The sequence below is a fragment of the Eubalaena glacialis genome, chromosome 5 (assembly GCF_028564815.1).
Source record: "Eubalaena glacialis isolate mEubGla1 chromosome 5, mEubGla1.1.hap2.+ XY, whole genome shotgun sequence".
Lineage (NCBI taxonomy): Eukaryota > Metazoa > Chordata > Mammalia > Artiodactyla > Balaenidae > Eubalaena > Eubalaena glacialis.
The window spans coordinates 50117789-50406146 of record NC_083720.1 but is presented as its reverse complement, the minus strand read 5'-3'; the positions used below and the strand labels follow the sequence as shown (position 1 = coordinate 50406146).

The window sequence follows — 288358 nt, the reverse complement described above, 5'->3', positions numbered from 1 at the left end:
CCTTTTAGAAACAGACAGTCATGAAGCATGAAAATAGTTGTGGCAGCCAGTCTTTCTCTTCAAGTGGCATCCAGCTATTGCTAGTCATCAGGGCTACAAAAGGGAAAGACTTCAACTCTCCAAAAAACTGGAACAATGGAACACTATGGCCACAGATAGACTAGACAATGCAAGAGAAGTGTAGCAGGATATGCCACCCCAAAATATGTCACTTTGACATAAGGATTATTCTGAGCTGAAGGCAATTGAGAAGAAGCAGATACTAGAAAAGCTCTCTAGTCTTCCTCTATTTGCCTAACAGTGGGACATAATTTGTAGAAGTGTCCCTTCTTCCCTATCAGGAGGGACAGAAGTAAATCACTGGAGACAACTCTAGGACCTTAACAGCCCAGACACCCATCAGAGGAAGGTACATAACAAACCTCCCTAAAAGCAGCCCTTATCTACCCTTAGTTTCCCTATGTATTTGCTTTCCCTCAATGTGTCACCCCTAGAAGCTCAAAGTCCTTTTTCTTTGTCTTGTCACTTCTCTACAAAATTATTATTCTTTGCTAAGATGCTACATAAGCTCAAGTTCTAATGATTCCCTTTGAGTTACTCATCACTGAGGGCTCCCATGTATGTGTGACATACATGCTAATAAACTTTTGTTTGTTTTTCTCTTGTTAATCTGTCTTCTGACAATCTAATTTACAGGGCCCAGCCGATGAACCTAAGATGGGACAAAGAGAAAAGAATTTTTGTCCTCCCCTACACAGAGATACAAAGACTAGATGTACAGTTTCTCAGCGATAGGGATCAAGATTTAACTTAAATATCTGGTTACCATAGTGAGACACCAATTTAAATGTGACAATGAGATGCATTCAGAGATAACTGAGGAAACAGTATTGATGATGGGGATAAAGGGACGTGTTCTAGTCATGTGTTATGTACATTATAAAGGTTAGTTCATTTGTTTCTCCCAAGTCTTTGAAGATTTGCAGAAGAATATGAGGATAACTTATTGCAATTTTTCTCCCTAGCGGTAAGCCAATCAGACACTCAGGGTCAGCAAACTGCAGGTTCAGGAACTATCTCAATTTCAATCATCTATCATTTGCTCCCTAAACCACTTACTCTCAACTTGGAAGTGATGAGGTATAGTGAGGGAGTTACTATACGGGAGCTGTAACACACTCCTGCAAACCCCCAAGATTTTGATGTCCCTAAGTATTCGCCTTCCACACCATTGAGAAGCATTACCTTAGTAAATTACTGTTGCTAAGGGTAATTTAAAATATTCTTCAGGTAAATTCTGCAGGTAGGTTGAGAACTATTTCAATACCTCAACTATAAATGGTCCCTGAAGATCTTATATTTCAGAGAATTGGGCTACATGTCTAAGACTGCTCCTTACAACTAGAAATAAGAGAGAAACCATTTTTAAACCATATTATGCTATCTTTCCCTGAGTAGAGCCCAACTCTCCAAATTTTGTGTCTCTCCATTCCATCTAAAGTAATTTTCTTGGTGTCCCAGGGACATGTACAGGAGGATGTTTCAACATGTCCTCCACCTTGAGATATCTATGATCCCATAATATAATCAGAATAGAAAACATCATTAATATCTGTCAAGTAACTGAACCCAAATATCTCAAACCTTTAAAGAATCCTATTATAGCCTTCCCAGTACTTCTCAAATGAGAAGAAATGGACCTTATCTGGGGAATTATTTTCAGCTGCAATTTTTAGCCACTATAAACCTGGCTCAAAATCCAGAGCGGGTGGATAAAGATTCTTAATTTACATTTGGAAAAATATATTTAAATCTCTTCACACATGTGTATGTATTTATTGTGTATAACTAACTTATCTGATAACAGAAGGCTTACAGAATGCTAGCAGTGGGGAAGAGTTGTAAGTGGAAAAATGTTGCATTAGTCTGGTTCTTTAATTACAAGCTGTTTGCACTGTGGGTTGCTTACTGATGTATTTTTGTTTGTGTATATACCGGTTGATCCTGGATATTTGCAAATAAATTTGTGAATAGGAATAGTAAAGATGGTTTTGTTATTCCTCCTAAAGGGAGTCTCGTGATTTGATCCTTTTTCCAAAATCACAAAGATGTAAAAATTTCAGGGGTAGAGAGGAAGTTATGCAATCCAATTATTTATTCAATTATTCTTCCTACAATATGCTTGACAAATAGTCATTCAACCCCCATCCAAGTGCTTTGAGCCAAAAGGAATTCCTGGAACAGACTATGCATTTGCAGCAGATGACTAATGTTTTAGCTCTGCATCTTGCATTTTTTTCTTCTTCCAAAGGATACACCTTGGTTTTCCTTTGGGGAATTGTCCTTCTGCATTTAATGTTGTCTTAATAGTACCATCAGCTGAGGTGTCCTCTTCTCTGTTAGCCAAGGAGTGCTCATGTGATCCAAGCTATGACAATCCAAATCTACCTCCCAGGGATTTAAATTCTGAGTGTAAGGGGGTAAGAGAGAAAAAGAGTTGGAACCAATTTATCCTAATGGCAGTACCTTGAAGAGCCTGGTTTCCTTAAAGAACAGGTTCTTCAACTTAAATTTCAGATCTGTGAGCACACAGTACTTTCTCATAAATTTGATTTTTGCCTAAAACTAGGTAAAAATCAATTTATATTATTTTCAACCAAAAAACGTATTTGCTACCCTACTGGTCTTGTATTTAGCCACTTGGGGAAATGTAGACAGGCATACTCCCTCTTTAATATTACAGTCTTTCATATGCATGACTAGTTAGCATGTTCTTCAATTCGTTTTATTTCCTTGTATGACTTTTTAAGAGGCCAACTCACCTTTCCTCAACTTCTGCTATGTGTCATATGTTTACTTTTCTGCCCTCATTCTCCCTTTTCTCCCCCACTGTCAGGTATTCCTGAAAATATCTGAAATACAGGATGATAAATGCTTGCCCAATTTTTATTCCAGCACTTTTGCAATGGTTTGTAAAGGTGGTACAGGAAAAACTGTAAAACTATAAATACAAAAACCAATGAGTTGACATATGGTGAGTGGAAGCTGGAATTCCCCATGCCACAAAATTTCACTGTTCTGCACATCCTTTTTTCACTCGTGATGACTGAGGTATCTCAAGTTTCCTTGATTTGCTTACACTTTGACTTCCATTGTATACAACATGGTGTTTCTGGCCTACATCATCCTTGGGGCTTCAGTCACTGGCATTATTTTCCAAGACTCAAAGAAAATCCTTCCATTTCTGGCATAAATTCCATTGTATGTTTGGATACCTGAATTCCTTTGAAAATACATGGACATATATTGCCAAATGGCTGGGAAGAAGAAAGAAAACTCATAACTTCTTTTTTTGCATCACATAATTGCTTTATCCCTTTACATATAGCTTTCTCATTCTTGCTCTTGGAACAAGGTAAAGAGTACCTTCTGGCTCCCCCTGGAGTCTCTCTTCCCAGTTAATTTACAGACCCTTTCCATAGTACTTCCTATGAGGGGATGAGCTCATCCTCCCCTACAAGGAAGAAGCCCACTACCGGTCAACTTGCTAACTTAGCATGACCTGACTCCAACTGGGTTTCAACACGACTTCAAGTCCTTTCACCTTTCTACTTGATCTTCTCCAAACATGCTCCAGCTGGTCTGTTCCTCTCAATTCCATAAATATGTACTGAGCCCCTACTAAGTGCCAGGATCTCTGCGTAAAAAATTGAATTAGACCTGCATCCTGCCTCCAGGGCAGACGGACACATAAGCAACATGGCAATGAAAAGTGATGAATGTAATAGTACAACTGAGTCTGTGCAAGATGGCAGTGATTAAATCTGGTGAGAATGGGGTCAGGAAAAGTGTCATAGAAGACAAGAGGTGACCTTGAGCTGGCTGTGGAAAGATGAATAGGAGTCTACCAGGCAAACAAGGGGGCATGCCACACACTTAAAAGGGAATGTGTCGCTCCAGGCGTGCAGAAAAAGGGGAATGATCACTTTCTTCTATCCTCTATAATTGCAGCCTATGATCATATTAGTCTTTTGGGCAGCCACAACACACAGCTGGCTCACAGAAGGCTAAAACCACATCTTTCTTGCATTGTTTTGCCATATCAACCCTCATCATTCATGCCAGTGAGTCATTACTCTTAATCAAGGAAACAAAAGCAAGCCCTGAGTTTCTTTGTCTGTCCCTCCTTGATCACTGCTTCTTGGTTCTGGAAAATGCAGCCTCGTCTCTTCCATACTCAGTGTGAGAACCCCTCCTCCTTCGCCAAATTCCCCTTCCACTCTCCCTCACATGACTCCTTCAGAGATGACATGTTCTGAGCTTTGCAGGAGGCAGAAATCATCTTTCGACAAGTTTTACAGACAGTTAGATGCAGTTTCTACCCAGGTGCTGTCCAGGGTTCTCTGAAACCATTCAAAAGAAAAGAAACCAAAAACATGTTTGCAAAAATCAAATTAAAGCCCAGCTCTGAGGGAGACGCAGCTATCTACACCCATACGAGCTGCCTGCCAAGAATGTTTTTAATGTAATAATTGCTCATCCACAGACCCATAATAATTGATATTTGCAATTCGATAGTGCTTCTTAACAATTTTTTATTTGTTCCCAATCTCTCTGCTTCTCTCCTCACCTCATCCACCCAACAACCCCCTTTGTCGGTACATTCACGGCTCTTAATGACCCTCTCAGCAGCTACTGATCAAAGTCAAATTTTAATTACAAGTCTAATTTTGGAAGTTTGCTTCCTTTTAATCTGAACTTTTAGAAGGTAGTCAAATGTGTGCTTGCAACAACTCACAGGAAAGACATCGAGACCTAGGACTAGTTAATTAGAGATGGCTAACTAGTTTTGAGCCTCATGCTTCCTACCAGTTTGTATCTACCAGGTGATTACACCTATAGAATGTGAAATACATCACTAATGACTGCAGTATGACCTGGGAGAAAATGGAAGAGTGGAAACAAGATGCAATTGTGTGACCACAGAACTTTATCCTCATCATTTGAGAATGGCTACTTTTTCTCTAATACTTTTCTTTCCCCAGTTTGGTCTGAGCCTACACCAAGCTTTCTCTGCATCTTGGCACTGTTACCACTATCCCTTCAAGAATATTTTACTTCAGCCTTTGGAAATCTTAACGATTCTTACAAGACCACCTCAAAAACTCCATCTTCTGTGCAGCTTTTTTGAGCCCTCCCAATAAAAATGACCTCCCTCTGGAAATCTCATAGCACTTTTTGTCATCATCAATATCAAATAGTAATCACAATGATAACTAGCATTCATTGAGTGCACACTATATTGGTGCATAGGAAACATTATCTGATTTTATCATCCCAATAATTCTATTGTGTACTATTTTCATCCCCATTTCCTAGATAAAGAAACGAGTCTCAGATGTGTTAAAATGTGTTCAAAGTGAAGTAACCATTTAGTAGTAGATTAAGAATTTGAATGCCAGGTCTATCATAGCAAATCACAAGGATTTATATTCCTCCTACATGCACAAAAATAATCGTCATTAGAATGTAAGCTTGTTCAAGAAAGAAATTATATCTCATATTTCTTTGAATTTTCTAATGTTCACCAAGTTGTCATTTAATAAATATTTTTGGATTGGACGACTCCCTCCTAGAACAAATACAAATGTATTTAGAAACTTGTTCATGAGGGGGAATAAGTGACTTTTTAAAAATTATTTCTCTGCTTCCCAACATCTCTATAAATTTGGCACTTCAAAAAGACAACAAAGGTGATGTCTATACACACCACAGCAAAGTTTTAATAGAAAGATAAAAGTATAGACTTATGCATCAATAGTGTCATTATTAGACAGTTGTTATTAAGGACCTAATATGCGGGCAATACCATGCTAAGTGCTGTAAAGGACACGAAGATGAACAAAATTGTTCTTGCCATCAAAGAAACTTACTGTCTAGTTTAGGGGCGCAACAAAGAAGAACAGTATTTGCTTTGGCTAATCCAGATTGCCTTCTGAAAAGGTTAGATAATGATAAAAGCAGAGATTTTTTTTCTAGACAGTATTTAAATGAATAAGCGGGAGACAGAGGGAGAACTCAATTGCTATGAATAACAGAAGGAGAATTCCAGATAGACTCTGGACTGAGAGGAGAAGAAGGCAAGAGAGAAAAACTGTCAATAGCAACGTTTTAGGAGGGAAAAAAATTGTGAGCTGTGAATTGCAAATTGTTTGCTGGTGGGTACATAGTATACAGCCCTCCTCTATGAAATCTTCAGTAGGGTCTACACTGATCACTCATAATCTTAGGTAAGTGAACTTTTCTGGGAAATAAAAAGATGCTCAATTTTACTGCTGTGTCAGAGCAATAGAGTCCAAGGACAGCATGAAGGCTGGAGGGGACCTGAGAGATTTACTAAAGCTAACAGTACAGGACAGCTGCTGTTCAAGATGATCACAGGATCTGCCCTCCACGCCCACTCCTTCCTATGGAAGTGCCTGTACTTACTCTCTTCTCCTTGGCTTTGGCTTCCTGCTCCTTTATCACAGGGCCAGTGCCCTGACCCTGGGCCCCATTGTTAGAATGGGGAATTGGTGGAATTCCCTTTTAGCTTCTCGGGCTCTATACTGGGTTGAATAGTGTCCTCCAAATATTCGTATCCCAATCAGAACCTCAGAATGTGACCTGATTTGGAAACAAGTTTGTTTGCCCATGAAATCAAGTAAAGATGAGGTCATACTGGATTAGGGTGGGACCTAATCCAGTGACTGATGTCCTTGTAAGAAGAGAGAAATTTGGGCACAAACACTCAGGGAGAGCTCTGTTTAACAATGGAGGCAAAGATTGCAACGGTATGTCTACAAGCCAAGATTGCCAGCAATCATCAGAAGGTAGGAGAAAGGCATTGAACAAATTGAACAAATTCTCCCTCTCCTCTCCCTCATTTCCAGGAGGAACCAAACCTGCCAACACCTTGATTTTAGACTTCTGACTTACAGAACTATGAGATAATAAATTCCTATTGTTGTAATCCACCCACTTAGAGCAGCCCTAGGAAATAATATAGACCCTTAATTTCCTAACAGAGGTTCTGGCATCCCCCAATATTCAACGAGACAATCTTTCTCTGTCCCAGGCCTCAGAACCCAATTCTAGCCAGATCTACCCTGAAAAGTGAGAGGATTCAATGGAGATCCATACAGAACGAGTTTAGTTTTTTCTAAGATCCTGACAAGGAAAACCATAAGACATATTTTTTTCTATCACAACCTTTTCTGATTCTAAGTACAATGTGGCAAACTTCATTTATACTTGAAAACACAGATGATAGGACTGTCCCTGTCCATGAACTCACATGTGCTCACTCCATACCCTGCAGACAGACAATAAATGCACACTGCCTAGAGTCAGGATGTTGCTCTGCCATGTGGGCATCTCCGTAAATGACCTAGTCCAAGAATTGTTATGTGAGATGAGCACAAGATAAATACTAAGCTGCTCTGATAAGTGACTCCATTCATCCATTTGACAAATAATTTTATCTTTTCCATTATGGTTTATCACAGGATACTGAATATAGTTCCCTGTGCTATACCGTGGGACCTATCCCACGGTATATATATCCATTCTGTATATAGTGGTTTTCATCTGCTAATCTCAAACTCCCAATCCATCCCTCCCTCACCCTCCCTACCCCTTGGCAACCACAGGTCTGTTCTCTATGTCTGTGAATCTGTTTCTGTTTTGTAGATAAGTTCATTTGTGTCATATTTTAGATTCCACATGTAAGTGATATCATATGGTATTTGTCTTTCTCTTTCTGACTTACTTCCCTTAGTATGATGATCTCTGAGTCAATTCATATTGCTGAAAATGGCATTATTTCATTGTTTTTTTTTTATGGCTGAGAAGTATTCCATTGTATATATGTATACCACATCTTCTTTATCCATTCATCCGTCAATGAACATTTAGGTTGTTTCCATGTCTTTTAGTGCGCTATGAACATAGGGGTGCATGTGTCTTTTTGAATTATAGTTTTCTCCTGATATATGCTCAGGAGTGAGATTGCAGGATCATATGGTAGCTCTGTTTTTAGTTTTTTGAGGAACCTCAATACTGTTTTCCATAGTGGCTGCACCAACTTACATTCCCACCAACAGTGTAGTAAGGTTCCCTTTTCTCCACACCCTCTCCAGCATTTGTTATTTGTAGACTCTTTAATGATGGCCATTCTGACAGGTGTGAGGTGGTACCTCATTACAGTTTTGATTTGCATTTCTCTAATAATTAGTGATGGTGAGCATTCTTTCATGTGCCTATTGGCCATCTGTATGACAAATATTTTTAAGTGTATTGTTTTGGGGACTTAATTCTTTTTTAAGAAAAGACATGGGACTCAAGGTATGGTTATGAAGGAAGAGACACAAACACTCATTTATAACAACACATGGAGATAAATGCTAGGGCATGGGCTTTGGGAATTCTTAGACTTCACTGAAGTTTCACATATTTAGGAATGAGATGAAGGCGCTTTTTACACAAATTTGTATTGTCAGGTTTAATTGTTTATTTGGTGGGTGAGTCTAGCTAACTGCCCCACATCAGCAACTCAATACAGGTTCACTGTTCTCTATTCATCTTGTGTACATAGTTACTCTAGTGAGTGACAAAACCTTTGTTTCTTTGAGATAAAACTTTGGTGTGAGCTGAAAAGGCATATAACTTGCCTTGTGCTTCTAAAGATTCCAAAACATCTACAGACATGGAATTTAAGAGAAACCAAGTAACTTATTGTCATTGTAGAAACTGAAGATTTTAAAAGACACCATGAGAGACCACAGATAAATGACAAAGGTCCACTTTAGTGAAAAAGAGAGAGAGAGAAAGAGAGCCTTTGAGTACAATTAAGTAATGAAAGTCTGATGCTCCTTTGTTTTGGGGTAAGAAGTCTGTAAAAGGTTTGGAAGAGAATCTCCATCCTCCTGTCCTTGTATTCTCATGAGAAAAATTCAATTAGAGTGAAAATGCTGGTCTCTCTTTCCTGTTCTTATGGATCCTTCAGAAGAAGGACAGACAGGGGATTCATAAATTAGGCAAAGACACTAGGCAAGTGTGGCTTAGTCCTTTCTGTCCTCTGTTTTTCAGAACTGTTTATCTTTAAGATGCACTTCTGTAAGAAACCGGATCCTGGTGAGGCAGAGCAAGACAGCAACTGCCCCCTGTGCCTTCCACTCAGTGGGTGACTGTAATTCAGTAAAAGCAAGTCTTAGGAATTCAGTTGAGGTACAGACACCCAAGCTGCACCACCAATCAGCTTTATCAGTCACAAAGCTGATCCAGATTCTAACTCCTGCATTTCCTTCTCCGTTGGCTCCAAACTCAGGAAGGAAAATATCAGGCGTGATTTACCAACGTCTCAGTCACTCCTTACTGACTCGCTTCTGCACTATCCACAGGGATTGCTCCATGCCTCTTCTTATCTCCTTAACTCTGCAGCCCTCCCTGCCAGGTTTCCACTATGAAACATTTTTAGGCTCTTTTTAATGCTGGGGAACTGTGTGCACCCACGTGGTCTCCCCTCTTCCACTGAACACCGTGGCTTGTCATGAATGTGACTCTGTGGCAGTTTTCATTCTGCCTTGAGTTGTAGTTTTAGAATTTATTTGATCTGCCCTGCTAAACTCTACCCACACACCACCATGCCATCGACTCCAACCTCATCCCCTTCTTCACATGACTGAGCTTCAAGTTCAGGGATGATGGGGGACTCAAATCATCTTCACAGTTCCTACAGCACCTGTGACAAGGTTTGTCAAAAGGGAGTACGTTTCATTAAGAATCTTTATTCTGACACCCCTGTGCCCTGCTTCCCCAATTTCAAGGTACAAATATCATCACACATCCAATCAACTATTCAAATATCCCTGTGCCTATATTAGCAGTGAGTCCGGGGGTCTCCTCTGGAGGCTCTCTTCCACCACATGCTTCAGTTTAGAGGGATGCACTCATCTGAAGATGTGGGTCAGTTCTGCTTCCGAATGGCAGTGAAATGCAGGATCATGCCAGTCACATGGCAACACCTAGGCATCACATGATTCTGTCACTCACCCATCCTCTTTCCTTGTGGAAAATGTGGTCTCTCTGGGGACCTTGGGGTTCTTTTCTGCCAGTCAGTTGGGACTATCTCGATCCATCAAAGAGATTCTAGTTGCAATCTGCTCTTCTAGGAGATACCTTGGCCCATATGCAAACTTGCTGCCCCACACTTGTCTGATCAACTCTGCATTAGGAAGGGGTAGCCTTGGTCAGGACTCAAAATATTCAGTCCCACAGAAATGCATCCACATTCATCACACAGTTGCAAAACTAACTCTTCCCTGAAAATACAATGGTGCTCTAAGCTCACTAGCTGGGTCCACCTAACAAAGCAGTTCACAGCCCCTATAGCTACAATCTAAAGTTAAGTAAAATAAAATAAATTTTCCCTCACTGGCACATCACCAAAATTACTTATGCCCAGAAAATATGTGTATGTGTCTGTCTATTTGTTTGTCAATGTAGAGTTTAGAATTTTTTTTTAATACAAATGGCTTTAGGAAGGATATATACACTCTTCTTCTCCATGGGATCCACCTAAATGTGGAAGCTGAGCTTTCTGCCTGGCCTCTGTAGGCATTTGAGTTTGAGCACTCTGCTTTATGAGTCCACATGATTAGTTACACTTCTGGGGCTGTGGGGATACACACACACACACACACACACATACACACACACGAGGCCACATAAGCTGAGAGAAAGCATAACCTTCACAATACTTGTGTGTCTCTGCTATTGACCCTGGAGCTCTTTTTAGCAAACTTGTCCTCTGAACAACCACAGGTAAAGGGGTGGAAATTGAAGCTCATCTGCATAGGAAGAGAAGATGGCCCTACGATCACAAATAGGACCAAGGCTTTTCCCAGTCATGCATGTCATTGTGATGGTCAGATTGTCTGTTGGATAGTTTAAAATTCTACTCCATGGGATGTATTGAAGTCGGTCGCTCACTGTCCTGGGGGTGGGCATGGGCACAATGGCCATCTGCAAGGGATGCGTGGCCTGAGGGGTGATGAATGGGAGCCAGGGTCCCCCCACCACCACCTTCTTCTTCGGTGAAGGAAGCTCTGTTTTCATCTGTTTTACCCAGTGGTGATCCCACCAGGAGAAAATGAAGCAGATGAGAAAACCACTGGGATAAGTTAAAATAATTTTTTTAAAAGCACTCTCTTTAGAAAACCCTACACTTCATTTATTTTGCTTAAGTGAAGTTGAAGAGTAGTGATCCTCAACCTTAGATGTGCATTAAAATCATCTGGGGAGATTTTTTAAAATACTGATGCCTAGGTTCAACCTCCAGAGGTTCTGATTTTTAACTCATCTGGGCTGTGACCTTAACACTGAGGTTTTTTAAAGCTCCCAACAGATTCTGATGTACAGCCAGGATTAAGAACACCTGCAGGAGAAGGACAAGAACAGATTTTGGAGTTAGGGAGACAGAGTGGACTCCTGACTCATCTCTAACTGTCTGTAACATAAGCTTATTATACAAACTCTCAGATCCTCCATTTTATGCATTGATATATTTATGTATGTGTATGTTATTATTCACTTACACCTTTTTTATCCTCAAAATAGCTGCAGGAGCCTTAAAGAAATGCATGTGGTATAGCAAGGAGCTTTGGGGAAAGAAAAATGAAGCAAGAGTAGAATATTCCCTAATGGTTGTCAGATAGACCTCTATACTTCCTAGAGCTTCTTAGCAGTGAGTAGAAGTAAAGAGGGACACACAGCCATTTGCAAAATATACAGCTCCCATAAGCCACCGACTGCTCAGTGAATCACTAGCAACAGGGTTTTGTTCTGGGGTTCTCCAAAGGGATCACTGTGTGATGTGATAAACAAAATCCTTAAAGCCACAGTAAGAATAATAAGGAGCTCTACAGGGTGGACCCTTTGTTTCCTACCTACACCTATAAAATGGAAACCATGACAGAGATTGCTAGTACCTGCCCCATAACCAGTGTCTCCTTCCTTACTTCTTAGTAGAAGAACCATGGTTTTTGGAGGCAACGATGTACCCAGGTATGGAGGAAGAGGGGGAGGAGGAGGCCAAGAACAAGAACAGGAACAGGAACAGGAATAGGATGAAAAGGAGAAAAAAGAAGGAGAAGAAAAGGAGAAGAAGAATGAGAGGAAAAGGAGGAGCCCTATATCTTCCCCATTTGCTTGCAGATGGTGGTGGCCAATGGGAAGTAAGTAGAAGTCCTTAAAGACAAGCTTATCAAGGATATCTCTTTAAAGGGAGATGCCCTAGGTGGGAAAAGTGCTCTTGTTCTTTTTCCTTTCCATTTATAACAGGGTGTGATGGCTGGACTGCAGCAACCACCTCAGGACTACTAGGAAAAGCAGAAAGAATTGCAGAAATCTTGGTTCTGAATTATGAGCTCATAAACTCTAGTCAGTGACACTTGGACTCCTGATGACATTAAGCCTTTGTTGTTGCCATCATTATAGTCAGGTCTCACCAACTTGCAGCCAAACTCAATTCTTAACTAACATAGGGACAATTATATCTTAAGGTCTTGTGAGACTTGAAATGAACATGAGCAGAATTTCTGGAATTTCTTTGTGCTAATTATGTTATTTATCCATTCCATCAGAATTTATTAAATGCCTCCTCTGGACCAGGCACCATTCTTCATGCTGGAGAACATGACCCTACCCTTATGGAGATTACATTCTACTGAAGCATTACTTCTGTTTGCCCAGATGTTTCCTGTTTTTATCTCTCTATATTTTTTTTGGTAAATTTTTGGCTTATGAAAAATCTGGATTTAACTACTTTCCATGGCACTTTTTTAACATTAGATCCATTGATCAAATCAGATTTACATGTATGTGTGTCTGTTGCTATGTAGGTATTGAATATATCTAAACCACACTCTTTATTCTCAAGAATTAAGATTTCTACTGGGAGACATAAGACATAGAGGGATAAAAAACAAAGCCAGAAGGGCCAACAGACAATAAGCCTAGTTGCTAACATCCACCAACCTAACTTATTATGTGCTAGACATTTTTCAAGCATGTCACATGAAGTATCTCATTTATTCCTCACATCAATCTCTAGAGAGAGTGATTAATATTATCTTCATTTGTACCTTAAGTGCCTCCAAATCACAGAACTCCTAAGTGGTAGTGCCAGGATTCAAACACACTTAGTTCAATACTGGAGCCCATGGATTCCACTGCTACTCTATAAACAGTCTCAAGTAACCAGAGATGCCAAAAAGAGGTAATGACAGCCATCAATGGAAAGTTTATTCAAACACTATTCATGGAGCTCCTTCTGAATGCCAAATATTGCTTGGGATACAAACAAGTCCATCAGAAAACAAACAAAAATAGAAAAGTAGGAAGGAAAACTGTCCATCAGCGGGGTCATCCCTTACACTATCACGATATCAGTAATCACTGTGAGGAAAGCAAAGATTTTATGTGGGGAACAAGGGAGATGCTTTCAGTATTGTTTTTAGTATTTTAAATACCTGTAGACAAAAAATTAGACCATGTTCCTCAGTAATCCACCCAGTTACTGAGAAATCTCACCGCTAGTGACTCTCTCCCCCTGCTCTTCCCAGATCACTTGTGGAAAAGTTAATCTTCTGTTCTCTTTCTTTCCCTCCCTGGAGACCTAAGTGATGACTGATTTTTTAAATCTCCTAACATTTCCTTTCCTCTTCCCCCTTAAAAAAATAGGTGTCAAAATGAGAGTCTGTGAGGGCCTGCCCAAATTTGGTGAGATGTGAGAGGCAGTGATCAGCATGACAAACCAGAATGGTATTTCAAGGACGGCTCTGCTAGGAGGGAATCATTTGCAAAGAGTGTGGTCTCTAGTGAGAGAAGGGCCCACAAACTCATCCTTAATAGAAACCCTTAGCCACAGGCTGTGATCATGCTTTTAATCCTGAGGGCTCTTCACTTTCACAAACCCCAGTGAGCCATGTTGAACGACTGTTCATTTCTCTTTAAGAGTAAAGAATATTCTCAGCTTCACACCTTCACTCTTTAGGAAAGAAAAAAAAAATGAAGCTCTCACATCTTTTTTTGGAAGTAAGTTAGTCTCTTGGGTAAATATGTTGTATCCTTTACAAATAATAGCCACCATTTATGAGGCATTGACTTCTGGCATGTACCTGCCACTATGCTAGTGTTCTCTGAGCATTTTCTCATTCAGTCTGTCAACAACCTTGTGAGGTGGAGTCTTTTGTACACCCCATTTTACAGATGAGAAAAATGAGGCTTATAAACTATGAAATACAATTTAGTGGTTCCTGAGAACATTAAACATAGAGTCGCCATATGACCCAGCAATTCCACTCCCAGGTGTATATATACCCAAGTGGCTTGAAAATGGGTATTCAAACAAATATGCCTACACAAATGTTTATAGCAGCATTATTCACAATAGCCAAAAGGTGGAACAACCCAAATGTGTGTCAATGGATGTATGAATAAGCAAAGTGTGATGTAGCCACATACCAATGTTATTCAGTCACAAAAAGGAACAAAGGACTGATACACATGAATACAATATGAATGAACCTCAAAAACACTGTGCTAAGTGAAAGAAACCAGGTACAAACATCACATATTTTATTAGACCATTTATATGAAATGTCTATCATAAGTAAATCCATAACAATAGAAAGTACATTAGTGGTTGCCAGGGGGTGGGGGAGGGGAAAATGGGGAGTAACTGCTTAATGGGTACAAGGTTTTCTTTGTGGGTGATAAAAATGTTTTGGAACTAGGTAGAGTTGATGGTTGTATGCAAGTTGTGCACGTAATAAATGCCTCTGAATTATATAATTTTAAATGGTCAATTTCATGTTATGTGAATTTCACCTCCATTTTAAAAATAATAAAAGTTCTTAAATGAGACAGAGTCTGTGGTGGCCATGGAGGTACTCCACTCAGCTCTTGCTCTAAGAGGACTTGCTGCAAGGGAGGTGGTTGGCTGACAGCCTCCAGTTACCGCAGTATTTTTGCCCCAACTCCATGCCTTCTGTGGATTGTTCCCAGTCAATGATGGGGCACAGCAGGGGTACTGGAGCTGTACCAGTCCTGCCCAATGCAGGACCCCTCTCACAGGCGAGCTTTGCTTACAACTGAGCTGCAAGCTGAGGTTCCTTCCACTCACTTCTGCTTCCCTCTCTTCTTTAACACATCAGATGTGTACTTCGCCCCTCCACCTATTCCTGCTCCTCATCACTTATCCATCACAGACACTCCCCCCGCAATAAATCTTTGGCACATCTAATCCCATTTGGTGTTTGCTTCTTAGAGAGCCCAAAGTGACACAACAAATAAATTGCCCATAGTTACACAGGTAGCTGGTGGCAAAGCCAAGACACTGTATCTGTACAACGAATCTTCATCAACTGAACGAAAATACAAAATAAGATGTATTTGATGATGAGAGCTACCTCAGAAGAATTTTCATGTATTTCTGGTGGAATGGTTCTGATTCTCTCATTAAACAGCTGTGATTTTGAGCAAACCGCTTATCTTTCTGTATCTCTGTGTTTTAAAACGTAAAAATGAAAGGTCACCCACTTACAACTTGTAAACCACTTCTCTCTCAGGTGTCCATGGTTGAGCTCATTAATCCATCTCAGCCCTTTCTCACACTGAGGCTCCAGGCAGCTATTCTAATTATTTAGAGTTGGGCATATATATATATGGTGAAACACTTGCCTCAGATGTGTAGGGTCTACTACAGCTAGTCCAGCCCAACGTGACTAAATCATCATGTTCTTTTTGACCTTGGCACTACCCAGAGCAGTGAGTTCTCCAAGCAAGACCTCCACTCCTTCCTGCCCAGCATCCTCACTGCCCAAATCAGCCTAAACCAGGACATCTGGATGAACTGATCTTACCCTGCATCCATATTTATGTCAGTCCACACCAGATGCCCCATCTCCCAGGTCATCTTTCACCACCTTATAATTCTGCATATCTTCTATGTGACTCCATCTCCCACTCCTCCCCATGAGCCTTCTAGAATTCATGGCCCATTGTCAGCAAACCCTTCCTTTTATCTGCATTCCCTTCTGCTTCTCTTACTTACTCTAACTGAAATCTTGCTCTTTGCTGAAGACCCCGGCTCCCTCATAGCACTCTTAAGTACTTGTTCCTTTCTCTCCCATACTCCTTATACCACTGAACCTAGGGGCAGGCTGCTGTCTTTGCACCTCCTAGCCATTTCTAGATCATTGTCTCTCCCTCTCACTGAAATTCCCAGGTTTAAACTTAGCTCAGTTGGACAATGCTACCACTGCCACCCTCCTTCTTAATCACTAGCCCTTAGTCACTCCTCATTTCTTAACAATTTCAGTACCTGACTCATGATTAGTCTCCAGTATTCTTCCTGTCATGACTCTTGGTGACTTTCCATATCCATTTAGACAGTTCTTTTATTACTCTAGCCTCTTGGTTAGATGTTTTTTGACCTCCCCTCTCCATGCTATTGTCTACTCAACTTTAGCCATCCAATCCTTAGGCTATTTCCTGAACTTAGTCATCACCATAGTTTCCATTTCAAGTATACTCTTCTCATACCACACATTCTCTCTGTGCAGCTTACTCACTCTTATGTCATGACTCAAATAATTAACAAACCCCACAGGAACAAGTAGACCATCCATCCCAGCACTCATTCTTCTTTTGTCCTCATTTCCCCACTGTCCCCCAACTTAAACTCCATGGTCCTTTGCAAACAAGTTCAAGTCCCTTCCCCTACCTTCCTCCATCATGATTCCCGGGCCAAGCCTCAATCTTGAATAAATGTAATCCCCCATTTTCTCTGTGCCTACACCAGGGTAATTGAACTTAGTTGGAGAAAAACATACACAAATGCTCACTCATGTCACTTACAATCATTACCATGGCTCTCAAGAGGTTCCTTAAAGCTGCCTGACAGGTCCCAATTTGGTTTTCTCTCCCATGATTCTAGGTGACAATTTTATACCTTCCCTTTAAAATTTCAATGCCTCCTGCCTCGCCTTTACTCCCCACAATGATGTCACTTCTAAGTGCACTGAAAAAATAGAAGCAATCAGAAGGGAAATTCTTATGCTACCACTATCACGTTTACTCTCTCCTCACTCCTTTTCTCTTACTCCCATGTTGTCCCACCAAGGACCTGATTATTACAGAATGATTATTTATGTCATCATTTCTTTATTGCTTTGTCATCCACTTTCCCCTGTAGAATCTAATTCCCAAGATAGTAGAGATATGTCTTTGTTCACTGCTATATCCTGAGCACCAGAATAATGCCTGGCATATAGTAGCATTCAAGAAATATTTTCTAATTGTGCAGCCATTATGTTGAACTGGCAAAATTTATGTATTCAATCACCAAACAACCTTGCTTTGTCTCCCATTGCCCTTTTAAATCCACTCTCATTGTTCTAGTCCTGCCAGGAACCTCTGCAGGATTCATGACTTTTTTATTTTTTTGGTCATCCTTCAGTTAATAATTAATTTTTTTTCACTTTAAGTAACAAAACACTCTCTCAGTTCAGTAATTAAAATGTGTAGTTCCATGTATATCTTCAATTAAACAGTATATCTTCAATTAAAATTAAAGTTTCTCCCTCGCCTCTGCCTCAGACTTTTCCCTTTCACAGTATTTTTCCCTCTTCCCCAATTTGCCGTACAGGGTTTCTGATGGCTTCCCCCCAAATCCAACATTTAGGGAAGTAAGAGAAGAAAGTAAAGGGAGAAGGACATTTCTTATTAGCTGACACTGTCACGTTGACTTGTCATTGACTCTTTCTGAAGTTGTCAGCTGTTGACAACTGACTCCCTTATGAAGCTTTCAAGAGTCATTTGGTGTCCTTCCATCACTGAGGATCTCACCTGCAGTTTCATAGATGGAGTGAATGTGTTTCTATTTTGGCTGACTCTTACTCCTTTTCTCAGATCCTAGGAATCCTGTAGCATCTCCAGCTTCTCTCTGCTTAGATCTGCTCACCACTTTTGGATGAGACTTAAGACGGTTCCTTGCAGATGTCTCTTGTGTGTAGCCAAATGGATTCATATAAAATATTAATTCTTCGTTTACCTTCACAAACTCTTAAGTGCCTGCGGCTCAATGCAGCAAACTTGCCTTTGTTTTACCAAACTGATCATTCACCCAGCCAGCCCATTCTTGCTGGAACTTGACAGCAAACTGGAGCCTCCAAACAACCATGTCATAATAGCTTAATTTGGTACTTAATATATGCCAGCTGCATTTGAAGTGCTTTAAATATATTAATTTATTTAATCCTCTAACAGCCATTAAAGGTATGTATTATAATCATTTCTATCTTACAAATGAGGAACTGAGCCACCCCCTTTGTGGCAAGTCCTGCATAGTGGGTTCTAGCCCCACTCTTTGGGGCATGATTTCTAGTATCTTTAGACTTAGCAAAAACAACTCAACTGGTTAACTAATAATTCTAGAGTAGATAATTTCTCAGGTTATTTCCAGTACTTATAATTTAAAAATTTTAGTGATATCATTTTCCTATCTATCCATGGTGAGGAATAGGAATGTGTTTAATTCATGGTGGTGATGATGGTGCTGACAGTAGAAGATTGGAAAAGGATTTTCCTGGCCTAAATCCCTAGAAGTCCCCCAATGTGATTCTAGCTATGACTTTGTAGTTCAGCAGAAGACTAGCATAACATAGAAAGTATTACTCATGGAACCATGGAGTTATAACTCTTCCCTGGTCCTATTAACAGATGTTTAATTGACTATTCAAACTTGCACCAAACTGCATGAAGCAAATGAAAGCATAGTGCCAGAGATACTAGATACAAAGGCCTGCTTTTTTAAATGTATATACTTAAAACTAAGCTCCCAACTGTTTATGCATATCTGCCCCCATACAATTCCAACATTCCTCTATTGCAAAGATTTCAGAAGAGTGGGAACAAAAATTAACTCCATGATAACTAGTTGGAGATTTTCTGATATAGGAAAAAGAGGCAATAAACATGAATTTTATGACAAAATTTTGGTACTTGCTGCTGGGACATCTCCTGCCTGAAAGGGAAGAAACAAGGGAACTTAACTATGCATTCAGAAAGATGTTTAATTTGGGTTCCTGAACTTTGGTCTGTGATGATCACAGACTTTATAACTGTGTAGCTGAAGAGCGTCACCATGATGTAGAACTAAGGAAAGCAAAGAAATATTAAAAGTTAGAAAGCTCCTATGCCTCATGTCTTGGATTTTGAAGGCTCTTCAGTGCACCTGGAGAGCAGAGTCCCCTGTCTACCACTATGCATCTGTAACTGGTGAGGCATCTGGAACTCATAAATAAAAGCCAAAGAGAATCCATAAAAGTAAGTATGTAATAATAAGGTGGATGTAGAAAGAAAATGATACCTGGTTCTTTCCTCTCTAGCCCCGCTACCATTGTCTTGACATTGCAGTTATTGCCTAACTCTTTTCTCTACTTTCAGCCTTCCCTACTCTTATCCAAACTCAACTTCACAGCCAGGGTCATATTTCTAAAATGCAAATCTGATCATGTCACTTCTCTGCTCAGAAACTGTTTCTCCCCACTGCCTACAGGCTAGAGTCCAAACTCATTAAACTGGAAGTCAATGTCTTGAAAAGCTGACATCCACATTCTGCCCTCATTTCTTAATGTAACATTTCCAAACCCATCATGCCCTCTTCTCTGTGAGCCTTTGCACATGTAGCCCTCCTATCTAGAATTCCCTGCAGTTAGGATAGATCAGTTGCAAGTAACAGAAAACTCAGCTCAAACAGGCTTCAATAATGAAGCATATGTATCGGCTCACAGATTGGAAAGTCAAGAGGTGGACAGGATTCAAAGTTGGTTTAACCAATGACTCATCGGCATTATCAAGGGTTCACATCTTGCCATCCCTTTTCTCTGCCTTCTACAGTATCTATTTCAGTATCTGGGAGGTTCATCTTGGGGTTACAGGATGAATATCAGCAGCAACAAGGTCTACATGGGATGGAGCATACACACCTTGAGGATAGAGTGGTTCCCCAGAGAAAAATCTGGATGTTGAAAGGAGAAACAGAGAAATAAATTAAGTGCATCTTTCAAGTCCCAGCTCATCAGCTGTGGGGAATCCCCCTATCCCCCAGGCGAAGCTAATAGTTTCCGCCTTAATGCTCATCTGATGCCTTATACATAGCTCTTTCCTATTTATTAGTACTCCCACAATTCATAAAAGTTTTCATGTTGGCCTATTATGTGCTGACTATTTGATATATGTTAACATATTTAACACTAATAGTAAAACTTTGAAATAGGTATTGGTATCCATGTTTTATTTATGAGGCAACTGTTCTGAGGCATTAAATAACTCTCCCCAAACTCTCTAACTTCTGAGTTCATATTCTTTGCTCTATACTATGTAAATGAAAGCACATTACAAAATATTCACTACATAGCAGTCATCAGAAAGGTATGTTGAATGAATCATATCTTATCATATCTTCAATTCAATCATATCTTGAATGAATCACAGCTTACCATATTGTCATATATTTACGGATCTCTCTTCCACACCAACCATAAAATCCTCATAAAAAGGGATTGTGTTTTATTCCAGTTGAGAGCTCTAAAGTGTCATGATTGAAATCGTGGGCTTTAAATACAAACTTCCTGGGTTAATACCTGAGTTCCTTCACTTCCTATGAGATTTTGGGCAGATTTCTTTTTCTTTTTTTTTTTTTTTTTTGGCCTCACGGCCTGTGGGAACTTAGTTCCCCCAACCAGGGATTGAACCCATGCCCCCTGCAGTTGAAGTGCAGAATCTTAACCACTGGACTGCCTGGGAGGTCCCCCGGGCAAATTTCTTAACCTTCCTATGCCTCATTTGCCTCTTGTGTAAAATGGGGATAATAATAGTACCTATATCATGGAGTCATTATAAGAACTGAATAAGGTACAGAAAATCCAAACAACTATGCTTGAAACATTGAACAACCTCAGTAAGTATTACCTATGAAGTATTGCTATTTATCTGTTGTCCCCTTAGGATAATGACTGATACAAGGCAAAATAGTCAATGAAGTATGATCAGTCATGGGTAAGATCCTTACCCTGCAGAAAATGTTTAACCTTTCCTCACATTTTTCTTCCGTCTTCTAGTTTTAAGGACACAGAACTATTTTGTTAATCTGCAAAGCAACCAGGACTTGTTTAGCACTGAACAATGACCTTTTGATGTTCTGGACAACACAACATAGGGGAGAAAAAAATCATGTTATGGTGAGATGGAAATTAAACGTTGTCTAAGAATCAGGAGATTTCAGTTCTTAGAGTTGCTTTTTTTATTGGAGTATAATTGCTTTACAATGTTGTGTTAGTTTCTGCTGTACAATGAAGTGAATCAGCTATATGTATACATATATCCCCATATCCCTTCCCTCTTGGATCTTTCTCCCACCTCCACCGCTAATCCTACCCATCTAGGTCATCACAGAGCACTGAGCTGAGCTCCTTGTGCTATACAGCAGGTTCCCACTAGGTATCTATTTTACACATGGTACTGTATATATGTCAATCCTAATCTCCCAATTCGTCCCACCTTCCCTTTCCTTCCCCTGTGTCCACATGTCCGTTCTCTACATCTGCATCTCTATTCCTGCCCTGGAAGTAGGTTCATCTGTACCATTTTTCTAGATTCCACATATATGCGTTAATATACGATGTTTGTTTTTCTCTTTCTGACTTACTTCACTCTATGACAGACTCTAGGTCCATCCACATCTCTAGTTGCTTTTTTTTTTAACTCTGTGGGACACTGAGGTGAAATCAATACAACCAGATGACTGTCTGAATGTTGGGATTGAGAAAGAAAAACAAAGTAAGAATCATTCTCAGTTATTCTGATCTAGTTTGTTCTCTATATCTATGAGTGTGTTACTATTATATTCATTCTTTTATTTTTTAGATTCACATATAAGTAATAATATACAGTATTTGTCTTTCTCTATCCAACTTATTTCACTAAGCAAAATAACCTCTGGGTCTATCCATGTTGTTGCAAATGGCAAAATTTCATTCTTTTTTTTTACCGCTGAGTAATATTCCATTGTGTGTGTGTGTGTGTGTGTGTGTATCACATCTTTTTTATCCATTCATCTGTTGTTGGACACTTAGGTTGCTTCCATATCTTGGCTATTGTAAATAATGCTTCTATGAACATTGGGGTGCATGTATCTTTTCCAATTAGTGTTTTTGTTTAACCAAAATCTTATTTAAAATGGAGACAAGAGGCCAGAAAAGAGAGTTGTCATGCCCTACCACTCCACCTCAATTGCAGACCCAACAGGAAGAGATATATCTTGCATCTCCAACAAAAAGAAGGTTACTACTTAGCAGGAGGAAGGAAGAATTTCTTCTTCCCTAGCAACACCCCAGCCAGTGAGAGACTGTCACAACTTTAGATGAAAAGAACAAGTAGCAATAAAACATGGTATAACTCCATTTGTTTACATTTCAAAGCCAAGCAAAACTATAATAGAGCCAATCCTTGGTATCCACTGAGGATTGGTTCCAAGACGTGCTTTGGATATCTAAATCCAGGGATGCTTAAGTCCCACAGTCTGTCCTCCTCTCTCCGTATCTGTTGATTCTGCATCTTAGGGTTCAACCAACCTGGAAGGAATTGTAACCATAGCACTACACAATTTGTGGTTGATTGAATCTATGAATGTAGAACAGCTAATAAGGAGGGCCACCCTTATAACACCGTTGACCTTTGAAGACCATGGGTTTAAACTGTGTGAGTCCACTTACACGAGGATGTTTTTCAAAACATACTACTATATTTATGGTTGGCTGAATCCCTGGGTGCAAAATCCCTGAATAGGGAAGGCAGATTTTGGGACTTGAGCCTCCACAGATTTTGGTAACCATAGCAGGTCCTGGAACCAATACCCTGCCAATAGAGAGGGATGACTGTATAATATATTGTAAAAATACATATATATGTGGCAGAACTATAAAGAAAAAAAGGGGATCATTAACAAAATGCAGGATAGAGGTTTTCTCAGGAGGCAGGGGCGCATGCAATCAACATCTTCAAAGATGTTGGTGATTCCTAAACCTTAAACTGGTTGATGGATACAGGGACGTCATTTTATTATTATCTTTTAAACAATACATTTAAGTCCTCTAAATTCTTCTATTATATAAAATAGAATGTGTGTATGCTATATTTCACAATAAAAATGAAGAATTAAAAAAGAGTCTATTGTCTTGGTCCAGGTGATGGTAGCTTAGTCCAAGCTGGTGGAGACTAAAATATGGGGTCAGATTGGTAATATATCTTAGAGGCAAAAGGGACAGGACTTTGTGATGGTTTGCATGTGAGTGTTGGGGGTGGGAGTGTCAAAGATGACTCCTGAAGATCTGGAATGAAGACTGGGTATACATGGCATTAGGCATTATTTCTTAAAATGAGAGGACTTGAAGTGAAGCAGAGTTTGGTCCTGAGTAAATTTGTGATGCCTGTGAGATACTTGGGTGGAGATGGCTTTAGGCAACTGACTATGTAGGTCTTGTTCAGAAGAGAGACTGAGACAGGAAGACTCAATAGGGAGTCATCAGCAAGAAGATGACATGTCGTGCTGTGGGAGTGGATGGGATCAGTGGGTACTAAGCACAGAGGAAGGCTGTTTGTTCAGTGGTGAGTGCCTAGGTCTCAGAGTCAAATCCATCCTCTGCCAGAATGACTTGGGAGAGTTACTAAATACTCTCTGGCTTAGTTTCTTCATTACATGAAGACAAAGGCAATTGAGGCACATTGCTGGTGCTTGATTAAAAGTAGCCCTTAACTAATATTATTACTCATTAAGGTCACAGAAAATGTTGACCCAATGAACGAGTAGGGAGACTTGAGAAAGCGTCCCTATTCAATTCTGCTCTTTTCATTCTTGCTGGGGAGAAACATCCACCCTTTTACCAAAACTGTACTTTTTATTCCCAGCCTAAGGCAAGTGGAAAGCTGTGGGGAGAAACCAAGGAAGGAGGAAGGAGGAGGAAACACTGGCTCACCAGATTATACTGCATTTTAACACAACATAAATCTCACAGAACTTGTTTCCTGCCTATTATCATTGCATTCTGCTCTCTCTCTGAGTAGGCTGCCCAAGTCCGTAAATGTATCTGAACCATGCATAAACTTCATTTTCCCTTCCTCTTTTCTTTACTTTTCATTGAGCTCATCCACCCACATCATTTTCTCTCGATGAAAGCCACCATTCTCATCTAGAAAAAACATTAAGCTCTCAGTATTGTCTGTCACTGGGAAACATTTTCAGAAATTTGGTACAAAGATTGCTGAAGAAAAACAAATTCTCTCCAACCTGCCAGAATGACTGTTGCTATACCAAATTTAGTGAAAGATTGCCATCAGGTGTCTAAATGCTTAAGCGGCCCAAAGGTCAGAGGATGCCTTTATCTGCTGTTGCAAAACCTAACGCAAATTACAGACTCCTAGAATCAAGGGAGGGAGAGTAAACAACAGATACAATCATGAAACTCCTTCTCCTTTGTCTTGTCCATATGTTCATGCAAATTTTCAAAAATATTAATAATATAAAATATTTTCTATGAAAAATGTGAAATTAAAAGCTCACCTTTTCCATTACTCACTGCAATGTGTTGTTACATCTTCTGAAACTTAAATATTTTCTAAAATTATTATTATTAGGAATGAGGCCTTTAATTGTAAAAGTATTAACCGAAAACATCATTCCTTTTGAGTGAAAGTGAAATGATATAAAATATTGAAGTGGTTTTAACTCTCAGGAAATTACAACGCTATAATTCAGTTTGAAACATAGTAATCCATTCATTTATTCAACCACTATTTAATGAGAACCTACTATGTGCTAGAGACTGTTCTAGACTCCAGGAAGAAGCAATAGAACTAAATAGACAGGGTCTCTACACGCTTAGAGTTTGCATTATAATTGGGGGGCGGGGGTTGAAGTGGGAGAGGCTGACAATAAGTATAAACAAATATACAAACAGATTTTTGATTTCAGAGCATGACAAGTGCTTTGAGGAAATAATAAACAGGGTAGGGACTCAAAGGACTCCGGGAGCAGAGCGTTCAGGAGAGGAAGCAAACCCTCTAGGAGCTGGTTTTAATACCAGAAGGATGGGAATAAGCCATTCAGGTGATGATAGGAGTGAGGGAAGAGTCTTCCAGGGAGTGAGATTTGGAAATGCAAAGGGTCTGGCTGGGAGAGCACTTGGAATGTTTACAGATCACAAAGTAAGCCAGTGGATGGGGTATTTATGTAAAGAAAGTGACTGTAAGAGAGCATCTGCAAAGCCTCATGGCCAATGAGAGGGTTATATTCAAAATCAATCCATTACCTTTGGACCCAGGATTCTTACTATTGACTTAAAACAATAAAACAGCCAGGTATTTTAACCAGCAAAATGGGTTTATTCAGCAACAGCAAAGAATTGCAATTCGGGACATGCAATCTATGGCAAACCACAGGCAAGTCTGGAGAACAAAGGAGAGGAACATTCTTTACAGAGGAGAAAGGGGAGTTGGGAAGGCTTATTATAAGTCCATTGGAGGAAACTGAGAGTTTGAAGTGCAGTGGCTTTTCAACGACTGAGTTGTGACAGTCTCTCATTGGCTGGGGTCTTGCCAGGCAAGGAAAATTCTTCCTTCCTCCTGCTGAGTAGTAAAGTAGTAACCTTCTTTCTGTTGGAGATGCAAGATATATCTCTTCCTGTGGGTCTGCAAATAAGGTGGAATGGTAGGGCATGACAGCTCCCCCTCTGGCCTCCTGCCTACATTTTAAATAAGGTTTCTGTGAAACAAAAACACTAGTTGGAAAAGATACATACACCCCAATGTTCATAGCAGCATTGTTTATAATAGCCAAGATATGGAAGCAACCAAAGTGTCCATCAACAGATGAATGGGTAAAGACGATGTGCTATGTACATACAATGGAATAGTACTCAACCATAAAAAAGAATGAAACTTTGCCATTTGCAACAACATGGATGGAGAGTATTATTCTTAGTAAAGTAAGTCAGACAGAGAAAGACAAATACTCTATGTTATCACTTATATGTGGAATCTAAAAAATAAAAGAATGAGTATAACAAAATTGAAACTGACTCATAGATATAGAGAACCAACTAGTGGTTACCAGTGAGGAGAGAGAAAAGGGGAAGTAGGGGATTGAGAGGTACAAAATACTATGCATAAAATAAATAAGCTACAAGGATATATTGTACAACATAGGGAATATAACCAATATTTTATAATAACTTTAAAAGGAGTATAATCCATAAAAATATTGAATCACTATGTTGCACACCTGAAACTAATATAATATTGTAAATTATAATATATAATATATTGTAAAATGTACTTCAATTTTTTAAATTGTATCCACAAAAATAAATAAATAAGGTTTCTGTTTCTTAATTTTCACGTTACCCACTTGTGATCAATCTGAGGAGAAAACTGCTACGAATCTAGCAGCTGTTTTGATTTCTCCTTTTTTGTCAGCTCTGTCCTATGGCTGATCAGGTTTACTTATGCAATGTTTTACAAATCCCACCCAAAGCTCCTGGCCTAATTTAGGTCTTCAACATTTTTCACCTGGCCCATTGAAGACGCCCTGGGCTCTGGCGTCCTGCTGTCACCCTCTCCTCCTTCAGCCTAAAGTTTTTCCACTCTGCTGCAAAGTTAGCTTGTTAAGGTACCTCTAACCAGGCTACTCAGCCTCAGACAACCTCAGACGCTCCCGGCTGCTCAGACTGCTGGGCACACAAATGAAGGGCTCTCACAGTCTAGCCCCAATTTACATTTCCTGCTTCACCTCCCGTATTAGTTTCCTAGGGCGACCTTAACAAACTACCACAGATAGGGTGGCTTTAACAACAAATTTTATTGTCTCACAGTTCTGGAGGCTAGAAGTCCAAAACCAATGTGTTGACAGAGTTGGTTCCTTTTGAGGGCTGTGGGAGAAGGATCTGTTCCAGACCTCTTTCCTTGACTTATAGATGCCTGTCTTCTCCCTGTGTCTCTTTACATCACTTTCTCTCTATGTGTATCTGTGTCCAAATCTCCTCTTCTTAGAAGCACACCAGTCATATTGGATTAGGGCCCACCCTAATGACTTTGTTTTAACTTGATTACCTATGTAAGGTTCTATCTCCAAGTAAGGTTACTTTCTGAGGTACTGAGGCTTATGACTTCTGCATCTAAATTGGGGGGAAAGACACAATTCAACCCATAACACTTCCTATCTCCCATCCAATATTTTCTCATCCTATGCTCTGATCCCATTTAATATTCAGGTCCCCAAATCATCCTATACTCTTTAACACCACCAGGGGTTTCCTCATTCTTTTCCCTCTGCATATGGAATTTCCTTCATGTCTTATTCAATTTTGTGAAATCTTACTCACCAAAAAAGCCAATTTCAAAAGCCATGACCTCTATAAAGTCCCTTATCTCCCCCAATACACACATATCTACAATTGGAAGAAATGGCCTCACCCACTTGTGTTTTTGTAGCAATTTGTTTATAAGTTGACATGACTTGTAATGCATTGTATTAATTAGTTTGAGGCACATCCATCTCCCCAGATAGAGAGTGGTGAGCTGCTCCATGTTCTGCATGTAATAAATCCTCAATAAATGCTTGATGGACCACACTGCATGGCACTGCTTTTACTCTTACTTTTTTGGTTTTCTTTTTAAAAATATATTTTTTGGAGACTTTGATAGTGACAAATGGCATTATCAAAATGATGATGGAGACAATGTGATGGATCATGTTGTCAGACTCTACAGTTTCTTTTATATATGAGGTATTGACCATCTGTGTGATTGAAGGAAAATAAAAGTATTATACATTGGATGAGTGGTTGGACTTGACAACCTTTAAGCTCTCTTCCATCCCTGGCATGTTATGATAGAACTTTCAGTTGGATTTGAGTATGTAGCTGTTTAATTACTAACCCATCCCATAACCCCCATAAACAATACTTAATTACCCAGTTTTTAAACATGCATGGCAGTGAATAATAATCCAAACCATTAGCCAATGAATAAAGGTGTTCCATGGTCAAATGAGTTTGACTAAAGCTAAATTCCAAATCTCCCTCTTGAAGATGAGAATGATGTCAACATATTAAAGACTCTGAAAAATCCAGCAGCAAAGAAGACTTTTTAAATGTATTCCAACATTTCTGCCATGTATTTGATTACATAAAATTTTATATATATAAATATATATACAAATGTAAATAATGCATAAATTTATAAAATGTTTATTTGTATGTAAATAAAGATTTCAATGCAGATAGATATATAAATAACAATATTGCAAATAGACATTTCATCTTAAGAAACTAGTGTTCTGGATTGGTTCAAGATGGCGGAATAGAAGGACATGCACTCGCTCCCTCTTGCAAGAGCATCAGAATCACAACTAACTGCTGAACAATCATTGACAGGAAGACACTGGAACTTACTAAAAAAGATACCCCACATCCAAAGACAAAGGAGAAGCCACAGTGAGATGGTAGGAGGGGCGCAATCACAATAAAATCAAATCCCATAACCGCTGGGTGGGTGACTCACAAACTGGAGGACAATTATAGCACAGAAGTCCACCCATTGGAATGAAAGTTCTGAGCTCCACGTCAGGCTTCACAACTTGGGGGGTCCGGCAATGGGAGGAGGAATTCCCAGAGAATCAGACTTTGAAGGCTAGCGGGATTTGATTGCAGGGCTTCAACAGGACTGGGGGAAACAGAGACTCCACTCTTGGAGAGCACACAGGACCCAGGGAAAGGAGCAGTGACCCCATAGGAGACTGAACCAGACCTACCTGCTAGTGTTGGAGGGTCTCCTGCAGAGGCAGGGTGGCTGTGGCTCACCATGGGGACAAGGACACTGGCAAAAGAAGTTCTGGGAAGTACTACTTGGCATGAGCCCTCCCGGAGTCCACCATTAGCCCTACCAAAGAGCCTGTAGCCTCAAGTGCTGGGTCGCCTCAGGCCAAACAACAAACAGGGAGGGAACTCAGTCCCACCCATCAGCAGAAAAGAGGATTAAAGTTTTACCGAGGTCTGCCCAGCAGAACAACACCCAGCTCTACCCCCCACCAGTCCCTCCCATCACGAAGATTGCACAAAACTCTTAGATAGCCTCACCTACCAGAGGGCAGACAGCAGAAGTAAGAAGCACAATCCTGCATCCTGTGGAACAAAGACCACAGGCCACATTCACAGAAAGACAGACAATATGAAAAGGCAGAGGACTATGTATCAGATGAAGGAACAAGATAAAATCCAGAAAAACAATTAAATGCAGTGGAGATAGGCAACCTTCCAGAAAAAGAATTCAGAATAAAGATAGTGAAGATGATCCAGGACCTTGGAAAAAGAATGGAGGCAGAGATCGAGAAGATGCAAGAAATGTTTAACAAAGACCTGGAAGAATTAAAGAACAAACACCTAGAAGAATTAAAGAACAAACAAACAGAGATGAACAACACAATAACTGAAATGAAAAGTACACTAGAAGGAATCAATAGCAGAATAACTGAGGCAGAAGAACGGAAAAGTGACCTGGAAGACAGAATGGTGGAATTCACTGCCACGGAACAGAATAAAGAAAAAAGAATGAAAAGAAATGAAGAGAGCCTAAGAGACTTCTGGGACAACATTGAACGCACCAACATTCGCATTATAGGGGTCCCAGAAGGAGACGAGAGAGGGAAAGGACTGGAGAACATATTTTAAGAGATTATAGTTGAAAAATTCCTTAACATGGGAAAGGAAATAGCCACCCAAGTCCAGGAAGTGCAGAGAGTCCCAGGCAGGATAAACCCAAGAAGAAACACACTGAGACGAATAGTAATCAAATTGACAAAAATTGGGCTTCCCTGGTGGTGCAGTGGTTGAAAATCCGCCTGCCAATGCAGGGGACACGGGTTCGAGCCCTGGTCTGGGAAGATCCCACATGCCGCGGAGCAACCGAGCCCGTGAGCCACAACTACTGAGCCTGCGCGTCTGGAGCCTGTGCTCCGCAACAAGAGAGGCCGCGACAGTGAGAGGCCCGCACACCGCGATGAAGAGTGGCCCCTGCTTGCTGCAACTATAGAAAGCCCTCGCACAGAAACGAAGACCCAACACAGCCAAAAATAAATAAATAAATAAATTTAAAAATTGACAAAAATTAAAGACAAAGAAAAATTATTAAAAGCAACAAGGGAAAAATGACAAATAACATACAAGGGAACTCCCATAAGGTCAACAGAGGATTTCTCAGCAGAAACTCTACAAGCCAGAAGGGAGTGGCACGATATATTTAAAGTCATGAAAGGGAAGAACCTACAACCAAGATTACTCTACCCAGCAAGAATCTCATTCAGATTCGACGGAGAAATCAAAAGCTTTACAGACAAAAAAAACGCTAAGCGAATTCAGCACCACAAAACCAGCTCTACAACAAATGCTAAAGGAACTTCTCTAGGCAGGAAATGCAAGAGAAGAAAAAGACCTACAAAAGAAACCCAAAACAATTAAGAAAATAGGAACATACATATTGATAATTACCTTTAATGTGAATGGATTAAATGCTCCAACCAAAAGACACAGGCTCAATGAATGGATACAAAAACAAGACCCATATATATGCTGTCTACAAGAGACCCACTTCAGACCAAGGGACGCATACAGACTGAAAATGAGGGCATGTAAAAAGATATCTCATGCAAATGGAAATCAAAAGAAAGCTGGAGTAGCAACACTCATATCAGATAAAATAGACTTTAAAATAAAGAATGTTACAAGAGACAAGGAAGGATACTACATAATGATCAAGGGATCAATCCAAGAAGAAGATATAACAATTCTAAAAATACATGGACCCAACATAGGAGCACATCAATACATAAGGCAAATGCTAAGAGCTATAAAAGAGGAAATCAACACTAACACAATAGTAGTGGGGGACTTTAACACCTCACTTACACCAATGGACAGACCACCCAGATAGAAAATTAATAAGGAAATACAAGCTTTAAATGACACAGTAGACCAGATAGATTTAATTGATATTTATAGGACATTCCATCTGAAAACACCAAACTACACTTTCTTCTCAAGTGCACACGGAACTGTCTCCAAGATAGATCAAATCTTGGGTCACAAATCAAGCCTCGGTAAATTTGAGAAAATTGAAATCATATCAAGCATCTTTTCCGACCACAATGCTATGAGATTAGAAATCAATTACAGGGAAAAAAACGTAGAAAACACAAGCACATGGAGGTTAAACAATATGTTACTAAATAACTAAGCAATCAATGAAGAAATCAAAGAGGAAATCAAAAAATACCTAGAGACAAGTGACAAAAAAACATGACCATCCAAAACCTATGGGATGCAGCAAAAGCAGTTCTGAGAGAGAAGTTTATAACAATACAATCCTACTTCAAGAAACAAGAAAAATCTCAAATAAGCAATCTAACCTTACACCTAAAAGAACTAGAGAAAAAAGAACAAAACCCAAAGTTAGTAGAAGGAAAGAAATCATAAAGATCAGAGCAAAAATGAATGAAATAGAAACAAAGAAAAAAATAGCAAAGATCAATAAAAGTAAAAACTGGTTCTTTGAGAAAATAAACAAAATTGTAAATCTTTAGCCAGACTCATCAAGAAAAAGATGGAGAGGATTCAAATCAAAATTAGAAATGAAAAAGGAGAAGTTACAACAGACACCACAGAAATACAAAGTATCAGAAGAGACTAATACAAGCAACTCTATGCCAATAAAATGGATAACCTGGAAGAAACAGACAGATTCTTAGAAAGGTATAACCTTCCAAGACTGAACCAGGAAGAAATAGAAAATATAACAGACCAATCACAAGTAATGAAATTGAAACTATGGTTTAAAATATTCCAATAAACAAAAGCCCAGAACCAGATGACTTCACAGGTGAATTCTATCAAACATTTAGACAAGAGCTAACACCCATCCTTCTCAAACTCTTCCAAAAAATTGCAGAGGAAGGAACACTCCCAAACTCATTCTACAAGGCCACCATCACCCTGATACCAAAACCAGACAGAGATACTACAAAAAAAAAGAAAATTACAGACCAATATTACTGATAAATATGATGCAAAAATCCTCAACAATATACTAGCAAACAGAATCCAAAAACACATTAAAAGGATCATACACCATGATCAAGTGGGATTTATGCCAGGGATGCAAGGATCCTTCAATATATGCAAATCAATCAATGTGACACACCACATTAACAGATTGAAGAGTAAAAACCATATGATCAGAGACCTTCAAGATGGCAGAGGAGTAAGACGTGGAGATCACCTTCCTCTCCACAAATACATCAGAAATATATATACATATGGAACAACTCCTACAGAACACCTACTGAACGCTGGCAGAAGACCTCAGACGTCCCAAAAGGCAAGAAACTCCCCACGTACCTGGGTAGGGCAAAAGAAAAAAGAAAAAATAGAGACAAAAGAATAGGGACAGGACCTACACCTCTAGGAGGGAGCTGTGAAGGAGGAAAAGTTTCCACACACTAGGAAGCCCCTTCACTGACGGAGACGGGGTGTGGCGGAGGGGAAGCTTCAGAGCCACGGAGGAGAGTGCAGCAACACGGGTGCAGAGGGCAAAGCGGAGAGATTCCCACACAGAGGATCGGTGCCGACCAGCACTCACCAGCCCGAGAGGCTTGTCTGCTCACCTGCCAGGGTGGGTGGGGGCTGGGAGCTGAGGCTCGGGCTTCGGTCGGATCCCAGGGAGAGGACTGGGGTTGGCTGCGTGAACACAGCCTGAAGGCAGCGGGTGTGCCACAGCTAGCCAGGAGGGAGTCCGGAAAAAAGTCTGGACCTGCCTAAGAGGCAAGAGACCATTATTTCAGGGTGCACAAGGACAGGGGATTCAGAGCACCTCCTAAACGAGCTCCAGAGACGGGTGTGAACAGCGGCTATTAGCATGGACAAAAGAGACGGGCCTGAAATGCTAAGGATGCTGCTGCTGCAGCCACCAAGAAGCCTGTGTGCAAGCACAGGTCACTATCCACACTTCCCCTCCTGAGAGCCTGTGCAGCCCGCCACTGCCACTGTCCCGTGATCCAGGGACAACTTCCCTGGGAGAACACACAGCATGCCTCAGGCTGTTGTAACATCATGCCGGCCTCTGCCACCACAGGCTCACCCATCATTCGTACCCCTTCCTTCCCCCTGGCCTGAGTGAGCCAGAGCCCCCTAATCAACTGCTACTTTAACCCTCTCCTGTCTGAGCTAAGAACAGATGACCTCAGGCGACCTACACGCAGAGGCAGGGCCAAATCCAAGCTGAACCCCAGGAGCTGTGCAAACAAAGAAGAGAAAGGGAAATCTTTCCCAGCAGCCTCAGAAGCAGCAGCTTCTAAGGTTGTGGAAAACTAAATCTCCACAACCAACTTGATGGACCCTGCATCTCTGGAATACCTGAATAGAAAACGAATTATCCCAAAATTGAGGCGGTCGAATTTGGGAGCAACTGTAGACTTGTGGTTTGCTTTCTGCATCTAATTTGATTCTGGGTTGTTTTTTTTTTTTTTTTGTATTTATTTATTTTCTATTTTTGGCTGCACTGGGTCTCTGTTGCTGCACCCGGGCTTTGTCTACTCTTTGCTGCAGTGCACTGGCTTCTCATTGTCTCTAGTTGAGGTTGATTCTGGTTTTATGTTTATCTTAGTTTAGTATTTAGAGTTTATTATCATTGGTAGATTTGTTTATTGATTTGGTTGTTCTCTTCCTTTTATTTTTATATATAGATAACATACATTTTTCCTTTATCTCTTTTTGTGAGTGTGTATGTGTATGCTTCTTTGTGTGATTTCGTCTATACAGATTTGCTTTTACCATTTGTCCTAGGGTTCTGTCTGTTCTTTTTTCTTTTTTTTTTAGTACATTTTTTAGTGCTTGTTATCACTGATGGATTTGTTCTTTGGTTTGGTTGCTCTCTTCCTTCTTTCTTTTTCTTTTCTTTCATTATTTATTTTAAATTTTTTTTTATTTTTTATTTTAATAACTTTATTTTATTTATATATATTTTTCTTTCTTTCTTTCTTTTTTTCTCCCTTTTCTTATCAGCCCTGTGGCTGACAGAGTCTTGGTGCTCTGGCCAGGTGTCAGGCCTGTGTTTCTGAGGAGGGAGAGCCAAGTTCAGGACATTGGTCCACCAGAGACCTCCCAGCTCCACATAATATCAAACGGCGAAAGCTTTCCCAGATATAACCATCACAACACTAACAACCAGCTACACTGAACGACCAGCAAGCTACAGTGCTGGACACCTTATGCCAAACAATTAGCAAGACAGGAACACAAACCCACCCATTAACAGAGAGGCTGCCTAAAATCATAATAAGGGCACAGACACCCCAAGACACACAACCCAACATGATCTTGCCCACCAGAAAGACAAGATCCAGCCTCATCCACCAGAACACAGGCACCAGTCCCCTCCCCTCCACAAGGTAACCTACACAATTCACTGAACCAACCTTAGCCACTGGGAGCAGATACTAAAAACAATGGGAACTGCACACCTGCAGCCTGCGAAAAGGAGAACCCCAAAACACTAATTTCAGCAAAATGAGAAGACAGAGAAACACACAGCAGATGAAGGAGCAAAGTAAAAACCCACCAGACAAAACAAATGAAGAGGAAATAGGCAGTCTACCTGAAAAAGAATTCAGAGTAATGATAGTAGAGATGATCCAAAATCTGGAAATAGAATGGAAAAAATACAACAAATGTTTAACAAGGACCTAGAAGAAATAAAGAGCAAACAAGCAATGATGAACAACACAATAAATGAAATTAAAAATTCTCTAGGAGGAATCAATAGCAGAATAACTGAGGCAGAAGAACGGATAAGTGACCTGGAAGATAAAATAGTGGAAATAACTACTGCAGAGCAGAATAAAGAAAAAAGAATGAAAAGAATTGAGGACAGTTTTAGTGACCTCTGGGACAACATTAAATGCACAAATATTCGAATACTAAGGGTCCCAGAAAAAGAAGAGAAAAAGAAAGGAACTGAGAAAGTATATGAAGAGATTATAGTTGAAAACTCCCATAATATGGGAAAGGAAATAGTCAATCAAGTCCAGAAAGTGCAGAGAGTCCCATACAGGATAAATCCAAGGAGAAACACACCAAGACACATATTAATCAAACTATTAAAAATTAAATACAAAGAAAAAATATTAAAAGCAGCAAGGGAAAAACAAATAACATACAAGGGAATCCATATAAGGTTAACAGCTAATCTTTCATCAGAAACTCTGCAAGCCAGAAGGGAGTGGCAGGACATATTTAAAGTGATGAAAGGGAAAAACCTACAACCAAGATTACTCTACCCAGCAAGGATCTCATTCAGATTCAACCGAGAAATTAAAACCTTTACAGACAAGCAAAACTAAGAGAATTCAGCACCACCAAAACAGCATTACAACAAATGCTAAAGGAACTATTCTAGGCAGGAAACACAAGAGAAGGAAAAGGCCTACAATAACAAACCCAAAATAATTAAGAAAATGGTAATAGGAACATACATATGGATAACTACTTTAAATGTTAATGGATTAAATGCTCCAACCAAAAGACATAGACTGGCTGAATGGATACAAAAACAAGACCCCTATATATCCGGTCTACAAGAGACCCACTTCAGACCTAGGGACACATACAGACTGAAAGTGAGGGGATGGAAAAAGATATTCCATGCAAATGGAAATCAAAAGAAAGCTGGAGTAGCAATACTCATATCAGATAAAATATACTTTAAAATAAAGACTATTACAAGAGACAAAGAAGGACACTACATAATGATCAAGGGATCAATCCAAGAAGAAGATATAACAGTTGTAAATATTTATACACCTAATATAGGAGCATCTCAATACATAAGATATATGCTAACAGCCATAAAAGGGAAAATCGACTGTAACACAATCATAGTAGGGCACTTTAACACCCTACTTTAACCAATGGGCAGATCATCCAAAATGAAAACAAATAAGGAAACACAAGCTTTAAATGATACATTAAACAAGATGGACTTAATTGATATTTATAGAACATTCCATCCAAATACAACAGAATGCACTTTCTTCTCAAGTGCTCATGGAACATTCTCCAGGATAGATCATATCTTGGGTGACAAATCAAGCCTTGGTAAATTTAAGAAAATTGAAATCCTATCAAGTATCTTTTCCAACCACAACGCTGAGAGTAGATATCAATTACAGGAAAAATATCTGTAAAAAATACAAACACATGGACGCTAAACAATACACTACTAAATAACAAAGAGGTCACTGAAGAAATCAGAAAGGAAATTAAAAAATACCTAGAAACAAATGACAATGAAAACACGACAACCCAAAACCAAAGGGATGCAGCAAAAGCAGTTATAAGGGGGAAGATAATAGCAATAAAATCCTACCTCAAGAAACAACAAATATCTCAAATAAACAACCTAACTTTACACCTAAAGCAATTAGAAAAGGAAGAACAAAAAAACCCCAATGTTAGCAGAAGGAAAGAAATCAAAAGGATCAGATCAGATATAAATGAAAAAGAAATTAAGGAAATGAGAGCAAAGATCAATAAAACTAAAAGCTGGTTCTTTGAGAAGATAAACAAAGTTTATAAAACATTAGCCAGACTCATCCAGGAAAAAAAAGGGAGAAGACTCAAATCAATGGAATTAGAAATTAAAAAGGAGAAGCAACAACTAACACTGCAGAAATACAAAGAATCATGAGCGATTACTACAAGCAACTCTATGCCAATAAAATGGATAACCTGGAAGAAATGGACAAATTCTTAGAAAAGCACAACTTCCAAGACTGAACCAGGAAGATATAGAAAATATAAACAGACCAATCACAAGCACTGAAATTGAGACTGTGATTAAAAATCTTCCAACAAACAAAAGTCCAGGACCAGATGGCTTCACAGGTGAATTCTATCAAAGATTTAGAGAAGAGCTAACACCTATCCTTCTCAAACTCTTCCAAAATATAGCAGAGGAAGGAACACTCCCAAACTCATTCTACAAGGCCACCATCACCCTAATACCAAACCAGACAAAGATGTCACAAAGAAAGAAAACTACAGGCCAATATCACTGATGAACATAGATGCAAAATTCCTGAACAAAATACTAGCAAACAGAATCCAATGGCACATTAAAAGGATCATACACCATGATCAAGTGGGGTTTATCCCAGGAATGCAAGGATTCTTCAGTATACACAAATCAATCAATGTGATAAACCATATTAACAAACTGAAGGAGAAAAACCATATGATTGTCTCAATAGATGCAGAAAATACCTTCGACAAAACTCAACACCCATTTATGATAAAAACTTCCAGAAAGTAGGCATAGAGGGAACTTACCTCAACATAATAAAGGCCATATATAACAAACCCACAGCCAACATTGTTCTCAATGGTGAAAAATTGAAACCATTTCCTCTAAGATCAGGAACAAGACAAGGTTGCCCACTCTCACCACTATTATTCAACATAGTTTTGGAAGTTTTAGCCACAGCAATCAGAGAAGAAAAAGAAATAAAAGGAATCCATATTGGAAAAGAAGAAGTAAAGCTGTCACTGTTTGCAGATGACATGATACTATACATAGAGAATCCTAAAGATGCTACCAGAAAACTACTAGAGCTAATCAATGAATTTGGTAAAGTAGCAGTATACAAAATTAATGCACAGAAATCTCTTGCACTCCTATGAACTAATGATGAAATATCTGTAAGAGAAATTAAGGAAACAATCCCTTTCACCACTGCAACAAAAGGAATAAAATATCTAGGAATAAACCTACTTAAGGAGGTAAAAGACCTGTGCTCAGAAAACTATAAGACACTGATGAAAGAAATCAAAGATGACACAAACAGATGGAGAGATATATCATGTTCCTTGATTGGAAGAATCAACATTGTGAAAATGACTATACTACCCAAAACAATCTACCGATTCAATGCAATCCTTATCAAATTACCAATGGCATTTTTTACAGAACTAGAACAAAAAATCTTAAAATTTGTAGGGATACACAAAAGACCCCAAATAGCCAAAGCAATCTTGAGGGGAAAAAAACAGAGCTGGAGGAATCAGACTCCCTGACTTCAGACTATACTACGAAGCTACAGTAATCAAGACAATATGGTACTGGCAAAAAACAGAAATATAGATCAGTAGAACAGGATAGAAAGCCCAGAGAGAAACCCACGCACCTATGGTCAACTAATCTATGACAAAGGAGGCAAAGATATACAATGGAGAAAAGACTGTCTCTTCAATAAGTAGTGCTGGGAAAACTGGACAACCACATGTAAAAGAATGAAATTAGAACACTCCTTAACACCATACACAAAAATAAACTCAAAATGGATTAAAGACCTAAATGTAAAACTGGACACTATAAAACTCTTAGAGGAAAACATAGGCAGAACACTCTATGATATAAATCACAGCAAGATCTTTTTTGACCCACCTCCTTGAAGAATGGAAATAAAAACAAAAATAAACAAATGGGACCTAATGAAGCTTAAAAGCTTTTGCACAGCAAAGGAAACCATAAACAAGACGAAAAGACAACCCTCAGAATGGGAGAAAATATTTGCAAATGAAGCAACTGACAAAGGATTAATCTCCAAAATATACAAGCAGCTCAATATCAAAAAAACAAAAAAACCAATCCAAAAATGTGTGGAAGACCTAAACAGACATTTCTCTAAAGAAGACACACAGATGTCCAACAAACACATGAAAAGTTGCTCAACATCACTAATTATTAGAGAAATGCAAATCAAAACTACAATGAGGTATTACCTCACACCAGTCAGAATGGCCAATAACAAAAACTCTGCAAACAATAAATTCTGCAGAGGGTGTGGAGAAAAGGGAACCCAAATTCATTGCTGGTGGGAAAGTAAGTTGATACAGCCACTATGGAGAACAGTATGGAGGTTCCTTAAAAATCTAAAACTGGAACTACCATATGACTCAGCAATCCCACTGCTGGGCATATATCCAGAGAAAACCAAAATTCAAAAAAACACATGCTCCCCAATGTTCATTGCAGCTCTATTTACAATAGCCGGGACATGGAAGCAACCTAAATGTCCATCAACAGAGGAATGGATAAAGAAGTTGTGGTACATATATACAATCGAATATTACTCAGCCATAAAAAGAAACGAAATTGAGTTATTTGTCATGAGGTGGATGGACCTTGAGTCTGTCTTACAGAGTGAAGTAAGTCAGAAAGAGAAAATCAAATATCATATGTTAACTCATATATGTGGAATCTAGAAAAATGGTACAGATGAACTGGTTTACAAGGCAGAAATAGAGACACAGATGTAGGGAACATACATATGGATACCAAGGGGGCAAACGGGCAGGGATGGTGGTGATGCTGGTGGGATGAATTGGGAGATTGGGATTGAAATATGTACACTAATATGTATAAAATAGATAACTCATAAGAATCTGCTGTATAAAAAATAAATAAATAAAATTCAAAAAATTAAAAAAAAAGAAACTAGTGTTCTGGGGAACCGACTTTAGGAAAGGCAGACCCTGTAACATTCATCGACTCTAATAACGAAATAGTATGTTTTATTAGAAATAGCCATTTATATTTCTTTTTTAATACCATATGCTTGTATTTTTCTCCCACTCTACACACACATGGAATTAAGGGAGTAATATAAAACTCATTTCTCCACCTAATTCCTCCCTAGAGACATACAAGCAAGAGTCCTGAACTTCTGAAAACAAGGTAAAACTAGTGATTATAATTTCGAGGTAAAATTGTTAGCACTTTAGGTAACAGATTCTCATATTTGCTCACCAGTCACTGTGATTTTGGAAGAGCTTTACATTAGATCTCTGACTCATGAGGATTTTGCAAATGATGATTATGATAATCAATTTTATGTGTCAGTTTGGCTGGCTCTAACCCCGGGTTATTCAATCAAACACTAATCTAGGTGTTGCTCTGAGAGTATTTTGTAGATGGGGTAAAAGTCTATAATCAGTTGACTTCAAGTAAGAGACTTTGTTTTAGATAATCTGGGTGGACCTGTTTTAATCCATTGAAAGGTCTTAATTGCAGCTGGGGCCTCCCTGATGAAGTACAAGTGTACTTGTGTCATCAGCTTCACTTGATCCCATGGATTCCAGCAGGCCCTTCCTGATGGCCCATCCTATGCATTTGAGACTTGACTAGACAGTCCCCACATCTGCATAAGCCATTTCTTTGCCATAAATCTTTTAATATGTATCTCCTACCAGTTCTGCTTCTCTGACTAAGCACTAATTGATATCAAGGTAATGTGTCTTCTGTGGCCACCACCTTACACTTTATTTTGCCTTTTTTGATCAGGAGACTTTGAAGGGCAGGGAGCAAATCTCATTCATGTCGGTGATCCCAGTACCTATGGGACTTGGCAGACTCCAGCTTAGTAAATGTACATTGAATGAAATAATTAATCAACATAGGCTGAACCCATGGCAAAGGCACATTTAAATAGGCTTTTCTGTGCCTCTGTGTGGTTTTATAATAACCCACTGTGGTCATATTCTGGTTTTGCTGATAATGGAAAATAATTCTGTTTTTCTCTATCCTTCTATGGAAAGAAAGAAAAATATAAAAGCACTATAAACACAAGCGTTGGTTAATTTTTAGAGAAATTATATGGAACAAGCACAACAAAATAGTTTCAAGGGTAATAACACTGTGGCATTTTATATAACTATATACTTTTGTAACGGAAAGGTTTCTTTCCAGTCGTATGATAAAATTCCATAATTTTGTAACTAAGATTAATTTCTTTTAAATCATTTTTATCACACTCTAAAATGCAGGTGTATCATAAGGAAAAAACCCAGAGTTTCAATGGGGCTGTGTTGGTAAGAAAAAAAGAAAAACAGCATAATTTTCATTCAATGTGTATATGCTAGATGCTGCCCTGGGTCGTTTGTATTCCCAGCAAACATGTCCTCCCTCAACAATAGGTCAAGTGATTATGATAAAGTGAAATGGGCTTATGAATGTACAGAAGATGTGTATGTGAGGGGGTGGAAAATAAATAAATGTTACTTGTTCAAGAGAAGAGAAATGAGGAAAATAATTCAAAGCAGAGTTCTACTATATGCCAGCCTTGGTGATATTGAGAGATAATGAAGTTATACATTTTACATCATTTAATCTTTACAATCCTGTAAGATAGGTTTGTTTGTGATATTTCACAGATGAGGCTCAGATAGGTTGAATAATTGGGTTGATAAATGGTTAGTCAAAGAGGCAAGGTTTGAATTCAAGGCTGACTCCAAGGTTGATGCTCTTTTCATTACATAAATGTTTCCCTTGCATTTTATCACACTTTTTACTGGACAAACTCTTTAATATGTGTTTGTGTTAGGGTTCATAAATAATCACACCTATTTCCCACATCCATTTCTTAAGAAAGGAGAAGAAACGTTAGGTAGATGGAGAATAAGTATCCCCTTTATTACAGGTAAAAGTGGAAGAGAAAAGCCAGCTTAAATGGGCATCCACATTAGGGCTTCCCAATACTGACCCCCCAAATCTGGACCTTGGGAAGACCCACCTGAGGGAGAATGTAGACATGCAGATCAGACACTGTTACTCAGAAACTTTGGACCACATGCCTTTTTTCTTACTAGTAGGAAGAGTCAGAACTCCAGCCCACCCTTTAGAAGCCAGGCTTAGCCCTGATTCACATGTACTAGTCATATGGAAAACCAAGGCAGAAAACAGCCGTGCTGTAGGCAGGCAGATCCAAAGGGAGAAACCAGAAATGGATTCACTTATGCGTGTTTACGCTCTTTCCAATCTCAGCAGTCAGAAGCGTCACACTTCTCCAAAGGAGAGAAGTGAGTGAGTGATGGAGAAATATCAGAAGCATACCTTCTAAAATTTTCCCTCCGGTAAGTGTAGTGGAACCCCACTCCACCAGCATTCCTCACCCTGCTAGTCACAGAAATTTAAGGAGTGAGAATTGAGGCCCTTTCTAATACCTTTCAACAATGTCAATCGGAATGTAACTACCTTTCTGGCTGCAGATAAAGGAGGAGTGGAAGATTAGCATTTTATTTGGAACAAACTTACTCCACTTTCATGAGATAGTTCCCCTCACCACTGCTTCTTTGGAAGAGCAGGAGGACAGCTGAGTTTTTCCTTAGAGAAGGCTCTGAAATATTTTTTTTGAATTGATTAAACACCAAAGCCAAGTCCCACCCACGGTTGCAAATTCATTTCTTAGTCTATTTATCATCCAAAATTTTGCCCAGTAAATTATTCTACACGGCTTCCCAGAGCTATACAAAGTGTATTAGTTTCCTAAGGCTGCCAAAACAAGTTACCACAGACTGGGTGACTTAAAACAACAGAAATTTCTTTTCTCGAAGTTTTGAAGGATAGGAGTCTGAAATCAGTTAGAGCCATGCTCCCTCTGAAACCTGTACAGGGAATCCTTATTCTTCTTCCAGCTTCTGGTGTTGCTGGCAATCCTTTAAGTTCCTTCGCTTATAGATGCACCACTTCAATCTCTCTCCCCATCATTAAATGGCTGTCTTCTCCATTTGTGTGTTTGTGTCTTCACATGGTGATTTCTTTTCTGTAGTCCCTTTCTTCTTGTTATAAGGACACCAGTCATATGAAGTGCCTACCCTACTGCAGGATGTCCTCTTCTTAACTAATCACGTCTGCAATGACTCTTCCAAATAAGTTCACATTCTGAGTACTGAGAGAACTTCAACACATATTTTGGAAGTACACAATTCAACCCGTAACCCAAAGTTATCACATAAATACATAAAGGTACTAAGATGATACAACATCAGCAACCTACCTAAAAGAGCTCCAGATTTAAACAAATCTTTCCATTCCTAGAGAAAAATTAAGGCTTCAAGATTAAATGTTCTTGCCTTTCTAGTTAATGTCCAATGATATTACAGTCCAAAAAATCTGAAATTAAGGCCCCAAATTTATCTCATTCTGCTGCATCTCAACCAGAACATCTCTCCATGATGTGTTCCTCCAGGAGTCCTATAGTACTACCTGGAATGGAGGTGATTCGTCCATGAATTAGTTCAATACAAATAATTAGTTCAATATAGTTTTGTGTGTGTGTGCTTTTTTCTCTCAAAAGTCTGAAGAGTCAATAGGACACACAGATAATCACAGTACCCCTCATGTCCACACAATTTAGAGAACAAGACAATCCCCAGTACCCAAAGAAAAGTTACATTCTTTAGCAGTGGGTATAATCCTAGTAAAGCAGGAAATATCCAAATAAGTGAAGACATCCAAGTGAAGGAGGAATGTTAGCGGTAAGATGGTTACTACTATGTTTTATGCTTTCCAGCAGGTCCACTCCTAATAACTATGGGGCCCGGAGCAAGAATATATACAAATGGAAGCCCTCATACCATTGTCTAAACATTCAGAAGTTACAGATCAAGTTAACAAACTATGAAATACAATATGTTCTATCCTCCTACTTAGATAAAAATACAACCTGGAAGACAAATTAGAATTCAGAATTCTCAAACTCTTCTTCTTCTTCTAATAACACTTTTAAGAGCAATTAGACCCCGTGGCATCCCCCCTTTTTTCCTGTACCCTGTGATCACAGAGCTCTTCTCAGCAGCTCCCTCTAATTTTTTTTTTTTTAACTTTTTGGTTCTACCTCAGTTTCTCTGCTATTTCCAGAGCTAAACACTTTGCCTGAGTTCTGGTTCTAAGTTCATCTAAAATATCTTCAATTTGGTTTATCTGGTCTCCCAGGTCTTTGCATTCTTCCCATGTTCAACTGATTCCTGAGAGAAGACATTCCGGATAAAAGCTATCTTTGGTAAATTTGTGGCCTTTGGGTTTGTGATGATCTCATGCAACTTTTTTCCTCCTTTGTTCATAGAAACCTTTCCAGTGGATCAAGAGCACCACTAATCTCAATCTGTTTATCAATAAAACACACAACTCTTCCATGATTGAAGCCAGTGTCCAGGCTTCTGGAATAAAAACCATTGTCAGAACTTCTATAATTGACAAGTCTAGAACCAAAGTGGAACAACGTGATGGGGGGGGGGGCGTGGGAAGGGGGAGAGAATTAATGACTCTAGGACTCTGTGAACAATCCACATGCAACCAAGACGTTGGTCCTTCCAGAGTCCTATCATTGACCCTCTTTATTGGTAGTTCACAGAAAAGATGAAAGAGAGCGAGAGAGAGAGAAAAGAAACAGAATTGGGGCAGCTAATTTATTGCCCTTTATGCCTAGCAAAAACAATTTAAAGGCTCAAATATAAAATATAGTTTTTTCTGTTCCAGTGGAACTTAGCTGCCCTTTGCATTTTCAAGTCCTGTTCTGAAGTTCTAGGTGAGAACACAATAAAAGCAACAACAATAAAGATATTGTGACAAATACTGATAGATAAAAAGTCAGCATGTTGCAGATCTACTCATTTGAAGTGAGCTCTAACAAAAAATAAAAATAGCCTTTTCCTTATAATCTAATCACTGTCTCAGTTAAGCCTGAAAGGTCAAAGTCAGCTTTAAAAGTCAGTTCATTCAATCCCCAGTTGACTAGGCTCAGCACAGCCCAAGTGAGTTTCAACAGCAAAAACAACAACAAAGATACACAATTTTAAAACTTTGCTTGTTGTTCTCTCTGGTCCTTACTATCACAAAAAAAGGGTCAATTCCTTCCAAAGGAATTAAGATAGGTTGAAGAAAGGGTCAACCTTGTCCACTTTCAAGATGACATTGTCTCTCATGGTTTTACAGGCAAGAAAATCACAAGGCTTTGTATCACAAGCTGAACACACACTGATTATACTGAGGATGAGCAAAGATCTACACTGGTACCTTGAGCTATACAAAAACAAATGAAAGACTTTTCTTCCTTCAAGAATTATCTTGTGGAAAGGAGAATAGTTCTAAATGATGGCCCTTTTTTATTCTGAGAATCTATGATTTTAGGGTTACCAATTTCTATGAACCAAGACAATAAAAAGTAGGTTATATTGGAAACTTCTTTATGAATAAGAGAAAATATTCAACTGAAGGAATGGACAAGATATCAGGGAGAAGGAGACATTAGAAATAGGACAGGGTGGATAGAGGTTTACACTCTTTGATGCATGAAACTATCTATAACTCAACTTAATTTGCTCATGAGCCCTAATTCCTACTGTTTTGGTGCCAAAAGACTCAATCACACCATTTCAAGGTTGTTCCATCAGTTTTTATTGAAACAATTTCTTCCAGTTTAACACTTTCTTTTGGTTTGAACAAACTTCAAGGATGGTCTGTTTTGTTGTTTGTTGTTTTCTTTTGTTTTCAGGATCTCTGCCCACTGTTTTGCTTTCTTTTTCCCCTTGGACTTGATCTAAAATCCTGGAAAGTCCAACCCTCATGGTATTACCAGAGGAGCAGTTGTTGGGTCTGTTTTCATCCACACACTCTCACGTGGTCCAGCTGTTCCACCAGGCCATGGGATGTCCTGCCCCAGAATCCACTGAGGTGTAGCTGGATACACCTGAATCCTTTTGAAATGGCACTAACACCACCTCTGTGGTCGGTGGTCTCTTTTGTGGCCTATACTCAGAGCGTCCATCCTCATCCCCACCTCAAGCCCCTCCCACTCAACCAGTCTTCTCCACGTTTCCCTACAACCAAAAAGCAAACTTTGATTTTGCCATGTGCTGGCAACTATTTTCATAGCATTTACATTTTATTAAGTATTGTAAGTAATCTAGAGATGACTTAAAGTAGATGCGAAGATGTGCTAGGTTATATGCAAATGCTATGCCATTTTATATAAGGAGCTTGAACGTCCCAGGATTTTGATGTCGGCAGGGGAAACTGGAACCAATCCCCCAGGGATACTAAGAGACAACTGGATGTGATAGCCTGCCTCCTCTACAAGCTGTAGCCTTGATGACCTCTGAGAGACAGGCTTGCCTCTTCATACGTAAAACCCATCTTTGGTAATAGAGCGGAAAATCACTTTCTCTCAGTACAGCCAGGCTCCTGGAAACACTAAGCCTCATTGGTGGCAAGGTAGACCAGGAGAATTATAGTTGTCTGGCTGCTTGGGGCTGTACAGGGGTTAGGAAACTTGGAATTGTGTGGGCTTCCGTGGATGCCTAGCCTAACAGGCTCAGCTGAAGCAAGGATTCATTGTAAGGAACTTTTTCATTCCAGTTAAGGCTCCTCTCAAAATGGGCAAAGCTGCTGTATGTTGCCTTTTTGAACACTGTTTTCTTTTTTTTTTTTTTCTAATGCCACTTTTATTATGTTTCTTAAACATTACTTGAGGCCCCTACTTTAAGATGCAAAAGGTAGAAAGTGCCACTGGGCTACAAACTACTGGCCTTTGAGGTTTGAGCCTTATTTTAAGGATAAAAATATGTAATATTAAGTACTTTCCTTTTTTATATTCTTTTCCATTTGGGTTTATTACAGGATATTGAATATAGTTCCCTGTGCTATACAGTAGAACCTTCTTCTTTATTCATTCTATATATAATAGTTTGCATCTGCTAAACCCAAACTCCCAGTCCATCCCTCCCTCACGCTCCCATCCCCCTTGGCAACCACAAGTCTGTTCTCTATGTCTGTGAGTCTGTTTTTGTTTCGTAGATAAGTTCATTTGTGTCATATTTTAGATTCCACATATAACGGATATCATATGGTATTTGTCTTTCTCTTTCTGACTTACTTCCCTTAGTATGATAATCTCTAGTCGATTCATGTTGCTGCAAATGGCATTATTTCATTCTTTTTTTATGGCTGAGTGGTATTCCGTTGTATACATGTACCACATCTTCTTTATCCATTCATCTGTCAATGGACATATAGGTTGTTTCCATGTCTTGGCTACTGTAAATAGTGCTGCTATGAATGTAGGGGTGCATGTATCTTTTCAAATTATAGTTATGTCCAGATATATGCCCAGGAGTGGGATTGCTGGGTCATATGGCAACTCTATTTTCAGTTTTGTTAGAAACCCCCGTACTGTTTTCCATAGTGGCTGCACCAATTTACATTCCCACCAACCGTGTAGGAGGATTCCCTTTTCTCCACACCCTCTCCAGCATTTATTATCTGTGGACTTTTTAATGATAGCCATTCTGACTGTTGTGAGGTGGTACCTCATTGCAATTTTGATTTGCATTTCTCTAATAATTAGCGATTTTGAGCATTTTCTCATGTGCCTAGTGGCCATCTGTATGTCTTCTTTGGAGAAATGTCTATTTAGGTCTTTCTGCCCATTTTTTGATTGGGTTGCTTGTTTTTTTATTATTGAGTTGTATGAGCTGTTTGTATATTTTGGAAATTAAGCCCTTGTCAGCCGCATGATTTGCAAATATTTTCTCCCAGCCCATAGGTTGTCTTTTTGTTTCGTTTATAGTTTCCTTTGCTGTGCAAAAGCTTATAAGTTTGATTAGGTTCCATTTGTTTATTTTTGCTTTATTTCTATGAGGTTTGAGCCTTTAACTGATATTTTTGGGGATAAAGAAGTGATGTTAAGTTTGCTGCCTGAAGTTCTGGAACTTTCCATCTCTTTTGAACCACCTGTATACAGGGCCAATGAAAGGACTGTGGAGGGGCTACCTGCTCTTTCCATGCCACCAATCCACCCCCTTCCTTGTTCCCAATCACCGCATGGCTTCAAGTTGGCTCTGACTGGTCTTTCAAAGTATCTTCAAGTCAGACTATTAAAGGGCTTATTCTAGGCAGGAAGAATAAAAGTGACAACACTGAGTAAACAGTAGTGGGGTGGAAGGGACAGCAAGAACTAGAGTTTGACTTCAGTTTAAGTTTAGACCATACTGTTAAGAGCCATGATTACAGAGTTTATTCAATAGACAAGGAGGAACCGCTAAAACGTTTAGGTTTGTGAGCAATATAACTAAACCAAGTCTGGGAGAAAAAACTTAATGATCTGCCTCTGTAGGAGCTCAGAATAGATGTGACTTTGGGGAAAAAAATCATAATTTACAGACACATTATATGGACAAAGGGGCACTGCATCCTAGAAAATGTCCTTTTCCCAAAACCTGAACCAATAACTTTTACTGAAAAGACCATAGAACTCTCTCTAGTAAAAATAGTTATTTATATCATTAACATACACAAAGTCTTGAGAAATACAAAACGCATCAAGATACTTTTTTAAATAATATTAAATATAGGTCACTCACAAATCTCCCTGGCCGATCACACCGAATGCATTCAAATTACACTCTGATGACTTACACTGTGCCAACCTGGCATGACTTCCGAGTGGCAGCAGCTGAGATGTGCTTTAAAAATAGATTTTCTTTAATTGGATTCAAAATCAATTAAAATCCCATTAGGAACATAATTGTAGTGATACAAATCATAAAATGATATCTTTTAAAATAAACTAAAAAATGGGGGATGCTGGCATAATTAAGGTTTGGTACCACATAGACAGCATTGTACTTTTCAGTCACCACCTGCCCAGATGCAGGTAGATGCTTCCTTTACTGAAGATGGAACAATTGGAAGAGCATGTCAAATGCAGGTGTGGACACCAATAAAATGTATAGATTCCCACTGGTTCTCTTCTGAGAGCCAAAAGCCTTATGTATATCCCATCATGATTCCAGACACATTCTACATCTTTTCTATCAACTAATTAACCAGTAAGAACATACTAAGCAACACCCCCTTCTACTTACTTTATTCAAGATCCAACTCAAACGTTGTTCTTCTGACAAAGCTAAGCCCGCTTCTCTCAGCTGCAGTTACTAGCTGGCTTCTTAGAACAACTATAACACAGTCCTTTGGCCTTTATCACTTCAAAATTGCTTCCAGTACAGACTCTGTCCTTGTTCTCAAAGGGTGGTCTTCAAACCAGCAGCATTAGCATCGCCTGGGAATCTGTTAGAAATGCAGAGTCTCAGGACCCACTCAGACCTGCTGAATCAGAATCAGCAGTGTGACTAGATGCACAGGTAGTTTGCCTAGACATTCAAGGTCGAGAGGCAGTACACTTTGCCTTGTTATTAGGAGAGTGCCTTGGAAAGAACTAATTCTCAATGTACAATTTTAAATAAATTCTTTTTAAATTTTGATGTATTAGCAAAATTACATTTAAAAATTGAGCCCATTTTTTTTCTATATTGAGGGCATCCTTTGCTTATGAGTGGTAAGAATTAAGTGAGACAATTACATGTAATGTGCTTATACAAGGCAATTACATTGAAAGCACTTAGAGTGCCTATCATTGAGCTTATTAATGCTAGTTAATAACATCATTATCTAGACTATTATACCAATTGGTTTCTTTACCCATATAGGCATGATCTCCCTGTTTTGGTCAATGTATTCCAGTATAACTTGGCTGAATTTTGCTTCCATTTTAAAGCAGAGATATGACACAATATTGTAGAATCATTATTTTAAAAACCAGTGGGAAAGGCAATGGAAATGTGAACTTTTTCTCTCGTAGCAGATGACTGTGAGCCTTAATGCGAGGAATACAATTATTGTGGTCATCGTAGAGTACGTTTGAGTAGCTACTGAGTATCTGAGAAAATTCAGAGCCCACAGAAGATGTGTGTTCAATTTAGCATAGTGCTACAAAAATGGTTTTTGTGGAAGGCGAAGTGGGAGGAATCTTCCTTCAACCAAAGTAAATTCTAATTTTCAGTCACTGCCTTGTCAATCTTGCTTTTAAAAATCTTTTTAAAAGAAGATATTCAGAAAAAAAAATTTGTGTTAGCAAAGCACATTTCCAGTTTCTGGAATGATCCTTGAAGTAAAAGCCTGTATAAAAATGAAGTACATAGTTTAATTGTCCTTTTATCAGATTGGGGGTGGGTGTGCCTGATAAGATTCCCTTCAGCAGACTATTGACTCTTTCAACCTTGCCTCTTGAAACCTTACTGAACACAGGAGCTGATACTGCAGGTTTTATATTTATAATGATTAATTAATTCTGCGCTAAGCAATGTTCTTGACTGCAAGAACAAAATCCACTTTAGAAAGCCTAAATGACAGCTTGCCTAAAATAATTAACACCCATCCTGATAGAATTGAAATATTCTTACTCTACCCAGGCAGATTTCAGCAATTTAATTACTAGTATTTCTAGTTGTTCTAGAATTATAATAAAAATAAGGAGAGTTTGATAAAGCAATGGTGTAGATGAAAAAACTCAAGCAAGGGATAGGAAAAGAAGAAACAACATTTAAACGAGGATGCACCTAAAATTATTACATACAACCCAGGCACAAACAGGTATTTTGGTTGCGTGAACTATAGACATAAAAATGGAGCTGATTATGGTCTAGGTTTGGAGAGAAAGCTCTGAGAACACCATTGTAGCTCTCTGGAACTATTAAATACCCCAGTGAAGTATTATGTAACTGTGGCTTCTGAATGCCAGAAGTTTAGCATTTTCTTGAAACTCCTTGACCCTGTCAACTTTATTATCTAGTTCATCGGGACTTAAAAATCTCCAAATTGAAGAGTTCTGACGTCTGGTTCATGTGACATAAGTAAATAAAAGAGGCAGAAGCATGTGATATTGTCTCTTGCCTTTTCCCATGAATTTCTGAGTATAGTTCATAAAATTACCTTACAAGTGGATGCTTTCAACCAAAGCAAACTCAGCGTAGGGCCTGTCAGATTACATCTCTATAAAGTGACAGCTTTGCTGATAAAAGACTTTGATGGCATCCTCACAGTTTTTATTCTCCCATCTCCCTGTTTCGTATTGCCTAAATATCCGGTAAACGAATTCTAAGTATTTCCTCCTGTTCTACATAAAATCCTCACTACCTTTTTTGTTTTTTAATTTTTTATTTATTTATTTATTTATTTATGGCTGTGTTGGGTCTTCGTTTCTGTGCGAGGGCTTTCTCTAGTTGTGGCAAGCCGGGGCCACTCTTCATCGCGGTGCGCGAGCCTCTCACTGTCACGGCCTCTCTTGTTGCGGAGCACAGGCTCCAGACGCGCAGGATCAGTAGTTGTGGCTCACGGGCCCAGCTGCTCCGCGGCATGTGGGATCTTCCCAGACCAGGGCTCGAACCCGTGTCCCCTGCATTGGCAGGCAGATTCTCAACCACTGCGCCACCAGGGAAGCCCCTCACTACCTTTCCTAAATTTGCTTTTAAAAAAGTAAAAGCAACCGAGTTCCTATTTTGAATGAACAAATCAGTTTTTTTTCTTAAGAGCAAAATAAGTTAGACTCTTCTTTTCTTTGTAGATTTAGCGAGTGTAGTCCAAAATTTCACTGACAGGATTGATTCATAAAATCTTTGATCACATTTTCCTTTTTGTTAGTTATACTGTGACAATCTTGCTGTGGCTACCAAGTTCAATCCCTTCCATAGCTTGGAGAATCATCCAAATTGACAGAGCTGCTGTCTAAAGCTACCCTATCCAATGTGGTAGCCACGAGCCACTTGAGGATTTCAATTACTATTTGAAATGTGGCTAGCTGCCACTGAGATGTGCTGTAACTATAAAATACATAACAGATATCAAAGACTAAGCACAAGGGGGAAAACCAGAATGCAAACACCTCATTAGTCATCTCCATATTGATTACATGATTACATGTAAAAATATTTCAGATATATTGAGTTCAATAAAATATATTAAAATTAATTTCACTTCTCTCTTTTTAACTTGTTTTAAGATGACTACTAGACAATTTTAAATCACATCTGTGTCCTGTTTTGGGGGCTCACATTCTACTTCCATTGGACAATAGTGGTGTGCAAAAGGCTATACACTCAACATTTTACAAAATACGCATCTGTATGTTCTTTTTTTAAAATAAATTTATTTATTTATTTATTTATTTATTTATTTATTTATTTATTTATTTATTTATTTATTTATTTATTTTTGGCTGCTTTCCGTTTTCGTTGCTGTGTGCGGGCTTTCTCTAGTTGCGGCGACCGGGGGCTACTCTTCGTTGCGGTGCGTGGGCTTCTCATTGCAGTGGCTTCTCTTTGTTGCGGAGCATGGGCTCTAGGCACGTGGGCTTCAGTAGTTGTGGCGCACAGGCTCAGCTGCCCTGTGGCATGTGGGATCCTCCCGGACCAGGGCCTGAACTGGCAGGCGGATTCTTAACCATTGTGCCACCAGGGAAGTCCCTGCATCTGTATGTTCTCAGTATGGAAAGAGAGTAGGCTTTGGAATCTGAGAATTATGGCTTTAGATTCTCTTTCTGGGATTTTCTATAAATGAGAAGCAGAATGCTTATGTCTCAGAGTTATTGTAAACAATAAATGAATAAACTATTAAAGAGTCAAAGATGATGCCTGGCAATGCTGTAGAAGAAAGGGCTTGGAACATCTTTGAGTACGTGTCTCTCCCAGCATCATGGCTGTGGGTCAGGTAACCTCCAAGCATCATTTTTTTTCATTCACAAAGGAAAGGGATGACACAGCCTTGCCGTGTCATGGTGGTGACAACGAAGCTCTCAACAAGTAGAGACCATTATCAATAGTCTCCATAAACACAATTATATTCCTTTTTCTTTCTACCATTTACGGCTTAGCAGGTGCCAGACATTGTTTTCAAGAATTCAGATACATTTTACCATTTAATCCTCACCACCACCACCACAATAATAATAATACAGTAGCAGCCAATGTTTATAGAGATTTGACCAGGTGCTGAGCAAAGCACCTCATCTGTGTCACCTTACAGCATCACGATGGAGTGTGCACTCTGGTAAGGAAAGTGCAGACACCAAGCATTATTAGACACATTTTATGGATGAGGAAATTGAGGTTCAGAGAGGCTAAGTAACCACCCGAAGTCACACAATTAGTAGGAGACAGAGCTGAGAGTCCAATGCATTGGTTTTAAGCCATTCTCTTAATTACCACAGCACTGAGTCTGCCAGCATCCTCTCTCCCTTCTCGACTTTGTTCCTTTCTGCCTTCTTCCCTTTCCTGTCTTTTCCTTTCTCCTTCCCATCCTATTCTTCCTTCCTTTATGTCTCATTTTCTTTTATTCTTTCTTCTCTCCAACCACTTTTAAGATGCCAGTTTACCTGTAAATACAAATTTTTTCTCTCCCAGTAACATGTAGTTCAGTGCATCAAATAACTGTTTTTCAACTTTTTAAAGCATCTCTGCCAAAACTGTCCCCGCCTGCGATGCTGGGTTTTCACTTTTAGTTGTAAATTAAGATCTGGTTACTGCTCCTCTAACATATTAACAGTGGATTCATGCAGCCTCTTGGAGTTGCAGTTGAGGACTGTCAGATGTCCTGGCAAAACATTCACATAGCACTACTGCTGGGTTCCAAACTGTCAAGAATATATATGATCTCATAGTATAAATCATAGAATTTAGTACTAATCAGCATCTTGGACGTCATCTAGTTTCTCCATTTTACATCACCACCATCATCATCATCATCATCATCATCGTCTCTATATTTTACAAATAAGGCAATTCTACCCCAGAAAGAGTTTGACTTGATTTTATTTTTCACATAGTTATTTAGTCATTAAGGTCTAGAGCTAATCCTGTGTTCTTTGTATTATACTAGTCTATCTCCAAGCTTATTTATCTTTTAAAAAATAGCTAAAATTGTACTGTTAGATACAAAGCTCCATTTGAGAAAAGAAAATTCAGGGAAAGCAAAGCAGTATTAAAATTTTTGTGGCTGAATCCCATTATTACTTTTTTACCTATATTGCTCTATTACTATATTATCTATATTACTACATAATTATCTATATTACTGTTTATCTATATCTCTTGACCCTGTTTTAAACTGTATCCTGTCCCATAGCCAAGCTTTCCTTGCCTCCAAACTTCAGTGCAGAAAAGAGCAAGCAACCTGACTTTTCCTCAATGCTTGACCTTCTAGCATCCAATGGAAAACCGGTCACTTGGTTTCAGAGCTGCAAATCCACACCTGCCTAGTGTACAAATCAAAACAACAAAGGTATCAAGTTTGGCTAATATCTCATTTGCACCTATCTCCTTTCACAGATCTAAACCCTCAGTACATGTTAGGTATTATCATTATACTTAGGACTGGAGTTTTACCATTTTAAAAACTACTCTGGAGGAGATATGGGGATATATGTATATGTATAGCTGATTCACTTTGTTATAAAGCAGAAACTAACACACCATTGTAAAGCAATTATACTCCAAGAAAGATGTTAAAAAAAAAAAAAAAACAACTCTGGGAAAACATGCAAAGCTGAGTGAAACCCTCTAAGCATTTCTGATCCAACTTTACTAATCATTTCTCGGTATACCTCTAATAAAGCTTTTCAAACTTGGGAGCATCACTTCCTGTTTATCTACTCTCAGTAACAGTGAGCCATTGTGCAACACTGGGGGGAGGGGTGATTATTTGAAAACGCCTTCACAAGTAGAGTTGTCTCAACCTGAGAGAATATTTACAAACTCATCGTTGCGGCAGCTTACTCCCTCTGTGTTTCATACAATCCCCCCCTACCACCTCCATGTCTTGTCACCTTCCACAGTCAGTTATTGTGATTATATCTTCTAAGGAAGGTGGCAGAAATGATCGTTTATTGTTCTACATCTTTAATATGCGGATGAGAAATGAACTACATGTTTATTAACCTTGACCAGACTGTAATAAATTTGATGGAAATAATGTTAATTTGTAGCGACCACAGTACACGTTGACATCCCTCTAATCTCTGAGGCTGGTTACGGGTCCTTCTGATCCATATCTCTAGCAGGGGAATCTAAATCTTTCATATCTCATGGGGTCATTAGTTCTGAGGAGAGTTAGATATATTTTCCAATTGTGCTTTCTGGTGAGTGAACAGAAAGAAATCACCAGCACCAGTAGCTTTAAATAGCATCAATGGAGTATCCATCTACTCCCAGCAGAGCTCTGGGCATCATATAAAACCAGATAAGTAGAGGCCAGCCTACCCTCTAGGAGCTTAAACACATACCAAGTCTGTGGATACATATAGGCTTCAAGCGTGCACTTCTAGCTCCTATGTGATAGACACAGCACTCAGTTATATAACATAAAAATATTGGGTTTCAACAGCACTTATTACTGTGGTCTCTATTCATAGCAATTTCTGTAGAAGTGTATTAAGTACTTTCCTAAGAGAGTATGTTCTTAAAACTTGTGTTGACTACCATTTTGCTTCAAGACTGAGCCATAAATTGAACTTGAATTATAACTCGGTGCCGTCTACAGCCTCTTCCTTTCACGTCAATCAAACTCCGGTGCAAAAATGCAGATTTCTGAGTGATGTGGGGTGGATGTCCCAGGGAATAAATACCATACAATACATCAGGCATATCCTTTCTATAATATAGAGAGAATTGTTCTATTGTTTCTATAATATAGAGAGAATTAAAAGGAAATAGATCCCTGTTTCTCCCATAACCCCAAACATAACAGACTAAGTGTGAATATGTTCCCTTTGAGAGTAATCGTTCTTGGATGCCTGATGACCTGACGTGCATGTAAAAGGTATTTCCATTTCCCTCCTCTAAATTCTCTCTTGGTTATTTCTTGAGGTCTCCCGGGTGTGTAACGTACCCTCTGAAGTGTTTTCTTGCTTCACTCCAGCCCATCAGTTGACACCCTATTCTTCTAGAAGCTTCTCCCATTTTCACTTCATCCTGGGTCCTCAGTGGGATCAAAGATGTCCACCTGGGGGTCAGAGTCAGAATGTCCCTCCTCCCCACATTGTGAGCTGAGGGGTCCCAAAACAGCACTGCCACCCTCTCAGGCCTTGCAGAGGTAGAGGCACCAAGCCACGTTTCACACAGAAACGAAGAGAAGGATCACCCACCCAGGCTATCCACGCAAGTGCTGCTGGGACCCCGGCACCTAGAATCCTCTCAAAGTTGACAGAAAGTAGTCCAAGAAGCTGAACCTCCCAGGCATCTGAGGTTTTCCCCAGCCTCCCTTCACTCCCGCCGGACCTCCCCTCCCACACAAAATCAAATTGTGAAAACTAGATGTCTAGCTCCTGAACCCAAATAGAGCCAGGCAGGGGCTTCCCAGGAAATAGCAGAAGAACATCATACCCTTTCTGAGCACCTAATGTAAGCCAGGCATTGTTCCAAGCACCTGGTGGGTTCAAATCCTGACTCTGCCACTTCTGACTGTGCGACTTCAGGCAAATTTCTAAATTCCTCTATGCCTCAGACTCCTCAGCTGTAAAATAAGGATAATAATAATCATAATAACAACGATACCTTCGTCATAGGTTGCCCTGAGAACCAAAGGATTCAGACATAAAAGACTTAGAATAACACCTGACACATAATAAGCAGGATGTTGTTTTTCATTGTTAATCATTCTCACAATAACCCTCCTAGGACTCACATTATTCCCAACTTGCAGATGAGGAAACCAAGGCCCAGAGAAGTAATGTCACTTGTCCAGGGTAACCCAACAAGTAGATGACAGACCTGGGACTCAGAGTCAGAGATTCCAGAACCACAGCCCAAGCTTTTAACCCCACCTTCTGGACCTGTGGTGTGCAACAAAATTCAAATCTGCAGGTTACCTAGCAAGAGTTTTGTAAGATCCCCATTTTAGCCCTTCTGCTTGATTATCTCCAGTTTTTGCATAGTGGTGGCAACAAGGAATAGTAAGCAAAGAGCCCCCAAGCACCAAATACCCTAGCAGTGCCCTCTGCAAAGATGTCTTTTCCTCTCAAATGCAGTCAGTATTACATCTTTAACGCCTGGTGCCGCATCCCTTCAACACCGGTAATCGCCAACCATTCCCCTCTGATTTTTGTCTTGTGTTGTCCTGTTTCGTTATCCTCCAGTACCAACACTGCCTTCACTCCCCCACTTCTCCACTGCAGCTGGGCATCTGCCCTGAACTTTCTCTTTTGCACTTTATTCCATCAAATAACCTATAACCAAAGTTCTGAAGCAGAAAACTTGGGCAGTGCAGCCCTCCCCCTAGTGGTGATGCAGGGAATATCCTAAATTTGCCTGCGTTACAAATGAGTTGTTTTGTTAAAACCTACCTACTTCTCTGAAAGATATTACAAAAAGAAGCAGCAGACAAGTGTGGAATGTCAAATGAGGATGAAACAGGTTTCTGAGACGCCCTAAAAACATAGGTACTTCAGTCATCTGGAGGCTAAGTGGAATTCATAAGTTGGAGTAGGGGGAGGGTAAGAAAACTCAAATTTACAAGGGAGGCCCTTATGGTGCATTCAAAGTCCCTGATGCAAAAGGGAGTAAGCTATGTGTGAATGGGAGGAGGGAATAAAGGAAGGCCAGTGAGGCTGGAATTCACAGAAGAGGGAGAATTAGCAGGGCCAGAACATGCAAGCTCTTCTAAGCAAAGTTTAGGATTGGGGGGTTTTGTCTAAAAGCAATGGGAAGCAATTAAGTCTTTAATCAAGGAAGGGGCATGATCAGACTAGAATTTTTAGCCAATCCCTTACATCATATCTATGCCATGTTAGAGCTGGGAGTCTTTCCCAATCCAGTGATTTTGTTATCCCCATTATCTTCATTTCATATTCCTTGACATGGGCGAGACTAAACCAATAGCAGTTGAGACCTACTCGCTTAACCCAGACTGTAGGAGAGATGCTGTCACTGGGAAGCAAGGGATATTTATAAGGCAGCGTTCCCTCCTGGGCAGATGTCAGCGCCATCTGGAAATGGCTAAACTTATTTGTTGGAATAACAAGTGTAATAATTCCTTGGCAAACTTCCCCTCTGTGAAAGGAAAAACTGTTCAATATAAATGCTTCTCTGTGGTTATAATACATTTGCTTATCCGTTTACTTATCCAAATGACAAGGGAGTCCCAGAGAAGCCTGGAATTTAATGCTGCCAAAACTCTACCCATCCTCGAGGCACTTTTCCATGAAACCTCTCTGGCTATGATCTGCCTCTTCCTTCTCTGCTCTCCTGTAGTAACTGGCATCACTCCTTGGAATTGAATAGTCAAACCTTTGTTAGCATAGTCAAAAGAGAAACTGTGAGATCTCCTCCCTGCCCCCAGCCTGCTAATGCCATATGGAGACAAATGCAGAGATGGGGAGATGCATCTACAAGCCAAGGAACACCAAGGACTGTCAACAAACCACCAGAAGCTAGGGGAGAGGCATGGACCAGATTCTCCCTCACAGTTTTCAGAAGGATCCATCCGTACCAGACCTTGATCTCGGACTTCTAGTCTCCAAAACTGTGAGACAATACATTTCTGCTGTTTAAGGCACCTGGTTTATAGTACTTTGTTAAGACAGCTCTAGCAAACTCATACAGATTTTTGTCTCAGTCTTCCACGTCTGAGGAAACATCACCCGTATTTCCCAAAAAACCAAGGTCACAAAGTTAAGAGTCACCCTTGATTTGTTCATTTTCTTCAACAACTCCCTGTATTCCAACCACCAATCAATAAGCAGTCCGTCAGTGAGTAACATCGCCCCCATCCCTCCATTTTCACTGCTATCCGCTAATCTAAGCTTCCATTATTTCTTGTCTGGGCTGTTACAAAAGATTGTCTTATTTTTCTATTTAAAACCTTCCAGTGGCTTCTATCGCATTTCAAGTAAAATCCAAACTCTACCCAGTGGCCTCCTGGGCCTCACATGACCTTGCCCTGCCCATCTCTCTGGCCTCCTCTCTTACCCACCTTATACCCCATGCTTCAGCACACTCACCTTTTTCTGTTGTTAAAAAATCACAAAGCCTACTCCCATTTCAGGGCCTTGGCACTAGCTGTTCATTTCTGAATGGAACGTTCTTCATCCAGGTATTTGCATGGCTGACTTCCTCTTGCCTTTCAGACCTCAGATCTAATGTTGAACTCTTCAGTGAAGTACTCCCTGACTAGCTAATCTGAAATAATCCCTCAATCCCCCTCGATCACATCTTAATTTTGTTTTCTACTTGTTATATTCTATTACTTGGTAATTTATTTTTGATTAATTGAGAATATTGATTGAACTCTTACTCTGTGCTGAGAACTCTTCCAGGTATTATGGAATACTGTCATGGACTGATAAAGTCTTTGTTCTCAAGTTTACCTTCCAATGGGGAAAGACAGATAAGTGACTTATCCCTACCTGATGTTTTTCTGGTTTATTCATTTCTTAACTGTCTGCCCAGCCCACTGCTCCTCCCACTAGAATGTAAACCATAAGACATCAGGGCACTCTTCTACCTTGTTCATCTCTGTATCTCCAAGGCCTTAAAAAGATCCTGGGAGCTTCCCTGGTGGCGCAGTGGTTGAGAATCTGCCTGCCAATGCAGGGGACACGGGTTTGAGCCCTGGTCTGGGAAGATCCCACATGCCGCGGAGCAACTAGGCCCGTGAGCCACAACTACTGAGCCTGCGAGTCTGGAGCCTGTGCTCCGCAACAAGAGAGGCCGCGACAGTGAGAGGTCCACGCACCGCGATGAAGAGTGGCCCCCGCTCGCCGCAACAAGAGAAAGCCCTCGCACAGAAACGAAGACCCAACACAGCCAAAAATAAATAAATAAATAAATAAATTTATTAAAAAAAAAAAAAAAAGATCCTGGAACATTTTTATTTAGAGAAAAGTATTGAACAAATAAAAGGAAAAAAAAGAATGAATGATACCGTACTTGCAACATGGCATTGCAAACTTAAATCCCAACTCTATCATTGAGCATGCCAGTTCGCATAACTGAGTCTCAGTGAACTCACCTGTAAAGATGGGAGTAATGATAACTACCTTCAGGGTTATGTGCATCACAGAAGATTCTGTTTTGTAATATTTTGTGCAGTGTCTCATGCACAGGGCATGCACAGTAAATGCTTAATGAATTAAAATTTATGAAAGTAATTAGGAGTCTTTCTTTGAAACCTAAAAATTATGACTGTGTTCCCAGGTAAATTTTTAGATTTTACTAGTACCTTAATTCTGCAGTCATCTTCCCTTTCTTTTTACTCCTATACAATCTCTTTCTTGCAGAACTTGTGATTTTTTAGTTTAAACCACAGGTGTTCAGATACATGCTTCATCTATAATAAGCAACACCACTTATTTTTACAAAGAATTACACACAGCCTTGTATTAATTAACAATTCCTGTTGGTTATAGGCCATCTCTTCAACTCCACTGCAGTTCTCTTGGGGAATGGAAATGGCTCACACCCATCTTCTGGCTGCCATACAGCCCACTCACCACTGCCACACAAAACCTCCTTATCTGTTGGGTAGCCCTAAGGAGAGGCCCACATGGCATGGAACTGATGTCTCCCATCAACATCCAGCTAGGACCTGAGGCCTCCTCATGGCCATGTGAGTGAGCTTGGCAGTGGACATTCTTGAACCTGTCAACAGCCATGTGAATGAACCTGGAAGTAGATCCTTTTCCAGCTGAGCCTGAGATGACTGCAGCCCCCAAAGATACCTTCATTTCAGTCTTGTGGGAAACCCTGAATCTGGGGCATCCAGCTAATCCACTCCTAGATTCCTAACCCACAGAAACTCTGAGATAATGAATACGTGTTGTTTTAAGCCACTAAGCTTGGGGATTACCTATTACACAGCAATAGATAACTAACACACTGATGTAGGGCACTTGGTAGTTGCTCAATCAATGTTCTTCAAGTAACCAAATGAATATCTTCTGACTATTGATTGACGATTAAGACATATGAATTCAGAGATTTATAAAAGCAACTTTTTTTACTTTACTCTGCAATTCGAAACTACACAAATATAAGTATAGAAATTAGAGATTCTTATTCAATTAACAAAATTTTTTGAAGGCACTAAGTGTCAGAAAGTGAATACGATACATTCTCTGACTCCAAAATGGACCTTCCAAACTAGAAGGAACACAACAGTCTTCTTATCACTCCATATAGTGGCACCCTTTATAGAATTCTGAGCAAATGAGAACTTAATAAATCTGATAATAATTTTAAAAGAATATTGAACCAGACAAGCCTGTATATAAGTCTTGACTCTCCACTGACTAACAAAGATATCTGGAGGAAGTGAATAAATCTCTCCAAGGCCTCAACTTCTTTATTTCTTTCATTGTAAAATAGGTATCATGATATCTACCTTGTTAAAGATTTATATGGTCCAAACCCCAGGTTCAGAAATTCTAATCCAAAGAAACAAACAAACAAAAAAAAAGATTAATGGCCTCATTTGCCATAAATAAAAACAGTATCATCAAGTAGGAAAAGTACAGAGAGGGTCAACTATGAGGATCCCATAGAAAAGCAAGTGACTCATGTTGGGAGATCGAAAACCTATAGGCAGGAATTTCTGACCGAGCATGACTATAACTAAACCTTTAAAACGAATTGGGGTACACTTAGATCTCAGACTTTTCTCCACATCCTCCAAGCCCATATGGAAGCAGCAGTCACTTATTTTGAGAAAAATAAACTTTGAAAATGACTGTGTAAAATAGGTAATAAACATAAGAAACTAGTAAACCTGAGAAATGGTATGGGATGAAATGGAAATTCAGAAATATAGAACTGAAAGGGGATTTGAAAACCCAGAGCTTATCTGAAAATCTTAGAAAAAGAGAAGAAAAGTCCAGTAAAAGACAGAATAAGTGTCACAATGTTTATTCATGAAAATTTGTCACTTTTAGTTTCTTGGTGCCTGTTTAGCTTTTGTTTACACACAATTCTAACAAATATGGAAATATAATTTTTCAGTCCTCTCTAGATTAGGCTCAGTTGCATAGTCAAACAAGCTAGAAGTACTGGGAAGCACTAGTCTGACAGAAAGAAGACAAATGACAAAAAATCAGACAACACCTGAAAAACAATAATAAGAACACTCCGAGGCCATTTAATGAAGAGGAAGGAAGTCCTACTTAACACATAACATCAGTGCATCCCTATTTTATGGAAGTACATAAGTATTCTGATTAAACTGAATCTTTCCAAAGATGCAAAAAATTATGTTTCGCATTTTCTCTCTCTAAACGTGAAAACGTGCCATAACTTTAAAAAAATTTTATTGTTATTCTTCATTAAAAATTATATACAATGTCGCATTTCAGTCATCCACTGAGTTCAAATATAAATCTCCCTAACTTTGTGACAGCAGGTAAATAAAATATTAAATAAATGCATTTAAAAAAGATCTCAGACATCTAATGAATCACTGAGGGATGCTAGGCTACATGAAGTAACCCCTAATGTTTGATTTTGACACCCAGAAAGACGGGCACATCTATGTTTCACATGTCCCTTGGGACTCTCAGACAGAGGGTTCTTCAGGTGAGAAAGAAGTTTCAAACTATGGTGCCTGGATTTTTCTTTCTATGTGCAGTGATGGGAAATACAGAGGCACACCGTGGATGACTCTTTTACAATATCACACTGTACTTTCCTGGCATAGACAGGGCCCCTCAGTCAATTTGCCTTGTATTGTCAATTGTCCCATTTGCAAGTCATTTAACCAAGAAGTATTTTCCTACCTAACATTTTTCTCCCCGGTGGTTCTTCAAGGATCTCCCATGGCGTGAAAACATTCTGTGCTGGATATTCTCCACTTGCTCCTATGGATCTCTCCCCACTCTGCTCTGGGCCCCAAAAGGCTGACCTCCTAGCCCTGCCTCACAGAACTCCTGGTCCTCTGGTTTCTGGGTAGCTACCCTACCTATGAGAGACGATGGGAGGGGAGGAAGATTGTATTTTATCCCCCCAGTTTCCTTTCTGCTGGACCTATCATTAAATGTGGCTTCCTTCCTTCCTTCCTTCAATCCTTCCTTCCTTTCTCACTCTCTCTCCTCTCACTTTTTTCTTTTTTCTCTCTCTCTGTCTCTCCCTGTCTCTCTCTTTCTGTTTATCAACTTTATTTGCCTGTTATGAAACCCCTTTCACTTGTACTGTTCAATGTGTGTTAACAAATGTGTAACCACCACCTGTGTAACCACCACCACAATCAAGAAAGAAAGCCTTCCATCACCACAAAATGTTATGTAGTCTCCCCTTGCAGTCAGTTCCTGACTTCCTGGGCGCTGGTGACTATGGATCTGATTTCTGTCAGTATAGATTAGTTTTACCTTGATTAGAATTTAATGGAAATGGAATCACAGAGTACAAACTCTTTTGTTCAATATAATTATTTTGAGATTTATCTATGCTGTTGAGTCTATCAGTAGTTCATTACAGGTTATTGCATTGTAGTATTCCATTTCAGGCCTATCACGACAAAGACCGACATTGGCTACTTTCATATAGGTTCTCCTACAACTGGTATTTTCCCTGGTTCCACCATCCTTTTTGGTTTCCCTTAAGTCTTCTGCCATCTTTTTAAAGAGCGGCTTTATGAAACTCTTGTCAATGATCCCTGTGGCTATGCCCTCTGTCTCCTGCTGGGCCTCTAATTGACCCACCATCACGTAGGAAACACAATATGAAAAGAGCATATACAACGTTCATATCAGCACTGTTTACAATAGCCAAGACATGGAAGCAACATAAGTGTCCATCGACAGGTGAATGGATAAAGACAACGTGGTACATATACACAAAGGAACATTAATCAGCCATAAAAAGAATGAAATAATGTCATTTACAGCAACATGGATGGACCTAGAGATTATCATACTAAGTGAAGTCAGAGAAAGACAAATATCATATGATATCACTTATATGTGGAATCCAAAAAAAAAAATGATACAAATGAACTTATTCACAAATAAGAAACAGACTCACAGACATAGAAAACAATCTTATGGTTACCAAAGGGGAAGGCGTGGGGAAGGGATAAATTAGCAGTTTGAGATGAACATATACACATTACTATATATAAAAGAGATAAACAACAAGGACCTACTATATAGCACAGGGAACTATATTCAATATCTTGTAATAACCTATAATAGAAAAAAATCTGAAATATATATATATATCTGAATCACTTTTTGTACACCTGACACTAACACAATATTGTAAATCAACTGTACTTCAATTTTTTTTTAAAGTGAAGAGAAAAGAGTATATAAACTTTTGTTCTCTAAAGTTGTGAATGTTTCAATAGACATCATTTTATCATCCTTCATTGTGTCCCACTATGGCAAAGAAAAGTAGATATCAGCCTTTTTTAACTGCAAAGAGAAGAGAAATGTAGAGATATCCAGCTCCTTGCCTGTGGTAGGTCAAGAAATAGTAGGTAGAAAAGGGTGAGGGCAGAAGAGTCTGGAGCCCTTGAATTTCTAAACCTTGTGTCCCTTTAATTATTTAAAAATAGCCTATTTCTTCAGCTAATAGAGATATGGATGTCAAATAAATATTTGAAAAGTGTGGGAAAATATAAAGAAGTAAAATTTTAAAAATTCATAATCCCACTTTCCTAAAATAAACATAGCTTATTTCTTTCCAGCCATTTTTTTTCAGGTGTTCCATATGCAGCTGTTTTAAAGAAACAGGGTAGTTGGTTTTCTGCCTTTTTGCACCTAACTATATATTGCAGCATTTTCATTATCATTAGATATTATTTGTAGAGATTTTTTTTAATGGCCATATAAATCTTATATTGTATAGCACATGGGTTCATCTTCTTCCCCATTGTTTGTGATCCTTGGCTTCTAGCAGGGAGCTACACTTTGCAGAAAGCAAACCAAGTTCAATCCACTCATTGGCCATTGTGACGGTGTTCTTTGACATTTAGGGCCAGCCTCAATCCTAAACAGAATTTAAAATCAAGGGACTTAAGAACTGAGAGAAAGGTGCTTAACAGCTAGTGGAGGCATTTGGGGAATATTCACTGGGTCTAACAAGAAAAATGGTGGGATTCTCAGTCTCCACCTCCAGATAACTTCGAAAGCCTGCCCTGCTGAGGTTCAGTTAAGATAAGAATGATCAGGTAACTTCACAGGAAGACCATAATTCCTGCAATAACAAATGCCAAATTCTGCCATTTTAGCAGTTCTGAGTGACTGCTTTGTTATTTCTAAGGGTTTTAAGGGTAGTATTTGTCAGTGGTAGTCTCACTGACTTTTCAAATTAATTAACTTTGTATCCAAAAATAAACTTAATTGTTTAACCACTGATGTGTTAGGCACCAAGGGAGGGATGTACCACTTTTTTTGGAAATAAATCTGATTCCTTCAGCCTCTCGATTTCTTTCTCCGGGAACCATGTTATTGTCTTGTAAAATGGGCCACCTCTCCCATTATCTCCTAAGTAGCAGTTAGGCTGAGGAGAAAACAGTTATACTGATATATGAAGTTGGAGGCAGATGCCAAGCTAATTGATTAATTGAGTAGGTTAAATGGGAGAAAATACTTCCAAGAATCAATAGAGGTGCTAATTCGGCTAATTGTTGGATAATGTTTCTATTTTAAGTGAGTGATTTTCCCAGTTACTGTTTATCATGTTGATTTTTTGTTTTTTACCCTGAGTTTATCAGTTTTAACTTTACTAAACCTTCTATGATATTGGTTTCCAATGTGTCTTGGTCCCAAAGTTTTTATCTCCAACCTGATGACAGGTAGTTTTCCTGGATGTGCTGCTCTTACAGTGCAAAAACCAGGCTTGGTCTTTTACCAAAATGACTCCAGCAGGGACAAGTTTCTTCCAGTGGCATCTAACACAAAAACAAAAGTCTCTGTCTCACTAGAGTGGATGGACCAGGAAATAAATGTTGAAGCACATTACTTAAATTTACAAAGGTAACTAGTAGACAAACTGAAGATTAATATCTTACTAATTAAAAACAGGGAAGAGAAATGCAGAGGGAATGGATAATAAACCAATGTCTTACCTTTCTAAAGGTGTTGGGAAGGGGGCTTCAATAGATTTTGCTCAATATTGGTAGTTCAAGACTTTGGTCAACAATGGATACAAAGAGTGGACATAGGGAATGGAGTGATGGGACAAGAAGAGAGAATTTTCTCTCTTTTATTTAACCTTTCTATGTAATAACTTAAAATTAATAATAACATGACCACAAAGGTGTTAAGAGTTTGGAAAGAATAGTGAGCAGATAAGAAGGGAAGAGGAAACCTGGAATCCTAGAATGTCAGTGAAAGAAAGCAGGACCTTTTGGTCCTCACTCTTCATGTCCTCTGTCTGCCTTTTGTCTGTGGAAAAACTTTAGCCAAAGAATAAGTTTAATCAGAGAAGTGAGAAAATGCAGAAGCAAAAGAAAGCAGTCAAACAGGACAAAATAATAATAGTTTAGTCAGTAAGCAAAGTCAAGGACGTTTAGTTCCTTCTCAAGGGCTGTAGATAATACTCTGAGCCATATCCTATTAACTTGTGAACTGTCTAATAGACACTGAAACCCCCATCAAGTGGAAGAAGTTAACTACATGATCATCAGACTGTAGCCATGACCTAAGCTGCCACAATTCTGAGAACTGGCCTCAAGGAAATGGGAACAAACCGACCCTGGAAGTGAAGATTAACTGTACTTACAACAACCAAGATGACGCTGGTCAGACCACCGCATGACCAATTTCAAGACGACTGTCAGAGCTGACTGTGCTGCTTCTGCATGTAGCCCCCTCCCTCCATCTATAAAAGCTCTTGCCCACTGGCTGTAGGAGGGGGGAGGGGAGTTGGCCATTGGACAGGCGTCCGCCCTCCCCCCGCCCCCAGTTGCCGGCATCTAAAATAAAGCAAACTTTCCTTTCCACCAACCTTGCCTCTTTAATGGCTTGAGCAGAGAGCAGCCGGACCCCACTTTCCGTTACATCAGGACTAAAAGAGACCCAGGAGAACAGTCTTTTCCCACTTACCTCCTTTACAAATGACAGACTAAGGGACAGATGGTTGACTAACCAGAGATTTTTACAAACTTTGAGATGTAAAAATGACAAAGCAGAGTATAGTCTATTGATATGTGTGATATTTTCTTGGAATAATACTTGGAAAATTCTCCTTGCTAATCCCCACTCCCAAGCCTGCTCACTAATGCCTGAAATTCTTTGAAGACAGGACTAAGCCTTTCATTCCAAAATGAGGGATACCCTAGGGAGAAATTTACACATTAACTCTGGGTTCTGCTTGAGTGATTCTGACCTAATTTGAAACAAAGGTTTAATGTCTGCTATTAGAAGAGTATAAAACTCTGAATGCAGAGACAGAGGAAGCCCTATCAGTATGAGCTCAAAAACGGATGACCAGAGGCATCGGATACAAATATTTTACATCATAACTGTTTCCTGCTGTCAGCTTTCTCCAGCCTCCTTCTTTCTTTCTGTGCAATGGCCCATGACGTTGGAGTTGTTTTTTATGGCGAAAATCAGCATTAGGACTGGAATTTCAAAGAGTTACTGTCAGAGTCTGGCTGGCATCTTTTGGCAGATCTCCCTGCTGGAGTGTTCACTGTCATATCAGGGTGGTAATGATAAACTGGAACCAACATATCAGCTGGTGGCTAACCTGGAACAGAGAAGAATTTTTCAAGGCCTTTCTCAGGGAAATTGGAGTTCACTGATTAAAAGAATTCACACAAACATCAAGGCACCACCACACCATCACCAGGTGTCTCCCTGCAAGTAATGTGGAGACATCATCACCATCATCATCAACACTGCACTTGGGTTGCCAGGTGACCTAGAACTTATTTCACTTCTCTGAGATCAGCCCGCTCATCTATAAAATGGAGATGTTGAACATGGCCCTGCCCACCTTGTAAAGAGACATAAATGTGGATAAATAAATGAGGCAAAGATGCGTAAGAAAGCCATGAGAAAGCACTAAGCAAATATGAAAATAATCAGAAATGATTCCAAGGTCATGAGCTGTTTGAGGTCGGAGATACCAAAGAGCATTGCATGGAGTGTTGCACATTGTAGATATTCAAATGTGTTTTTATGCACATGTAACAGAGAAAACGGGGCAAAAATAGACAGGAATGTAAATGATAATATAACTGATTCTATAAGGTGGCATATGATTAGTGAGGGGTATGAATAGTCAGTGCTATAACTTTAGAGGATACTGAGCCCTCCAGAAGGATTCTGGAGTGAAATTATGGAGGAGAAACTTCAGATGAGCTTTGAAGGACAGATCAGGTTTAGCTAGCTATTGAAGAAAAGAAAAGATGACCAAAGGTAGGGGCAACATATAACTGGCAAATTAATCCAGTTCTTATAATACATCCAGATATGGTTACATATCACAAATTCATTTATTGGATTTGCTAACTCCTCTTGGGAATGAAATTGAAGTTGGAGGCAGGGACAGAGGTGAAGAATGGGATGGACAGACAGTGTTCTGAACTAGATGGACAGCACAGGTGGGTTAGCACAATAGTGAGGGAGATGGCGTCAGGCGGAGCAGCTAGATAGAGACGGGTGTGTGGGATTCTGAGTGTGAGACACTCTAAAAGGAAGCAAGGAGGGGACCAGTGAGCACAAGCTTCCTCTGCTCATTATTTTGTCTTTGAAAGAAGGACCACTGTACGCAGCTGTATGGGAAGCGGCCTTTGCAGTCAGTAGGAATTACGCAACGTGACCACCCTCTCCCTGAAAGCCTAGTTAACTCTCCAGTTTGGGCCTACAAACTCTGCAGTCTCCTCTTCAATATCTTCAGCTGGGATTTGCCCATCCCGGTCTCTGCTTCTAAACCATCCCATGGAGCCAGTGCCCATCAAGTCAAAGGAATGTCTAGGTCTGGAGATTGCCTGAAGCTGCCTATCATCAAGGTTCAAAGCTTCTTTGAGGGTTTATGTTTTATCACAGAAATTCAGAGACTCGGGTGAATTTTGTGTTACACTCTATAATGGACCTGTGCCTATAAGTGCAACAAAAAAATAACATAAAATTAACATTTTAAGAATAATAGTTAATCTGTATGCAACACTGATCATGAGCCAGGCTCTGACCTATGCCCTTTACTTTCACTGTCTTTTTTAATCCTCACAGCCTGAAACAGTATGATTATTATTGTCATCATCCTCCTTTTACAGGTGGAGAAACGAAGGCTTGGAAAGAATAATTACTTTACCCAGGCACACTCAGCCAATCAGTGCTGGAGACAAGATTGAAACCCAAGCTGGCTCACTCCAGAGCTCAGGTGGATCCTTCAAGGCCCAAGCAAAGTTTCTCCTCCTCCACGGATCTCTCCACATCCCATGTACTGAGCTCAGTGTCCTCTGAAGTCACTGCATTTATCATCCATCCGCTTCTGTAATCATATACCCCTTATGGTATTAAGTATATTGTCATTCACATTTTTATGTCAACGTGCCTACCCCAGGGCCTCTAGAGCTCTCAATCCCAAGACCTCAAGTTTGAGAAGGACAGAGCTACATGACTAGGCCTGCCAGGGAAAGTCTTAACATTGTCTGAGCTAAGCAGTAAGCTTCAGCATGTGTCACAGCCTGAAGGCCTCCAATAGGGGGAACAAGATAAAAGAGGGCAAAAGAAAGTGGTGGTGAGGGGAACAAAATAAAAAGATTTTAAAAATCTAATAGAGGGAAAGGAAGATGGGATAGAAAGAAAAATAAATACAAGTAGTGTATTAGCCTGGGTGTGTTAGAGCGAGAACAAGAATGAGAAAGGTGTCTGCTACCATGCATATCCCATGGGTTACCCAACTCACATGGGCTGGCCCAAGCTCAAGGCTAGTCATTAGAAAACAAGAGCTCTGACCCTGCATTCACTACTAATTAGTTAGAAAATCCTTAGCGAGCCAACCAATTTCCAATCAGCCCACCTCACTTAATCTCAGTCTCTTCTACTCCATTACCTCTCCTGACCACTGCATTAGATGACTGGAAGACCCAAATGGAATTATGCAACGTGTGAAACGTTGTGTGAAAACATTTTGGGGGAAAAAATGCGTTCGGCAGAATATTCCATTGCACTTCTAGAAAGTAATGTACATCAGCCATGCTCCATGCTGAGTGTTAGAGATCCAGAGATGGGCAAGACCTCATCTCCACCTTCAAAGGACCCACAAGCCAGGGATGGAGACAAGATAGATTAACAAGTGTATTACAAAACATTATGACAGGTGTAATAAGAAAACACATTCCAAGAGTAGGGAATGGTTAACTCTATCAGAGGATGGCAGGGAAAACATCATAGAAGAAAACACAGGCATCAGTATTTGTTTCACGGAAAAAAAAAAAAAGGAAGGTGATGAAAGAAAAGACAAGAAGTAAATAAAAATGTCCAGCTTTAAACCCACCTGATTCAGTATCAGAGTAACAATGTATTTGTTAATGTCCGACTTCTTTTCTCTGCAATTTTAATCAAGTCCTAAAAGACACTTGTGAGATTAAATCACCACCCACAAGACCTTGATTTATCCAGGGAAAATGGACTATTTCAGCCTCCATTCCCTGAGCAGAACAGACAAGCCAATTTTGCCTTAAAAAAATCAACAGGTAGAGGTATAACAAAGGTCGTATATTATGAGGCTGCAGATGGAAATTCAGCCCCAGCAGTTACATCGACACAGTTATTACTGTTATTACAGCTAACCCTCCTCATTCTGCTGACATTATTAACCAAGACAAACGTGTCCCTGCAGCTTTATTTCATGGGGCAGATCACCTACTAAACCAAGAACAATATCACTGTCTTTTGTAGCACTTCCAAAACTGCTTCCCGCCTCTAAGAGATTTCCTGGGCTTTTTCCCCCTTACCCTCAAAATAGACACCATCTATCTTGTACATGTTGTTGTATGGCCAGAATCTATTTTGCATACCCCCGTATATCCCCATGATATTCAGTCAGGTAAAAGATGTGCAATTGTTGGGATCATTTGTGAAACCATCAACATGCTCTCTGGTAATATTATTTAGGTGCTTACCGAGTGAATCCACCCCTTAAAAAGCTCAAAATTTATCAGGGTATTTTTTTTTCCTCTAACCAAAAATGCACATTTCAGAATCCATGAGAGAAATTCACCCCGGAATTTGAGAGTGCTACCTTCATCTAGAGGAAGAAATCATGTCCCAGACAGTATAAATGATTTGACCAGAGCTACACAGCTATATGTGGCTGAACAGGGACTAAAACTGAGGTCATATAAAATGATTTTTGCCTATTTAATCTAGGAAAATTGGCTACTCTTTTAAAACAGGACCACAAATCCTTATTTGCTATGTGGGTGATAACTAAAATTCAAACCACCTTTATTTGGCTGGTAGGGTGGGCTAATTTTTGCATGGAAATATCTCTCATTTAATTATACTTTTTTCACCTTAATTAATATATTGAGTAAATCATTCCCACACTCCGTGTCATGTGCCTCAGATTTGTTTCAATTTGAGCATGGTCCCTTCTTGTCAAAGGGGGAAAAAAATCCCCTCCAAGCATTGATGATCCTGGAACTGACAATATTGACTATTTTTGATGTAGCCCGAGGTGCCCTGTATAATTGTAAATAAAAACCCAGACAGAAATAATTACAGTAGTCACGCAATAGTATCCTTGGTTTTCTTATGAATGGTACCCTCAAGAGGCAGAGTCCAGCAAGAAGTTTAGGACAGTGTGATCCTTAAGAAAGGGGAAATATCTTCTTGGTTTTGGGAACCTCCAAATGACCAAAGCTTTCCCAGGAGGTTTGCCATATGGCTTGGGCTTTTGCATGTCTTTTCTTGAATTTTCTTCTCTAATAAAACACACCAACATGTTGCTGTTGAACGACAACAAAATAGCAGGACTTGATGTTCCAGTGGCATCAAGGTCAGAAGCCTGAACTGCGAGGACCTCTGCCTTGGCCTCCACTCTCCCTGCCACGCTGACTGCCGCCAGACAAGCGGGATCAGCGGGGGCAGAGCCTGTCGCCTCGCAGGCTCTTCTGGTCTGTGTGCAGCCGGACTGATCCAGGGCCAGACCTGGCTCCCCAGCTCTCTGCCTTTTGGCAACCAGCCACCTGGAGTCTGTCCAAATGAACAAGCTGCCTTTTCTTCCTACATATTGGTTTCTCCTCCATTTGAAAACAAAACTCTTCCCCATCTGCTTGCTTCTGGGATCGCCATAATTGCATGGAGGATAATTGGCGGCAACTCAATCTGAGGAAAACCCTGTTGATTCAAAGCACAGTCTCCGTAAACGTTTGTGTTTCATCGTTTTGCTAAATGGAGCCTGTGTCCCAGCCAGCTTTGCTAACGCAGGAGAAGAAATTAATGGGAGGCATGTGAAGAGGGGGGGGAGCATTGAGCGATATTCTACCATGATCTCTTTGTTTCTAAGAATTCTCAACTGTCAGGGGATTCGTTCATTTGTCTGGAACGTGCCCCGCCTCCAACCCCAATCCATAAAGCACCAAAGTCAATGACATCAGAATGGAGCCCTAAAAACAATGGCACTGCCAAGAATAGGGCTATTTTCCTGACTCCACGTACTAAACTGTGGCCCTGGATATAAGTACTGAGCCAGTCAACTTCCATTAAAAAAAAAAAAACAAAAAACATTGTCTTAATACCTAACATTTGCTTTCTGAAATAGTCCTTGATGCCGTGAAATAAGCCTCTCAAGTTTGTGCATAGTCCAAGCGGGGAGTACAAGAGAATAAACTTGTCATTCACGAACCTGGGTTTGAGTCTTGACGCTCACCAGCAGTGTGACCTTGAGCATGTCCTTTAATCTCAGCCTCAGGGTCTCATCTCTAACATGGGCGTGAAGAATCATTTCAAACTCACTGGGTTGCTGTGAATGGGATCGTTCATGTAAGGATTACATCAGTCTCTGATGCAGAGTAAGCTCTGTAACACTGGACTATTATTGCTTATTACATTTGGTGTTCATTCAACAAAACTGTACTGAGCATTTCCTATCTATCAGGCACTCCTTTATGTTCTGGAAATATAGCATAGAAAAAGATAGACAAGGGTTGGCAATCATGAATCTTAGAGACTTGGAGGGGAGGCAGGCAATAAAGCAAGGAAATAAATTAGTAAACAAGATTGTTTGAAATAGTAACAATTTCTATGATGAAAATAAAACAACCTAAATATCCATTGACAGATGAATGGATAAAGAAAATGTGATATACGCACACACACAATGGAATATTACTCAGCCATAAAAAAGAATGAAAGAATGCCATTTGCAACAACATGGATGGATCTAGAGATTATCACACTAAGTGAAATAGACCAGACAAAGGCAAATATCATATGATATCACTTATATGTGGAATCTAAAAAAAATTATACAATGAGCTTACATACAAAAGAGAAATAGATCCATAGACACAGAAAACAAACCTATGTTTACCAAAGGGGAAAAGATGAGGGAGGGATAAATTAGGAGATTGGGATGAACATAGACACACTACTATATATAAAATAGATAACCAACGAGGACCTACTGTTATAGTACAGGGAACTATACTCAATATTTAGTAAAAACCTATAGGGAACAGAATCTGAAAAAGAGTATACATAACTGAATCACTTTGCTGTACACCTGAAACCAACACAACATTGTAAATCAGCTATACTTCAGAAAAAGAAAAGAAAACAAAGTAGAGGAGTAGAGAAAGACGAAGACAGGGAGACAGGGACTACTAGCTTACACAGAATATTTAGGAAAGGCCTCCCTAAAGAGGAAGTATCCGAATTGCAACTTGAATGCTTAGGCATAGGAAAGAGTTACGGTGAAGGTCAGTAGTGGGAATGACCTTGACATGTTCAAGGGGGAAAAGGTAGACCAGTGAGGCTGGAACATAGTGAACAAAAGGGACGAGAGACATGAGATGAAATCAGAGGATTTAGCAGGACCTTGTAGTTCAAGGTAAGTATTCTTTTGTAAACTGTGGAAGGCTCTGGGAGGAACTGGTGTTTTGTGATTTTTCATGTTTAAATGCTCACTTGGCTGCTTTGAGAACAGGTCATGGACAGGAACAGGAGCACACCAATAGGAGGCTGGTGCTGTGACCTTGTTGGGACGTGATGGGGACTTGGACCAGGTGGAAGCAGCACGATGGAGAGAGGTAGACAGCATTCAAGCCATATTCTAGAACAGCAATCTCTATCAGCCTGGCACTTGCTTACTTTCCCTGATCTGATTAAACTCAGGTTCTGAATCACAGTCATGAGATCACCTGTCCAGCAGCATTCACACAGACATAGAGAGGGTTGAAAAGAGGTATATTCAAGGGACTTCTTTTTACTATGCCAAGTAGGCACCATAGGGTAGAAGAAAATACCCTGGGCTTTTAGTCAAAAGAACCAAGAATGAGCTGGACTCCACCACCTACCAGCTGTGTCACTTTGATCAAGACAGTCAGCGTCCAGCCTCAGCTGTTACATCATCTGTAATATGAGGGGGTCATACCAAACTCATGGAATTGTGGATGATAATATATGTGGAAACTGTTCTGTGAACTTTAATGTGGTATTAAAATATAAGAAAGTATTTCCAAACAGAAAGCTGGAACAGATGGTTTCTGCTTTTCTTGATGTTCGGTGCCCAAGCGTAGGGCCAACTGGGCCCCCATCTTGTTTGAGTTTCTATATGTGTTTCCTACGCCTGCAGTAACAAATTAACACAAACTGGGTGGCTAAAGATAAGAGAAATTTATTCTCTCACAGTTCCAGAAGCTAGAAGTCCAAAAACAAGGTGCTAGCAGTGCCATGCTCTCTCAAAAGACTCTAGGGAAGAGTCCTTCCTTGCCTCTTTAAACTTCTGGTAGCTCAGGTGTTTGTAGCAACATTACTCCAATCTTTGCCTCCATCTTCACATGGCCCTCTCTGCTCGATGGCTGTGTGTCTCTGTCTTCACAAGGTGTCCTCCTTGTGTTTCTGTTTTCTCTTCTTATAAGGACACAGTCATATTAGATTAGGGCCCACCTTAACCGAGTATGACCTCATCCTAACTTGATTACTTCTGCAAAGACCCTATTTTCAAAGGGTACCAGGTACCAGGGAGTAGGACTTCAACATATCACTCAAAGGGACACAAAAAAGGAAATATGCAGATTTGGACTATCTTGGTATCTTGCTAAACCAGAGAGCAATGCCCAGTTTTGAGTTGCGGGAGATAGCTTGGCAAGAAGGCAAAATCAAGAATCCAGGGTATAGGACCATCGGTAGATGGGATAAATGGGATAAGTTTGATGTTAAGGTTAAAAATTAAGCTGGAGCCATCTGGTGGCCCTAAGGAGGGTTGTCAAGTTGGAAGAACTAAGGAAAAGAGGGACCAGAGAACAAGCCAGCATTGTTATGGGGAATGGAAGAGTTAAACTGGTACAACTGGGGTCTGGGGGCAGTTGCCACACACAATGGACACTGCCAAGGCATTCCATTTGTCAGGCAAAGAGTAGTTTACCCAATAAGAAACAAAACGAGTCAAGGAAAGCAGGTTTCAAGTTCTGCAGTTCATTAACTGAGCACAGGTGGAAGCCCTAAAGAAATTAGACTGTAAGTCACTCTGAATTGTATGTGTGTTAGATGGTGGCTCAGTCTGGCAGGTAGCCCTGTTCCTAGGCAGACAAAATGGAGAATTAAAAAAAAAATTCGTCCTTTGTTGGTTTCCTTTTTGGTTTTTGTTTTACTAAAACTTCAGTTTAAACCTTTCATGAATATATGCTTAATTTCACTAAACAGAGATAGTAAGCAACAATCCCAACTTATTAACATTTTCCCTTTCTCAGCTGGGGGAGGGCCTCTAATCCTGGAATTAACTAGGTACATTAAAAAAATATTCAGACGGAGCTTCATGTGATGTCTTCTGAAAGAAATTAATTCAAGGAATGTCAAATTTTATGTAGAAAAGAAAGAATTGGAATATTCTCTTTCCACAAGACATCATAGTGGCTTTCAGGGATCAAACAGTAGGCAAATCATTATCCTAGCACTCATGAAATGAAGCGTGCACTTTGAATCCATAAAGTGGAACTGACAATGTTTCTTTCACTGCATTAAGTACTGCCATGTGAATTTCACTATATATAATTTCACCCACATATGTCATATCAAACCACATTAGCAGACATTTAGAAGCACCAACACTGTACCAACCTCTGAGATTCAATATGCTAGTGTCATTGTATGGCACTGTTATATATAACATAAATAAATATATGTGCTATATATTTACTCACCTATCTCCCACCCTAGACTGAAAGCCCCCTAAAAGCAGGGGCTGTCTTTCATTTCCATATCCCTGGGCCACTGTTTAATCAAAACACAAAGAATGAATTTACCTGGCATACAAATATCTCACATCCCCCTAACTCTAGGAGAGAAAGCTCTCGGGGAAGATAACATCCAAATTACAGTTTGAAGGAAGAATAAAAGGACATTCCAAGCAGAGAAAATGAAATGAGCAAAGGCATGGAAGGAGGAAATCATGACGTGACGATTAGAAGAATGTAAATTTGATGTTAAGACCAAAAAATTAGCTGGAGACATAGAGTGGCCCCATGCAAGTGATCCCAGACTGTCTTCCAGGCGTCAATATCAGTTGGGGTTCCATCTAGAAACAGAAAACACCCTAGGTGTTTTAGTCAGGGATGGATTTAACATAGGAAATTGGGAGTTTATAGGATTCTTGGAGCTGCTGGACTGTACCTCCAGGAACATCTGCTGATCTATATAGAATTAGCCACCAGGAAAGCTTGTATATCTGAGGCCCCTGGAGCTATGCCAGAATCAGGAAGCTGGAACTGCCTCTCATGCTCCACCGTGATTTCCTCCAAATGCCCAGGAAGCTGATGGTGGTCAGTGGAAAGCTTCTGCAGAAACACCCACCTATCCAGGCCCTTGTCCAAGAAGGGCAGGAAGATAGCACCTTCCAAATATCGCACAAAATCACTCATTGGTAGCACCTAATTCAAACCCAGAGCCCTATCCATAAAGAATTTTAGGAAATGTAATTTTAATGTAGTTTTCAGCTTTTTAACCTCTTCAACTAGAAGGAAGCTGGTGGTTTGAGTGATCGAAACCACAGTATTCAGAAAATCTATTACAGGATTAAAGCACTGATGATAAAAATGATGGTTTGAGAAATTTTTCCAGGATGAATTAAACAGAGTCTGAAAACAGAGAAACCAACATAAACAAATGAAAAGACTTATTTTACAATGTGAACTAAATATTAATCAGAGATTTTATTGATGACAAAAATCTTTTTTAAAAGAATATCTTTCCTGCTTTGGAGTGTGTATGTGTGTGTTTGTTTTAAGGAAATTGTTTTATGACTGGTAAGGGCATTTATCAGTAGGGAACAATGAAATGCTGATAAGGAAAAAGCATCCCTCAGCTCAGAAGGACCGCCTACTGTTGTCATCTTACACTATAGCTCACTGGATCCTGGAGCCATCCACGGGATTTCTTGAATTCATTTGGCACTTCAAATATCAGCTGCAGTTTTAGGTCAAGCGTTGGCTTAAATTTCTATGGGGTTTGTTCAATGTGTTGTCTCGGGTTTGGGTATTGGCGAACTGTCATTGTGATTGTGCATCTAATTTGATGTGACTTCAGTATGTACCTTTCACTAAAATCTCCTGAGCAGCTTTTAGAATCCCTGATTAGTTTAGGAAAAGAAAAAAGTTTCTCCATTAAAAGAAAGACATAAAAATGGCCACATTAGTCATGAGGCTTTCAAGATTTGTAGTTGTGAGAGAACAAATTTTCCATCACTTCACACCTACTTTCCAAGTAAGCTCCTCTCCAATGCACCATCGGGCAGTGGGGACGCATGTATTCAGCCTGGACTGAATCCCAAAGCTGCTCTGTACCAGCTAGTTATTTAACTGCTCCAAACCTCAGTTTCATCTTCTGTAAAATGGACATGACACTTATAAGATGGTTGAGGGGATTAATACGATATATAATTTCTGGCATATAGTACATAGTTTATATACTATATACAGTTATAGTTTCAATAAATGTTAATGCATGCTTTCTCTCTCTCTCTCTCTCTCCTTTTCTGCTTAACTATGTGCTTAAAGAGCATACTGTGTGTCCCCTTGTTCCTAGTACCTACATATATACCTGGCATATAGTAGGTTCTTGATAACTGGTTTTTGGATAATTAGTTAATGTTAGGATGGGCAGGTGGGTTGTTCACAGCAGCCACTCATACCATGAGCCACTGTTGGTTGATTGTCCGGGCTGTACCTATATCTCTGTAATGCTGGGTAGTGAGCTTATAATGCAGGCTCCAGCCCATGCTAAGCACAGAAGTAACAGTCAAATTTACTCCTGACTAGCACTGAACAGGACCCTCCCCTTACTGCCTCGGGAGGCCTGACTTGCATTTGAGGCCCCAGGAGTAATTGTCCTTTCCAACGGGCTTATTTCACAGTCGATTATGCTGTGGCAGCCCCAGACATCCCATTTTAAACATGTATAGCGTGTCCTTGAAGAACCCAATTGCTTCCACAAGAAGCAGTCACTCAAAATATTAAATATCACTCCATCTTCAAAGCAACTTATCGTATCATCCAGCCTCTCCTCTGGCAAGATCTCCTACTATCAAAAAAGAAAAGAAAAAGAAAAAATACTAGGCTTGGAGATGCAATCAGACAATTACCGAGCCATGGTAGCTATAGTGCTGGACGTCATCAAAGAAACGTCACCTGGTGAAGGGCTCAGATATAGCCATTTGGCCACGAATATCCAAACTAGTACTCTGCACCAAATAAACACAGGGCTCCGATTCTCCACAACAGGAAAGAACTTAGATGTGCAGCTCCCATGGTCCTGGTGGGAGTCCCATGACTTACTCTCAACTCCCGGAGCCTCCGAGGTGTTATTTACCTTGGCTGCCTAAGCCACTGCTGGTATCATTGACTGCAGAAAGAAGGGCCAAGTCCACTCTGCTGCTTGGAAGTCACTGTGAACCACAGAGACAGAGTGGTTTGGATAACTCCTGAGAAGCAGGCTGCTCGAGGAGGTTTCCTCTCCTCCGTGAGAAGTGAAATTATGCGAGCCTTTGATCTTACTTTATTTTCCTTCTCTGAAGTGAACTCTTTTGTTTGTGGAAAGTGCCAGACTAGCAGGCCAGGAAAATGAAGGACTATACTTGCCAATGAGAAAGGTCAAAGAGGAGGAACAACCTGGCTGTCAATGGTCAATTTTGCCTGCTCCCCACCCGCCCTTGTCTAGGGAGTTTAGGAGAAAACAGTCCAAAAATCAGATGGTGTCTTGACCCTGTTTCAGTCTAATTTGAAAGCTTGGCCAACTTCCTTGCTCCCCCTCAGTTTTCCTTTCTGTTGAGTGGGCAGAGTCACTCAGATTTTTATTCCTCGGAGAGATACTCGAAAACAAAGGTGCTTTCAGGTTTGAAGTACTTCTGAGTTTACCAGAGCACAAGCAGGACAGTAACGCAGTCAGTGAGTACTGGGTTTGCTTCTGGGCTAGGAGGAGTGTACACAAGGGAAACCATTCATCCGCTGTGTTCATCAAGTTCCCACCCTGTTCCCCAGACTGTGGCTACCTCTACATGGAGTAGACAGAGACATAGGAATGGAATCCTGCCCTCAATCAAGGATTGTCTCTGCAGTTTCTTGATTTTTCTGAAAATGGAAATATAGATCTAACCAGAAAAATAAAACGAAGCCAATGAATAATTGAGAAGGAAAAAAGTTAAACCAGAACTGATTTAGCGTAACTTAAAAACCGTGAAGTATTGTGGAGGTAGCAATTGCACCAAGTAACTACCACCCATAGGGATGGGAAAACTAAGGGAACAGATTAGCATCATTAAAACAGAACAAAGACCCAGTAAGGCTGAAACTCAACTCAGACTTTCGAAGAGGGAGTGCTGCGTGGCTAGAGCTGGTGTCTCTGAGGGTACGTGATGGGATTGGTCCTACAAGGGTTTGAAAAATTTCAACATGCTTTCAGCTGCTGGGGTGAAGAAGCATCCCCTGAGGGATACGGACAGGAACCGGAAGGCGAATAAAGCAAGCAGGAAAAAACAGGAAGTAGCAGGTCCCTTCACCCCTCCAGCCTTGCTCACAGTCTCCCTCTAGTGTCTCCTTTTGGCAAAACAACAGAGAGGAGAGAGCAAAGCAGAAATGTGGTTGCAGAGCCCCAGTGCCAGCATGACAAAGAGGAAAAGAGAAGGGTCAGTTTGGAGTGGGGAGGTAATTCCCTAATAACTGGCCCTCGGAGATAACCAAGGAGAGAAAGAGATATGTACCATTTGGGGGGTGGTGCTATAAAGACAGAGGGTAGAGAATAAGACTCAGGAGAAGCAAAAAAGTGGAACAAGAGGTAATTGGTAAAAAATGTAAGCCTTTGGAATTCACAAGCAAAATCTGAAGAGAGAGTAAACATAACACAGAATGTAAGATTAGGACGAGGCCATTGGGGCAGGGACAGGTGGCAGTGAGACAGATAGATCTTAACATCAGAGGCATGAACTTTGATTTAAATACAAGTTCCATCAATTATTCAATGTAGGACCCTGGGCAGCTTGCTCAAACTCTTTGAGTTTCTTTGTCTACACCTGCAAAGTGGGGATGATAACACTATCTATGTCGTAAGGTTATTGTGAAGGGTGAATAAGATAATTTTGCAAAAGAGCTTAATGGAGTGAATGGCATAAACCAAGGTCTCATTGTTTTGTTCTGTTAACATATTTCAAATCTATTTACATTTATTATTCTCTTTAGTGATGCTATAGAAGAAATTGTTATTTGTGTCCCAATATCCACTTTTCTTTCAGTATGATAATTTTTAGCTGGGCACATGGCTATGCAGAGTAATGAGTTCATCTCTCATCTGTCTTGTATCTTTACCCAGTAGACTAAGTTCTGACCAATAGGATAATAAGTCAAGTGACGGTGCAATTTCCAGCTAGTGCCTTTAAAAGAACAGAGCACCCTCTCCTCTTCCCTTTCTCCCTTCTGCTGGCTGGAACGTAGACATCACGGGGAGCCATCTCCAACTTTATGGATGAAGGCAGCACCTTCGGGATGGCAGAGCAACAACATAAAAGGAACCCATATGACAACATAACACAGCTGTCACAGCAGGTCAGAATTCGTGTAAGAGAGAAATAAACTTCCACTGTGTTAGAGTCACTGTAATTTGGAGTGAACTAGACTTGGTCCCTGTCTTCACAGGGCTTGCATTCTAAAAGGAAAGTGTAGCTGTTATAAAGTTGTATCAGAGAAGATACTTTTAGTTACAGCAAACAAAATAACCAGAAACTAAAAGGTTGTGAAATAAAGGTTTGTTTCTCTCACATAAAAAAAAAAAATCGAGTGGTTCTGGAGTTCATTCAGTAGCTCAGCAATAACAGGACTCTGTGTCATCTTCTCTGTGATGCTCTTGCACCTGTCCTCATGGTGTAAAGATAGCGGCCACACCACCAAACATCACATCCTCATACACAAAAATATGTAAAGCAAGAAAGATGGGGAAAGATGTACTCCCTGTTTGTCTTTCTCTTCCATCAGGAGGGAAAGTCTTTGACAAGTGTCCTTATCAGGTTTGGTCTCAGGTCCCGTTGGTCAGGATTGGAACACATGCCAATGCCCTAGCAGCAAGGGAGGCCAGGCAAGCAAGGAACTGATATTTTAGGCTTTATAAGCTTTGGAAGGTGGGCTCTGCAGGAAAGGAAGAAGTAGGGTAGCAGTACTGTTAGGCATCAATCTTTATAGGAATGCTTCTTTGCTTTCTGTAATTTTCATGTGGGCAAGTTACTGCTGAAATTCTTCTCCAAATGTGCTTATTTATATCCTACCTTCTTGTTGAGTTGTCCCCTTGTATTGTAGAGGAAATAGAGTAAGGTTAATTACTTTTTTAAAAAGAAAATTTCTGTAACTATTTTTTAATTCAATTCTACCATGCATCAGGCTCTGCGTTGAGTGCTTGATACACATTATATCATTTAATAAAGCATGGTTTCTGAAAATTGCTGGTCATCTGCTTGTTACCTTCCAAAGCACTGCATTTTAGTATGAATAAAAACAAAGCTCGATGATAGAAGGCACTGTGAATCAATTTTCAATATGCTCAAGAATCAACATTGCAGAAAACAGACATCTTATTATCTTGGCCAAACTACATAAAGTGTTAGCTTAGCTTTTAGCTATGGCTTCAAATCAATTCTGATAATGGTGACAGAAAACACAGTGAAAAACTAAAACATATCCGGAATTTTCCTGTCAAACATACCAACCACTCCTTGGGAAATGAGACATTGGTCAAGAATTTAGATTGACTTACCAGGGTCATTCAGGACTTATCAAAAAGTCTCAAAGTTCTTCTAATTTGCTTAAATATTTGCTGAAGTTTTGCACTCTGCCAGTTACTTGCAATGCATAAATTGCTACACATTCTCCTGTAGATTGTGAGCTTGCCTTTAAATCTGCTGAGTTTAAGGAATTAATGCTCAGAGACTTTATTAAAACTGTCACTCTTACATCCCATCACCCTCAAATAAATGGTCAGATTGCAGATATGGTAGAAGTTACTATAGATGCAATGAAGAAACTTGTAGAAAGAATTGTCCAATGAGACTAGACGGATTCCTCATCACGGAGCATGGCTCAAGGGTGGAGCCAGGTCTGTGGTTTAGCCAGCTGTGCAGAATCTCATGTCTTGGCTACATCTAGACTTCTATATGTATAGGCTCAACACAAACATAGCCTAGAATCATTGGTTCTCAAACCCGTGTAGTCATAATAATCACATTAAGGAGAATATTAAAAATATATATTCTTGTATCTTATCCCAAACTGTGTATTGTGTAGATCTGGGCTAAAGTAAATGAATCTGCATATTTGACATGAGTCCCAGGTGGTTCCTATGCAGGTAGACTAGACCACAGACCATAATTTGAGAAACATGATCTAGATGCTCCTTGGTTGGCATCTACTATTCCAAAGTTGAGTTATACAATTTTAGTCTTTGTAAATAATTATGAAGTTGGCCTAAAGTGGATTCCTTTAAAACTGAAATCATGTAGGCCAATGATTAGACATCAGAAAAATCAACATGGCATTACCATGTTGACCAGCATGAGGTGTGTATGTGTGTGTACACACACAAACACACACACACACACCAGCCCAGTGACTGACAGAATCAGAGCTATTAAAGCATCCGATCTCCATCACTTAGCAAATAAACGATCAAATCTATCAGAAATAGAATGTAAAGAACATGATAATTATTTTAAGACTACCACAAACTGCTATAATCAAGTCATCTGATAGTTTTATATCTATTGGTACAACAAAGATCAACTTGAGGTGTCCTCTTCCAGGATAAACACATATTAATGTTAGGGAATAAGAGTAAAGATTTGATAGCCAAGAACTTAAGACACCTCAAATCTTACCCTAACAAATATCCTTATCTCCCCATAAGGTTCCCAAGAGAGATCTAAGCAAAATATAGAAGCAGGACATTTAGAATAAAAGAACCACTAAATTAATAGCACCACAAGAGCCTCCTACCATTTTACTCTGTTACGTGGCAGAATTGGAGCAAGTTTGTTTTTGTCTAGAGACCTAAGAAGGGCCTAAGATTCCCTCCCTCTTCCTGCAAATCTAACTTCTGAGGCGATTATACGAAGTCAAATCTGTGTGGAGGGGGATGGAAGACAGGCGCCAGGATACAGAGAAGAGAGAAGGAGTCAGTGAATGAGGAGTAAATACAGAGGGCGGGCCCTGGTCTGAGTCACCTATCACATCATACGTTGAGAGAGACTGAAAAATAATTAACCATGGTTCTCTAGAATGGCAGGCTCTGCCTAGATCTGCTTATTATAAGAAGAGATATCGCAAGGGAGAAGGAACTAAGCCATTCCCACCTGGAAGAACTGGAAGCCTGCCTGTAACAATGGTATGGCCCTAAGGAGCACTTTCATCTGACCAATCATATTAACAACTGCTTCCTCGCAGCAAGAACAGAGGGATGGGGCAGGGGCAGCGGAAGGGGAGATCAAGTTCGTTCCGGCTGTGATTCACTCCATAATTGGTTTTGATGTCAAAATGGAATTGTCAATCTGTTTCCTCACTCCTGCCCACATTTCTAAATCTTAACCAACTTTTAGGATTCAGTTCAAACACGTTCTTCTGCCTGACACCTAGGCAGGCAATTCTTCCCCTGCGATCACATGGCTCACAGCTATACCATCCGATATTTGCCAGCTCACCTATTGACAGATCGTGAGTGACTACACTTATGAGAAAGTAAGCTAACCCTTGTATATGAATTCATAGAATAATCGGGAAGGATCTCAGAAATGCGATCATGCCTCATCTCCTTAACTGGATTCTCTATTCCTCAAACACAGAATTTCTGTTTCAAATATTTTTGTAATCTTTGTATCACCTGTAATGTATAATCCAGAAATCCCCTCACTTACGGACAGTCAATTTACAAATTTTCATAGTAGCAAAGATTTTCACTCGGGCAAAAGTGAAGCAATCTGCTGGCCATCAACAGATGGTTGGACATGGTCCCCTGAGATGTGGGGATCAAGTCTTTCATTAATTAATGGCATGTCTGAAGCAGTTATCATGTTATCAACTTATTTTTGATAAAAAAGAAAAAAATGAAAATGCAAGCATATTTGGAGAAAATGTTTAAGAGGGTTTTAAAGATCAGAGCTGTCAAATAATCACAGTTCTTCTACAAAACTTGACAGAAATATGCTGAGAGATTGCTTGTTGGGTATCCTGGGACTTCTGAACAAATAAGCTAATGAACAGCCTTTTGAATCTTGACTTGATCATAAGTTAAAGATGATTTTGGACTGGCATGTAGTAAGTGCTCAGTAAATTTATATCTGATTTTAATTTCTTTGACTTCAGAACTAAATTTTAACCTTCTCAAAGGCAAGAGCCTTATCAGCTGCTTCTTTTGGATTCCCCACAAAAGATGAAGCACAGTGCTAAATAGCATTGCCCACCATAGAAAGAGAACAAATTTTTAAAAATCATCATCCAAATAAGTCCATAGTACATACTTGTGTGTGAGATTCTACATGCTAACCCATATACTTTCCCTCCAAGAAAGTATCCCAGGAAAAGAAGGGAAGGGAAAGAATATGGAGAAGATTTTCAGACACCTGTGTGCAGCAGAGTATGTAAGTTCAGGTCAAACAGCTTGGTTTCTTCAGATGGAGGCACTCATTAATTATTCAGCTTTGGGTAAGTTGCCTAGTCATTCTGTGCCTCAGTTTACTCTTCTGTAAAATGGAGGTGACAATAGTAGCAGGACCTATCTCATACAGACACTCTGAGGCTTAAAAGAATTAGGGGTTGTCAAACTACCACCCACAGCTGAAATCTGGCTCATTACCTGTTTTTTTATAAATAAAGTTTTATTGGAACACACACACAAAAGAGTTAATGCATGTGAATGCTTAGAGCCTCCCTGCCCTCTAGCCAACACTCAGTGAATGCTAGCCATTGTTTTTGTGGTGTCAGGAGACCCAGATGGTAGTCCTAGCTCTGCTGCTACTGAGCCTTTTGATTCTGTTTCCTTGTCTAAGAAATGGAAATATTTAAATATTTAAACCAGATGACCTCTAGCACTAATTCTAACCTGAGTTTTTCATATTCATATTACTTATTCAGTAAAGAAAATGCATATGGTATTTGAAAGAAAAATATAGACAAAGAAAAAAGAAACCGAGCAGAGTAAATTATTTGACAGAAAGCATCCTGCCTCCCCCTCTCACAGCCAAAATAAAAAGCAGCTAAGAGAAGGAACAGGATACAAGAAGAGATTAGTGACACTGTAAAAAGAAAGAAGAGGCAATATTTCACTCAGGGCTCTATTGCTTTTATTAACTGGGAGACAAATTCACTCAGAACTTTTAATTCTTCAAATAACAGGCATCATAAACACCATTATCTGTTTGCTTGTGCCTGTAACATTTACTGTAATTCCTCAGATGAAAACCTCAGCTTCTAATATTACAGGACAAGGACGGAGTGAGGAAGGCTTAATGTAATTCAAGATATTCAAAGGTAAAAAGCTTCAAATGAAAATTATCACAATGAGCAAGAATAAAATTATTATAAAACTGTCACATTTCTAATATTTCCTATCACTTCTGACCATAAGCTCTGCAGCTATAAAAGCAATATCTTTTACTCCCCAGTGTGCAGTGGTGATTGTTCGCATTCTTCAAGGCTTATGATGTTAAAAATGCCTTTAATTATGTTCCAGATAGCTATTCGTAAGGCATTCTTAAACCTCTCCAAGGTCAGCATCTTCCTTCTCACTGATTCTCAGATCATCACTCTCTGATTCTAGCTTCACTGACACAATATTCATTTTATCCTGGGGAAAGACACAATTGCTGAATTGGTCACACTGGCATCCGGGACGGGAGCAAGACTGTCCCAGAAGGTGCCTTTGCTGGGCACTTGACGTCTGCATCGGTCTCCTCTGCCATTCTTTAGAGGTCAGCCAAAGAGAAAATTCAGACGGGTACTTAATGCAATTCAAAAGTCTGAGCGCTGCAAACAGCCACCACCTTTTGAGGCCATTTGGAGACCCTGAGTATCAAGCAGATGGTAAGCGGCACAGCCCCTTATAGATTCGTGTTTCTGGCAACACCTTGTAATGGGGAGCACGAAAGCAATGTTGAGTTGCCCATTGCAGTGCTAAGTGGGCACCTTGAAAATTGAAAACCTAAGTCTACCCATAGTTTATCCTGAATTTAAACAATCTCTGGCTATCCTGCATACAGTAATAGACTTTGCTCCCAAACCATTCATTTAAATGCTCAGACACTAAAACCCAAAAAAGAATCAACTTCATGGATGGCTGGCCTTGTTAACAATAGCGACTGGGGTATGTTATATTTCAGGAGCACTGGCTCACCAAGTTCTTGTTAAGGGCATGGTAATTTTGGAAATGTCCTTGTTTTCAGGGATTTTCTTTTCATTTACACACATACCCACCCTCACAGACCCACACATCTGTTTCCCCTATGTGAAAGTTCAGAAAGGCTGTGAAAAATAAGTAGAAAGGGAATCCAAAGCCCAAAGCCATGCAGAAGAAAGACCAAGTACAGACTGGGATATGGAGTCGCTTCCAGGTGCCGGCCAGGTAATGGGGAATGACTTCATTCTCTTTTAATAATTTTTAATAATAACTTTACTGTGGTTTTTCTGCTTATCGAGAGAAATCTATGCCCGTTATAGAAAATTTGGAAAATACAGAGATGTCATGAAATAAGTTCTACCACTCAGGGACCATCACTGATAAGATTTTGATGTAAATTTTTACTGAGTTCTTTTTATAAGCATAATTGCATTGTCTATTTGTTTTATACCTGTTCATTTCTAACCTCTACCTAATCACAACCTTTAATGACTTTGCTTATTTATTTGTTTCTTGTCTGTCACCACACCCCTGTCCCCAAATGCTCCTTCTGCCCTGGAAAGTATGCTTCCGAAAGGGAAAGTTGTGTCCTATTCTTTCCTTTCACAGAACCTGGGACCTCTTGGGTACCCAATAGATTAGTGAATGCACCAATTCATTGAGATCCTATTGAGCATGTAACTTTAGGTCTCATATTTCTCTCCCAACACTGCAACAGTGTAATAAGCACATCTTGTACATCACTACACAATCCCTCCAATCTCTTCACTTATCCAAGTACTACAGGAGTAGCAGATCCCTGCAGGCCCTGGTGCAGCTAGAGAATGCCTCCCACAGACTTTTGCTTCCAGCCTGAAGGCATCCCTCATTCCCCAGACAGGGAGACTCATGGGAACCCTATGCATAACCTGGAGGTGTGCCCATAAGCCATGCTTGACCAATGACAGCCAGAAGCCAGTGGATAAATCCTCTGGAAGATGGTTCTGAGATATATTTCATAAACCTCTCTGAAGATCCTGATGGGTTTGACTTCATCAGCCATGGACAACATGAAAACACATCCTCATTTTGTTTCTCCCTGTTTCCCTCTCCTGTGCTCTGTAAACCTGTTCCATGGACCCCCATCCTAAAGATCCTATTGGCACAAAGCCTTCATCTCAGATTCTGCTTCATAGGAAATCAGCCTAAGAAAAATAGAATTTTTATACATTATTATAAATTATTGAAGACAAATTTAATGGCTGTATAGTATTCTACTAATATAAATTACTATAGATAGGTAATAATTTTAATATTACTGAATGTTTAGGTGGTTCTTTGCTTTTAATCTTACAAATAAAGCTATGTAGAACATCTTCACATGTAAAGCTTTTTCCTCATTTAAGAAATGGAATTAGTGAGTCAAAGCTAAGAATCTTTTTTTTTTAGTTTTAGATCATATTGGCCAATTTCTTTCTGGAAAAGACTGTACCATTTTATAGTCCCACTAACAATATATGAACTTGTTCTTTCATTGCAACATTGCCAACACTGGATATTATCTTTACTTGTATTTTTGATAATTTGGGAGTTGAATAGATTTTTTTACTTTAATTTGCATTTCTTTAATTTATAGTATTTCCTCTTTTGGAAACTGTCTCTTATGGAAGAGCAATACTTTTCAGAATTTTGTGAAGCTCTGGGTTAGACATACCCTACAGCATAAGCCAAATCCCCCTACAAGATGGCCATTTGGGTAATGAGGTTGGAAAGCAATTCAGAGGGAAGATTTGAGTTGGAACAAGAGGGAACTCTTAAATTGAATAAATATGGTGCCTACTACATGCTGGGTGCATTAGAAAATACTGAAGATCCAAAGATGAAAAAGATAGAAAATGTCATCTTGGAGCTAATAGTCTAGTGATCATGCTGAGGAGGAAACTAAATGTCTGAAATAAAGTCATCCTAGAGGATGGTTTGACTGGAAAGGGCAAAAAGTAGTTCAAAATCCTCTCATTTTAGATTAAGAAAAATAGATTGTTTGGACTGCATTTAGTTTGGCTATGAAAGAAAGTAAACAATGCTCATGGTTTAGAGCTAGACATACTAGATTAAGCTCAAGTGATATCAAAGGGGGTAGGTGGTAATGTGATACTATAATAAGAAAACCTGAGCATAAGAATCAGGCAACCCTGGTTTTAAAACTGAATTCAACCACTTCCAGTTTATGACCCTGGGCAAGTTAGATTCTCTGGATCTCTATTTTCTTATCTGTGAAATGAAAATTATAATACCTTCCTGACAGAGTTGTTATGTGACTTCAAATAAGATCATGTATGGAATAGCCTAACAAATTCAATGGCACAAAGTAGAAAACCAATAAAAATCATAAAGAAAAAAAGTTAATGCTTTTTTAAAGTCAAAGGCAAAATTCCTCTGAGGATGAGAATTGTATTTTGTTACGTAAAATAGATCAGTGTCACATTTCACTGTGAAAGGATAGACCCGAGACCAGAGTCTAAAAATGAAGGAAAGACTCTAGAAGATAGAAACTATGAAGAAGGTAAAAAGTAGTAACCAAAAAAAAGGTGCTGATTAAAGAGAAACTGTTCCAACAACTTTTTCAAGAATGAAGGATATGAAACATCCACTTAAAAGTTGTTTGTTGCATGGTGACCAAAGTTAATGATACCTGAAATTTGCTAAGAGTGTAATGAAATTTGCTGAGAGTCTTTTGTGTTCTCAACACTCAAACATATAAAAGGTAACTATGTGAGGTGATGGACATGCTAATTAAAATGATTGTGGCATCATAGCACAATGTATATGTATATCAAATAATTACATCATTCACCTTAAATATATGAATATTATCAATTATACCTCAACAGAGCTGGAAAAAAAAGGTGACTTTTCTGCTCACCAAAATTGGGTGTTATCATCTTCAATTTTGACAGTAAGATTTGTGAATTGTGAATTTGTGAATTTGTGAATTTGTTTTTATTTAATAATTGTTTTAAGTTGCATATTTTATTATTAGTGGGGTTGAAGACTTCCCCCACATTGAAATAGTAAAAATAGTCTCTTGAAAAAAAAGTTATTTGCTGGGCAATGCTGAGATGTAACCTATCCTTCTATTTCTAGAACTACAGCAAAACAAATACCTCTGTGATGAATGTGTTAATTAATTTGATTGAGGTAATCTTTTCACAAGGTATACATATATCAAGAATCACATTGTATACTTTAAGTATATTACAATTTTATTTGTCAATTATACCTCAATAAAGTTAGAGAACAAAAACAAAAACCTCCAAAAATCTTTGCTGTACACATAGTCTAGTATCAAGTGTGTTAACTAATACACATATATGGGTTTAAGATTACTAGCAGCTCTTTTTCTTCCACCGTCAGGACCAGTTTGTTGAAAAAACGTGTTAGATATAGGAATTACAAAAAATGATGCATACATACCTAAAATATTTTTATCCACTAATTTTTGTATGTGAATCTAATACCTTCTATTCAAGTAAAATTCTCTCAGTTGGCTTCCCAGCCATCTTTCTTGCATAAACCATACCTATAATACAGCATTAATTTCCATTTTGGTTTTGCTAAAGTGGAACAAGAACTTAAAGACACTTGCAAAATAATCTGAGTACAGAATCCTTCTAGAGTCTTCTAAATTTTTCCAAATCTATTACTGTTATTTTTCCCAGTTTTAATTTAATGCTGTTTTTAAACAACTCATCTTTATGGAGACTTGCCATTATTATTTCATAATAGACAAAGGTTTTCTTACTCAATTATTTAATCAGTTAGGGTAATATTTCTATAAATTAATTATTTATACTAAAACACATACATAGTAAGGCACTTTGGTAACAGACATCTCTAATTTTGCTAAGCATACAACCTGACTGGTAGAGGTGCATGTGCATGAGTGTAGTTCTAGAGGGTGGCCTATAATGACTTCTGTTTCTAGCAGTATGGCAAACTAGATCTTTCTGAACAACCTTCTTGACTGGCACAGCTAAATTGTTGGAGAAAACATATATATTCAATCTTCTAAAAAGAACTGCTGAGTCAGCATAAAAGGAAGTCCTTCACAGATGTCAAAGAAAAAGTGGAAACAGGAACCTTGAAAGATAAAAGATACCAAAATCAAATTATATGTAGAGGTTTCTAGTAAACTCTGGAGTTCCTGAGCTCTGCTTTGATGCTGTAAAAGGTAAGGGGACTGGAGTTAAAATCTAGGATTTGCCCAAGGATGGAACCTGTGAAGACAAACTCCACTAGGCTCAGCTTCCAAGGACTGCCTACTCAAGGTAAAAAGAGACATAAGGAAAATTGTATTTATCAGTTCATTGCATTTATTGATTCTATGCTGAGTCGAGAGAGAAAAAATCTCATTTGAGAATTTGTTACCAATAGGCAATCATTATAGAAGTTTACAATCCAAATCCATGCTACCATTTGAATAATAATTTTAAAAATTCTAAACAAGTAGAGTGATCCTGTGTTAGTAATGCTACCAAATATCCTAAACTAACACAAATGTAGTTTGGAGGAATCCAACTACAGCCTTGGCCTCAAGAAATTGTCACAAAGTGCCAAGGAAAATGAGCAGACCACAGCCAAAAATCACAGAACACAAAAGTGACAGCCAACAGGAACAATGAGATGGCAAATCAGAACTGAAAGTCTTCAGTAACTGCAATATCAGATGCAGAGTATAAAATATACGAATTCAATATGTTTAAAGAAATAAAAGAGAAGCTTGAAAGTAAAACAGAGGAAAGAGACTCTAAAGAGCAACTAAATAGATTTGGAAAGACCTAAATTATACTCCTAGACACGAAAAATAAATTAATTAAAATTAAACATAGAATGGGTAAATTAAACAGCAAATTGGAGACAACAGACAAGAGTGTTAATGAGCTGAAAGATCCAAATAAATTATCTAGAATGCATCCCAGAGAGAAAACTGATTGGAAACATAAAAGGGGGTAAGAGTCATAAAGAATAGAGGGAAAATGTCCAGCATAAACCTAATTGGTGGTCCAGGAAGAGAAGGTATTAGTCAAAATAGGCTAGCCTATGACATAGCAACAAAGTAAGCCCCAAGTTTTAGTGGCTTAACAAAACTAGTGTATTTCTCACTCACTTAAAGTCCAGTATGAATCAGTCAACTGTTCAGGGAAATATTCTCCCCTGAAGAGCCCCAGAGATACTGTGGCTCTTCCATCTCAACGAGTGCTCCCCACAGTTTCTGCCAAAGGAGAAGAGAAAGCTGGAGGGTCACAGAATAATCAAAAATGATAAGGTGAATACATAGCATTAGCTCTGCCTCTGTTTGCCCTTCAGTCATGAAACCATTCCATTCTTCCACCCACACATAGAACACACTCAATCCCAACCCAAAGGCCCATCTAGTGGCTGCTCTCAGCTCAAAATCCAAAGATTTTGATAATCATATTAGTCTCTTCAAACATAGGCTCTCTTTTCATGACATCTGTGAATTAAAAAGTCATCATTATGCTCCATCCTATCAAATCAACAATGACGAAAGGGAAAAAAATTGCAATAAATATTTCCATTCTGAAAGGAAATGAATGAAAGATATAATATAACATAATATAATATTTCACTAAAATCCACTGGGCAGACATAGTGCATGCTCCTTATTCAAAGGAGATTTTCCTTGATTAAACCCTAATTTTCCTATTTTAAAATCTTTTTCCATTGGTCTTATGCCCTGTGGTGTCACGCTGTAAATTATTCCTTTTTACTTACTATCCTTTGCCACATCTAAAGTGGGCTTTGGGAGTCAATCACTCTTGTGGTCTGCACAGATTTCACAACTGATTTTCTGTTTATGAAAAGCTGGAACCCAAAAGTTGGTTTAAATTGTAAACGTCATATGCTTTTTAAAAATCCAGGCTAACTGTTTCTTTGTCAATATAGGTTTTCTAAAAAATTAAGTTTCTGATCTATCTGCTTTCAGTCAGTTACACATGCCCATAATGATATCAGAAGTACCCTTAGAGACATCGTCTTCAGATATGATTTATTTCTTTGTTTTTTTGTCCCCCATACCTCTCTCTCTCCGTTTAATGGCAGATATTTTAAGGTTATTTGGAATAATGAGTAAAGTGGCCAAACCTATAATGTGATGTTATCCTGGGTCATTTTATCTGTTGATAGGTTTTTTTTTCATCTTTATTGGATTATAATTGCCTTACAATGTTGTGTTAGTTTCTGCTGTACAACAAAGTGAATCAGCTATATGTATACATATATCCCTACCCTCTTGAACCTCCCTCCCACCCACCCCATCCCACCCCTCTAGGTTGTCACAAAGCACCAAGCTGATCTCCCTGTGCTATGCAGCAGCTTCCCACTAGCTATCTATTTTACACATGGTAGTGTATATATGTCAATGCTACTTTGCTAGTTGCCACTTTTAGATCTTTTGGCTTTTTCAATTTTGCAAGGTTTTGAGTTTCTAGATTCTATTTTCTTTTATTGTGCTAGCAAACTGACCCTACCTCTCTTGAACAAATCCCATTTTTATAACATTGTCACAGGTTGGGTTCTCCAGAAAGCAGATTTCAATAGGAGTTTAATGTACAAGATGATTATTAACGAATGGCCTTCGGATCAGCAACGGTGAAAGAAAAGGAAAGACAAGAGGGTTAAACAGAGGGAGAAACTGAAATATGAAGGAGGCCCATGAAAGCCTCAGTCTGTGCCACAGGGAACTCTGGAACTAAAATAGCCCAAGAAAATTGACACATACTATGTCAAAATGACTGGGTGTTTATATATCAGTTTTAATCAGTCAGTAGATATAAGCCACTCCAGGAAGGTTGTGACTTTGGGCAAGGTGGCTATCTCCAGCCAAGAAATTCTGTGAAGAGACTGTTATCTAAAGGATCGCCGGTAATAGAACTTCCAGACACAGGGGAATGAATACTGTGAAGAGACATCTAAGCAAAACATCTTCTTGTCCATCACATTCCACCCCTTGTGACCCTCAACTATACTTCTTAGCATGTTTGAGGAGTAGCTTCTCTACAACCCCAGTAGGCCTCTTTTCCTGGAGGAAACTTAGAAGACGAAGGATGGTGGAACAAAAAGATAGCCCCCACTACTGCAGATGGTTTCTGGGCCATAACTAATATTCAGTGTCTCCATCCTCCACTATACAATGCAATCCACAGATGTCATGGTTGTAGGCCCACTTGCATGTTTATTTGCTATAAACTGGCACAATATTATGTGGATAGACCAGTGAGTCAAAGATCTGGAAGCCCTTCAATAGTGGTGCTGGTTGAGCCCCTGAAGGCAGGAAAAAGAGAACACATACATGGAATATGTATTTATTCCTGTGAGACTCAATCACTAGACCTTCAATGGTAGAAGGAGCCCAATGCAGTCAACTTGCCATCACTTGGCTATTGGTTTATTCAAAGAGTGGTTCTGTATCAGGGTCTCATCATTGATATGTATTATCAATCAATTGATCATTCAGCAGTGGCAAGAGCACTATCAGCCTTGATGAGTGTAAGTCCATGTTGTTGAGGCCATTCATGGCCTCCATCTCTGTCACCATGGATATCTCATTCATGTGCCCATCATACCAGCAATGGGTGGCCAAGAACAGATGCTGGCCAATGACAACCAGCCAAGTCAGTACCTCTTTCATGGAAGATGCTCTCTTATGGACATTAACGTCTTATAAAGATCTTTACACTTAGCACTTATTCCCGTGTATTCACCTACATGCCTCTATGCCAGATCACCTTGTCACGAGACTTCTATTTTTTGTCCTTTCAGATGTCTTATCACCTGTTCAGGACATTCACATCTTCCCATGAATCCATATATATTTTATCCTGAGGTGGTCCCTCCTCTGGTTGCACAAAATGATAACCAGGTGCACCACTTGTATATCTGCCAAACTTGAGTGGAACCAGCATCCCTTCCACCCACATTCCACTGGCCATAACTCCACCTCTTTCAACTCTAACTGAAAGACAACTAGACAAGCTAACATTATTCTATGCCTGAATGTTCAAAGCTTTGCCTCTGCCACAGAGATAATAGAGAATACAGAAAAAGTAATGTTCAAAAATGGTTGAGAATTTTCCAGAACCATTTAAAGACACCAATATTCAGGTCTAGGTATTACAATAAATCCCAAGAAGATTAAATTAAAAGAAATAGACACCTCAATCATCATCATAATACTGAAGATCACCAAAAAAAGAGATCTTAAAAGACAAATTGCCCACAAAGAAATGGATATTAGACCAATTTATGACTTATCAATAACAACAGTGAAAGCCAGGTAGTAATGGAATAATACCCTCGATGTTATGAGAAAAAAGTTGAACTATTGTTCAAGAAAAAGGGTAAAGACATATTTAGACAGATAATATATGAGAAGCTCAACCCAGCTTCTCCCTAGAGTAAAGTCTATGGGATGTACTTTAAACAGAAGGAAAACAATCACAGAGTATCTGAGATAGAATGATAAGAAAAAAATAGGAAATGTGGGTGAATTTAAATCAACATTGACTGTTCAAAATAACTATAAGAAATTTTAGTTGTTGTGGAAAATAAAGGAGAATTAAAATACATAATATTAAGACTCAAATTGGGAAGAGGAGTGATCAAGGTTAAAGTATTTAAGGTCCTTGAATATCTCGTAGGACAATGAAGTGGTGGTGATTGGTGGTGGTGGTTAAATAAACCTGTTAAAAGTGTTTGAGTAACAAAAAATAATACACTGAGCACATAACATCCAACCATATAAAGGGAAAAAATAAAACAAAGAAAAGAAAACAAGACTTAGCCAAATAAGTATGTCACAGAAGACAGATACAGACATAGATACATCAAATTATTTTACTTACATATAGATAAAAATAAGACAATATACTTTCATGTGTACATATAAAATCATACAGGAAATTTAGAGAGTGATTCAGAGAAAATTCTAGGCAGTGCTTACCCTGCGGAGAGCGCAGGATGGGGGAGAGCAGTGAGAGGGTGCCGTGAGGGAGGGGCATGCACGTTTCTATTTTTAAGCTAGAGGGTGGGCACTCAGGTATTTACCTTATTATTCTCTTTTAAAGGAATCATAAATGTTTTAAATACTCTTTTGCATGTGTGATATATTTCATCAAAAAAATATACTTAAAAAAAACGTGGACTGCTGAGTATTCAAATTGCCAGGAGTGTTAGTCGGTATGAATTGTCAGCACATATATTTTAGAGAAGGAATGGAGAGTGTCAATTAAAGCAATAAATCAATCCAGAAAAGCATTAATCCAGCAATTTGATTAAGTAGAGATCAGATAAGAGTGATTTCACTCTGGGTGAATACAATTATTTAAATGTGCTCTCCCAGGGGAGGAGAGAAGAGGAGAGAAAACCTAGTAGAACTCAGTGCTCTTGGTTTGGTTTCTTGGAGACTGCTCTGGATCTTGGATGTGGATTTAACTGACTGTGATGCTTGCTTCAGTAGGACTCTGTATGCGTTAACTGCATTTGTATTGTGTGCCTACTGAATTTCACTTCTTAATGGGCTGTATCTTTCTATACTGCATTTTCTCCTCCATGAAAAGCAGAGCAATAGGTTACTGTTCAACAAAAAACGATGATAGTTTATAAGGTTTGTGTTTCTTATAAAGTTGCTTGAATAGTGTCTGCTCAGTTCCCTGAAGAAACTGGGATGAAATAACAGTATACATTTTAATAAAATATGCAAGGAGTTTGAACACTAAAACTGCTGTTATCAGTATTACCATTATCAGTAGAGAAGTTGTATACCTAATTCTCCACACATTGTACTAAAAAATTAAAGCATTATATCTAATACAATGTCAAAGACAACATTAAGGCAAAAATTAACTACAGGAATGCACAAAAGTGAAAGAATGGAATTCTAAATGAACAGATTAGAGAGATGGTAGCATTAAGATGTCTTCAGTTTCTAGAATAAATACAGAGAGTTTTCTAACGTACTGCTCTGAAAAAAAAAATCATTCATGGAAGTTCTACCTATAGTCATTTACATTTTCATAAATGATCTGTAGCATGACTAGTTGTTAAAATACAATATTGACTTTAGGTAGATAATGAATCGACAACCAAGAAATGCCCAAAAGTGAATTCATCCAAACTGTCATCATTAGCCAAACACTATTTTGTTAGAAGTACAAAGACAAAACAATCAGGATTTCTGCCTAGTCAGGTGAGTGAAGCAAACAAGTCAAGAGACTCCATGCTCACATAGTGAGTCCCTGGTTTCCTGTTCTCTCTTAGTAGGTGCTTATTGAAATGTTATTTAAATGATGGCTATGTGGTATGTTGGGTCAAAGTGCTTTCAGAATACCAAGGAGTTGGTGATGTTTGAGCTGAATCTTTAAGGAAAGACAGGGCATTTCCAAGAAGAGAAATATTCAGCTGGAAGAGATCAATGGAAAGAAAGATTGTTTTTTTCCATTTAAAATGTAAGGTTATGCAGGGGTAAATGGACATGTAAGCCCTGAAAGGTTCAGAGGATGAGGGTAGAGATGAGACTGGGAGGTAGAATGGGCCATATAATAAAAGACATCTATTCCAAACTAAAGAGCTTGTACTTGCTCCTACAGAAAGTAAGGAGTCCTCAGAGGTTTCTCTGTAGGGCAGTATGTATGCAGGCTTGTTTCTATAAAGAGGAGATCTCCTGTAGCATAACAGATGCTGGATCAGGAGAGGAATGTCATGTCTTAGGCCCTGTGTTAGTGGCCACACAAAGATAAAGAAGATGCTGTCACTGCCTTCCAGGTGGTGGACACCTAGTGAGGGAGGCAGGTAAAATCAAGAGACAGATAATAGCAAAGGCTAAGTGCTGTGATGAATTTATACACAGTGGTGCTTTGGAAGTACACAGGAGGACTACCTACCTCATGGTGGAGAAGTCAGGGAAGGCTTCTAGGAGGAAGTATCAGCTGAACTGAGCCTAGAAAATCAGGACATAAAGGCACATATGCTGTACTTTAACTCACTGCTCAAGTCACACCATAAGGTTAAGAGATCATAACTGATTCTTATCCAATCACATGTGTTTTAGGGAACATGGAAGGGTATAAGTATAAAAGCAATTAATTTAATAAATCAATAAAATAATAAGAGCAGTATTTAATCTTATTAAGCACAAAGAATGTTTCATTGATCAATCATGCACAGAGAGTGTTTATCAAGGGCTAGGCACCAGAAAAGCTTCAGGGGAATTTTCAGAAGTACCAGAACTGTGACCAATGGGATTCTCACAATGGGAAAGGGCTTAGAATAGGTCATATTCCACTAAGTCCCCTTGAATACTGAGGTTCCATTTCTGCCACCATTAAGAAGCTTATAACCTAATAGATGAAGCAGATTTTTTTCATGCCAGGAAAAATAAAGGTATAAAACAAGGCTTATAAAAATGTAGGAATAAGTGGTATGATACAAACTGAAACTTCCATGGGGCTTATGAGAGATAAACTGAGAAATTCCAGACAGAGGGAATACTCTGAAAACAGTGCCTAGGAATAAGCAAAAACATGGCATTGTCTTTTTCCTTCCTTCCTTCCTTCCTAACTTCCCTTCCTCCTGCCCTTTCTTCTGCCCTCCCTCCCACTCTCTTTCCTCTTTTCTTTCTTTCCTTCTTCCATAGATATTTATTGAACCTAAAATTATTTTTAAAATCAAAAACGTATTCCTTTACTGCAGATTGCTTACAGTTCAGTGAAGGGACACCAAGAAAAGAGAACATAACTGGCCCTCCTTCCCCTCCTAAATCTAATTCCATCTTCTGGAGTCAGAAATAGGGAGTTGATCAGGGAATACATCCCAAAAGAGGTGATGCCCAAACTAAATCACAAAGGAGCCCAGAAGGTAAGCAAGGCAGAAAAATAGCTCACACCAAAGCAAAATACAGAGTGTGGCATATTCAAGGAAATACAAGGATTTAAGCATAGCTGAAACTTGGGATGTGCTGGAGAGGGATGAGGGGTAGAATCCGAGGAGCAGTGCGATGATGACTCACAGGACAGGAGACTGACCCAGCTGGTGGTTGAGGAACAGTAGGAGATAAAGTTGAATAGGTCAAATAAGGTCCTGCCAGCTAGAGGAGAGCAGATGGGCGTCACATTAAAAAGGTTTCTAATAGTTCTGCAGAACTGTGTTTGTTAAGCAATTTTGCACACTTGAAAGCAATCTGGGTACATTTAGGCCTTACAACTATAGTTTGTGTTACCTGTAATTATTATTAATTAAGGCAGAGACTGGTGTATATGAAAGGAGTGTGGAAATCTGCAGGGTTCATTTTTGTATTTGTCAACTTTTATTTGAAAACAGCAGGTGAAATTCTGATTTGAGCAACATTTAGCCTCAAATTATCATGCAGATTGTTTTGGTATCTATATAATTGCAAAGTACTGCTTTGGTCAAAGCTCCTGAACACTTTTTGTTGCTTATTTTGGCAATAAACCTGTTAATTAGTTAATTGTAAAACGTTAGTGAATCAAGCAAAAAGAATCCATCTGTTTATAAAATTTCATCTCTTCTGGGCATAATATTTAAAAACAAGAGCTGGCTTGCACTGTATTGCCTACTAACTACAGACATTGTCTGTGAAATATTTGTACAGTCCCCACTTAGGGCTAAGAGGTGATATTTTAATGCAACCATTTGCCGTATTTGAAGGTAATTTTTAGGTACATGGTGCTGCATACAATTTGTTTCAGGGACTGTTGGAAACTGAAAAATTGGTGAGAGATATATGACTTTTTCCTCTATATCCCAAGGTGAACCTAGAAATAATTAGCCAGGCAGGAAAAAAAATCAGAAGGGCATTTCACACAGAGACACACAGTTATAAAGCAAGGAGAAAAACAGAAGAAAAAAAAAACAGGACGGCAAAAATTCCTAAACAAAGAAAACTTGTAGTGCACCTAGGAGAAGCGCCAGAGAGAACACTGGTGAGCAAGGCAGGGACCAGACTGTGAAAAAATGTGTTTCCATAAAGAGGGATTTCTCTGCAACTGTACCATCAAGTTATGGGAATACATTGAAAATCCTCCATTTGAAGAATCTAATGAAATATTTGTTTTTAGGAAACATTGACAATCATCCCCTTGGAAAACTGGGGAGATTCCTAAGGTCCTCCTTTTCCCAGCTCCCAGGGGGAAGTGTAGTGAGAAGCTCAGGAAAACCCAGGCATCCAAGAATGAAGTAGGGAAAATGCCACCAGACTGAGAGCCAGAGACACGGGTTCTAACCCTAGCAGCATACAGACTAGCGGGTGAGCAAAGTCATGTCATTTGGCTCCCTGGGTCTCTCCTTTTCTTGGTAAATGGGAAAGTTGTTTGGGGACACAATTTGTCTGGGTTTAGGAGGATGGGTTTACATAGTTCTAGTCACTTTCATGTATAGCTAAGTTATTGATAGCCACAGGGATATAGGGATGGCTTTAAGGAACTTCTACCACCGGGAATTGGAGTTAAGCTGCCTCCTGACATAAAGATGCAGGGCAAGGGGCCAAATCACAATATGAACTCAGGTTCCCATAACTGGAATTATGTAGGTTTGGAGGAAGAAACAAAGTTTGAAATATAAGATACCAGAAGCTAGTCCATTGTCCAAAATCATAAACAGAGGATGTAGATTTGATGGACACCTAATCATAATGGAAGTTACTGCTTTGGTTATCATCTGAATTTTTGGTTACAATTTACCTTTTGATATCAGAATGATTTCTATTGATTTTTTATTGCTGATCATCATAGATTTTGTTTTGTATCCCATTAATTGTCTGAAGTCTCTTTTGAATCTTTAATAAATAAATTTAAAGATAACAAAGGAAGGTACCCTTCAGATATATCGACATCCAAACCACTTGTTTTGTTTCTTTAAACATTCAGAACATCTTAAATCTCTTTGTAAAATGTGATGAAAATGAAATACAGATTAGGCCTCTGGAGAGGAGCATCAGAGGATCTAAAACTCCCAGACATTTCACCTCTCATGTATGCTTTCCCTTTCTGTGGACTTTATTCTGTCTTGATGTAACTAGTCATTTCAACACTAAGGGAGACCCACCGACTGATAACTCCCATGCTCATATTTCTTCCTCCACCATAGATTACCTAGTTGTAAGTCAAAATTCCATTTATTATATTATTTTAAGGCCTATCTTGCTTTGATATTCCACTTGGGGGTCCCAGTGAACATCTGTTGTTAACGACTCTGATTTGCTCATGAAGTCTTCACTTAAATATTCAGCAAAGCTGATGAAGAGAATGTACCATGATATGATGAAGTATGTAGAGCCAAATTAGTGGAGTCACTTATGTCAGAGACAGAATGGAGATGGTCAGTGCAGGCGCATAATGGAACCTTAACCTAACCATACAGGAACTTACAACTCTTCTCAGAAATCAGCAGAGCAAGTTAGCCACTCCCCAAATGCCAAGTGTGTTCATGCTATCTTTGGACTTCCTTGTTCTCCCAACTCAGAGTCCCTAATCCAATAGGGAAGAAGACCTCTAGGCAACCAATAATCTGAAAAAAAAACAAAAACTAAATGACTTCTACATTTACCGCATAAAAATCCCCTAGTCTGTGAGCAACTTGGAACTCATTGCCCCCATCGTCTTGAGTTTCCTGGCTCGCTGATGGGAAGCTTTGCAATAAACTCATCTTTTTCCTTTGTTTTATTCAGTGTGCAGAGCTTGGTTTTTGACACGTAGAAAGAGCACTGAGTTGGGAGCCAGAAAACCTAGTCTCCAGTCTAGTCTTGAGAGCTGTGTGGCCTTTAATAATTCATTTAATTTCCTTTAGCCCCAGTTTCCTCAACTATAAAAACAGAAAGTTGGACCAGGTATCATTTTAGATTCCTTCCAGTTAAAACATTCTGGAATTTGATTTCCCAGGCTAATTTTGGGGGCATCCATTTGCTTCCAGCCCTGGTAAACAGAGGCCAATGCTGTTACAACCTGACAGCTGGAGAGATAGACGAAGAATAAAAGTTTCCCTAAGTGCTCCTGTTCCTCCTTTTTTGTAAATAAATGAAAAGACTTCATTTTCCAGAGCAAATCCTGAGTCGCAAATGCCATTTTTTTCTTCATGGGGAAGTGAAAAAAATTAGCATTTAAAAATATGCAAGCAAGTAACATTTCGTTTGTTTCCCTAATGTCTGATTTAAGGATAAAGATCTTTTTTCAGCACTAAAAGCAAAACCACCTAATTCATCTGGCTTAGAGGATCGTTTACATATCCAATGGAACATTTATTTTATCTGACCAGAATTGAAGATGATACAACATTCTTAGCTGAGATTAAAAATATATAAGGATAGAATATTGATGGCAATACGCAGGATAGAGAACAGCCCAGATGATGCACTGTGGATGATAAGAATGAAATGGTTCTTAGCTAAAGTGAAATGATAACCTCAAAAGATATAGATTAATGACAGTAGTTTCTAAGATTGAAAAAGGAGAGGCAAGGATAAAAGAGGAATAAATTTAAGGATTTCAACAAAGGATGGAGAAATTTAAAGGATGATGTTAATTGAATTATGTGTTGTAACCAGATAATACTCTATTATACAAAGATGAAAGCCACAGTCGTATCAAACCATCTAGTGGAAAGACATCAACTGAATCTGCAAGGGTTATTTTTAAAGTGGCAGATTCTAATATGAATCCAAATTTCTGGAGTACAAATTTAGTTTAAGCTTCTCAATTTATAATGGTGATAAGTTTAGTTTGATCGCTCAGGAACATATTTGGCAGATGCATGGCAATTTCAGGATGACTGAATGCATTGTTACTTTTCGTCCAGAATTCATTGATTCATTTTATACACATTTATTGAGTTCTTCTATGTGTCCATAATCCCAAATGACTCAAAAGGCACTGTTTTTCAATCTTCATTCATTCAACAAACCTCTCCTAAGAACCATCTGTGTGAAAAGCATTGTGCTAAAGTTCAGAGGTTAGAATAAATCAACGTGTTTTTTGAGGACAAGAGCTATATTACCCTTACCTTTCCATGCCTGCCAAGAGGCCTGGCCTGATATAAGTAGTTGATAAATGTTAAAATGAACTAAACCTTTTACGGAAGCAGATATAGATAAAACTATAAGCTAAGAGAACCAAATATTATCTTACAATGTATAGAATCATGAACTAAAAAAGTTGGAGGAATATACGGAAGCAACCTAAGTGTCCATCAACAGATGAATGGATAAAGAAGCTGTGGTATATATATTCAATGGAATACTACTCAGCTACAAAAAAAAGAATGAAATTTTGCCACTTGCAGCAACATGGATGGACTTGGAGAACATTATGCTAAGTGACATAAGTCAGACAGATAAAGACTAACGTTGTGTGATATCACTTGTGTGTAGAATCTAAAAAATACAACAAAATAGTAAATATAACAAAAAAGAAGCAGACTCATAGATACAGACAACAAGCTAGTGGTTGCCAGTGGGGAGAGGGAAGGGGGGAAGAGCTATGTGAGGGTAGGGGATCAAGAAGTACAAACTATTAGGTATAAAATAAACTATAAGGGTATATTATACAATGTTTATTTATAATAGCCAATATTTTATAATAACTATAAATTGAATATAACCTATAAAGATTGTGAATCACTATATTGCATTCCTGTACCTTATGTAACATTGTGTATCAACTATACTTCAATAAAAAATAAAGAAAAAATAAAAATTAAACATTAAATTAAAAAGTTGGAAGAGATCATATATGTCATTGAACCTTATGGAACAAATCTGGTTTGTTCCATGGAATAAAAGTAATGGATGTTATTAAAATTAAAGGGGGTGGGAGATTCCTTGGTCAAATAATTTCAAAGGAAACAGAATCAAACAAGTTTCTTTACTTCCCAGAGACTTTGATTAGCTAAAATTTTGTATTTCTCTCAAAATCGGATAGAGCACATAGCATTTCCAACCTTATTCATCCAGGGGCTTTTTTATTGTGAAACTAATGTCTGACTTTGGTAAGGGCTCAACTGGTCCATTTTCCTTGCTTTATCCCCCAACCTCACCACTTGTAACCCAGTGAGAGACAACTTTGTAACTCTGCCTAAACAATTCAATAAGTGATTCATCCAATTTTTTGAGCAAATGTTCTGTTATTGGATAGCCTTAATCGTTGGAAATCGTTAGAATTTTGAGCTGAAATCTACCTCACAGTCTACTAGAGCACGTGTTAGCAAACAATGGTTGGAAGGAAAAATCTGCCCTGTGGCCTATTTTTGTATGGTCCTCAAGCTAAGAATATTTTAAAAATTTTTTAAAGACTAAAAAGAAGAATATGCAGTAGTGATCATATATGGCCCACCCAACCTAAAATATTTACAATCTTGACTTTTACAAAAGAGTCTACAGACCTGTGCTCTAAAAAAAATTGTCTCCAGAATTTTTGATCATGCCCTCTGTGGCAAGCAGTCTCTAAGGTAGTTTCCAAAAATCCCTATCTCCTTGTATTTAAGTCCTTGTATAACCCCTCCCCTTGAAAATAAGCTAGATTTAACAACTCACTTCTATTCTATTCTATTCTATTCTATTCTATTCTATTCTATTCTATTCTATTCTATTCTATTCTATTGAACAGACTTGTTTCTATTCTATTTCACTGAATAGAATATGGCAAAATTGATGGAATGCCACTTTTAAGATTAAGTTGTAAAAGACTTTGGCTTCTGACTTGGATACTGTCTCTCCCTCTCTCATTCAACTGTTCTAAGGAAAGTCAGCTGCCATATTGCTAGCTACTTTATAAAAAGGCAAGGAAAAGTAAAAAGGTCTCCAGCTAACAGCCAGCGAAGGACTAAGGCCTTCAGGCCAACGGTCTGAAAGGGACTGAATTTTACCAATAATCAGGTGAGTGAGCTTAAAACAATCTCTAGTTCAACCTTCAAATGTGACCACAGTCCTGGTCAACAGCTCTATTTCAAATTCATAAAGAGACCTTGAGCTAGAGGCAGCCAGCTCAATTACACCCAGATTCCTGACCCATAAAAACTGAGATAATAAATGTCTGCTGTTTTAAGATGTTATGTTCTGGGATAACTGTTATCCAGCAATAGATAACTAATATATACTCCCATTAGTAAAAATTTTCAGGGCATGTAGTCCCAGTATATGTATATTTACCTATGAATTATAAACATGTCCTACTGCAAATTTTTACTTTAAATACTAGTAAGGCTTACGTTTTTTCTTAATTTTTATATAAAAATAAATATAGAAGGAAGTTTTAATAACTCGTTACGGGTATGGACCCTGTTGGATTGGTTTATCCATGCCTTGATATGCTCACTTTTTATGTCTACTTTGCAGAACACTGCGTAAAGTAACATATAATATCATAATAACACAAACACTCCCCAAAATTATAGACATAGAATTTTATTTGTCTGATCACTTTATCCTTTCAGTAGAATGAGTTCATTCTGTCTAAAATATTTTATTTGTTCAGAAATGTTAGCTCTTCATTCATGTTAATCAATGGACAACTCATCACAGATGTCACCTTGGAAACCTGTACTTCAGTTTGTAGGAAATTTTCAGACGTCTAAGAGAGTTTGTTCTGTCTTAAGGGTTACTTGGTCACTGAAGAGGAATGTTAACAGCTGTGGGAGAAGCAATTAGTGTCCATTCTATCCTGATTCACAATTCTGTAAAATGCCTGGTAGCATTTTCTATGGTTTTACAAAATGGCGACCTTCTGTTTCAGAGTGCTGGGTAGATTGAGTTCTGTATACAGTTATCATCATGTGGATGCCCCATGTAGCTTCCAATTAGGAAATCAACACTAATTTCACTCCCCAACCAGATTGAAATATAAAAGAGACAGATAAGACCTTCATAGTGAGGTAGGAACAGAGATTTCAGGCAAGCAGAATTCATGAATATCAACTTTTAGGAGCATTCAATTAAAAATGCAAAGGCAGAGCTCTCTGAAAAACTGGAAGGCTCTGGATGAAAGGAGAGAGATTAGTGAGAACCCTGTGATGAATGTACTGTTTTCGTACAATGCCCTAATCAGGAGACGAGTGGTAGTTGTTATGAAACAGTGAGTTGGGAACAATGCCTTTCCCAGGGAAGTAGTCACTACAAAACAAGGGCTGCAGTAGGACGATACTGACTTGTACACATGAAAGAGAATAATTACTTTAAGACGTTGTGTTCGACATCTGGTGAGCTTCCTTGATCCCAAACCAAAAATACTAGAAACTGGAAAGTAGTGGGTTATTTTTCCCTTGGCTTCCAAACTTCCTATTTTTCTCACTACACGTTTCATATTATCCCAATTATCTAAGTTGGTGCATTAATATAGAAATACTATGATCTTCCATTTTCTCTAATTAAGACTATTAGGAAGACATTTTATGCTCTTATTTTTTTAATGAAACGCAATCTAAAGTCACTGTATCAGATCTTATTAGCTGCTACATTATAACATACAATATTTCATTGGGGGCAAAATGCCTAAATCAAAAATTAGATCCAAACTTCAAGAATGCAAACTATGATAGTAACATAGTCATGGTCTTTTGCATATATTTCATCCTGTATAAAATAAAACTTCCCTTGCGTCAAGTTTTAATCAAGCATGTCCCCAGGAAAAACTGTGACATGGGAGACCTGGGAAGACATTTTACCATTCCATCTTTTCAATAATAGGGTGTCCAAATTAAAAGTCCCACGTATTTTAAGGAGGATGTGAGAGGTGAATAAAGAGTTGACCCACACTACGTCATATTTTAAAAGAGCAAAATAGGAAACTTTCATTCAATTATTTCAGGAAGTATACTTAAGTGTTAACTGCATTGTGAGCATGAAATTAATCACAATGGGATGCGGTAACATACTGGAGAAAGATGTCTCCACTGCCCAGCATATAGTAGTTGCTCAATACAATATTTTTTCAATAAATGTATATAGTCCTTATTCTTTTCCCTAAAGAAACATGCAATCTAGGTGAGATTAATAGACATTCTCTCATCTAATGTTCACTATACTTCTGTAAGGAAGTAAATATTTTTAAGCTAATTTTGTAAATGGGGAAACAGGGGTTCTGAAAAGCTAATTTGTCCAACCAAGGTCAGAGAGCTAGAAAGTGTGGAGCAAGGAATTCAACCCTGTCTGTCTCTGGAGTCCAGACTGTTAACTTGGACTTGCATCTCTCAGCCGCTGATGTTTCACTCTTATGAGAGCTAAGGAGTGCCCTCAATGATCTGCTAGTCCTTCAGTCCTGGCCTCTTTTTAGTATGATTTCTTCCCTTCTCTATTATTCTCCTTTAGAAATGTTATAGTAAGACTATTCAGCCTCCTACAGGAAATCTTCCACCCATAATTATTAAAACACAAGTAAACATGTACCCCCAAAGCTTGAGGGAAAAACCATATTTCAAGTAAAACCTTCAGGACTGCCTGGCAAGCCACTTTGCATGTGCCCAGGGCTCAGAACAACCACCACTAGGACAACTGATATTCAGGGATGTTTTCTTTGTCATTGCTGGACAGGAAAGACCTTTCTCAATGATTTTCTGTCACCACTTGAAAGTGATAAGTTCTATGAACAGTTTAACGGCCAAATCAAGGATTTCTGGATACCCCATGGAGGGGATTCTCAATTTTGTTGTGCTCCCAGTACATCTCATAGGTATGCTTTGAGGACACGTTGATGTTCAAATTTTCACCAGGGCTCAGATTCGTCTATTTCTCTTGGAACAGCTCGCACAGGCAGAGCTCAGCTGAGACTAGAGATAAAGAATCTTAGGAAGCTGACAATCAATATAATACAGGGCCTCAGTTTTAGCTTATGGGGACAGAAAGCTTTTTTGTTTAAGGTCTAAATTTTTTAAGCCTTAATAAATTTGAATAATAGGAACTGTACAGTGGGGAAATACACCAGAAAATAAAAATGACATGTAGCGTTCCTCAGCTAACAGGAATGAGTTGCTTCATGCAGCCAAGGTATCGTGTTGCCTGTTTTCTGGTTTTTTTTGTTTGTTTGTTTCATTTTTTACAGCATTAAATACTTAAACTATAGTATTCTTTCCTGACACTCTATTACTCTTGAAGTAGGTACAGCCCCTCTTAGCCAAAAGGCTTCATCCATCCACCCAGAATTGGAACCAACTGAGAAAAATGGCAGCTCCGATTCCCCCCAAAAAATGACAGAGTGCCAAAACACCATAGAATTGTTCTCACCCAATTTTTCTGTAAAAGTCTGATTTGTGGCCTATCAATAGTCTGCACTGAGTTCTTCATGTCACCATGATTATTGGAGGTCAGAGATTTGGCCCCTCCTCCCTCTGGGAAGCCTTCCCCAATCTTTGGGCATCTGTTCATCGGACACACTAGCTAGAGATGGACGATCGTGATGAGAGCTGAGAAAAAGTTTTAAATCTCAGAGGGTTTTTTTTCAGTTTACAAAATGCTTTCAGATATATAATTTGATTTGTAACAACCTTGTTATAAGAACACGCATTCTATAATGAGGGAAGAAACTTAGAGCAGTTCAATGGCAAGACTAAGATGATCAAGGCATTTAAACAGTAGCACTGGAAGCTCTACTTGCATCTTCTGATTCTTAGGCCAGTGCTCTTGCCACCTACCTTGCCACCATTAATGTTAGTTGACTCACTGGAATATACCAAGGCCTCTCAAAGTGGTCAGCATCTGGCAACTCTTGAGAAATGCAAATTCTCAGGGCTTTCTCTAGACGTGCTGAATCAGAAATTCAGGGATGGGTCCAGCAATCCATGTTTTAACAAGACCTGTAGGTGATACTAATGCCCACTAATGTTTGAGAACCACTGGCATTTGCTAAACATTGTAGCCCACATAATACTATGATTGCCGTATAATTTTCCATCAAACTTCTTAAGGATCAAGCAATATGCTCGTACTTACAGTAACCATAAAGCCATCCCAGGAAATAGTCCCTATATCAATAGTTTTTATATCAAGCCTCCAGAAAACCTCAAAGCCACGAGGAGAAGAATGTTTAAAGCTTATCCACACAATGCAGGTGACGTGGCCATTATTTGTAGCTTCCCTTCCCCTTATTCCCTACCATTTGGAGATAAAGAAAATTATTATTATCTCTTGAAGTCAAGATCGTCCAACTATTCAATTTTGTCAAAGTAAAAAAATCTTTACCTTAGCTATGCAAATTATTTTTCAAGGGTCTTCAATTCTTTCTCAGTCTGCCCAGAACTGTGTTTTTATCCAATTCATAGGCAGTCAGAAAGAGTGATTACTTCTTCCCACCCCTTGCCCACTTCAGGGGCACTGTAAACATAAACTCTTTCAAGGGCTTTATTCCACTGTAGTTTGAAATGTGCATGCCTTGGATTTCATCAAGAAAAAAGAAGGGAGGTTAGGCCCCCCTGTCACATGCTCCATAGGACTCTGTGCTTCTCCTTTACAGTCCTCATCACACTTCTAATTACTTGTTCAATGTCACTGTCTAATTACTTGTTCCCCACATGTTCTCAATTAAGACTTTTAGAGGCCCTAAGCTCTGACAGGATAATGGTGTCTACTCCAACACCATATGGATTTTGAAATTAAGGAAAAAAAATCAAAACTTTCAAATAAGTTTAAGATGTCCAGCAAGGTTTTATTTCCCATCATGACTGCTTCGATGCTTTGATCCAAATATCATATACCAAGTTTAATTTTTAAAAGAGGGCCAGAAGGCAGCTCCTTGGCTGGTGCCCTAAGCATGTGTTGGTATTCCTTTGGAAAATCCCACACCATTTCCACATAAATTGTAAGTTTCATGAGGACCAAAGCTGTATCTGTCTTGGTCACAACATAGTCTTACAATGCCTGAGGTAAGATAGGTTCTTAATAAATATCTGATGAAAGGATATGAGAATGAGTGAGTGAGCAAGTGGGTGAGTGAATGAGTGAGTAGGACAGAGCAATAGAAGAGAATGAGGTAGAAAAGATAAAGTGACAGGGAGAAAAGGAGGAGGAAAGGAAAAGAGGGGGGTAAGGAGGCAGAAGAGAGAGAAAGAAGGCAGAAGAGAGGAAGGAAATAAAACCAGTTGGTTACTATCTTAATTTTGCTATAGTTTACAGAAAAGGTGTACCGGTACTAGACACTCTAGTCCATTGTTAGAGCTCGAAGAATTATCTGGTTCATTATTGCTTAATTCCAGAATAAATGTTGCCCTCATCCTTTTATAGAGTTATGAACTAGGTATTTACTTGCACGGCACAATTTTCAAATACGTGACAGCCCGTTGCTCACATTGTCTTTGTCATGGAATTAGGGAAATGTAGCATAAGCTTTAAATTTGCAGCTGCCGTCCAATCAGTGAGGAGGGCCCACCGTGCAGATAGCGCTGTGATACATGAAGTTAGCTATTCAACTGTTACAGTCCTTGGCACTTTTGATTTCTGTCACCCTGGAAAATGAACAGCATTTGTGCTGACAGCTTTTTTTTTTTCCCAATTCATCCCTTACTAATGAAGCTATTCCAAACCGAGGTGTGCATTTAAATAAATTTTACAAGCCATATCAAAACAGCAATGTTAACAGTACTTGTTGCCAAAAAACCCCATGCAAATTACAGGGAACTTACACATGCAAAACATTTAGCCAAAATGGGGCTTTTAGACGACATCAATCTTATAAGGTGTAAACACACAGCAATGATATTCAGACCTTTTTTTTCTCCTTTTTCTTGGTAAGAACAAAAGTATGCTTTGGCACAGCGTGCAAATTCATCAAATAAGCACCCAAGAATGGTTGTATTGCACAGTCTAAAGTTTAGTAGAGAAGGCCCATATGCTGTATGAAAAAGCTCCTATATCGTTAGGTCCCCAGGTCCTAATGTGACAAGGATATTATTATCCACTAGTCAAAAAGCCTTTTATAAAGATATTTTCCCCCTTAGCCCTGTTATTTTAATTTGTGCACAGATTTTAGCACAGGCAATTTCCCCATGCAAGGGCCTTTCACTAATAGAACTATACTATCTTAGCTCAGGATGGCCTTTGGTTCTTAGTCCACTGGGTTCAAAAGATTATTTCCTTGTGCTGCAAAGTTTTCCACACCACCCAGGAGCCCACCATTATCTGCACGAAACACCCCAACCTGCTACATCCTCCAAGAGGTTACACAGCTGGGCCCAGCATGAAAATGACAAGCATTAGAAAACTTCAAGAGTTTATTTTCCTCTGGCTGGGCATCTTGGCTTCTGGACTCCCGTCAATGTCATCACAATGCATGCCTTTCAATAAAAAGTGATCTTAACAGGATTAAATGTAATTTAGAGTCAATAAGAAGTTTGCCATCGGGCAGAATTATAATAGACAGTGTGATCAGAAAGAAGAGAATCTGGAAGGTTTTCAGAGCCCATTCTACTGTAAAAATGAAACTCAGAGAAGAGAAAAAAATTTTATTCTCAGCCAAACCCTTTCACTAGTTCCATCTTGCACACAAATCAATTCACAGTCTATTAAAATAGTAAGAACCATGTATTGTCATTTACGGGGAGGAAAAGAAGAGAGAGAGAAAAAAAACAAGTGTGATTTCTACACCAGTCTTCTTTGTTGCTATGCAAGTGGTAAATCAAATGTTTTCGGTTCTGCCTGATGTGTGACCTGAACCCACAAGAGGCCCCTGGAGCCCAGCACAGAATTATATTTGAAGCAGGACAGTTCCCAAATCATCACTCAGCAGCCAGCAGCTTTAGGAAGGCAATTCACTCTTCTGGAAGGCAGTCCTCCATCCCCTGGGCAGGATGGACCTGGTAAAGTAATGGAGGAATTGAGCACTGGATTGGAACTCTAGCCCAGGGAAGGATAACCCTCCTCTGCCAGAAGGATGAGCTTTTGCTTTCTTGGAGCTGCCAATGGATGCCCTTCACTGAATCACTGCTCTAGTACAGATGGAAGGGATAAGGAAGCAAAGTAGGCATGTAGCAAGAGGTGACTGCCTCAAATTATTTCCCTAACTTTCGAGTCTTTGCACTAATATTAATAGAAAAAAATAATAATAGCTACCACTTAATGGATAGCGTAATTACCACTTAGTGGAGGGTGTCCTAAGTTATCTTATGTGTACCACCTCATTTAAGTTCTCACTACAGTCCTATAAAGTAGGTAGTTTTATTTTAATTCTCACTTTACAGATGAGGGAAAGAAAAATCAGAGGTCGGAGTTAGTCTCTTGAGGGTGTGTGTTCCATAATCACTGGGGCTGTGATCAAACCCTGGGTTAGCTGGTGTTATCCACGCGCTTAACACATCTGCTCAACTGGCAACTGGAAATGCAGCAGTTTTATCTTGGGAATAATTTTGGTTTGGTCAATGCCATTGCTGGGAAGAGTAACTAATTTATTAAAAGAGATTCAAAAACAAAACAGCCTGCATGAGTGCAGAAACAAAGAACATAATGTTTGGTATAAACAATGGAAGTCTTAGGAAAGAAAGAAGCTACACTTCTACTACTTTGTGAAATGACTAGCCATGAAATATGGAAAATCAACTAAAGCTTCAGAGACACAGAAGATCTTATACTGAAATGTTGTGGTTTGGCTAAATCGTGTGTCATTGAAAATAAGTGGGAGCCAAAAGCCCCGGTGCCAGGCTTGATTCTGCCACAACTTCATCATTAAAAATATGAAGTAGCGTTTTGATGTTTGGAAACAGACTGTCTGGTTGCAACACTGGCTCCACTACTTACTAGCTCTATGGTTTAGGCAAGTTACTTACCTTTTCTCTGCCTCAGTTTATTCATCTGCAAAATGAGGATAATAGTTGTAGAATTTGCATCATAGTAAAGGATTAAAGGAGTTAATCTACATCTTAAGTTTCCATTGCAAATAAGAATTTGCCTAACATCCATTACATCACTGATTTAATACACATTTATAAGTTGCTTAGCTATGTCAGATATCATGCTCGGTACTAGAAATATTAAGATAAGACCTCAAAGTTGTTTGCCATCGAGAAGGGCAAACAAAAAACATTATGTGTGAGAGAGATATAATAAATTGATGAGTATAGACTAGAGGTAACAATTGGTTTATAAGTATCTAGAAAGTGTAACAAGTACTTAAAGAATAGTTGTTGCCATGATGTGTTTAAAGTATCACCTAGAAGGAGTGAAGTGTATACTTGTCAATTTCTGTCACTTGTACCATTGTTTCCTTACAGAGCCATCACTGGCTTATCTATGTCCATTACTCCAACACCCAGTGAATCACCTGACCGCTGACATTTGTCTTTAAAAATATGTTCTAATAATAAAAGAAAACAGAAGCTAAGTAAGAAAATTTAGGAACAAATTATAAAGAAGGAAAAAATTTTCACACCACAACCCAGAGAGAGAGATAAAAGGAAATATCAGGACATTAACAGTGGTTATTTCTTTCTTATCTTTTATCTCCATCACCTCCATATACGTTGATTATATTTCTATAGCTAATATATACTCTGAATATATTAACTCTTCCCACGTACAATTTTAAAACTTTTGGTGGGGGGGGGGAAGGGAATAATTTTAGATTTACAAAAGAGTTGCAAAGAGAGTCCAGAGAATTTTATATTCTTCACCCAGCTTCCCCTAATGTTAACTTCTTACATAACCATGGAATATTTTTCAAAACTAAGAAGTTAACAATAGTAAAGTACTATTAATTAAACTGAAGACTTCATTTGGATTTCCAGGTTTTTCCACTAATGTCCTTTTTTCTGTTCCAGGACTCAATCCAAGGGACCATGTTGCATTTCAGTTCCTGAGTACTTTTGATACATTACTTATAATTATACATTAACTGTTCATTTATGCACTTCCCACCTTAACCAGGGCCCTTAACACATCAACTGTATTCTTCTGCGAAGAAGCTTTCTATCTGGTTCCTACATCCCCAGTTCTGTGCCATCTTTCAACATGCTGCTTTTAAATCATCACCATCCTGTCCAGAAATCTTTAGCCTTTTGCTCTAAGAGGAAACCAGAAAGTCTTTAAAGAACATTAGAGATTCTCCACATTCTGCTCCCAACCTGCCCATCCTCTCCCCTGAGGAGAGCTGACGTAGACCCTGCCTCCCACCTCCAACAAGCTTTATGCTTTCCACCTCCGTATTTTTACATGTAATATTTATATTATTTTTATATTACATTATTTTCCTTGCCCATGGAGTCATATCCGACCACGCCATCTAGCAGAGAACTCTCTCTGTTCTTACCATCTGGAAAATTCACCCAGAATCGTTTGTTATCGTTTCATGTCCCTCTCCTAGTTCCCAAACCAGACCATGAGCTTCTTTTAGAGAAGAACTGTCTTGTCTGCAGTACTGCATCTCTACAATGTAATGCACAGTTTAGTTTAATAAATATGTATTGATTAGGCTGCTAGAAACCTTCACTTCTAATGATTATAAAAATAATGACAACTGTTTGCCATTCCAATATGTTGACTGGTTTCCAGTCCAATATGTAAGGAGCCTGCAAGTCATTGCTCCCATCCTAAGGACAAGAAGAAAGTCAAACAAACTGAAAATTAACAGTTCTTCTTAGATCCATCAGACAATTGAGGTAACAGGGGAAAATGTTGCCACAAAAAATTGGAGAGATGGTGAATCACAAGTTCCCAGAGCAGAAAACTCTGCAGGAACCAGAGGGAGTGAACAAGTATGAAAGTTAAACATAATGGCTCACACTCATTGTGCCCAACCTCTCTGAACATGTGACATCCATCAGCTTGTTAAACTCTCACAACAGCCTTATGAGGAGCCCGTGTTACAGATAGGGAACAGGGACACCCAGTAAGGTACTTAATGTCACTTGGCTAGTACGTGTCAGAGCCAGGATTTAAATGCGGGTGAATTGGCTCTTAATAATTACACTATATTGGCCTCAAACCAGGTACCAATACCATCACTCAGGCAAAATCACATAAGACAGTCGTGGGTCAGGTGACACTTAGAGACCCTGGGAAATCCTGGGACAATGGGCTCCATTTACACTCCACAAGAGACACTCATTAACTCTCACCATTGGGAATCTAACCCATCGCTTCCACCATCTCCCCATCTCATCTACTGCCACAGTCTATTATGTTTCTTCTCCCTTCCTGCTGCCGTAACCCATAATTCTAAAGCCCACCATAAAGTGTCTCTACATCAAAATATCTTCTGATTTCATGCTTTAAGGCTCATCATGCTTTGTGCTCTGTACTATATCCCTCCCAGGACAACTGGAACCTAAAATATCATGATCAGTGATGAATATGTGTTCTCCAGGTAAGGAGTATTGCTAGTAATTAAACAGTATTAATTCCATCAGTTTTGATTTATTCTGCTCTTTCAATAATGAAGTTCAATCTTCTATTTTCTTTCTGCCTTGCTCCAAGCAATAGAATTGATGTTTGAGGATTATCATATAAATCTACTTTTTGGTCAGCCAGTGCTGGGGAATTTTTTCAATATATTACAAATGTATTCATTACTCTCTCGTTCATAAAAATAATTAAAAACTACAGGCCGAATACAAATTCCCAGACCACAAAAGCCTGACTGGCACTCCACTGCCAAATACCAAGGTTGCCAGTGTCTTAGTTTACGGGTTTCTTAATGAGAACTTGTACTGCTCATTCAATAAAGGACTTAAGTGGACATTTCCTGGTGGTGTTTGCAGGAGTTACAAAACAAAAGTCCTATACATCAAACTGAAAAGGGACTACTATTACTTTCTGCATGTTTTTAGCAATTCAGAAATGACTTACCCTAAAATGAAAACTATCAAAAAAAAATTCTTTAAAAGTGATCCCCAGGATGTTAATAACATGTGTTCACAATGCCACTTTTTTTTAAAAAGTCAAGGAAGGAAGGTAGAGAGAAATACAAGTAGATTCAATCCATCATTGTGATATCCAAGTTTCTTCTTAGATAAAACACACATAAAACATGTGCTATACAAGCCTCAGATGACCTTCAAGACATCTAAGTACAGTGTATATGGATTTTTAAGTATAATCAACAACTCCTGTTTTTCCATTTAAAGAATACAAATTCCGTTTCTTTGACAGGCAACAGCAAATCAATTCTGTTCTCAAATGCTAAAACAAGCAAATAAAAAAAAGATTAATTAAAATACTACAAGCGCTAATAGGGTTTTGGCTGGTGGACTTTTTTTTCTTCACTTTAACTTATGGCAATTTTGTTTTGTTTGTTTTGACACTTTTTAAATTAATTAATTAATTTATTTTTTAACATCATTATTGGAGTATAATTGCTTTAAACTGTTGTGTTACTTTCAGCTGTATAAAAAAGTGCATCAGCTATATGTATACATACATCCCCATATCCCCTCCCTCTTGCGTCTCCCTCCCACCCTCCCTATCCCACCCCTCTAGGTGGTCACAAAGCACTGAGCTGATCTCCCTGTGCTATGCAGATGCTACCCACTAGCTATCCATTTTACATTTGGTACTCTATATATGTAAATGCTACCCTCTCACTTCATCCAGCTTACCCTTCCCACTCCCCGTGTCCTCAAATCCCTTCTCTACATCTGCATCTTTATTACTGTCTTGCCCATAGGTTCATCAGAACAATTTTTTTTTTTTAGATTCCATATATGTGTTAGCATACAGTATTTGTTTTTCTCTTTCTGACTTACTTCACTCTGTATGACAGACTCTAGGTCCATCCACCTCACAACAAATAACTCAATTTCGTTTGTTTTTATGCCTGAGTAATCCACTGTATACATGTGCCACACCTTCTTCATCCATTCATCTGTCGATGGACACTTAGGTTGCTTCCATGTCCTGGCTATTGTAAATAGTGCTGCAATGAATATTGTGGTACATGACTCTTTTTAAATTATGGTTTTCTCAGGGTATATGCCCAGTAGTGGGATTGCTGGGTCATATGGTAGTTCTATTTTAAGTTTTTAAGGAACCTCCATACTGTTCTCCATAGTGGCTGTATCAATTTACATTCCCACCAACAGTGCAGGAGGGTTCCCTATTCTCTACACCCTCTCCAGCATTTATTGTTTGTAGATTTTTTGATGATGGCCATTCTGACTGGTGTTAGGTGATACCCCATTTTAGTTTTGATTTGCATTTCTCTAATGATTAGTGATGCTGAGCATTCTTTCATGTGTTTGCTGGCAATCTGTATATCTTCTTTGGAGAAATGTCTATTTAGGTCTTCTTCCCATTTTTGGATTGAGTTGTTTGTTTTTTTGATATTGAGCTGCATGAGCTGCTTGTATATTTTGGAGATTAATCCTTTGTCAGTTGCTTCGTTTGCAAATATATTCTCCCATTCGGAGGGTTGTCTTTTCATCTTGTTTATGGTTTCCTTTGCTGCACAAAAGCTTTTAAGTTTCATTAGGTCCCATTTATTATTTTTGTTTTTATTTCCATTTCTCTAGGAAGTGGGTCAAAAAGGATCTTGCTGTGATTTATGTCATAGAGTGTTCTGCCTATGTTTTCCTCTAAGAGTTTGATAGCGTCTGGCCTTACATTTAGGTCTTTAATCCATTTTGAGTTTCTTTTTCTGTATGGTGTTAGGGAGTGTTCTAATTTCATTCTTTTACATGTAGCTGTCCAGTTTTCCCAGCACCAATTATTGAAGAGGCTGTCTTTTCTCCACTGTATATTCTTGCCTCCTTTATCAAAGATAAGGTGACCATATGCCTGTGGGTTTATCTCTGGGCTTTCTATCCTGTTCCATTGATCTATATTTCTGTTTTTGTGTCAGTACCATACTGTCTTGATTACTGTAGGTTTGTAGTGTAGTCTGAAATCAGGGCACCTGATTCTTCCAGCTCTGTTTTTCTTTCTCAAGTTTGCTTTTGCCATTCGGGGTCTTTGGTGTATCCATACAAATTGTGAAATTTTTTGCTCTAGTTCTGTGAAAAATGCCATTGGTAGTTTGACAGGGATTACACTGAATCTGTAGATTGCTTTGGGTAGTAGAGACATTTTCACAATGTTGATTTTTCCAATCCAAGAACACGGTATATCTCTCCATCTGTTTGTACCATCTTTAATTTCTTTCATTGGTGTCTTACAGCTTCCTGCATACAGGTTTTTTGTCTCCTTAGGTAGGTTTATTCCTACGTATTTTCTTTTTGTTGCAATGGTAAATAGGATTGTTCCCTTCATTTCTCTTTCAGATTTTTCATCATTAGTGTATAGGAATGCAAGAGATTTCCGTGCATTAATTTTGTATCCTGCTACTCTACCAAATTCATTGATTAGATCTAGTAGTTTTCTGGTAGCATCTTTAGGATTCTGTATGTATAATATCATGTCATCTGCAAACGGTGACAGTTTTACTTCTTCTTTTCCAATTTTGATTACTTTTATTTCTTTTTCTTCTCTGATTGCTGTGGCTAAAACTTCCAAAACTATGTTGAATAATAGTGGTGAGAGTGGGCAACCTTGTCTTGTTCCTGATCTTAGAGGAAATGGTTTCAATTTTTCACCATTGAAAACAATGTTGGCTGTGGGTTTTGTCATATATGGCCTTTATTATGTTGAGGTAGGTTCCCTCTATGCCTAGTTTCTGGAGAGTATTTATCATAAATAGGTGTTGAATTTTGTCGAACGCTTTCTCTGCATCTATTGAGATGATCATATGGTTTTTCTCCTTCAATTTGTTAATATGGTTTATCACATTGGTTGATTTGCATATACTGAACGATCCTTGCATTCCTGGGATAAACTCCACTTGATCAGGGTGTGTGATCCTTTTAATGTGCTGTTGGATTCTGTTTGCTAGTATCTTGTTCAGGACTTTTGCATCTGTATTTGTCAGTGATATTGGCCTGTAGTTTTCTTTCTTTGTGGTATCTTTGTCTGCTGTTGGTATCAGGGTGATGGTGGCCTCGTAGAATGAGTTTGGAAGTGTTCCTCCGTCTGCTACATTTTGGAAGAGTTTGAGAAGGATAGGTGTTAGCTCTTCTCTAAATGTTTGATAGAATTCACCTGTGAAGCCATCAGGTCCTGGGCTTTTGTTTGTTGGAAGATTTTTAATCACAGTTTCAATTTCAGTTTTTGTGATTGGTCTGTTCATATTTTCTATTTCTTCCTGGTTCAGTCTTGGAAGGTTATGCTTTTCTAAGAATTTGTCCATTTCTTCCAGGTTGTCCATTTTATTGGCATAGAGTTGCTTGTAGTATTCTCTTAGGATGCTGTGTATTTCTGTGGTGTCTGTTGTAACTTGTTCTTTATCATTTCTAATTTTATTGATTAGAGTCCTCTCCCTCTTTTTCTTGATGCGTTTGGCTAATGGTTTATCAATTTTGTTTATCTTCTCAAAGAACCAGCTTTTAGTTTATTGATCTTTGCTATCATTTTGTTCATTTCTTTTTCACTTATTTCTGATCTGATCTTTGTGATTTCTTTCCTTTTACTAACTTTTGGGGTTTTTTTGTTCCTCTTTCTCTCGTTGCTTTAGGTGTAAGATTACTTTGTTTATTTGAGATTTTTCTTGTTTCCTGAGGTAGGATTGTATTGCTATAAACTTCCCTCTTAGAACTGCTTTTGCTGCATCCCATAGGTTTTGGGTCATCGTGTTTTCATTGTCATTTGTGTCTAGGTATTTTTTGATTTCCTCTTTGATTTCTCCAGTGATCTCTTGGTTATTTAGTAGTGTACTGTTTAGCCTCCATATGTTTGTATTTTTTACAGTTTTTTTCCTGTAACTGATATCTAGTCTCATAGCGTTGTGGTTGGAAAAGATACTTGATACGATTTCAATTTCTTAAATTTACAAAGGCTTGATTTGTGACTCAAGATATAATCTATCCTGGAGAATAGTCCATGAGCACTTGAGAAGAAAGTGTATTCTGTTGTTTTTGGATGGAATGTCCTATAAATATCAAATAAGTCAATCTTATTTAATGTGTCATTTAAAGCTTGTGTTTCCTTATTTATTTTCATTTTGGATGATCTGTCCACTGGTGAAAGTGGATTGTTAAAGTCCCCTATTATGATTGTGTTACTGTTGATTTCCCCTTTTATGACTGTTAGCATTTGCCTTATGTATTGAGGTGCTCCTATGTTGGGTGCCAAAATATTTATAATTGTTATATCTTCTTCTTGGATTGATCCCTTGATCATTATGTAGTGTCCTTCTTTGTCTCTTGTAATAGTCTTTATTTTGAAATCTATTTGTCTGATATGAGAATTGTTACTCCAGCTTTGTTTTGATTTCCATTTGCATGGAATATCTTTTTCCATCCCCTCACTTTCAGTCTATATGTGTTCCTAGGTCTGATGTGGGTCTCTTGTAGACAGCATATGTACGGGTCTTGTTTTTGTATCCATTCAGCCAGTCTATGTCTCTTGATTGGAGCATTTAATCCATTTACATTTATGGTAATTATCGATATGCATGTTCCTTTTACCATTTTCTTAATTGTTTTGAGTTTGTTTTTGTACGTCTTTTCCTTCTCTTGTGTTTCCTGCCTAGAGAAGTTTCTTTAGCATTTGTTGTAAAGCTGGTTTGGTGGTGCTTAATTCTCTTAACTTTTGCTTGTCTGTAAATATTTTAATTTCTCCATCGAATCTGAATTAGCTCCTTGCTGGGTAGAGTAATCTTGGTTGTAGGTTTTTCCCTTTCATCACTTTAAATATGTCCTGCCACTCCTTTCTGGCTTGCAGAGTTTCTGCTGAAAGATCAACTGTTAACCTTATGGGATTCCCTTCTACGTTATTTGTTGCTTTTCCCTTGCTGCTTTTAATATTTTTTATTTGTATTTAATTTTTGAAAGTTTGATTAATATGTATTTTGGCATGTTTCTCCTTGGATTTATCCTGTATGGGACTCTCTGCACTTCCTGGACTTGATTGACTATTTCCTTTCCCATGTTAGGGAAGCTTTTGACTATAACCTCTTCAAATATTTTCTCAGACCATTTCTTTTTCTCTTCTTCTTCTGGGATCCTTATAATTTGAATGTTGGTGTGTTTAATGTTGTCCCAGAGGTTTCTGAGACTGTCCTCAATTCTTTTCATTCTCTTTTCTTTATTCTGCTCTGTGGTAGTTATTTCCACTATTTTATCTTCCAGGTCACTTATCTGTTCTTCTGCCACAGTTATTCTGCTATTGAGTCCCTCTAGAGAATTTTTAATTTCATTTATTGTATTCTTCATCATTGTTTGTTTGCTCTTTAGTTCTTCTAGGTCCTTGTTAAACGTTTCTTGTATTTTCTCCATTGTATTTCTGAGATTTTGGATCATCTTTACTATCATTACTCTGAATTCTTTTTCAGGTAGACTGTCTATTTCCTCTTCATTTGTTTGGTGTGGTGGGTTTTTACCTTGTTCCTTCATCTGCTGCATATTTCTCTGTCTTCTCATTTTGTTAAACTTACTATGTTTAGGGTCTCCTTTTTGCATGCTACCAGTTCGTAGTTCCCGTTGTTTCTGGTGTCTGCCCCCAGTGGATAAGGTTGATTCAGTGACTTGTGTAGCCTTGCTGGTGGAGGGGACTAGTGCCTGTGTTCTGGTGGGTGGGTGCTGGATCTTGTCTTTGGGTTGGGCAGGACCGTGTCCGGTTTTGTGTTTTGGGGGTGTCTGTGAACTTAGTATGATTTTAGGCAGCCTCTCTGCTAATGGGTGGGGTCGTGTTCCTGTCTTGCTAGTTGTTTGGCATGGGGCATCCAGCACTGGTGCTTGATGTTGGTTGGGTGGATCTGGGTCTTAGCATTGAGATGGAGATCTTTGGCAGAGCTCCGCCAATTGATATTACTTTGTGCCGTGAGGTCTCTGGTGGTCCAGTGTCCTGAACTCAGCTCTCCCACCTCAGAAGCTCAGGCCTGACGCCAGACCAGAGCACCAAAACCCTGTCAGCCACATGGCTCAGAAGAAGAGCGAGAAAAAAAGAAAGAAAAAAAATAATAATAAATAAAATTTTATTTAAATTAAAAAAAATTTAATTAATAATAATAAAAAATAAAAGAGAGTAACCAAACCAATAAACAAATCCATGAGTGATAAGAAGCGCTAAAAGCTATACTAAGATAAACATAAAAATCAGAAACAAATCAGTTGCAGACAGCAAACCCTATTCTACAGTTGCTCCTAAAGTCCACTGCCTCAATTTTGGGATGATTCGTTGTCTATTCAGGTATTCCACAGATGCAGGGTACATCAAGTTGATTGTGGGAATTTAATCCACTGCTCCTCAGGCTGCTGGGAGAAATTTCCCTTTCTCTTCTTTGTTCTTAGAGCTCCTGGGGTTCAGCTTTTTGATTTGGCCCCACCTCTGCATGTAGGTCACCCTTAGGCATCTGTTCCCCACCCAGAAAATAGGGGGTTAAAGCAGCGGCTGATTAGGGGACTCTTGCTCACCCATGCCGGGGGGAGGGAGGAGTACGGTAGTCATAATTGGAATGTGGGGTGAGCCTGAGGCAGCAGAGGCCAACATAACATTGCAACAGCCTGAGGCACGCCGTGTGTTCTCCCAGGGAAGTAGTCCCTGGATCACAGGACCCTGGCAGTGGTGGGCTGCACCAGCTCCCTTTGGCGGTGGGTGGTGGGGGATGTGGATAGTGACCTGTGCTTGCACACAGGATTCTTGGTGGCTGCAGCAGCTGTGTTAACGTTTCATGACCGTCTCTTGATGTCCAAACTGATAGCTGTGGCTCACACCCGTCTCTGGAGCTCATTTAGGCCGTGCTCTGCCTTCTGTGGGCAGACAGGGAAGGAATCCCCTCTCCTTGTGCACCTTGAAACAATAGTCTCTTGCCTCTTAGGCAGGTACAGACTTTTTCCTGGACTCCCTCCCGGCTAGCTGTGGTGCACTAGCCTCCTTCAGGCTGTGTTCATGCAGCCAACCCCTGTCCTCTCCCTGGGATTCGTACTCCGAAGCCCGAGCCTCAGCTCTCAGCCCCCACCTGCCCCAGCGGGTGAGCAGACAAGCCTCTCAGGCTGGTGAGTGCTAGTTGGCACCAATCCTCTGGGCGGGAATCTCTCCGCTTTGCCCTCTGCACCCCTATTGCTGTGCTCTCTTCCGTGGCTCCGAAGCTTTGCCCCCTCCTACCCACCGTCTCCGCCAGTGAAGGGTCTTCCTAGTGTGTGGAAACTTTTCCTCCTTCACAGCTCCCTCCCAGAGGTGCAGATTCTGTCCCTATTCTTTTGTCTCTGTTTTTCCTTTTTTCTTTTCCCCTACCCAGGTACGTGGGGAGTTTCTTGCCTTTTGGGAAGTCTGAGGTCTTCTGCCAGCGTTCAGTAGGTGATCTGTAGGAGTTGTTCCACATGTAGATGTATTTCTGATGTATTTGTGGGGAGGAAGGTGATCTCCACGTCTTACTCCTTTGCCATCTTGAAGGTCCCCCACCTACGGCAATTTCAATTTACAGGGCTAATTAGAGAAGCATCTTTGGTTTGATCCATCTCTTGGGACAAAGAGCTGGCCTTTCAAATGCAGCAGAGATCTGCAGAGGCCACAGCATTGTGAGGCAGCCCAGCCACTGATGCTAGATTGTTTGTTTCACTTGGTAGACCAAATGTGACAGATCGTTTTATTTACAGCAAGAATATTAATTTTCTAGTTTTGGTAACAAAAATACAATGCTCATTTGTATTGTTGTAAAACTTGTAAATATGCCCTGCAGGATAAGTAGTATTCAAAGCAACATCCTAATTAAAAGGAAAACTCAGTTGTCTTGCAAGATAATATAAGGAGGGCACATAAACTGTAAATAAGATGCATGGTAAAAATGAAAAAGACAGGCTGGATAGGAGAAGAATGAAATAAGATTTGGAAATGTGCTTTTAAAATGAACACAAACTGTGAGATAATGTTTCATTAAACAATAAAAATAACAAACAAGTGGCAAAGATGTAATAGAAATTCCTATGTATACCGTTTTAATTTTAATATAATTTTCCCCAGTGCATCCAGGTTTATTGAACTACTATGACGGTTTCTTTCTCACCCTGTCCAAAGTTACTAATAGAATGTACTTTGCTGTAAATAATTCCCTGATTATGAACATGAAAACAATCCAGAAACTGACCACAGTGTTTTTTAAAAATGGCAGAGCGTCCGCTCGGGGCCAAAGCCTTAAGAGAAAGGCAAAGTATGTTCCATTCCCTCAGTCAAGCAGAAGGAGAATATAGAAAACCACCTTCCCTATGTCTTCCTGCATAACGTAATTCCACACACTTGTTTCTTTTTTACTTTTTTAAAAATGCAGAGAAGACTTCGATGACACCACAATCTACACTGTGCTGGCCATAACAGAGCTGATGCCAAGGAGGTGCCAAGTCCAGTAAACAAGCATTGATGTGACTTGAGGAAGATGCAAATCAGTGCAGCCTCAGTTTCTCAGTCTGCAAAATGGGGTGATAATACTTACCTCTTCTCTTCAAGCCTGATACACACATGAAAGTTTAGTAAATATTACTTAAATATGGATGTGAGGGCACAAAGTCCACATATGTGGAAGACGTGATGGAGTGAAGACAGGAAGTCCAGAGGGAGCCCTATATCTCTTACTGACCCCCACTGAGGAAGCTGAGTAAAATGTCCAAGTCCAAGCAACCTCATATACACCTCAGGCATTTCAACCACCGAGGTAAGAAATCCTCCCCTCCTTTGCTTACACTCATGTAAGTCAATTAACTCATGTATTTATTTCCTGGCCGTCATCAATGTTCTGATGGATCCTTAATTTTTTTTTTTAATAAATTTATTTATTTATTCTTTTATTTAATTTTTGGCTGCATTGGGTCTTTGCTGCTGCACGCGGGTTTTCTCTAGTTGCTGAGAGCAGGGGCTACTCTTTTCTGCGGTGCGCGGGCTTCTCATTGAGGTGGCTTCTCTTACTGTGGAGCACGGGTTCTAGGCCTGTGGGCTTTAGTTGTTGTGGCACACGGGCTTCAGTAGTTGTGGCTTGCGGGCTCTAGAGCGCAGGCTCAGTAGTTGTGGTGAATGGGCTTAGTTGCTCCGTGGCATGTGGGATCTTCCCAGACCAGGGCTTGAACCCGTGTCCCCTGCATTGGAAGGCGGATTCTTAACTACTGCACCACCAGGGAAGCCCCGGATCCTTAATTTTTTAAAATATCCAAAAGTAGACACCATGCCCTGCTCATTCTTTTGCTTTTAATCTGGTGTGGTTATAGAGTAGGAATCCAATTTCTGTTAAACATCAATGCTTAAATACTCTTTTTTTGCCATTCACATTCTGGTTTGTTTTATTACTTTCTTATTTTCCAAAAGTTTATCAGGCAAGAGAAAGATGTACTTGTTCATGCATAGGTAAACTATGTGCCAAATATATCAACCAATCCATTTTATTAAGTAGGTTATCAGTTAATCCCTTTGGTGAACAGAACGTATAACGATACAATGGGACTAACTTTTAATTTTGATTTTTATACGAGATTAAATAGTAGAAAGTTATAGAACACATGACAGTGGACCTACAAAAGCAAAGAATAGCTTATGTAAATAGAAAAAAATAGGCTCATAAACAAGTATTTTTATAATAAGTGTTCTGCTGTTAGAGTTGCAAATCATGAGCACACTGTGTTTATAAATTTTGCATTTTTTTTCTAGAAAAATTCTAAGTATTTAAATCGAAGTTTCCAAGTCCATCTGATTTCTTAATATAAAAATCAATTGCAGCGGTTTTCTATTCTATTTTTTTAAAAAACCTCATTGATCAAATACAAATAGAGTAAAAGCCATCATTAAATACATCCCCAGGTATTACATATTCAGACTTCATGATCACGGATCAGCTGGTAGGACCTATCTATTATAAAGGCAACTTGAGGATGTCTGAGGGATCTACCAAAGCAGCTTTCCTTTCCGAGAGCAGAGGTCCCTTCTCCAGGTGAAATTGCCCAGCCACCCTTCCTATAGAGGTCCCTCCAGGCCATTGTTTCGGATAATCTTAGCATACTCCTTGGCTGACGTGTGAGGCACTCGGGGTCTTGCTGGATCTTCAAAATCAACGTGGAAGAGACCAAACCAGCTGCTGTACCCGTGGGTCCACTCAAGTTATTCAGAAAAGACCAGGCACAATATATTTCAAGATTGACTTTATCAAGTGGGATAGCTAAAATTACAAAAACAAAAAATTACCATTTCCCCAAAGGTTTTATGAGAACACAAAATCATTGATGACCAGTGTGGATGGGTGTCTTTCTCCTGCAGAGGATCACAGTGGGAACAGAAAAAGCCTTGTCTCAATCCCCTTTTTAAATTTCCTGTTTTAACCAAGCAAGGGCTTCATTCAAGAAGTTAATTTACATGCCTTTTTATTTGTTGGCCCTCCCTTCTTTAGATCGGGGAGCTCTTTAATCTCTGAATTTCAGCCAAGTTCCAAGAATATAATAGACCCCAATTAATTTTTATTAAAATTGTAAATAAATGAATAAATAAATTATGACACTAAAAATGAAGTTAAATTACATAATTCTAAATATTTGGTTATTCATTCATTTTGACATTCATTTTATTCATTGTCTTTTACTCAATACACATCTTTTCAACATCTATTATTCTTCAGACACGAAGAAACACACACACACACAGAGTTTCTCCGTAGTGCCCTAGAAATGCATTCAGTAAAAACACTACCCAGGGGCTTCCCTGGTGGTGCAGTGGTTGAGAATCCGCCTGCCAGTGCAGGGGACACGGATTCGAGCCCTGGTCTGGGAAGATCCCACATGCCGCGGAGCAACTGGGCCCGTGAGCCACAACTACTGAGCCTGTGCGTCTGGAGTCTACGCTCCGCAACAAGAGAGGCCGCGATAGTGAGAGGCCCGCGCACCGTGATGAAGAGTGGCCCCCGCTTACCGCAACTAGAGAAAGCCCTCGCACAGAAACGAAGACCCAACACAGCCAAAAATTAATTAATTAATTAATTAATTTAAAAAAAAAAAACACTACCCAGCTTCTAAATGTAACTTCAAGATAATCTAGAAAGCCCATTGGTAAATTGGAAAAAAGTGATAATAACACAGCTGAGGAAGCCCCAGTACTTACCCTGTGACCAAACTGAGGTATATCTTATAATTCTGGAAATAGAATCTCCAAAATGAAAAGGATCAGCACAGGGTTCTGGCTGTGCCTTTATCCTAGACTGAGTAGGCACAGAAATGCCACAGCATCTTCTCTGCCCCACATCTAAACTCAGAGTAGTGCTTAAGCCCTAAAAGCCAAAGCACTAGACCACCTCCCCTCCAAATGCACATATGCACAAACACAATATTCTATATAATTTCATCTGTGGATGCCCCAGAGTCCATCCGTGGACTCCATATTAAGATGCCAAAGTGTGGAGAATTCTTTAAGTAGTTTTACACTAATTTCTCTCTTTTAGTCAGGGAATTGAGCTCATTTTTAAATTAGCATTTTAAGTTTGGCAAAACTTTTAGGTTGTGTGAATCTTTGCATTGAGCATTTTCTTTCTTTTTAAGCCATAGCAAGTAAACCTTATCTATGGGATGTACTTAAATCTGTTTCATGGTGCAGAAATTAAATTAAAAGGCAAGTTTTCTTTATAAGGTAGACATAATCCTTAATAAGTTAGGTGAAAATGAACATTTATATAATAAATCAAATTTTAATTTTACTGGGGCTTTCTTTCAACGTAAATGACTCTTCTAGCTTCAGCAAACCAAGATCCACTTTTTAATTTTTTCTGTTATAAATCTGTATTTTTCAGGTCTCTCAAAATTACTGTACCCATGTACTATTACACATGTGTTGATCGCCAAATCTTAGCATTTTTTTTTAACTATGGATAGTCCATAGACAAATGGAATTTTTTTTTTTTTACTATGGATATTCTGTAGACAAATGGAATTTTTTTTAGTATGGATATTCTATAGAAAAATAGAATTTTTTTTTTTTTTTACTATGGATAGTCCATTGACAAAGGTTTTCTGACAGGTTAATTGATGCATAACCCCTCTACCTTTGTTCATGGAGGCATACAAAGTGCTTTACTTAGAGAATGCCCTGTGAATGGCCTCAAGGCAGGAATTAAACCAAACTGGATTGACTCTTTTTAAATAAAGTATTATTGGAAAATGAAATATATACCATTCAAGCACATCAAGCTTTACAGGAGTTAAAACACTTACTAGGTATTCCTTCTCCCACCTGTCCACCTTGTCACACGTCTCCTCCCCTCTCTTGTCAACCACAATTTGCAAAATATCAATATTTTTAAATAATCTTTTTAAATTTAATTTCTGGAAGGAATAGATCTAAGAATGAAAATGACTAAAACCAAATACCAGGCCATAAAATGGCAATCTTTTTTGACTGCCCTATAATTCAATGTGGGGACATGTGAAAATCTGCATATCTTCTTTCTCGTTTGCAGAACTACTTCTCAACAAGCCAGTCTGCCAGGTCTAAAGCCAGACAGTTTCTGAAAACATGCACAGTCCAACCAATCACGTACAAAAGGATTGATTCATGTGGTAAACCAGGAGATAAAAACAACGCCCTGCCTGCTTGGAAGGGAGCAAAAAGGAAATCTTGACAATTTCATCGTGAACTGCCAGGAGTTCCGCAGCAGGTACGAAACGGCCTGAGTGACACTGGTGGATGTCTCTGCATTTTCATTGCAGGAACATTCAAGTAGAGAATTACCTGGTTAGGGCTGAGGAGCTAGCCTGCTGGAATCCTCCTGATGGTGCTACCACTGGTAAAAATTACAAAACCGTATCGGAACCTGCATGCTTCTCCTGTTCCTATCTCCTCAAGAACAGAAAGAGACCATCATCACATTTCTTATCACCATGATTTATGGGTCCCAAATCTTAGTAGGGGAAAAAACACTTCTGTGAATTCACTCTCTTTCTTTAAGCAGAGTTGCAGGCAAAGTACACAGACTGACAGGAACTGCAGATGGGTACAAAGTACACGGGGATGAACACGATACCCATCCCGGGGTCAGAGTTTGGTTTTGGAAATAAAAGGCCAGTAGGAAAGATCTCACAGTCAGCAGTTTGAATTTAAAGATGCAGGGAGAAAAATATCTAAGACTTATTAATATATTATAACCTTCAGCTGTTCTTATTATAAGAAATCTATACCAGTGTTGTACTATACACACACACATACACAAACACATACTTATGCATGTACACATACACTCACTGCCCTGTGTTGGCCAAACTGAAAAGGTTGAGGAAACAGTCCTTCACCAGACTGTTCTCACTGCTGACACCAAATGCAAGTTCAAGGGGTTCCCAAAACCATGCTCAGTTTCAATAATTTGCTAGAAGAACTCTCAGAACTCACAGAAACCTTTTATAGTCACAGTTATGGTGTATTACAGCAAAGGACACATATTAATATAAGCCAAAGGAAAAGACACATAGGTCAGCAATTGATGTCTTCAAACACAAAGTTTACACTGTCTTTTTCCCTAGGAGTTAGGACAAGTTGTCCTCCTGGTGTTGACATGTGACAACACACAGAGTATTGCCAACCAGAGAAGGTCACCTGAGCTTCGGTGTCCAGAGTTTTTATAGGGACTTTGTTACATTGGCATGATTGATTGATTGCCCATGTGGATGTCTCAATCCCCAGGTCAAGTGACACCGTGTGACCCAAAGTCCCTCACTCAGTCACGTGATTGGTCTTCCTAATGTGACTAGCACTCACCCTAAACAAGGACATTCATCAGGTTGGAATAGATTTTTTTCTCCCAGAAGCTTAGGGCAAAGGCCAATCCACACTTTGGGCAAAACCAAACTCTTTACTACACACACACATACAAACACACACATTTTAGAAACACCTTATTTCATGGTATTGGGCAAATTCCTCTCAATTTACTGATTTAACAAGGTGTCATGATTATGCCTCTGTCTATCACGTTAGAAAGGGCTAGAAATCAGGCACTCAGCATCAGTGGGATTTTTTTCCCCACAGTTTATAAACATAGATAATCTGTGTTTTCAAGATTGCCTAGGACTTACATAAGACATCCATGAATGTGACATAACTGTGAAGCTATGAAACATACCACTAATCCACGAACTCAAGCTGCCAGGACACGAAACAGTGGAAAGGTGCAGGACAGTGTAAAAGGCAGCACCTAACAAAAAAAAAAAAAAGAGAGAGAGAGAGAAAGAGAGAGATAAAGCACCAAGAATGGATAAGAAGAAAAATTATAGGCCCTTAGGTCATGACCCTGGGGATGAGTTGGACACCAGGTGAGGCCTGGGAGTGACCTGACTGAGAGACTACTTTCCTCCTGAGACATCTCTGTGCTGCTCGTTTAAAAGGCAATTCTTGGTATTGAGTAGAAACGTGTTTCCATCAGACCATTTTAGGTTCAACTGTTTGGTGCCCAAGAGAATAAATCTAAACCTTCTCCTCCAGAGAAAGGCAACAGTCAGGGCTTCAAGTTCAGGTCACTGCAGATATTTATCAAGACAGTTCATTTATTCATTGAACAAATGTTCATTAACTGTCTCCTATATGCTGGGTACTGTTCTGGCTCTGAGGTTACAGCATAAGAGCTGTGTGGCTGACAAGGTCTTGGTGCTCTGGCCTGGTATCAGGCCTGAGCCTCTGAGGTGGGACAGCCAAGTTCAGGACATTACACCAGCAGAGACCTCCTGGCCCCAAGTAATATCAATCAGCAAGAGCTCTGCCAGAGATCTCCGTCTCAACGGTAAGAACCAGATCCACCCAACCAACAGCAAGCTCCAGTGCTGGATGCCCCATGCCAAACAACTAGCAAGACAGGAACACAACCCCACCCATTAGCAGAGAGACTACCTAAAATCATACTAAGTTTACAGACACCCCCAAAACACACCACCAGACGTGGCCTTGCCCACCAGAAAGACAAGATCCAGGCCCCACCCACCAGAACACAGGCAGCAGTCCTCTCCACCAGGAAGGCTACACAAGCCACTGAACCAATTTCACCAACTAGGGGAAGACAACAAAAACAACGGGAACTACGAACCTGAATCCTGCAAAAAGGAGACCCCAACCACAATAAGGTAAACAAAATGAGAACACAAAGAAATATGCAGCAGATGAAGGAACAAGGTAAAAACCCACCACACCAAACAAATGAAGAGGAAATAGGCAGTCTACCTGAAAAAGAATTCAGAGTAATGATAATAAAGATGATTCAAAATCTCAGAAAAACAATGAAGAAAATACAAGAAAACGTTAACAAGGACCTAGAAGAACTAAAGAGCAAACAAACGATGATGAACAACACAATTAATGAAATTAAAAATTCTCTAGAAGGACTCAATAGCAGAATAACTGAGGCAGAAGAACAGATAAGTGACATGGAAGATAAAATAGTGGAAATAACTACCACAGAGCAGAATAAAGTAAAAAGAATGAAAAGAAATGAGGACAGTCTCAGAGACCTCTGGGACAACATTAAACACACCAAAATTCAAATTATAGGGGTCCCAGAAGAAGAAGAGAAAAAGAAAGGCACTGAAAAATATTTGAAGAGGTTATAGTCAAAAGCTTCCCTAACATGGGAAAGGAAATAGTCAATCAAGTCCAGGAAGTGCAGAGAGTCCCATAAAGGATAAATCCAAGGAGAAACATGCCAAAATACATATTAATCTAACTATCAAAAATTAAATACAAAGAAAAAATATTAAAAGCAGCAAGGGAAAAGCAACAAATAACATACAATGGATTCACCATAAGGTTAACAGCTGATCTTTCAGCAAAAACTCTGCAAGCCAGAAAGGAGTGGCAGGACATATTTAAAGTGATGAAAGGGAAAAACCTACAACCAAGATTACTCTACCCAGCAAGGAGCTAATTCAGATTTGATGGAGAAATTAAAATATTTACAGACAAGCAAAAGTTAAGAGAATTAAGCACCACCAAACCAGCTTTACAACAAATGCTAAAGAAATTTCTCTAGGCAGGAAACACAAGAGAAGGAAAAGACCTACAATAACAAACCCAAATCAATTAAGAAAATGGTAATAGGAACATACATATTGATAACTAGCTTAAATGTAAATGGATTAAATGCTCCAACCAAAAGACATAGACTGGCCAAATGGATACAAAAAAAAGACCTGTACATATGCTGTCTACAAGAGACCCACTTCAGACCTAGGGACACATACAGACTGAAAGTGAGGGAATGGAAAAAGATATTCCATGCAAATGGAAATTAAAAGAAAGCTGGATTAGCAATTCTCATATCAGACAAGATAGACTTCAAAACAAAGACTATTACAAGAGACAAAGAAGGACACTACATAATGATCAAGGGATCAATCCAAGAAGAAGATATAACAATTGTAAATATTTATGCACCCAACATAGAAGCACCTCAATACATAAGGCAAACGCTAACAGCCATGAAAGGGGAAATCAACTGTAACACAATAATAGTAGGGGACTTTAACACCCCATTTTCACCAATGGACAGATCATCCAAAATTAAAATAAATAAGGAAACATAAGATTTAAATGACACATTAAACAAGATGGACTTAATTGATATTTATAGGACATTCCATCCAAAAACAACAGTATACACATTCATCTCAAGTGCTGATGGAACATTCTCCAGGATAGATCATATCTTGGGTCACAAATCAAACCTTGGTAAATTTAAGAAAATTGAAATTGTATCAAGCATTTTTTCTGACCACAACGTTATGAGACTAGATATCAAATACAGGAAAAAACTTTAAAAAATACAAACATATGGGGACTAAACAATACACTACTAAATAACTAAGAGATCACTGAAGAAATCAAAGAGGAAATCAAAAAATACCTAGAAACAAATGACAATGAAAACACGATGACCCAAAACCTATGGGATGCAGGAAAGGCAGTTCTAAGAGGGAAGTTTATAGCAATACAATCCTACCTTAAGAAACAAGAAACATCTTAAATAAACAACCTAAACTTACACCTTAAGCAATTAGAGAAAGAAGAACAAAAAGATCCCAAAGTTAGCAGAAGGAAAGAAATCATAAAAATCAGATCAGAAATAAATGAAAAAGAAATGAAGGAAACAATAACAAAGATCAATAAAACTAAAAGCTGGTTCTTCGAGAAGATAAACAAAATTGATAAACCATTAGCCAGACTCATCAAGAAAAAAAGGGAGAAGACTCAAATCAACAGAATTAGAAATGAGAAAGAAGTAACAACTGACACTACAGAAATACAAAGGATCATGAGAGACTACTACAAGCAATTATATGCCAATAAAATGGACAACCTGGAAGAAATGGACAAATTCTTAGAAAAGCACAAGCTTCTGAAACTGAACCAGGAAGAAATAGAAAATATTAACAGACCAATCACTGAAATTGAAACTGTGATTAAAAATCTTCCAACAAAAAAGCCCAGGAACAAATGGCTTCACAGGTGAATTCTATCAAACATTTAGAGAAGAGCTAACACCTATCCTTCTCAAACTCTTCCAAAATATAGCAGACGGAGGAACACTCCCAAACTCATTCTACGAGGCCACCATCACCCTGATACCAAAACCAGACAAAGACACCGCAAGAAAAAGAAAGCTACAGGCCAATATCACTGATGAACATACATGCAAAAATCCTGAACAAAATACTAGCAAACAGAATCCAACAGCACATTAAAATGATCACACACCATGATCAAGTGGAGTTTATCCCAGAATGCAAGGATTCTTCAATATATGCAAATCAATGTGATACAGCATATTAACAAATTGAAGGAGAAAAACCATATGATCATCTCAATAGATGCAGTAAAACCTTTTGACAAAATTCAACACCCATTTATGATAAAAACTCTCCAGAAAGTGGGCATAGAGGGAAACTACCTCACCATAATAAAGGCCATATATGACAAACCCACAGCCAACATCATTCTCAATGGTAAAAAACTGAAAGCATTTCTACTAAGATCAGGAACAAGACAAGGTTGCCCACTCTCACCACTATTATTCAACATAGTTTTGGAAGTTTTAGCCACAGCAATCAGAGAAGAAAAAGAAATAAAAGGAATCCAAATTGGAAAAGAAGTAGTGAAGCTGTCACTGTTTGCAGATGACATGATACCATACATAGAGAATCCTAAAGATGTTACCAGAAAATTACTAGAGCTAATCAATGAAATTAGTAGAGTAGCAGGATACAAAACTAATACACAGAAATCTCTTGCATTCCTATACACTAATGATGAAAAATCTGAAAGAGAAATTAAGGAAACAGTCCCACTTACCATTGAAACAAAAAAGAATAAAATACCTAGGAATAAACCTACCTAAGGAGACAAAAGACCTCTATGCAGAAAACTATAAGACATTGATGAAAGAAATTAAAGATGATTCAAACAAATGAAGAGGTACACAATGTTCTTGGATTGGAAGAATCAACATTGTGAAAAATGACTATACTACCCAAGGCAATCTACAGATTCAATGCAATCCCTATCAAACTACCAATGACAGTTTTCACAAAACTAGAACAAAACATTTCACAATTTGTGGAAACACAAAAGACCTCAAATAGCTAAAGCAATCTTGAGAGAGAAAAACAGAGCTGGAAGAATCAGGCACCCTGACTTCAGACTATATTACAAAGCTACAGTAATCAAGACAGTATGGTACTGGCACAAAAACAGAAATAGAGATCAATGGAACAGGATAGAAAGCTCAGAGATAAACCCACACACATATGGTCACCTTATCTTTGATAAAGGAGGCAAGAATATACAATGAAGAAAAGACAGGCTCTTCAGTAAGTGGTGCTGGGAAAACTGGACAGCTACATGTAAAAGAATGAAATTAAAACATTCCCTAACACCATACACAAATATAAACTCAAAATGGATTAAAGATCTAAATGTAAGACCAGACACTATAAAACTCTTAGAGGAAAACATAGGCAGAACACTCTGTGACATAAATCACAGCAAGATCCTTTTTGACCCACCTCCTAGAGAAATGGAAATAAAAACAAAAATAAACAAGTGGGACCTAATGAAACTTAAAAGCTTTTGCCCAGCAAAGGAAACCACAAACAAGATGAAAAGACAACCCTCCTAACAGGAGAAAATATTTGCAAATGAAGCCACTGACAAACTATTAATCTCCAAAATATACAAGCAGCTCATGCAGCTCAATATCAAAAAAACAAACAACCCAATCCAAAAGTGGGCAGAAGACCTAAGTAGACATTTCTCCAAAGAAGATATACAGATTGCCAATAAACACATGAAACGAAGCTCAGCATCACTAATTATTAGAGAAATGCAAATCAAAACTACAGTGAGGTATTACCTCACACCAGTCAAAATGGCCATCATCAAAAAATCTACAAACAATAAATGCTGGAGAGGGTGTGGAGAATAGGGAACCCTCCTGCACTGTCGGTGGGAATGTAAATTGATACAGCCACTATGGAGAACACTATGATACAGCCACTATGGAGGTTCCTTAAAAAACTAAAAATAGAACTACCATAGGACCCAGCAATCCCACTACTGGGCATATATCCAAAGAAAACCATAATTCAAAAAGAGTCATGTACCACAATGTTCATTGCAGCACTATTTACAATAGCCAGGACACTGAAGCAACCTAAGTGTCCATCGACAGATGAATGGATAAAGAAGATGTGGCACATATATACAATGGAATATTACTCAGCCATAAAAAGAAACGAAACTGAGTTATTTGTCATGAGGTGGATGGACCTAGAGTGTGTCATACAGAGTTAAGTAAATCAGAAAGAGAAAAACAAATACCGTATGCTAACACATATACATGGAATCTAAAAAAAAGTAAAAAGAAAGAAATGGTCATGAAGAACCTAGGTGCAGGACGGGAATAAAGACACAGACCTACTAGAGAATGGACTTGAGGACACGGGGAAGGGGAAGGGGAAGCTGGGACAAAGTGAGAGAGTAGCATGGTCATATACACACTATCAAACATATAACCAATAGGTAGTGGGAAGCAGCCGCATAGCACAGGGACATCAGCTCAGTGCTTTGTGACCACCTAGAGGGGTCGGATAGGGAGGGTGGGAGGGAGGGAGATGCAAGAGGGAAGAGATATGGGGACATATGTATATGTATAGCTGATTCACTTTGTTATAAAGCAGAAACTTACACACCATTGTAAAGCAATTATACTCCAATAAAGATGTTAAAAAAAAAAGTCATGTACCACAATGTTCATTGCAGCACTATTTACAGTGGCCAGGACATGGAAGCAACCTAAGTGTCCATCAACAGATGAATGGATAAAGGAGATGTGGCACGTATATACAATGGAATATTACTCAGCCATAAAAAGAAACGAAACTGAGTTTTTTGTGGTGAGGTGGATGGACCTAGAGTCTGTCATACAGAGTGAAGTAAGTCAGAAAGAGAAAAACAAATACCATATGCTAACATATATATATGGAATCTAAAAAAAAAAAAAAGGTTCTGATGAACCTAGGGGCAGGACAGAAATAAAGATGCAGACGTAGAGAATGGACTTGAGGACATGGGGACAAGGAAGGGTAAGCTGGGACAAAGTGAGAGAGTGGCATATATATACAGTACCAAATGTAAAATAGATAGCTAGTAGAAAGCAGCCGCATAACACAGGGACATCAGCTCGGTGCTTTGTGACCATCTAGAGGGGTGGGATAGGGAGGGTGGGAGGGAGACACAAGAGGGAGGGGATATGGGGATATACATATATACATATAGCTGATTCACTTTGTTATACAGCAGAAACCAACACAACCTTGCCAAGCAATTATACTCCAATAAAGATTTTTAAAAAAAGAAATTATAAGCCCTTAGATTTCTGTGTTCAGGTAATGGCAGATTATACTATTCAATCAAGTAATGAAAATAAGTAAACATGCTGACTAAAATTTTTTAAACATATCTTCAAAACAATGGAAAGCTCTTAATTTCATAGGCAATTACCAGGCCAAAGCAGGAAGTGGGAACTGAGATTCGTGGGCATGGCAGCTACTTTTGCCTGATGGAATTTTCCAGTCTCAGGAAATCAGAAACTTTTTCTATTTTCTGGGGTGAGAATAAGTGTCAAAGAAATCTACTATGAGACACCACACTCAGAAAACTAAGATCCCAAAAGACTAAACCTTGAGTGTAAGTGTGAGCCAGAAGCAAACCGGTCACTGGAAAGTCTTAAGTCACACGGTGGTTCAGAAAATGTTAAGTCTGGGTCTTGGATTGAGGTGATCCCAGACTAACAGTACCCAGATACTGGGAAGATACACATTCAAACTCTTTCTAAAGGAAGATACCTATATTCTAAACCTCAAATTATTATTACAAACATTTTAAAGTATAATCATCAGCACACGTATAACCATACAGACTGCTGGAAAATAATGACATTAAAAAACCACCGGAATCAACAGACAATAAGAAACAAACCCAGAATGATCTCAGTTATGAGAATCATCAGACAGACTATAAGATAACCATGTTCATTATGTTTAAATCATAGAGACCAACTTGGAATATCTTTTGAAAAAGAAACCTGTGCAAGATTGGGTTTGAACCCCAGGTCCAGCAGTCACTAGCTGAAGGGGCCTCTCATTTCTCCTGAGTACAGTGGAGACACTAATACTTACTCCTAGGACTGTTGTAAAGACGAAACAGGATAGTGTGGACCCCAGCACAATACCTAGCCCATGGTGGGTTTCTGTTCCTTTCCTCTGGCCACCCCTTAGAAGAATATAGAAGCCAAAGTAAAAATACACTTTGATATGCCCTCTCCCCCACCCCAAACATTTCGATAAAGTAGAAATTGGGTTTAATGAACATCTGCAACAGTGTAAAAGGGAAAAGGGAGTCACAGGGACAATATTCAGTCTGAGAAAGGTGACTGTAAGGACAAAGGGAGAGCTACAGACTGTGTAAATCTGAAGGCAGGGCTCTTTACGTCAGTTGACAGACTCCTTTCTTTGCTCCAGGGTGACATCTCCAAGTCATTGCCTGGCTTCCTTCCTCCCTGAGCCCTGAGAAGCAGTTCTAAGACCCCCATAAAGCACTGAGTTTCTGATGTCCAAGCTCTCAAACTCGTGTGATGTTAGTTGAGCAGGTGCATCCTGAGATTAACTTCTCGAGCAGCAAATCCTTTCTGAGGTGTGGAAAAAACTAGTAGAGTGGGTCTGAATCGAAACCTTAAATACTACGTGGCTAAGTCAATGTCATAACAAGTCCAAAACACAGGATGCAAAACCACCTCAGATTCAAGGTTACTGAACTAGAATGGGAACATGTCTCAGACGGACACCAGAGTTGGGGAGAGGTCTTGGGGAGTGTTCACAGAGGGTCATGGAGTGTCTTCTATTTGCATTAATTTGTTGCTGCATATGTGATGTATGGAAAAAAGTGAGCCAATATAAAGACATGAAGCCAAAACAAATGTCAGAATAATTACCAGTCCACCAAGGAATTTTCTCAAAAGGTTGACTCTGACCACCTAAACCAGCTAGATCTTGGGGCATAGCTTTAAAAAAGTTTGTTAGCCTCACCCCAAACCTATTAAATCAGAGTCTCTTGGGTTGTGGGTTATGGGCTAAATTATGTCCCCCATAAATCCACGTGTTGAAGTCCCAACCCCTAGTACCTCAGCACATGACCTGATTTGGACATAAAGTCTTTAAAGAGGTGATTAAGTTAAAATGAGGTCATTAGGGTGGGCCCTAATCCAACATGATTGGTGTCTTCATAAGAAGAGAGTCACTGGGGGTGCATGGGCACAGAGGAAAAACCAGTGATGACACGGTGAGAAAGTGCTTATCTGAAAGCCATAGACCTCAGGAGAAGTCAAACCTGCTGATACCTCGATCTTGGACTTCCATCTTCCAGAACTGTGAGAAAATACCTTTCTGTTCAAGCCACCCAGTCTATGGCATTGTGTTATGGCAGTGCTTAGAAAACTAATACAGGTTGAGAACTGAGAATTTCTATTTTTAATAAACTCCCTGAGTGATTTTTATACTTAATCAAGTTTGAGACTGATAAGCCTAGGATAAGTTCTGATGGTCAACTATGATTTTTTGAACACAGCTTGCAACCCCAGAGGCATCCTTCTGGAGGCTTATAAGTGTTAGAGACTCACCATCAGCCCCTCTCCCCAATAGTCATAGCTGGAGGAGCTCTGTGCAGAGACACAGCTATGTGCAGGCCAAGTCACAGCACCTTTCAGGCATGAGGACCACAAGACACTAAGGGAAAGATGCTATATGCTCAGGAGTGTCAAAATGCCTTTTCATCCCACTGCCTAGTCGAAGCCCATCCTTATCCCAGTGGATCATGAGAAATTCTCTCAGTTCAGCATGTGTAATGGCTTGATTGGCAGCTCCTCCAAAAGATTTGTCCATCCAAAACCTGTGAATGTGTCCTTATTTGGAAAAAGGGCCTTTGCAAATGCGAGTGAAGGAGCTCAAGATGAGATCATCCTGCATAATGGTGAGTCCTAAATCCAATGACAAGTGTCCTTACAAGATAAGAGAAGGGGAGAAGATATACAAGGAAGAAGGCAATGTGAAGACAGAGGTAGAGACTGGAGTGATCTGCCTACAAGCCAAGGAATGCCAAGGCAGCCACCAGAAGCTGCTAGGGGAGCATGGAACAGATTCTCCCTCAGAGCCTCCAAAAGGAACCAATCCTATTGATAGGCCTTCATTTCAGACTTCTGGTCTCCAGAACTCTGAGAGAGTAAATTTCTGCTGTTTAAGCCACCAAGTTTGTGGTAATTTGTTACAGTAGCCACAGGAAAGAGACGCACCAGATTCTTTGGATGCCAACCGGGCTCCAAGTCCCAAACCACCCACCTGAATAGGCTGAGTGCTTATAAGAATCTCTCTCAAGGCCTGCAAAGCTGGAGAGAGAAAGCCTTCGCGGGACACAGTTTGAAGTCGATTTTCTGGCAATTGCCCCACACACTAACTGAGAAATTGTGTCTCTCTGAGTCTGGTGTAAGGGCACAAGAGCACTACAACTGGAGGACAGCTTTAGCTGTATAAGAGTTCCTAAAAGAGAACTGGCACGCCCGCTGTTTCCCCTTTCTTTAAAAAAATAAAATAGAACAACATCAGGAAGATCTAAACATAGAAAATGCACAATAAGCCTACCCCCCTAACAACTCCAGGTGAATATCAGTGGCTGGACAGCATCTGAGAAAATGCCCAAATAATCCTAAAGCAGGAGGCCACACCTGCACATGGGAATGCCTAGAAGCAAAAACTATGACTCTCTGAAAAGAGAGTCTTTGAAAAGCAAAGGCTAATGTATAAATATTTTATATGAAAATGACAATTAACCAGAAATGAGCTGTAAAGTTTTCTTAATTATCTGCATCATTCTTATTACTTACATTAGATTGGGGGAAGGGAGGTGGAAGCTGTAAATAGCAGATGAAAGATATCATATAGAATCGTATTTTTATTTAATTACAAAGCTGATTGGAGGATAGGTACACATTCATTGTCATCGTCTATAATTTCTCCATCAATATTATTTTTATGGTTACTTCTGCTACAGTGGGTAAATTCTTATAAGAACCAAAGTTCTCAGCAAATAAATCTGTCTTCTACCAGAAAAGCTTCCTTCCTTGCCCCATTCCCTCCTTTTTTCTCTTCCTTCCTTCCTTTCTTTCCTTCCGAGATTTACTTTTTCCTTCTGTAAAATGGGGGCAGTAGCATCTTCTTCCTAGGATTGTTGGGGATATTAAATAAATTAATACATATAAAGCTCTATGAATAATGCCTAGTTTATAGTAAACACTCAGTATACACTGCTTGTTGGTACTGTTGTTCTTGTTATTTCTCTCAGAGTCTGGAAGGGCAATGAACGAAATCTGTTTTTTCTCTTCCTCCCATCTGGCTCCAAACAGCTTTCAGAGGGTGTAGAGTCAGCACAAAGTGCTCAGTGCTGAGAACCAGAGAAATCAGGGCATCAAGGGACAGCGCAGCATCTGGGGCAGGGTTTGTGCTCAGTCAGAAAGGGTCAGTTGTGGGTCATGAAAAATAAATTACTAAAGACAAGGATCTTAGGGTGAGGCTGCCAGGAACACCGAGTGTTGCTGAAGCCTCCCTGCCCTGGGGCACTTGGAGCTGGGAATGGCATCACTTAAGGTTTCTGGGATCCTACATCCATCCTACACTTGTTCAATAAATATGTATTGTGCTAGGAATTGGGACTATAAGGGTGAGCAAAATAAGTGGCCTCTCTTTTTGAAGAGCTTAACAGCCTATATGGAAGATATATCTTAATCAAATTACCACCCTGTGAGCCTTTAATTACAATCCGTGAAAAACATTATGAAAAGAAAGACATGGGAACTGTGGGTAAGAACAGCATATTAGCTAACATTTATTGAGCACTCAGGTACCACTTTAAGCGTTTCATGTATGCATTAATTCATTTAATCTTTACGGTAAACCTGTGAGTTAGATGGATATTACCATTGTCTCCATTTTACAGAGAAGGGAAGGGATCACAGAGAGCAAATAACAGGTCAGTAGGAGGATTGAGACTGGAACTCAGGCAGGATACCAGCAGAGGCTGCATGCCAAGCCAGGACACTATACTGAGTCGTTTGTTTGTTTGTTTGTTTGTTTTGCTTACAACTCCAAGTTTGTTTTTAATTTTTAAAAATTTTTATACACTTTTTAAAGGTTACTTTCCATTTAGTTATTACAAAATATTGGCTATATTCCCCACGTTGTACAATACATCCTTGTAGCCTGTCTTATACACAATAATTAGTACCTCCCACTCTTCCACCCCTATATTGCCCCTCCCCCCCATTGGTAACCACTAGTTTGTTCTCTATATCTGTGAGTCTGCTTTTTTTGTTATATTCACTAGTTTGTTGTATATTTTAGATTCCACATGTAAGTGATAACATACAAAATTTGTCTTTCTCTGTCTTATTTCACTTAGCATATGCCCTCCAAGTCTATCCATGTTGCTGCAAATGGCAAAATTTTGTTATTTTTTATTGGCTGAGTAGTATTCCCTTGTGTGTGTATATATGTATATATATATACACACACACACACCACATCTTCTTTATCCATTCATCTGTTGATGGACACTTAGGTTGCTTCCATACTTTGGCAATTCTTTGGCAATTGTAAATAATGCTTCTGTGAACATTGGGGTGCATCTTTTCAAATTAGTGTTTCTGTCTTTTTCGGATATATACCCAGGAGGAGAATTCCTGGGTCATATGGTAGCAAGAATGTGGAGAAAAGGGAACCCTTTTACACTGTTGGCGGGAATGCAAATCAGTGCAGCCACTGCAGAAAACAGTAGGGAGATGTCTCAGAAAACTAAAAATCGAACTACTATATTGAGTCTTGACAACATGTTGTAGTGGAAGATCTATCTAAGTCAGCAAGGGTTGGAGAACGGGGAAAATGGAACGGTTTCCTACAGTGAACTAGAGCTCAGAGCTCAAGGATTAGTTGGGGTTATTGAATGCTACCAGCCAGGGTTCTTTCTTACTTGTAAGTAACAGAAGCTGACCTTGACAGATGAAGCAAAAAAGGTGTCAAGCTGGAAAACTTGGCTCAAACGAAGCTTTCAGAAACAGTGCCCAAAAGCATACCACAGAACTGGTGGGTGGAAGAAACTTCCTTAACTGCTAATGACCTAATGGGCACTAAGTCCTATAGTTCGTGTTGCTGTCAAAACCCAACTTTCTTGCAGCCACGCAGCCACAAGCATCTCAACTACTTCTGCACCAGAAACTAGACCTTATAACCACTGTCATTCTCAAAAGCTGGATGCCTCTGTTGCTATCCTCACCAGCACGTGATAGGTTCTGCCTTCCTCAGGCTGTTTACTTTCAGATTAAATTCTCACATGAGTCAGTCTGATTGGTGGAGACTAGATCACATGTGTATGCCCTTGCTCCAAAGAAACCTGGGGAATGTCATTATCTACCTTGACTAGACACAACTCTTAAGACTGGATATTCTTCAAATGTAGCAAGTGTATTCAACAAGTGCTAAGCAGTCAGAAAACCTGACAGATGTCCACTTCACTAAATGAAGAAGAATAAGAAAATCCAAGAAAAATAAACAACATATGTCAAAGATCAGGCATGGGAAAGTTCACAGCACATTTAAGGAATTTAAAGAATATAGTTCAATGGATCATAAAGAATTAACAGGAACTCATTGAAACAGAGACTGGAATGGTGGTTACCAAGGGCTGGGGAGTGGGGGAAATAGGGAGACATTGCTCAAAGGGTACAAAATTTCAGTTATAAAATGAGTAAGTTTGCAGGATCCAACGTACAGTATGGTAATGTCAGTTAACAATACTGGCTTATGAGAGTGAAAGTTGCTAAGAGAGTAGATCTTAAATGCTCTTGTCACAAAACAGAAATAATAATTATGTGAGGTGATGGAGTGTTTAGCTGATGCTACGGTGGGAATTATATCACAATACATGTGTGTCAAATCAACACGTTGTATACCTTAAAGTTACACAATGTTGTATGTCATTGTATCTCAAAAAAGCTGTAGGGAAAAAATAATTAGAGAGAGAGAGAACACGCACTCCAGGAGGCAGGGACTGAGACATGCAGGGCCTTATAAAGATTTTAAGGATTTTGATCTTTATCTCAACAGCAATGAAAAGTCATGGAAGGAGTTAAGCAAGGGAGTGAGTTTAGCTAATTTGCATTTTTAGAAGAGAACTGTGACCTCTGTGGAGAATAGATTTGAGTGGAATCCAAGAGAGCATTTAGGAGTGATTGCAGTAAACCATGAGGGAGATGATAGGAGCTTGGTCTGGGTTGGCATAAGTGAAGACAAAAAATCAGATGGATTCAATAGATACTCAGATAAAATCAACAAGACTGAACAATTTATTGGAGATTAGTGGTGAAGGAGCTAAGATAATAAAATTAGCACAATTTAATGGATAGTATTGTCAGTCTCTAAGGAAATATTGGGCATAGACAAGTTTTGGAGAAAAGGTAGGGAAGATAATGAATCAAGCTTTGGTTATGATGACATTAAGGTGCTTTTTTGACCTCTAAATGAAAAGTTCAACAGGTAGTTGGACAGACAAATTGAAGAGCTCAAAGTAGGGTCTAAGATGGAAATGTAAATTTTGGAGTCATCATGTAAAGATGGTAACTGAAATCATGGCTGTTGAATAGAATTTAGAGAATAAGAAAACAAGACTTGGTACAAGCCTCATGTTATCCCAACATTTAAAGATAAGCTGGAAAGAGAGATTGATGAGGAGGACCAGAAATGCCCCATGTCCTTGACCTGATACAACCATAGGTGACATTTTCTGTGGATGTAATTTGACCAAAGTCACACAACTAAAAGGGGAGAATTTGGAAATGAATACTAAAACTGTCTGACTCCAAAGTCCATGATCCTTCTATAAGAATAACATGGAAACATTGCAAATCAAGAAAGATTGCACATCTAGGACTGTAGGTGACATGCAAGGGTCAAAGCCACTATGGGAATCACATGGCCAGAGCATAAAAAGCATGTGGAGAGCATAAAGCTGGGGGTGGCACCTGTAGCACTGACTCCTTAAGAGCAAAAATCTAGTGCTTGTAGTGTAGGGAAAATTCTCAAGTCTCCTCCACCCCTTTTATAATCCTCTTATATCTCTCCAGGGAAAATTCAAGATCAAAACCAAAAAACTAACACCATTGAGAAAGAAGAGTACTCAGTAATTGGTTCAAGTTTTTCTGGGGTGAGAGTTTTAAAGGGCATCACCTTATGGAGTTATAGCCTGCATGAGTAGGGGTCTCTCCTTCATGCACCTTGAAGTCAGAGTGGTCAGATGGCACAGATTCTTTCCCCCTGGAGCACACTTGGCCAGTGTTCAGATTTTGTTCAACGTCTCTCTTTTCGCTACTTGAAAACAGAGCTTCTGGACTTGCTTAGGCCCAGGACAGAGGCAGCCTTGTAGGGTGGGGAGAGGGGGCAGGGAGCACTGGGAAGGCACTCTCTCCTGCTGTCTGTTGCACTGCTTCCATTTCCTAGGGTGTGGAACAGTGGTGTGTTTTTATTTTTATCCTATTAGAAAGATAAGTTCAGAGATGCTCAGATGAATTTAGGGGAAATTATGGCCTTTTCAGCCTATTTTAACACTGGGTTTTAGACTAACTCTAACACACCTCTACTTAGGCAAAAACTATGTCATGTGGCTCAGCTTAGCTCACTAGACTTCTAAAAAGAATTGAGACCACAACCTAATTTGGTTCATGGATCCTCTGGTCAAATACTATTTGATGACACCAAAATTTATATCTCTAGCTCTAGCATCTCTCTTACCTGCAAAATCTATATATAATTCACGACTTTACTTCTGCTCTTGTCATCTAAATGACATTTAAAATTTAACGGGTGTATTTGTACACTAATGTTGGAAGCAGCATTGTTCACAATAGTCAAATGATGGAAACAATGCAAATGTCCATCATTGGATGAATGGATAAACAAGATGTGGTGTATACCTACAATGGAATATTATTCAATATTTTTAAAAAATAAAATTTTGATACATTCTACATCGTGGATGAATGTTGAAGACAGGCTAAGTAAAACAAGCCAAACTTAGAAGACACATACTGTATGATTCCACTTATATAAAGTACCTAGAATGTCAAATTCACAGAGGCAAAAAGTAGAATAATAGTTACAAGGGATGGTGGGGAGGAGTGATGGGGAGTTTAATAGGTACAACAGGAATATGAAAAAGTTCTGGAGATGGATGGAGATCATGGTTGCACAACAAGGTGAACTGTAAATTTAAATTTATTTTAAATTTTTAAAATAAATAAATAAAATTTAACGCATATAAAATAGAACTCTTGATCTATAACCCACTCCTCAAACCTGCCCCCACTCTATTTTCGAATCTCAAAAAATGGCATCATTCAGTTCTTCACACCAAACGCCTAGACATCATGCCTGCTTCTCCCTTTTCCATATTCTCTTCCCCTGCCCATCTGTAACAGGCTCTCCCCCCCCCACACCCACCTCTTGATCCCTCTACACCACCACAATAGCTTCCCGACTAGTCTCCCTGCCACAACCCTTGCAAACAATGTAGCCAGAAAGTGTAAATCTTCGAAAAACCAATTTACCTTATGTCCTTTTCTAACTCCCCCACTTAATGGTTTCCTATTTCACTTAGGGCAAAATTTTAAATCCTTATCTGACCATTAAGGTCCTACATGATCAGGCTTCTGCACAGCTCTCCCCCGTCCTCTCCTTCCTGCTCTCCACTGGCCATTCTCTAGGCACACTGGGCTTCTTTCTATTCCTAAAATGTACTGAGCTGTTTTCCATTTTACGGCCTTTACACAGACTTCCCTTCTGCTTGAATCACTCCTCTATGTCTTTACCTTATGGCTGCTTATTTCCATTCAGGTCTTGATTCAAGTTTACCTCCATAAGAGGTCTTTTTTGATGCCTCTATTTATATTCCCAACTACCTCATTCTGTCTCATATTATCCTGTACTGTTTTCTTTGTGGCCCTATTATTAAGTGAAATTGCCTTGTTCATGTACTTATTTTTTATTATTGATCCTACCTGGAAGACTGAAAATCCCATGAGAAAAAAAGGGACCTTGTCTGTCTATTCTTTTCAATATTCCTAACCCTGAGAATAGTACTTAACACATAGAAGATGCTAAATAAGTACTTGTTGAAGGAATGAAGGAGAAAGGGAAATGAGGAAGGGAAAAAGATATAGGAGGAAGAGAGAGGAAGGAAGGAAGGAAGGAAGGAAGGAAGGGAGGGAGGGAGGGAGGGAGGAAGGAAGGAAGGGAGGAAGGAAGGAAGGGAGGAAGGAAGGAATGGAGGGAGGGAGGGAGGAAGGAAGGGAAAAAGGGAGGAAGGGAGTCATCTTAATATAATCTTAATAGGACTCTGGTCTCACTATTCCCATCTGGGTATCAGAATCATATTATCTTCAGGCTGAACAGCCAAGATGTCAATGCCATTGATTCCAAGTCCCCATCCAGCACCTGTATCCCCGCTACTGCACTGCTGGATGTTCCTGTCCCATGGGAAACCAGCCTCTGCTTCCAGTCCCAACCTGGCTATTCCAACTCTCTACCCATTCAGACCTAAGATTCCCCATCACTTTCCACTGGCCTCTCTTCTCTGACATTTCCCAAAAGCTTCTCCGCTGTCTCAGCGGCTGCTACCACACTTCACCTCTGATTACCAATATCTCTCAAGGAACCCTTTATTTGGCCCTTGGCTGTATTTCTGGGGTGGTCTTCTTGAGTGTTTTCCCCTTATTGAGAATTATCACTGTAAGTGCTCAGTGCTCTTGAGCAATGTCACTACACTCTCCTGGACACAGACTAAGCTTGAGTGGTGGCTCCTTGGTCCCAGAAGCCCCTAGGGCACTATAGCAGAGCTTCAGAAGAAAACATCTCTCATCAAACAGCCTTATCCCTAGGCCTGAGGTACACACTTCGGAATAGCTATTATTTTTTAGATCATAAGAATGTGGATCTACTTGTATAGAGAACTAGCCTATCTCTAATAACTACAGTGACCTAAGAACGGCCCTCAAAAAAAAGTAGCTGGTTCCCCAGATAGAAATATCAGAGTCCTGTATTTCTATACACAGGTGAAAGGCTAAGTTCTATATTCCAAGGCTCTAGAGGTGGAAAAATAGGCACCGTGGGTAAATAAAAAATGGTATAGCTGCACGTGAGAGCAAAAGAAAAATGTGTAGTTTTGCTCTAAAATTAATTTAGGGCTCTAGAATTGTAATTTGTCCAACTGTATTCTGAATAAATGGACTAGTGTTAGCACTTCATTCTTAGTTCCTTTCTTTCATTCCTCCCTTATATCCACAGAATACTTTATACTACATAACATCTACTATATACAAGTTATTGTTTTAGGCATAGTGATTCTCATTTGGGGGGGTGAGGTGGTATGGAACCTAATGCAGACCTTGCCCTCAAGATGAAATAGAAGAACAAAGACCCCATACAGTTCCTCTGTTATGTGCATTCACTCAACACTGTTACCTTCCCTTTTGTAACATGAATAAGACATGGAATTAACTATTTGTTCAGTGTCTGCCTTCTACTCCAGACTCTAAGCTCGATGAGCGCAGGAAGCACATGGATCTTATATTCCCAAAACTTAGCACAGTGGCTGGTGAAGGATAATTGTCAATAAATACTGCTTAAATGAGTGAATAACTACAAATAGATACAGAATACCAAACATAATGTTAGCAAGATGAGAGTAGAGAAAAGGTCATTCTCAAGAAGGCAAGATTATTTACTTGGCCAAGATGACAAAATTCAACTCCAAATTCACCTTGTCCAAATAAAGAGAAAGAAATACCTCCTTCCAATATGATCAACTCACTGCACATTTTGGTTGCTGGAATATTTTTCTGTGATCACTTGACTTCAGGACCATGTCTCTTGTCAGTTACTAGTATTTTCATACCTATATGATAAATGTTGAATAAATTACATTAAATACCCCTTAAAAAGCCATTCTCAGAGGAGTTAAAGCCTCCTTTTGTTAATGACAAAGGGAGAGAAAGCAAGTGTTAGCATTCTCCACACCACAGTAATACCACAAAAACACAAGTGCTTGCGTTCGGTGGCCACTGTAATTGCCCAGAGTTGAGGGATACAGGAAAGTGAGCAATAGAGAGTTGCGAAGAAAGAGCAGTGGCACGTCTTTAAAATGCTACCGTGTACGTTTTCATATTGCTGGCACCAAGTTCAAGCCCAGGTGGGTACACCTCACCCAGACTGCCTGTCCTGGCCTATTGTATAAGTCTCGCTCGTCTGCTTTTTAAGGACAAAGAAGGACACTGCTTGGTGATGTGGCCACAAGCTGTTCAGGGAAGAGACTTTGCTCAGCACATTTCAGCTCCTGAGCAAGGCTGGGCTCATTTCAGAGAGCCACATAAAATAAATAATCATGCAAAAGCAGATTCGTTCTGATAGGCCTCTGACAGCTGCTCCGAGAGGTAAGTGCTTGCAAGCCCATCTTTCAACAATGAACTGACCCAAAGATCCAGGAAAGCTCCAGACAGGACCATATGGCCTGGAATAAAAGCATATTTCAAACTCTGTTTATTATGCATATCTTTCAAAGGTTCACGACTCTGTGATGAAACATTGTACCTGCAAGGCTTTTAATAAGCTTCCCAAGCAAGTACAATTATAAAATCCAGGAACCTGAAGAGTTTGTCTTCTCTTACACCCACCCATGCACTGCCCACCAATGACTTCTCTCATTCTTTTTAATTAAATAGGTTTGCAGTATTTTTTAAGCTGCAATCAATACTTATTCAGAAAATAAAACTTCTTATAGACCTCAGAGTGAGGGTCATGAAATATATCTCTTCCTAAATTCTAGGGACTCCAACATTATTGCCTATCGAACCCTCCCGTCTGCCGGAAAATAAAAGCAGCAGTTTAATCACGCAGCCCCTCAAAGACAGGAGAGCATTTGACATAAATTGAGGTAGGGCTTCATTCATCAGCAATGGCCAGGGCAGAGGGGGCAGGAACAGTTTCCCTTCACAAGTGAGCCCTGTGACTCCACAACTGATCCAAATATTTGAAAAGTCAAATTTGTTCATTATTCACTCAACAAATATCCACGGAGCAGCTATTATGTGCCAGACTCCAGGCAGGGTGTGGTGATTCAGAGATGGATAGCATATAGTTTCTGCCCTCAGGAGGTGATGGTCTCATTGGGAAGACAGATCCAAAGAGAACTGGTTGGAGAATACGAAGAGACACTGGTGGCAAAAAGAGGAGGTGACTTAGCTCTCCTGGGAAGTTCACGAACAGCTTTCCAGAGGAACAGGCATTTGAATCAAAACTTGAAAGATAACTATGTGTTCACTAGCTACCAGGTAAGTGAAGGTTGGAACTCTGTCCATGTGTCAATTTTAATGGCCTCTCCCAAGGCCACCAGCAAGGTGATAACAGTTTGAGGCCCAGAGTCCTGTTTCTATCTCTGCCTCTAATTAACCTATGCATGAATAAGACGTGTGTGTCTGAGATTGCTCATATGGTCTAATGATGGGTTTGGAATGGGTGATCTTTATAGGTCTATATGGCATTAGAATCTCTCTAGGGTTCTTTCCAAACTAAAAGTCTACATGAAACTAATAGTCTACCCCAAAATAGTACACAGTGAGACATTTTAGGATTTTAGGAATGGATTTTATGTAAGGCGCTTAGCCTCATCATTATGCAGAGTGTTAGAGTGATTGAGTCTTGACTGCTAAGATCATATCTTATTCTATCTGAACACATGGGGCCTATGGATTTGTATCCTAGAAGGATTATATCATACAGACTTTAAAATAAAGAATGTAAAGCTAATGATGGTAGATGATATAAACATTTTGACTCTGGGATTACATGGTAGACCAGGAGTCATATGAAAAAAGTAAATAGCTTCCTAGAGATATGATGATGCCATCAGTAATTGCAAGAAGATGAGCTTCTTTAACTAGGGGTTGTTATTTGACAAGTGGATTGAGGGCAAAAAAGAGAGAACGATGGAGGGAAGAAGGGAGAGAGGAGGGGAATAAAGGAGAGAGGAGGCAAAGAGGAAGAGAAGAGGCAAGAGGAAAGGAGGGAAAGAGGGAAGGAGGAAGGACCAACAATTAACAGTATCCCTAAACTGTTGTTATCTCCAGGCTCTCAGCAATGATTCACAAATATATAGCCAGGGCATTAGGTTTCAGGCCTTTTCAGACTCAAGGAGAAGAACAGAGGATTATCAAAGATGACACCTGATACTGTCCAGGCACAAAGGAAAAGGAACAGCTATGATTTATTGCTAAAAACCATGCTGTTCACAACAATTCTTAAAGACTGATGCTATTCTGTCCATTATATGAACACAGAAAATGAATTTCAGAGAAAGTAGACGTGTGCAAGGTGATAAGAGAACAGGTAACAGAGAAAAGATTAAAACCCAGCTCTGTGCCTCCAAAATCCATGGTCTTCCCAAGGTTCTATCTTGTCCTCTTCCTGATTCATCTTCACGAACATTCACACTCCTGCTTAAGAAGTAGAAAATAGCCATTTTTTTCTCTATTTTACTTATGCTTTGAAAGACTGCTGATCACAGCCGTGTAGGTGACCATAGCAGACGAAGTATCAAAGGAATTCTGGACAGGTGCCTGACACTGAGCATGCGACTGGCTTGGGCCAGTCCAACCAATGTCTCTTCATTTGACCTCTCTGTCTCTCATATATCAGTTAATCTTTTCTGGTTTTGAGTATTAAAAAAAACAAAAATATTCCTAAGCGGCATCAGCAGAAACACAGAAAGTGTAGAGAATATGCATGGGAATAGAAACCCTTTTATTTTACTGTGAACTGTATGGCAAAGAAAATCATCAAACCAGGAGAGAATGAGGTCAACAGAGTTTTGTTTTTCTCTTGCCTATGCCAGAACTCTACAAGTCTTTGAACTCCATTGTTTTTCTTGATGATTTTTTTCTTTATTTGGATGATAATAAATCCACTCTTCTATGAGCTACTTCATTGAGGCCAAGAAAACCTACAGACCACCTCTCCCACCCAAACTTTCATTGACCACCTCCAAGAGCAACTTTATTGAATGAAGGATGGGGTGAATTCACTTCCATTTGGAACTAATAAGATAGTAGTAATTCAGGTTTACTGTGTATTTACTGGATACCAAGCACCCTTTTAAGAGTTTTATATGCATATTTAATTTGCTCTTTCCAACAGTACTGTAAGGTAGATACTCATTATTCCCCCTTTACAAGATGAGAAAAATGACTTAGGGATGCTGTGTCATTTGCCCAAGATCATGCATCTGACAATACATGTCAAAGATGATCTCCTTTGTAAATCTCTTGTAGAGTGGAGTGGATTTGCAACTTGGAGATGATTCTTGAAGGGTAACTACATCATCTTATTCTCATTGAGCATAATATTTATTCTTCCATTCAATCAACATTTTTTTTGCTTTTTCCCAAGCCACTGGGAATACAAAAACAACTTGGATGAGATCCTAATCCTCAAGCGTTCATCTTTCTTATAAGGAAGAGAGATACATAAAGGAGTAGTTGGGATACAATGCAATCAGGGCAAACACTGGGCATCATGGGGGCACAGAAGAGAATTGTTAACTCAGGGCATCGGGGAAAAGGGATGTTAGAGAAGGCTTCTTTAAAGTAGCTGATGCTAGAATGAATAATCTTGAAGGGCAGGTAAGAAGATAATGGGAAGGAAAAGGCCAGAAAGCACAAGAAAAAGAAATGTTCTGGGGAACTATACCTAATTTGATGTGACACAAGGCATCGATAAAGGCAAAAGGGCAAGAGTGATCTTGGGGGAATGTGTAAAAAGTGTGTAAAAAGCCATGTCATGAGAGAGCTTGCTCACCATGCTAATAAATTGGAATTTTATGCTGAAGGCAATGAGAAACCACTAGGGAGTTTTAAGTAGGAAAATGGGAAGAATGAATTTGCACTTTAGGACAATCATTCTGGTAACAGACCGAAGAATGGAGTCTGGGAGGCCAGTTAAGAGGATGCTAAAACCTTATATTTGAGGAAATTGCAGTGGATAGGAGGGAGGAGCCAGATACTAAAGATATTAAGAGAAGAATCAAATATTACAGCCAACTCATTGAAAGGAAAGGTTTAATATGACTCCCAGTTTTATAGCTGTGTCAACTGGGTTAATAAGAAAGAGAATTCAAGAGAATAATTAGGTTTGGAGAATTTAAAATTATAATGCACATGAGGCTTTACAGTATACAAATGAAATTGATAGATAATGTTTTATTATTTCTTTAAACAACCCTATGAGGCTGGTGTTATCCTCATCTCAGACAAGAGCCCTGAATAGAGAGATCAAGTGACTTGTCCAAGCTCCCACAAAATAGCAGAGGGAAGAATTAGAACTTGAACCCTTTCTAAATCTCATTTTCTTTCCACTACAAAATACATGTAATAATAGTAGCAAAATAATAATGACGATAGCAAGTGTGTGTTGAATACCCAGTCCCTCTTCTGAGAACTTCATATTTATCAATTCATTTAATCCCCATGACAATTCTACCCAGTAGGTGTTATTGTTGGCTCCATTTTATAGCTGAAACAAATGAGGCACAAAGAGTTGCCAGCAATAAGTGGTATCTGTTGGGGCAAAGAATCTACCTGTTGCCATCTCCCCTATGGGGAGGGTCTAGTGCCACAGCAAACAGAACCACACTGCTGTACGTCAGTGCCTTGACACATCTTTGTGTTCCTCAGCAGAAGCCATGGTTCTTTCAAAGCCTGTGAACTAGGGAAAAATCCAAACACAAGCCCTCATTGTTTTAACCCATATATGAAAGTTGAGAGCCATTTCCCCCCCTCTATCCCCAGTTTCTTGAGTTTACCAACACAGATATCCAGGCCCTCCTTGCTGGGCTGTTGCCTTCTGAAAGCTAGAGCCAGGCACTGTGGATCCAGTTTGTGTTTTCAAAATGGAACCACTTTCCAGCAACTTTAGTGTGCAGGCCTGGGCTATCCTGGAGTGGGATTAACAACCACAGGCTTGACTGCCCAATGCGACAGGCTATGGAAACAGCCCTCTGGAGAACACTGCTCACCAAAAGCCCATTAGCTAGTTACTCAGAGCCCATTTAGTAAATGAACTTTCTGTGGATTAATTGGAGTGCTGTGAAAGTAAACTTGCAGCGAGAAGCTAGCTCTCTGTAGCCAGATTCCTCCCTTGGTGCACCCGGAATCAGGTGTCCTGGAGAGGCAGATGGTGTAGTGGTGCAGCCACAAGCTCTCAGCCTGGGCTGCCTGGATTTAAGTCCCAGCTCTGGCCCAGCTGTGCAGACTTCAGCAAGTTATTCTGGCCTCAGTTTCCCCATCTGTAAAATGAGGATCATAGGACCTATTTCAGTGGATTTGGAGCTCTCAAATGTGGTAATGTCCCTGTGCTCGGCACATAAGAACAATTCAGTAAATGTTAGCTGGTTTTATTTACTGCCCTCGATTATTTGTGTGGAAAAACCCACCTTATTCCAAAGAATACAGTATTAAAAAGTGAGAGGAGGGAGAATAAACTTACGCCAGTTTGATTACTCAGTTGTTGTTTTTTTTAAGTCTTTGGGAAGTGGGAGCACACCGTGTGGCTTGCAGGATCTTAGCTCCCTGACCAAGGATCAAACCTGGGCCCCCTGCAGTAGAAGCACAAAGTCCTAACCACTGGATCTCCAGGGAATTCCCTGATTACTCAGGTTTGAGTAAGTGAACTTACTAAGGGCATCTGTGATGTCTGCTACACCCCTCATTTGGCAATTAAGATATACTTTATTATTAGTTTGTATCACTGTGTTGCTAAGTGACTTTTCTTATACCTAAGCATTAATTATCTCATCAATCTGATTTTATGCTCCTTGAAGACAGGTTCCATGTACCTTCATGTCCGCCCATAACTTCCAAACACTCAACAGATATTTGTTTGCTGACTGATGTTCTTGAGTAAATTTCTGTCATTCCTGATGAAAATCAGCTACAGTGAATATTGGTTTGTTCGCTTTATTACCATGAATATTTAATTCTTTAAGATTGAAAGATTCCAATCAATTTAACCTCTATTCATGTTGTGCTGTCAAATTAGATATACATATAATCAGACCCATAGAATGAAATAGTAATAAAATAAGCCAAAGCAAGAACTTATACTTCTCCTGAGCCACAGGTAGTTTATTTTCTGAGGACATCATACGAAAGTTAAAGTAGATGAATGCAAAATCCTTCATGATCTTAATGCCACTGGAGTTGGTCAACAGTTTAGCCTAAGAAGTAGAAGAGACTCTAAAAAGCAAATTGAGAAAATTCCCTGGTCCAGTGGTTAGGACTCCGCTCTTTCACTGCTGTGGGCCCAGGTTTGATCCCTGGTTGGAAAACTAAGATCCCACAAGCCACTCCGCGCGACCGAAAATTAAAATAAAATAAAAAGCAAATTGAAGTTCTGCATGAATTAACTGTAATTTTATTGAAGCTGTGCAAACCTGATCAAATAATTTTATTGTCTGCAAAATCTGAAGTCTATTTTAGTATGGATGAAAACAGTATGTATCGTATTATTGAAACAACATTAACCCGGTAAACATTTTATGGGTTTGAGTACTTGACGATTACTTATTGAAAATTATAATTGTCAAGGTAAGTATTGAACATAATAACCTCATAATGTTGTAAAAGCCAATTATTGCTATTCAATCTTTTATGTTTTTAATTTAATCTCCTTAAAAGCATAAAAATAATATATTGATTTGCTTAAAGGAAAAATAAGAAAAAACATGTCACATCTTTTGATAAACATAGGTAGCTGCTGAATGGAAAAGTCAGAACTGGATACCTGCAGACTTGTCATTCAAGCAGACTTAGGTAAAGAGTTAAATTATCAAGTTTCTATGGAAATAACTTTGTACTTTAAAAAAGAGAAGAAAACCTGAAATAGCTTCCTTTCTTCAGTGTGGTCATTTTTCTGATTCCACAAGCAGAAGCAAATACAATGTGACCTGCTAATTCCCAGCTGTGTAAAGATTTAAATCCATGTCTGAACATTGGACAATCAAATTATGTAGTAGCTCAGTAGCCAGAAATAAACCCAACACATAAATGCAGTTTATTTAACATTATTAACACAAATAAAATTTACACCTACAGTCCTGTGCATTAAAAATAACTTCTCTCACATCAAATAGCAGTATTTTGCTATACCAATCAAATTAAACCACCAGAAACATAGAGAAAGAAATCAATTCTGTAACAAACCTTTGAAAAGTATGGCATTCATCATGTTCAAGACAGGTTAATTCCCATTCTAAACAAACTTTCTCTTTCCAAGTTGGGGCCTTTGTTTTACATTCTTTTCTTTTCTTTGCTGGGAATGTACACAACACAAACATTCTGTCAGTCTAGCCACAAAATCCTTTTTCTCCCAGCTACATGAATTAAAAGGAGAAAAAAAATAAAAACAACACACACACACACACACACACACACACACACACACACACACAATATCCTACTAGACCCAGAAAAATTTAACTGTATTGATTTTAGGCAAAAGTGGGACTAAAATCCTATACCAAGAATGAGAGTTGAATATTCTGGTGAGAAATGTTTATAGAAAAAGCTGTCCCCTTGTTTCTTGTCAACAGCTTCAGAAACTGTAAAATCACTTCAGCAAATCTATTTGGCTAAAGGGAAAGAAGCCATTTTTAATGGCCTTCAAAACCCTACCTCCACATAGCTCTACAGATAGAAACTGATAGCCCCAAGCAAAGCCCTACTTTGAACAATAACTGCATCATCCACACTATCTGAATCATCTTCCTAAATTATCATCCTCCGCAGCCACCATTAACTCACATTTGAAAGACAGAGTCAGGACCAGTCATCCAAATCATGGACGACAATAACCTCACCTGTAAGTCATGAGCGAAGTAACAATGGCTGCTCAAAAGTGCATACAGAAAGGAAAGAAAGGCATAAGGTGTACATTTTAGAGCAGAAAGAGACCTTACTGATTACCTAGTCTGGTCTTGTAGCTTCCATTACATCAGCGTGTGGGAGTGAAAATATGGAATGCAAAAACTTTCCCCACTGGCAAAGAAGAAATGAACCTACAGTGCCAAATGCCCATGGGACTTCTCAGCATTTGTGCAGGTACTTAGTTATTCTTCACGAAAATGGAAACAGTCAAAACTATTGTGTCAAAATTAAGAGAGGAGTTGGCTTTTTAGCTGGGGATTTGAAATTTGCATTTAGTTAAAACCAGTCAGCTGAAACATCAAAGTAAGTTTCTTTGTTTTGTCTCAGTTTTACTTTATATATCCTAATTAATTCATCAGGCATTCACTTATTAAGTCAACAAATATTTATTGAGAGCTACCAAGTATCAGGTACTGTCCTGACTGAAGGGGTAGAAAAATGGACCAAGCAGAAAAAGTCCCTGGGAAAGGGCTGTCAATAAACAAGTACAGGCATGTATACATCAATCAGCTGGTGATAGGTGATACAAAGAAAAAGAAATCAGGTAAGAGCTGAGACTGTCAGAAGATGCTATTTTATATAGAATGGTCAAGGAAATCCTCACTGATAAAATGATATTTGAGACAAGATTTACAAAAGAAAGGGAGCAAATCTGAGAGTATACAATATGAGCATTCCAGGCTAAGGAAACAGCAAGTTCAGGGCTCTCAGGTGAAAACATTTTTGACATGTACAAGGAACAAGAAGGCCAGACTAGATTTGAATGTTCAGAGGAAGAGTGGTAGAGCAAGAGGGAGAGAGGAAATGAGGACCATCAGGTAGGGTCTTGGAGGCCACAGCAAGGAATTTGGATCTAATTCCAAGTGAGATGGAAAGTCATCAGAGTGTTTTGAGCAAAGAAGTGACCACTAGGAAGCAAGGGCAGAGCAGTTTAAAGAATGCCTGTAAGCAGTGGCAGCCCCTTCCCCACAGAGCTTGCCTCATTCAAGACCTCAGTTCATCACCCACCACTACAGCCATTACCAACACTCCACCCAACCCAGTAGATATGAGTAGAACCAGGAAGGGAAAGAGGTCATCTTATTACAGGTCATAGAGCAGCAAACATCCTTTCTTCTTGGACCTCTCCATCATCTCCTTCTGTAATACTGATGGGATCCAAATGTCCTCCCCCACCCCTTCTAAGTCAGGGACTGGTGAACATTCCTTTGTTCAGGACTAAAGGCAAGAGCAGGATGGCAGAGGTAAGATGGGCAATGGTTGGAGAGCAGCCTGCATCCGCCACAGTTTACCATGGCAAAGATATAGAAAGTTCTTATGGGTCGACCAGATGCCAGAAGATAGAGGAATTTAAGCACTTCCAAAAGGGCTATTCGTTAAATGAGGGGACCCTGCAGCAAGAGATCATGGGGTGAGTGGCCTGCCCATGGTCTGGACTGAAGCTGGCAGGAAGACATCAAGACTGGGCCAGGTCTCCTGGGCCAGATGACTGTGTAAGGCAAGTATGACAACAGCTCTCCTGTGAGCACCCATAAGAGGTAACTCTTGGGGAACCTGCCACAAAGAAGAGTAAAAACCAGTTGATAAAGGAAAGTAGACTAAAGAGCTCTAAGAAAGCCTAAAAAGCCCCTTACCCTAAAACTGTTGCCATTTATGTGATAATAATGTAATTCTGGTGATAACTCATTGAGGAATTTGCAAACACATACGGTTTAAATTGTGAAAACACCCAGTGAAAATTTTCTACATTAAAAAATTCCATAACAAGAGACTGATTAAATAGAACTTATACATCTATTCTCCTTTTAAAGAATTAAATTCAAAACAATTCAACACAGAAAAGTTTAATAGTTTTCTCATGAAGTCATATTCACTTGCTCTTGGATTTTCCAAATTTCTGAAATTAGGCAAAAATATCACTTTCAAAAATTGACTATTTTTTTAATCATGTGTATGATTAACTTAAGAAATAGCCTGGTCTGTAAGTAGAGCATTAGAATGATGTGAGCCTGCCTCTACCTTTTAAACTGTGATTCTATGGACAAGTGACTTCCTTTTGCAGAGATGATATCCACATTAAAGAGTTCACGTATAGAAATACACAGTTCCTAATCTGTGCATTTACAGTCCTTTGGGGAGAGTTCCTCCTAATACTTCTTACCTCCCATCCTGTTTTTACTGCAAGGTAGCCTGGAATCCACTGTGAACGTCTCACAGGCATTGGTTAGTTTTGCCTACCTTGCATCTACCTCCCACCAACCACTAGTAAGAACACCTCAGTTTTTCTGGAAAAATCATACTGTCCATACTCAGTGCACATGTTTGGATGGGATTGGCTCCATCCCCTAGATCCAGGTCTGGACACAAGATCTATTTCTGGTCAATCAACCTTTATCCAAACTGAAGTCATAATGATATTGGCCCAAGGATGAACTCCTGATTCAAGTTGCATAATCAGAGCTAAGCCAAGCATTGGTTAGAGAAATGGGAGGATGTCATTCTCTTCTATTTGATCTTTGTTTTTTCTCCAAAAGGTTTTAATTAGAATAAGTTGATGTGTCTATTACAGGATATAATAGAATATGAAATTTATATTTAAAATATGATTTATATAGTATTTTCCTTTTTAATGATAGCTATGAAAATAAGGCAAAATCCCAAAATTACTTACATTTAGAATGCTGACCCCGTTGTAGTAGGTATTAAAATTTTATGAATATTTCTATTATATACAACATTTCTTCCTGCAGATGAGTATCCTAGACAAGGCTAGCCTAGTTCTTCTAGCCTACATATTTTTTTTTAACATCTTTATTGGAGTATAATTGCTTTACAATGGTATGTTAGTTTCTGCTTTATAACAAAGTGAATCAGCTATACATATACATATATCCCCATATCCCCTCCCTCTTGCATCTCCCTCCCACCCTCCCTATCCCACCCCTCTAGGTGGTCACAAAGCTGACCAAGCTGATCTCCCTGTGCTATGTGGCTGTTTCCCACTAGCTATCTGTTTTACACTTGGTAGTGTAGATATGTCCATGACACTCTCTCACTTCGTCCCAGCTTACCCCTCGCCCTCCCCATGTCCTCAAGTCCATTCTCTAGGTCTGCATATTTATTCCTGTCCTGGCCCTAGGTTCTTCAGAACCTTTTTTTTTTTTTTGGAATCCATATATATCTGTCAGCATACAGTATTTGTTTTTCTCTTTCTGACTTACTTCACTCTGTATGACACACTCTAGGTCCATCCATCACTACAAATAACTCAATTTCATTTCTTTTTATCACTGAGTAATATTCCATTGTATATTTGTGCCACATCTTCTTTCTCCATTCATCTGTTGATGGACACTTAGGTTGCTTCCATATCCTGGCTATTGTAAATAGTGCTGCAGTGAACATTGTGGTACATGACTCTTTTTGAATTATGGTTTTCTCCAGGTATATGCCCAGTAGTGGGATTGCTGGGTCATATGGTAGTTCTATTCTTAGTTTTTTAAGGAACCTCCATACTGTTCTCCATAGTAGCTGTATCAATTTACATTCCCACCAACAGTGCAGGAGGGTTCCTTTTCCTCCACACCCTCTCCAGAACTTATTGTTTGCAGATTTTTGGATGACAGCCAATCTAACCAGTGTGAGGTGATACCTCATTTAGTTTTGATTTGCATTTCTCTAATGATTACTGATGCTGAGCATCCTTTCACGTGTTTGTTGGCAATCTGTATATCTTCTTTGGAGAAATGTCTATTTAGGGCTTCTGCCCATTTTTGGATTGGGTTGTTTGTTTTTTGATATTGTGCTACATGAGCTGCTTGTATGTTTTGGAGATAAATCCTTTGTCAGTTGCTTCTTTTGCAAATATTTTCTCCCATTCTGACGGTTGTCTTTTTGACTTGTTTATGGTTTCTTTTGCTGTGCAAAAGATTTTAAGTTTCATTAGGTCTCATTTGTTTATTTTTGTTTTTATTCCCATTTCTCTAGGAGGTGGGTCAAAAAGGATCTTGCTGTGATTTATGTCATAGAGTGTTCTGCCTATGTTTTCCTCTAAGAGTTTGATAGTGTCTGGCCTTACATTTAGGTCTTTAATCCATTTTGAGTTTATTTTTGTGTATGGTGTTAGGGAGTGTTCTAATTTCATTCTTTTACATGTAGCTGTCCAGTTTTCCCAGCACCACTTATTGAAGAGGCTGTCTTTTCCCCATTGTATATTCTAGCATCCTTTATTAAAGATAAGGTGACCATATGTGCGTGGGTTTATCTCTGGGCTTTCTATCCTGTTCCATTGATCTCTATTTCTGTTTTTGTGCCAGTACCATACTGTCTTGATTACTGTAGCTTTGTAGTCTGAAGTCAGGGCGCATGATTCCTCCAGCTCCGTTTTTTCTTTCACAAGTTTGCTTCAGCTATTCAGGGTCTTTGTGTTTCCATACAAATTGTGAAAATTTTTGTTCTAGTTTTGTGAAAACTGCCATTGGTAGTTTGATAGGGATTGCATTTAATCTGTAGATTGCTTTGGGTAGTATAGTCAATTTCACAACGTTGATTTTTCCAATCCAAGAACATGATATATCTCTCTATCTGTTTGTATTATTTTTAATTTATTTCATTGGTGTCTTAGAGTTTCCTACATACAGGTCTTTTGTCTCCTTAGGTAGGTTTATTCCTAGGTATTTTATTCTTTTTGCTGCAATGGTAAATGGGATTATTTCTCTTTCAGATTTTTCATCATTAGTGTGTAGGAATGCAAGAGATTTCTGTGCATTAACTTTGTATCTTGCTACTTTACTGATTAGCTCTAGTAGTTTTCTGGTAGCATCTTTAGGATTCTCTGTGTATAGGACCATGTCATCTGCAAACAGTGACAGTTTTACTTCTTCTTTTCCAATTTGGATTCCTTTTATTTCTTTTTCTTCTCTGATTGCTGTGGCTAAAACTTCCAAAACTATGTTGAATAATAGTGGTGAGAGTGGGCAACCTTGTCTTGTTCCGGATCTTAGTGGAAATGGTTTCATTTTTTCACCACTGAGAACGATGTTGGCTGTGGGTTTGTCAAATATGGCCTTCATTATGTTGAGGTAGGTTCCCTCCATGCCTACTTTCTGGAGAGTTTTTGTCATAAATGGGTGCTGAATTTTGTCAAAAGCTTTTTCTGCCTCTATTGAGATTATCATATGGTTTTCTCCTTCAATTTATTAATATGGTGTATCACATTGATTGATTTGTGTATATTGAAGAATCCTTGCATTCCTGGGATAAACCCCACTTGATCATGGTGTATGATCCTTTTAATGTGCTGTTAGATTCTGTTTGCTGGTATTTTGTGGAGGATTTTTGCATCTATGTTCATCAGTGATATTGGCTTATAGTTTTCTTTTTGTGTGACATCTTTGTCTGGTTTTGGTATCAGGGTGATGGTGGCCTTGTAGAATGAATTTGGGAGTATTCCTCCCTCTGCTATATTTTGGAAGAGCTGAGAAGGACAGGTGTTAGTTCTTCTCTAAATGTTTAATAGAATTCACCTGTGAATCCATCTGTTCCTGGGCTTTTGTTTGCTGGAAGATTTTTAATCACAGTTCAATTTCAGTGCTTATGATAGGTTTGTTCATATTTTCTATTTCTTCCTGGTTCATTCTTGGAAGGTTGTGCTTTTCTAAGAATTTGTCCATTTCTTCAGGTTGTCCATTTTATTGCCATATAGTTGCTTGTAGTAATCTCTCATGATCCTTGTATTTCTGCAGTGTCAGTTGTTACTTCTCCTTTTTCATTTCCAATTCTGTTGATTTGAGTCTTTTCCCTTTCTTTCTTGATGAGTCTGGCTAAAGGTTTATGAATTTTGTTTATCTTCTCAAAGAATCAGCTTGTAGTTTTATTGATCTTTGCTATTGTTTCCTTCATTTCTTTTTCATTTACTTCTGATCTGATTTTTATGATTTCTTTACTTCTGCTAACTTTGGGGGTTTTTTTGTTCGTCTTTCTCTGATTGCTTTAGGTGTAAGGTTAGATTGTTTCTTTGAGATTTTTTTTGTTTCTTGAGGTAGGATTGTACTGCTATAAACTTCCCTCTTGGAACTGCCTTTGCTGCATCCCATAGGTTTTGGGTCATCGTGTTTTCATTGTCATTTGTTTCTAGGTATTTTTTGATTTCCTCTTTGATTTCTTCAGTGATCTCTTGGTTATTTAGTAGTGTACTCTTTAGCCTCCATGTGCTTGTATTTTTTACAGTCTTTTTCCTCTAACTGATATCTAGTCTCATAGTGTTGTGGTAGGAAAAGATACTTGATATGATTTCAGTTTATTAAATTTACCAAGGCTTGATTTATGACCCAAGATATGATCTATCCTTGAGAATGTACCATGAGTACTTCAGAAGAAAGTGTATTCTGTTGTTTTTGGATGGAATGTCCTATAAATATCAATTAAGTCCATCCTGTTTAATGTATCATTTAATACTTGTGTTTCCTTATTTATTTTCATTTTGGATGATCTGGCTATTGCTGAAAGTGGGGGGTTAAAGTCACCTACTATGATTGTGTTACTGTCAATTTCCCCTTTTATGGCTGTTAACATTTGCCCTATGTATTGAGGTGCTCCTGTGTTGGGTGCATAAATATTTATAATTGTTATATCTTCTTCTTGGATTGATCCTTTGATCATTATGTAGTGTCCTTCTATGTCTCTTTTAATAGTCTTTATTTTAAAGTCTATTTTGTCTGATATGAGAATTGCTACTCCAGCTTTCTTTTGATTTCCATTGCATGGAATATCTTTTCTCATCCCCTCACTTTCAGTCTGTATGTGTCCCTAGGTCTGAAGTGGGACTCCTGTATACAGAATATATATACAGGTCTTATTTTTGTATCCATTCAGCCAGTCTATGTCTTTTGGTTGGAGCATTTAATGCATTTACATTTAAGGTAGTTGTCGATATGTATATTCTTATTACCATTTTCTTAATTGTTTTGGGTTTGTTATTATAGGTCTTTTCCATCTCTTGTTTTTCCAGCCTAGAGAAGTTTCTTTAGCATTTGTTGTAAAGCTGGTTTGGTGGTGCTAAATTCTCTTAGCTTTTGTTTGTCTGTAAAGGTTTTAATTTCTCTGTCGAATCTGAATGAGATCCTTGTTGGGTAGAGTAACCTTGGTTGTAGTTTCTTCCTTTTCATCACTTTAAATATGTCCTGCCACTCCCTTCTGGCTTGCAGATTTCCTGCTGGAAGATCAGCTGTTAACCTTATGGGGATTCCCTAATATGTTATTTGTTGCTTTTCCCTTGCTGCTTTTAATATTTTTTCTTTGTATTTAATATTTGATAGTTTGATTTATATGTGTCTTGGCATGTTTCTCCTTGGATTTATCCTGTATGGGACTCTCTGCGCTTCCTGGACTTGACTGACTATTTCCTTTCCCATATTATGGACGTTTTCAACTATAATCTCTTCAAATATTTTCTCAGTCCCTTTCTTTTTCTCTTCTTCTTCTGGGACCCCTATAATTCGAATGTTGGTGCATTTAACGTTGTCCCAGAGGTCTCTGAGACTATCCTCAATTCTTTTCATTCTTTTTTCTTTATTCTGCTCTGTGGTAGTTATTTCCACTATTTTATCTTCCAGGTCACTAATCCGTTCTTCTGCTTCAGTTATTCTGCTATTGAGTCCTTCTAGAGAATTTTTAATTTCATTTATTGTGTTCTTCATCATTTGTTTGCTCTTTAGTTTTTCTAGGTCCTTGTTAAACAGTTCTTGTATTTTCTCCATTCTATTTCCCAGATTTTGAATCATCTTTACTATCATTGCTCTGAATTCTTTTTCAGGTAGACTGCCTATTTCCTCTTCATTTATTTGGTCTTGTGGGTTTTTACTTTGCTCCTTCATCTGCTGCGTATTTCTCTGTCTTCTCATTTTGCTTAACTTACTGTGTTTGTGGTCTCCTTTTGCAGGCTGCAGTTTCGTAGTTCCCATTGTTTTTGGTGTCTGCCCCCAGCGGATAAGGTTGGTTCAGTGGCTTGTGTAGGCTTCTTGGGACTGGTGCCTATGTTCTGGTGGATGAGGCTGGATCTTGTCTTTCTGGTGGACAGGACCACGTCCGGTGGTGTGTTTTGGGGTGTCTGTGAACTTATTATGATTTTAGGAAGCCTCTCTGCTAACGGGTGGGTTTGTGTTCCTGTCTTGCTAGTTGTTTGGCATGGGGTGTCTAGCACTGAGCTTGCTGGTCGTTGAGTGGAGCTGGGTCTTAGCATTGAGATGGAGATCTCTGGGAGAGCTCTTACTGATTGATATTATATGGGACCGGGAGGTCTCTGGTGGTCCAATGTCCTGAACTTGGCTCTCCCACCTCAGAGGCTCAGGCCTGACACTGGCCAGAGCACCAAGTCCCTGTCAGCCACATGGCTTCAGTCCTGTGTAACTTCTCAATGGCAATAGTTTTGCTGGTGATACAAATTGGGCTGGTTTTCCTTGAACCTTCAGGCTTCAGTTTTGCCTTGGTCATAACATGCAGGTGAAGAAAACATCTGAGTCCAAGGAAAGAATCAAAGCACGAATCTTCCCTTTGATCTTTTTTTTTTTTTTACTTTTTATTTTATATTGGTGTATAGCCAGTTAACAATGTTGCGATAACTTCAGGTGCACAGCAAAGGGACTCAACCATACATACACATGTATCCACTGATGCAAGCCTGGATCTGCTAGCACCCACTACAAGGAGAGAGACTGGGAGTTGAAGAAAATTCACCAGAAAAAAGTAGAACCAAGAGATGGAGAAGGAACAGATCTCTTTAAGCCTCTAAGTCCAATTAATTTTAAAAACTATCCTTGGACATTTCAGCCACTTGAGCAAATAAACTCCCTTATTTCTACTAAGTTTTTTGTAACTGAAACCAGTTTCTGTTAAGTTTTTTGTAACTGAAAGAGATGTATCTGATGTACATAGTCTATACGTTGAATTATTTATCCAGTCTAATTCAGTGATATACAAATATTTTATAATATATGTAGATAATGAGCCAAATAAAATATAAATCAGCATAAAAATAATTTTCTACATGTTTTTAGTAGGATCTTCTCAACCAATATATAGTAAAGGTACCATCAGAAAATTTTGCTGAGTCGTGGATGGACCTAGAGAATCATACAGAGTGAAGTAAGTCAGAAAGAGAAAAACAAATATCGTATAATATCGCTCATATGTGGAATCTAGAAAAAATGGTACAGATGAACTCATTTGCAAAGCAGAAATAGACACACAGATATAGAGAACAAACTTATGGCTACCAAGTGGAGAAGGAGGGGTGGGACGAATTGGGAGATTGGGACTGACATATATACACTACTATGTCTAAGATAGATAACTAATGAGAACCTACTGTATAGCACAGGGAACTCTACTCAGTGCTCTGTGGTGACCTAAATGGGAAGGAAATCCAAAAAGGAGGGGATATATGTATACATATGGCTGATTCACTTTTCTGTACAGCAGAAACTAACACAACATTGTAAAGCAACTATACTCCAATAAAAATTAATTAAAAAAAGAAAAAGAAAGAAAATTTTGGCCATCCCTTCAGGTTCTAAAATTCTATGATGTTTAAAAGTCTTTGCATTACATACATCAAGGTATAAACTTGTTCATAAATGATATAGGGACATTAGTCCTCAGAGATTAATCAATAAGCAGCTGTGTACATTTGCCTGGTATTGTGAAATGTGAAAACTTTGAGACAATGATGTTACATTGTGGGTTTTGCTGATTAGGGTCATGGAAATAAGGTTGTGGATTCTGAGTAAGACCAAAAAAATTTAAAAATCCAAAAGATGCCTTCTGTTTTGATCTTTCTTTTTATGCCGCTGGAGATTTCACTCTGGGTAATATAAATCACCAACATGCTAATTAAGCTGTGTTTCTCACTTTAAGGTCTTTTTGTGCTTCCCTCAAAGTGATAACAAATGGAACATCATCATTTTCCTTAGATCTGAGATCACAAAGTGTCCACAAGCTATATACAGTTGTAGTGATACAATAGCCAGCAAAAAATAAGGCTTTAAATATCCCCCACCACAAAACCTGGAATATAAAATGTGAAATTTGCAGAGGCATGACTAATGGGGTGATTTCTATTTTTCCGGCAACTGAACACCCAGTCCATGAACTGTGCACATATAATACTTAGAAAACAGTCTTAGAGAAAACTGACAGATATATGGGGTATTTTATCTTGCATTATGTGATTTGTAGAAGTAATCTCCACTGGAAGCACTTCAAAGGAAGGCATTAAACAAGTATAAAACAACTAATCTACAAGTATTTATTAAGTGTTTGCTATGTAGCCAGCCAAATCCAAGGTGGCTGAGGAGGAAATAAGGGTGTGAAATCTAAGGGCCCTGTTGAGAGTAACCTGCTAACTGTGTCCCCTCTTTCAGCCTCATCCTTCTAAACCACTAAACATGTGGTTCCCAGGCTGATTGATTCAAAGCACAGTCTGACTCATTTCACTGTCCAGCTCAAGGATCTTCTGTGGCTCCCCACTGCCTATTAAATACATTCTGGATATCTCAGGTTGGCACAAGATTAGATATGCTAAACTTTTAGCCTTATCTCCCAGCATTCCCCTTCGGGTGACCTGACACAAATTAGCATTTTTATCTGAGAAGGAATTGGTTCTAGAATGGCTATGACAATGAAGACAACAATGATGATGGAGAAGAAAAGGAGGAGGAAGAGGAGACTGACATTCTTCAATTGGTTACCACGTGCTGAGTACTAGCTGTTGTGCTAAGTATTTAATGTCCATAGTCTCATTATAACCCTATGAGGGGTGTACTATTTTCATGTCCATTTTTTTCTACTGAAGTGAGATTCACATAACACAAAATTAACCATTTTTTAATTTTTTTATTACTTTTTATTGGAGTATAGTTGTTTTACAATGTTGTGTTAATTTCTGTTGTACAGAAAAGTGAATCAGCCATACGTATACATATATCCCCTCCTTTTTGGATTTCCTTCCCATTTAGGTCACCACAGAGCACTGAGTAGAGTTCCCTGTGCTATACAGTAGGTTCTCATTAGTTATCTATCTTAGACATAGTAGTGTATATATGTCAGTCCCAATCTCCCAATTCGTCCCACCCCTCCTTCTCCACTTGGTAGCCATAAGTTTGTTCTCTATATCTGTGTGTCTATTTCTGCTTTGCAAATGAGTTCATCTGTACCATTTTTTCTAGATTCCACATATGAGCGATATCATATGATATTTGTTTTTCTCTTTCTGACTTACTTCACTCTGTATGACAGTCTCTAGGTCCATCCATGTCTCTGCAAATGGCACAAACATTAACCATTTTAAAGTGAAAAAGTATTTAGTACATTTACAATGTTGTACAACCACCACCTCTGTCTAGTCTCAAAATATTTTCATCACCCTAAAGGGAAGCTCCATATCCATTAAGCAGTTTCTCCCCCTCCGTCCCTCCTCCCAGCCCCTGGAAATCACCAATCTGCATTCTGTCTCTACGTCATCCCCACTTTAAAAATGAAGAAATTCAGTCTTAAAGAGGGGAAGCTACTTGTCCAAATTCTCACTGGTAAGAATAGTAGAGCTGAGATTCTGCCCCCTGCCTTAAAACAATTAAGCTATGAGGCTTTTGAAACACATTTACTTGAAGAATAAACTTGCCATGAATACAGGGATTAGAGAGTGGTTGAATGGTGCACCATGGGGAACTAATAACTATAAAATAGACCAGGTCCCCCACCCACCCCTAAGACGCCACAGGCAATGGGCCAAAGAGACATCACCGGCAGCTCTCAGCACCATGAAGGCCCCCAGAGGTTCATTTCTAACAAGCATCTGCTCCCACCATTTATGTATTATGTGATACGTATTGAGCACCTACCATGAGCTCAGTGCATAAGTTTCAGCTATAAGCATAGTCTACTTTAAAACCTCCCAGAAGGGACAAGGTTCAAAACAAAATATCTGTAAGCCTGTACATGCCATCCTCCTTAAAATGGGCCATTGTTTTTCTCATGTTGGGATCCTAGTTCTTTTGTAGAATATAGTATGAATATTATAAAATATCTTATATAGCAGATGTAAATATCCCAGACTATAATATGATATGCATACCACAATATTATATTTATATAATATTACATATTATGATAATTTAATCCAAATCTAGATATAATATTATTATACATAAGAAATCATACATATTAACTCAGTATAGTGTTGTAAGATATCTCACTTGACCCTGGTCTAGATGAACCACTACAACAGCTGTCTGACTTGTACCCCTAATTGCAGCCCTGCTACCTGTATTAGAGCGCTCCAGAGAAACAGATCCAGCAGGATGGAGCCGGGGGGGTGGGGGGGGTTGGTTGTAGAGAGGCAGATTTATTTTAAGGAACTGGCTCACTTGATTGTGGGGACTGACAAGTACAAAGTCTTCAGGGCAGGCTAGAGCTGATGTTGCAGCTTGAGTCCAAAGGCAGTCTGGACACAGAATTCCTTCTCCTTCAGGGAACCTCAGTCTTTCTCTTTTAATTTCCTCAACTGATTGAATGAAGCCCATCCATACATTATAGAGGGTAATCTGCTTCACTCAAAGTTTACTGATTTAAATGTTAATAACTACTGAAAAAATACCTTCACCGCAACATCTAGACTGGTGTTTTATCAAACATCCGGCCACTATAGCCTAGCCAAGTTGACACATAAAATTAACCATCATACTAGTTATGGACTAGATTTTGAACCACATCCCCACCCCACCCCCCCAAATTCATACATTGAAGCTTTAACCTCCAATGTGACTGTATTTGGAGAATGGGCTTTAAGGAGGTAATTAAGGTTAAATGAAGTCATATGGGTGGGGCCCTGATCTTATCAAACTAGTGCCCTTATAAAAAGAGGAAGAGACAGCAGAGATCTCTCTCTTTCTTCCCCATCCACACAGAGGAAAGGCCATATGAGGACACAGCAAGAAGGCAGCTATGTAAGCCAAGGTGAGAGGCCTCACCAGAAACCAACCTGTTGGCACCTTGATCTTGGACTTCTAGCCTCCAGAAATGTAAGAAAATAAATTTCTATTGTTTCAGCCACCCAGTGGTATTTTACTATGGCAGCCCTAGCAGACTAATACTCTACCCAAATCTCTCCCTGATAGAGTAGTCAGGGACCCACTGAGAGCACACATTAAGTTCTCTCCATCCTCTGCCCAGAACCTTACAAGTACTCCTATTTCCATCAAAGTATCAAAGTAGAAGCCAATGCCATTAAAGGCCTACCCTGTCCTACAGGATCTGTTCACAGAGGTTTCCTCTCTCCCTCAGTGACTTCTTTCCCATCAGCCATGTCGTTCCAGCCACGTTAGCCCCCTTGCTGTCCCCGGGCCATGCCAGGCCAGATCCCAGCTCAGAAATTCTATGCTGGATCTTCCCTCTGCATGGGAGCTTCTTCCCAAATGGAAGGACTGTTTCCACTCTCATCTCCAAGCCAACCCTTACAAGACCCCTACTCAATGAGATGTATGCTGCAACCAGCCCTTGACCTCCACACCTACCCTCTGCTCCCAGGATCTCTGGTCCCCCTGCCCCTGCTTTACCTCATCAGTCCTCTCAGGAACCCCATGAAGTACATGCTATTATTACCCGCATTTTACAGATGAAGAAACTGAGGAACAGACGGTTTCATTACCATGCCTTTGCCCATGAATCCCCGAAGTCTGAAGAGACCAGAAGAGACCAGAATTTGAAGCCAGGCTGTCTTACTCTAATTCCAAACCCTTAATCACTCAATTAGACTCTCTCTAGCTGTATGGAGGGAGAGAAGGAACTGCCATTTTTCCCCAGCTTTACTGAGATATAATTGACATAGAACATTGTGTAATTTTAAGATGTACAGTGTAATGATTTGATATATGTATATATTATGATATGATGACCACAGAAAATGCTGCTTTTTGAGTGAGCCATGCATTAGGCACAGCCCACAGCCCCACGCCAGTGCACACCTTTAGTACATTGTCTCATTTAACTGCCAAACAATTCTGTGAAGTCAGCATGGTTCCCTTTATACAAACGTGGGCATGGATTTTTAGGAGAGACTGGGTAACAGCAAATGAGAGAATTCCAATCTACTCTCCAAAATATTTATCTGCATGCTCCAAGGATCCGGGTTCTCTCCATGTGTCTATTCTGACATCCATGATATCTGCTTCAGTTTCAGGATTCTCTCAGTGCCCCCAAAGCTCCAGGCTCTCCTCTTGTGAATGTAACACAACAGCCAGAATTTCAGACTTCCCTTTCTCACACCATGTGAGAAAAACCAAGCGTCTCCTTTAACTGCTCCAACTGAAGGGACAGAAACCATCTTTGTAGAAACGCCAACCAATATCTTCCTGCATCCCTTTAGCTCTGTTTGGGTAACATCCCTTTCCATGCTCCAATCAAGAGTGTCTCGGGAAAGGGATTCTCTTATTGACTTGAACTAACTAGATCTCGTCTCTGAAGCTAGGTTGGAACCATTCTTGCCAAAATTAGGGGGTTGAAATGGGGACCAAATGAATTGCTCAGGGGAAATGTGGGACAATGTCAGAAGAGGTAACATATGTCCACTGGGAAAGGGTAAGGTGTAAACCCATTTCAAGTTTTTAATACTTAATCAGGGTATTGGTGCTTTCACTGATTGTCAGTACAAGCCTGGTACAAGGAAAGAAGAAGAGTGTGGGGGGAGGTTAGTCTGTGTGGGAGTTTGGTGGGTTGTGGGATAAAGGGGGTGCATTTCATCTCCTGCAGCAGGAAATTGGTAGAGCAAGCAAATGCAAGAACCAGGTCAGAACGAGAGGACCCAGTGCCTTAGGTCAGCCGTGAGCATCAGAATTTACAAGGCAGAGCAAGAACAGGAAGGCAGAAAGGTGAGGGAAAGAGAAAGAGGTTTTGCCTACATGACAATTTTGCCTTCTCTGTGAGGCATGAGCTATCTATCGGACAGGCAGGCTACCAAACAAGAAGAGATCGACTCCGCAAAAACAAGCATACATTATAGAAATTCTCAGATGGGATGATCCTCCCGAGAATTCTGTTATGTCCTAGCTAATTAGCCAAGTAGATAATCCATTTTACTCTTGAGAATCCAGTTTTCCCTGAGGGGGGAAAATATTCAAGGACTATATTCAAGAGAGTCCGATAGGACTGTGAGTGTTTCTAAGTACCAAGCATTCGTCCTCCAGGGCTGGAGCCCAGCAAGGGCAAAGCAAAGCCAAGTTATCTGGCTTTGGCAGTAGCCACTCCCCTCATCCTTCCCATCACCCCCTCCCATCTCATTTTCCTGTCCCCTCCCCTAGCATTTAGGCCTGGAGATATCTCATGCCATGGGAATGCAGATCCTGGAGAGAATTCCTTTTGTTACTGCCAAAATATATGGTAGGGAGAAGCACACGGTATGATGTTGCAGAACACAGGGGGAACAAAAAGCGTACCCAGTGCTCAGTGAGTTAGAAGAGCACCACTGGGTAAACATGGATGAGCAAAGACAGCTGCAGAAATTCTCTTGAGCAGCACAGTTCCCCCTTGCCCCCATTCTGGAACAGAACAGGGCTGATCAAAGCCATAATGAAGGTGTGGCTACATCTAAAGATAGAATGGAGCAAGAGAAAAGAGAAGTTTAGCCATGAAAACATAGGAAGTTGGGCAGAATTTATCAATATGTGTCCAGCACATCCAGGGATTGGCGCCCTGGGCAACAAGTACAATTTTTGTGCCCCCATGTAGGAATATTATTATAATAGAGGTGAATGCATTAGGCTAAAAGATGATGTTAGTCCTTGACCTGACATGACCATCTAGCTACCTTTTAAGCTCTTCCTATGTTTCACTTATAGCTTTCTTCCAGAAAGAGAATGTGTTAACTAATTGACACAAATACCTTATGTCCTCAACAGTTGTATTTCAAGTCATAAATTAATAAATCGACACTTTGGTTTATATACCAGTGTCTTGCAAGTTGTTAGCTACAAGTCTATTCCATGAGAAACTGCTATACTCTGGAAATGCTGACACTTTAGTTTCTGAACAAGCAAAGCTGAAGGGCATGGCTATGGCCATCCTCCAAAGGGCCTTGTCCAACTATCTGGCTGGATTCTGTGGGTCTCCTTCCTTTTGTTCATGCCTTTCAAGCTACAATAGCAATGCAGGGTCATCAGCAAGGTCGACTTCATCGCAAAGGATTAGCCTCCGCTCTAATTAGAAATATGAGACAGTTTTGTAGGTCGGAATTTTGTGGCCACCTTATTCAAAGCAGCCAAAAGGCAAAACACCCTAAAGAATTTAAGAGCTGTAATGAGTCCTCATTTCACAAGTGATGACAAAGAATCTCAAAGAAATCAGATGACTTGTATATGGTCACACATTTTTGGCAAAAACAAAACCAAATATTCTTGGTTTAAGTCTAGGGTTTTTTCCATTGCAGCACAACGGTCCCCAAAGACCATCAAGGTTATCACCATATCCACAAAAAGCCGTGTTTCTACAACATCATTTGAATTCATAGTTATTCTTGAGTGAATTAAATTTGAAAATATAGCCAATCCCAGTCTATGTCCTCAGTGTAGAAATTTGATTGCATTTCAAAGGTGAAATACTCTGATTAGTTTGTAACCAAATTATAACTGCTCTTATGTCCTCCATTTCCTTACTATAATGATCCTAAGATTTCATATAAAATTTCAACATAGATCAAGTGAAATCTCAATCTCAATACATTGTCAATTAAACATGAGTTCTAATTCTTACATACCACACAGTAAGTTACTGATAAAGTCACAGACTGTCAAATGTTATTGATTTTGTTATCAGGAGATAATACTATTTAGCCTCTTGAAGAACTCACATGCACCCTTCCGCTGGGTGAAGAAAACAATGCCGCCCACGGTATTTTTCTTTTCGTCCTGGCTGATAGGTCACTCAGCAGTAAACATAATGCTCAATCACAGGAATTGTGCTAGACCAATGTTTTGGTATATTCATGCCTTTCACTCTAAGCCAGCCATGCTGGGCTCAAGCCACATTCAGGCAGAGCTGCCCAAGAAGTAACTACATAGCGGTCATCAAAAGTGGAGAGTTTAGTGATGGGTCACCTATATTATAGGATGAGCTAACTAACTAAAAATTTAGCAAAATGAAAAGCCAGGGAATTAGAATAGTGTATCAGACTGGAGAGAGAAACTACAGACAATAAAATAGAAGTAAAACATATGGTGCCTAGAGATCATGAAATCTAGAAAAGAAAGGAACTGGTCAGGGCAAAACTCCCATGAATTCAGCACAAGTGCTCTGCCATCTTCCTTGTGATTATATTGCTTGGTTTCCTAGCCCAGCTTAGATGCCTAAAGAGTTACCTTCCTTTAGCTTTTCACTTTTGTTACTAATCAATTGTATATGTTAATTTTGTTTTAAGCCCTGTCTATTCCTATATGAAAGCAAGTAACCAAAGTAAATAATCTCTGATGATTGCAGGAGCTAACTGGTAAGGCACAAACTATATGTGGATGGGGTAGCAACCATCTTTCTTTTAAAATATGACTCTGATCCTAACTCTGGGCAGTCATGTGTCTGGAGTGTTGAGAAATAGAAAGAAGGCAAGTGTGGCTGGAGTGGAATGAAGCAGAGGGAGTAATGGGAGATGAGGTCCAAGAGTCTGAATAAGAAGGGGACTGTGTAGGACCCTGTCAATCAGTTAAGCATTTTCACTATTACTCTGTGTGGTGTGGAAAGCCACTGAGGAGCTCTAAGCAGAGTATTTATATGATCTGACTTACACTTTAAAAGGATAATTCTGGCTTCTGTAAGATGGAGAAATGAGAAACCAGGTAAGAGCCTGGTCCATTAGCCCAGGCAAAGATGATGGTAGCTTAAACCTAGGTGTCTGCAGATTTATTGGCTGAGAGGGCACAAAAAAAAGAGAGGAGACAAAAATGACTCCATGATTTTGAGCTCAAGTCATTGGAAGCTGGGAGTTGCCACTAAATGAGACGCTGTGTCAAGGCATCAGGCACACAGAGATGAACAACACACAGCAGCTTTGAGAACCCACAGTCTAGATGAGGAGATGGACAAGAAAACACATGTCAATAAAAGTAATTCCATTTCTTAAACAGTTACTTTGTACCAGACACTGAACTAAATATTCTACAAATATGACATAATTCAGTCCTCATAATGACTTCATGTGGTTGATACAATTCACCCTATTTTATAAATGAGAAAACTGAAACTCAGCAGAGTAAAATGACTTGTCAAAGGTCTAAGAGCTGAAAGATAGGGAATTGGTTTGAACCCATGTCTGCTTAACCTCAAACTTATGCTCTTAGGTACTGTACTTGAGCCTAACTCTGGCTTGTCCTAATCTGAGGAGATAAGATAGGCAGGCTATAAGAAGCAGGCCCATGAGGACAGGGAGCAGTTTACCTATGACAGAATGGTTGCACGATCGCTTTTAATCCATGAAACACGAAGGATGGACTCGACGATTTCCATGGTTCCTCTCAGCTCTCAAAGCCTGTAATTTTAAAACATGGTGATGCTTCTTTTCTGTCAAGTGAAAGTCATTTTTATTCCTTAAGATTGAACAGCATATAACACGGTTCTCTTATATATACAAAGCTATTTTAAGCTGGGCTGAATTGAACCTCAAACCTTACAGTTTGCCCATTTTGAAGTAGAAAGACTATTAATGGTGAAAGAATAGCAGTAAACACAGAAGGGTAAAGAACAAGGCGCATCAAGGAAATAAAGGCCTTGTCATAAAATAAGCAAGGGATATAAAAATGAGGTTTGGAAAATTGTCATTTTCCAGAAAACTGAAGGACTTTTACAACATTTATACAGAGATCTTGATTGTTGACTAAAAAGTTCAGTAACAACTAAAAAAGCATCTTGTATGTTAACAGAAACTTTAATTTTCATAGTCTTTTTTGCTCCAAATCCTAGTTTGTAATATCACACCTTCAATGTATCACAATAGCAAAATCATATGAATATATTTTCACCCAGAAAGGGCATAAATCATAAACAGCCGGAAAAAGATAATGCAATATATTTGTTTGCCTTCAGTATGAGATATGTCTGTGAGATTAAACTAAAGTGTGGCCTAGATTTAAGGAATCATAAAATTAACTTTGGGCTTAATTAGGATGTAACAAGCAACATGTTTTTCTCCATCATCATCATCACTAAATTTATGATGGGCATCCATAATGTAGGTATCCCTGTAGCAGTAGGCAGCTAGGGGGATATGTCACTTGATTTGCTGACATTGAAGGCAAATGAAGTTACAGTAAAATGATACCAAAGTGTCTGATTAGCATAAACAGAAAAGGAAAAGTTCTAAACTTTGGTTTTTAAACTATGCTTCATGGAACTAGAGTGTCATATCCCACAGGGGAAACTCTCCCTCTCCTCCTCTCTCTCCCTCACAATATCCTCTTTTGGACACTTTCATATGATGTCATTAATATAATTACATCTTAAAATCTCATTTTAAGCTTTAAAAAATGTGTAAAACTGCATCTAAGACTATAAAGAATGGATTCAATGTTAAAAAAATATAAAGAAAATTGAAGACTTTACCGCGTATTTTAAAATTATCATTCTCTACATACTTTCTGGAGACTGCTAGGGGAAATGACAATCAGTTATTATAATGGCTAGTATTTTCTTAAAACATATGCTAAACATGAAAACCACAATAGAATGTTTAGAGGACTTGAACAGAAGCCTTACAGAAGAATTTCAGGTAACTAATAAATAAATAAAACATTATCTTTTCTAAAATTAAATAAATGTAAATGAAAACAAGAGTAACATACATGCAAATGTAAACATCATTTCAAATTATCAAATTGTATGTTGTGTGTATGTGTGCATTTTAAAGACAATATCTACTATTGGTGAAGATGTGGCAAAATGGGTATCCTAATAAGTATTCAGAAAAAATTTAATTTCGGCAAATCAATTTGAAAATATATATTTAAACACTTTTAAAAGTGCATACTTTTTGACTCAGTAACTTTCCATCTAGAATTATATTTTAAGGACATAAACAGAAGCTGGATCAAAAAAATATTTTCCAATGATTTATCATGATTTTATATAAGCTGTCAATATGAGCACCTAATTCTCCCAATTTCCATATTCCTATAAACATTTTTAAATACACAATAGGTAAAACCTGCATTAATTCTGGAAACCATACAGGATTTGCTCCATTTGCCAAAAAAAAAAAAAAAAATGTAAGTTTTCTGGCTTGTCTGCTGGAGAGAGAGGGCAGATGGCACCAGACTGAAGGAAGAACAGAGGGTAGATGGATGTGGACAAGAAGTAAATACAGAACACCCTTGTGGAAGATGAACACCCCAGCAGGAAGACCACAGCCTGAATTCCACCTAAGTGAGCAGGAAAACAATTAGACCCTTGAAAAGTGATTGCCTTTCATAAGAAAAGAACTACCCCTAAAAACTATAGAAAATGCTTTACTCTAAAAGAGACTTATTGCAAGAAAAGTACACGTTTAAAACATTTCTGTCCTTTTGTCTCAAAATTATATGAGGGTTTATTTTATCTATGAAACTAAAGTAAGTAGTCATGAGATCAGGAAAGAACACATGGAAAAAAAAAATTACTGAAGAACACATGGAGAAAATAAATTACTGAATCAAAAATCACCAGGGTGGTAGAAATCAGATAACCAGGCATAGTTAAAAATTGAATTAGTATGGTGGAAGACACAACTGGAAATCTGCCCAAATCTCACCGAAGGGCAAGAAGATTTAACTATAAGAGAAAAAATAAAAGACACGGAGAACAGATTCAGAAATGCTGACACTCTATCTGTAAAAATTAGAATCTCAATTAGAGGCTATGGTACAGATAAGACAGACCTAACTCTCAGAGATACAATAGCATAAAATTTTTGAGAGCTTAAGAAAAACCTGAAACTTTTGTTGCAAATGGCTTATTGGCAGGCTACATTAATGAAAAGACAGGAATCATGGGTTACATACCTCAAGAAAAAACAGCTATTCTCATAAGCATCCATGCAGATGCTTGATCATCTACAAAGAAACAAATCAATTTACAAACTTCGCTTCCACAACAGTAACATCCAGAAGAAAATGGATCAAACTTTTAATTTGAAAAAGAAAGAGGAGAAGGAGAGTTTTAGAGGCATACACGTTGCTACTCGTGTGCAAGTGCAACGGAAATGCACTCTCAAACAGTAGATGTCGGAAATGCTCTGAAAACATTACACCTGTATAAAACTCATTCCTAAGTAATTTTCAGAAAGATCCTACCACTTCACAATAGCTCAGAATAAATGAGAACACTGGTCTGAAGTGTCTCTTAGAAATTAGGTCCTTTTCAATTCTCAGATCCACAGAGAGTCTATGTTCTATGCAAATGATGCTCCACAGATAATACCATGGAAATTTTTAGATTTCTCTTTAATATAAGGAGATCAGAGCCCCTAAATCAGTGATTCTCAGCATTATCTGCACATTAGAGTCTCCGGGGAATTTGTAAAATCCCTAATGTCCAGGCCACACCTCCTGCATTTAAATTAGACTCTCTGTTTCTGCCCTCCCATGTGTATTGCAGCATTATTCACAATAGCCTAGAAATTGGAACAACCTAAGTGTCTGTCTACAAATGAATGGATAAAGAAGATGTGGTATAGATGTAGATATAGATCTTATATATATGTGCATATGTGTATATAATACACTATATATAGAGAGAGAATATATATATACACACACTATTATATATATACATATATATTATACATATACATATAATATATATTATAATATTATTCAGCCATGAGAAAGAAGAAAATCCTGCCGTTTGCAACAACATGGATGGACCTTGAAGGCATTATGCTAAGTGAAATAAGTCAGAAAGAGAAAGACAAATATTGTCAAGATCTCACTTATATGTGGAATCTAAAAAAAGCCTAACTCACAGAAACAGAAATAGAATGATAGTTGCCAGGGGCAGGGAGGGAGGGGATGGAAGTTTGGTCAAAGGGCACAAACTTCCAGTTATAAGATGAACAAGTTCTGGGGATTTAATGTACAGCATGGCGACTATAGTTAATAACACTGTATTGTATATTTGAAAGTTGCTAGGGCTGTAGATCTTAAATGTTCTCACCAAAACACAGAAAAAGGCAATTATATGAGGTGATGGAAGTGTTAACTAACTCTATTGTGGTAATCATTTTACAATATACATATGTATCTAAACATCACCTTGTACACCTTAAAATTACACAATGTTATAAGTCAATTATATCTCAAAAAATAGGAAAAAAATAAATTATAATCACTGAGGTTGGGGGGGAACCAGGTAGAACTCACTATTTTTTAAATCTCCCCAGGCTATTCTAGTGTGCAGCTGAGATTCAGAAGCAGTGCTCCAAATGTTTGCTCTGTATATAGCAAAAACTAGAGTAATAAAAAGAGAGTAATGTCAGAATATGCAAACTTCTATTTTAGTATTTTTAATTTCCCAAATTTTTTGCTTTTCCAGCTAAGATCCTTTAAAAATACTTGTATATCATCCTAAATGGAAGCTTTAGGCCCTGTTGGCTGATCATTCTTAGCCACTCCAAAGCCAAGGCCTGGGAAAGTTGTCTCCATCACACACTCCCTCTGTACTATATCCATTACTCACAGCACATTAATCTAAACTATATTGGGAAAACATAATTTTAAACTGGATTAATTTCAAGGTCAAAAAATGGAAAAGAGACACACACAAAGGGACACTCTCCAATAGAGGAAATAACTGGGTCCCCAGACTATATGGCAAAGGAATATTTTTAAAGACTTCCCAAGTATCTTGCATATTTACTAACACAGTAAGGTAAGCAAACATTAAAGATCTGAGGCTGTAATCTACTCAGTGTCAAAGTGGCTCCCAACGTTATAAGTAGCCTAAGGAAGTATGTTCATCTCTTAGGTCACTGTGATAGCATGTGGACCAGTCACTGCAGGAAATACGTTAATCAGATTCTAACACTCCTTTCTGAAGTGTGTGAAAGACAGAAAGGCCAGATCCATGCAACAGCCAAGGTCAGGTCTTTGGCACAGCACAGAGAATTCAGACCAAAATTTTAGGTTCTTAATGTGATATCCAAACATAACCCCACAAAACTGTTCCATCCAGACATTTATTTATGTTCTCTAGTGCCCTGAAGGAGGTTTCCAAGTCAAACACGTTGTGATTGATTGAGGCAGACTTGACTTTAAAGAATTAAGTGTGCTTACTTATAATTCCATGAACTCTCTGCTTTATAATTCATGTTTTTACCATCAATGAGAATTCCTGAGATCCAATTCTAATGCAAAAATATTTATCCTGACAGAGTTTGATTAAATAAAGCCAACACACATCATCCTGAGCTCGGGATTCATATTAACTTTAAAGACCAGAAGACATGTGAACCAAAGAAAAGAAACTCACTTTTCATATGCTATAATCTTTCATGTCATGAAAGAAAAGCTACTAGATCTTAATTTTTCCAAAAACTAAAAAGAAATAGTTATGTGAGTTGATAGAGGGTGCTAATTATTGCTACCCTGGCAACTGTAGTACAATATATAAATGTTTCAAATCAACGTGTTGTACACATTAAATTTACAAGACGTTATATGTCACATAGACTTCAATTTTTTAAAAAGAAAAAAAAAAAAACAGCAAAGTGAGAGCTTAAATTCGGGGACAATAGTAGGACTTGGCTATGAAGTGGTTCTCCGAACCGTGTTCTTCCCTGCTGGGCATAAGATTAAGTATTACTGGTAGGTTGGTGGTGTTTTGAGACCTCATAACTTTGGACCACTCTAATGTGGAATTTGTGAGAATGACATCAAGGCCGTGGTTAAAACTCCCTGAGATTCACAGAATTCAGGATTGGAAGGTGATCACATCCAGACAGCAGCTGTGCCTTATATATTTCTGCATTCCCCACAGAAACAGGCACACCATGGGGACTCAATAAATATTAGGTGATTACACACACTTGTGGAATGACCGTCCCACATGGGGCAGACATCCTCTGAACCACATCTTGGACAGATGGGCATCTGTCATCTGTTTTCATGCCATCTATTGACAGGTATCTAATGATCTCCTGAGGACATCCGTTCCCTTACTCAGTCCCACTAATTGTTAGAAAGCCCTGTCTTATGTTGAATCGAAACTTGCTTTCATGTAATGGGCCCCCATTGGCCTGACCTCTGCCCTCTCCAACAGCACAAAATTAGTCTTTTACGTGATAGCTCTTAAACAATTTTAACAAAAATTAACAGGCCTCTCCCTATATGAGATTATCCTAGGCGTTCTCTTCTGGGTATGATTTAGATTGTTAATATTAACATTAATGCTTAACGGTGCCACAGATAGAAGATAATATTCCAGATATAAACTGAGAGTGAGGCTATTACATCTTATAATCAGGAGATTTGACACTGTGAATGCAAGTGAAGCAAAATTTTAAATGACTAAAACATATATGTTTGTTTCCATGGAGTAAATTCAACAATTTCTATCAAGCTTCTAGATTGACTCCTACCAAGTTTCATTTCTAAACCAGGAATGTGATCGTGTCATTTTATTGCCTAATATTCTTTGATGGTTCCCCCAACTTTCTTTCAATCAACAGGAATTTATTAAGTTCCTATTATGTGCCAGGAACTATTCTATGTCCTGGGGTGCCAGAAATGATCAGGGAAGCCCTGTCCCTTCTCTCATCAAGCTTATAGTCTATAAAGATGTGTTAGGAAACTAGTAAACAACTAAGAAATACAATTTCAGGTAAAGAAAACAGGTAAAAATTGATTGGAAATGGAGGCCATATATTAGTCATATGCACAGGGAAAACCTCTGTGAGAAGGTGAAATTTAAGCCAAGACCTATTTGATGAAAAGGAACAAGCCATCATAAAAGGAGCAGCAAGTGTGTTTTTGCTCACTCCTAATGAGATTTTTGTCATCTGCAAATTTTGTCATTCGCAAATTTGAAACGCATTCCCTCAACTCTTTACCCAAATCATTGGTTAAAATGTTGCATGGGGCAGGGTCAGGAAGTGAGGTGGATGGACCTAGAATCTGTCGTACAGAGTGAAGTAAGTCAGAAAGAGAAAAACAAATACCATATGCTAACGCGTATATATGGAATTTTAAAAAGCGGTACTGATCAACCTAGTGGCAGGGCAGGAATAAAGATGCAGATGTAGAGAATGGACTTGAGGGCACAGGGTGGGAAGGGGAAGCTGGGATGAAGTGAGAAAGTAGCATTGACATACACACACTACCAAATGTAAAATGGATGGCTAGTGGGAAGCTGCTGCATAGCACAAGGAGATCAACTCGATGCTTTGTGACGACCTAGAGGGATGGGATAGGGAGTGTGGAAGGGAGGCTCAAGAGGGAGAGGTTATGGGGATATATGTACACGTATAGCTGATTCACTTTGTTGTACAGCAGAAACACAACATTGTGAAGCATTTATGCTCCAATAAAGTTGTGGGAAAAACATATGTTCATACTATAGTGTAGTCTAATAAGCATGCAATAATATTATGTCTGAAAAACAATGTACATACATTTAATTAAAAAATACTTTATTGTTAAAAAAAAAAAAGAAGAAGAAGAGAGAAGCTTTAGGCACCTCGAAGTTTCCTGTTAGACTGTTTTGTAGCAACATCTAATTACAAGGACTTTGTAAAGCTAATAATATGCTTTCAGGATATCCAAAGCTGGGTGGAATTCCTCCCCTACTAAACTCCCATCAATAGTAGAGAGAACATCGTACTGCCTGTTGTGGGGTTGTTTCCCTCTCCAGGCAAAGCCACCTAGTGAGGACCAAAGGAAATTTAGATGAACGCATTTCAAGGTATTGATACTTGTAGCACCAGCCGCAGTGGGAGGTTCACAGCTTGGTACCTCAGCCTGATACACTTCAAACTTCCTTTCCCAGAGCAAAGGCAGATACGCCTTTCCTGCACAACTTGCCTTCCTTAGTAGCACGCTGTTGAGTTAGCAGCTGAAGCCTGGTAAAAGCCTGCACTGTATATGTGTTTACACTGAAGAGGCTTGAGGGCAATATTCTAGAAAGGGGGAGATACGCATAACACCGCCACACATTATGACTTGTCCCGGCCACCAGTCCTCTGTGACCTGGAAAAAGCGAAAGGCTCGTACATCTTCCTTGTGTTCTCCATTTGCAACACAGTATCTCCAAAGAAGGTGCAATTTTCCCCAGTCCCCACCTTTAGCTAGAAAGACCTTGAGGAAATACTAAGCACAAATCTTCTATTTAGATTCCAGTTGTAAACTCTTAAGCACACTAACTCACCCAAACTCTACACATCCTACAGATTTTCACACCTATAGCGTCCCCTACATAAAGGACTGCTGCTTATGTTTACGCAGGTTGTACTCTGCACAGTTCTAGAGAACACCTTTGACATAAAGCCACTGTAGATTTGTTTAGCCTTTGCGACCATTTTCCAGAAAACGTTTTGAGGAAAGGGAGCCTTATTCTAAATGGTACAAAGATACCATGTGGGCTAACCATGGGGCTGCTTCCTAAACTCCCATGTAGGAAATGCCTTTTAAACATATGAGCTACTCAAGGACATTCACTGCAGCACTGTTTGTAAAAGTGAAAAAAAAAAAAATCCATCATTTGGACCCCAAAGGTCTGTCAGCAAGCAAATGGATACATAAATGTTGTCTGGTTACACATCAGACTATCATAGGGCCATTTAAAAAAATGAATTCAAGCTAAAAGTATTGACATGGATAAATTTTAAACAATGTAATGTTGAAAACAGCTATGTCTACTGTGACACCATTTACATAAACATTAAGACGCACAAAACAATGTACAAATAGGTTATGAGTCCATGCATTTTGTAGCAAAATGTACATCTAGTGCACAAGCTGATACCCATCATCTTCAGGAGCAGGGTTATCCCAGGTAACGGATGGAAGACAGGAGATTTGGGAAGGGCACAAAGGGGTTTCACCTGGGTCAATCATATTTTATTTCTTTTTTTAATGTAGAATATATGGGGCAAAGTATTAACATTTGTTAAATCTGGGTCATAGTTATATGTGTATTTGTGTTTTTCTGTATATTTGAAATACATTTTTTTAACTGAAAGAGAAAAGAAGTGAAGCCTCATTTCCGCAAAGGAGCTACTATTTTTTGTTGTTGTTGTTTTTGTTGTTGTTTTGGGGTTTTTTCTGGGGGGGGGTTGAATTTTTACTTTATCTTATTTTTATACAGCAGGTTATTAGTTATCTATTTTATGCATATTAGTGTATATATGTCAATCCCAATCTCCCAATTCATTGCCCCACCGCCACAGTCCCCACTGCTTTCCCCGCTTGGTGTCCATACATTTGTTCTCGACATCTGTGTCTCTATTTCTGCCTTGCAAACCAGTTCATCTGTATCATTTTTCTAGATTCCACATATATGCGTTAATATACAATATTTGTTTTTCTCTTTCTGCCTTACTTCACTCTGTATGACGGTCTCTAGGTCCATCCACGTCTCTACAAATGACCCAATTTCGTTCCTTTTTATGGCTGAGTAACATTCCACTGTATATATGTACCACAACTTCTTTATTCATTTGTCTGTCCATGGGCATTTAGGTTGCCTCCATAACCTGGCTACTGTAAACAGTGCTGCAATGAACATTGGGGTGCATGTGTCTTTTTGAATTATGGTTTTCTCTGGGTATATGCCCAAGAGTGAGACTGCTGGGTCATATGGTAATTCTATTTTTAGTTTTGTTTTTTTTTTAAACATCTTTATTAGAGTATAATTGCTGTGTGTTAGTTTCTGTGTTAGTTTCTATTTGGTGTGTTAGTTTCTGCTTTATAACAAAGTGAATCAGTTATACATATACATATGTCCCCATATCTCTTCCCTCTTGCATCTCCCTCCCTCTCACCCTCCCTATCCCACCCCTCTAGGTGGTCACAAAGCACCGAGCTGACCTCCCTGTGCTATGCGGCTGCTTCCCACTAGCTATCTATTTTACGTTTGGTAGTGTATATATTTCCATGCCCCTCTCTCACTTTGTCCCAGCTTACCCTTCCCCCTCCCTGTATCCTCAAGTCCATTCTCTAGTAGGTCTGCATCTTTATTCCCGTCTTGCCCCTAGGTTCTTCTGACCTTTTTTTTTTTTTTTTAGATTCCACATATATGTGTTAGCATACGGTATTTGTTTTTCTCTTTCAGACTTACTTCACTCTGTATGACAGCCTCTAGGTCCATCCACCTCACTACAAATAACTCAGTTTCGTTCCTTTTTATGGCTGAGTAATATTCCATTGCATATATGTGCCACATCTTCTTTATCCATTCATCTGTTGATGGACACTAGGTTGCTTCCATGTCCTGGCTATTGTAAACAGAGCTGCAATGCATTTTGTTACATGACTCTTTTTGAATTAAGGTTTTCTCAGGGTATATGCCCAGTAGTGGGATTGCTAGGTCGTATGGTATTTAGTTTTTTAAGGAACCTCCATACTGTTCTCCATAGTGGCTGTATCAATTTACATTCCCACCAACAGTGCAAGAGGTTTCCCTTTCTCCAAACCCTCTCGAGCATTTATTGTTTGTAGATTTTTTGATAATGGCCATTCTGACTGGTGTGAGATGATATCTCATTGTAGTTTTGATTTGCATTTCTCTAATGTTTAGTGATGTTAACCATGCTTTCATGTGTTTGTTGACAATCTGTACATCTTCTTTGGAGAAATGTCTATTTAGGTCTTCTGCCCATTTTTGAATTTGGTTGTTTGTTTTTTTGATATTGAGCTGCATGAGTTGCTTGTATGTTTTGGAGATTAATCCTTTGTCAGTTGCTTCATTTGCAAATATTTTCTCCCATTCTGAGGGTTGTCTTTTCGTCTTGTTTATGGTTTCCTTTGCTGTGCAAAACCTTTTAAGTTTCATTAGGTCCCACTTGTTTATTTTTGTTTTTATTTCCATTTCTCTAGGAGGTGGGTCAAAAAAAATCTTGCTCTGATTTACGTCAAAGAGTGTTCTTCCTATGTTTTCCTCTAAGAGTTTTATAGTGTCCGGTCTTACATTTAGGTCTCTAATCCATTTTGAGTTTATTTTTGTGTATGGTGTTAGGGAGTGTTCTAATTTCATTCGTTTACAAGTGGCTATCCAGTTTTCCCAGCACCACTTATTGAAGAGGTTGTCTTTTCTCCATTGTATATTTTTGCCTCCTATGACATAGATTAGTTGACCATAGGTGCGTGCGTTTATCTCTGGGCTTTCTATCCTGTTCCATTGATCTATATTTCTGTTTTTGTTCCAGTACCATACTGTCTTGATTACTGTAGCTTTGTAGTATAATCTGAAGGCAGGGAGTCTGTTTACTCCACCTCCATTATTTCCCCTCAAGATTGCTTTGGCTATTTGGGCTCTTTTGTGTCTGTAAAAAAATGCCATTGGTAATTTAATAGGGATTGCATTGAATCTGTAGATTGCTTTGGGTAGTATAGTCATTTTCATAATATTGATTCTTCCAATCCAAGAACACGGTATATCTCTCCAACTGTTTGTGTCATCTTTGATTTCTTTCATCAGTGTCTTATAATTTTCTGAGTACAGGTCTTTTACCTCCTTAGGTAGGTTTATTCCTAGGTATTTTATTCTTCTTGTTGCAGTGGTGAATGGGATTGTTTCCTTAATTTCTCTTTCTGATCTTTCATTGTTAGTGTATAGGAATGCAAGAGGTTTCTGTGCATTAATTTGGTATCCTGTAACTTTACCAAATTCATTGATTAACTCTAGTAATTTTCTGGTGGCATCTTTAGGATTCCCTATGTATAGTATCATGTCATCCGCAAACAGTGACAGTTTTACTTCTTCCTTTCCAATTTGTATTAATTTTATTTCTTTTTCTTCTCTGATTACCGTGGCTAGGACTTCCAAAACTATGTTGAATAATAGTGGCAAGAGTGGACATCCTTGTCTTGTTCCTATCTTACAGAAAATGCTTTCAGTTTTTCACCATTGAGAATGATGTTTGCTGTGGGTTTGTCATATATGGCCTTTATTACGTTGAGATAGGTTCCCTCTATGCCCACTTTCTGGAGAGGTTTTGTCATAAATCTGTGTTGAATTTTGTCAAAAGTTTCTCTGCATCTATTGAGATTATCATATGGTTTGTATTCTTCAGTTTGTAAACATGGTGTATCACACTGATTGATTTGCATGTATTGAAGTATCCTTGCATGCCTGGGATAAATCTCACTTGATCATAGTGTATGATCCTTTTAATGTGTTGTTGGATTCTGTTTGCTAGTATTTTGTTGAGGATTTTTGCATCTATATTCATCAGTGATATTGGTCTCTAATTTTCTTTTTTGGTAGTATCTTTGTCTGGTTTTGGTCTCAGGGTGATGGTGGCCTTGTAGAATGAGTTTGGGAGTGTTCCTTCCTCTGCAATTTTTGGAAGAGAAGGATGGGTGTTAGCTGTTCTCTAAATGTTCGATAGAATTCACCTGTGAAGCCATCTGGTCCTGGACTTTTGTTTGTTGGAAGATTTTTCATCACAGTTTCAATTCCATTACTTGTGATTGGTCATTTCATATTTTCTATTTCTTCCTGGTTCAGGCTTGGAAGGTTATACCTTTCTAAGAATTTGTCCATTTCTTCCAGGTTGTCCATTTTATTGGCATAGAGTTGCTTGTCTCTTAGGATGCTTTGTATTTTTTGTGGTGTCCATTGTAACTTCTTTTTCATTTCTAATTTTATTGATTTGAGTCCTCTCCCTCTTTTTCTTGATGAGTCTGGCTACAGGTTTATCAATTTTGTTTATCTTCTCAAAGGACCAGCTTTTAGTTTTATTGATCTTTGTTATTGCTTTCTGTGTTTCTATTTCATTTATTTCTGCTCTGATTTTTATGATTTCTTTCCTTCTACTAACTTCGGGTTTTGTTTGTTCTTCTTTCTCTCGTTCCCTTAGGTGTAAGGTTAGATTGTTTATTTGGGATTTTTCTTGTTTCTTGAGGTAGGATTGTATTGCTATAAACTTCCCTTTTAGAACTGCTTTTGCTGCATCCCATAGGTTTTGGATCGTCGTGATTTCATTGTCTTTTGTCTCTAGGTATTTCCTGATTTCCTCTTTGATTTCTTCAGGGATCTCTTGGTTATTTAGTAACGTATTGTTAGGCCTCCATGTGTTTGTGTTTTTTACATTTTTGCCCTGTAATTGATTTCCAATCTCATTGCTTTGTGGTTGGAAAAGATGCTTGATACAATTTCAATTTTCTTAAACTTACTGAGGCTTGATTTGTGACCCCAGATGTGATCTATCCTGGAGAATGTTTCGTGCACACTTGAGAAGAAAGTGTAATCTGCTGTTTTCGGATGGAATGTCCTATAAATATCAATTAAATCTATCTGGTCTATTGTGTCATTTAAGGCTTGTATTTCCTTATTCATTTTCTGTCTGGATGATCTGTTCATTGGTGTAAGTGAGGTGTTAAAGTCCCCCACTATTATTGTGTCACTGTTGATTTCCATTTTTATAGCTGTTAGCATTTGCCTTATGTATTGAAGTGCACCTATGTTGGGTACATATATATTCATAATTGTTATATCTTCTTCTTGGTTATTATGTAGTGTCCTTCCTTGTCTCTTGTAACATTCTTATTTTAAAGTCTATTTTATCTGATATGAGTATTGCTACTCCGGCTTTCTTTTGATTTCCATTTGCATGGAATATCTTTTTCCATCCCCTCATTTTCAGTCTGTATGTGTCCCTTGGTCTGAAGTTGGTCTCTTGCACACAGCATATATATGGGTCTTGTTTTGTATCCATTCAGTGAGCCTGTGTCTTTTGGTTGGAGCATTTAATCCATTCACATATAAGGTAATTATTGATATGTATGTTTCTATTACCATTTTCTTAATTGTTTTGGGTTTGTTTTTGTAGTTCCTTTTCTTCTCTTGTGTTTCCCATTTAGAGAATTTCCTTTAGCATTTGTTGTAGAGCTGGTTTGGTGGTGCTGAATTCTCTTAGCTTTTCCTTGTCTGTAAAGCTTTTGATTTCTCCGTTGGATCTGAATGAGATTCTTGTCAAGTAATCTTGGTTGTAGGTTCTTCCCTTTCATCACTTATATCATGCCACTCCCTTCTGGCTTGCAGAGTTTCTGCTGAGAACCTTATGGGAGTTCCCTTGTATGTTATTTGTCATTTTTCCCTTGTTGCTTTTAATAATGTTTCTTTGTCTTTAATTTTTGTCAATTTGATTACTATCTGTCTCAGCATGTTTCTCCTTGGGTTTATCCTGCCTGGGACTCTCTGCACTTCCTGGACGTGGGTGGCTGTTTCCTTTCCCATGTTAGGGAAGTTTTCAACTATAATCTTTTCAAATATTTTCTCAGATCCTTTCTCTCTCTTGTCTCCTTCTGGGACCCCTATAATGTGAATGTTGTTGCACTGAATGTTGTCCCAGAGGTCTCTTAGTCTGTCTTCATTTCTTTTCATTCTTTTCTCTTTATTCTGTTCCGCAGCAGTGAATTCCACCATTCTGTCTTCCAGGTCACTTATCGGTTCTTCTGCCTCAGTTATTCTGCTATTGATTCCTTCTAGTGTATTTTTCATTTCAGTCATTGTATTGTTCATCTCTGTTTGCTTGTTCTTTAACTCTTCTTGGTGTTTGTTCTTTAATTCTTCTAGGTCTTTGTTAAACATTTCTTGCATCTTCTCAATCTTTGCCTCCATTCTTTTCCGAGGTCCTGGATCATCTTCACTATCATTATTCTGAATTCTTTTTCTGGAAGGTTTCCTGTCTCCACTTCATTTAATTGTTTTTGGGGGGTTTTATGCTGTTCCTTCATCGTGTACATAGTCCTCTGCCTTTTCATTTTGTCTGTCTTTCTGTGAATATGTTCTTCGTTCCACCAGCTGCAGGATTGTAGTTCTTGCTTCTGCTGTCTGTCCTCTGGTGGATGAGGCTATCTAAGAGGCTTGTGCAAGCATCCTGATGGGAGGGACTGGTGGTGGGTAGAGCTGGGTGTTGCTCTGGTGGGCAGAGCTCAGTAAAACTTTAATCCACTTGTCTGCTAATGGATGGGTCTGAGTTCCCTCCCTGTTGGTTGTTTGGCCTGAGGTGACCCAGCACTGGAGGCTGCAGGCTCTTTTGTGGGGATAATGGCAGCCTCTGGGAGGGCTCATGCCAAGGAGTACTTCCCAGATCTTCTGCTGCCAGTGTCCTTGTCCCCGTGGTGGGCCACAGCCACCCCCTGCCTCTTCAGGAGACCCTCCAACACTAGCAGGTAGGTCTGGTTCAGTTTCCTATGGGGTCACTGCTCCTTCCCCTGGGTCGTGATGCACACACTACTTTGTGTGTGCCCTCCAAGAGTGGCATCTCTGTTTCCCCCAGTCCTGTCAAAGTCCTGCAATCAAATCCTGCTAGCCTTCAAAGTCTGATTCTCTGGGAATTCCTCCTCCCATTGCCAGACCCCCACGTTGGGAAGCCTTATGTGGGGCTCAGAACCTTCACTCCAGTGGGTGGACTTCTGTGGTATAATTGTCCTCCAGTTTGTGGGTCACCCACCCAGTGGTTATGGGATTTGATTTTATTGTGATTGCACCCCTACCATCTCATTGCAGCTTCTCCTTTGTCTTTAGATGTGGGGTATCTTTTCTGGTGAGTTCCAGTGTCTTCCTATAGATGATTGTTAAGCAGTTAGTTGTGATTCCGGTACTCTCGCAGGAGGGAGTGAGCACATGACCTTCTACTCCACCATCTTTAACCAATCCGCTACTATGTTTTTTCCCCTCTGATAATGAGTTCCCTATTAGTCAGTGGCTATTCAATTTTTCCTTTTTTAGCAACAGAGTCTTCCTTTCAAATGAAAATTTTTAGGGATTTCTAATAAATACAACCAATGAAAACTGATGTGCCCTGGAGCCCTAATTTCTCACCTTCTCTCAATACAATCTAACAGAGTCCCCAGAGATATCTCCATAGAACTCAAGGCCCCACAGCACACAGTCTGAATACTACTGCTGTAACGAATGGTTAATCCCTTTGCCAGGAAGCTATGTGGCAGTTTTCAAGCTTTCTGTCAACATCTATGGTCAGAACATTTGTATTCTCCCTTTCCCTCCTGGTTCTGGCTTACTAGCTTGTATTTCTTTTCATCAGGAACCTGAATATATAATAAAATGGCCCATCTTCGATAACTCACAAAAATTAATACCTCTCAACAAGTTAAATTGGCATTTAACTGTCCTCCCTACCATTATTCTGAATAAGAGAGATTTAACAGTGTTTGTGTTATTCAAAAAATAGTTTAAAAAATAGAAATACAAAAAGAAGATGATTTTTTAAAGAAGCATATCTCTCTTAAATAAAAGGAAAGCAATAAATGACTTAGATTGAATGCAATTACCCAAATTTATAAGAGAATCCTGCATCAGGAATATCAAGAGTTAAAACATAACTTAGACTTATTTGGGGAATCATTTCACAACATATATACAAATATTGTATCATTATATTGTACACTTGAAACTAATATAATGTTATATGTCAATTATATCTCAACAAAAAAAAATTTAAGTTAAAGAATAAGAAACTTCATATAAACTTTCCTCAACTACTGCCCAATACAAATATTCAATATGACATTTCTGGAATGTATTGGTACAAAAAACCAGTGAAGAGATTTTAACTTTAATTTTATGAACATTCTTAAGTTTTAACACTTTATGTTAAAATAAATTCATTTGTTCTGCCAAGGAGCTCTGATTCCATAATTAGGAAAATGTCACATTTTCTTAAAGAAGCCTCCTCAGTAAAAATTGACCATTTTTTGGTCAATGGTCAACTGATTGCAATTGACAATTCTAATATACCAAAGTTCAAAATCATGGTTCTCAGAAGATTCAGCATAGCCCTATAATGTAAGTATGGTTTGTCAAACATGAAACATGTTTGCAATAGTCAAACAAATATACGTTTGTTGTGCCTAGAGAAACAGTGATAGCATTACCATTGAGTTGTTGGTTTTAATATATGTCTATATAAGGAGAAAAAAAATTCACTTTGGGGTGAAATTACACACAGTAGTAGTAATAGGCAGCTTACCTTATCAACTGATCTATGGTTACCTAGTGAGTTTAGTCTCAGAGACAGCATAGGGTTAGAGTGCTAAGTGTTGCTTTCTGGCTATTCACCCAGGCTCCCTGTCTTCACCTAGCACACACCCAGACATTGCCAAGGAAGACCCTGTATTTTGACAGGAGTATCCTCACAAATCCTGGCTTCATACCAGGACCAACAGTCGCCTGATCTTGGAAAGCAAAATTAACTCTTCACCAGCTACCTGTCCGTGCTCCCCATTTAAAGGAAACCATCAGCCTCCTTCTGCAGCCACCACTGTATTCCCTAAGTACTGGGAATGTCAGCTGGGACGTGAAGGATATTATGGAAGAGAAGACTGTTGGTTGGAAGGGGGATTTCAGGGCAAGGCAGAGAGTTAAAGGAAGGCAGCATGAGGCCAGATAGAGGAGGACGGATGAATACTATGTCTTATGGTGATCAATTAAACCTCCAAAATCAATCTGCTTGCCTGAAAATCCACCTTACTTACTGAGATCACAAAGAAACTATACATCGATACATTTTTAAAGACTATTTCTAACACAAGTCAGTTGTTAACCCATCTTTTAAAGCAGCATGTGACATTATGTGGGGGACCAGACAAATGGGAGAAACGTGGATAATTCAAAGAAGAACCACAAAAATGATTAAATGCACAGCGAAGTTTTCATCTAGAAGGTTATGTAGCCTAAAGAGCCCAGTGAAGATGTCTAAAACACGATTGGATAAAAGTAAAGGTTGATGAAACACCAAGATAGATTGGTTACTAATGTCGGTTGAGATGTTCATCTCTAGAAATCCATAGGAAAAGAACGGGACAAGGCTCAGGGCTAGAAGATTTAGTTACTCGTCTGCACAAAATCAGACTGGATGACCAGTATTATGACCTTGTGATCAAAAATATGCAAAGGGCCTTGTGTAGACTCAGACTATTGTTTGAGAATATTTAATGGTTAATTCTAGAATTTCCACCAGGCAATAAAGTCAACATATTGACTCTGAGAATGGATATAAGGCTGGTGTGAAGTGAACCCACACAGCAAATGCCCAGTTGAACCACAGGGCAGAGCTTGGGTTCCAGAAATACACAATAAACTCCTTATTAGTCAGATAGTCAGGAAATGGAGTGCTCCAGCTAATCAAATATTTTCTGTTAATTGTTACCACATGCAGAAGGATTACAGATTTTTAAAGAATGAGAATATTAAAATACATTTAACACTGAAACTAAACTGATTATAATTTAATCTTTCTCTAATTATTCAGAATGCATTTCAGGGTCATCAAGAGAAATATAAATTATCAGTGCTTGATGACTGTGCAGGAAGTCACAGTTTTTCTAAAATCCTGGATAATAGACGCTGGGTAACAAAGAATTCACTGCATTCGTTATCATTTGGGGGACTTATGTGCCAAGCATTTTTCTAGGATACGAAGTATATCATTAATCCCCACCAAAAATAACACTTCACAGATGATGAACTGAGATTCATAAAGTTAGGAATAACTTGTCCAAGGTTAACAAAACAAGACAGGGTGCCAGAGCCAGATTTTGAGGGCAGAACTGTGTCTTTAAGGAATATGTTCTTTCACTATGTCAAACAAGCAAATTCTTGTTATGTAAAAGTATTCATAAAATTTTCTGCCTGTCTGTATAAAACTTAAGCACAGTCAGTGGGTCATACTATTTGTTTTTCCAGACACGCTTTAGAATTTTTCTCAGCCATTCTTGAGATTGCTACCATGTATTCATGAGGGCAGCAAACTCTGGGCATGAAATATTTTTGTAAGTTTGTTTGTTTTTTTTTTTTAATAAAAGGCCAACTGCTCATTCAAAGGATGAAGAATATAGCCTGAACATCTTCGGAAGAAAATATTTTAAGAGACTAAATTAGCACAGCCTCAGCCACATAACAAAATGTATATACTTAATATACATTCATTTACTCATATTTTATTCAGTGATCTAATTTTTGTGTTAATCCACTTATCTTTAACTATAAAATACATTGGGTTGGCCAAAAAGTTTGTTAGGGTTTTTCCATAACATCTTACAAAAAAACACGAACGAGCTTTTTGGCCAACCCAATATTTGAATTGCCTCGTCAAAGAACATGGTCATTTAAAATTATTTAAGACTTTAGGCTGGATTTACATCTATAAAAGAAATGAATCCAACTTGTTAGGGGAGAAAAAAGTTATTTCATAAACAGGTGTGGTACATTCCTTCTCCCATCATCTACTTTTTAGTCCCAAACTCATTCACAATTTCACCTGAGACATTTATGGTTTCTTGTTCACCCGTATTCACAAGCACCAATTAACATTCTTCAAGGCTCAAATGCCTTTTCTTCCTCCACACATAATGGTTTCACTTATCTCTAAAGCAGACAGTGATTCCTATAATGGAATATCACAAACAAAGGGGGAAAGTGGCTAAACTTTAGAAGGGCATGGAATCATCTCCGGCCATGATACTGTTTCATTAGCTAATCTCATTCACACCAAGGAGACGTTGCACTTCTGAGATGACCCTCATCAAAGAGACTGGCCTTCTTGCTGCATGTAGCATTTCCAGATAAGCCTTAAGAAGCCTTAAAAGGAACTATTTTCATCTCTAGCACCATGCTGATATTTTCATTGTATTGAAGAAAATGCTACCTAAACAGTAACTTGGGGTCAAAGGAGCCCTGATTAGAGTTATCTCTCTGCTCAAAAATTCAGAATAAAAATACAGACTTCCCATATCTGAAGTCTCTCCCCAGAATTATGGCGGGAAGGTAATTCTGAAATCTGATCCTCCCTTCTAATTCAGGATCTTGCCCAGCGACAAAAGTTTCATGCTCAAGTTAAATTTAAAGAAAGTTAAAATTACTGCACTGCCTAACTGAATTAAATTATGCATTTATGGTGAAGCTTGAAAATCATACTTAACTGTCTTAAAACTTGATAGATTAGGTGGTGCTTGCCATGATCATGTTTTGAAAGGTGATTTCACTGCTCATGATTGTAACTGCCGTGGAGTTGTTCAATTGGGAATTTTCCTCTAATGCTTTGAACTGATTTGTTCATTCAATTTCCTATCTGAGATTTTATACTCTCCACAGTAACTTTGTAAAACTTGAATCTGAGGTGACCCTTCTGTTTCTGAACTCCAAGGGATAACTTTCTCTGGGGAAGAAAAGTGAGGTTCATTTTCAATACAAATGAATAAAGGAGGAAACACCCAGATTGAAGGTCAAGAAAATGTTACCTGGAAACTGAATCAATGTCAATAGAATCAGTTCATTGGAGAGCAAGGTCTAATTTTATGCCCAGATAAAAAAGGTGTTCACATTTCAAATTAAGTAGCTGGATGAGAAGAATGAAGAAAGTTCTTTTAAAAAGACTATTAATTATAATTTTTTTAATTATAATTTTTTTTTAAATAGCCTAAGAAATTACCAAGAGTTCTAATAAAATATGATCTTTGACATACCTGCCTAGAAAGAATATTTAGAGGGTCACATAATTCTTAAACTGGAAGGATCCCAAAAGAATAGCTAGTTCAAGCCTTTTATTCTTCAAATGAAGAAACTGAGGCACAGAGAGGTTAAGTGCATTTATAGAAAGAAGGTTAAAAAACTTTAGCATAGATTTCAATTATTGTCACAACACACCCAAGTTTAATGTCAAAAGGGTATAATTAGCACTCATGCCTAATCCTGATGCATGAAAATTGTTCTAATAGTAAAAACAATCTACCATTTATTTAAATTCTTTTAAAAAGCAAAATGGTGGTATAAATCTAATATTCATTGAAATTCTGGAGAGTAATTCAGTTTTCCTGCTAATGTAGGTTCAATCTCCTAGTCACTCATTAAACATTTACTTAGCACTTACTGAATGCTAAGTATAGAACCAAAAACCCCAAAACTGTATTCTGGTTAGAATTCTGTCTGTAAAAAAATGGTGCATAAAATCTTACTACACACTGCTCTTGCCTGTGAATGCTTATACGTTTTAATAACTTCCATTTTCTCCTAAAAATTGTTTTTTCCCTTCCTTTCAAGGATTATAATGGGCATTGTCTTCAAAAATCAAAGTGTTTCCCAGGTTCCATCTATTCAGTTGGCTTATTCAACAAGTATTCAATTGTGACAGGGCAGCAGTTGTACGAGGGTCTCATGAATCAGTTTATGGCACCAATGTTTAATGTTTTATTCATAATATTGTTGATTTTCTTGTATACAGTGTCAGGCTCAATAATGAAAAAACAATATAGGATGTAGTTAACCAGGAATTTACTCAATGACAAGCTTGGGAAAGCTGGCAGAAACAATATTTATGTCACTGTAGAGCAATTGTCCAGCATAAATAATATCAAAGTTATAAATAGGTAAGATAAGACCACAGAGGGGAAGGCCATAGAACTGGTGAGACTAACACTGCTTAAGGTCTAATTAGCAACGCTGCAAATCCAGAGACTCATTTTCTTAGTGCACCCAGAGCTAATCTCCACTGACGAGCTCACAAGACTTCGATTTATAAGACATAATGTCAATGTAATAATTTATAGTGGGGAATATCCTTTTCCAAGATTTGGAAAACTCCAAAAGTTTCCTGAGTTTCCTGAGTAGGAATGGCTAACACCTGGCTATCCACTTCTCCCTCTTCTTTCCAAGAGCCCACAGCTGTCCAACAGAATCCTTCTTAACACAGTTATCCAGGCAATCCCTGCCAATCACACTAAGAGAAATTCTACTAGCCTTGTTCCAAAGCAGGTTCTTAGATAACTAAGAGGCCAGGTGGTAATCAGGTTATTTTGGAGATCAGAAAATAAGAGCTGATGTAGACAGACAATTGAGGACCACTTCACCTGGGGAAAACCTGAGATGTTCACCTTCTCTCAATTCCAATAGCCCTCTCAACACCTGAATATTCCAGTATTGCTCTCTCCCCAAACAGGTGAAAAAAGTCATCATCTCTTCAAACTCCTGTTTCCATTTCCTTTGGATATATACCCAGAAGTGGATTTTGCTGTATCATATAGTAGTTCTATTTTTAATTTTTTCAGGAACCTCCATACTGTTTTCCATGGTGGCTGAATCAATTTACATTCCTACCAACAGTGTACAAGAGTTCTTTTATCCCCACATCCTCGCCAATAATTATCTCTAGTCTTCTTGATGATAGTCAAGAGATATATGAACTCCTATGTTTATTGCAGCATTATTGACAATAACCAAGATATGGAAACAACCTAAGTGTCCATCAACAAATGATCAACAGATCTACAGATGAATGTATAACAATGAAGTTTTGATATATACATACATACACACACACACACACACACACACACAAACACACAGCAGACTATTATTCTGCCATGAGAAGAAGGAAAAGTAATCCTGCCATTTGCAACAACATGGATGGAACTTGAGGGCATTACACAAAGTGAAAAGTCAGACAGAAAAATACAAATATTGTATAAAATCACTTACATGTGGAAACTAAAAAGCCAAACTTGTAAAAACAGAGAGTATAATGGTGGTTACCAGAGGCTGGGGGTGGAGGGAGATGTTCTTTAAGGGTACAAACTATGAACTAATCAATAAATAGGTAAGTTCTGGAGAGCTAATGCACAGTATAGTGATTATAGTCAGCAATACTGTATTATAAACTGCAAAGTTGCTAAGAGACTAGATCTTAATTGTTCCTACTGCCAAAAATAAAAAGGAAATAATAACTGTAACATATTAGAGGTTTTAGCTAACACTAAGGTGGTGATATTATAATATATAAATATATCAAATCAACATGTTGTACACCTTAAACTTATACAATGTTATATCTCAATTATACTTCATTTTAAAAAGCATTATCAAATCCTTATTTTTGCCTCTTTTTCAAGATTCTATTGAGTCTACTCTTTATATTGGAAAAATAGATTTTCTTCAGATAAATTATACTTTGATTATTTTACAGGTCTCTTTTACAGTTATAAAAATACACTTGCACTTCTGTTTGCTGCTACATCAACACAAAAACTACTGGACAGATTGTTCTAAAAATGGAGGATGAGCTTGGAATCATCTAAATAAATTTTTTAAAGGCTGTATAGTAGTATTAAAATTCACTGGGTCTGATGTGGTGGAGAACCTTAAGTAATTATCCCCTCAAAACAGTTGGAACTGAATTAAAAAGAAGCCCAAGGGAATGTCCATCTGTGGGGGCAGAGCATATGTATTAGAATGCTATGGAAATAGAAGATAAAGAACGGTTTCTAATCAGGAAGCACAAGGGCAGATGTGTGATTGAGCTGCTTCTCAAATGGGCAACTCCATGAAACCTGTTCCCAGGAAGCAGATGCACCAGGTTCTATGTTTCTAAGAGGGTGTGCCTGTTAAATGGTGTATGTTCCTGATCACATCAGTATGGGCCTCACCTGGATTAAGTCTGGTGAAGTAGTTCAACAACAGCAGTGTGTGTGTGTGTGTGTGTATGTGTGTGTGTGTGTGTGTGATTCTGAGCTTTGCCAAGCACCACACCAGTCACTTGGTCATAGAACACGTTCTCTCAAACCCCTAATCTGATCCCACTGTCATAGCCCTTCAGAAACGTGCAGGAAAACAAAAACCATAGAATATGAGAATTGTAAATGTTGACAGGATCTGGATAATGGGCACCAAACACTTCCCTTTGCAGTGGAGAACACTAAGGTCCAGATTATGTATTTTTGGCCAGAGTGATGATGTCCTTAAAGGTGTAAAGTAACTATATCAAACATGAGAATAATATCTAACATTTTAAGGTGCTCAGGACATACATATACATAAATTATTTTATTTTCACAACTGACTTTGGGTTAGGCAGGATGGCAATTAGCATCTGTCCCATTTAACAGGTGAGGAGGTTGACATTCAGAGAGTCCTAATGAGAACTTCCCCAAGGGCACACCACAAGAACCCAGGACTTAGTCTTCACTCTTCAGACCCTTCAGACTTTCTACTCTGCCACCCTTCATACGGGAGAATGGAAGACAAAGGTAAGTATGCTACTGAACTTTGGGGAGAGGTAGGGGAGAAGCAATAGGGGAAGGTCATCTGGCATATCTCTGCTTAAGGTTTACTCTGTAATCTTTGGCTGTCTGAGTTTATGTGTGGTCTGAGTATGTAGGTTGATGGAATACAGATATATTGGAAATTGTTTTCTTCATGACTTTTCAAATGCTACAAGTCCGTACACTAGCACACACAAACAATTCTTGTGCACGGCCTTCGGATCTCATTCTTCCTTCTCTGTTCCGATCTTGACTCCTCTTCGCTAGCTCCATCCAGTCCAGGAAGGAGCAACAGTATTAAATGCATCTGACATTCCACCCCACACGTTCCCAAAGCTGTGAGTTCTCCGTGAGCTATGAGATGAACTGCTCCATAGGGCTAGGTTGACAAAGGTTTACTTTGAGAAGCAATAAAACAATAGACATGGAGTGAAACTCTATATTCAGGTAATTGAGTCTCTATTCTGAGCTTGCAATGGATTTTTAATAGGTTCATTTTTCCAAAAGGTCAATGTCTCAAACTTTGAGATCCTTCCCTAATTCTTAGGATTTTTTTAATGCACATTTAGAAAAACACAGGTGCTTAACACATTTTGTCCAGTTAAATGGGCCTCTGTGGTCTGAAACTGACATAGGCAGGTGGCTGCCAGGTCTGCACCACTTTCAGAAATGGATGTTATTTCTCCTTTCCTGGTTCTCCATGGGAAGTGAGGGAGGGAGAATGCTGACAGACAACAGCAGGGTGATTCTGTGCTCAGCATCCTGTCTTGGTGGTATACCCAAGCTGCAAGATTTATAACCTTCTTGTTACAATGCATCAGCTTCAACACTTTCAGTGAAGTCTTCAATAAATTTGATGACATCTTGCTGAGGGGTTTTGTCATTAAAAGCCTAAAGCTGGTCATTAACAAATCTTCTCTGCAATCATCTACTACTGTGCTAACTCAGGCATGGATCTCACTGGAAAGTTGGGCTGGCTCAGAAACTTTCCAGAAGGCTGCATTTTTTTTTTTTTTTTAATTTATTTATTTATTTATGGCTGTGTTGGGTCTTCATTTATGTGCGAGGGCTTTCTCTAGTTGCGGCAAGTGGGGGGCACTCTTCATCGCGGTGCACGGGCCTCTTACTATCGCGGCCTCTCTTGTTGCAGAGCACAGGCTCACGACGCGCAGGCTCAGTAGTTGTGGTTCACGAGCCCAGTTGCCCCACGGCATGTGGGATCTTCCCAGACCAGGGCTCGAACCCGTGTCCCCTGCATTGGCAGGCAGACTCTCAACCACTGCGCCACCAGGGAAGCCCCAGAAGGCTGCATTTTTTTTTTCCTGTGTGGGGTATATTTCTTTAGGGAAAGAAAATACAGTTCCCAATCATTTCATCATTTATTTCTCATTATCCATTGACTAACTCTTCTCTGATATAGACAACCAAATTCAACAAACATGTGTAGAAAGCTACTACATGACAGAAACGGTGCTCTGGGCTGAAGATATAATTATAAAAAAGACACAGCTCCAACTCTCAGAGGGCTCAGAGATGCCCCCCAAAATTAACCGTCATTATGGAATCTTTCTTAATGTACCAGACTCTGTATGTAGGCTTTATATGCATTATCTTGTTCATTTTTCACCATGTTTTAGAAGATAGATGTTCTTATTATCCCCATTTTAAAAATTAGATGGCTGAAGTGTTGTTTGCTTAAGACTTTTCCCCAAATTATTGAACTTGTAAGTGGAAGAACTAAATTTCAAACCCATGTCTTGCCTGACTTCAAGCTAGTTGATCTACTCCAAACAGGACTGGGCCAGGAAGAAGGCAAAGACCATGACATTCCAGTTGGGGAAAGATTGGGAACCAAGCCAAGAACAGGCATATATTCAGTAGGTGTGAGGAGCAGGTTGAACCCAACTGGAATCCCCTTTTAGGAGAGTTTAGGTCATGGGTCAAGTATCACCCATTGAGAATAACTTCCCCTGATTTCCCACACTTTCTCACCTGCTCAACAACATTCAGATTATTGAGGTATCCCTTCGTGTGTGATTACGTACGAACTTAAACTTGCCTGCTGGCTCCAGAGCAGCAAGGACTGGTGTAAATTTTATGAATATAATAAAGATTCATATCATGTGAGAAAAGCCTAACTCTTTGAAGATCACTGCTCCCTGAGCTTTTACAAAAATTCCTGTGGCAGAACAACTCCAGGTACCCAGTTGATTGACAGTTGTTTCTGCTGCAATGATTTGATTTTTCACCTGATCTGGCAACCTCTCCAAAGGAATAACGAATGGAGGGAGGTCCTGGCTGCTTTGTCCTCCACAGGGTTCAATCATAAATAGCCAGAGGGCCAATGTTACAACAGTCATTCAGAGGTTTCCCAAAAAGAATGATGGAGAAAACTGCAGACGTGGGGGAATGTTCTGCCATAACTTAGAGACTTGAGGGAAGATGGAATTTTTTTTTAATGTCTTGGTATTCTATTTCTTAAATAATAAGGAAAATAACTTGGGGTGATAAATATGTTCTTTAAAATGCACATTTTGTAATAATAATAATTACACCATTTGTTGAGGGCCTACCATGTGCCAGGCAATTGCTTGGGGTGTTTAACACAATAGCTTATTAAACAAAATCTTTTCAACAACTCTGCCAGGGAAAGTGTTATCCCATTTTTACTGCTGAACAAACTGAGAGTTTGGGAGTTTGAACCTTTTGCCCGTCCTTGAATAACTGGAACTGGAATGCAAGCCTAGTTCTATGTTATTTACAGTGTTTTTGTCTCCACTGTGTCGCTTTTCTCTCATCTATATCTGCATTAATTAAAACACAATCTATTTAAAGGCATTTAAATAATGCAATGATTAAAAAGGTGTTAGCTGATTTTTTTTTCTTGAAATGACATTTTTCCTCTTTTCTTATTTTTTCTTTCCCAAAAGGAAACAGAAACATTAGTTTTCTTTTTACTGCTCAATTAATTGCTGTGGGATTTTACCTGAAGCGATTAGTAAGACCTCCAGGCAGACGCCATTGATCCAACTATGGTGTCATTATGTGCCTGTCCGGATGCGTGATGTTGGAGGGAGGGCTTTTTTCATGGGAATCACAAAGCCATAGTCCATCTGACTCCCTGGGTTCTGGAGGGCTCCCACCTGCAGCTCTTCCCACAAATGTCTTCCTCGGTCTGTTATTATTTTTAATTGCGCACAAGGTGGTTCTTACTAGTAAGGTTCTCACCAACCAAGATCATCGGCGCTACCTTGGAGGCGTCTCAGGAAATTGATCAGTAACTTCAGCTCTGCGCCTCTGACACAGGCAGGATACAGGGTGTCTGAGTTTTGTCCAAGGTCGTAGGACCTGTCGGCTGTTGCAGAAGCAGAATGAAGCACTTTCAAAGAATCTATGCAAGCCCAGGGCACCAAAGGTGAGGAAGTTTCGAGAAGTGTGGTGGGACAAGCAAGCACTCTGAGTCAGAAAGCCCAATACCAACCGTAGTAGTAATAATAATAATAATATACACATTCTGCCTTGTTCTAGTAAATATTACTTAGTAACTTGGTGATCTTGAGCAAATGACTTAGCTTCTTTGAAACTCAGTTTGTTCATCTGTAAATTAGGAGCAATGACCTCATCTCACTGTTTTGACAATAAAATGAGATGATGGCATCAATTAAGACTTTCTTTGTTCCAAGTGATAGAAATCCAGTCAGAAGCAGATGAAGCAGAAAGAGCACTTAGTTGTAAGTAAAAGTAATGTTTCTCAAGAACATACATGCAACTGGTTCTGAAGAAAAACTGGAATTAGAGGTGCAAGTGCCCTCCTGAATCTCTCCCCGTTTCTTGTCTCCATTTCCCTTGGGGCACCTGCAGCTCACCTTCTCACTACCCCTCAGCTTTACATGGCAAGGCATAGCCACCAATGGCCTGCCAAGGTCAATCCAAGCTATGAGACAAACAAACTGATTGGTCCAAGTTTTAAATCCTAGGGAAGAACTGAGATTGGACCAGCTCATGTCATGTGCCTATATCTAGACCAATCAATTATCTATTGACAAACAGCAGTATTTTATTCTACTTACATGGCCCCCGGTATGGTAAGTCTAAGGATGGGGGGAGGTGGGTATTTCATAGAAAAAAACGGATTCATTAGTAGAAAAGAGAGTTTCACTGCAGATGAAAAAATTGGTGTCCACTACAACAACATATGAAAAATAGCTATCACTATACCCAGTCCAGAATATACACTTAATATAGGGTTTTTGGTCAATGTGTACATTTCTGCACATTTTGAAAGGCTACATATTTTTTAAAAATCAAAATAAATACAATATTGTGTGTTAATTACAATGAATATAAATTATCTAATGTTAAGAATCAGAAGAGATTGTAGATGCTGTGAAAAATTAATGGTTTAAGTACGTGATACTTTTTACATCAATTCAAAAGTACAATAGAAATTCAACAAGTTCAAAAACAGGATTTTGTTCCTAACCCTATTCTCTCCTGTCGCTCACAAACCAAATCTTCTCACATTTTCTACTCTTGCCTTCAATAACTTTTCTATCTTTAAGTTATCTTAGTTTGAGGGTCTTAAAGATCTAAGGGACTGTATAAAGTACTTGAAACAATTTCAGAGAGCAATGAAATGTCCTTATGTTAGCACTAAACAGAGCACCAAGCTAGGAATGAAGAAAGCCAATTTCTATTTTTTTCTCTCTTTTCCCTAACATACACAGAACAATTTTGGACGAGTCGTTTGTGGTCCCTATGGGATCCATAAATCTGATGATGGTAACTAGCCTACTTGTCTCTTGGGGTGAAGCTGGGAACATCAGTGTATTAACTATGAATAGGGTCATTTATAGGGAGAAGTGGGGAGAATCTCAGAAACCTAGAGATTTCCTTTTCTTATCAGATGGGGAATTCCCACACAGAGGACGAATCCGTTTTGTCTGTAATACAAAAGAATGATTTTACTTGGATCAATTTGTAGGAATCCAATTGCCCTCTGTCAATAAACTCCAGGCCCAGGTGAGGGACTGAGTCAATATATTTTAGGTTTAGGAAAGAAACCACTTTATGTCACTTTCCAGAATTCCTTCTGGCTGATTCCAGTATGTTACTATTTTGGAAAGAATCATTCCAGGACCTCTCAAACAGAATGATGAGAAATAACTGTGCCTATCATGGTTAAAAAAAGGAAATTGAAAATCTAATTTTGCATTGAATTTTGTTGCTATGATATTATTCCTTTACAGGGAGGAGAAATTAAATTTACGAAGCAACAGTGTTCCAAGTGGTAGCTAAAAGGGAGAAATTAACTGGAGTATAGAAATGTGTGTTACCAGTTGAAGATTATTCCTTCACATTTGTTTTCAAATATGAAAAGAATCCCATCAGGGAAAACAAGATACCAGAATAATAATATTGTCTTGAAACAAAATTCACAGATTCTATATGACAAAAAAAAACTGTTTCTGCTGCTTGGTAACAGTTTAAATGAAACATGCATTGACTGAAGACGCATAGCACTTTAAAGTTTATTGAACAAATACTAACTTTTGTCCTTTAAGAATTCTGTCAATTCATTTCTTGGTAGTTAGGATATTAAAATATGCAAATAAACATGCTCTAGTTGGTCACAGCTGATCTTTTTGTAATAACTGAGGTTCTCTCCCAACAGTCACCACTCCTTCTATTCATGTCACCTTCACCCAGGAGTCACAAAATGCTGAAGACAGTCGCTTTTTACTTGCTTAAACTTCAGCAGGTTGAAGCTAGACCAAAATCCTCACCTTCCTCTTTCCTAAATACTTTTTCTCCCCTCTCTCTTAATTACATGGCTTTACACTGATTTACATGAATTTCAGCTTTCAAAATCATTGGTCTTTGCTGAATGCAAATAGGCACATGGGAAAATTATATTAAGCTTGCACAATTGATCTTTCATCATTTCAAATGGTACCTTTGAACAGCTCCTGAAATGTCTGTCTGAAATACTCCTAGCGCAGAGCATCATCAAAAGATGTCGGGTCACCCTGGGGAAACCCATTCTCTGTGATGTAAATTACAGGGTTATTATACATATCCTGGAATGAGAAAGCAGAAGTTTTATTCCAAACAGATGTTTTTAAAAAAAAAAAGCTCATTATATCAGGTGCATTCCCCTCTACCTTCTCTAAACTACAACCCCAAAACTAGTTTTCATCAAATTGCACTGACCCTATTAACTTAATTTTCTGCGTGCTGACCTTTTATAACTAACAATGGAAAAGAAAAACTGTGCAAATATCCATGAAGACAGTCAAATGACTTCTGTTATAATGAGAAGACAGAAGTATCTTTCTTCCATCAGCATCTGCTGATTGTCATTTCTCCTTAACCCCTTGGTCCCTCCCAGCAGCTACAGCCTCTATCCCGCCACACAGCAGGAATCCTAAAAACTGATAACTTAAAATTTTTAATTTCAGCTACCTGGATGCCATCCAGTGTAACAGAGACCCAAAAAGGATCCAGCTATTTCAACCCTTATTATCCCTTTTAGTAATTCCAGTTGTGACCCCAGCCTGAAAAATATGTCCAAGTTACTGTAGCCACAACTGAATTTAATTTAATTTAGGATTTAATTTAATCCTAAGTTTAATAATAGCTTTGAAGCCCTTTATCAGCTAGTTAACCCCCATCGACTTAAATCCTAATCATCTTTTCCCAGGCCAACAAATGTATATGCTGTTGCCTAAATCATTCTTTGTTCGGGTTCTTATACACACAGACATATGCCTGTCTTCCCATCTTCCCATGTTTGAATACACGTGGACGCAAACAAAAGGTGCATTTACCTTAATGTATTTCAGTAGTTTACGTATTCCCCATGGCACCACATAGACCCAGTCCAAACTTATACAAGATGGGTCTCGAAAAACTTCAACTTCCGCATTCTGGAGTAAACCCAGTTCTCCTTTCTTGTTCTCCTGGTACTTGACTCAGCAAGTCATATAATTCTGCACAGCAAAGAAATCAGCAGTGCCTTTGATCATTTTCTTCTCTTCTTCTGTAAATTCTTGAAGCCTGGACGATGGAAAACCTTGTTTTTTACTCATGAGGGCAACCTGCGACTTGACAACTTCAGGATAATCGCCGTCAATAAATATGGGCTTAGCAAAGAAATCCAACTGGAAAGCCATGGCTTTTAGCTGCTTCCTGGTCAGACACTGAGTTGGGATCTGCTGGTTCCACCCAGCCAGCAAAAATTGAGAGAGACACCATTCCTTTCTGCTCTTTTCAGAATAAGGATTCATAGCTGTGCCAGGATCTGGCATGAGCTTTAATCAAATTATGAGCTGCTTGAGAAACTTTAGTTCCAACGTAAGGCACACCAGGAGAAAATGCACCACACTCATATGCCAGCAGGGCAAAAATATTAGGCTCATTTATAGTGATCCACTGCTTGACTCGATCCCCAAATGTACTGAAGCAAAACCGGGCATATTTGTCGAAGGATTCAGCGATTGCCTCTGACAACCAACCTCCTTGGTCTTCCAAGGCCTGAGGCAAATCAAAGTGATAGAGGGTCACTATGGGCGTGACCCCAATTGTTAACAAATCATCGATGATCTTGTTGTAATAGTCAATTCCTAGAAGAAAAATAAAAGAAAGTATAAGAAAAGTTATTTTTAGTACATTGACAATAAATAAGGATTGGGAGAGGATCAGGAATAATAATATCCTAAATGACTTTAAACCAAAATAAGGTTCATTACTTTCTACCTATAATCAATTAAAGCCTGGGAGGAAACATGAAGAAGTCCAAGGAAGACTGGCTGATCAGAGAGGGAAATGTGATGGGGCAACACGACTGTGGAAGATGTATGTTCTGAAAGGGATTCACTTGGGCAAGTCGGTATCACTTAACTTTGTGTTATTGGCACGCTTATTGATACTATTTTATTTGTAGGGGGGAAGGATAAATTAGGAGTTTAGGATTAACATATACACACTACTATATATAAAACAGATAACCAACAAAGACCTACTGTGAAGCACAGAGAACTATACTCAATATTTTATCCTAACCTATAAGGCAAATTAATCTGAAAAAATAGATATATATGTATAACTGAATCACTTTGCTGTGTACCTAACACAACATTGTTAATCTACTTCAATTAAAAATTATATTTATATGTTCATATTAAAAAAAAAGAAATTATTTTATTTGCTTGTTTGTATGTAGATCAACTCCACTTGAATACAAGCCCCCTGATAATAAGGGCCTATCTATCTAATTTATCTCTGGATCCCCCAAATCCTGGGACAATCCCAGAAATTTAGTAGAGACTCAATAAATAGTTGTTGAATGAATAAATAGATTTCAAAAGTATTCAATATAAGTAAAGAAATTGAACCCAATGGCTGCCTTAGTGCTTCTCCAGACCCATCAGTCTCACAAGTCTAGGAAGAGAGACCCACTGATCATGGACAAGGGCTCAGCATCGGTCCCAGAGTGTGGGTTACAAGGGCAGTGAGCCAGGGGCGTGGCACATTAAGGAATGCTCAGTTGGGGAGTTTGCTCTAAATTTCTGACATAGTCCATGGGAATACACAGCTACCCTTGGCTCTCAGCTGATTCTCCCAGCACTGCATGTGTGAGAGAGAGAGTTTTTGGATGTGGCAGAGTTCAGAAGAATGTTATTAAGTTGGACATGTTCTGCCTTAGAAACCGATGCCAAGAAGATGCTGGGTCTAACCTAACAATGACTGTCAACTTGGAAGAGACTTTCTGAGGAAAGGCTGATATTAGTTCTTCATGTGATTGTATGTCTAAGAGTATGGAGGGAAACTAAGCAAAGAAGAGAGAAGCTGTCCTGTTTTGAGAGGTTGTGAATTTAACTGTAAATTCATATGCAGAATTGTATTGCATTCAAAGTTTGCATAGAAGCAGGGTCCCTTTATCTCTCTTTTTTTTAACTTATTATCTACCAATTTTAAATATAATAATTTAGACTTTTGCATGTTTCATTCATTCAATCATTAATTTATTCATTCCTCAAATACATATTTATAGAGAAACTACTATATGCTGGACTTACAAACGTAAGATAAACATTGTCCTTGTCCAAAGAAAACTTAAATTTTAGTCGGGAGTACAGACAAAGTCATAAGCAATTATCATACAATGTTATTATTAAAAATAAAGTACAGAATGCTATTTAAACATATGATAAGGAGTCCTTATCCCAAACTGAGGGCATTTGGAAATCCATTCTGAAAGCAGTGTAGCATAATGGCTTAAAAAGTGAACTATGGTGACAGGCTACCTAAGTTCTATCCCAAGGCCTTCACCCACTAGTTTGGTGACCTCAGGCAAGTTACTTTATCTCTCTGAATTATCTTTCCTTGTCTGTAAAATGTGGACAATAATAGAAATGTATTTCAATAATTGTTGTGAGAATTTAATGAGCTGATAAACCGAATATGCTTAGAACAGTTCTTGGCATAGTTAGCTATCATCCTAATAATGATTATTATTGTCATGATTGTCATGAGTGACATCTAAGCTGATTCTCAAAAGATGAAAATAAATGACCCACATAAGGCGAGGAGGAGTGATCCAGGAAAAGAAGAAAGGGAAACAAATGTGCAAAAGTCCAAAGGAGGAATGGAAATAAACAAAGCCCACCCAAATGTGAGCAGCTTATTTATTCCAAGTTTGCTGTAGCAAGGAGTCAGCCATTATCACTTGCATTTGGCAGATAATTAAAGGCTATCAGGGAAGCAGGAAAGCTTTATTATTTAAAAAAAAAAATGGGGGGAGGATTCAGGTACTTTTGATTGAAGGTTGTTGGCACAGGGAGGCTGGAGGTAGGCTAACTAGAACAAGGGCATCCCAGGCAATTGGTTTGGGAAGCATATTTGGCTTTTTCTGGTTGGTTCTAAGTTCAAAGTAGGGGACAGAGGAGCAAAAAATAGAGAAGCTGGCAGTTGTTGACCACATTCTGACTATTCTAGGCCAACTGCTGCAGTGGGTGTCGTTTGGCTTCCTGAGCTTCTCTTGTGGATCAGAGTTTTATTGTCATGTATGGCCTGGCCATTGTTTGTTTGTGTATTCATTCTCTTCTAGGAACTGCAAGTTCACCATAAGGAGAGTGCATAGCTCAGCAGAAGAGCAATAAGAATAGTGAGAGGTAAGCAGGGTAAGCAGAAGCCAAATTATGCAAGGTCATGTGTTGTCTGCCTATCTGTCTGTAAGAGTGGGTAATTTTTAACAACAGCTCACTTATTTTGCAAGCATGAACATAATGTGAATCATGCATAACAACTCCATACTTGGAAGCCCCTTTTGTATGCCATTATTCTCTGGGTGGACATAATAAGCTACCACCCCCACCCCAGCCCCACAAAATGTCCATGCAGTAATCCATAGAATATGTGAATATGTTACTTTACTTTTTATGTTACTGCAAAGGGACTTTGCAGATATAATTCAGGTTAAGGATCTTGAGATGGGAAGATTTCTCTAGATTGTTCAAGTGGGCCCCATCTAGCTGCATGAGTCCTTAGAAGTGAAAGAGGATGGCAGAAGAGTGGATCGAAGAGATGCAACAACAGAAGAAGAGGCACAAGAGATGGCAGCATGAGAGAGACTCAACCTACTATTGCCAGCTTTGAAGATGGAAGAAGGGAGCTACCATCCGAGAATGCAGGTAGCCTCTAGAAGTTGAAAATGATCCTCGGCTCACAGTCATCAAAGAAATGGAGACTTCAGTCCTACAACCACAAGAAACTGAATTCTACCAAAAACCTAAATGAGCCAAGAAACAGACTCTCCCTTAGATCTTTGAAAAAGAATTGCAGCCCTGTAAGCACTGTGGTTTCATCCAGGAGAGACCTGTGTCAGACTTCTGACCTACATAACTCTAAGGTGATAAGTTTGTATTGTTTTAAGCAAGTAAGCTTGTAATAATTCATTGCAGCAGCCAAGGAAAACTAGTATACTCACCAAAGTTTATAAAGCTTTTCTTTCCTCTCTCACTAAAAGAGCACTCTGCCATCCCATCTCTGGGCCTCTGTAAGCCCACATTTCCTCACTTGTAAAATGGAATATCCAAAGATTTGTATGACGGGATCATCTTGGTATTGGACTGTATTAAGGTTTTTATAGCCAATGTCTTCCATTGGCTTTGAATATAAAAATAATATCAGCTTTCATGTTTTGCATTCATACTATATGTAGATAACATCATACATTTTGTTTAATCCCCGCACTACGCACAAGAGGTAGGCATTTTTAGTCTCAATAAACATATGAAAAAACTGAGATTCAGAGAGTGAGTACCGGACATAAAGCGACAATGTTGTCAGATGGCACAGCCAACATTTAAAGCCAGTCTGTCTCACTACAAAGACTGAGCTGTTCCCACTACAACATTCCCCTTCTCACACTAATGTTTCAGATCCAGAAACATGGTGATACTGTTTCCCTAGCCTTAATAATCACCACTTTGGGGGGCTTCCGGGGGGCTTCCGGGGGGCTTCCGGGGGGCTTCCCGGGGGCTTCCCGGGAGCTTCCCTGGTGGCTCAGTGGTTGAGAATCTGCCTGCTAATGCAGGGGACACGGGTTCGAGCCCTGGTCTGGGAAGATCCCACATGCCGCGGAGCAACTGGGCCTGTGAGCCACAACTACTGAGACTGCGCGTCTGGAGCCTGTGCTCCGCAACAAGAGAGGCCGCGATAGTGAGAGGCCCGCGCGCCGTGATGAAGAGTGGCCCCCGCTCGCCGCAACTAGGGAAAGCCCTCGCGCAGAAATGAAGACCCAACACAGCCATAAATAAATAAATAAATAAATAAATTTTAAAATAAATAAATAAAGGGAGTCTATAAATAAGGTTCCATTAAAAAAAACAAAAATCACCACTTTGGAGCTGATTCATAATATCAGGGTTTTTTTGTTTTTAATTTCTGGAATAATCAATGATTTATAAGCATCATTAGATATGGCACTATCATTAATGATGGCAATCAATGTAATTCAAACAACATGATGATCTGCAATTGAATTGAAGTTAAAAGTTTTTAAGTAAAACTTTTTTTTACTCGTCAACATGGCAGAGCAACAAAGCATTACATACTTAATATTTATCATCCCAGAACTGAGCGCTTTACTTCTGGTTTGTACAGCTTATTCGGTGTTGTAATGAAACTTTCCCATGAGGCAGTGGAGTGAGGCTTTTAAGAGCAGAGCTCTGAAGTCAGACAATTCAGTCAAGGGATTGTGGACAAATCACGTGGCCTCTCTACACCCACGTTTCCTCATCTGTTAAAGAGGAATATTAATAGTGCCACCTCAGGAGTGTTTAAGCTTTGAATGAGAACAATAGAGAGTTCTTTAGCTTTATCAGACTCATACAATTCAGGGTAACTAATTCTATGCATAAACATGTATTTTTAAATGATCATCTGTTACTAATCTAGGGAGCATGAAACCCTGAGAGGTCATTTGGACCCTGTTCTGCATCTGGATATTTAGGGCAGGGTTATTTTCAGTATTAAAATCTCCACAGCCTTCTTTCATAGTTACTATCATCGTCTCTGTTTTAATTAAACCCACTTCTTATTTGATCTTTGAAAATATGAAGCATATTTAAGTTAAAGGTCTTTTGGAAATAGGGAAAAGAAGCCCACTCACACTAACTCAAATGTAAAGGTGACATTAGAGGTAGAAGGCTGGTTAGTATGTGATGCAGTGGGCATTATTTGAAATGAGTGACATCAGATACCCAATGACAGGAAAAAATCACACTGGAAGGTAAAGGAATTAAAGCTGGGAGCTGAGAAAATCTTGCATCTCAGGAAAGACTGATGTCTCCCATCCCAACTTCTCTCAACACATCTACTCCATTCCTCTCCTGCTCAAAGAACCAGTTTCCTTTGTGCATCCAATTTGCTATGGTCTCAAAATGGCCATCCCATCTGCCAATGCCACCTCATAACCCTAGTGCCTACCACCCACCAACTCAGCCTCTCAGCTCCTTAATTCCAAACATCCCTGAGAGAGGAAGACAGTTGAGCAGGATTATCTTTTTTAATGAAGTTAGACAAATTATATGCCACAGGAAAATAAGTCTTTGCCTCATCCAGTCAGCTGTGGCCAAGAGCGGAGCAGGATTACGTAGAACAAAGAAATGGGGAAATTTGCTTAGAAGGGGATGTGGCTGAAACTTGCAAAGATGATGTCTCAGTCCATAAAATAACTACACTGGAATTCTCCTAGTCAAACTGTAAATGTCTTAACATAGAATTAATTTTGACCAAGTGCCCACCATGTGTCAAACATATAACTCTCTAGGTTCACTCCTCGCTAGACCCACACCACCAATTTCTTTCACTGACCTATCTTCTCTTGACATACTGACTGTGTTAGTTTCCTATTGCTGCTCTAATAAATTACCACAAACTTAATGACCTAAACCAGCACCGAGTTATTATCTTACAGTTCCAGGCATCAGATGTCCAAAATGGTTCTCACTGAGCTAAAATCAAGGTGTCAGCACAGCTGTATTCCTCCTGAAGGCTCTCAAGGAGAATCCATTTCCTTGCCTTTTCCAGCTTCTAGAGGCTCATGGCCCCTTCTTCCATCATCAAAGCCAGCACTGAAACACCTTGTCTCCTGTCTGACCTCTGCTTCAGTCCTTATATCTTCTCTCTCTGGCTCTGATCCTCTTGCCTCCCTTTTTAAAGGATCTGTGTGATTACAGTGGTACCATCCAGATAATCCAGGATAATCTTCCCATCTAAAGATCCTTAACTTAATCACATCTGTGAAGTCCCTTTTACCATGTAAGATAATATATTCACAGTTTCTAAGAATTAAGACATGGACACTTTGAGGGGCCATTATTCAGCCTACCTCACTGCCCAACATAGAGTAGGAGATTAATAAATGTTTCTTTAGTTATTTACTTAACTACCATTCCTGCTAACTGTGCTCATATTTTAAATCTTAAAGTGCAAAAGAAATTCTGCATAACCATTCCTTTTCCTTTTTGTTTCCAATACTTGGGTCTTTTGCTAATCACCTGAAACTTACATTTGCGGCAGATATGAAAATGCACTTGAACAGTTGAGAAATACAGAAAAATGTGATTTCAGTTGCCAGCTCAATCTTTTCTTGTTAAACCTCAAAAACTTGACATTTGAAAGAGAAAGACTGTGTAACAGTTCCATTTTGTAAAATATTCTTCCAGCTTGGGAACACAGGATTTTACTTACAAGTTTCTAAATGTCCTCTCATCAAGCTTTAAAATAGGGAGTCAAATACAAAAACAGGAGTTTCTTGGAAAAGATAGTGACAAGGGTTCTCTAATTCTTTACATGCTCTTTGAGAAAATGTTTAAACAGAGAAAACAAATGATGGCCTTTCTGATCTGAAACAGTTCCAATTGCTTCAACAGATCACTGCACAAGAGTGAGCAGCCACTTACTGAAATTCTGCCTACTGGAAGCACTTCCATTGCCCTTTTGTTCATAGAAAAGTCTGTAATGTTAATCAGCTACGGCTTTACAAAAGCTGGTGCCAAACATGAAAAGCTTAGTGCTGGGAGCACGTGATCCCCACGTGAGAATTGCATAAGTGAATCCTTCACGTTGTCCAGGTGGCCCCAGTGACTCCAGCCACCACCACCACCCTCTAGCTTTTCTGCTGCCCTGCTCTTGCATTCCTGATCTACAGTGAGCGCCATGAACTCCTGTGTATCTTAAGGTGGTGTTAAATAACTGGATATGTTGACGTATTGGTACAGGTCCACAATCCTTTATCTGAAAATCTTGGCAGCCATGTGTTCAGAATTTGAGGATTTTTAGAAAAGAAACAGAGTACGTATTATGTATTAAGTTTAACACCCCCAGTGGGTGTGGGTCAGTATCCCTTAATATTTCCACAGTAAAATAGATAAATAATCTCACCAAGCAAAATGAACTGAGATGATAAAAAACTTTCCCATCAACTCAGGTCAGCTTTTGCTGCTAAATCTGTTTTAGAAAGCTTACTAACTTACTAAACCTAAACTTACTAAAAAGGATTCAATATTCAGAACCTTTTGGATTTTAGAATTTCACATAAGGGATTATGGACCTATATTACAAGTTGGTGGGGTTTTCTTTTTTAATTTTTATGTTGTTTACCATCCAAATGGAAGCTCAGTTAAAAATTCCAAACTGCTAGAATCATAGGCTAGAACAGTGGAAAGAGTTTTAGTGCTTCCACCTCATGTTACCAACAGGGAAATTGTAGCACAAAGAATACAAGTGGTTTGGTGAGGTTGTAAATGTCTCTGGATCCTACTTTCTGACATCAGACAGACCTAGGTTGAACTCAGCTCTAACTAAATTTGTCATCTTGGCAAATTTATGCCCAGCCTTACGCCCCAGATTACCATGATTCCCTCTGTTTAGGGAGGGCCCTCTTTCACAGGGCTGTTCGGAGCACTAAATTTGCAAAAGCAGGTGCAGTGCTTGGCATAGTGAGTTGCACGTACTACATGCTCAATAAAAGGCAACCATTACTGCTCTTAGAGGGATCTGTATGGTTATTATTGACCTAATTCAATTAAATTCAGTTAAGTGTTTACTGAATTCATCCCTGCAAGACACTGTACTAGGTCACAGGGGTGAACAAGGCAGAATCATCTCCTTTTTACCCTGTAAAAAATTCCAGGGATTCTCTTATCTTCATTATGAGTATGTAGACAGAGTCCCTGACACACAGTAGACACTTAATATATGTTTGTTGGGTTGAATTAAACTCAAAGTGCTCACAGTCTAGCAGGGGATTTAATAATGCCAAGACTGAAGAACGTAAGAAAGACCCTAAGAGTTTTTCAAAGTGCTATGGGAATTTTTTTTTAAGATTTCTTTTGTCTTGGAATAGGGAAAGACTCTAAAGAAGAGGAAACATTTGTGCTAGCCCTTAACAGTAGAATAAACATTCAGCGGGTATAGTTGGGAGTTTTTTTAAAAGGCCAATCCAGGCAGGAGGAAGAGCTTAAGAAAATTTCTACAAAGGTGGAAAATCGCATAGCATGTTTAGTAAGTAATGGGTTATGTGCTTAGGGCCTTGCGTGGAGGAATTGCATGAACCACGTGCATGGGTGATTCAGCCTTGAATGCTTCAGAGGTGAGTTAAGACTAAGTCAAAAACTGGAATGATATATGAAGGAGTTTAAATGACAGAAAAAAATTTTTATCTTGCTTTGCTTTAGCAGGAGACGATGCAAGCCACCATCACTTGGGCCAAGCTTTCAGAAAATTGCTGTGGTGGCATTTTGTATGAAGGATTAAAGGACAAAGAAAGAGAGTGAAAGTAGGTATAACCGTCAAGGGTATATCAAAAACATCTAAACCAGGGCAGGGACAGAGAAGAAGGCCAGAAGGGGAGAAGTTAAAAAGGCATAAGAAGAATGGATCATATTTGGCAACCAATTAGATGTAAGAAGCAAAGAAATGAGAAGATTCAAAGATTACTCTTAGTTTTTAATCCTTGAGGGTTATGATGGTGCCAGAGAAAAGAGAGGGTACAGATGATGGATTAGAATGGTGGAAAACTATGAGTTAACTTTTAAACTGAATAACAAATTACCTACTGTTCAAAGTCAAAAAATAAAACTGGCAGGTGATGCCAAGAAAGTAGACCTTCAACCAAGAGTGGTTAAAAAAAGGGGCTAATGTCTTTAGAATCAAGTCATGAACCTGCTAATCTTGCATTGTCCTTATCTGGGGGAGGCTACTTTAAGGCCATGTGCTACGGGTAAGTCTATAAATTGTGGTTCCATTTCACAATGCAGAGATTTCCCCACATTACAGTGAAAGTGCACAAGTCCACCTAGGAACTGTTATCACAGGTTGCTCTTACTACATAGGAAATCAGATAACTTACTCAAAAAGAACCCCTCAATATCTATGCCGGCCCTTTGGGCTGGAAGTGTAGTGAGGCACGCAGGTGACTTCACGCACAACCTTGCAGTTGTGAGATGCTGAAAGTACATGCCTCTCAAATTGTCCACGTTAGGTCCCTCCTTGCCTCACCTAGTCCCAACCCTGGGAGTAATGTGAAATCTTTTCCAGAACAAAGGAGCAATAATGGTTCTTTATTGAGAAGTCTTTAAATTGTGACGCAGGGGTTACAAAGCTTTTCCTATAAAGGACCACACAGTAAACATTTCAGGCTTTGCATGCTGTACAGTCTTTGCCCCAACTATTCAATTCTACCAATTACATTGGGAAAGCAACCAACTATACGTAATGAAAGGGCACGGTTGTATTGCAATAAAACTTTATTTAAAAAAAATAGGAATCAGGCCAAGTTTGGCCTCAGGTCATAGTCTGCCAACCCTGTTGTGTGGAAGGAGCTAGCCAGACCTTGGGCTTAAATTCCGGATCCACCAAAAAATACAAATTTACAAAATATCTGGATTTGAACATGCACCTCTGTAAAATGTGATACTTATATCTTCCTCATTGATTTGTGGGGTTTAGAGAAAATGTATGTAAAATGCCTTATAAATAATAGGCTTTCAAATAGGGCAGTAGTCTTTTTCATTACAAGGCATAACGTGAATAATAACTAACACCTACTGAATGCTTTTATGCTATACCAGCTACTACTGTGTAAAGCACTTTAAAAGATTATTTCATTTAATCTTCCAACAACACTCTGAAGTAGGAGCTATTACAGTGTCCCTTTCTACTCATGGGGAAACTGAGGCACCAAGCAATGCCCAGGAGATGCTTATATAGATAGTGTGACGTTGCTGGCACTTAATCCCAAGTAAACAGATACCAGGGGCTCTGGTGTTAACCTCTGTGCTAGTTAATTAGCTCCACTAATTCAGCTTCAATTGAAATGCTCAGAATCTTCTCAAGTTCCACAGGGCTTTTCATGACTCATCACAGCATAACACAGCTGAAAATAGTTTATACACAACTTTTGGAAATTCACCTTCAGGTCAACAGTCAAATAACATCTTGCATAAATAAAACACATTCCAACCCCCTTCCTGCCCATCTATTTCCACCCCTCCCAACAAAGATCTCCAGTTGAGAGAAGCCAGAATAGTCCTGAGAAAGCTAATGCAAACCCATTTCAAAAAATTTATCCTATAATCACTCTAAAAACTTGCAATTTCAAAGCTACACTGCAGAATAGCATCCTGGATTAATTATGCCAGGCTGTAGCAATAACCTTGAATTAAAGCTGCAACCTTCTATTTTTAAGAAACACTTGCCTTTCTGGTTGATGAAACCTGTCGTCCCATCAGGTAACAGACGTGACCAGGAAAGAGAGAAGCGGTAATGAGTCAATCCAAGCTGTTTGATACATTTCAAATCTTCCTCCCACAGAGTGTAGCTGCCACAAGCTACATCGCCAGTCTGGTTCTTGAAAACTCTGTCTCTTCCCTGATGGGTGAATGTGTCCCAGACACAAGGGCCTTTTCCATCTGTATCCCAGCCTCCTGAGAAAAAGAAGAAAATGAAACAGTTACACTCTTGACATCAAGAGGCATATGTGGAATGTAAATATTTGTCACCCAAAGAACATCCCTCATTAACTCAATGTATCATATTGATAACTTTAAAATATGCCTTTAAAATAACATGCATGAGTGGGTTATGTGTTCAGCTGTCCTTGATCCCTGAAGCTGACTGGTGGCAAATGAAAAATTGTTGCATAATGCCGTGGCATAGCAGGCTTTCACGGTTCATTATCTGAAGATCTCCCAGCTGGTAGACAGAGGCAGGGCTCAGCTTATGAGTGTCTGAATTTAAAACATCTCTTCCTTGTGAACATTTCTCCTGGCCATGACTGACATGCCTTGTCCTCGTTGTGCACAAAGCAGTCTCGGGATCTTATCTTTGACCCTTGACACCTGAACCCTAGCCTCCTGTCATCTGACCACGGAGCCTGAGATGGTCCAGTCAACTATTGTGGAGAGGAGGTTAGTTTTTGCCATTGTTGGGATGATATTGGTATCCTACATTCATTCCTTCATACCTCCCTTAATTCAGCAAATGCAATGTGTCAGGTTCTATGCTAAGCACAGTGGCTACCACGGTGAACTCTGCTGTGCTTCGGGTCCTTGGAGAACTTACACGCGATTATAAAACAGCCAACGCAAGGACCGTTGCATGAAAGCCAGGGAGGGGTGTTTATCCAGATGTGGGCAGGAGTCCGAAGTCTCTTAGACAAATGGCTTCTAGACAGAAATCTAAAGGAAATGTTGACTCATCAAGGTGAATTTCTCAGAGGTGGGAGTGGGGGGAATATTTTAAAAAAAGAGGAGCCAGGGTCAGAATAAGCCCAGAGGTAAGAGAGAGTGTCACACATTAAAGGGACAGAAGGTAAAAAATTACATTTCATTTGAAATCCCTGTTCACATAGAAATTTCGTTTAAAATGGTAGTTAGAATCCATTTTATGGTATAAAGGAGTAATGTTAAAAATCTCATGACTCCCTAATTCTACTTCTAAGGGCATACGTTAGAGGAACGCTCATGTATTTTCACAAAGAGATTATATAAGATTATTGAGGCAGAGTTTTCTGTAATAACAAAATCCTGGAAACAACCTATTTCCTATCAACAGTAGAACAGATCATTAATTTTGGGTATATCCATAGAGAGGAAACACTAATCAGCTGTTAAAGTGAATGAATCAGAGCATAGATAACCCTCTTCTCTGGTCTGAATGTTTTGTGTCCCCTCAGATCCAGAGGTTGAAATCCTAACACCCAATGTGATGGTATTAGGAAGTGCGGCCTTTGGGAGGTGCTTAAGTCATGAGAGTGGAGCCCTCCTGAATGAGATTAGTGCTCCTAAAAGGAGACCCCACCATGCTCCCTAGTTCCTTCTGCCCCGTGAGGATACAAGAAGTCTGTAATGTGGAAGAGGGCCCTCACCTGGCCATGCTGGCACCCTAATCCCCAACATCCAGCATCCAGAACTGTGAAGAATAAATGTTTGTTGCTTATAAACCCCTTAGTTTATGGTATTTTGTTAGATCAGTCCAAATGGACTAAGACATCCTCGAAACTATAATATTAAACAAACAAAAAAAAAAAAATCAAGATTCAAAAGAATGTATACAGGAATGAATACATGGAGCACAGGAGATTTTTATGGCAGTGAAACTACTAAAACTGTATATGGATTTTCCACTGTGCTGTGGGTCTGCTCCCCTAACCCTGACTTGTTCATGGGTGAACTGTATTCTGTATGATACTGTAATAGTGGATACATGACATTATACATTTGTCAAAACCCATGAACTGTGAACTTTATTTAATAATAATGTATCAATATTCGCCCATCATTTGTAACCAATGTCCCACACTAATGCTAGATGTTAATAGTAGGGGAAATTGGGGGAATGGGATATATGAGAACTCTGTACTTCCTGCTCAATTTTTCTATAAATCTAAAATTGCTCTAAAATATAAAGGTTATTCATTTTAAAAAGAATATATACAGTACTTTTATCATGTTTTATGCAAAATTTGTAAAACAAAACATGGATTTTCTGAACACAGACATATGAGGTAAACATACAACAGCATGCCTGGGGATGATCAATTCAGGCTGGTGGTTGTCTTTGGGTAGAAAATGGAGGGAAATGGAAACAAGGAGGAGCCTGAGGGCCCTTTGCATCTCTTATGTTTCACTCCTTAAGCTGGCTAACAGGTATATGAGAGGCTGTTGATTACATTATCCACAATCCTTTTTACATACCTAAAATAGTTCGTAATGACTTTCATGTAAGAAAGGAAGTCACAGCTAGAGTAAATAGACTAAAGCAATTAGAGAAAAGTTTTTTCGATCCTCATTTAGCATTTACTTACTCATATTTTTTGCACAATTCTAATAGGATTAGATGTAGTCTCCAGACCAACAAAAAGACAACCTGGGCTATAATTTATGGGAGAGAACCATGAGGAGACAGGAGAGGCTGCTAAAAGAAGGAGCTCTGACAAAAGCAAAAATGACAGTTGATATCAAGGTAGGGTACTAAAGATCTATACAAAGAAATCATGAATATTAAAAATTGTACTCCGGAGCCATGTCAAATAGAGGCAAAAAGTTTTATACATCCCAATGGCTCTCAAGTTATGTCTGTATATAGGGTTTAGAGGGAGGAAGAAAAAGAATACTGGTATTCAATCTCAGAATGAAATAGGTATGAATATTAAAATGCAATTTCGGTCAAGCATGGTGCTTATAGTTTTGGTTAATAGATTTACAATAAATGAAGAAGCTTAACCTCAGAGAGTTTAGGCATAGTGTATTGGTAAATATTAACAAGTGGCTATATGTTAAAAATGTATATACCTATATGTATATATGTTTATTATAAATTTTATTGATATAAAGGATGTGTAATACACCATCTCCAAGTAATAATATGCAATGCTCTTTACTGTAAATTCCTTATAGCCAATTGATTCTCATACAATGCTTGTTTAGATTTTTGCCAAACTCTTATATCGGGAGACAAACTGCAACATACAATCTGACAAATGTGAGTAGTCCTCACATGACTGTTGACTGATATCTTTGCTTAAATTAACAAGCACAATGAAAGGAAAATAACAAAGATGTACCAGAATTTCACTTGTTCATCAGTGACATGAGCAACTTCTTTGCTGAATTGGATAATAGTTTTCAAACAGCGGAAGAATATTTCCTTGAATTTTTTGTCCTACTCACAATGTAACAGTTACAGACATGACACACAAAAATTTACTTTTTCCACTGGTATAAATACTTACACATGACCAATTTCAAGCAACCAATGTGACAGCACTGAAGGCAGAGTTGCAAAAAGATGAGCAGTGGCACATCATTATATAGTATTTCTTCTACACAGATACAAGAAATCTAAACAGCTTCAAGGGCATAGCTAATAATAAATGTAGTAAAATATTGAGGAAGTAAGGATTTTGAGTATTTATTACCCCTTTTTAATATAAATTATTTACTTATAAGTTTATGTAATTGAATTTTTAATGCTGTGTTTAAGAATCAGCTCATAAAATTGCTGAAAACTTAACAGTAGGCACTGGTGAGCCAGTACAAGCTGGCTTCGCCACATCTCTGATTGTGACTTGCCTAAGATCACACTCTTAGTAAGTAGTAGAACCAAGATGTGTCTCCAGATCTGTCTGACGTTGAAGTCCAAGTCCTTCCATTGGACCACACTGCTCTTAGTAATAATGACTGACTAATGAAGGAAGAGTCAACTGATGCCCGTGCTACTCAATTTATGAAGCCTAAGAAATGCATAACATGACTTACACATTTTGGAAAACAGTCCATCTGAAGTGCTTAAAACAAGTTTTGACAATTGCAAGAGGTAAATGTCATTTAGCAGGAAAATGTACTTATGTAGAGTAGCTCATTCTAGATGTATACTAGATGAAGCACATGTAAACAACATTGTTTCTATAAGAACTAGAATATGAATTGCAAATTAACCATTATAAGTGAAATTTTGATTTAAAAATATACAGTGGCCTTTAAAAAAATAAAAAACTTATATAGTGGCCAGTACTCATTAGTACTTGAATGTAAATTTTCCTGAATGAATGATATTAATAACTCATTTGCTCATTAGGGATCTTCTCAAGATGTAATTATGTCCACATATTAAAAGTTTATTGTTCTTTAGGAGGAACAAGACTACCGTTTCCAGGCAGACTACATATTCTGAGCAATCCTTCAAACAACTACAATTGCCGGATGGAATATGGGAAATGTATTGTTAAATGTGCCATAGATCTGGCAGGATGTTAGGGAACCCAAAATCAAAGTGAGAGGTAATTCAGAAGCATAAGTGAGTAGCGATACAGGCTCAAAGTGAGAGGTAATTCAGAAGCATAAGTGAGTAGCGATACAGGCTTTTGTCCTGCGAGCATCTGAGAAGCCCAGATGATGTGAGCTTGCATTTTAATGGCCTGTGGGACAAGGGAGAAAAGAGACAAAAGTCTAAAGCTCACCAAAACGGGAAGCCTGTGGTAAGATGCTCACATAAGTCTGATGATGCAAGGACTTCACATACAGTGCCAGAATAAACAACAAGCTCTGCCTGAGAAAGAGACAACAAAGCAGCTAGCCTGTGGGAGAGAAATTACTCCTCAATATTTGTAACCACAACTCAGCTCTCAAACCATTAATTAAGTGTGAGAATGGAAAAAGATTTTAGCAGACATACGAGCTCTGACAGGATACTGGAAAAAATTTTTCCTTTCATTGGATATTACTGGAGGATAAATTTCTCCAAAACAATGATGTAAACCAAGAAAGAGAAAGATCCAGGATCCAGGAAATGAGGAATCTGGCAGAAGAAATCTGTGGAATGATGTAACTCTGCAGCAAACCCAAAGAGTAACCAGTCCATGGGAAACCAGCCTATTTCCCATAGCCTATTTCTTCAAGAATATTATACTACTAGAATATTTAGTTTGATTTTTTCAAATTTTAAAAAATTTACTAGAGAATTGTCAACATGCACAATAGTACAGTGAAGCCCCATGTACTCGTGGTTCAGCTTCAGCAGTTTCCAACTTTTGCCAACCTTGTTTCATCTTTAGCCCACCCACGCTTCTTCATTTAATCTACACACATTTCAGTATACCCTCTAGCTGACAAGAATATTTCTAATTGGGGTAAAATACACATCACATAAAGCTTACCACCTCAACCATGTTTAAGGGTACAGTTATGTGGCATTAAGTACATTCACATTGTTGGGCGATCATCACCATCTATCTCCAGAACTCTTTTCATTGTGCAAAACTGAAACTTTGTAACAACTTAGCAATTATTCCCATTCTAATTGTGCATGGGGGTGGTGAAAGTGGGAAGGAAGAGGGAGAAAAAGTGGACAAATGGGTAAATCTTCATCTTTCACAGGGAGAAGTCAATAGGTTATGCCTACAACAGGAAAAAACTCAAAAACTAGTAATATAAGCATGATATTTAAGATATAGAAGTCAATGCCAAAAGGATTAACCAAAAGAATTAAAAGGGATTTCCTCTAGAGAGAGGAACATGGAAGAGAACAAGGGATTGATGGTTTCTGAAACAGTCTTGTTTTGACTCTTTAAATTATTTTGCTATATTAACTTTAGTTAGCATGAAGATGAATTTAAGAAATTATATTAAACATTAGAAAAGATGGCATAGAAAATAGACATTATTAAATATGTGGATAATCTAAACAAACTATTAAAGCATAAAACAATAATAAAATGTCCGTTTTGTGAGAATTAAAAAGAATAGATAGAACTAAAATGCTGGGCCAAAAAAAAAAAAAAATATATATATATATATAAGCACCAAGGTAAGAAATCAGAGTTAAAGTGTTCTCAGATTCATAAACTGTCTAGAAGGGGACTAAAGATATTGATTAACATTTTACTTTGTTATATTTTATATTCAGGTTAAAATTTCTAGGGTAAGCACTTAAAGAAAAAAATGTAATTTTTTTTTAAAGACAAGTCCAACACATATATAGCAAGTCTGTGCCAGGCTCTGTTCTAAGCATTTTATATATATTGATGCTTCGCAACAATATTATGAGTAACTGCAATTATTATCCCCATTTTGGGGTAAGGAAACTGAATGAAGAGGTTAAATTAATTTGCCTAGATCAGCTTGTACTAAAGCTGAGATTCTAACTCAGACAGTTGAATTCCAGAGCCCATGCTCTTAACCATTACACTAAATGAGGAAAACTAAATACATTTAAAAGAGGGCAGGAAAATAATAAAAAGTAAACAAAGAAATAAGAAAAATAAAAGCATAAGATGGTATGACAAGATATATAATCACTTATAACAATATGTCAATGGGCTATACTCCCCAGATAGAAGACAGAGATTGTCACTATATATATTTTTTATATTCAGTGATATATTGTTAACCAACACACCTAATAAATAAGAATATAAAAACATTGAAAGTCAAAATATAGAGAAAGATATCCACCCCCCAAAAAAGCAAAGGACTTCAAGGAGGGAAAAAAAAGCACTAGAGATAAGGTGGGTCACCACATAATAACAATGCTGTTTTAAATATGTATGCATCTAAGAATCTGGTTTCAAAACATGTGAAGCAAAAATTGACACAACCGAAATGTAAAGTTGACAAATACACCTCCATAACCCAAAACTCCACCTTGGGTTTTAATCAACCCAAGTTCTAGCAAACATTTAAAGAACAAAACAAATAAACTTTACTCTTTCATGAATTATTCCAAAAAATAAGAAAGAAAGAATGTCTCAACTCATTTCACATGGTTATAATAACCTTGATACTAAAACCTCTCTCAGCAGCTGAAACAAGAGAGAATAAGGATAGCATTTATTAACAAACTTGATCTAATTGATCTATATGACATTGCACAATAATGAATGCTACAACTGAAAAATATACATTGTTTTCATGCAAACAAAAACATCATGAAAGCTGAGCACAAATTGGTCCATAAATAAAGTCACCATAAATTTCAAAAAGCTGGAGAACTACAGACGGAAAACTCTGACCAATAATGTTAGAATTCAATAACTAAAGAACATTAGCTTTTTCTTTCAAAAATCTGAAAAGGAACATCAGAATAGCTTAACATCAAAGACGGCATAATAGGGACTTCCCTGGTGGTCCAGTGGTTAAGACTCCACACTTCCACTGCAAGGGGTATGGATTCAATCCCTGGTCCAGGAACTAAGATCCCGCATGCCGTGTGGCGAAGCCAAAAAAAAATTTTTCTTAAATGCTAGGGCATGCTAACACATGTACATGAAATCTAAAAAAAAAAAGAAATGGTTCTGATGAACCTAGGGGCAGGACAGGAATAAAGATGCAGACAGACGTAGAGAATGGACTTGAGGACACAGGGAGGGGGAAGGGTAAGCTGGGACGAAGTGAGAGAGTAGCATTGACATATATACACTACCAAATGTGAAATAGATAGCTAGTGGGAAGCAGCTGCACAGCAAAGGGAGATCAGCTCGATGCTTTGTGACCACCTAGAGGGGTAGGATACGGAGGGTGAGAGGGAGGCTCAAGAAGGAGCGGATGAGGGGATATATGTATACGTATAGCTGATTCACTTTGTTATATAGCAGAAGCTAACACAACATTGTAAAGCAATTATACTCCAATAAAGATGTTAAAATAAATAAATAAATAAATAAATAAATAAATAAATGCGAAAAAATGCTAGGGCTAAAATAATAAAAAATTAATTAATTAAAAAATAAAGAAGGCATAATAGTGGTCAACAGAAAATACTAAAAACTAAATCACAAAAAATAGTAAAACATTGTGATATCTAGTTAATGCATGTATTAGAAAAAAGGCAAGACTTATAGCTAATAAGCCAAAAGAAAATATAATGGAATTATAAAAAATAATCTGAAAAAGAGATAAAAAGAGGGGACAGAGAATAAAGACAGACGAAACAAATAGAAAACAAATAGCAAGATGGTAGATTTAAACCTAACCATATAAATAATATCATTGAAGATGAATGAATCTAAACAACCCAATTGAAAGGCAGAGATTATCAGATCAGTTAAAACACCAGACCCAGCTATATACTGCCTATAAGAAACCCACTTTAAATATAAAGACAAAAGAAGGTTAAAAGTGACAGGATGAAAAAGATGTACCATGCTAACACTAATCAAAGAAAACTGGAGTAGCTATATTAATACCAGGGTAGATTTCAGAGCAAGAATATTACCAGGTATAAGGAAAACCATTTAATAATATTAAAAGGGGTCAATATATTCAGGGGATTTACAATCCTAAATGTTTATTCACCTAATAACAGAGATTCAGAATAAATGAAGCAAATACTGATTGAACTGCAAAGATAGATCCACATTTGTATTTGGATAGTTCAATTAAAAAGACCAACAAGATTATAAAAAAATGGACAAAAGATGTGAATAGTTCCTTCACAGAATGAGAAACACATGGCTAGTAAACATTTAAAAACACATAGGAGATCATTAAAAAACAGGGAAATGCAAATGAAAACCACAATGAGATACTATTCTACAACCACACAGTTGGCACAAATTTAAAAGCTGGGCAATATCAAGCATTAGAGAGATTGTTGCAAAGCAAGAATGTTTATACACTGCTGGTAGGAGAACAATACAAAAATATCTGGTAGAGTTGAAGAAGCACATATATCAAAACCCCATAATTCACATACCACCATATATCCTGTTTCTACAAATGTAGACCAGGAGACATATATAACCATGATTGCAAAGCAGCAACAAAAACCATCACTGGAAACAGCCCAAATTTCCTTTGTCAGGACAACAAATCAATGAATGAATGAATAAACTATGGAATAGTCATACAATGAAAGACTATACAGGGGTAAGAATGAATGAACCACATCTGTATCAACATGAATAAATTTCCCAAATATAATATTGAGAGGGAAGAAGCAAAAAATACAATGTATTTCCATTTATACAATGTCCAAAACATGTAAAGCTAAACAAGAAATTGTTTAGCTATATAGTCTCACATGCTAAAATCATAAAGAAAAGCAAGGAATGAATAAATGCAAAACCCATCTTAGTGGGTACCTCTGGGAAAAGGGGTAAGGAGAAAGTACTGAAGAGGGGGTCCTAGAAATATGGTGAGTATGTGGAGATCAGTTTTATTTTTGATTCTATACACATAAATTATAAATGTTTTTTGCTATTGTTTTTTGGGAAAAGTTTTCAATTAGCAATAATCACACCTCGGATAAACATCATTGGCTACGATACTGCCACTGCACAAAGCCTGCTATTGTTTTTTGAACAAACAAATCTTATAATACATTTCATTGCTCATAATAAGGGCCATTTACTGAGCCTTAGCTTTCTATCACTCCTGTATCAAAAACTTACATCGGCCATCTCATTCTTCCCCTCACGACAACCCTTAGAAGATGTGCTACTATTACTAATAAGAACAAAAGTATAAAGATTGAGTAACTTTCCAATATCACATAGCTAATAACTGTGACTATCAAAACATGATACCCAAGTCCTACCCTTATCGACATCAACAGTTTAAACTCCTTCATTACTTACAACTTAGGTGAGTCTTAGACAAAATAAAATCTTTCTTTGTGAATTAATGTTTCGTTCCACCTCTATACATTTCCCAAATAATAACTGCAATATCTACCTTCCTTTGAGGATCTCACAGTCTAGTTGATATCAGACAAATAAAGTCTTAAACTACATTAAGATAAAAGCTATAATAAAATAATGTAAAAGCACTACGGGAGAACCAAGAAGCAAGCACTCAAGAGTTACTTCTGTCATTGGGAGGCAGGTAGACTTGCCCACGAGAAAACATTTTAAGGCAGATGTTGAAAGATGAGTAGGAGTTATAACAGTGGCTCTGATAAGGGAAAAGCAAACGCGTAATTCGGTGGCAATGGCAGGGGTGAATTGCAGAAAGAAGGCACTAGAAGCCCAAAGACCAGTTAGCAGGTTGTTGCAATATTTTTGGCAAAAATGACAAATTCCTGTATTTTGTTTTTTTAGCAATTTGGAAGAAAATAAAATTGTCTCTGAAATTCTTACCATATGAGGACATAGAAAGGAGTCCCACAAAAAATGTAAAATATTGACATTACCTACAAATCAAAATATCAAAAACTTCCAAGGCGGCAAAGGATTACGGAAAGAGCACAGGCTCTAAAGCTGGCATAGAGGAGTTTCAGCTCCATCTCTACTTGACTTCTCTGTATATGAAGTGAGAAGATAATATCCACTTTGTAGGGTTCTCATAAAGATCAACTGAGCCAAAGCCAAAGTGTCTAGCAGGGCGGGTGGCAGACAGTATGTGTCCAGCAAGTGTTAGTTTTCTAGTCTTCTAGACTCATTGCAATAAATACTAACTAAAAATTTACACAAAAAGTGACCATTTGCTCTTTTTCCTTCTTTCTGTGGCCAGCTCTTGATGCCAGAGTACACATGTAGGAAGCAGTTAACTCATGTTTGCAAACTTGCCTGTGATGAAGATTCAGTGTCTGGACCTGCATGATTGGGTCTGCAGGGTCCTCGGCTACCTGGTTTAGAAGCCGTCATTACAAATGGTGTCATGTCACTTTCACTTTTGCCATGACAATGCCCTTCGTGAGGACATAGATCTATGCACAAAGGAAATCACGTCAAGCAAAAACTAAATAAGTGTGTGACGTGTGTGTGTGTATATATACTTTTCCTTCAAAACCCCAAAATGACCTTACTTTACGACGTCTTCTCAAGAGCATTCTCTAACTCTTCACGATCACACCCTCCTCAGGGTACACACTGGACAAATAACACATAGTGTCGAGTCAACATTAAAAATATCTTTTGCCTCCTTTGCACTTTGAGCTCTGTCAAGGCAGGGTCCAGGTGTCACTCACTTATTTTTGTTTCTCCAGTAGCAAGAATGGCATATGGGAACAGTGTGTGCTTAGGAAAATGCTTTTTGTGTGGCATGCTTAACATAAAATAGGAATATTGATGTTTGCTATGTCACTGCTTCACAGAAATGTGGAAAAGCTGTCTCCATGTTTGTAAGTGATTGCAAATTCTTTACTTGAAAGAGGAAATATAGGACTTCCCTGGTGGCACAGTGGTTAAGAATCTACCTGTCAGTGCAGGGGACATGGGTTCTAGCCCTGGTCCAGGAAGATCCCACATGCCACAGAGCAACTAATCACGTGCACCACAACTACTGGTCCTGCGCTCCAGAGCCTGCGAGCCACAAATACTGAGCCCACGTGCCACAACTACTGAAGCCCACGCTCATAGAGCCCGTGCTCCGCAACAAGAGAAGCCACCACAATGAGAAGCCTGCGCACCGCAACGAAGAGTAGCCCCCACTCGCCACAACTAGAAAAAGCCCACGCGCAGCAGCAAAGACCCAACGCAGCTGAAAATAAATAAATTAATTAATTTTTTTTAAAAAGAGGAAATATAGTTAAAAATTCAAGTAATTGCCATTCAAAAATTGTGACCTGATGTACTTTCAAATGAAAACATTTATATATTTTTACAATTAACATTCATTAAGAATATTAGACATAACTATTTTATGTGAAACTTTGAGGTCGTGGAGAGCAAAGATTCTCTGATCTAGAAACAGTGCCCTGTGCCTGAAGCTAATTCAGAAGGGATGAGGGCCCCAAAAGTGATAAGAAAAACCACCATACCAAGTGGAAACGCATTTCACTATCACAGCACAGGAGGATGGAGGGTTCCAGAAGGATGTCTCCAAGAAAATAAAAACAAAAGAAACGGATGAAGTATGTGATGTGTTTGAACATGTCAAGAAGTAATTTACGTTTCTGGCAGACAGTGTAGGGATGAATTAGTGAAAGAATCACAGAATAGGAAGCCAACAACAACGAAGTATTAACTCTCAGGCAAAAATAAAAACCGTACAAGAAAAGAAAGTCATAGGATCTTAGGCTCATTTGCACACAATGTTTACATAAAACTGTGATGCAAAAACTAAATGATAATTTAAACAAAATTTGTTTAATTCCCAAATACTCACATTAGAAAATGGAGAAGAGAAAGTTTGCTTTGTGAGCAGATACTGTAAGCAGGCCTAAAAAAAAAAATCTAATCTGACATAATAGGAAGTCAGTATGTTATATTTTCAACTAGAACATCAAATAATAGCTGTATAGGCATGCTCTTTAGAAACATAAAGTAAATCCTAGAAAAAGTGAAAAGACTCAAAAGCATTGGCTTTGGGGAAAATAAATAAGAAGCGGAGAGGAGTGACATAAAAGACCTTTTTTGTTGTTGGGTATTATAACTCTCACAGTACTATCTGAGTTTTTAAACTATGCATGTATGTTACTAAGATAAAACTAAAAGTTAAGTTAGAAAAATAAAGATAATAAAGAGAAGGAAAATGGTAGAACTAGGTCCCAAACTAGTCAGCACCTGCTTGCAGGAAGGAGGGCATGCCACGGAAGGAGGCATGTGGAAACATGCACGTGTGCTTTTTACTGTGCCAGCGACTGACATGCTGCTGATATTTAGTGACAGGGCCAATAAGAGGTCCTGCTAAGTACAGAGCAGCCACACACACCAAGGAGTGGCCAGAACAACTGCCAGCGGCACCTCCCCTGGAAAACACTGCAGGAGATGGGAAAAAGAGTAAAGAAACATACAATGAGAAGGGGAAAAGGACAGAAGAGAGGGAGGGCAAAGCAAAAGGAAACTATCACATTACAAGATATAAAATAATAAAAGGGCAGAAAAAAGTTGAACCATATTGGTAATCATAAAAATTATAAATCCATTAAACAGTCCTGTTTCAACAAAGGTAAAGATTAAGAGGAAAAAAATATTTACATGTAAGTACTGATAAAAATAAAGTAGATTTAGTAACATTAATATGATATTAAAATGAATACAAAGAAAAAGCATCAAATAAGACAAAGAATAATAAGCTCATATTAATAAAGCTTATAGCCCACCAAAACTATAGAGTAATCATGAACTTTTGTGCATCTAACAATAGAGTCTTGAAATATACAAGAAAAAATCTGCTACAAATGCTGGGATATATTGAAAACTTAATTAAGACAGTGAGAAACTCTCAGAAATTGAAAAAGAAAGAAAGAATTTGGTTAATATAGTTTATAAGCTTATTCTCTTATGGATAGAAGTCTATGTATGACTTTACACATATAGATATATATGTATGTGTGTGTATATACACATATGAAACACACACATGAATGAGAGAAACAAAGACTGGTAATCAGCAATAGAAAATTATTTTCAAACACCCTTGAAGTATTCACAAATATTAGAACTCATGCAGGCTACATTCTCTGACAATTAAACAAAAAAGAAGAAAAGAAGGAAGGGAGGGAGGGAGGGAAGGAAGGAGAGAGGGAGGAAGGGAGGAAGATTTTTAACAACCAAAGAATAAGCCAATCTATCCACTTGGATTTTATTTAAAATTCTAACTAAATCTTGGAGTAAACAGAAAATAAAGCAGAATGGTTTTTGAGGAAAAATGTGTTATTAAAATTATCTTAAGAAAAGGCAAAAACCTGAAAACAAACATCTTTAATGCAGCTAAATGCTTCTATAGAACAGACTTTTCCTCAACAGATGGGAGCTGAGGCTGAATAGAGAAAGTGATGGGCTGGGGGAGATATGCATCTGTGGTACTCAGATACTGCCCGGCATGGGGAGGTCTCTGGAAGCCACAGATGTGTCCATGAGAAAAAGAATCATCTAAATATCTATCAAAATCGGATGTTGTGAAGCCAGCTTAAGAACTTTCCTTTTCATTACCTTGCCTTCAACCAGGTCAACCAGGTTTAACTGGGTCAGAAGCTTTGATAAACAATCGGAAATCAGAGAAGCAGGGAAAAAAAGAAGATGAACACAACCTCTCCTCCAATAGAGCTAAGAAAGGGACTTAACCTTCATCCGATTTGGAGTTTTAACTACTTCATAGATTAATTATTCTAAATACCAAAATGAGACTATGTGTTGCAACTGAAGTGGCCATATGTATCAGCCAGGGTCCTAGCAGGAAACAGATGGCACTCATACTGGGTAATTGAGGAGAGTTTTATACAGGGACATTTTACTATGGGGTGAGCAGGGTCTGGGGAAAGCAACAAGGATGGCACAGAACCTCCAGGCTTGCAGCAGCAGGAAGTCGTCAGCACCACAGAAGGTGCTGGGGCAGAATGGGCTTCCAAAGCCTGTAGAGAGTAGTGGCTTGCTGAGGGCTGCCTGGCAGGAGAGGAGTTCTTTAGTAGAGCCAACCCACTGCAATCCAGTAGATGGGGGAACAGGAAGAATAAATACTTTGTCTTCTCCCTCCTCCTACCCGGAATCTACCATCTCCTGCTAATGCTTCCTGTTGATCAAGTCCAAACTGAAGCCAAAGGACAATGCCATCCATATAGGTCTTCTCCCAGGGCCAAGAGCAGGGAAAGGTGGAGAGTGGATCCCAATGGACACACAGAAGATATCCAGTACAACAGATAAGCTACAAGGTCCTGCCGTAGAGCACAGGGAACTATATTCAATATCTTGTAATAAACTATAATAGAAAAGAATATGAAAAAGAATGTATGTATATATATGTAGAACTGAATCACTTCACTGTACACCAGAAACTAGCACAACACTGTAAATTAACTATACTTCAATTTAAAAAAGAATATATCCAGTACATAATAAGACTTAAGGCCACCAGACAAACAGAGCCCACCTGTGTTTTCTTCTAAAGAGAAGGGAAGAACTACCCCCACTAGGTAAATGTAAAGGTACAGTGGGGAAAATAAAGAAGTTACTTTTATGAGCGTGCCCTGAGTGTTGTACTTGTGGACTGTACAAATATAATGTATAACAGAACATGATTATAAGTTAATTACTGACTTAATAATTCAGGGAAGTGATAAATTCTTCTAGGAATAAATAGTGAGAGGAAATTTAATCCTGGTTCTGGGATTTGACCTTCTGGGCTCCAACCCTGTACTTGTGTTGTTTGTTTTCTGATAATCATAATGTCTTCAGCTACAAAGACTCCTGACTCCCTCTTCATTTACTGTAGTCCTGTTTAACACTTGTCCCTTTTGTCTTAACTGCTTTTGCCTCTGCTATTCTACTGCAATTATTCTTTTATCTTTCAGTTAAGTCTCTTTGCGTTCAGGCATTTATGCACAGAATTCCTCCGTCTACTGAAAGACACTTTTCTCCGCCTTTGAAAGAAAACCTCTCCTCTGCTTTTCATCCATCAGAGCATTGCATTCATCTAGGCTGGCTTCAGCCTCTGATTGTCACTATGCTAATCTGAGGCCCATTTGGGAGGACGGAATGGTATACTGGAAAAAGCATCATGATGATGATAATAGCTATTATGTATTAAGTCCTCAGCAGGGGGTAGGCACTTTGCTAGGCACTTTACATGTGTAGGATAAAAAATTTTCCTTGACCCTCTAAGGGTCCCTGGCTGGGCCTGAAAATTAAACTGACAAAAACAGATTAACAAGAGAAAAGCATGCAAATTTATGTGATATAAGTTTTACATGACATGGGAGACTTCGTAAGGAAATGAAGACCAGATAAAATGGTTAAACCTGAGTATTTTTATGCTGGGTTTGATGAAGAGTAGACAGTTGTGGAGGAATATGATAGGTCAAGGAGTATGTGCTAACTTGGGGGAAACTTAGCAAGGCCTGCTTATTCAGATTCTTCTCAGTGTCCCTCTGTCTTCTGAGATAAGGATGCACCTTTCCTCCAGGTATAGGGAGAACACCTCTCACATGAATGTTTTATGACCTGTTTCAGGGGCTGAAGATCAGAGAGACCTTCCTGTTTCTGCCACTTTCTCAAACTCCTTCAGTTTCCAAAGTGCCATGTTTTGGGAGAGCTAGAGCTTGTCCTGAACCCCATCACATGCTTTCTGCCTTCTGATTCTACCCTTTTTAGACATGAAGACTCTGACGTTTCCTTGAGTTTAAGAAGATCACAGAGCTGGTAACTAGTGAACTTAAAATTGTAAGCTGGTGAAACTGATCCAAGACTGTGCTCTGACTACACTCAATGGTCTTTCAATTCATATTTTCTTTATGTTAATTTATCTCTACACCTCGATACCTTTGTGACCTTAGAGAATTCACTCAACCTTTCTATGCCTCAGTTTCCTTATCTGCAAAATGAGGATGATAATATACCTGCGTCTTCCGGTTTGGCAGTGTTGTTGAGAAAATTTCTTGGATGTTTATGGGAGTTGAGGCATTTAAAACTGACTTGCTGGGAGGCAGTGTTTCCTTGTTGTTGTTGATAAACAGTATTTGTATCTATGACTCCAGGCTACACTCTCTCCTAAGAAGAGATCTCAAAGTAAATAGTCCTTTTAGGAACTCACCTTGACTCCCTGCCCTCCTTGATGACTACAAGGCTGGTACTCTTTTCTGGAGATGCATTGCAGCATCATCTAGCCTCTCAGTACCGAGAGAAGGACATTCATCCTGTTCCAGAACTTTGGGGCAGGGGGCAATGGCTCCTGGACAAAATGCACTATGAAAGCTCTTCCCCTAGAGGCAAGCATTTTTTTCCGGTGGCCTTTTTCCTGTTTCCCTTTTAAAAACAATAATAATAAAGTTCTCTTATTCCATAACTATGGGACAAGGGATCAAACAGTGCTTAAAATGCAAAAAGTGCCCTACATTCAAACTGCTGTTGCCAGAAGAAACACCCTCTGCAAGACTTAAATAAACCCTTTAACTCTTACCTGCCTCTGATGCATGAAAATTACAAAGAGCACCATGCCTTTATCTGTTATTTCCCAGTGACATCATATGATACACAAAATACCCCAACTCCTGGAATTCTGGCCTAATTCTAGAAACAAATCAACCCAAGAATTTTATAAACACTCATTTGATTTTCATTATTTTCTTATCAAACACAAATTACAGATTTTCATTGTCCAACATAACTAAGCGAAATAATGGGCTCCCTAAATATATTCCGTGAATTAGGTCTAGTAAATCAATTGTTTGTCAGTTAAATTCAAATGTCTTATTTTAATTAATTCCATTTTGATATATGCTTTTAAATACCTATTTAAACCTGGCACTCATGAAAATGGGCTAATAGCATCCTTTTCTTTTTTTTTTCTTAATTTTTATTGAAATATAGTTGACTTACGATGTTGTGTTAAGTTTCAGGTATACAGCAAAATGATTCGGTTATACATATATATAAATATATATATATTCTTTTTCTTTTTTTTTTAACAACTTTATTGGAGTATAATTGCTTTACAATGGTGTGTTAGTTTCTGCATTATAACAAAGTGAATCAGCTATACATATACATATATCCCCTTATCCGCTCCCTCTTGAGCCTCCCTCCTACCCTCTATATCCTACCCCTCTAGGTGGTCACAAAGCATCGAGCTGATCTCCCTGTGCTATGCGGCTGCTTCCCACTAGCTATGTATTTTACATTTGGTAGTGTATATATGTCCATGCCACTCTCTCACTTCGTCCCAGCTTACCCTTCCCACTCCCTGTGTCCTCAAGTCCACTCTCTATGTCTGCGTCTTTCTTCCTGCCCTGCCCCTAGGTTCTTCAGAAGCTTTTTTTTTTTTTAGATTCCATATATATGTGTTAGCATACAGTATTTGTTTTTCTCTTTCTGACTTATTTCACTCTGTATGACAGACTCTAGGTCTATCCACCTCACTACAAATAACTCAATTTTGTTTCTTTTTATGGCAGAGTAATATTCCATTGTATATATGTGCCTCATCTTCTTTATCCATTCATCTGTCGATGGACACCTAGGTTGCTTCCATGTCCTGGCTCTTGTAAATAGTGCTTCAATGAACATTGTGGTACGTGACTCTTTTGGAATTATGGTTTCCTCAGGGTATGTGCTCAGTAGTGGGATTGCTGGGTCGTATGGTAGTTCTATTTTTAGGTTTTTAAGGAACCTCCATACTGTTCTCCATAGTGGCTATATCAATTTACATTCCCACCAACAGTGCAAGACGACTCCCTTTTCTCCACACCCTCTCCAGCGTTTATTGTTTGTAGATTTTTTGATGATGGCCATTCTGACTGGTGTGAGGTGATACCTCATTGTAGTTTCGATTTGCATTTATCTAATGATTAGTGATGTTGAGCATTCTTTCATGTGTTTGTTGGCAACCTGTATATCATATTTGGAGGAATGTCGATTTAGGTCTTCTGCCCATTTTTGGATTGGGTTGTTCATTTTTTTGATATTGAGCTGCAAGAGCTGCTTGTAACTTTTGGAGATTAATCCTTTGTCAGTTGCTTCATTTGCAAATATTTTCTCCCATTAGGAGGGTTGTCTTTTCCCCTTGTTTATGATTTCCTTCGCTGTGGAAAAGCTTTTAAGTTTCTTTAGGTCCCATTTGTTTACTTTTGTTTTTATTTCCATTTCTCTAGGAGGTGGGTCAAAAAGGATCTTGCTGTGATTTATGTCATAGAGTGTTCTGCCTATGTTTTCCTCTAAGAGTTTGATAGTGTCTGGCCTTACATTTAGGTATTTAATCCATTTTAAGTTTATATTTGTGTATGGTGTTAGGGAGTGTTTTAATTTCATTCTTTTACATGTATCTGTCTAGTTTTCCAGCACCATTTATTGAAGAGGCTGCCTTTTCTCCATTTTATATTCCTGCCTCCTTTATATCAAACATAAGGTCACCATTTGTGCGTGGGTTTATCTGTGAGCTTTCTATCCTGTTCCATTGATCTACACCTCTGTTTTTGTGCCAGTACCATACTGTCTTGATTACTGTAGCTTTCTAATATAGTCTGGTGAGTGCTGGTCGGCACCGATCCTCTGTGCAGGAATCTCTTTGCTTTGCCTTCTGCACCCCTATTGCTGCGCTCTCCTCAGTGGCTCCAAAGCTTCCCCCCCCACCCACCCCCTGTCTCCTCCAGTTAAGGGGTTTCCTAGAGTGTGGAAACTTGTCCTCCTGCACAGCTCCCTCCCTGAGGTGCAGTTCCCGTCCCTATTCTTTTGTCTCTGTTTTTTTCTTTTTTCTTTTGCCCTACCCAGGTACGTGGGGAGTTTCTTGCCTTTTGGGAAGTCTGAGCTCTTCTGCCAGCATTCAGTAGGTGTTCTGTAGGAGTTGTTCCACACGTAGATGTATTTCTGATGTATTTGTGGGGAGGAGGGTGATCTCCACGTCTTACTCCTCCACCATCTTGAAGGTCTCTCTTGGCATCCTTTTGTAATGAGTAAAAAAATCACAAGCTTCAGAGTCAGCTGGATCTTTCTTTGACCATTTCAACAAATATTTATGAATCATACAATGCTTCAGATACCTAGGCATGACTCTGGGCTTTCAATCTTAGTTCCCATTTCCCAGGAGAAGAGAGAAGAGCTGGGGGTAGGTAGACTTAGAGAGCTAGACCTGAAGAGAGGTGGGTCATATCCAGATATTAGCACCTGAAGAATGTCAAACCCACAAATTAATGGGCAAGAATTCCTTACAATCTGCCTAAGCAGGAATGTGGGTTTATTTTTTTGTCTCTAATTTAAAAAAAATTCTAGAACTTCCACATACTAGTTCACCCTGGACAGCTTAACTTCTTTGAATCTCTGTCCTTATTTTTAAAAAGGGAAAGATTATATAGGACACGTGTTAAATGTCTGGCATGGTGGCAAATACGATTTGTTTTAAAAAGCCACATATTATTGCTATTGCTATTATTCCCATCATTCCCATGATAGCAAGCTCTTTCTATGTGATTTTTATGTTTTCAAATATCTCATTAAACTTGCAAACGTATATTTAGATCCATGCAATATTTCTAAGTGCATTTAATGACAGGCTGTGTCATAAGGTAACTCTGCTGCGGTTTTTGTCTTTTAGAAAAATGTGGTTCAGAATCAATGTATCATGGGAATTAAAAGCCCAACTTGAGGTAAAATTGAGTCATAGTCCGTTGCCTTAGGCGAGCAGAACCATCCATCCCCCACAGACAGGTCTGCACTTGGTACTGACGGGTCTTACTGAATCTTTAATGTAATCTAAGTTTTGTTATACTTGAAATGGTTAATTAAAAGAGGTAGGGGAGTCTGAAATGTCACAGCAAGTTCCTCTTGGCCTACTGTCACGTTTCATGAATTCTTTTGCTGAACCCATTTGGATTAAGCAGTGACCCAATCCAAATAAATTGCTTCTGTGCCTCTTATCTCCTATTACCTATTTATGTCCCAATACATCTGCATTGCGTGGCTCAGTAAGATCCATTAAGTCCTTGGGCAGTGTTTACGGCTAATTTTTTTTTTTTTTTCTTTAAGGCTCAGATTTATCACAATAAAGTGATAGAATACTGTGCAGACAGTGAGTCAAACCCTTTTTAAAAGAAAGGAGAGAAAAGAAGTATAAGGTATGCAATTTCAGTCTGGGAATTCTCAGAGCAACTCTGTGGGTGAGAGACAATCATTTCTTGTAGGTTTTAGGTAAAGATATAATTTACCTTTATTTGCAGACACAAAATTCTGAGAAAACATTATTTGCATCAATTCCTCTGGCTTTAAAAATATTTATGAAATTGAAATAGTTACCTGGAGGAAGACATTTCATTCAATGTCAAAGGTCAGGCACACTGACTAACACCCCAGATACTACTGATGTACTTTCAAAATTTAAAATAATGTTTATACCATTTATTTATTCATTCTTATATAGAGTACCCATCCTGAAGTATCTGGGACACTGAACAAAGTTTACATAAATCTGACTGTTTTTTCCTCTGGGCCATTTGGCTCAGTCTGGTAGACCATAAATATTCAATAATACTTTACAATGACAAAGCATCTTTTATGCAAACATCTCTAAGCACATTATTCACCAATATTACAATCTCCTTTTTAACCTACCGGTAAAGTCACAGAAACTAATTGACTTTCTTCAAGGTCCCATCACAAATTGTTTATTTAATAGAGTCCAGGTGTCCTGAGCCCAGCTATAACTAAAGGGAGAAAAAAACAAACACATTTTTTTTAGGTGCTTAAGCTGATGACCTACACTAAATATTTCTAAATTGAATCTATTAGGCAAAACGTCCTCCTTAAAGATGTTAAATGTTGTGATGCATCCAATTGAATTTTACAACTTTTCTTCCAATTTGCTCAAGGCCAGTTACCCTTTTCAGAGCCCCAAGAATGACCTATTTTAATTGAATCCTGTTACAAACACTTAAACTTTCACTCTTTAATCAAATCAGTTTTCTAAATAGAAATTAAAGTTGAAGCAGAAAAATAAAATTTTTCATGGAAAGATCCAGTTGAAGTAATAACATAACTGTACCGAAATATTCAAGCAAAGTAAAAGCTTGGAATCACTGTGAGATTTGGGCAAGTCTAAAAGAGTTCAGGTTACCCAAGCAAAAGGAAATATTTTAAATTCTTTATTTTACCCCTTCTACCAAATGTCACAGTAATGCAGGTTAAATATAAAATATTAATAAAATACCCCCAAAATGGGAAGATTGTTTAAATCACTCACAACTGTGACTGCCATAATAGCACATTTTACAAACCCGCAACTCCAAGGAGTGTGATTGACTCAGGGCCCCAGCTGCTGAGCCCTGAAATCCATCACGTGTGCTGGAGTTGGCACTGAGGCCCACTTCCCAGGGTTGGTCCCAGCCAATGATAAGCATGGCAAGGTTATGACAATCCTGGACCTGGAAGATGTGGGACTCTTCTGACAGGAGACTTTGGATCAAGGATTCCCCAAAGACCTGGTAAACTTTCTTTGGACTTCACTTACGTCTAAATGCTTCACTCAAACTTCCTTTCTTCCTTCCCTTACTCCTTCACTCATCAGACCTGCATCCCAGCCTCTCCTGGCTCCCACTCCAGTTTCTCTCATGGGTGTTTCCCCTAATAAACTTCTTGCATGTTCAATACCATCCTGGCATCTGCTTCTTGGAGGACCCAGACTAACACATCATCTGGTGGTGATGGTGATGGTGATGAAGACAATGATGATAAGGACTAACATTTAATGAGTTCTTTAAAAAATGTCAGGCCCTGTGCTAAGAGATTGCCTAAATTATTTCATGTACTATTCCCAATAACCTCCAAAAGGTAGATATTACTCACCTGAGGGAAGTAAGTCTTAAAAGGTTAAGTAACAAAAACAAGACTACATTGCTTGTGAAAGTCTAATTTGAATGCTTGTTTTTCCTAAGCCAGTGAAGTGTAGAAGCACTGGTGCCAGTAACTAGCACATTATATCAATACTCTGTATTACTATTTTGCAGTACAATCTTCTAGTCCTTTTTCTGGATAGTTATTACACAGTTATAATTATACTCAAAATAATAAATGTAATAAGTTAAACTTTTTTTGTAAGAAATTTGTATTTTTACCTGAACTTTCTGATTCCTCTAAAATTTTCACAGTTAGTCTGCTTCACTTTGGTTACACAGACCTGATCCAATCATTCAAATACTGTTAGTTAACATATTCAAATATTTTCCATATTTGTATCACATATATGTAGAGTCACTATATCAACTCTTTGTAGTGGGGAATTTTTCCCAAGCCATTAAAACAAGCAAAGGTCAAGCAAATGAGCCAAGGCCAAGTAACTTAGACAACGAGAACTGTTAAAACATCCAAAATAACAATACCCAGTCTCCAATTTTAGAATTTATTGACAGTATTAAATAGACCACTTTAAATAACAAACTAATAGGCTTTTTCTAAACAAAACAATTGGTACAATAAAATGCACTTGAAAGGATTTATATCCCATAACCTTCTTTCTAAGAAAAGACAGCAGCTTGGAACTTGTAGCAGCTTGCTAATTCCAGAACAGAAATTTCCGACACCAGCAAGTGTCATTTAGAATAATTTGAGCTTCCTTTGACTCATAAACGAATTGACTTTCCTCAAGGTCCCCCAGGAAACATTGGGTCAGTCTTCAGTCTTGGCAGATTTCAGCTGATACTGCAAAACAACTCCCTGGATACAGAGTATTCTAGAGTTTTCGTGTGAAAGAATGATTGTAGTTGCTACAAATAGTTTCTACTATATGCCAGTTGGCAGTATAAAGGGGTGTTCCATCAGCAACCTTCCAAAAGAGTCTTCTTAAATAAATATGCATTCTAATAAGAAAAGCATACTTACCTTGCAAATAGAACTTTAAGACAAGTTATCAAGATTTCGCCTCCCAACTAGGTTGTCCTCCCAAAGACCCGCCTCCATGAAAGGAAAGCTACTGCTGCCCTTCACTTCTCATCCCATCATTAAAGTTTCACTTCTACTGGAATTTGGATGGGGTCTGGGCTATAAGTGCAATGCAATGTCTATGATAACTGCCTCAGTTTTGTAGAAGTTGGAAAGACCCACTTTCTAACTTTCTCCAACCCAGCACAAACCTGTAGCTCTGACTCTTAAATGGGCAGAGCTAAAGAAACTGAATCCCTGAATGCTTTCTTTTTTTAAAAAATATATTTACTTATTTATTTATTTGTGGCTGCATTGGGTCTTCATTGCTGCACGCGGGCTTTCTCTAGTTGCGGCTAGCGGGGGTTTCTCTTGTTGTGGAGCACGGGCTACAGGCACGCGGGCTTCAGTAGTTGTGGCATGCAGGCTCAGTGGTTGTGGTTCCTGGGCTCTAGAGCGCAGGCCCAGTAGTTGTGGCACACAGGCTTAGTTGCTCCAAGGCATGTGGGATCTTCCCGGACCAGGGTTTGAACCCGTGTCCCCTGCATTGACAGGTGGATTCTTAACCACTGTGCCACCAGGGAAGTCCCCTGAATGTTTTCTTACCCTCTCAAAATCTACCACCTCTGCAACTCCTTCCCATAATATTACAACTCAGAATGCTAACCCCCCATTCCTTGAAACAATGTACTGTCTTCACCACTGGGCTGGTTGCCTTTTGTTGCTGTGTTTCTTGTGGGTTTTATCACATTGTGCTCCCCCTCAGTCACTAATGAGTTTCATGACATTGATCATGTAATCCATCATCCAGCCTCTATAAAATAAAGGATGCACATCTATGTTTTAAAAACCATGTTCCCTGGAGAGGAGTCAGGAGTTGACAAGAGGGGAAGAAGCAGTAAAGAAGGGAACACTGGGTGGATAGGCACATGTTCTCCCACTCTTCTCTTCAACCAGAGATGTTCCATCTGTATCTGCTTTATTAAAGTCCTGAGTTAGATTTTCCTTGAAAACCTAGTTCTGCTGCATTAAAAAAAATGTTTTAACACCACTGGACTGGAAGTTTCCTCAAGTTCTTTCTAGTCATGCTCATATTCTGGAAGAATATCACATCCTTATGGGCTCTTCTGAGTCTTTTAAATTCTTCTACAGCACATAATCCAGACTTTGCAACCTGCTCCTTTTCTGTTTCCCTCTATAACCCTATTTCAAGAATTCTCTTCCTTTATGACTTGAACTACCAGCTACACACTGAAAACTAACAGCAAATCAAATCCGAAATGGAAGTATGAATCTTCAGTGACTTCCCAGGCATTTCCCTTTAAATACACTAAGGGACTCTCAAATCCAAATTGAACCTATTATATATCTACCAGACAAATTCCAAACATGCTCCTTCTCCAGTGTATTTTATTTCTATTCATAGCATCATCAGCCAGAAAGTTACCTAAACTGTTATCACAAGAGTCACCTTAGTCTTCCTCCTACTTCCTTCATGCCCTACATCGTACTTATGAACGTATCCTTTTGGTTCTCCCTCAGTGATGTCTCTTTCTGCTTTTTCTCCATTCTGTCCCCTCCACCCAAATTCAGGACTTCATCATCATCTACCTCATCTATTGCAATAGCCTAACAACTGTTCCTTTGCTTCCACGCCTCCTTCCTTCAGTTCATCCTCCACACTGCAGTCAAAACTCTTCTAATATACAGACTTGATCATAATACTCCCTGTGCTTAAGAATATTTTGTAGGTCCCAAGAACCTAGAGCACATGATCCTAACACCAACTCCTTAGCCTGGTACCTTATGTGCATCAAGACATGGACCTATCTACCTCTCTGTCTTCAGGTCCTACCATTCACCATGTTATCAGAGAAAATAGCCTGTGGCAGAATTTCCCAAGGCATGAGCCATCCACAACATAATCGCACAGAGCACTTACTAAAAAATGTAAATTCCTGGGCCCCATCTGTAAATACCACTACTATATAACCTGGTACTAGGCCCCCAAAGCTACATTGTAACAAGAACTCCAGGTGATTCTAATACATTCTAAAGTATTAGAATTCTAAACCCCTTTGCTAAATGTGACTATATTATTCCCCAAATATAACATAAGCATTCATACTTTTGATCCTTGACTCAAAATGTTTTCTCTGCTAATATGCTCTTCCTTGTGTCTTTCCCTGAAAAACAAAACAAAACAAACTTCCCCTTAAAAGCTCAATTTAGATGGCATACCATCTTCCCCAGTTTTATTCTTGTATCCCCACTCTTCCCACCTATGCTCCAACATCATTTTGTTTCTTCTACTGCTAGAGTTGTCACAAGATATCATAATCATTTATATGACGCTCGACCTCACTAGAATGTTGGATTCAAATGATCATTCTATTTACCTTTTACACCTCCAGACTCTAGTACCCAAATATCTAATTGGGAAGAACTACATAGTAGTAATTCAAATAAATATCTATTCAATTTAACTTTAATTACTAATTCATGCCAGGGAACCCAGGTCTCCAGGTACAACATGGAGACAGAACTTTTCTGAATCTTCTTACATAATTTCTCTCCAATTATTTCTTGGAGAAAAGAAATCTCTAACAAGAGAAAAGTCATCATCTAACAACAAGCCAACTGTATCATAGGTTTAGTATAGTTGTACCTGGTCTTTCTTTGAGCCACAGAGAGTGTATTGAGATGACCCTGGAGGATGTTTGGCCCAGCTATATAGTTTCTATGCTGAGAACTCTTCCATTTTCCCTTCATCAAATCAACTGGGCAACAAGAATGTATTGTGTGACTATGTTTGCCAAGTTCTTGGCACTACAAAGAACCAGAGGATACACTAGAGCCCTTATCATCTCCATCCCCATGTCTTCTTCTTCACACAAGCACAATAAGCAATGGCCAAAGCCACTTTGTAATATTCCACCTTTTGAAAGAGCCTTAGTCTCCTACACTCTGGTGCAGAGTGGCTGTCGTGCATCCCTAACCTGCGCCTGCCACCTAGACCTGGATGATAATTTATAAGATATATGAAGGAATGGACCATCAAGAGAAAATGTTGCTCTTTCAAAGATCCCCAAGTATGCATCTGTATGAAGGACTACAATGACTCCAAAGGAAGATTATTGTCTTTAAATAATGCACTTTTTCCCCCAAGTCTCAAAGCCTGTATTTAAATGATTATTCACAGGAGCTGTGGGAGACTTTAAGCCTTAGCTTGGCAATTCCCAACATAAAAATGAATAATGTTTCAAAACCCTTGTTTATGAGTCACCTGCCCGGAAACTCACCATTGCCTCTTACATTATGTTCCAAATTCCCAGGCCAACTCCCAAAATCTATTTATCTCATTGTACACCTGAAAGTCATTCAGTGACACCAATCCCTATTTACAACATTGCTCCTTTGAGAACATGTCCTCTAAATTCCCAGTCAAGTGACATGTAAATGCGTTTCTCCCTGCATGCAGGGATGCACTGGGAAAGAGGAAAGGATGAAAATGAGAAGGAGGTGAGATTAGATATTTCCAGAAATCAGAATCCTGTTAATCTTACACAAACATTCAAGAAATGCCCTTCTCCACGTGGTTATTGCTCATTAGGGACAAAGAATTATAGCCTCCACTTTCAAGAGAGAGATTTTCAGAATTTGAAGTAATTCCCACCCACTCCTTGCTACCTAGTTGAAACATAAACATGGTTATAAGAGAATTTGACATTGAATCTGGAACTGTCCAACCTCTTGCCTATATTTTCCATTTTTCCCCTAACTCCATTAAGTACATGCTGTGGTTAGCATACGTTTTTAAACTGGTACATCATAGGATATAGTCTCCTATTTTGAATCAATTTAAAACCAAATATATTTACTGTTACAAAATATAAAATAGGCTCTTTTAGATTAAAAAAGAAGAATATCTAGCTTGTTTTTTTTTCTATTATCAAAACGTAAAGGATTTTTAAAATCTCATTTATTTTGTCAATTGGTTCTGCTTAGCACTCTTCAGCTTGGTCCATTCTCAATTATCCATGGTAAGGAAGGGGGATCAGTGGCCTGGATAATCTAAAACAGCAGACAATTTTAAAAGCCCTTGTATTTGTCCCAGGCATACTTTACAATCAAACTCTGCTTATCCACACTAATGAAAGGAAGAGCAGGCACCTTGAGAAAGATCCAAAGACAATACAGATCTGCTCAGCTGGTTTAGGGCACCTCAAGGCAGAGGCCCACATAGCAGAATCAAAGGAAAATAACAGGGGCCCAGCTGCTCCCTTGCCATCTGAAATACAAACACTTAGCTATAATATCCATCTTAATACCATATCAATCCATATCAATACCTCTCATGATATTAGTCATCCTTAAAAGCATGGAGCTATGTCCAAATGCTCCCAAGTAAAAGACATATTATCCATGTTGTTCCAAATAGTTAATACAAGAATAAATTGTTCATAGGTACTAAAAACTTCTTTGGGGGGTTTCCTTTGCCACACCCCACTCCCAGCCCCTTACTATCTCTACCATGCTCACATAACACACTTAGAAGAGTAGCATAAAGGATGACGATGAAAGAGGCAGTATGCTGCAGTAGGAAGAGATCCAGCCTGGAAGTTAGGAAGCCTGGATCGGTGTCCTCTGTTGGTCTCTGCTCATGCCAGAAGTCAGGTATGCACTCAAGCAGAGGGAACAGTGCGTGCAACAGTACATGAAGGTCATGGCACATTTAAAGAATTACTTGTGTTCATTTTGGTCAAAGAATAAGATACAAATGAAGAAGAAACAAGGGACAAAACTGGGGAAGTAGTCAGAGGTAAAATTACAAAAGGTTTTTTTTTATGCCATGCAGGATGTTCAGAAATAATTCTGTAGAAGGTAAGAGGAAAATTAAAAAATTTTAAATAATTGTTAAAATTTATTGAACACATACAGTTTGCCCAGTACAAATGTTCTAAGCATTCAATGTTCATAAACACATTTAATATTTACAACAACCCTGAGATAGACACCCTTACTGTTCCCATTTTACAAATGAGGAAACAAGGTATGCAAAGCTTAGCTATCTCCCAAGGTGTCATACAACTGGTAAGCAGTGGAGTCAGGGTTCAAACCTAGTCTGTTTGATTTCAGAGCTCATGCTATCTCTCAAGAAATGGAATGGTGTGGTCGGAATTTTAAAAGACCATGCTGGAGCAGTGTGCCAAAGAGATTGGAGGAGGGGAGGGAAGGAGAATTTAAGACAAGAGGTGGTGAGTTCTGGAACTAAAAGAAAGGAAGTAGTAATGGGGAAGAGGGGTGTAATCAAGAGGTTTAGAGGAGATAGAACAAAAAATAATTGATTAAATAAAGGAGAGATTAAGAAGAAGGGTCTAGCATGAGTCCCATACTGTCTGGGACACTGTGTGACGACCTAATAATTTTTGAAGAATCGCTTAAGCTTTGCACCAGTGAACTTACCTGGAAAGCAACTCTTACCAGATGGGCAGACCCAGGAAGGAACAGCATAAATAATGCCTTTTTTTTAGTACAATGCTGGCACACATTCATCCAAATAAACAAATGTTCCATCCTAACTGATGAATTTAGTGGTGACAAAATAATTTATGTACAGATTTGTATGACAATATATAGAACCCTACTCCAAACAAATGTTTGAAATGCAGCAAATTTTCTCTTATTTTTCAAAGACACATATATTTACTCACATTTAGCTTTCTATGTAACATCCATGTGTATAGAAAGATAGAGAAGGAAGAAAGGGCACCAGAAGAGGAGAAAAGAGACAGATGTGTTATAGCCTATCAGGATATTTGTAAGGGTCTTACAGAAACCAAAACCATTTACAGAACGTACCTATTAGGGTGAACGGAAGTGCATGAAAGTCTGTGAATGTATAGAAAAAGTACGTACTCAAAATCTGAAAATACCTCTCTGGCTGATTTTTTATTTTGCTTTTTTTTTTTTTTTGCTTGTTTGTGTATTTTAAGTATTCTACAATTATTTTTTAATACATTCATAGTACAAATAAAAATGTTTTTCCTAAACATATGTGATAAGCGTCCATTCTGTACCTAGAACTTCGCCTATAGAAAAGAATACACAAGCAGGCAGACTGTTATCAATAAATAACCCACATGTACCAACAGTGATGGCAGCAGATACATTTCAGCACTGCCCACGAAGCCAGTGGAGGTACCCGGAAACTGGGTACAGGGAGAATCTGTGTGTCCAGGATAAAGGGAGGTAAGAAATGATGAAAAGTGCAAATGGCTTAGAGCAGCTGACCCCAGAGGCAGGCACCTAGACATATGGCCTTTCTTGGTCATAGTACCCCTCCTCCCCTACGGCTTTCCTCACCCTGTCTCAATATTTCACTTTCTCTTGTTACATTGTCTAAAATGTCATCAATTCCATGTTATCTCATCCTCTTTCTAAAAAGCATAGGACTAGAAAATTTCCAGAGGTTGGATGTGTTATTGATAGAGAGGAGGATAAGGGTAAGAAGAAGACAGGGAAATTCACTTGTTAACTGTGAATAAAACTGCATGGTTCATAAGGCACTTTCGTTATATAAACACATATTAATAAGCACTTCCAGTTCAAGATGGGGAGTGCAGTGGACGTACTTAATTCCTCTCCCTCTCACAACCCCATTGAAATGACAGTAAAATTTTTTTTTAAAAAAAGTTCCACAACAGAGCTGAAAACAAAAAAAACCCCAAAGAATATCACATTGACTAAAGTATTTCTGGCAAATGGAAAGAAACTAGGGCTGAGTTGTCTGAGAAACTAAAGCAAAGGATTGCAACATACACTCACACACTGAAGACGGCTGGTAAGGATTAAGAGCGGTTGCCCTAGAGAATCTGCAGGTCAGCCACTGCAGAGAACACAGCAGGCTCAGAGCAGTTATCATGGTAATTAATTAAAGGATTATCTAATGCACTATTGGCCTGACTGGTTCCTCTCCCCCATAAACAGAGCAGTTAGTGCTGCCTTCACCCCAGGTGGAAGTTCCAAGAAATGATTAATAAAAGTGAGAGATGTGACGGGGCAAGATTGCTATCAAGGGCACTGAGACAGTAAAGAAAAGTAGAATAAACTCTAGAACTAAACGTGAACTTGAAGGGTAGTGTAGATGAGAAACAAAAGTCAAAAGCAAACAGACAGAGAAAGACAAATACTGTATGATCTCACTTACATATGGAATCTAAGAAAACAGAAAAACCAAATTCATAGAAAAAGACATCAGATTTGTGTCTTCCAGAGATGGGAGGTGGGGGGAGGGGGAATTGAATGAAGGTGGTCAGAAGGTTTAAACTTTTAGTTTATAAGATAAATAAGTACTGAGGATGTAATATACAACATGATGACTACAGTGAAAGCTGTTGCATGCTATATATGAAAGTTGCTGAGAGAGTAGATCCTAACATTTTGCATCAAAAGTAAAAAACTGTTTTCTTTTTTTCTTTTTTTATCTAAAGGAGATAATGGATGTTAACTAAGCTTATTGTGGTAATCAACTGACAGTATATATGTCAAGTCATTATGCTGTACACTTTAAATTCATAAGGTGCTATATGTCAATTATATCTCAATTAAACTGAAGAAAAAGAAACAGACTTAATAAAAACACTTTTTAAAAGCAAGGGACTTCCCTGGTGGTCCAGTGGATAAGACTCCATGCTCCCAATGCAGGGGGCCTGAGTTCGATCCCTGGTCGGGGAACTAGATCCCGCATGCATGCCACAACTAAGAGTTCACATGCCACAACTAAAGAGTCTGCATGCCACAACTGAGAAGCCCACATGCTGCAACTAAGAGTCCACATGCCACAACTAAGATCCCTCATGCTGCAATTAAGACCAGGTACGAATTGGGAGATTGGGATTAACATATATACACTCACTACTGATACTAGACATAAAATGAGAACCTGCTGTATAGCACAGGGAGCTCTACTCAGTGCTCTGTGGTGACCTAAATGGGAAGGAAATCCAAAAAAGAGGGGATATGTATATACATATTGCTGATTCACTTTACTGTGCAGTAGAAACTAACACAATATTGTAAAGCAACTAAACTCCAATAAAGATTTAAAAAAATAAGAAAGAAAGAAATGTTAAGTAAAATGTTGGAAAAAAATAAGTATAAATAAATAAATATTTTTTTTAAAAACTACACAAGTGGTAGTCTCTCAAAGGTTGTTAAAAAAAATTAATAAATAAAAAGCAAACAAAACATTCTTTCTTAAAGACCCCATTATCTGGCAATTATTGAGATCTAAATCTTGGCTCCTTTCCTTCATACACATAGTCCATTATGAGAAGCCTGACTGTCAACAGGCCCCACCCACTTACACAGAACCCTGCTTCTTTTAGGGTCAGCCCTGTTTCAGTTCAACAGAGTTACTTAACTTCAAAGGAAGCCTAACTCAGTTACTGCTATCAACATATTCTTTCATTCAAAAACATAAACGGGTATTCAAGGATCACCAGCCATTTGACAAAAACAAATAGCGTAAAACATATGGACCCAAATAAACAAAAAATCCAAAGGTTTCAAAGTGATATAAAAAGAAAGAAAGAAAAAGAAAAAAAAGACAATTTTTTTAACTAGCATTCTTAAAAAGATTCGAGGGTGACTATATCCGAAAAAACAAATTGACTTCCTGGAAACTAGGCAATCAAAGAATAAGAATGTGTTCCTAAAACTTAAAAATATGATCCCCATAATTAAATATTCCATAGAGAGACTGAAAAATAGAATGAACAAAGCTAACATCCAAATTAATAATCTGGAAGAAAAAGTTGAGGAAATCACCTCAGATCCAAAGAAGTACAAAACATAAGAAAAAGCTCTCCAACACTTATCCAATGAAATTTCAAAAAAAGAGGTGAGCATTAGGAATTTTGCAGGTGAGAAATCTGAGGCTTGAAGAAATTAAGTGATTTGACTCTCTAGTAGTTCACAAATAGAGTCTGATATATTCCAGCTGTGTCCCACTCATAAGCCTGAAGCTAAAATTCAGTCAGTTCATGGAAGTGTGTCCCCAGTGGTTGATTACAGCTGGCACCCACTCTGATTAGTTAATGTGGGTGCCAGGCTAGTCAAATCAGTTGTTGACAGCTGGCCACTACTCTTAATGGTCAATGAAGATGCTGATGCTAGTCTGTCCCATACCAGTTGTTTAAGGCTGGCATCTACTCTCAGTTAAGGCAGGTGCCGGTCCAGTCTACATCTATTGTTTACAGTTAACATTGGATTGGCCAGTGTATCAGCTGATGAATATCTGAATATCATCCCTGCCAAAGCCCATACTCGTTCAATGATGCCTACATAATTTCATGGTACATTCAAAAAAAGGGGCAACTTTGAGTTTTTGTGAATCTCAAATTTGAAACTGGGGGAAAGAAATAAGGGTCCTTTCTGTCATCTCAACTTTGTGAGAAATTTCATGAATAAAGTCTCACCTCTCTTCTTCCTTTTTCCTTACACATCAAGAAATAAATGACCATGCTTTTAAGCCTACTCCCACTCCTTTCTTAGGTGGTCCACACAAAGGGCAGACCAATCTGGTGAGCTCCGTTCTAGAAAACTACCAAGGGCAGCCAAGAGATTAAGTCACAGACTGGAATGTTTCCTCCAAAGAGTTTAGTAGGAACTAGGAACCAAGACACACTGCCAAAATTGGTTGAGCGGAGAAAGCAAACAGGAAGCGATCTAAAGAAATATGGGGCTTGTGCTGACATCTACAGCAGGTAGATAAAACGTGTCTCTAGCTCACGTTTGAATGGACCAGTTCAGTTTTTAAAAGGTACAGAGAAGAAACAGCCTGGATAGAATTACTACAAACTGTACCTAAAACCAAGGAATTCAGCTGCTTTGTTTATTCTCCCACTTTTGTATGTGCAAAAATAACCCCAAGTTTCTCAACTATAGCATTCCATCTTTGACACACCAAGACAAACAAGTGGCTAAAGTTTGAGGCCAGCCTCAATATCTGCCAACATAAAGTCAAAATCCAAGTTAAATCAAAGTCCCAACATTACATTGATATCCAGTTCAGCATGCAGGGATGATAATAGCATTCATAAAACTGAGGCCTTTGCCTCCTTAAAAACCACAAACTCAGGGTTCAAGATGGCAGGGTAGAAGGACATGCATTCACTCCCTCTTGTGAGAGCGCCGGAATCACAACTAACTGCTAAACAATCATCGACAGGAGGACACTGGAACTCACCAAAAAAGATGCCCCACATCCAGTGACAGGGGAGAAGCTCCAATGAGACAGTAGGAGGGGCACAACCACAATAAAATCAAATCCCATGGCCGCTGGATGTGTGACTCACAAGCTGGAGAACAATTATACCACAGAGGTCCACCCACTGGAGTGAAAGTTCTGAGCCCGACATCAGGCTTCCCAACCTGGCGGTATGGCAACGGGAGGAGGAATTCCTAGAGAATCAGACTTTGAAGGCCAGTGGGATTTGATTGCAGGACTATGACAGGACAGGGGGAAGCAGAGACTCCACTCTTGGAGGGCACGCACAAAGTACTGTGCACAACAGGACCCAGGGGAGGGAGCGGTGACCCCAAGGGAGACTGAACCAGACCTACCTGCTAGTGTTGAAGGGTCTCCTGCAGAGGCGGGGGGCAGCTGTGACTCACAGTGGGGACAAGGACACTGGCAGCAGAAGTTCTGGGAAGTACTCCTTGGCGTGAGTCCTCCCAGAGTCTGCCATTAGCCCCACCAAAGGGCCGGGTAGGCTCCAGTGCTGGGTCGCCTCAGGCCAAACAACCAACAGGGAGGGAACCCAGCACCACCCATCAGCAGACAAGCAGATTAAAGTTTTACTGAGTTCTGCCCATGAGAGCACCACCCAGTTCTACCCACCACAATTCCCTCCCATCAGGAAGCTTGCACAAGCCTCTTAGATAGCCTCACCCACCAGAGGACAAACAGCAGAAGCAAGAAGAACTACAGTCCTGCAGCCTGTGGAACAAAAACCACATTCACAGAAAGACAGACAAAATGAAAAGGCAGAGGACTATGTACCACATGAAGGAACAAGATAAAACCCCACAAAAACAACTAAATGAAGTGGAGATAGGCAACCTTCCAGAAAAAGAATTCAGAATAATGATAGTGAAGATGATCCAGGACCTCGGAAAAAGAATGGAGGCAAAGATTGAGAAGATGCAAGAAATGTTTAACAAAGACCTAGAAGAATTAAAGAACAAACAAACAGAGATGAAAAATACAATGACTGAAATGAAAAATGCCCTTGAAGGAATCAATAGCAGAATTACTGAGGCAGAAGAACACATAAATGACCTGGAAGACAGAATGGTGGAATTCACAGCCATGGAACAGATTAAAGAAAAAAAAATGAAAAGAAATGAAGACAGCCTAAGAGACCTCTGGGACAACATTAAATGCACCAACATTCGCATTATTGCGGGGGTGGGGGGGGTGGTCAAAGAAGTAGAAGAGAGAGAGAGGGGACACAAGAAAATATTCAAAGAGAATATAGTCAAAAACTTCCCTCACATGGGAAAGGAAATAGCCATCCAAGTCCAGGAAGCGCAGAGTCCCAGGCAGAATAAACCCAAGGAGAAACACACCAAGACAAATAGTAATCAAATTGACAAAAATTAAAAACAAAGAAAAATTATTAAAAGCAACAGGGGAAAAATGACAAATAACACACAGGGGAACTCCCATAAGGTTAACAGCTGATTTCTCAGCAGAAACTCTACAAGCCAGAAGGGAGTGGCAGGACATATTTAAAGTGATGAAAGGGAAAAACCTACAACCAAGATTACTCTACCCTGCAAGAATCTCATTCAGATTTGACAGAGAAATAAAAAGGTTTACAGACAAGCAAAAGCTAAGAGAATTCAGCACCACCAAACCAGCTCTACAACAAATGGAAAAGGAACTTCTCTAAGTGGGAAACACAAGAGGAGAAAAGGAACTACAAAAACAAACCCAAAACAATTAAGAAAATGGTAATAGGAACATACATATCGATAATTACCTTAAATGTGAATGAATTAAATGCTCCAACCAAAAGACAAAAGCTTGCTGAATGGATACAAAAACAAGACCCATATATATGCTGTCTACAAGAGACTCACTTCAGACCTAGGGACACATACAGACTGGAAGTGAGGGGATGGAAAAAGATATTCCATGCAAATGGAAATCAAAAGAAAGCTGGAGTAGCAATTCTCATATCAGATAAAATAGACTTTAAAATAAAGAATGTTACAAGACACAAGGAAGAACACTACATAATGATCAAGGGATCAATCTAAGAAGAAGATATAACAATTATAAATATATATGCACCCAACATAGGAACACCTCAATACATAGGGCAAATGCTAACAGCTATAAAACAGGAAATCGCCAGTAACACAATAATAGTGGGGACTTTAACACCTCACTTATACCAATGGACAGATCATCCAGACGGAAAATTAATAATGAAACACAAGCTTTAAATAACATAATAGACCAGATAGATTTAATTGATATTTATAGGACATTCCATCCAAAAACAGCAGATTACACTTTCTTCTCAAGTGCACAGGGAACATTCTCCAGGACAGATCACATCTTGAGTCAAAAATCAAACCTTGGTAAATTTAAGAAAATTGAAATCATATCAAGCATCTTTTCCAACCACAAGGCTATGAGATTAGAAATCAATTACAGGGGGAAAAACGTAAAAAACACAAACACATGGAGGCTAAACAATACCTTACTAAATAACCAAGAGATCACTGAAGAAATAAAAGAGGAAGTTAAAAAAATACCTAGAAACAAATGACAATGAAAACATGACAACCCAAAAACTATGGGATGCCGCAAAAGCAGTTCTAAGAGGGAAGTATATAGCAATACAATCCTACCTCAAGATATAAGAAAAATCTCATATGAACAACTTAACCTTACACCTAAAGCAATTAGAGAAAGAAGAATTAAAAAACCCCAAAGTTAGCAGAAGGAAAGAAATCATAAAGATCAGATCAGAAATAAATGAAAAAGAAATGAAGGAAACGAGAGCAAAGATCAGTAAAACTAAAAGCTGGTTCTTTAGAAGATAAAGAAAATTGATAAACCATTAGCCAGACTCATCAAGAAAAAAAGGGAGAAGACTCAAATAAACAGATATAGAAATGAAAAAGGAGAAGTAAAAACTGACAATTCAGAACCACAAAGGATCATGAGAGATAAGCAACTATTTGCAACTATATGCCAATAAAATGGACAACCTGGAAGAAATGGACAAATTATTAGAAAAGCACAGCCTTCCAAGACTGAACCAGGAAGAAACAGAAAATATGAAAAGACCAATCACAATCACTGAAATTGAAACCATGGTTAAAAATCTTCCAACAAATAAAAGTCCTAGGGCAAATGGATTCCCCAGCCAAATCTATCAAACATTTAGCGAAGAGCTAACACCATTCCTTCTCGAACTCTTCCAAAATATAGCAGAGGGAGGAACACTCCCAAACTCATTCTACGAGGCCACCATCACCCTGATACCAAAACCAGACAAAGATGTCACAAAAAAAGAAAACTACAGGCCAATATCACTGATGAACATAGATGTAAAAATCCTCAACAAAATACTAGCAAACAGAATCCAGCAGTACATAAAAAAGATCATACACCATGATCAAGTGGGGTTTATCCCAGGAATGCAAGGATTCTTCAATATACGCAAATCAATCAATGTGATACATGACATTAACAAATTCAAGGATAAAAACCATATGATAATCTCAGTACATGTAGAAAAAGCTTTTGACAAAATTCAGCACCCATTTATGATAAAAACTCTCCAGAAAGTGGGCATAGAGGGAATTTACCTCAACATAAAAAGGCCATATATGACAAACCCACAGCCAGCATCATTCTCAATGGTGAAAAACTGAAAACATTTCCACTAAGATCAGGAACAACACAGGGTTGCCCACTCTCACCAGTATTATTCAACATAGTTTTGGAAGTTTTAGCCACAGAAACAGGAGAAGAAAAAGAAATAAAAGGAATCATCAAATCAGAAAAAGAAGTAAAACTGTGACTGTTCGCAGATGACATGATACTCTACATAGAGAATCCTAAAGATGCTAGCAGAAAACTACTAGAGCTGATCAATGAATTTGGTAAAGTAGCAAGATACAAAGTTAAGGCACAGAAATCTCTTGCATTCCTATACACTAATGATGAAAAATCTGAAACAGAAATTAAAGAAACACTACATTTATCACTGCAAAAAAAAAGACTAAAATACATAGGAATAAACCTACCTAAGGAGAAAAAAGACCTGTATGCAGAAACTATAAAACACTGATGAAAGAAATTAAAGATGAAACAAACAGATGGAGAGATATACCATGTTCTTAGATTGGAAGAATCAACATTGTGAAAATGACTATACCATCCAAAACAATCTACACATTCAATGCAATCCCTATCAAACTACCAATGGCATTTTTTCACAGAACTAGAACAAAAAATTTTACAATTTGTATGGAAACACAAAAGACCCCAAAGCAATATTGAGAAAGAAAAACGAAGTTGGAGGAATCAGGCTCCTAACTTCAGATTACACTACAGAGCTACAGTAACGGTACTGGCACAAAAACAGAAATATAGATCAGTGGAACAGGATAGAAAGCCCAGAGAAAAACCCATGCACATATGGTCACCTTATCTTTGAAAAAGGAGGCAAGAATATACAATGGAGAAAAGACAGCCTCTTCAATAAGTGGTGCTGGGAATACTGGACAGCTACATGTAAAAGAATGAAATTAGAACACTCCCTAACACCATTCACAAAAATAAACTCCAAATGAATTAAAAACCTAAATGTAGGGTAGACACTATAAAACTGTTAGAGGAAAACATAGGCAGAACACTCTGTGACATGAATCACAACAAGATCCTTTTTGACCCAGCTCCTAGAGAAATGGAAATAAAAACAAAAATAAACAAGTGGGACCTAATGAAACTTAAAAGCTTTTGCACAGCATAGGAAACCATAAACAAGTCAAAAAGACAACCTTCAGAATGGGAGAAAACATTTGCAAATGAAGCAACTGACAAAGGATTTATCTCCAAAATTTACAAGCAGCTCATGCAGCTCAATATCCAAAAAACAAACAACCCAATCCAAAAATGGGCAGAAGACCTAAATAGACATTTCTCCAAAGAACATATACAGATTGCCAACAAACACATGAAAGGATGCTCAACATCACTAATCATTAGATAAATGCAAATCAAAACTACAATGAGGAATCACCTCACACCAGTCAGAATGGCCATCATCAAAAAATCTACAAACAATAAATGCTGGAGAGGGTGTGGAGAAAAGGGAACCCTCTTGCACTGTTGGTGGGAATGTAAATTGATACAGTCACTATAGAGAACAGTATGGAGTTTCCTTAAAAACCTAAAAATAGAACTACTATACAACCCAGCAATCCCACTACTGGGCATATACCCTGAGAAAACCATAATTCAAAAAGAGTCATGTACCACAATGTTCATTGCAGCACTATTTACAATAGCCAGGACATGGAAGCAACCTAAGTGTCCATCGACAGATGAATGGATAAAGATGTGGCCCATATATACAATGGAATATTACTTAGCCTAAAAAAAAACAAAATTGAGTTGTTTGTAGTGAGGTGGATGGACCTAGAGTCTGTCATACAGAGTGAAGTAAGTCAGAAAGAGAAAAACAAATACAATATGCTAAGACATATATATGGAATCTAAAAGAAAAAAAAAAAGGATCTTATGAACCTAGGTGCAGGACAGGAATAAAGACACAGACGTGGAGAATGGATCTGAGGACACGGGGAGGGGACAGGGTAAGCTGGGATGAAGTGAGAGAGTGGCATGGACATATATACACTACCAAATATAAAATAGATAGCTAGTGGGAAGCAGACGTATAGCACAGGGACATCAGCTCAGTGCTTTGTGACCACCTAGAAGGGTGGGATAGGGAGGATGGGAGGGAGATGCAAATGGGAGGGGATATGCAGATATATGTATATGTATAGCTGATTCACTTTGTTATACAGCAGAAGCTAACACAACAATGTAAAGCAATTATACTCCTATAAAGATATTAAAAAAAAAAAAAAACTATCCAACCTTACACCTAAAGGAACTAGAGAAAGAAGAAAATACAAAACCCAAAGTTAGTAGAAGGAAAGAAATCATAGAGATCAGAGCAGAAATAAATGAAATAGAAAGAAAGAAAACAGTAGCAAAGATCAATAAAACTAAAAGCTGGTTCTTTGAGAAGATAACAAAATTGATAAACCTTTAGCCAGACTCATCAAGAAAAAGAGGGAGAGGACTCAAATCAATAAAATGAGACATGAAAAAGGAGATTACAATGGACACTGCAGAAATGCAAAGCATCCTAAGAGACTACTATAAGCAACTCTATGCCAATAAAATGGACAACCTGGAACAAATTGTTAGAAAGGTATAACCTTCCAAGACTGAACCAGGAAGAAACAGAAAATATGAACAGACAAATTACAGGTAATGAAATTGAAACTGTGATTACAAATCTTCCAACAAACAAAAGTCCAGGACCAGATGGCTTCACAGATGAATTCTATCAAACATTTAGAGAAGAGCTAACACCCATCCTTCTCAAACTCCTCCAAAAAATTGCAGAGGAAGGAACACTCCCAAACTCATTCTATGAAGCCACCATCACCCTGATACCAAAATCAGACAGAGATACTACAAAAAAAGAAAATTACCGACCAATGTCACTGATGAATACAGATGCAAAAATCCTCAACAGAATACTAGCAAACAGAATCCAACAACACATTAAAAGGATCATACACCATGATCAAGTTGGATTTATCCCAGGGATGCAAAGATTCTTCAATATCTGCAAATCAATCAATGTGATACACCACATTAACAAATTGAAGAATAAAAACTACATGATCATCTCAATAGATGCAGAAAAAGCTTTTGACAAAATTCAACACCCATTTATGATAAAAACTCTCCAGAAAGTGGGCATAGAGGGAACCTACCTCAACATAATAAAGGCCATATATGACAAACCCACAGCAAACATCATTCTCAATGGTGAAAAACTGAAATCATTTCCTCTAAGATCAGGAACAAGACAAGGGTGTCCACTCTCACCACTATTATTTAACCTAGTTTTGGAAGTCCTAGCCATGGCAATCAGAGAAGAAAAAGAAATAAAAGGAAGCCAAATTGGAAAAGAAGAAGTATAACTGTCACTCTTTGCAGATGACATGATACTATAAATAGAGAATCCTAAAGATGCCACCAGAAAACTACTAGACCTAATCAATGAATTTGGTAAATTTACAGGATACAAAGTTAATGCCCCCAAATCTCTTGCATTCCTATACACTAACAATGAAAGATCAGAAAGAGAAATTAAGGAAACAATCCCATTCACCATTGCAACAAAAAGAATAAGATACCTAGAAATAAACCCACCTAAGGAGGTAAAAGACCTGTACTCAGAAAATCATAAGACACTGATGAAAGAAATCAAAGATGACACAAACAGATGCAGAGATATACCATGTTCTAGGACTGGAAGAATCAATATTCTGAAAATGACTATACCCAAAGCAATCTATAGATTGCTTGCAATCTACAGAATGCAAGTCCTATCAAATTACCAATGGCATTTTTTATAGAACTAGAACAAAAAATCTTAGAATTTGTATGGAGACACAAAAGACCCCAAATAGCCAAAGCAACCTTGATGGAAAAAAATGGAGGTGGAGGAATCAGACTCCCTGACTTCAGAATATACCACGAAGGTACAGTAATTAAGACAATATGGTACTGGCACAAAAACAGACATACTGATCAATGGAACCGGTTAAAAAAGCCCAGAGATAAACTCACGCACCTATGGTCAACTAATCTATGACAAACGAGGCAAGGATATACAATGGAGAAAAGACAGTCTCTTCAATAAGTGGTGCTGGGAAAACTGGACAGTTACATGTAAAAGAATGAAATTAGAACACTCCTTAACACCATACACAAAAATAAATTCAAAATGGATTAAAGACCTAAATGTAAGACCAGACACTATAAAACTCTTAGAGGAAAACATAGGAAGAACACTCTTTGACATAAATCACAGCAAGATCTTTTTTGACCCACCTCCTAGAGTAATGGAAATAAAAACAAAAATAAACAGAGGGGACCTAATGAAACTTAAAAGGTTTTGCACAGCAAAAGAAACTATAACCAAGATGAAAAGACAACCCCCAGAATGGGAGAAAATATCTGCAAACGAATCAACGGACTAAAGATTAATCTCCAAAATATATAAACAGTTCATGCCACTCAATATTAAAAAAACAAACAACCCAATCAAAAAATGGGCAGAAGACCTAAACAGACATTTCTCCAAAGAAGACATACAGATGGCCAAGGGGCACATGAAAAGCTGCTCAACATCACTACTTATTAGAGAAACACAAATCAAAACTACAATGAGGTATCACCTCACACCTGTTAGAATGGGCATCATCAAAAAATCTACAAACAATAAGTGCTGAGAGGGTGTGGAGCAAAAGGAACCCTCTTGCACTGTTGGTGGGAATGTAAATTGATACAGTCACTATGGAGAACAGTCTGGAGGTTCCTTAAAAAACTAAAAATAGAATTATCATATGACCCAGCAATCCCACTACTGGGCATATACCCTGAGAAAACTGTAATTCAAAAAGGCACATATATCCCAATGTTCATTGCAGTTCTATTTACAATAGCCAGGTCATGGAAGCAACCTAAGTGTCCATCAACAGATGAATGGATAAAGAAGATGTGGTACATATATACAATGGAGTATTACTCAGCCATAAAAAGGAACGAAACTGGGTAATTTGTAGAGATGTGGATGGACCTAGAGACAGTCATACAGAGTGAAGTAAGTCAGAAAGGGAAAAACAAATACTGCATATTAACAAATATTTGTGGAATCTAGAAAAATGGTACAGATGAACCAGTTTGCAAGGCAGGAATAGAGACACAGATGTAGAGAACAAATGTATGGACACCAAGGGGGGAAGGGGGGGAATGAATTGGGAGATTCGGATTGACATATATACACTAATATGTATAAAATAGATAACTAATAAGAACCTGCTGTATAAAAAATTAATTAAATTAAATTTATAAAAAATAAAAGACAAAAAAAAAAGAAACCCACAAACTCAGATCACATCAGGAGGCCTTAACGGAGTAGTTTGGACTTTGCTTATGATTCACGGGATTTTGCAGAGCACATTCACCCCTTAAGAGATCCTCCGTGAAATCACTGTTAGGTACAAGCTCATAAGAGCTGTAGAATCAGGTCCTAAATGTTATTTTCATAGCCCCTCCGTGGCCTACTGAGGAAGTAAACAAAATGCCACTGAGCTACCTGCTGTTTTGGGCCTCACATTCCCTGCAGCCAAAAGCATAGGCAGAGTCAGTTTCACACAGGGTTAAAAATCATGGGAATTTTTCTGTACTTTAAAATATTGCGTGAAACTCACTCCTGTACGAATGATGATCATCTGCAGTTTCTTCCCTGCCTCTTCATCTAACAAATACATTTTTACAGGTTTTACAATATTCTTCACAGCTCACGTAAAACACATAATTTTCCTCCTGCTTATATCACTTGTTTATTATTTATTTATTAGATTTATATGGCGCTTTCCTCCAAAAGGCACTACACAGCCAACTCTGATGTAATAAACATTACATTAAACTCTTCTTAAAAACCATAGTCAGGGAAGAGGCCAGCATGAAGGCCCAAGAGACATGGACAGGAAGAAGGAAGAGCCATGGGTCTGGTGAAATATGCAAGCAAGTAGTCAGTATATTAGGAGGCCCAGTGACCGGAAGGCCTGTCCTACTTTCTGGTCACTCTACCTGCAAAGACCTTGACAGTGACTTTGATTAAAAGTAACAGGGCCCAAATATCTCTATTTCTGTGTGGGAGTGGGCGTGGGTCTGTAGGGGAGTGGGGAGGGGGTGGAGTATTATAGCTATATCTCCGGGCTCCAGAGAGGATGTCTGAAAACAAAGATACTAACACAGACAATGTGTTTTGAAAACCTCTGGAAAAAGATACATAGTGATGTTTTATAACAAATCACCGAGATAGATTTTTTCTGTATAAATACAATTCATGCTCAATCCTCAGTTCTGCTGAGCGTCCCTGACTTCCAAAGGCTCTGTAGACTTTCAGAGGCCAGGGAAGCTCAAAAGTGCAAAGATTCTCAAAATCAAAAAGCGACAAGGTCACTTCAGCTTTTAAATTCCGGGCCACATTGATTTGACAAAGCCACATGTTGACGTCCTGCATATGTAATCCTCGCAGTGGTGGAAGGGGTAGCTAAACAGTAACTTTCCCAGCCGCTGCTGGAAGATCAGGACAAGAATGAGCAAGAAGGGAGTATATTCTTACTTGTGGTCCAAAGAAGAAAGGACCATTCCCAGGAAATGGAGCAGATGATGTAGCTCTCCTATCAGTACAGAGTGGGAGAGAATCCAGCCAGGAGAAAGAATAACATCATCATCATTATTATTATCACTAGTAGTATTAGCAGTAGTGCTGTTGTTATTGTTATTTCATGGATATTATGGCCCAGGCACTCTTGTGCTCCGGTTATATATGCTGACCTCTTTAATCCCCAGAACAAACTTACAGAGTGGGCATGACTGTTTTCCTAGTTTTACAAATAAGGAACCTGAGACTTAAATAAGTTATTTGCCCAAAGTCATTCAGCTAGTAAGTGCTTGAGCTAGGATTCAAACCCAGCACAAAAGGATAGGTAAGAAAACCAAGGAAACATATAAAAAGCATCTGTGCATTGACAAAAAGAGAAGGGAAGATCAATTTCCCTTCTGAAAGCTGTTGTTAGAGAGTTAACAGCACAATAGCAGGTTAGGGACAACAAATAAAGACCTTACAATAAGGCAGCAGCAAGCCCAGTGCAGACAGAAGAGGTATAGCAATGTGGAGACCCTGTGAAGAGAGGAGCTCAGAAAGGACCAGTAATCTTATCCCCGGGGCTGAGTGAGCAGGATCTGGGAGCTGGGAAGTGAAACCCACTGTGTTGTCTTGTATAACTGACTGTGTGCTTCAGCCAAGTTCACTGCAGAGTTCTAAAGTAATTCATTCTCAGTAGCCCGTTTGCGACCCTCCCCCACCTAGATATAAATACGATGCATTCAGCACTTACTGAGCATCAAGCATTTAACACACGTCATCTTATTTAAACCTCACAGAAGCACTATAAAGTAGATACCATAATCACCCCCATCTTACCGACAAGGAGGCACAGAGAAGTTGAGTAAATTGCTCAAAGTCATACAGAGTTAGAAAAAGGTAGAGATGGACCCCCAGTCTAGCAAGTCTGGCTCCAGAACCCAACTTCCTAGTTTCCATGCTGTGCACCTTCTAGAACCTGATTCTGTGCACTGCAATCCCCTCTCAGTTCTGTCTGACCTCTCTTCTGAGAAGGAAACTAGCCAACGCCCTGTCTCTCATTTTCACTACTAGAAGGCCAGCTTCATCAAGTCACCCACCCTGACCAAGTAAAATTTATCTGGGAAAAAATGCAGAAGATACTATAGAGAGAGAAAAAAGTGACGTGGAATCCCTATTAACCTGGACGTTCCCAGACATTCTTTTGAAAGTGCTTTGTATCACAGAGCATATATGTGTCATAACATACATAGTTCCCATGGAAGATGTCTTCTACATGGCAGTTGTTGCAATTATCATAGCAGAGATTCCTCATTCTCATTTCTGGAGGTCTGGGAAATGGCAACTGAAGCTGGGAATCATAAGCATCATAAGCAGCATGGATTACGCCAGGATCAACCTGCACTCTGTCTAGAAAAACCTTCACGACCTTCAAATGGCTCCCTCCTTCTCGTCCTTAAAGTTTTAGATTAAATGACAGTAATTCACAGAGATCCTCCTAAATCAAAACCTGTTATCACCCTAGCACTTACCATAAGCAGTAATTATATCTTTTATTAATTTACTTGTTTTTGTTGATGTATTTGTTTTCTAGGGCTGCCATAATAAAGTACCACAAAACGGGTGGCCTGAACAACAGAAATTTAATCTCTCTCATTTCTAGAGCCAGAAGTCCAAAATCAAGGTTTCAGTGGGGTCATATTCCCTCTGAGACTCTTGGTAGAACCCTTCCTTGACTCTTCAGGCTTGTGGGAGTGGCCATCGGCCCTTGGCGTTCTTTGGTTTACAGCTGCATCACTTGAGTCTCTGCCTCTATTGTCACATGACATTCTCCACATGTGTTTCTGTGTCCAAATTTCCCTCTTCTTATACAGACACTAGTCATATTGGATTAAAGCCCCACTCTACTCCAGTATGAGCTTACCTTAACTTAGCTAATGACATCTTCAGACGGCTAGTTCTGGCCCCCTCGAAGTGTGAGAGAATACATTTCTGTGTTTAAGCCTCCCAGTTTATGGTCATTTGCTACAGCAGTTCTAGGAAAATGCTGCCAGAAATTCTCTTAGCTTTATTTATCCCTGGGTTTCCACATTTATTTGACCAAATAAATATTTTCCCATGATAGCTATTAACAATCCCTGATTCCTTAGGTGGAAAATATATATAGGAAAAAGCTAATCTAATCTTCCTATTGTACATAGGAAGAAACTGAGACTCAAGGAGGAGACCGGATGCACAAGCTCATGCCTGGCAAGATGGAGACCAGAACTCAGACCTCCACCTCCATTCTGGGTGCTCTTTGCCATCTCACAGTTAATTCTCAGCCACCCAGGAAATGGGGGTGCCTTGAAATAGAACAGGGAACCTCTCCCAACTGAAGAACATCCTTCAGTGATGTCTCTTGGACTCCTTGAAGGTATTTAGTCAATATTTTTCTAACCAATAGGAGAAATTGTTATCATTTTTAGGGAGGTTATGGGAAATGTGTTCAAGAAACCAGTGATGAAAGCAGCTGGTCCAGTGTACACTGATGTCTCAGATAAGCTGGAACGGACCAAAATTATAGCCGCAGCGGGGTCTTCAGCCCCTCGTCACCACCACCCTTGTGCCTAAGGAAAGGGACATGGGAAGCAAGTCTCTTCTATGTGAAAAGGGATAGTTTCATTTATGCAGTTATGGGCTCTTAACCCTTTTCCTTCTCTTCTTTTTGCCTCCTCACCCGACCTTCTTCCCCAGACATATAGAATCCATGAGAAGTAAGCCATCCCAGCTCTGGAGAAGGGGAAGAAGCTTCTCCTACCTTCCACTTGATAAGCTGAGGTGACTGTCCCCCATCCAAATCCTGCAGGAAGATCCATGCTTTCAGAAGACGGCCGACCGGAACACTCAGGCAACAGAGCGGCACCCTTCAGGCAGGGGAGTCCAGCAGCTGTGCAAACAGTAAGTGAACTCTCACCCTGACCGAAGTCTCAGAATGCAAACGAGTATGCAAACAAGAAGGGAGCCTGATTAAAGCATCCCACTTGACTGGCCACAGCCTTGATTTGAAGCCAAGACACTTGGTTCAGGGGGACCATTTATACTGTTCTCCAGACACTCCCCGATTTTTAACAGAGTTGGGCCAGCCTGGGGACAGACCAGGTCCCTGCTTTGGCATGGCACCCATTCATCTAATCTTTTCCCTTTTAATGAAACACATGGACATTGTTTTTAAAAGTAACATAATCCTACTAGAACTTTCCCTTGGCCAATTCCTCCCAATTCCTTATCCCCACTCCCTAGAGGTCACCATTTTCAACTGTTTCTTCTGATATTTATTCCAATGTTGTCAAATAATAGGCTGAGATTGGTGCCTCTTAATTTGTTTTTCAATTTTAGATAGTAACTATTGGCTTCTGGATATAAGGGTGGAAGATCCTAGCATGTGTGCTCTCTCTCTCTCCCCTTCCTCCATCCACCCAATGTGGTTAGATTACCTCTTCTGTTTAAATAAATATTCGATATTTACATGAATTTGACTGCGTATGGCTCAAAGCTGAGCTGTGTAGTATACCATGCTTACAGGCAACTTTTCATTTTCTCCAGGGTTCATCAACTGTCTGGATTTTATATTTAAATTCCTCTATTCTTATCACTAACTTATCCCCGAACAGTCTGACAGGACTATGAATCCATGTTTAAACACCTCTGTTTGCTTGCTGCACTCTGCACTGTTTGTTTCTGAGGCAGCCACAGAGCTATGTAGTCTTTAACTTCCCTCACCAGTCTCCTGGGCTTTCTCCCTCTTTTTTTCCTTTCCCTTTTTAGAGAAACAAATCATTGAATAACTTTCTGACAAAATGGGCATGGGAGGCACGTTTTTTGAAACCCTGTAGTTCTGCAATTCTCTTTATTCTAATGTCACACTTGATATGTAGTTTGGCTACTATGGGATTTTATGATAGAAATAATTTTCATTCAGAATTTTGAAAGCATCGGTTTACGGTTTTCTAGCTTCCAGTGTGGCGACTGAGAAGTCTGATGACAATCCAAGTCCTAGTCTTTCATATGTCACCTGTTTTGTGCCCCAGCCCACCCTCCCTGCTCCCCAAGCTTCTGTTTCTGAAATTTCACAGTCACATGCTTGATGTGGAATTTCTCATCCACTGTGCCAGACACTCAGCCTGTGGACCGTAGTCATGCAGGATGTTGACAACAGGGGAAACTGGGAGAGGGATACACGGGAATACTCTGTACTATCTCTGAAACTTTTCTGTACATCTAAAATTGATCCAAAATTAAGTTGTTGTTTTTAATGCCTGTGAAAAGAGGAGTTAGGAAAAATCAAAGTGAGGAGAGTTACTAATTCAGTTCCCCTAAGACAGCAGTAATTCATCCTACACTGTGTAATGACAGACACACAAGATTGGAATGAGGTATAACTAGGTTGAAATCCTACCCTCTCCAATTATCCTAATCCTAAGAAGAAAGAAGAGGTTAACTATCAAAGGAAATGAGGGAAGATATTTAAAGTGTATGTGTTTGGTGAAATAAACATTAAAAATACAGGGCGGAGGGGCTTCAAGATGGCGGAAGAGTACGACGCGGAGATCACCTTCCTCCCCACAAATACATCAGAAATACATCTACATGTGGAACAACTCCTACAGAACACCTACTGAACACTGGCAGAAGACCTCAGACCTCCCAAAAGGCAAGAAACTCCCCACGTACCTGGGTAGGGCAAAAGAAAAAACAGAGACAAAGAATAGGGATGGGACCCGCACCAGTGGGAGGGAGCTGTGAAGGAGGAAAGGTTTCCATACACTAGGAAGCCCCTTAGCGGGTGGAGACTGCGGGTGGCGGAGGGGGGAAGCTTCGGAGCCACGGAGGAGAGTGCAGCAACAGGGGTGTGGAGGGCAAAGCGGAGAGATTCCCGCACAGAGGATCGGTGCCAACCAGCACTCACCAGCCCGAGAGGCTTGTCTGCTCACCCGCCAGGGCGGGCGGTGGCTGGGAGCTGAGGCTCGGGCTTCGGAAGTCGGATCCCAGGGAGAGGACTGGGGTTGGCTGCGTGAACACAGCCTGAAGGGGGATAGTGCGCCACGGCTAGCCGAGAGGGAGTCCGGGGAAAAGTCTGGAGCTGCCAAAGAGGCAAGAGACTTTTTCTTACCTCTTTGTTTCCTGGTGCGCGAGGAGAGGGGATTAAGAGCGCCGCTTAAAGGAGCTCCAGAGATGGGCGCGAGCCGCAGCTATCAGCGAGGAACCCAGAGACAGGCATGAGACGCTAAGGCTGCTGCTGCCGCCACCAGGAAGCCTGTGTGCAAGCACAGGTCACTATCCACACCGCCACTGCCAGGGTCCCGTGATCCAGACACAACTTCCCCGGGAGAATGCACGGCGCGCCTCACGCTGGTGCAACGTCACGCCGGCGCAACGTCACGCCGGCGCAACGTCACGCCGGCCTCTGCCGCCGCAGGCTTGCCCCGCCTCCATACCCCTCCCTCCCCCCGCGGCCTGAGAGTCCCCGGAGCAGCTGCGCCTTTAACCCCGTCCTGTCTGAGCGAAGAACAGACGCCCTCAGGCGACCTACACGCAGAGGCAGGGCCAAATCCAAAGCTGAACCCCAGGAGCTGTGCAAACAAAGAAGAGAAAGGGAAATCTCTCCCAGCAGCCTCAGGAGCAGCGGATTAAATCTCCACAGTCAACTTGATGTACCTGCATCTGTGGAATCCCTGAATAGACAACAAATCATCCCAAATTGAGGAGGTGGACTTTGGGAGCAACAATATATATATATATTTTTCCCCCTTTTTCTCTTTTCGTGAGTCTGTATGTGTATGTTTCTGTGTGTGATTATGTCTGTATAGCTTTGCTTTTACCATTTGTCCTAAGGTTCTGTCTGTCCGTTTTTTGTTTGTTTGTTTTTTATTACTTAAAAAAATTTTTTTTCCTAATAATTATTTTTTATTTTAATAACTTTATTTTATTTTATTTTATCTTCTTCTTTCTCTCTTTCTTTTTTTTCTCCCTTTTATTCTGAGCCGTGTGGAGGACAGGCTCTTGGTGCTCCAGCCAGGCATCAGGGCTGTGGCTCTGAGGTGGGAGAGCCAAGTTCAGGGCACTGGTCCGCAAGAGACCTCCCAGCTCCATGTAATATCAAATGGCAAAAATCTCCCAGAGATTTCCATCTCAACGCCAAGACCCAGCTCCACTCAATGACCAGCAAGCTACAGTGCTGGACACCCCATGACAAACAACTAGCAAGACAGGAACACACCCCCATCCATTAGCACAGAGGCTGCCTAAAATCATAATAAGGCCACAGACACCCTAAAACACACCACCAGACGTGGATGTGCCCACCAGAAAGACAAGATCCACCCTCATCCACCAGAACACAGGCACTAGTCCCCCCCACCAGGAAGCCTACACAACCCACTGAACCAACCTTAGCCATGGGGACAGACACCAAAAACAACAGGAACTACGAACCTGCAGCCTGTGAAAAGGAGACCCCAAACACAGTAAGTTAAGCAAAATGGGAAGACAGAGAAACACACAGCAGATGAAGGAGCAAGGCAAATACCCACCAGACCTAACATATGAAGAGGAAATAGGCAGTCTACCTGAAAAAGAATTCAGAATAATGATAGTAAGGATGATCCAAAATCTTGGAAATAGAATGAAGAAAATACAAGAAACGTTTAACAAGGACCTAGAAGAACTAAAGAGCAAACAAACAGTGATGAACAACACAACAAATGAAATTAAAAATTCCCTAGAACAGATCAATAGCAGAATAACTGAGGCAGAAGAACGGATAAGTGACCTGGAAGATAAAATAGTGGAAATAACTACTGCAGAGCAGAATAAAGAAAAAAGAATGAAAAGAATTGAGGACAGTCTCAGAGACCTCTGGGACAACATTAAACGCACCAACATTCAAATTATAGGGGTCCCAGAAGAAGAGAAAAAGAAAGGGACTGAGAAAATATTTGAAGAGATTATAGTTGAAAACTTCCCTAATATGGGAAAGGAGATAATTAATCAAGTCCAGGAAGCACAGAGAGTCCCATACAGGATAAAGCCAAGGAGAAACATGCCAAGACACATATTAATCAAACTATCAAAAATTAAATACAAAGAACAAATATTAAAAACAATAAGGGAAAAACAACAAATAACACACAAGGGAATCCCCATAAGGTTAACAGCTGATCTTTCAGCAGAAACTCTGCAAGCAAGAAGGGAGTGGCAGGACATACTTAAAGTGATGAAGGAGAAAAACCTAAACCAAGATTACTCTACCCAGCAAGGATCTCATTCAAATTTGACAGAGAGATTAAAACCTTTACAGACAAGCAAAAGCAAAGAGAATTCAGCACCACCAAACCAGCTTTACAACAAATGCTACAGGAACTTCTCTAGTCAGGAAACACAAGAGAAGGAAAAGACCTACAATAACAAACCCAAAACAATTAAGAAAACGGTAATAGGAACATACATATCGATAATTACCTTAAATGTAAATGGATTAAATGCTCCAACCAAGAGACATAGATTGGCTGAATGGATACAAAAACAAGATCCATATATATGCTGTCTACAAGAGACCCACTTCAGACCTAGAGACACATACAGACTGAAAGGGAGAGGATGGAAAAAGATATTCCATGCAAATGGCAATCAAAAGAAAGCTGGAGTAGCAATTCTCATATCAGACAAAATAGACTTTAAAACAAAGACTATTACAAGAGACAAAGAAGGACACTACATAATGATCAAGGGATCAATACAGGAAGAAGATACAACAATTGTAAATATTTATGCACCCAACATAGGAGCACCTCAATACATAAGGCAAATACTAACAGCCATATGATTGACAGTAACACAATCATAGTAGGGGACTTTAACATCACACTTTCACCAATGGACAGATCATCCAAAATGAAAATAAATAAGGAAACACAAGCTTTACGTGATACATTAAACAAGATGGACTTAATTGGTATTTATAGGACATTCCATCCAAAAACAACAGAATACACATTCTTCTCAAGTGCTCATGGAACATTCTCCAGGATAGATCATATCTTGCATCACAAATCAAGCCTTGGTAAATTTAAGAAAATTGAAATCATATCAAGTATCTTTTCCGACCACAGCGCTATGAGACTAGATATCAATTACAGGAAAAAATCTGTAAGAAATACAAACACATGGAGGCTAAACAACACACTACTTAATAACCAAGAGATCACTGAAGAAATCAAAGAGGAAATCAAAAAATACCTAAAAACAAATGACAATGAAAACACGATGACCCAAAACCTATGGGATGCAGCAAAAGCAGTTCTAAGAGGGAAGTTTATAACAATGCAATCCTACCTTACGAAACAAGAAACATATCAAATAAACAACCTAACTTTGCACCTAAAGCAATTAGAGAAAGAAGAACAAAAAAACCCCGAAGTTAGCAGACGGAAAGAAATCATAAAGATCAGATCAGAAATAAATGAAAAAGAAATGAAGGAAACAATAGCAAAGATCAATAAAACTAAAAGCTGGTTCTTTGAGAAAATAAACAAAATTGATAAACCATTAGCCAGACTTATCAAGAAAAAAAGGGAGAAGACTAAAATCAATAGAAATAGAAATGAAAAAGAATTAACAACTGACACTCCAGAAATAGAAAGGATCATGAGAGATTACTACAAGCAACAGTAGGCCAATAAAATGGACAACCTGGAAGAAATGGACAAATTCTTAGAAATGCACAACCTTCTGAGACTGAACCAGGAAGAAATAGAAAATATGAACAGACCAATAACAAGCATTGAAATTGAAACTGTGATTAAAAATCTTCCAGCAAACAAAAGCCCAGGACCACATGGCTTCAGAGGCGAATTCTATCAAACATCTAGAGAAGAGCTAACACCTATCCTTCTCAAACTCTTCCAAAATATAGCAGAGGGAGGAAAACTCCCAAACACATTCTACAAGGCCACCATCACCCTGATACCAAAACCAGACAAAGATGTCACAAAGAAAGAAAACTACAGGCCAATTTCACTGATGAACATAGATGCAAAAATCCTCAACAAAATACTAGCAAACAGAATCCAACAGCACATTAAAAGGACCATACACTATGATCAAGTGGGGTTTATCCCAGGAATGCAAGGATTCTTCAATATACGCAAATCAATCAACGTGATACATCATATTAACAAATTGAAGGAGAAAAACCATATGATCATCTCAATAGATGCTGAGAAAGCTTTCGACAAAATTCAACACCTATTTATGATAAAAATCCTCCAGAAAGTAGGCATAGAGGGAACTTTCCTCATCATAATAAAGGTCATATATGACAAACCCACAGCAAACATCATCTTCAATGGTGAAAAACTGAAAACATTTCCGCTAAGATCAGGAATAAGACAAGGTTGCCCACTCTCACCACTATTATTCAACATAGTTTTGGAAGTTTTGGCCAGAGAAATCAGAGAAGAAAAAGAAATAACAGGAATCCAAATTGGAAAAGAAGAAGTAAAGCTGTCACTGTTTGCAGATGACATGATACTATACATAGAGAATCCTAAAGATGCTACCAGAAAACTACTAGAGCTAATCAATGAATTTGGTAAAGTAGCAGGATACAAAATTAATGCACAGAAATCTCTTGCATTCCTATACACTAATGATGAAAAATCTGAAAGTGAAGTTGAAAACACTCCCATTTACCATTGCAACAAAAAGAATAAAATATCTAGGAATAAACCTACCTAAGGAGACTGAAGACCTGTATGCAGAATATTATGACACTGATGAAAGAAATTAAAGATGATACAAATACATGGAGAGATATACCATGTTCTTGGATTGGAAGAATCAACATTGTGAAAGTGACTCTACAACCCAAAGCAATCTACAGGTTCAATGCAATCCCTATCAAACTACCACTGGCATTTTTCACAGAACTAGAACAAAAAATTTCACAATTTGTATGGAAACACAAAAGACCCCGAATAGCCAAAGCAATCTTGAGAAAGAAAAACGGAGCTGGAGGAATCAGACTCGCTGACTTCAGACTATACTACAGTGCTACAGTAATCAAGACAGTATGGTACTGGCACAGAAACAGAAATATAGATCAATGGAACAGGATAGAAAGCCCAGAGATAAACCCATGCACATATGGTCACCTTAGTTTTGATAAAGGAGGCAAGCATATACAATGGAGAAAAGACGGTCTCTTCAATAAGTGGTGCTGGGAAAACTGGACAGCTACATGTAAAAGAATGAAATTAGAACACTCCCTAACACCATACACAAAAATAAACTCAAAATGGATTAAAGACCTAAATGTAAGGCCAGACACCATCAAACTCTTAGAGGAAAACATAGGCAGAACACTCTATGACATAAATCACAGCAAGATCCTTTTTGACCCAGCTCCTAGAGAAATGGAAATAAAAACAAAAATAAACAAATGGGACCTAATGAAACTTAAAAGTTTTTGCGCAGCAGAGGAAACCATAAACAAGTCAAAAAGACAAGCTTCAGAATGGGAGAAAATATTTGCAAATGAAGCAACTGACAAAGGATTAATCTCCAAAATTTACAAGCAGCTCATGCAGCTCAATATCAAAAAAACAAACAACCCAATCCAAAAATGGGCAGAAGACCTAAATACACTTTTCTCCAAAGAAGATATACAGATTGCCAACAAACACATGAAAGGATGCTCAACATCACTAATCATTAGAGAAATGCAAATCAAATACTACAATGAGGTATCACCTCACACCAGTCAGAATGGCCAGCATCAAAAAATCTAGAAACAATAAATGCTGGAGAGGGTGTGGAGAAAAGGGAACCCTCTTGCACTGTTGGTGGGAATGTATATTGATATAGCCACTATAGAGAACAGTATGGAGTTTCCTTAAAAACCTAAAAATAGAACTACCATATAACCCAGCAATCCCACTACTGGACATATACCCTGAGAAAACCATAATTCAAAAAGTGTCATGTACCAAAATCTTCATTGCAGCTCTATTTACAATAGCCAGGACATGGAAGCAACCTAAGTGTCCCTCCACAGATGAATGGATAAAGAAGATGTGGCCCATATATACAATGGAATATTACTCAGCCATAAAAAGGAATGAAACTGAGTTGTTTGTAGTGAGGTGGAGGGACCTAGAGACTGTCATACAGAGTGAAGTAAGTCAGAAAGAGAAAAACAAATACCGTATGCTAACACATATATATGGAATCTAAAAAAAAAAAAAAATGGTCATGGAGAACCTAGGAGCAAGAAGGGAATAAAGACGCAGACCTACTAGAGAATGGACTTGAGGATATGGGGAGGGGGAAGGGTAAGCTGGGACAAAGTGAGAGAGGGGCATGGACATATATACACTACCAAATGTAAAATAGATAGCTAGTGGGAAGCAGCCGCATAGCACAGGGAGATCAGCTCAGTGCTTTGTGACCACCTAGAGGGGTGGGATAGGGAGGGTGGGAGGGAGGGAGATGCAAGAGGGAAGAGATATGGGGACATATGTATATGTATAACTGATTCACTTTATTTTAAAGCAGAAACTAACACACCATTGTAAAGCAATTATACTCCAATAAAGATGTTAAAAAAAAATACAGGGCATGCTATTAAATTAAAGTGTTTATAGTCTTTCAGTTCTGAAGCAATCGTAAGTTGAATGAAAAATAAATAAATATTAAAATATTTTCATTATGGAACACTAGGTGGCAGTATTGTAATTTTTTAGGTTTACAAATTGCTGGATGAAGTGTTATTAAAATTTTGTTTTCCCACCAATGGCCATCTACACCATAACCCCTAGCTAATTGTGACTGCTCTTCTAATGATTTTTCTCTAGAAAGAAAAACTCTACTTTCTTAGTGCTCCACATTCTCTGAAATTATTAGACCACAAATGGCGGAATTTAATTTTTCTCAGCTCTGATGGAATTCTCCAGTCTAGCACTCTCAAGCATTTTGGTGTCAGGACCTCTTTACATTCTTAAAAAGAATTGAAACCCCTAAAGAGCTTTTTTTAAAGTAGGTTGTATTTATCAATATTTACTCTATTTGAAGTTAAAATTTTAAGAATATTTACTTATGACTTCATGTAAAACAGCAATAAAAAGCATGTGAGCATAAATATTTTATGAAAAGTAATCATATAATCATAAACAAAGGATATTTAGTGAGAAGAGTGATTTGCATTTTTGCAAATCTCTTTTATGCCTGGCTTAAGAGAAGACAGCTGGATGCTTGTATCTGCTTCTCATTCGATTTGTTGCCTCTGGAGAACTCTACTGTACACTCATAGAGGAAAGAAAGATGAGAGTGAAAAAGGCAAATCTTGTCTTAGTGTAAGTGTGGGCCCCCAAAAGGGTCTTGAGGGGCCAAGGGAACCTTAGCTCTCCCAGCACTCTCTCTAGTACCTTCCATTGCTGCCCACAATCTCTCTGTATTCTCACCTTACAGAGAGCTCATTCCACTAACACTCCTGCATTAAAGCCCTTCTGATTGTAAGACCTATGAATTTGCAGCCCCCATCTTGAGTAAGAAAAAAAATTTTTTTATTTCTTTGTTTTCTTTATACAAAAAGAAGTCTGATTTCATGGCCTCATCTAGCAAAACTGGCTGGTAATTTAATTTGTCATTGAGTCCCCTGCACTCCATTTTAGGGCCATACAAGGTAATTAAGGTCTTGTGAAGAGCAAATTTTTTTTAATGCCTAGTGGCCCCATTCTCTCACCTCCCAATTTTGGTCCCTACTGGTTAATGCCAACATGTCCACTATCCAGTCTCCCCGCCTGCCATTGTCCCTTGCAGTCCACTGACTCTCTGCTTTTGAGGCATGGGAATACTTTAAGGGTATAAATCTGAGCCCTTAGGTTCAACTCCCTTTCAAAACCACACAGTAATCCCTTTGAGATCCTGCCACCTTCCCAGGGTACTGCCTCAGAACAACACACCAAATCCTGCTATTCAGGACAGCCACCAACCTCTGTCCACATTCCAAGCCGGAGGGAAATGAATATGTTACTTGCATTATGGGTTTGGCTACTGGTGTGCTCTCTCTAGAAATCCTGGAGTGCTCAGAGACTATAAATGCAGTGCCCTCTGGGGTAAAAATATATCTCGCAGAAACTCTTTGTTAACTGCAATACAAGCTGTTACTCAATAGGGATTCAGCTCCATCAGTCAAGACTTTGACCCTCCCAATTTGAAATGCCAAGATTCCAAAATCCTGGCATTCACAATGTTCCTGTGTACCTGTATCAGGATAAAAGTAAGGTTCTAAATAAGCATTTTTCTATCTGCAGCAGATTGCTATGGGTTAGCCAAATCCTGGTTCCTTTTCCATCTAGGCACACAATTAGACCACATGTGTCACCTCCCTTGCAGTTAGTGGAATGCGGGCAGAAAAAATATGCACCGTTTCCAAGCTAGATCACTGAAATCTGCCCACACAATCATCCGTGTTTTGTCCATATGTCATCATTGCCCTTCATCCACAGATCGGATTTAAAGGTGCCACTGGAGAACTCCGAGGTCCTAGGAACTCCTTAGATAGAAGAGGCCTGGTTCCCTATATCACCGCATGGAGCAGAGCCCAGTACCTACCCCACAAGCAGCCCACTTTGCACTGTGGTGTGAATGAGAAATAAATGTTTACTTTGCTAAACCACTGAGATCGGGGACTGGCTGATAAATACGCTCTCTGAATACCGAATAATGACTATGTTTTAAACCAAAAAAGCCAGAGGAAAAAGTTTGGTGACTTCAAAATACTCTTTTCCAGCAGGGGAGCCTCTTGGCGATATCCTATCACTAGAGGAAAAAGGAAGTGAAACAGGAAGTGAAGGAGGGCCAGGTGGGGTGAGGCACACCAAAGGGCAATTCTACCCTCAGATGTGTGTGCAGTGAATTATTCATCTTGATTTTCTGCCTTTGCCAAGAAAGATCTGCTCAAATCCTGACCTAAGGATGTATATTTTACAAAAGTGACCCCAAACAGGACCCTGGACTCCTGAGAGTCATCAAGCTATTTTTAATATTTCAGTATTTCTAATTGCAATTGTATATTTACTTCCTATCAGGTCTCCCAGGCTATCTAAAACATCCATTTTATTGCTTTAAGCTGAATTACGTGAACTCATTGTGGTAATACCAGCTTCTCATGCATGAAAATTCAAAAATGAGTTAGTTATAACAATGTTCTCAGTTTCTTAGCGGATAGAACCTGTCAAAGCATGAAGTCCAGAAAGTAAATCAGTTATAAAAGAAATCTTCGACTGTGAAGATTCTGACAACTGTGATGTGTATGTGTGTGGAAGCCAGCAGCTGAGGCATTTCTTAATCTGGGCCATCTAGAATGCAGTCAACTCTCAGGAGTCTCTTGGTAACTGAATCTGATTTTCCTTTGGGTATCTGCCTCTCCCCTGTGCAGACTCTGTGCTTCTGGACCTGCTGACACTGCACCCCACCCAATAACCCACAAGCTTCAGGGATTAATTTAAGGCCATCTTCACATCTCATCTCATTAGTTACTGGGATTAGATCAGAGCTGGGCTTGAAACCCAATGAGACATGAGAAAATGTATGTTAGGGTTTCTGAGAAAGAAGCTTCTCACTCTTTCATAGAAACTATCTAAAAAGTCATGCTCTTCCTGCTAATGTGGAAGGTTTTGGCAGCCATTTCATAAATATGAAGAGGACTAGCTTTCGGATCTGGAGGAAAGATGGAAGAAACCAAAACTTTGAGAACAAGTAAATTCCTTTTATGGTTTAGGTCTATTTGGGTTGAGTTTCCTGCTACTTGCAACCAAAAGATTCGTATACAGTACACATATATATTTGAGGTGTGTATACATGTATCTATATCTATATATACATACATACATATATATGCATATATGTCCATACCTATAATATATATTTGCATGTTTATGTCTATTTATCCACACATGTGGTTTTACGTAAATATGTATGAGTGAGTATAGACATAGGTACATGAAAGTGGATGTGTGTATATATACATGATTCATGTGTCTCTATAGATCATAAATCCCCTCCAAATAAAGAAACTTTAGTGGATATTTTTTTCTAGCTGTCTTGAATGTTGGCCCATATCACCAGCCCTGCAATGAAGATATCTGTGAGATAATTAATGGCAGACTCAAGTGGGATTCCATTACACCATTTGCATTTATTGATTGAAGGCCATACACACCATAAGATTTAGCATGAAAGCAACATAAAACAACAGCAATGCATCACTCAACATTTCAAAAAGCCATACTGCTATATAATTAAGGATTTATTATTGAGTAATTTTCAGAACAAACAGAAAATGCTCTGCCCTTCAAGGTGTTGACAGGCCAGTACTAACAATGGCATACAAGTAATCACAAGAACCACTCAATACTACTCAAAGCTCAACCGTTGAGTTTAGAAGCACTAAGAACAAAAAGCACTCAGTAGAGGCAGAGCCCTTAGAAAGCCTTTTGGGAGCCTTCCAGCTCACGCCCACAGCTGTGGTATCAGATTCTAATAGCAGCACTTCTCAGGGCAATATTCATAGTGCAGCTGCCAGGGATTCTGTCTACCTCATCGACATGATTTAAATTCACCAGAATTGTTATTCCACCAACATGGATTTAGCCACTCAGATCATCCTCCTAAAAACACCCCTCCATCAAAACAATCTAAACTCCACTTATATTCCTATGAACTATTTGGAGACATGTTAAACAAATCTGGAATTAGGATGAAGCAAGTGAGGGGCCCAGGATGCAAAATTCAAGGAGATGTGTGCTCTCAACTTTGGCCCAGGTGTTAAATGCCAGAAAGAGAACAATCAGGTTCGAAGGCCTTGCTGCAGGTCACGAATGGGTTTTATTTCTAAACTGTTTGTGGCAATGCACAGGTGTGTCATATGCCTCAGGACTAAACTAGCTAATCCACCTAAATCCCGTGAGGGTTTGTGCGTTTGAGAGTGTCTTTGATTGTTCATCTTGCTTCAGGGATTGGTTTGGAACTTCAGAAGCATTTTCTTCCCACAGTGAAAAAAGCAATGCATTGGAGACCCACAGTCTGGAAAGGAAGCATCAAAGAGTGGAATTGAGCCAAATAAAATGGAAAATCAGATTGAAAGAGAACAATTTCGGTGATCATCAAATTATTTTAGATGAGCTACATTGGAGAGCAAGCACAGCCTTCTGTGTGGCATGGGATGGACGGTCTAGAAGAACCTGCCCAGACCTCTCTCTTAGATCCTCAATCCAAGACCACTGCACAACCTATATACCATCCTGAACCTTTCTCTTGCCCTCCTCCTCCTTCCTGCCACGTTAAGCCCACGTCCAGCCCACGTCCAAACACTGTTGACTCTAACTCATTGATATGTCTTACATATGTCAATTTCCTTTCATCCCTGCGGCCTCTTCTCTGTGCAAAGTCAGTGGAAATCCTCTTAAGTCTGGAAACCTCCAAATGGACTCCCAACCAACAGATTCTACTGCAGCCTGAGCCATCTTTCTAAAATACAGATTGTTCGCAGATTGTCCTCTGCCCAGAAGTTCAAACTTGTTGATCTATACAAAGCCTGTGTGACCTGGTTCCCGCCTCCCTTCCCTGCACATTCACACCAGTGTTCCTCACATAAGCTCTTTTAGCCTTTTTCAGCTTTCCAAGTCTACCATGCTTCGTGCTTGTTCTCCACACTGATTCTTGGCAAATGGTGCCTTCTCTGCTGGGAACTTTTTCTCACTTTATCTGGGCTAACTCTTACGCCTCTTCAATTGGCCAGCTGAAAGTTACTTTTTTAAGGACACGTTCCCCAAAACAAGCTAGGTCCCCCTGCCCCATGTTCCCTTGTACCTTGTGCACCTCTTATCATAACACTCATGGTATTTTATTAGCTGTCTGACTTCCCCGTCGATTTATAACTTTTCTGAGAACAGGGGTTGCCTTAAGCACGCAAGCTAAGATAATATACCAAAGCTCATTTGGTATATTTTTTCCCTAAATTCATTGATTCATTTACCAAATGAATAACAGTCAGCATTTACAATGAGTCAACCACCATGCTAAACCCTATGAGGAAAGAAGTGAACCAATCCAACAAGTCAGTCCCTGAACATACTGTCAGGGTCTGAATCATTTTCCAATCTACTAATTAAAACGCCCCAACTTTGTTTTAAAAGCATCCCATTTTTACTCTGAGTTACTCAGGGAAGAATCAAAGAGTAAGTAGAGAGTTACCTGCAGTTTTCCTAAATGTATTATTGCCACCCCTTCCCACCCCTCAATCCCTTATAGATTCAGGGTAGAGAAAGGAGATAGTTAGGAAGGGGGAAAGAATATAACCAATACTACTTCTGCTCTGCTTTGCCTGTGAGGTCACCAAGGGAGAAAGGAACCCTCTGAGACCACTGGCTGAAGTGGATTTAGGATTTAGGCTCAGGGAGCAGACAGTAAGGCTGTTCCTCAGAGAACTCCACCTGAAAAGTTGTCTGTGAGACTTCTGGGTCTTAGAGTAGCTTGCGCAAAGATCCACCTGGCCATTGTGAAGTACTAACGGTGTGGGGCATCTCAGCCTCTGACCAGGGAGCTCTCCTCCCTGTCTTCCAGAAGGCAACACTGTACTGGACCCACAGTCCCTTTATTTGGGATCCCCTTTCCTTGGACAACACCAGCCCTCAACTCATGTTTCTGTTCATAACATTTAGAGCTAAAATATACTTCGCTCATTTTAAGTGATTATAAAAGATTATTATTCTAGCCTCATTTCATGTGTGTTTTATGTTGTTGCATTCTTTTTTTTAAAAGATTTATTTATTATTTATTTATTTATTTTTGGCTGCATCGGGTCTTAGTTGCAGCATGTGGGATCTTTGTTGAGGCATGCAGGATTTTTCGTTGCGGCGCTCGGGCTTCTCTCTAATCATGGCGTGTGGGTTTTCCCTCTCTAGTTTCGGCGCACAGGCTCTAGGGCGCGTGGGCTCTGTAGCTGTGGTGCACGGGTTCCAGGGCGCGTGGGCTCTAGTTTGAGGCACGCAGGGTCTCTAGTTGAGGCACGCAAGCTCAGTAGTTATGGTGCGAGGGCTTAGTTGCCCTGTGGCATGTGGGATCTTAGTTCCCTGATGAGGGATCGAACCCACGTCCCCTGCATTGGAAGGTGGATTCTTTACCACTGGACCACCAGGGAAGGCCCTGTTGTTGCATTCTGATTAAAGATTTCTTGCATTATAACCTTCATATATAATAATCAAAATGGATAAAGAATGAGCAATTTATTAATATTACTCCTGAAATGAAGGTGAGGCAGTTAAAATAGGCCAAGACAAAAAAAAATAGGCCTAGACAGTTAAGGTCAGTAAGAAGGAGCTTGTGACAAATGAGAATTTTTCCTGAGGACCTCTTTTTATAACATTCATTTCCTGTGCTTAGAGTTTCATGGAAGAGATAGATATTATGCACACAAACCAGCAAACAAACAAAAACACAGAAATCTATTTCTAACTATGATAAAACAGAAGTTCTAGCTTCTGATCATGGCAGAGTAGCTTGTGTCAGAATTATCCTTTTGCAAATTTCAGTCACAAACTCTTAACACCAAAGACAACTTTTTAAAGGCACTGAAGATGATGCAAGAGTCGGTAGTAACTGGGAAAGAGTCAAAACATGAAAGAAGGGAAGTGAACCAGAGTGCCATTCATTTTTCAAGATGTTTACCCTGATGATACTCCTAAGAGAATTCAAACAGAAAACCTCTGTCCTTCCGGTGTAGTGGGGGAGAGAGAAAGGAGCTTGAGGGAGAAGAGGGGCTAGAAACTGAGGGAGGAAATCCAAAAATGGAGAGAGCTAAAACTTAATAAAGTTGCCATGTTTTCATTATATATTTTTCTGGTTACGTTTTACTTACAATACATGATGCTAGTTTTCCATACAGCACCATGATATAAATTTTTGTTTATAAATACATTTTTAAGTTAAAAAAAAAAAAGAAGATAAGTCCATGTAAAGTAAGTAGTAATGCAGGTATTACAAAGCTACAGCAAAAATGTTAAAGGTGGTATCCAAAGGTCTGAAATTTGTGTAGCTCTTAGGCCATTATTTTCATCCATTTTCAACCCATGCCCAAACAATAATTTTCCTTCTATCTTACATGTACTTTGACAATAAAGAAGATGTTGATTAGCTTTCCCTTTGATGATTTTTATTGGGAAGGAAATTGGAATATTGAGTATTTTCAAACTACAGGTAATCTCTCTTTTCTAAAACAGTGGGTAGCAGAGGTATGTGGGCTTGGGTGTCAACCCATGGGCCCCATGTGAGTACGGCACAGTGTTTGCTAGGTGTGTAAGCTTGGATGCACTTACCTCTCTGAACAACAGTTTTCCCATCTGTAAACTAGTGAGCATTCTTAGTTTAACCCTGTTGTGAGCATTAAATGAGACAATATATGTGAAGCAATAAGAAAAGTGCTAGGCCCGCAGCTGACACGCCATCAAAAACTGTCATGGGTAAGACATTGTTACATATTCAAGGTAGAAGTTTGAATAGCATATAATTCCACTCTTAGTTCACTTCTGTGAAATAACATAATTATAAAATGAAGAACCTATTAGGGGCCTGCCTGGGATTAGGGATAGGGGCTGGCTATAAAGGGACAGCAGATAGATGGGACCCTTATGGTGATGGTAAAGTAGCTAATTATGGTGGTGGTTACTGCATAGAGTCACACGCACACATACACACAATGAGATATGTATAACTGGTGATAATGGAATCGTACAATATCAATTTCCTAGTTTTAATATTGTACTATAATGTCTTATGTAAGACATTAACATTGCGGGATGCTTGGTGAAGGGCGCACAGACCTCCTTGTACATTTCTGTGCAACTGCCTATGGATCTACAACTATTTCAAAATAAAATGTTAAAAAAAAAAAAAAGGTAGCAGTTTGCCATTCAGAGGGCTATAAAGACAGCCATAAGCTGGGTTGGGCAGGGATTCTTTTAGATATAACAGCTAAAGGAAGCTAATTCCCTCAGTCCATTTAACTCGGCAGTAGGAGGGAGGCTGGTGGGAGAGGCCCATCTCCAGACTTAAAGAAAGTGTTAAAATTTACAATTATGAGGTATAGAGGAGCAATATTTTTCCACAGCTCACACAGGTAAATGAATGTCTTCTCTCATTAGCACAACCTCTCTGAAGTGGATTCTCCCACTTTTACAAGTACCTGCTCTAGTTTACACACATCTGGCCAAGGAATTGAGCCAGAACAGAAGTCACACAGGTGTATGGAAAAATGTCCCCTGCTAACTCGTTCCAATTAGCGTGAAGCTTTAGGTGTCCCCTCTTTTGCTGGACTTGTGGCCTTTTGCCATTTGTTATTCCAATCAAGTCCCAGTGTGGTCCAACAAACACTGTGAAAATAAATATCTCATTTGCCTAGGAAAAACTCACTGTTTTCCTTTACTCTCACACCCACAAGACTTCTGGTATCAGATGTGAGGGTTTCCCCACACCCACCAATTATCTGATGCCAGCTGGGTAACCCGCAATTTGACCCAGTCCTGACACAGTCTACCTAGAGTTGGCGTCAGACCCCACGAGTTACATGCTCAGTCCCACTGAGGTCCACACTTCAGAGGCCAGTCGAAAATCCCAGATTGTCACCTGTACTTCTGACCAACCAGCTATAAATTGGGGTTCCCACACCCCGCTTCTTGGGTTCTATAATTTATTAGAACAGCTCACAGACTCAGAGAGACAATACTTATGTTAATCAGTGTACTCTATAATACTCTATAATAAAGGCTATGATCAAGGATAGAGATGAACAGCCAGACGAAGAGATATATAGAGATATATAGAGTGAGGTCCAGAAGAGATATATAGAGTGAGGTCCAGAAGAGATATATAGAGTGAGGTCCAGAAGAGATATATAGAGTGAGGTCCAGAAGAGTTCCGATTGCAGGACCTTTTGTCCCCATGGAATTGGGTGTGTCACCATCCCAGCTTGGACATGTTCACCAACCTGGAAGCTCTCCAAACACCATACTGTAGGGATTTTTATGGAGGCTTCATCACACCAGCATGATCGATTATTATCTCCACTTCCAGGCCCTCTCCCCTCTCCGGGGGTTGGGGACCATGTGTGTGCTGAAAATTCCAAACTTCTAATCATGGCTTGGTCTTTCTCATGACCAGACCCCACCCAGGAGCCCACCAAGAGTCACTCCGTTAGAATAGGAAATTACAAGGATTTTAGGAGCTCTGTGTCAGGAACTGGAGAGAGAGAAGCATATATATAATCACATCAGTAATTTTTTTAATTCACACCAGTGTAATCAAAAAAACACTGAATTCTTGGGATCATTCATTTCTATAGTCCAAGCAATATTTGCTACATTTGCTACAATTAAATGTCAGTCCAGCAATAGTTTGAGAAGTTTTTTATATAGTTTTGTCATGGGGTTGGCCTTATATTCTTTAGAGAGGCATTCAGAAACTATAAAAGTGAGAGAAGCAATAGGGAATATTAAGGCAGAGGTCTGGCTCCTTCCATTTTAGTGCATTTGGATATTACTTTTGTTAGGACAAAATACCAGCATGTGTTGCCACATCCTTTTCTGGATCACTTTCCCCAGCTTGCAGCTTTTGTTTTATTGCTGCCTCTGTTATTTAGAAGCCTGGAGCCTTCCGCTTAAAATAAAAACTTTATTTTATGACATAATGGCTAATGCAAAAGGCAAATATTTTGTCTGGCGTCCTTTTCTTTCCACAAACCAATTGATCCCTAAATCAGTAATTGGCTTTTTTTTAAATTGGATTGTCAATGATTGAATGGCAAGCATTGTTAAATTCCCCCAAATTGCCTTTATTTCCCTACAATGTTCATTTATTCCATTTCGCCTATGGTCTGTTGAGCTATATCTACGCTAACTATTTTTTTCTCATTCTGTCTTGTGGTTTTCTTTTCTCTCCCTCTCATGTATCTGAGCTTCCAATAACTCTAGTGACTGGAATTCTGTGGCAATAGAAAGCAGGACGCTCCCCAAAGATCTTTTTTCCTTCATGGCAATCAACAAAACACCTCCCCACTAAGACTTTTAAAACTTCACCCATTTAAAAGGAACACAATTCTTTATTTTACCTATTTTTTGATGCCTTAAGCAGAACTGTCAATTTTGCCAGCCTGAAGGGAAAAAAACATTTTTATTTTCAACATTCTCCACAAATATTCTACGTATGGCTTTTATAGTTAAAAACACATCATCTCCTCCAAGTGTAAATATTTTCTTGGGATGAGAAATCCAATAAAACCACAGGTCCCTGGCCTTTGTGGTTGCTATAAACAAGCTCTACTTTTAGAGCTTTCAGTCTCAAAATGTGACAGCCATGATTTTACTTTAAAGGTTACATTTTGCATTTTTTTTAAAGTATTTGCAAGATTTATTCATATGTGATTAAATGTTTCCACATCTCTGAAGTCACCTGCTAGGATCAGCCTCACTTTACATATGGGAAATCATTTATGGGAAGTGAACAATATTTCCTTTGTCTCTAGCCACAAGCTGGCTCAGTATCACCTTCACAATTAACTAAGTTTCCAAAATTATTTTCCTGGTGTGCACTGTGATTCTTTTCTTCTCTCAGAACTAGAGAACAACATTGCCTTATCCCAAGTCCTGACTTTAGCTTTTGAGTGTCAACAGTGCTTTCACTCTTCTGAAAGATTTAACTGAGCCCCGGAGGAAGTGTGGTGTAGTATAAAGAATCTGTACATGTTGCAAAGGTTGCTTAACTTCTCCAGGTCTGTTTTCCTATGTGGATGTATGTATCTCTTACCTCCCAGCCCCCTTTGGCTTCTTACTGATCTATTTCTTATGAAATCTTTTTCCAAAATGTAGTTATGTCTTGGTGTTGAAGTTATGATTCTGTTGGACAGTAAGCATACGCTATAAATATATCAGAAGGAGGAAAGCATTTTTCTTAAAATGAGACCACATGAGGAGTTAGAGAAATTCTATGGACCATCACCAGACCCTGATTCGAACCACTAGTATTCTTCAAAGCAAGTTGTGTAAGCATCCCTCCCCAACCCTTAAGAGAGAGAGAAAATAGAGCTACACAGGCCCACTGTTCTCTTTTGAGCACTTGCAACAAATGTTTTGAATGGCAACATAGATGCACTGAGTAATAATGTCACAGCTGGCTGCCAATCGTTGGGGGCTAAATAAAGCAAACATTCCAGAGGCTCCAGCCCTTCTACTCTGTGGTCTTTCTCTGTCCACTTCCACACATCGTATTTTTTTAGGAAGAAGAAATTCTGGTAGTACAGCTGTTCTTTGTGCCAGATGGCAGTTAACAACCCAGAGTCCCTTTCCAGACCTTTCTCCTCCCTTTCCACACAGTGGTGAAGTGGAAGTGAGACCTTCATTCAGAATCATAAAGCAGAGAACTGAAAAGGCCCTATACATGGAGTTTGGAGAGGAAGCCTCAGTTAGGATCATGGAGTCTTCTGAGTTGGGAATCATATTAAAGGTCATTTAGGTAGATGCAATCATTTATAAATGAAGAAGATGGCCAGAGACTTGCCTGGAAAAACACTGTTATAAGTCAGCAAAGCGAGAACTCGGGTCCAGGTGTTTCCATTCCAAGTCCTGTCTCATTCCAGCTGTTCCATTCCATTTGGAAATACAGTTTTATTAATATTCTAGAAGGCACAACACATTTCTACCATAAAGCCCTTGTACTAGAAGAGCTTCTCCCAAAATTTCTTTAATTTTTTTTTTTTTTTTAGCTTTTTACAGGCATTTGTCTTTACTTGGTCTTTCCACTTTCTAACCGGCATATAGCTAACCATAACCCAAAGGATCATGAAAATTCCACTCCTGGCCAAAGTTTCTTCACTTCATGCATTTTTTTTTTAATCATCTCCTCTACTCTTTCCCTCTCTCTCCCTTGTATAAAAGTAAAAATGGCAAAGGGAGAAACAAATCCGAAAATATGTGTTGATATATACTTGGCACTGGGTTTCACACCAGTGAATTTCACACCAGTGAATTTCACCCCACCCTCATTCCCTTCCCTCTGGCAACCACCAATTTGTTTTCTGTATCTATGAGTCTGGGTTTTGTTTGTTTGTTTGTTTTGTTTTTTAGATTCCACATATAAGTAAAATCATGTGGTATTTGTCTTTCTCTGTCTGACTTATTTCACTGAGCATAATACCCTCAAGCTCCATCCATGTTGATGTAAATGGCAAGATTTCAATCTTTTTTATAACCTAGTAGTATTCCACCGTTTATACATATCACATCTTCTTTATCCATTTACTCATCAGTGGACACTTAGGTTGTTTCCATATTTTGACTACTGTAAATAATGCTGCAATAAACATAGGAGTGCAAATATCTTTTCAAATTAGTGTTTTTATTTTCTTCAGATTGATACCCAGGAGAGGAATTGCTGGATCGTATGGTAGACCTATTTTTAACTTTTTGAGGAACCTCCGTAATGTTTTCCATAGTGGCCGCACCAATTTACATGCCCACCAACAGTAATAAAAGAAACTGAAGAACACACAAATAGATGAAAAGATATTTGATGCTCATGGATTGGGAAAATTAATATCATTAAAATATCCATATTACCCAAAGCGATCTACAGATTCAGTGCAATTCTTATCAAAATTCCAGTGACATTTTCCATCCTCCTTTTTTATTGGATATCAGCTGTTGCAGAGATCATTTCGTTTGGAGCTTCTGACTTCCTAGACTATTAACACCTTCATTTTAAAAAACTCTACCTCCCAGGGACTTCCCTGGTGGTGCAGTTGTTAAGAATCCACCTGCCAATGCAGGGGACATGGGTTCGATCCCTGGTCCAAGAAGATCCCACATGCCACGGAGCAACTAAACCCATGCACCACAACTACTGAGCCTGCGTGCTGCAACTACTGAAGCCTGCGCACCTAGAGCCCGTGCTCCACAACAAGAGAAGCCACCACGATGAGAAGCCCAAGCACCACAACAAAGAGTACCCCCAGCTCGCCGCAACTAGAGAAAGCCCGTGCACAGCAACGAAGACCCAACACAGCCAAAAAAATTATTATTTTTATTACTCAGCCATAAAAAGGAACAAAATTGGGTTATTTGTAGAGATGTGGATGGACCTAGAGACTGTCATACAGAGTGAAGTAAGTCAGAAAGGGAAAAACAAATACTGCATATTAACAAATATTTGTGGAATCTAGAAAAATGGTACAGATGAACTGGTTTGCAAGGCAGAAATAGAGACACAGATGTAAAGAACAAACATATGGACACCAAGGGGGAAAGGCGTGGTGGGATGAATTGGGAGATTGGGACTAACATGTATACACTAATATGTATAAAATAGATAAATAATGAGAACCTGCTGTATAGCACAGGGAACTCTGCTTCACTTTGCTGTACAGTAGAAACTAACACAATATTGTAAAACAACTATACGCCAATAAAAATAAATAAATAAATATAAATTAAAAATAAAAAACTCTTACCTCCCAGAGACTGCTTCCTATGTATAACAGAGGCTTGCAGTCTCTTTCCAAAGGTAGATTTTAAGCTCATTGAGCACTTGGGCCCTGTCTTAACTGACTTGACAACTACAAAGAACCTGAACTTGCACGTTGATAGTTCTCTTGAATAAGGCAGGCAAGGAGGGGAGGGAGGATTAGAAGGAAAGAGACAAGTTTTGGCTAACAAAAAAAAAGAAAAGAAAAAAGGGGGAAAAAAAGCTACTGCTTTTCCCAGCTTTCTAAGCTCTGCCACACGTTTTCAAATTCATTTTCCATGAATCATCTTGGTTATTCTCTTTCTCATCTTGATGCCTCCTTTTATCTTTTTAAAACCATAAATTAGATAGACGATTACTCAGATGTGGCTCAAATTATTCCATCAGCAAAATTTAATTTTCTATTAGTGGACAAGCCCAGACCCTAAGATCTCATGATTTGTGACCTGTTCATGATTATATAAGTCACTCTGGGAAAATAGTTCAACAAGCTGGATCTGATGCCCGTGACAGGTATCACATCAGTGGGTGGATGTACCTATTGATATAATGATGTAAAGAGAAAGCAGATAAAGAGAGAATACTGGATGCGTTTATCTACAATCAGAAAGTTTCTTAGAGATTATTTCTGCTTTCTTTATTTTATAAAGAATGAATTTAACACACTTCCTACCAACCGCTAAGACCAATGGGAATAGATCCTATAAACCATTGCCTTCTTCTTACTCTCACCAGTGCACAACTCTAGGTTGGCTAGAAGGTGCTCATAAAGGGATCAAAATGCTACAAAGATCATCTCAACAGCCCCTGGAAAACCTATAAATCTGAACTGTTACTTTCAAATAAATCACTGTACAGATTTATATCATGATTATTATTGCGAAGTATTGTTATGTATAGCCTGTCAAGCCTGGAAATAATTCTATTGTCTTTAAAATGTTGCTTATTTTGCATTTATATTAACCAAACCCTCAAAAAACTCTTGCTCTTGGAAAAATAGTAAGGCACGGTGATACAATACACACAGAAGCCCTACTCCATGAGTTCAAATCCAGACTCTGTCACTTAATAGCTTCAAGTACTTGGGGCAAACTATCTATAAAATGGAAAAGGTACCTACTTTGGATAGTTGTTATGATTTATCTCATTCACAGAGAACATTTATCATTGTGCCTGATATATAATAATCATTAATATTAGCTTTTATCATTTATGCTGAAATAGACATTGCAGACTTTTATCAATTTCCTTGTGGGAAGAACAAGATGATCTAAAGAAGAAAACAAAGAAATGTAAAATGCCAGTGCCTACCATAACAATACTCAGAAGATAGAGAGCTTGGAGTCAGAAGATCTGAATGCACTCTGTAAGAAGAGGGTGAGTTTTGGAACATCTCCTAAAATCTCTGTTTTTCAAGGTTCCTCATCTGCCTGCATCCAAAATTGCTTAAGGATCAAATGAATCCTTAGCTGAAATGGGTCATAAACTAAAAAATGTGATACAAAATTCAGTTTGGTTATTTGTCTTAGTGTTAATTTTTACCAAATTATTCCAACAATGGCTTTTATTAAAGG

General features: G+C 38.9%; 1 protein-coding gene, 1 long non-coding RNA gene and 1 pseudogene across 2 annotated transcripts; all 3 read right to left on the bottom strand.

Annotated features, from left to right (window-relative positions):
• Nucleotides 1–125876: 125876 nt before the first annotated feature.
• Nucleotides 125877–264041, bottom strand: LOC133092055 (cytosolic beta-glucosidase-like). Its single transcript, XM_061191282.1, is given in 4 exon segments — nucleotides 125877–126019; nucleotides 126022–126078; nucleotides 217094–217321; nucleotides 263977–264041. Coding segments are annotated over 4 exon segments (486 nt in total). The 5' UTR covers nucleotides 264035–264041.
• LOC133092056 (uncharacterized) lies at nucleotides 175043–206443 on the bottom strand. The gene is made up of 3 exons (XR_009701015.1): nucleotides 205655–206443; nucleotides 204781–204904; nucleotides 175043–175111 (listed from the first exon to the last, which is right to left on the bottom strand). It is a non-coding gene; the product is annotated as an uncharacterized LOC133092056 (long non-coding RNA).
• On the bottom strand, nucleotides 226563–226679 carry LOC133092833 (U4 spliceosomal RNA; annotated as a pseudogene).
• Nucleotides 264042–288358: the final 24317 nt, after the last annotated feature.